The sequence below is a fragment of the Sebastes umbrosus genome, chromosome 3 (assembly GCF_015220745.1).
Source record: "Sebastes umbrosus isolate fSebUmb1 chromosome 3, fSebUmb1.pri, whole genome shotgun sequence".
Taxonomy (NCBI): domain Eukaryota; kingdom Metazoa; phylum Chordata; class Actinopteri; order Perciformes; family Sebastidae; genus Sebastes; species Sebastes umbrosus.
In genome coordinates, this window is record NC_051271.1 from 23,614,952 (window position 1) to 23,885,207 (window position 270,256).

General features: G+C 39.2%; 13 protein-coding genes across 29 annotated transcripts in view; 10 read left to right on the forward strand and 3 right to left on the reverse strand.

The window, feature by feature from the left end:
• The first annotated feature begins 989 nt into the window (after positions 1-989).
• Positions 990-7,953, forward strand: LOC119485974 (aminoacyl tRNA synthase complex-interacting multifunctional protein 1-like). The gene is made up of 4 exons (XM_037765830.1): positions 990-1,464; positions 1,925-2,133; positions 4,675-4,843; positions 6,002-7,953. Exons 1-4 carry the CDS (start codon positions 1,092-1,094, stop codon positions 6,166-6,168), a joined length of 918 nt encoding a protein of 305 aa, XP_037621758.1. The 5' UTR covers positions 990-1,091; the 3' UTR covers positions 6,169-7,953.
• Positions 7,954-13,347: 5,394 nt separating this feature from the next.
• Positions 13,348-44,309, forward strand: tbc1d9 (TBC1 domain family, member 9 (with GRAM domain)). The gene is made up of 21 exons (XM_037764906.1): positions 13,348-14,108; positions 24,553-24,663; positions 27,113-27,231; positions 28,512-28,740; positions 30,175-30,436; positions 31,034-31,241; positions 32,364-32,570; positions 32,714-32,878; positions 33,284-33,434; positions 35,814-36,028; positions 36,131-36,248; positions 36,327-36,612; positions 36,757-36,886; positions 37,727-37,825; positions 38,590-38,658; positions 38,891-39,131; positions 39,297-39,362; positions 40,142-40,228; positions 41,209-41,277; positions 42,277-42,380; positions 42,483-44,309. Exons 1-21 carry the CDS (start codon positions 13,988-13,990, stop codon positions 43,287-43,289), a joined length of 3,864 nt encoding a protein of 1,287 aa, XP_037620834.1. The 5' UTR covers positions 13,348-13,987; the 3' UTR covers positions 43,290-44,309.
• Positions 44,310-48,320: 4,011 nt separating this feature from the next.
• Positions 48,321-53,896, forward strand: ucp1 (uncoupling protein 1). The gene is made up of 7 exons (XM_037765066.1): positions 48,321-48,476; positions 48,650-48,786; positions 49,109-49,307; positions 50,650-50,847; positions 50,975-51,076; positions 52,952-53,132; positions 53,295-53,896. The coding sequence occupies exons 2-7, from the start codon at positions 48,661-48,663 to the stop codon at positions 53,407-53,409; spliced, it is 921 nt and encodes a 306-aa protein (XP_037620994.1). The 5' UTR covers positions 48,321-48,476; positions 48,650-48,660; the 3' UTR covers positions 53,410-53,896.
• A 664-nt stretch (positions 53,897-54,560) lies between these two features.
• On the reverse strand, positions 54,561-63,604 carry elmod2 (ELMO/CED-12 domain containing 2). The gene is made up of 9 exons (XM_037765067.1): positions 63,460-63,604; positions 60,883-61,030; positions 60,760-60,788; positions 58,838-58,935; positions 58,578-58,707; positions 57,289-57,422; positions 55,824-55,892; positions 55,558-55,691; positions 54,561-55,422 (listed from the first exon to the last, which is right to left on the reverse strand). Exons 2-9 carry the CDS (start codon positions 61,025-61,027, stop codon positions 55,265-55,267), a joined length of 897 nt encoding a protein of 298 aa, XP_037620995.1. The 5' UTR covers positions 61,028-61,030; positions 63,460-63,604; the 3' UTR covers positions 54,561-55,264.
• A 7,142-nt stretch (positions 63,605-70,746) lies between these two features.
• gprin3 (GPRIN family member 3) lies at positions 70,747-77,477 on the forward strand. Its single transcript, XM_037762353.1, has 2 exons — positions 70,747-71,214; positions 74,683-77,477. Exon 2 carries the CDS (start codon positions 74,760-74,762, stop codon positions 76,857-76,859), a length of 2,100 nt encoding a protein of 699 aa, XP_037618281.1. The 5' UTR covers positions 70,747-71,214; positions 74,683-74,759; the 3' UTR covers positions 76,860-77,477.
• An 11,216-nt stretch (positions 77,478-88,693) lies between these two features.
• Positions 88,694-113,495, forward strand: zgc:154142 (uncharacterized protein LOC555481 homolog). The gene is made up of 22 exons (XM_037764098.1): positions 88,694-88,844; positions 92,919-93,049; positions 94,693-94,786; positions 95,916-96,053; positions 96,284-96,381; positions 97,982-98,108; positions 98,577-98,792; positions 100,281-100,496; positions 102,834-102,974; positions 104,198-104,443; positions 104,654-104,839; positions 107,009-107,118; positions 108,731-108,831; positions 109,405-109,682; positions 109,872-110,035; positions 110,171-110,354; positions 110,458-110,676; positions 111,986-112,138; positions 112,237-112,458; positions 112,555-112,737; positions 112,989-113,101; positions 113,193-113,495. The coding sequence occupies exons 1-22, from the start codon at positions 88,694-88,696 to the stop codon at positions 113,289-113,291; spliced, it is 3,570 nt and encodes a 1,189-aa protein (XP_037620026.1). The 3' UTR covers positions 113,292-113,495.
• A 438-nt stretch (positions 113,496-113,933) lies between these two features.
• LOC119484918 (chymotrypsin-like elastase family member 2A) lies at positions 113,934-116,119 on the forward strand. Its single transcript, XM_037764099.1, has 3 exons — positions 113,934-114,426; positions 115,242-115,402; positions 115,922-116,119. The coding sequence occupies exons 1-3, from the start codon at positions 114,165-114,167 to the stop codon at positions 116,117-116,119; spliced, it is 621 nt and encodes a 206-aa protein (XP_037620027.1). The 5' UTR covers positions 113,934-114,164.
• Positions 116,120-118,212: 2,093 nt separating this feature from the next.
• fam13a (family with sequence similarity 13 member A) lies at positions 118,213-185,810 on the forward strand. 6 transcript variants are annotated; one of them, XM_037765510.1, is made up of 26 exons: positions 118,213-118,448; positions 123,731-123,926; positions 126,826-127,035; positions 129,108-129,282; positions 132,653-132,800; positions 134,968-135,051; positions 135,708-135,794; positions 143,193-143,425; positions 151,154-151,195; positions 161,052-161,093; positions 161,193-161,387; positions 162,994-163,201; positions 166,514-166,572; positions 166,920-166,962; positions 172,847-173,000; positions 175,376-175,441; positions 177,816-178,032; positions 178,126-178,267; positions 178,573-178,654; positions 178,754-178,959; positions 179,612-179,695; positions 180,322-180,417; positions 181,556-181,639; positions 182,945-183,141; positions 184,298-184,399; positions 184,520-185,810. In XM_037765510.1, exons 1-26 carry the CDS (start codon positions 118,422-118,424, stop codon positions 184,641-184,643), a joined length of 3,303 nt encoding a protein of 1,100 aa, XP_037621438.1. In that variant the 5' UTR covers positions 118,213-118,421; the 3' UTR covers positions 184,644-185,810. The 6 variants fall into 6 exon arrangements, with proteins under 6 accessions (XP_037621438.1, XP_037621434.1, XP_037621436.1 ...); XM_037765506.1 differs by lacking the exon at positions 118,213-118,448 and having other exon boundaries at positions 123,563-123,926; XM_037765508.1 differs by lacking the exons at positions 118,213-118,448; positions 181,556-181,639 and having other exon boundaries at positions 123,563-123,926.
• Positions 185,811-186,751: 941 nt separating this feature from the next.
• On the reverse strand, positions 186,752-215,760 carry herc3 (HECT and RLD domain containing E3 ubiquitin protein ligase 3). The gene is made up of 25 exons (XM_037765513.1): positions 215,618-215,760; positions 213,264-213,617; positions 209,901-210,060; positions 209,375-209,451; positions 208,185-208,406; positions 207,531-207,622; positions 206,740-206,870; positions 206,448-206,599; positions 205,111-205,184; positions 204,121-204,245; positions 203,890-203,949; positions 201,967-202,078; positions 201,150-201,339; positions 199,492-199,655; positions 199,231-199,344; positions 198,137-198,160; positions 197,938-198,036; positions 197,616-197,786; positions 197,370-197,513; positions 195,708-195,874; positions 194,089-194,155; positions 193,832-193,914; positions 192,070-192,253; positions 190,044-190,146; positions 186,752-189,532 (listed from the first exon to the last, which is right to left on the reverse strand). The coding sequence occupies exons 2-25, from the start codon at positions 213,484-213,486 to the stop codon at positions 189,324-189,326; spliced, it is 3,147 nt and encodes a 1,048-aa protein (XP_037621441.1). The 5' UTR covers positions 213,487-213,617; positions 215,618-215,760; the 3' UTR covers positions 186,752-189,323.
• Positions 215,761-218,074: 2,314 nt separating this feature from the next.
• Positions 218,075-227,072, forward strand: ppm1k (protein phosphatase, Mg2+/Mn2+ dependent, 1K). Of its 7 annotated transcripts, XM_037764913.1 has the most exons (8): positions 218,075-218,235; positions 220,007-220,531; positions 220,700-220,800; positions 220,921-220,974; positions 223,707-223,872; positions 224,407-224,551; positions 225,051-225,185; positions 226,850-227,072. In XM_037764913.1, the coding sequence occupies exons 2-8, from the start codon at positions 220,062-220,064 to the stop codon at positions 226,979-226,981; spliced, it is 1,203 nt and encodes a 400-aa protein (XP_037620841.1). In that variant the 5' UTR covers positions 218,075-218,235; positions 220,007-220,061; the 3' UTR covers positions 226,982-227,072. The 7 variants fall into 7 exon arrangements, with proteins under 7 accessions (XP_037620841.1, XP_037620835.1, XP_037620842.1 ...); XM_037764907.1 differs by having other exon boundaries at positions 220,700-220,974; XM_037764914.1 differs by lacking the exon at positions 220,921-220,974 and having other exon boundaries at positions 218,076-218,235.
• Positions 227,073-234,182: 7,110 nt separating this feature from the next.
• On the forward strand, positions 234,183-249,594 carry abcg2d (ATP-binding cassette, sub-family G (WHITE), member 2d). 2 transcript variants are annotated; one of them, XM_037765093.1, is made up of 15 exons: positions 234,183-234,406; positions 237,947-238,006; positions 238,102-238,216; positions 239,061-239,213; positions 239,322-239,479; positions 240,679-240,830; positions 241,052-241,153; positions 241,390-241,640; positions 244,664-244,746; positions 246,546-246,635; positions 246,764-246,885; positions 247,205-247,359; positions 247,605-247,694; positions 248,658-248,770; positions 249,005-249,594. In XM_037765093.1, the coding sequence occupies exons 2-15, from the start codon at positions 237,954-237,956 to the stop codon at positions 249,150-249,152; spliced, it is 1,785 nt and encodes a 594-aa protein (XP_037621021.1). In that variant the 5' UTR covers positions 234,183-234,406; positions 237,947-237,953; the 3' UTR covers positions 249,153-249,594. The 2 variants fall into 2 exon arrangements, with proteins under 2 accessions (XP_037621021.1, XP_037621020.1); XM_037765092.1 differs by lacking the exon at positions 234,183-234,406 and adding an exon at positions 236,372-236,586.
• Positions 249,595-250,965: 1,371 nt separating this feature from the next.
• pkd2 (polycystic kidney disease 2) lies at positions 250,966-263,396 on the reverse strand. 2 transcript variants are annotated; one of them, XM_037765091.1, is made up of 15 exons: positions 262,271-263,396; positions 261,182-261,295; positions 259,412-259,545; positions 257,696-257,946; positions 257,378-257,602; positions 257,046-257,274; positions 256,784-256,954; positions 255,760-255,941; positions 255,547-255,667; positions 255,351-255,449; positions 254,315-254,436; positions 254,079-254,196; positions 253,797-253,957; positions 253,047-253,194; positions 250,966-251,896 (listed from the first exon to the last, which is right to left on the reverse strand). In XM_037765091.1, the coding sequence occupies exons 1-15, from the start codon at positions 262,713-262,715 to the stop codon at positions 251,687-251,689; spliced, it is 2,730 nt and encodes a 909-aa protein (XP_037621019.1). In that variant the 5' UTR covers positions 262,716-263,396; the 3' UTR covers positions 250,966-251,686. The 2 variants fall into 2 exon arrangements, with proteins under 2 accessions (XP_037621019.1, XP_037621018.1); XM_037765090.1 differs by having other exon boundaries at positions 253,797-253,960; positions 262,271-262,715.
• Positions 263,397-267,220: 3,824 nt separating this feature from the next.
• g3bp2 (GTPase activating protein (SH3 domain) binding protein 2) overlaps positions 267,221-270,256 on the forward strand; it is an 11,584-nt gene continuing 8,548 nt past the window's right edge. For 3 of the 4 annotated variants that reach the window (XM_037764380.1, XM_037764381.1, XM_037764383.1), the window contains exons 1-4: positions 267,222-267,401; positions 269,640-269,758; positions 269,846-269,927; positions 270,089-270,256. The exon at positions 270,089-270,256 is cut by the window's right edge and continues 6 nt beyond it. In XM_037764380.1, coding sequence (XP_037620308.1) covers positions 269,664-269,758; positions 269,846-269,927; positions 270,089-270,256 — 345 coding nt within the window. In that variant the 5' untranslated portion in view covers positions 267,222-267,401; positions 269,640-269,663. Of the gene's footprint in view, positions 267,402-269,639; positions 269,759-269,845; positions 269,928-270,088 lie in introns of all 4 variants that reach the window. The other variant, XM_037764382.1, reaches the window with a different exon arrangement.

A 270,256-nucleotide genomic window follows, 5' to 3' on the forward strand; every position in this document is an offset into this window, starting at 1 on the left:
ACTACACGGAAGCACCAAAACCGCAAAGTAATATCTAGTGAAGCCCGTCTGTTAATCAGCGTTGGCCACAGTCGGAGGACGCGGGGGAGACCGTAGCTTTGGTCTCCAGGGCCGGAGTCTCTGCTGTACTCTGCTCCTCTGCCTGCCAGCCTTCACTCACACACCGCGCATGTTCTCGCTATTTCGCCCCCCCCGCTCACGTGGATGCGCGCACACTACACACTGCAGAAGAGTTAGTAGTTCTGAGAATATCTAGTGAATGTAGAGTGGACGTTTTTGCAGAAATAACTGCTGTAGCTCCTCCAGACCAACAAAGGTTTTCCGTGTCTTGTGAAGTGACGGGGCTCCGCAGTGGGAAACGTTATCGTCTCCGACCGGATGCTGGTGTCTCCCCTGTTCTCTCTGGCCGCGGTTGGGAGGCTGAAGCAGGAAAAACCAACACTAGGATCAGCAGTGATTCATGGAGAGACCTTCGTCTGTTCAGCTAACATTACTGCCAAGCAGGTGAAATATAGAGTGATATTGTGATTTTAGCTGACGTGTGTCGCCTCACTGTTTTGACCGATGCTCGTTCACGTCTTTGTAGAGCGAGCACAAGCGCGAGCCTGAGCAACAGGACGCTGACTTTCGTTGACTTAACGGCCACAGGTGTCGCTGTTCACAAGCATTTCTGATTCTTACAAACAATCCCTTTAATCTAACCATTTGCAACAGGAAATACAAATCCCTGAATGGGACCCATTCAGAAAATGTTGTCAAGTTTGAAAATCTATATCATGGGGGGCAAAAGTCTTAGATAAATGTGAGGTTGCTGAGGATAATGTTGATCACACCAAGTCACTCTTGCCTTGTAATTTTGACTTCTATCGCTCTTGTAGCCAATAGTTTCTATATTTGATATATCTAGGTCTATTCTTTTTTTCATTTGATGGTGTTTTTGTTATCCTGTGGAGGGCAGTAGTAGCATTCAAACTGGCAGAAACACAGAAGAAGAAGCCTGGAGAAGAGGAGGAGTGATAACTGGATGCAGGATGCGTTCAGGCTCCACACATTAGAGGTAGGATCAGTACATCCATGGGTAGGATCATAGCATGGGTCGCAGCGAGGAGCTCAGTGACTTCCAGAGAGGCACCGTGGTCGGATGTCACATGTGTAAGAAGTCTGTCCGCGAGATCTCCGCCTTGTTGAACCTGCCTCGGTCCACCGTCAGCGCGGTCATCCTGAAGTGGAAACGTGGAGGCATCACCACGGCTCTGCCTCGGAGCGGCCGACCACACAAGCTGAAGGAAGAGGACCGACAGGTGTTGGAGAAAGTAGCTCTGGAGAACTGCTCTCCGTCCGTGGAGGCGCTCACCGCCGAGTTTCAGACCGCCTCCGGGGCCACCGTGAGCCCCAGGACGGTCCGCAGGGAGCTGCATGAGATGGGCTTCAGAGGACGAGTGTCCACCTACAACAAGCCCAAAGGTGAGTTCATACAAACACATGGAGTGTCCACATACTTTTGGCAACATGACACCTATAAATTGCATTTATGTTGAGACCCCAGCCCTCCCTCCAGTTGCTCTTGTAACAGTCTATTTCTACAGGACTTTGGGACCTGGCTGCAGACATTTGCTCCCTTATTGTCTTTAAATATCATAATGCTTTTCTTTGCCAATGTAAAGCACCTGAAATGTGCTATATAAATAAATCTGAATTGCCTATTGCGTTGGTTTTCAAAGTGTGATCCAGGGACCCCCAGGGGTCATATCATGCTCACGGATGCCTGTCTTCATTCAAACTTTCACTTGATAAATATCTACTGTCTTTCTGTGCTGAAAATGAACAACACTTTCCACTGTGAAGAAACATATAAACATTTTAAATCCATTGTGAGTTTGTGTGCTTGATTATTATAATAGTACTTTTCTTTCTTTGATGCCAGGACGGGAGAAAGCAGAGAAGAAGCAGGCAGCTCCAAGCCAAGATGAAGCCAAGGTGGACGTGTCTCGTCTGGACCTGCGCGTTGGACGTATAATCACAACTGTGCAGCTTCCAGAGGCCGACAGTCTGTATTTGGAGCAGGTCGATGTTGGAGAGGCTTCTCCCAGGACAGTGGTCAGCGAGCTAGCTAAGCACATACCTCTGGACCAGGTACAATATTACTCTTGTATTTAATGTGTTGTGGGATTAAGGAATTTCTTGAATATCATATGATTTTTAGGTGTAATTAATAGGGCTTCAACTACCTTTTATTTTGACTTAATGAAGTTACTGATTATTTTCTTGATTAATTGTTTTGTCTGTAAATTTTCCTTATGCCTCTGCACCAGCGACAGCCATGGCCAGTGGCATTATGTTTTTGGGTTGTCTCTACCATTCTCGTGAACGCGATATCTCAGGAAGCCCTGGAGGGGATTTCTTCAAATTTGGTACAAATGTCCACTTGGACTCAAGGAGGAACTCATTAGATTTTGGAGGTCAAAGGTCAAGGCCACTGTGACCTTACGTCCGTCCCATTCTCGTGAACGCGATATCTCAGGAACGCCTGATAGGGAATTTCTTCAAATTTGGTACAAACGTCCACTTGGACTCAAGGGGGTCCTTTTCATTGTGCTAACTCATGCTTCCTCAAGCCCTATCTCCTCGCTTGACCCGCCCTCTCTGCCATCATGGAAAATCTTCCAATCCCTTAAATGCACTGAGGAGACGAGGAGAAAGGAGGCTTCTGGAGGAGATGAGAGCGAGGAAACGTTGTGTATCCTCCGCGGGAGTCTTTGTCCGACCGACACGCCCCCTTATTGGATATCAGTTATTGATTGGACGCTGCTGCCGATCGGACTGATCTGATTCATGTCAACATCACTGGAGTTTCATACCGGAGAGAAGAGAGATCACATTTGAATAGTTTTATAGTTCAGTTGTCTTCTGATTCACCATCTAGTTAAAATAACAAACGAATAACAAACGGACCATGTTGATGGTAAAGTGTTCCAGCAGCAGAAATAGCAGGATCTCTCCTTCACACACCGCGGCTGAAGCAGCATGTCACTGAAAGAGCTGTTTAACACATGACAACAAACAGAGGTCAAACAACTTTCTTCTTTTATTAGAAAGAGTTTTTCTTTTCATGATCTGTTATTTCCCCCATTAACTTTTATTAAGGATACAATTAAAGACAGAGCGAGTAGGACCGTCTGTCTGTCAGCAACAAACACTTTTTACATAATTTATTGTCAGTTCCATTCAGTCATTTGTGAGGCTGATAATTCCTGAGCATCGGGTTCGATATGAGTTACATCATTTGAATTTTCCCTGAAACATTTAGCCTAATAATTTCCCGTGTTCGATAGACACTATAATAATATTCTGGGTTGTTAAATAATGAATTCACAATCAGAATATCAAATACGGACGCAAATAATTAATAAATAATATAAAGGCATTGTGCCAGTAGAAATGGTTCCTGGTCCTCTAAGCAGGACACAGTCCACAGTATAAATACAGACTGAAGCTGTTGTTTATGTGCAGGTGTTTGTTAAACAGGTAACAGGCTGCAGAGAGAAAACAGTGCTGTCACGCTCTACAGGGAACTGTTATGTTGAAACAGGAAAGAGCCTTTCCCTAAACAGTTATCTCAAAGTTGGAACCACACTATTGTTTAAAATATCATTGTGTGGTGTAGTGTAATATTTCCCTTAATTGCCTACTCCAAACCTAAAGAACAGCCCCAAACCAAAAGTATGTGGACACATACTGTACTACTATGTGTCATTTAAATCAAAACATATGCCTGCCCAGGTCATGTATCCAAAACACTGTATGACTTTGCCAAAAACTTTAAGAAAAATATCTGGAAGAGGCAACCTTCCCATGCACGAAGACAAAATGTTAAGTTAGCTTCTTAAATGTGTTGAAGGTGCTGCAGTGATGGGATTTTCTAGCGCTCTGCAGAAACAGTCTGGAGAAGGCTCTTTCATGTTTCAACATGACAAGGCCCCCCTGCACAAAGCAAGGCCTGTGAAAATACATGACTGGCTTGTACAGACCCCTGACTTAAAGAACCAATAAATCTAAAATCAAAATCTTATTAGACTCTCTTGTGAATTTATTTACAGTATATTCTCTATTTCTGTCAAGCAAACAAGGGTGACATATTTGAGGAAATGCATTTTGAGTTTGATGACTATTATACTTGGATATACAGTATATTAGGCAAAACAAACAAATACTGTTTCATAGCATGTAGATACTTTACATAGCACCAAAACCTTTTTAAAGTGATTTATCATAACATGAGTGATCCTAGATAGATAATATAGTAAATACTAAAAGGATTCATCTCAATGAATGTTATTATTTCCTAAGATGTGGCATAAATCATTTCATGAAATGCTGGACTCTTCCTGTTCTCAGCTTTTGGCAGAAGCTGCCTCTCGTCGTCTTTTTAAATTTTGGTAAGCCGCAGAGGTCTCTAGGCTCAAATGTCTAAAGGTTTCCTATTTGCTTCCTTTGATTTATGAATGAGACACACAAACCATAACCCTCGGACACAGCTATTTAACACTGGCATAATTGTATGAACAACATTTGGAGCTGTTTTCATATATAAATTGTCTATAACATGTTTTTGTTTTCTATTTCCCAAGACATATAGGCTGTAAATGTGTGTTTAATGTTCTGTCCCTCCTGCAGATGCAGAACCACATGGCAGTCCTGTTGTGTAACCTGAAGCCAGCCAAGACGAGAGGAGTGTTGTCCCAGGCTATGCTCATGTGTGCCAGCTCGCCAGACAAGGTTGAAATCCTTAAACCTCCAAGTGGAGCAGCACCAGGAGACAGAGTTACTTTCCAGGGTTTTCCAGGTACTATTACAGATTAATCATTAGCATGAAACTAATTTCCAACCAAACCAACACTAGGCATATTATATAATTTTGCACAAAATGTCTCTGTCTTGATGAATGATATTGTTGAACCTTCTTGCTGCAAAAAAACCAACAACAATGGTGATATTATACAGAGCAGTGTGCAGTTTGGAAAAGGCCCTTTCCTGTTTATGTCCAGAAAGCAAGGTCTGTAAAGAATGGCTTTCTTCAACTCAATCAAACACCTTTCGAAGGATTTGGGACGCTGACTGCCTGACCGCTGACCTAAAGCTGCCTACACATGATCAGCGGTAAAATCGCTCTGCGCTGGCTGTGCCATTGTTTTCCTATGGGGTGAGCGGTGCCGCCCAACTATGCGGAATCACTACTCTTGGCGTGGTGATGGATGTATAAAGAGAACTGGATACAGTGTTGGAGGCGGGCTCCCGTTCATTCCTATGAAAGTTGCTCAGTGGTGCATGAACCCAAAATGGCTTGAATGTGGAGTGATAAAAATACTCGGATCTTCCGGCAATCTTCTGCATCCATTGAGCTCATAGAGCAGGCGCAGTAGCGTTTACTTGAACCCCGCTGCCCAGCCCTCGGTCCAGCCTCGGTCTGGGGCTCATTCATATGACTGTAGGAAGGAAAATCCGCTGATTTACAGATGTCTCTTTCCCAATGTACTGTAAGTATATGGGGAAAAGTATTTTTGGGCCCAATAGCATTACGTGACGGACCCGGAAGTTGTAATTCCACCGTTTGGCCTATACGAAAATTTGCTTCAAAGCCCGGCGTTCTTCCTGGGGGCTTGGGCATGGCGCACCGCTCGAAATTACCACAGAGTGCTGCACTAAAAGTTTGAATTATTTCAACTTGCCAACTTGGTTGCCACTGACCTTTCAAAGCGCAATCAATGAGATAACAGCTGCAACTGCCAAACCTCTTTGATCTCTTACGGCTGAATGGGAACAAATCCCTGCCGATAGTTTCCATATTCTTGAGGAAAGCCTCTCCTGGAGATTGAAGGCAGCATATTACCCACGGTTTTGCTGTCCTGAGTCGGTTATGCAAGGACATGTACAATGTCAGTCCTGGACTCATAAATCCTGCATTTGTGACTTCTAATGCATCAAACTGACTTCTTGATTTCAGGTGAACCAGACAAAGAGCTGAACCCCAAAAAGAAGGTGTGGGAACTGATTCAGCCAGACCTACGCACGGATGGCCAGTGTGTTGCAACCTACAAAGGATCTGCCTTTGAAGTTGCCGGCAAGGGAGTGTGCAAAGCCCAAACCATGAGCGACAGTGAAATTAAATAAACAGAGCTGCTCGAAATAGATCAGTGCAAGTCCCTGCAGCCAGACAGGATCCAGAGTGTTGTGTAGAGTTCTAAGAAGAGTGGAGGCCGTTGTAGCAGCATATTAATGCCCTTGGTTTTGGAAGGACATGTCCAACAATCACATGGGTGTTATGTCTGAGTGTTCACATAGTTTTGTCCTGTAAGGAAGGAAACTGATGAAGAAGTGAAGAGCATGTTGCCCTCTGTTGGATGGACATGAACATTACTGTTACATTTTTATTGAATATCTGAAGTTCTGTATTTGGCCAAAGGAGGGGGCACTTCAGTACTCCTGATGATGTACAGGATGTGTGTGGTGAGATATGAGAACATACAGCACACCTTCATACCCAGCATGGTGAAAGGAAAGTGGAAAGTCTTACAAAGAATCCGTTTTGGTTGGGGAATATTTGATAAAATATAAATGTTTCACCTGATGCCACAGTGCTCATTTCCACTGAACAGTGGGAAAAACTCAACAGCACAGAAATCCCTTTGAAAAAGACAGTTTTACTTTCTTTTGACAATATGAAAATGAGTAGAGAAATTACTGTAAAATTAGTTACTTTTACCTAATTAAATATGTTCTTAAGCAACTGCAGTTCTCAGTCAGTTCTTTGAGCTCCTTCAGTTTGATGCTGGCAAATTATGGAAATTAATCAGTGTGATTTATATATCCACGTAAATAGCCTGTCAAATGTTTAATTTCAATGACGCATATTACATATTGCAATATTATATTACTTTTGTTTATCTGTACAGTAGTTTCCCAGGAATCCGATGCAATTGAAAACTGACAGCTCTGAATCGTTTATTTAGATGTAAATGTAGATGTTTGTTACTTCAACAAAGATGTTTCGTATCCATCCTGCTACTGCAGATCGTCACTCTGCTCTTAAGATGTTGTAACAGGTTAGTGAAACCTTAGATTTTATATGTCCTGCTTCATGTAACATGTTTGTGTCTCAGCTTTCATGCATGATTGCTAATAAGCCTGTTTATCATTTGAAGCGCAAAAAATGATTGGTTTTAAAACAAGCTGCCTTTATGGTTTTTCCCCTGTAGTTCAAACCAAGTCCATAAAATGACCAAACTCAAACACACACACAGTTCTTCTTCCCTTATTTTAAAGGAAGAAGTGAAAACTGCATGTGAAGAATGGGGATGTGATCCAGTAACTAAGAAGTGGAACAAACAATTGTTTGACAGAACAGGAGGACCGAGAGGGAATGGTATCAACCTTTTCATATACATAGTATTCATTACCTTTTCATAGGCTAGAGAAGTAAGCCATGAAACTTCTTTCCCAGATACTAGAAGAAAACCCAGATTCATTTCTCATAAAAAGGAAATTCTTAATGTTTTTTATTCTTCTGTAGATGGTGTAGAATGGATCCAGGGGAATTGCATAGTATCTGTCGAAACCACCTGATTACATGAATGTTTTAGTTATTTTTTGATTTGTGACTTAAACAGCCTTAAATGTAAGTCACTTTAACTCTTAGTCATCATAACACAAGACACGTTGTGATTATTTGATCAGATTATCAAAGTATGACCCAATGGACCTACCTATGTTTTGTGTTGTACAAAGTTTTGATCTATCTTCCATGAAAACTGATGCAAAAAGTCTGTTTACAAAGTGGTGAGTCAGGGTCTGTTACTGGAGCAGGAGATACTTGATATGTTTTGTAAATGTTGGTGGAAATCTCTCTGTTTTCTGTTCAGATTGCTGAATAAACGAAGGGCCCGGAGGAGACAAGAACTGGAGCACATGTAACAAAAATTTGGTAACTATCAAATCAACAGTTGTTGTAGTAGTTGTAGTAATAGCTGAGGTTGTTGCAGTTGTAGTTGTTGGCATAGTTGTAGTGGTAAGAGTAATAATTATTAATAATTATGGCATGGTAACTTTAGTAGTAGGAGCTATTGTAGTTGTAGTAGTCATAAAAAGTCATACTATAGTATGTAATGAAAGAGCCATACAAAAGTCCTAGTATAGTATGCCATGAAATTGTCATAAAAAATGTGATGGTATAAAAAAGTCATAGTATCACATGTCAATAAAGTCATAGTTTGGTATGTTGGAAAAAAAAGTCATAGTTTAGTATGTTGAAAAGTCATAATATACTAAATTTTAAAAAGAAATTAAAAAAGTCATAGTCAAATTTTTTTTAAAGGTCATAGTAAAGTATGTCAAAAAAATAAAAAAGTCATAGTTTAGTATGTGGAAAAAAGGTCATAGTATATTATGTTGAAAAAAACAAGTTATACTATAGTATGTCGGGAAAAAAAAGTCATATGACGAAATCAATAAAAAAAGTAATATTGTATGAAGAAAATCATAGTAAAGTATGTCGAAAAATAAAAAAAGACAGTATAGTAAAAAGTCATATAGCATGTTGAAAAAATGTAAGTCATCATAGCATGTCAAAAATAAAATTATCCTATAGTATGTTGAAAAAAGTCATATGACGAAATCAATAAAAAAAATGTATATTATAGTACAAAGAAAAAAAAAAAAATCATAGTATATAGTATGTCGAAAAATAAAAAAAAGGCATAGTATAGTTTATCGTAAAAAAGTCATAGTATTTCGAAAAAATTAAAAAGTCATTATAGTATGATGAAAAAAAATAAAAGTCATAGTATAGTATGTAAATACTAATAATATTGTATGAAGAAAATCAAAGTAAAGTATGTCGAAAAATAAAAAAAGACATAGTATAGTAAAAAGTCATATAGTATGTTGAAAAAATGTAAAAGTCATATTATAGTATGACGAAAAAGTTAAGTCATATAGCATGTCAAAAATAAAAAGTTTTATTATAGTATGTCGAAAAATGAAAAAAAGACAAATTATAGTATGCCTAAACCTTTTTTAAAAAATCATAGTATAGTATGTAAAAAAAAATTAAAAAGTCATAGTTTAGTATGTCGTAAAAAAAGTCATAGTATAGTCTGTTTTTTTTTTTTCCTTTTTTTTCTTTTATTATATTTTATTATAGGATTATTATTATTATTACTTTTTTATATATTTAATTGCAAGACAAAAGACAATTCATTAACACAACAACAAGAACAGTGAGTACAGGCCAGTTAACACATTTCTGCCATGGTATAATATGTTGAAAAAAAGTCAGTATAGTATGTTGAAAAAATAAAAAAGTCATAGTATTGTATGTCGAAAAAATAAAAAAAAAGTCATATTATAGTATGACGAAAAAAAAGTCTCAGTATAGTATGTTGAAAAAATAAAAAAGTCGTAGTATAGTATTTCAAAAAAATTAAAAAAAAGTCATAGTTTATTATGTGGAAAAAAGGTCATAATGTAGTATGTCGAGAAAAAAAAGTCATAGAATAGTATGTCGAAAATTTTTGAAAAAGTCTTAGTATACTATGTAAAAAAAAAGTCATACTATAGTATGTCGGAAAAATAGTCATACTATAGTATGTCTAAAAAGAAGTCATACAATAGTATGTCGAAAAAAGGCATACTATAGTATGTCAAAAATAAAAAGTTATACTATAGTATGTCGAAAGAAAAAGTCATTATAATATGACGAAATCAATTAAAAAAGTAATATTATAGTATGAAGGAAAAAAAAATCATATTGTAGTTTGTCAGAAAAAAAGTCAAATGGTATGTAGAAAAAATTAAAAAGTCATATGACAGTATGACGAAAACAATAAAAGTCATATTATAGTATGATGAAAAAATGAAAAGTCAAAGTATAGTATGTGAAAAAAAGTCATACTATACTATATATATGTGTATATATATATGTATATATATATGTATATATATATACATATATATATATACATGTGTGTGTATATATATATATATATATATATATATATATATATATATATGTATATATATGTGTGTGTATATATATATATATATATATATATATATATATATATATATACATATATATATATATATATGTATATATATATATATATATATAGGTCACCTGAACATGTGAACGCTTTTACACATTTAATTTGGCTGATCTGTGTTGGCTATAATGTTTATTTTTCCCCCTGATCACCAAGGCCTAGAAGAACAAATTTCAAAAGTCACTATTGTGTTATATGGGATTTGAATAAAGATCTGAGAGTCAATTTTTGTTTTTCTTTTACAGTATATTTATGGTGATATAACTATTCATACATTCATTCGACATCACTGTGGCGTACATATTCTGATAGCCCAGTTTGTCCTGAAAAAAAGAGATATAAATAACATGATTGTGGATTACAGTGTTGAGGTTACAGGCTTAAAAGCATTATTACAAAAGGAGATCAGGCAGACTAAAAATAGGAAAAGGGTTTTAAACCAACATGAAGTCTTAGTATAGAGTCAGTCTTGCCTGAGATATAAATAAAGGCATGGAAGTTGGAATGGTGTTTGATAATTATTACATTTTTATTTTTATTTATATATTTCTTATACTTCTCATCTTATAAGGGCTATATATAGCAAATTGCATAGAGAACGAATGGAGAATATCGAAATGAGAATGACTTAAAAACTAGATTCAAAATCTGTATAAAATCTTTGTAAGTGGTAACAGTATCTATTATAGTGGAGCTTTGAGTGTCTATTATATATTTTATTTTTTATATAACTCCAAAAGTATAAAAGCGATAAAAACTGTTTATTTGTACATACTTTGTTACATATTAACATGAAAAAAATGCATTTTATTCCACACTTTCTGTACAAAGTTTCTTATTCAATGTGATGGCCTGAATTGTGCCTGAGCATATCATCATATATTACTTCAAGTAAAAGTAAAGGTGTCTGTGTAAAATTTTGAATTTAAAAGCCTCTATAGGCTCTAGTTCTATAATGAATACATATTTTGATATATTGCTTTGAGGTGTAGGACAGATATCAGGGCACTATTAGGGCAAATTTGAATTTAATCCAAGTAATAGGTGAAAAAAAAAAAAAATCCTCCCCTGATCTGAAACCATGCATGTTTCAGTTGAGCTGAGTCAACCTATAAATAAAGTGCTGCTCTCCCTCTTCCTGCATCCTGTTTTTGAAAGGCCTCAAAGTTCAGGAAACCCCACAAAACTGTCTTCACAGCTGTTATAATCTCAATGTGTATGTGTGGTATTTAGTTGTCATATATGTGTATTTGCTCCCAATCTCTCATATCACTTTCCTACAGCAATTTAATGATAGTATACAGTATATAATGATATATATATAATGATAGGCTACTTAGGAATAACATTAGCATCCTTATAAAAGTATAGGTCAATAATGTTGTTACAGTTCCCAGAATTGATGTGTGTTATACAAGGCTGTTTCGGGCCCCAGGGCCCCCGAAAGGCCCCCGGCCAGGATGCCTATGTGGCAATAACTGTGTGGTAATTTGATGATTTACATTAGTTTGGTAAAATGCACCACTAAAGTTCAACTGAAATGGTAAAACCCCTTAAAGAAGCAGTTGGTAGAATTGGAGCAAATATTATTTTAAAAAAAAGTTATTTTTATAAAACGGTCAATATATCCTGACAGAAGGACATGAGTCAGGTAATCTGAAAAAAATCATGTTCCTCTGTGTCCTCCGGTTCTCCTAATGGCATTTGCGAGATTTCACAGACCAAAGAAAAACAACCAATCAGAGCTGGACTGGAGCCTGCTGTCTTTGAGCAGCTGTCAGTCACTCACAAACTCTGATCAAACGGTCAAACTAGGCAGCGCTGATCAAATATGAGTCAATATTCTGTTACTGTAATGCCTATTTCTCACCTCAAATGTCTTCTGCCTTCTGCAGGTTTAAGTGGCTCTTGCATTTTACTAAATCTTTAGGCCCTATATCACGCTACTTTGGAAACGTTAGGATCGGCACTAGAATTTCAAACAAAGTTATGTGGGTTTGAGTATTTGGCTGCTCAGCATAAAGAATGACTGTACCTGCCAGTGAGTTTTGGACAAATTTGTGTTAAATTTCCTCAAACTAACGGACATAAAGCAAACTTAGTGCAGTGTTTTATTCCAACATAGTTAGTTTCTGTGACTCTGGGCAAAATGTGTTGGGGAAATACTGTATGTGTATGTAGAGGGGTTCAATAGGGGCCCAAGGTTAGCAGGTTAATCTAGCCGTAATGTTATTCAAAAGACTTAATGGAAACAAAGCAGAGGAAACGTTTATATTGCGTGATTTGCATCAACAGCCATGTTTATAGACTTACAGTAGCTCACAACTCCGTAATATAAGGTGAGTGACATTACCTGTGGAAAGAGTGGGCAGACCTTTGATTACTGTAGGCTACTAAACCAGTGGTTCTCAAAGTGGAGTCCTAGGACCCCCCAGGGGTCCTTGAGGGGGTTCCAAAGGGTCCCCCCAGCAAAAAGGGGAATAATTTATTTTCACTATAAATCCACCCATAAGTAACACAATGACTGTTTTGGTCATGGGTTTAATACACTTGCTGTAATAAAACATCTAAAACCAAAAATCCTCACAAACGTGGGACACTTCACAAAATCTTATTAAAGTGGGGTCTGTGGTCTAATCTGTGTCAATTTAGGGGAGAACCACTGTAATAAAAAATAATAATAATAATAATAATAATAATAATAATAATAATAATAATAATAAAAGAAATAATTAATTAATTAAAATAAACAATCAACTCATGTTTGGGAACAAGATAAATAGGTCTATAGATATGATGCTGTGCAATAATTAAATAATTATCTGACGGACAGTGTGCAATAATCTGACAAAACTGTCATCTCATCAATATACATATTGTATTTTTATATTTTATATTGTATTATCTTTTATATTTTTTATATTTATATTGCGCTATCTCTTTTTTATTGTATTATCTTTTCATTCGCACCTATGGGATTGTCACAATCTAATTTCGTTTTACTACACAATGACAATGAAAGGCTTGAATCTTGAATCTTTGAGGAGTTCGCAGCCTAACCGATCAAGTCAAGATTAATGTTGTAATAAAAAAAAAAGTGGAAAACCTGAGTTTGTTGTTAATGAATTAACTAATTCATTCATTTTATTTTCTAAATTTTTGTATAACTTATTTCCTCACGTGCCTCCGCCTCCTGCGCGTTCACGTCGCGCGGTGGCCAGTCGGTGACGCGCTCGCTGTATTTAGCGTTCGTGCGGCAGCGCGACAGAAGGAGAAGAAGAAGGAGAAGAAGAGGACTGCTGCTGCTGCTGCTGCGTTGCGTTCAGCTTTACTGTCAAACTATCGTCTTTCTGCTTCAGTACACGGACGGGCATCGCAGCTGGGAGAGCGAACAGACTGTCTAGTCTCCATTTGGATCGACTATAACCAGGATTTCTCCTCAAAAACAGCCACGCAGACCTCGACACCGACGGGATCACACCTGCAGCCCCGCAGCAGCAGCATGCACAACAAAGACTGATCCAGACCTGCACACCCAGCCAGGCTGCAGATACGAAACACCAAAGACACCCATCTGTATACTGAAGAGCCTGTGTGCTGCACACAAGAGGCTGCTGCTGCTGCAAGAGTGCACGAAATTAGGTGTTTGACTTGCACATTTGCAGGCCGATCCGATCCGATCCGATCCGATCCGATCCTGGTTGGTCTAATTATAGCAACACTTGCAGGCGCGTCTTTTCGTTTCACGCTCGGACATCCAGCAGTAGAGAGGATATCTGAAGGGTCGAGGAGAGGAGCAGGATATCAGGCCTATACATCTATCTGCTGGTCGGACCAGTTTCATGGTCCTCTGTGTTTAAATGTTCCCTTAGAATAAAACCAGGAGCATTATGTGGGTCAGTCCTGAAGATGTGTTACTGGCGGGAGCATTATGGATCACCGAGAGAGCAAATCCATATTTCATCCTCCAGAAACGGAAGGGCCACGGGGATGGAGGCGGAGGGCTGGCGGGTGAGTCTTATTATAATAAGCCTTATATACTGTATTGGATCAATGACACACAAAAATACATTTTCATTTAAAGGGGACATGTCGTGCTCATTTTCAGGTTCATACTTGTATTTTGTGTTTCTACTAGAACATGTTTACATTTAATGTTCAACAAATATATTATTTTTCTCATACTGTCTGTCTGAATATACCTGTATTCATGCTCTGTCTGAAACGCTCCGTTTTAGCACATTTCAAAGGAATGGCAACAGAATTGCCTTGCTAAGAAACAGCTTGGGTCCATGTTTATTTCCTGTCAGCTGATGTGATTAACATACACTGCAACAGGAAATAAACTGGGACACGTTTAGTATGTTTACGTTTAAAACTGTGAAATTGTCTAAATATTGTAGATTTGTGACATCACAAATGGACAGAAATCCTGACGGCTTGTTCCAAACGCACAGTTTCTGAATACAGGCTGTGTGTATTTCTCCATTGATTGAGCGTTTTGATACTTTCACAGTATCAGTATTTATATATCACTTAAACCTGCTTTATAATATAAAAGACATGGAAATCTAATTTTTTACAATATGGGACCTTTTAAATACCAGAGGTTGAGATGATGAGATGTGACCGAGTGACAGGTTGAGGACAGGATGGACACACTGTTAAGAATTTCCCAGTAATCTAACAGTAAAGAACTGACAGCAGGGTTGCCTTTATGTTACTGTAAAATTAACATTATTATACTGTCGCTAAAATCTACAGCTTTGTACTGTTAATGAAAAATACAGTTTGAACTGGTTGTTTTTTTATTAATTTCACAGTATTTTACAGTTAATTTACTGTTTAAAGATACATTATATAGCTGTTTTTCACCTTTCTTTTACATTATCTTACTGATTTGTTTTAATGCACTATTTAGGTTGTATTTTTTACATACATTTTAATAAACATTATTTTGTGCCTAGATGAATAGACTTAGCAGGTTACAGACATACTGTAGGAATAGTCACACTAAATACAATTAAAGGGACTTGTTAGGAAAAAGGCTATAATAGACTTGTTGACACTTTTCCCGAAAATGTCTGTCTATAGCTGGCTACAAGCACAGAATGCAAACCATAACAACATGTGAGTGAAGAACAGAGCTAATTCACTGATTTTACAATCATGTACAATGTACAAGCCTCACATGTGCAGATCAGGTCCCAGAATTAAAAAAATACTGCATGAAACTGTTACTGGTGATACTTTAGACAGTTGATCAGCAGTAAAGTGATGTTTTTTAAGAATGCATTATAGTTCAGTTAAAAAACGGCCTATGAGCGTAATTTAACAGGTTTTCTTTTGTATTAACAGTAAAGCACTGTTTTTAGCAATAACAGGTTAATACTGTTGAAATCCTGCTGTAAATTAACAGCAATTGTTTACAGTGCAGGATAATGTGAGGTGGTCGATCACATGACAATCTGTGCTGTCACAGCAGGTGGCTTTTCACCTGGATGTGAAGAGTTAAATGCTCCTAATTCAGGAGGTTTCAAAGTCTGAGACTATGTGGGCCTCACCTCAGACAAAGCTTGGAAAAGGCACCTCCTCGGGAATCTTAGTTTATTTGCTTATAGTTTCCCTCAAATCCTGGATGCCCATGGGATCATGATGATGTTATTTGATCCCATAGAGATTCAACAATTGAGCCAATAAAACCTAGTATTGTTGTTTGGCATAACTTTAGGCTACACCAAATTTTATTTTTTTATTTTTATTCAACCTTTATTTAACCAGGTAGTACTCCATTGAGATTAAGAATCTCTTTTGCAAGAGAGACCTGCCCAAGACAGCAGCATTTAAACATACATTAAAGTTTCAGACGCCACAACATAAAACAAATGCAAAATAAATACATAGCATAATATCATACAAAACACATTGAAATCAAATGTTTGAAGCCAACGTTAAAGTGAAAATATTCAGAAACACAGACAGCTCCCGATTGACTCTGCTTCTAGGTCTTTCATTAATGTTTTAAATTCATCAGAAGTAATCAGATTTCCCAGTTTCAACTTAAAATACATAGAACATGTCTGTCCTATAGGCATTTATTAGTTTCTGACTCTGGGAAAACAATAAAATCCCCCCAAACTACTGCACCTCTGAACTATAACCACATCACACACATTTAGGCTATATTCTATGTGATCTCCTTTTGAGAACTAATGTATTATGTTTTCACCCCTGAAACTGTCTGGACCTCCCACCTTGAAAACCTGCTCTAATTGATTTATTCACACTATTTTCAACCTGCTTTGAGGAAGGATAAACCTTCGACCAAGTACGCTGACATCAGTGGACAAAGTCCAGCACAACTATTCTCTGATCATATAATTACTCCCGACATTATTGTTATACTATCTTGTAAAAAATGGCGGGCTATTCCTACCTGCAACAAATGAGATTACAACAATGCAAACGATAGTAGTTGCCATTCTTGTGCAGCTGCTAATAGCTGTGGAGGCTCAATAACAGAGAATCTATCTGAGACACGGTCTGTTTGCTTGTTTGTGCTGAATCATTGCCCTTCCTCCTTCTCTTATTATTCCTCCTCCTCCTGTCTCTTGCTTATACTATCCAAAATGGGTCAAGCACCAGCAGGAGCATGAGGAAGAGGCGGAGGAAGAGGAGGGTCAGGTTGTGGAACTGACTGGTTGAGGTTCACAGTTTAACAGCCTGCTGTCCTGTTTTTCTCTCTGAATTTTGTAATGTGGTTCGTTCTTTGACCTGAATTCAGCTGGTTACAACAGTTTTCAAGTTTTACAGATGAAATACTGTTCAACATCTTTGAGGAATTAAACGAGCCAATTAAACATATTTTGGAACGTGAATTAATAGATTAGATTGATTTTGACATATATCTGATAGGAAGGATAACTTGGGCTGCACAAATTAGCTGCACACTCCCCATTTTGATGCCTAATGTGTATTTTTTTTAATTTATTTTTTTGCCATGGTGAAATATTAGATGACCCCATATTTGCTGTATGGTAATTTGTTTAAAAAAATATATAATTAAGGAGTATGCTTAATATAAGCTTAGTATCAGTTTAAATAATGAAGGTAATAATGCTACATTTTGACACTGGACCTCAAGATCAGGTAATAAAGCAGACAAACAAATTACTAGGGCTGCAACCAACGATTATTTTCTCGATTAATTGATTAGTTGTTTGTTCATAAAGTGTCAGAAAATGGTGAAAAATGTCGATCAGTTTCCCGAAGCCCAAGATGACGTCCTCAAATGTCTTGTTTCGTCCACAACTCAAAGATATTCAGTTTACTGTCATAGAGGAGTAAAGAAACCAGAAAATATTCACATTTAAGAAGCAGGAATCAGAGAATTTAGACTTTATTTCCTTAAAAACTCGTATCAATTATTCCATTATCAAAATAGTTGGCAATTAATTTTTGAAAGTCAAACTAATTGATTAATTGTTGCAGCTCAAAAATGTACAATTAATTAAATGATCACAAACCAATTGCCGCACAGTGAACCTGGGGCTTTTGGCTTTACTTTAACATGATGTATATGTAGTGAAATATCACAATTTATATCAATCTAAATTAGGATTATTTATTTGTTTTTGATTCAAAGCTGAAGTGAAGCCGACGCCTCTATCACTGAATGATCCGTGTTGATCAGCTCAGTTTCTGTTCCCTGCTGAGAGTTTCTCACTCTGTGTCACTTTAACACCAGAAACTATGATAACAGTCAAATCTGCCATTGAGGACCAGTCTGACTCAGGAGTGGGCAATGTAGAATAAAACTTCTATCATATTAATCTACTTTCATGTAATGATATCGATATATATTGTGATATACTATTGTGGCTTCCAACCCTTTTTTTGCTTGTGACTCCATTATAATACGTAGTGGTACTAATAAGAGAAGTGAGCAGTGCATTCAAAGAGTGAGTTTCCCTTCTTTTGGAGTCCCGACGAGGTAAAACTCTGAAGTATTACACAAGAAAAGAGAAAAGATAAGAGAAAAATCCCAAAACAAATGTCATTTTGAGCAGCCAAATTTAGTATTTCATTTTTTTATTATTATTTCTCACCCCTGTAACCTCTTAGACTTTGTGACCCCTTGTTGAGGTCCTGACCCCCAGGTTGGGAACCACTGAACCTTTTTATGGCTAAAATAACCAGATGGGAATGTCTGTTTTTAGTCAATCCAGTTAATAAGATCTATTAAAAATTAAGTTATTTCGTTAAATTGAAGCAAAAGTCTTTTAAATCCAGTAAAGCACAAGTGGCCAGATACACCCAGAGATAGTAAAGAGATAACATCTGGGGTATAAACAGTGTGGTAAATTCTTATCTCGAGGTATATATACTGTCATATTTATCAACTGTAGTCTGACTAATAAAGGCTTAAAGGAAACATTGAGGTTTCAGGTTTCAGACTTGACACATTTGATCCTCTTTGCTATTAATAATACAAAACAAGACCTGCAGCCTCCTTTTCTCCGTCTCTGGTGAGTTCTTGCTTTGGAAACACAAAGTGTGCTAAGTGGTGCTAGGGGATGATGTCATCGTTATGTAAATGTCGAGCTTGGTGACTCGTACTGTGTGCCAGTTGGCACTCGGCGCCCAGTGACACTGGCACTTCTTCCAGGGAGAGGGGAAACCAATCAGCTGCATCAGGACGAAGCATTTTACTGAGCCGCGCACAGATCTGCGTGTTCAACGTAACGGGGCTCGAGCTCTGATGTCGGAGCTGGCAGAGGGCCAGCGAGGTTTGGTGAAAAAAGGCAAATGTGTGTTTGCTTTGCTCCACCAAACAGCTGCTCTCTGATTATTAGACATAATTCACTGCACATTGTGGAACTTCGGTACAGTAGCTGCATGAGACAGTCAGACAGGGAGGAAAATAAACCATTCACTGTTACTTTAACTAGTTTACTGTACCAGTTTTGGCTCTCTTCCAGATAATCCCTCCACCTAACCATCCATTCATGAAATGAAACCGCACACTTGAGGATCCTCCTTATCCCGGGAATAGAGCAACATTTAACAATGTACGAAACGTGCAACAGAAGTAATCCTGGCCAGTCATACTGTAAGCCACAGAACAGCACATTGGCCATTGTAAATAAATAGAACATTTTCCAACGATGTAAATCACCAAATCACACTTCAGGATCTTCTCTTATGAAATATTAAATTCGGAGTGAAAAAAGACTGATTTATTAAAAACGGCGTATGCAAAAGTAGCTGACTAGGTTGCTGCAGAAGTGAAGACGATATCGGCCGATTAATCGGCTATCGGATTTTTCCTGCTCCAAACTATCGTTATTATATCGGCCTTTTAAAAATCCACTATCGGTCGACTTCTCCAACTACACATCAGTTTTATGTTAACTCCAGTTCACCTCTTTTATCTGAATAAAACTTATCAAGGATTCATCTTTTTGGAACCCTCAAATACAAATCTATTGTAGTTTTCCTTAATACTCAAAAGCTTGTAGGATCATTACTGATGTTCGTACCAGTTAAGAATATCATCCATTCAGAGATCAGTACTGTAACTCAGCTGTGTGCCAGCAAAGGTAGTTAAGAGGAAGTTTGCAAGCTAGCAAACATGAATGTAAATAATGCAAGTTTCAAACTTCTGAGAAAAATCATCTTTGCAGATGTTTTGAGGAAGGAAATGCATTAAACACAGTTCTCACGCCAGGATACACACAAGAATGTGAACATACTGTAACTTGGTTTGTTTTAAAAGACACATACAAATACACTTAACAAAGCTGTAAGTAGGTCTACAGTATGGAAGTAGCTGCTCAGTGTCATGTTTAATGTAATTTGCATGACAGTTTAAACCCGATAAGCTACCAGCTTTTAACAGTCACTTACAGTCTTATCTAATAACAGAGTTTGCATGCACATTGTTTTGTAGGACAGTACAGAGCTGGAGGGACATTTGAAAGGACGTCTCACATCTGAGTGTCCTTTGTTGTCTATATGTGGCCATGATCATTACTAGTCAGTATGTTCAGAGAGGGAGCAAAAAGAACAAGACAAAACAAAACCTGTAGTCATTCGACTGTAAATAACCTCAGAATCAGGTGATCTTGTCAGTTGTTATGCAACCTCACACTTTAGCGTAAAATTACACAATAATTTGAGTCATTGTACAACACGATATTTCACAATCTAGCTGCTAATTACTGTATGTTTGAGTGGAAGTGTGTCATATCAAACAGATACTGATCCTGTTCTTTTATAGGACGCACAGCTACTTTCAACTTTATGACTTTCGTTAAAGGTGCAGTGTGTAGGATTTGGCAGCATCTAGTGGTGTAGTTGCAGATATCTGGTGTCTATGTAGATATGAAGGACTCAAAATCAATAGACTGTATATAAGAAGTGGACGTAGCTATTGTGACATCACACATTGGTTTGTGGACTGGCGTTTTGAAGCCTTGAGTTTGGCATTTTGGCCGTCGTCATCTTGTTTTTTTTGCAACCAGAAGTGAAACGAGAGGGTGGAGCTAAGTACGACCGAACACTGAATAAGACATTTTCAGGTGATCAAAAAGGTTATAATGAACTTTCATGAACTGAAAACACACTGTGAAAAGGTTAAAGTTGTAAGAGGGAAACACGGACTACACCCAGACCGGACAACGCTGTGGTAGCGACCTGTCAATCACAAGGTAGCCACGCCCTAAAGCATCCCCTGCTTTATGGTCTATTTGACTCTAAATGGGAACATAATTTACTAAATGAACATCATGCTGTATTGAAGAAGACTTGAAACTAGCGATTGAGACCATAAACTCATGTTTACAATAAATCAAGTGAGAAGTAGGGTCATTTTCTCATAGATTTCTATACAATCTGACTTCTTTTTGCAACCAGAGGAGTCGCCCCCTGCTGGCTGTTATGAAGAATGCAGGTTTTAGACACCTCTGCATTGGCTTCATTTCTCAGACCCGGAGGTAGCCTACTGATGAAAACAGAAACGTTTCTTAGTATCAGGAGATTATACACTAATGAAAACATAGTTATGATTATTATATTCCATTTCTGCTAATAGATCCTCGGAATGTTACATACTTCTTTTAATGTTAATAGATGTAGAAATTGTTCCGTAAAATACACATTACGTGGAGGCAATGAGACTTGCATTTTGTGATGATGATGATGATGATTCAGGCTTGTCTCAGGTTTCTGTTAACTGAAACAGTATTGATTTTAAGACTGAGGGATATTATGTTCCTTTGTGTGCTCAATGCAAAAAAAGGAACAGGCATTTCTTTTGGCAGAAAGAGGATATAAACAAAAGAAAAGCCCCTTTTTCCTCATGTTGTTGGTTTGGTCTCCTGCTCTCTCACTGAGTGAGACCACTAATGTTTCAGAGAAGGTGATTCGTTTCGCTTTAACAATAGGGAGCTCTGATTGTGTGTCTGAGAGGCACAACGCATCACATGATTTTATAGCTTGTTCTGTTCGGTGTTTTTCTACCCCCCAGAAATAACAGACGGAACATGTAACCATTAAAACTGTGTGTTGTCTTTGTTTTGTAGGTTGTGCACCCACTCATTCAGCGTGTGGAAGGAAATTATCTCTGTAAAGGCAGAGGTGTGAGTTGGAACAAGTAGTCACATGGACTTTTTGGTGTGATGGGTTGAACATGCAGAGGCATGTGATGTGTTCCGGGACTGCCGTTTGTAAAATAAACAACAACTCGTGTTCAATTCACACTGGATTGGTCTGTTTGGGGTTTCACTTGTATCGGTCTGACTGGAGGAAGAACAAGGTGTATGTCAAGTGGTCTCACACCTTCAGTGGTCTCCTTTCTTGTTCGTTAACCCCCAAATTTCCTGTGTTAAACCTCAACTCACACGTCGTAGGCTGAACCATTCATTGCTGTGTCCAAATTAGCTGCCTTTCATGAATTTTTAACTACGAGACTTCAAGATAGAGCAGCAGATACTCTCATTCGCTGCATCACTTTGGTATTTACTTTAAACTATTTTGAGAGGAAAATTTATAACAGGGCACACTAAATGCCTGAGTCTGAGGTGTGAGCAATTGTCGAATGTTTCAGTTATGACTGTTTTTAAACCTTGTGATTTTCTTTTGTCAAAGAGGAAGTTGTCTTCACGCTCACTACAGTTGTTTGTTCCTCACAAAGGGACTAAACCAAAGTGTCAGGCTGAATTATCTCATTAGTTTCAGTATGAATAGCCTCCACTTTAGCTGATTGACCTCTTTCAAATACAAGTGAATAGTTTATTTGTGTATAGTGTGTATAGTAGTTCTCATGGCAGGGCTCTGACACATGACAGTCACCATCTAACTGTCAGTTTTAGAGACGTCATGGCCTAGCAGCTATTTATTAAGGCCCTTTATTGTTGTTTTTCTTGAGTGGTGAGAGGGACTGATGAGGAGGAATATAAAGAGGAAAAATATATGATCATATTATATGAAAAAGATATGTGGAGAGAAGAAAGGACATGAGAAGAGAGGGCAGACAGATGGAGTGAATGATTGTAACTGTAGTCCGAGGTCTTTAAATAATGGCGGGTCAGTGAGTCTAAACCACGTAGATATATTTTTATTATTTCTGACTTTTTTTCCTCTGAAAATAAGAAAACATTTCAGCTTCACTCGCTTGTCTCCTCTCTGTCTGTCCCCTTCCTCCCCCTCATCCTCTCTCTCTCTGTGTGACTCATTCTGTTTTTGCCCTGATGAGCTGCAGAAACAAAAATAACCTGTCTCTCATGGCAGTTCAACGTATACCTACTCTGAGCTAAGGAGAATATTCACAGCTACCAACAGCTCAGAAAATGGTTTTGTAGGTTTCTAAATTTCAAGTCATTGTGGCACCACTTTCTAATTAGGAACTTATGTAAAAGGTTTTTAAGTTGTAACTGCTCTCAGATCAGTTACAAGCCATTATTAAGAACAGCTTTTTGGGTTTCCAGGTTGTTAAACTGTTTTTGGCTGTGAAGTCATTAGTAAAGGGTCAAAGGTTTCTCATCTCATGATAAGCCAGCAGCAAAAGCTAGTAAATCAGAAATGATTAAAAATGTCAGAAATAGATAAAGGGTTCTTACAGCGGCCTATCAAGTCTGCAGTTGTCACTTTTAATAAGTTGTTAAATGTATCCTGTGAAGTTTTCTTGTTTACATTAAGTGTTTCTCAACAAAAAGTGCGAATCCGCATAAAACATTTACAAAGTATATGTTGTTAAATATATTGTGAACCTGCATTGTTTCCATTCATTGCTGTGTCATTGAGACATTGACATACTTAAACATTTTAGAATAACAGGAAATGGTGTGATACGTGCAATGTTAGACGGCCATCAAACTGCAACTCTGAACGTCACTTCAATTCACAATTTATGAAAGAATTTCCAGGGTCGTGTCTAGAAAGTAACCGATAAGTTGGGAAACTCTCGCAAGAGCCTAAGGTTAGGCACTGACCTTGAAAAGTTAAGGTTAGGCATTGTTTTCGAAGCGTTACGGTTAGGCATTTACCTCAAATAGTTAAGGTTAGGCATTGACCTAGAGAAGTTAAGGTTAGGCATTGCTCTTGAATAGTTAAGGTTAGGTATTGATCTTAAATAGTTAAGGGCCTTGAAAAGTTAAGGTTAGGTATTGATCTTGAATAGTTAAGGTTAGGCATTGATCCTAAATAGTTAAGGTTAGGCATTGACCTCGAATGGTTAAGGTTAGGATAGGTCGTCGGGGAGCGAATCTCGCAAGAGTTTTTGCAAGTTTTGCTTGACATCAGTATGTACTATAGATTTGCGCCACGTGCTTTCTGTACGGAGGAACACTTGCATCTGTTAACCTTTAGATGCATCATGGCTCTTCATTATTTCATTCCATTAGCCCATTCGTCCTTTTCTCCTGTGACTTTTATCTTTCATCACCTTCTCATTCTCTCAGTTAGTTTCACACCACTAGTTATCTGCCTTCATTTATCACCTGGCTTCAGATAACAAAATCACATTTAGTTATCAAACCCCAGAGTCTAAGATATGCAGATCTAACATGCTGAACAAGTCGTTCAAGCCACAGGATGTTTATCATATCTTAAACCACAAGACCTCAAGGGATTCCCCTTTACTTATTCCCCTTGGCTTATGCATAACAACATGCTCTGAGTATCAATGTAATGCTGTATCAATGCATTTAGTTTTATTTGTTAGGCTTCTCACATGGTCATTTATAGTCATTAAATGTCTGTAAAGGCTTTTGTTTCACAGCTGAACATATTTCTAGGTTAACTTGCACCATGGGGTATTTTTTAGCGTGTGAGGTTTTTACTGTTTCTGGACCAACACAATAAGTTCTTTATTTAGCCTAATCTGAAATCTGAAGTGTTTTGTATAAAGTATTTGGTTCTCGGTCTTTAATAACAGTATTTTGGTCTCTTGCAGGTTTGCTGGTTGGGACCCTGGATGTCGTCTTGGACTCCAGTGCTCGGATGGCCCCATATAGGATCCTCTACCAGACTCCTGACTCTTTAGTTTATTGGATCATTGCTCATGGTATGTGTGTGCACTTTAACTCTTGGCTCAAAAGACTGTGAGGAAATGCACATACAGTACATGGCAGAATTCAGTTTATTGGTTTACACCACCTCAGTTGATCTGCACATTTTAGATAAACAGGTATGTGTTACTCCAGTATAGACCCCTCCACATCCCTCCCACAGCCACCACACAACACATAATGCTCCAGCATCCTGCCTTTTCCCATGTTGGCTGCTGAATGCCAAGCATTACATCATGCCCCGGTGGGTTTAAAGGGCAGGATTACGGGATCAGGAATCAATGCTCAAATATGAGTGGATGTTTTTCTGCTTATCACTCAATGGGGCTTCATTATGATTGCTGGCGTCTCACAATAACGTAATCTGCATATTCTATGTATGCAAAGCTTTACTTGTTATCTCCAGTGAGAGGCTGTCTGTGGCAGCAAATCATGCAAAGCAGCAGCGACACTCCAGACTGATTAGAAGCAGCACTTTTCATTTTTGCAGTGACACTGAATATGAAATCATTTTAGGAAAAGCTTTGACACTTCCAACACAAAACCAGGGCTGCAACTAATTTCATTATCTATTAATTTGCTGATATTTTCTCGATGAGTCAATCAATCGTTTAGTCTACAAATGTTAAGAATAGTGACTTTCCTGTAGCCTAAGTTGACATATATGCAGAACAAACTGCTTGTTTTCTCCGACCACAGCAACCACTGTGGTCCAAAACCTATACATTATTAGTTTTAGAGTTGCAAAGATAGTTGTTTAGTTGTCAACTATTAAATTAATCGCCAACTCTTTTGACGATCGGTTTGTTTGGTTTGAGTAATTTCTAGGGCTGCCAAAGTTAACGCGATAATAACGTGTTAACGTAAATTTGTTTTAACGCCATTAACGCAACATGCAATTTTTAGGTTGTAGCAGGCTCAGTTTAAAAGCTAGAGTAATGATACTGAGGAAAGACTGGCTTGGCCATTTTCAAAGGGGTTCCTTGACCTCTGACCTCAAGATGTGTGAATGAAAATGAGGTCTATGGGTACCCACGAGTCTCCCCTTTACGGACATGCCCATTTAATGATAATCACATGCAGTTTGGAGCAAGTCATAGTCAAGTCAGCACACTGACAGCTGTTGTTGCCTGTTGGACTTGAGTGAGCATATTTTTTTATGCTAAATGCAGTACCTGTGAGGGTTTTTGGACAATATTTGTCATTGTTTTGTGTTGTTAATTGATTTCCAATAATAAATATATACATACATTTGCATAAAGCAGCATATTTGCCCACTCCCATGTTGATAAGAGTATTAAATACTTGACAGATCTCTCTTTAAGGTACAGTTTGAACAGATACAAATTGAGATTAATTTGCGATTAATCGCGATTAACTATAGACAATCATACAATTAATTGCGATTAAATATGTTTTTAAGAAAAAAAAGGAAAAATTCTCTGATTCCAGCTTCTTAAATGTGAGTATTTTCTGGTTTCTTTACTCCTCTATGACAGTAAACTGGATATCTTTGAGTTATGGACAAAACAAGACATTTGAGGATGTCATCTTGGGCTTTGGGAAACACTGATTAACATTTTTCACCATTTTCTGACATTTTAGAGACCAAAACCACTAATCAATTAATCTGGAAAATAATCGTCAGATTAATTGACAATGAAAATAATGATTAGTTACATCCATGTTTGAGAAGCTTGAACAGGTGATATTTGCTGTGCTTTATTTGCATATATGTGGGAGTTGAGAGGCGATAAAAAGCCAATGAATCAGGATGATGCTTGATAAGGTTATGTTAGGATCAAACTGCTGTAAGATGAGTTTGTTTGGGTATATGTGCAGCCATGTAATTAATTCATCTGTTCCCTACTAAATGTGTATATGAAATGAGCACTATTTGTGCTCCCTCTCTGAAATGGAGGCCTACAGAAGACTAGCCTGACTTTGAAATGGCAATTGCTCTCCAGCTCCCCTCCCTCTCCACCCAGAGATAGAGGAGAGTGGAGCAGTCTGGCAGACGTGGCTAATTCAGTGAATGTGCACTCACTGGACGGCTGTTTGCAGCAGTGCTGAGGGATAATGGTCCACAGTGGCAGCCATTACTGCGATCAGTTTCTCCTGCAGCAGCAAAAAAAAAAACAGTTTTGACCTCACTGATAACGGTAACAACATGGTCGTTATAGTGTTGCTGTTTAGAAGATATTCATTTAATTTTACTCTTGAAATTTGACTAGCCCGTCCTCCAGTTAAAGATGATCTCCCAACTCCCTGTTAAAGAATACAAAATACCTCAATATCTCTCATTTTGCATGGTAATTTTCCCATTAATTCATGTGTGGCCCAGTGCTAGATCGTAACTATAGTGCCAGTTATTTCTGAAACATTACACCATCATGCTTCCCCTGTGTGAACCCAGTGTCTGAGTGCTCTGACTTTTCTCTGCAGGAACCTCCCGTAAAGAGATCACCGAGCACTGGGAGTGGCTGGAGCATAACCTGCTGCAGACGCTCTCCATCTTTGAGAATGAGAATGACATTACCACCTTTGTCAAAGGAAAAGTCCAGGTAACTACTCATTCTGTCCTATCAAAAATGTAATGTGATGTTTGGACTAAATCCAAAATGTCCCGTGTGAAATAGTGAGACGATTGTTTTTCATTATAGGTGGAACATTATGGACATTGTTTTGGATTTTTCTATTTGTTGGTCCTGGACAGTCAGAGTGTAGAGCGTTTACAGGTAGTGGATAAAAAAAATAAACTGATAGCTCTCCAATAAATTTAAATTAACAGAGGAACTTTTTGATCTTTTATCATCAGGCTTTGTGTAGTAACCACCACAGAGCAGAACAAGTAATACACTATATATATACAGTATGTATAGACATAAACATATCCACCACTCAGGTGCAAGTAAAATGTTGGGCTAGTAAATCTAGCAACTTACTTGCCCGAAGACAAGTGGTAAAAAATAATTAAACACATAATTTTTCCGTAGCTGATGATGGATGTAGCTAAGGAGTGAGCCATCTCACTTCCTTCTCATCTCTGCTGAGAGTCGCACATTCATAGTACCAATCCGGCACTCGCGAGAGCATGGTGGCATCTAAAGACAAAGTTTATGAGCTGAAGTGCAAGTTTCAATTATCCTGGAAATTAATTACAGACATTAAAGAAATGTAAACAGTTTTAAGATTGTAACAAAAAGTCTGACATTAAAACACTTTATCTAGTTAAATTCTTTATCAGTGTAATGCTCATACTGTAACAGAATAATAAAAATGTTTATTTAACAATGTTAAATTTATTCAAATATTTTAGTTTTTAGTTTAAGTTAAAACATTTTTTTAAAGTTTTTTTTATATTTTTTTGTGTAATTTTCAAGAGATAATAAAAGAAAAGAATGGAAAAAAATACATCGTGATATCGTACACATTAAAGAGGACCTGTCCAATTTTGAAAATGGAACAGAAAAGGTTGCCCGATCTTAGCAAACCTTCTGGTTTGAGTGTTGTGATTTAGCTGCTTGAGTTTAAGGTGTGCTTTAACATCCTCCAGCCAACGTTTATGAGATGGTGGTGCAGTCTTTTTCAATTTAAAGAGAAGAGTAAAGAAGGCCACAACTGCACCTTTAAACAGTTCTCATCTACTCCTGAAAAAGGTTTTGCCAGATTACTGCTGGCAATGAAGTACTCTAAACTGTAGTAGCCCATGCTCGATGCATATAACCATGTGGAATTTGTAATTTAAAACATCACATAGACAACTGCTGTTCCTCGCTTTACAATCCTAATGTTTCATGTTCCAGCTCATTTCCTCTTTCTGTCTCTTTCCTTCTCGCCTCAGGGCATCATTGCGGAGTACAACAAGAACCACGATGTCAAAGAGGACGACGACACAGACAAGTTCAAGGAGGCCAGCGCCAAGTTTCGTAAGCTGTTTGGGATGCCGGAGGAGGAGAAGCTTGTCAACTATTACTCCTGCAGCTTCTGGAAGGGCATGGTGCCGCGACAGGGATGGCTCTACCTCAGCATCAACCACCTCTGCTTCTACTCCTACTTACTAGGAAAAGAAGGTTGGATATTCACTATTTATGTGTCTTTATCTATTACCTATACTGATATCTTTTTTTACCCAACTTTACTTTTGTCAATGTCATTAGGCAGAATTGGTGGGTTGATATGGGCAAGACAATAACTGTACAGCAACAGGGTCTTTCAATGACACCTTAGAGGCACAGTATATGTATGGTTCATTTTTCTAGTATTTTACATATTGCTCATATTGTAGTCTTAAAGTAGGGCTAAGATACTCTTCCTTGGTTTGCTTGCGGACATTTATTTATTTTACTAGTTGCAAAAAGCATTTTAAAGAGACATTCATCCTGTGTCAACTTGTCTGAGATTTTGCCCAGGCAGAAAACAGCAATCCGCTTCTGTTCCAAATATATACATTATCTTTTTAGCAACTTTGCCAATGTGATAAAGTTAACAGACAAGCCCAGATGAGATGAAAACAATAATCTATTTTTTACCACACTGCATTGGTTTTATCCCTGAGAACCCCTTTGTGTACATTTAAACTTTGGAGTTACAAAATACGTGGCCTTCATCTGACTTACCCCCATATTATATATCTTCCTTAACTAACTCTTTGACCGATTCTCTCCCCCATTTGTTGTGGTATGAACAGTAGATCGTTTTTGGAGTTTCGATTTGTAGAGTTATCGGAGTCTTTTGTGAATATCTAAATCAGGGCTGCCCAAAGTGGGGCCTGCGGGCCAAAGTTGGCCCACCATCCGGTTTGATTTGGCCTGCCAGATGTTAGATAATTTTTCTTATTTATTTTTATTAAAAGGCCGGCGGGATCGCCAGCGATCCTGACCAACTTTATTGTCTTTTGAAGGCTGTAGCAGGTTCGGTTATCAATACGGTACTGGTATCATATGAAACTATAAAAACACAAGGAATCCATTGGTGCCAACGTGTCATGTTGGCTTGTCGAGAAGAATGCTAAATAACGCTCCAAAGTTAGACTCATTTTTGGCGAGGAAAAACTGGCATGGCCATTTTCAAAAGGGTTCCTTGACCTCTGACCTCAAGATATGTGAATGAAAATGGGTTATATGAGTACCCACGAGTCTCCCCTTTACAGACATGCCCACTTTATGATAATCACATGTAGTTTTGGGCAAAAACATTTTTGGCCCGTGGCCCACCATTGAGTTCCAGTTTTAGCCCTCCAAGGGAAAGATTTGGGCCCCCCTGACCTAACTAAATCTGGCATTAATCTTTTTTTCAAGGCTGTATTTATTTGAGATTCCAAACTATTATCACAAGTTATATTGCAGTAAGTTGTTACATCAAATAGTTCAAGACTTGCAAATGGTTTCACCTTGAGAAACAAGCAAGAATACTAAAATGATGCACAGCACTTAAGTCCATTGTTTTTTCTTATCTGGTCAATATGTACTAATGTCTCTACCTTAATGTCTTTTTGTAATTGTCAGCCAAACTGGTGGTGCGTTGGGCCGATATCACCCAGCTGGAGAAGAACGCCACCCTCCTGATGCCTGACGCTATCAAAGTGAGCACCCGCATCAACGAGCACTACTTCTCCGTCTTCCTCAACATCAACGAGACCTTTAAGCTGGCGGAGCAGCTGGCCAACATCGCCATGCGTCAGCTCCTGGACAACAAAGGCTTCGAGCAGGACCGCTCGCTGCCCAAGCTCAAGAAGAAGTCGCCCAAGAAGGTGTCGGCACTCAAGAGGTGAGAAAGAGCTGATGCGGAGCGGGAACACTTATGCTCATCAATAATTAATGCCGTTTAAACATGTTTATGACATGCAGTCGATTGAACATTAATGTGTTATGGTTGGTAGAGCAGTTGGTTATCCAGACACTTAACGACAGAGGTAGAAAGTCTAAAACAGTGTTGCAAGTTTAGATTTTACAGTTCAACTGCAAAAGCACGACACACGTGTGTTAGGAAATAAAAGGGTATTGTGCTGTTGAACTCTCTGCAAGCCCTTAAGGATGGCCTCAATATCCCATTTTTGCTTGGTCAACACATTTTATGTAAGCATGGTTTGTTTTCACTGCAGTCTGACTGCTATTGCACAACACTTCACTGTATCTGCACAGATGCTTCATTGTCCGTGTCAAAATTGTGTAACATGAGGAAATGAAACTATCCACTGGACTGTTGTTGTAAATTTAACAGGGTATACTAAACTATACTATACAACAGGTATTATTTTGCATTAGAGTAATTATATTTTGGTGTATCACTTTTTTGACTGTGTCAAATCAAGCATATTTACAAAAATCTGTCATCTAATATGACTCTGCATTTTTCATCCTTCAGGGATTTGGATGCGAGAGCTAAGAGCGAGCGTTACCGAGCGCTCTTCCGTCTGCCCAAAGATGAAAAACTGGACGGACACACAGACTGCACCCTGTGGACCCCCTTCAACAAGATGCACATCCTGGGACAGATGTTTGTTTCCACCAACTACATCTGCTTCACCAGCAAGGAAGAGACACTGTGCAGCCTCATTATCCCGCTACGAGAGGCAAGTTGGTCCGTCTAAATGTCTGTTTCATTAACAGCTCGCAAGATGGTAGATTTAATAGTAAGAGTTACAATAATTGGAAAAGATAAAGTCAGCACCTCGGTCTGAACAGCAGTCATCAGCTGAAGTAAACCGCTGAGACAACATGTGACTGTGTTTGATAATGTTGTCTGGTAGAGGGTTGTTGTCACTGCAAATGAAAGTACACAAAGTAAGTACTCGCTAGTTTCCATTTAACGGTAGTCATTTGCTAAATCACCTTGAACCATTAAAACGTACGGAATGTATTACTGCAGCTGGTAAATGTAAATTGGTTGCTAGGTTACAGCAGCGCCATCCAATCACAAGCAATCAATTATGTAAACAGGAAGTAACTGCAGCCTCACATTATCTGTGCGTTCCAATAACCATACCAAAGACCGTATATTGCCATGAAATGAAAGTCAATTGTTCGTTCTATTGCCACATCATCGCCCAGCAGCAAAGCTACGCTTCCGCCATTTTGGACTGAACGCGACACGCCAGTAAAACGTCTGCCTAAAAAGTGCTGTACAAAAGTACAAAAATGTCATTGTCATATTCTACCAAAATGGCCTGTGTTGAACAATAAACATATTATAAATAAAATAAGTGTTTTCAGTCCAAAATGGCGGCAGCGGCTGTTGGTGTCAAAAAAACACCAGAGTTTCGTCTCTTTGTTTCTATACTCTTTGCTCATACTACCTACTATTTAGTATGCCAGAAAAAGATTTAGTATGTCACTGCCATGTTTGACATACTATGATACATAAAAATACCAGGATATCCTACTACATCTGAGCACATTTTGCAGCCAGCATGCTTTTCTGACTCTTCTGACCCACAGTCCTCTGTTCAGCGGATATATGAGCAAGAAGGTCAAAGTTCAAGGTGCCATGTTATGACAAAGCAGTATGTCCCAATTGTATTCATACTGCATGCAACAATAAGTACTTTATAAGGGCAGCTGCAGTACGTACTAATAGTAACAGTTACACACTGTTCTTTTAAATGAGAATTCCTATTTCTGATACATTTCATGGATATGGCTGCTTGTCATTTATTACTAACTGAGATTGTGAATGTTCCCCGTCGTTCTTTTAGGTGACCATCGTGGAGAAGGCAGACAGCTCCAACGTGTTGCCCAGCCCGCTCTCCATCAGCACCAAGAATCGGATGACATTCCTGTTCGCTAATCTGAAGGACCGAGACTTCCTGGTCCAGAGGATTTCTGACTTCCTGCAGCAGACCACCTCCAAGATATACCTAGAGAGGGAGCTCACCGGCAGCCTCAACAGCTCAGACGACGAGGTAAAAAAATGTTCTTTTGTTTTGTAAATACCTAGTTTACATTAAATAAATGTAACATTTATAAAATAATGTGAATAATTGTGAACATTGGTGGCGTCTGTGTCCATTTAAAAGCTCTTGAATATGATGTCTGTCCCCTCCAGGTTTACTCCCAGCAGGGGTCCCTGCTCTCCAGCAGCCCACAGCACAGTTTGAGCTCAGAAGGCGAGCGTACGTTCAACCTAAACGACAGCAGCGTGCCCACCGCCACACAAGCCCTCATGACCATGTACCGCCGCCGCTCACCCGAAGAGTTCAATCCCAAACTGGTGAGTTAAATGCTCTTTTGTCGAGTACAATTAAAAGTATTTCAACTTGTCGAACATGGCACGGCACTTAGTAACACACTAATTCATTCTGCTTCTGTCTTGTAATATACGTTGTACATTTTTTGCTTGCCTTTCCATGATTACCATTTTCACATCATTCCACTGCACGGATATTATGCTGCATGGAGGATTGCAGCTAACAGGAGCCTAGCAGGATTATTTTTCCCGCACGACTGTGCATAAATAAAGCCAAACCTGTTCTTGAGCTCAATGCAATGGGACTGTGATTCTGTATTATAGAATATTACAGTATTCATGCTATGTGGAGTGTGCAAGAAAAAAAGATTACAGTTATTGTACTTGAGCTACTGCATCTCATGAAATTGTTTTCCCCTCTTTGCTCAGGCGAAGGAGTTCCTGAAGGAGCAGGCGTGGAAGAACCACTTTGCAGAGTACGGACAGGGAGTGTGTATGTACCGCACAGAGAAGACGAAGGAGCTGGTCCTCAAGGGGATTCCTGAGAACATGAGAGGAGATCTCTGGCTGCTCTTCTCTGGTGAGCAAATGTTCAGGGAGATACTGTAAACACACGCTGTGCATACAGAACTGAATGATTCCGTCACACACACTGCACCTAATGAGACCGCACCGTGCATACTACGTGCTCACACTTAATCATAACACCTCGTGACACATATTTTACGCAGGTGTAATTTAACTGCAGACGCCCTGTAGACAAATACACAATGTAGGAACAGGATAATAGCCCATGTGAGACATGAATGCTGAAAAACAAAAGCTTTTCCTGTTCTGCAGCTTGTATGAACACATGGTAAAGATTAATTTACCACTTTATTTATGACACAGTGAAAATGTTTTTCCAACATTTAGTACCGACTCTAGCCTAGGTGGTGCCTGAGGCAAGATTTGAATATAAGCTAAAGCATTTATTTAAAATGATGAATGCTTTATCACTTTTCAGCCACTCAACTGAAGTGAGTGTTTCTTTTGAGGGGTTTTTAGACCCCTAAAGAGGTAAAGTTTATAGTATTTCACAAGAAAAAAAGCAAAAAAAATATATATATTATATATTTATCATATATCAAAAAATATATATATATATTATATATTTTTAGGGACTCCTTCTGGAGGGTCCTGACCGCGAGGTTAAGAACCACCAGGTTAGGAGCCGAGAGGAGAGTCCAAGAAAACTACCGATGCTACCCTTGGTGTAGCACACCGTTCGAAATTTCCACCATGCGCTGCGCTCAAAGTTCAAATTATTTCAACTTTGACAATGTTTGCCGCTGACCTTTTCGAAGCGCAACCAGCGTGATAACAGCTGCAGCTGTTGTTGTCGCCTAGCAACAGTGAATTTGTTCCTTGCGCACTTTCTGATGGCATATTATACCTTTGCTGCGCTTTGCCTCTGCAAGGCTCTGTGCCCTACCTCGCGGTGAGCGAAGAGCAAATTTCTTATCATGTGAAGGCAGCTTTAACGACACAGTACCCCAAAGATGAACATACAGCTGTATATTTTCAATGATATGTTTTTATACTAAACGTCATATATATATTATAATAAACAGCGTGCAAATGCGCAAAGTTACTTTAGAAAACAATTAGGGCTACGACTAAAACGTGTTCCCATTATTAATGTCTGCTGACTATATACACTTTAAATTAGTTGATTTTAAATGTTTTATCAGGGTACATTTTAATACCACTAATGTAAATACTCAGAGAAAAGCTACCTGGTCATGCACTTACATGAACAGAGAATTCAATAATGATCCTGCTGATGTGACCGAAGTTATTTTTAATATCTGGAGTAAATGGGGTTTGGAGTTTTGCTTGAGGTAAAAAAAAAAAAAGATCTCACTTGAATTTGTGTGAAACAGCTCATAAAAACGCTTTCATATGCATGTATTATTTTCCATGAGTGTTTGAACACATCATTTTAAACCTAGTAGCCACCTAACATTAGCTGAATGGAAACTTTCCATTACCTGCAGTCTCTACAGAGGAGCTGTATCTTGTGACTGTGATTCTTGTGATTCTTTAACAACATGCTGCGTATTCAGGTATGCATCAGCTCCAGACTTCCCTGTGTACAGGTGCAGTCATGCAGCAGCTTGTAGTCATCTTCACCTGAACAAACTGGGTTACTAACAGCTCCTCCTTCTCTCCCCAGTGACCCACTTATGGCTCACCTGGCAGTCGTCATAGCTGCATAGTGTTCACCTGAGTCACCCTCACATGCATCTTATGAAAGGAGTTTTCCCTACACAAATCTCCTACAACAAAAACAATTGACATACTTATTTAAAACATTCAGTTGTTTACCCAATTGGTGTCTTTTTATTTTTAGAACGAAGGGTGTAAAAACCAGTTTGGTGAGCTTAATAAGTAGGTTAGGTATGTGGATAACTGTGCTGAGGAAAACCTTGAACAAGGAGTGATGTGAACATTGGTGTTACAGTGCATGTTGACTCAACATTTTGCCTCAATCATTTTGCATTTTTTAACATTTCCAATGTTTTTACTATTTAAAAATTCAAACCTTATAGTTTCAATGCTCTCTTGAAATCAGAAGATGCTCTGTATAATACAAAGATACCGAAATAAAACATCCACGATGTGACAATAAGGATTGTAAAGTTGTGTTTAGAGGGAGCTAGTGGAGTCTAATATTTCTCCTTGTCAGGCTGCTGACTATATGTAGTAATGTTGCGATATACCGGCACTGACGATACCCGTGATATTTAAAAAATAATTTCAATCAATTAAAATATTGAATCGCGATTAATCCCATGATTGTCCATAAAAGTTGATCTATCTCATAGGATTTAAGTATTTAATGACAGCTTTGCATGTAGTCAGTTATCTTGATGAGATCTGACAGAGAAGCTTTAAATCTCATGTGTTTTCATAGGGGCGATCAACGAGATGGCCACCCACCCCGGTTACTACGAAGATCTGGTGGAGAAGTCGATGGGCAAATACAACCTGGCGACTGAGGAGATAGAGAGGGACCTGCACCGCTCTCTCCCCGAGCACCCGGCCTTTCAGAACGAGATGGGCATCGCTGCCCTCCGCAGGGTCCTCACAGCCTACGCATTCAGAAACCCCAACATCGGATACTGTCAGGTACGCACACTCCTCTTGTTTAGATTTTGACATGAACTGGCAGAAACCTCACAGTCCTTGACAAAACATGAATTGTTACTCTTCTCTCCCTCGACACCAAAGGCGATGAATATCGTGACATCAGTGTTGCTGCTCTACGCCAAAGAAGAAGAGGCTTTCTGGCTGCTTGTGGCGCTCTGTGAGAGGATGCTGCCTGACTACTACAACACCAGGGTCGTAGGTCAGTATGTGCTTCTGTATTTTAGGGTGTTTGGTTGACAGTTTTCCGTTTGTTTAACATCCTCTTTTTTTCCACCAGGAGCCCTCGTCGATCAGGGGGTGTTCGAGGAGCTCGCCCGCGAGTACGTTCCTCAGCTGTACGACTGCATGCAGGACCTCGGGGTCATCTCCACAATTTCCCTCTCCTGGTTCCTCACCCTCTTCCTGTCGGTCATGCCCTTCGAGAGTGCAGTGGTGGTGGTGGACTGCTTCTTCTACGACGGCATCAAGGTCATATTTCAGCTGGCGCTCTCCGTGCTGCACGCCAACATCCACCAGCTGCTGGGCTGCAAGGACGACGGTGAGGCCATGACCGTACTGGGCAGGTAAGGGATCTAGATTCAGAATATTTAGAGTGTTCTTTTATCATTCTTCTCCACTCTACTCTAAAAACCTAAAAACGATTTCACCATTTATCAGATTTTTTTTATCCAACGAGCCTGAAAGAGTTCTTGATTTGTGTGTTGCAGATACTTGGACAGTGTCACCAATAAGGACAGCACCCTCCCTCCCATCCCCCACCTGCACTCCCTACTGACAGACAACGGAGAGCCGCATCCAGAGGTCGACATCTTTAAACTGGCCCGCAGCTCCTACGAGGTATTTAACCGGGACGATAAAGATTATGTAAACCTGTGTCCTCATCTATGTTTAGTCTTGAGACGTGCAGCGAGAAAGTACAAATCTGACATTTATCAAGTGCCTCCTAATGGAATTATGTCAAGGAAGCTGTGATGTTACAGCTTTCAATTAAGTTCAGTTTCAGATTATTTGATTTAAATTCAATTTAACTTTAAATGTATCTCATGGGGAAGCCCAGCTGTCTGCTCAAAATCATGCAGCTGTCTCCAGCTCAAGGTTATAATAGTTTTGAATTTTCAATTAGTTATTATTTCATTTTAGTTTTAGTTAATTTTCAGAGTGCGTTTGCTGGTTTTAGTTTAGTTTCAGTTTTTCAGAAAGGTTTTGTTTTAGTTTTTGTACATTTAGTTTGTTTGTTGTAGCTGTTTGTTGTTAGGGCCAGGTATAATGTCTCAGAAGTATGTAGATACATATACATACAAAATACATGGTTGGAGAACTGTAAGAATGGCCATAATGTTTAATCTTCGCGCTACTTTAGTGAAGAGATTGCATCATAGCGCCATCTCCTGGAATGTCAAGTCTGTTAGTGGTTCAACGTCACGAGAGTTGATGGAAATTCATGCCGTCTCCTTTTTTCAGTAGTGATATATTATAGCTAAAAAACTAAAACTGAAATTAATTTTTTTTCATTTATTTATTTATTTATTTTTTTACCCAGGCAATATCCTATTGTTTCAGTTTTTCTTAAAGGATGTATTTTTTATTAGTCCAGCCATCCTTGTTGTTTCCACTGTGACAATAATACCACAGCTGGGTTCACTTATATTTCTCTCTGTTTGTCTCCTTTTGTGTCAGAAATTTGGTTCAATCCGTTCAGATGTGATTGAACAGATGCGTTTCAAACAGAGACTGAGGGTCATCCAAACCATTGAAGATACAACTAAACGCAACGTGGTAAGCGCCCACTGACTTAGTCTTATTAATACTGTAACAAGGCAAATATTTAGCTTCGTCCGCAATCGCACACTATGCACCACATACTCAATATGTGTACTATCGTTCAACATACTTTTGTGTAAATAAACATTAGTATGTATCTTTTATGATGCGCCAAGCCTCCTTGCCGGTTGGAGTCACGTAACCATGGTAACCTGTGCCAACCTCGTGACCAAAATGACGATTTGTGAGAATCAAAGTCTGAACTAATTAATAATATATGTTACGCCTAGCAAAGTGAAATCTTATACTTGAAGCGTTATTGATGTTACAGAGCTGTCGGTCGACGTCTGTTATGAATGTTGTCTTCACTACCACGTTGCATTGTGGGATACTTGTGCCACCGTAGTGTCCAGTGTTGCATATTGTAATATTTCACCGCAAATAGTATGTAATTCGCGTACTATTGGTTTCATACTAGGGTTTCAGACATACTAATATACATCACGCACTGTTTTAGCGTACTAAATTGCATGTTAGTGTTGAAGTTTTGACGCAGCCGTTGTGAAAGTTTAATATTATCCGTGTATTTACTATAATGTTGTTACTCAACCTGGTTGTGCAGATAGCAGAACAGTGATCAGGCAACATGATAACTTCAGAAGTCTCTTAGGTCAAATTAGATTTGAGCTTTGAAACGCAATGAACAACACTCTTGTCATGATTAGATACTCTGCTCTCTCTTCACACTTAACATTCATGTAATTATATTATGTTTTCAGGTCAGGACTATTATAACAGAGACTGCCTTCAGTATTGACGAGCTGGAGGAGCTCTATGTGCTCTTCAAGGTGAGTTACAGCTTACATATTCATGTTGTGGGACTTTGTAATTCGTGTACCTCTAGCTAACATCTACTGTTACTGCCACCATGATAAAAGTGAGATATAGACATTAAGTCGAGCAGTCATTTGGTCTCTACAGAGAAAAGAAATAATAACCTGGAAATCTTGACATTAGTGCTCCAGCTCCATAAGCTATTCGTATTGATTTGCATATGATATTTTACAACCCTCTCTTCAGGCGGAGCACCTGACCAGCTGTTACTGGGGCGGCAGCAGCAACCCCACAGAGCGCCACGACCCCAGCCTGCCCTACCTGGAGCAGTACCGCATCGACGTGGAGCAGTTCAAAGGCCTGTTCAACCTGCTGTTCCCCTGGGCCAACGGCACCCACTCTGACCCCATGGCGCTGCGCTTCTTCCGTCTCCTTGACCAAAACGGAGATGCCCTCATCAATTTTCGGGAGTTCATCAATGGCCTGGGTAAGTAGAGTAAGATGTGGTTTGTAACATAGGGGATCAGTTGACAAGTTGATGTTTCACGCTGTCATGATTCTGATTTAAGGTAGTATTTAATCCAAGATGATGTGTCGCATTTAGAAGCAGTTCAGATGTGTCGGGTCTCTAAAGCTTGTCGATGTGTTTTAGGTGTCCTGTATCACGGGGACCTCATTGAGAAGCTGAAGCTCCTCTACAAGATGCATGTCATACCTGGTGAGTGTGCATCGATGCAGTACTCTTGTCTTTAGGACACTACAGAAAATACTTAACTTCAGTGGAGCAGGATTATTAGCTGTACAGAAAAGAGGTGGCTCAGTGGAACATGTTGAGAGAGAAAATGTTAAGCTCTTTGTCTCACTTCATCGAGCAAATCACTTTCTCAGGATTACCTTCGTCAGCATGCTTTTCTTTTAAACGAGATAACTGACGGAAAATGAAACTTTTTAAAGTACTCACTGTATTTTAAATTCAGTTCTCAACTTAATTTATAATTAGGTTTGACTTTTATTAACACTTTGAAAAAGTGATGAGCCTAGTGTCACATAATTCTTTTTGATGTGATTTTTTTTTATATAATCTGATATATGTATAAATCTGATAAATGTATTAAAAAGGGAATTTATCAAAAGTAACTTGGACTAAAATTGAAATTTGCGATCAAATGTTGCGCTGCAACGATTAATCGATTAGCTGTCAACTATTAAATTAATTGCCAACTATTTTGATAATCAATTAATCGGTTTGAGTAATTATTTTAAGAAAAAAGGACGTCATTTTGGGCTTTGGGAAACACTGATCGACATTTTTCACCATTTTCTGCCATTTTCTAGATTTTATATTAATTAATGGAGGAAATAATCGACAGATTAATCGACAATGGAAATAATTGTTAGTTGTAGCCCTAATAAAAAGAAATATATAAAATGACAAAGAAAGGTTCACATGATGTTTTCACAAGCCGAGTTAAATTTTCCTAATTTCTTTGCTCCCAGAAATCACTCCTGAACCTGAAGAGCCCGACTCTGCTTTTGAGGCCACTCAGTACTTCTTTGAAGACATCACTCCAGAAACATCCATCGGTAAGAACCTCAGATTAGTTTTTTGCGATCAAATTGGTGTTGATTTGATTACATACTTTCCATAAGCACACTTTGATATAATATAACCATATATCAACATGCAACATTGTATATCCCCACACCGTACAGGGTGCCCCAATTTTTCCAACCCCCTTCTCGCCATGGTGACATTTTGTTAAACACCTTACCCAACCACAACACCCCTCCACCCCTCCACCCCAACTTTATAACCTCAAGATAGAAATCAGAAAGGTTATAGATGAAGATACAAAAACAGAAACAAAAAATTCCTCCCTTGCATAATAAAGATCATAAATCCGTACATACACGTATCAAAAACAATTCAAAAAGCAAGTAAAATAAGGGTGAAAAGGACATTATCACTTCAGTTATTTAGCTGAGTCATTTGTTGTGCTTTTATTCCTGTTATTATTTATAATATAAAGGACTTGAGAGAGATTGCCATCATGATATTTGCACAAGTGAAATCTGTTTTTGTGGTTATGGGCATGTCATGTGATTTGCTGGGGAAAGTGTGGTGGTATTAACCTTGAAACCGCAGACATCGCATACAGCCTGCATTGTGCACACTGACAGTGATGAAAGCACAAAAACAAATGTGTACACAAGTTAAATTATGTGTGTGAGACACACGCCTGCAGGAATATCCTCCTGTGTTGAATATGCAGAAGTGCTAGAAACTGCCTCAAACTCCTCTGTTGATCTGAAAGCTGTTGTTTGGACAATTAAACTTTTATAAGGCTCTGATGATATAATGTTACACAAGTGGAGCAGGACTCTGTGTTTACTGGATGATCAAAAACCTGCAGTATGTAGAAAATACAGTATATGTTTAATATAATATGCTTGTATTCAGAATATAGATGCTGCTGCTAAAAGATGGGCACTGACACTTTAGTCTAGCTATTGAATTGGATAATTTAACTATTTTAACTTGATGTTTGATCCTTTCTCCTCAGGTCACAACTCAAAGTGCAGAAGTGAGAGGGATGACGGCTTTGTCAGAGTTACATTTAAGACTGAAAAAGGTAAGCAGCATATTGCAAAAGGAATATAAACGCCTGAATTTATAGATCTAATACAGCACACTACATAGTCCCATTTGTCTAAAATTAGTAACAGAATGCTTAGTCTCATTCAAATAGAAAACCATCTGTGTGTGACATTGCATTTAGTCTCTATTGGCAGCCAAGAAAAACACAATTCATAGTGTTTGTAAAGTCAAAGTGCACCTTCATGCTTTTTTAAAACCAAAATATGAGTCAATATGTGTACATGGTATGAGCACCTGGGGCTAGGAACAAAAACAGACTATCCAGAATTACAAACATGACTAGTAAAATTATTGGGAAAGTGCAAAAACAACTGGGATGGATATATGAAACGCAGGTAAAACAAAAAGCCTTACAAATTGTGTCTGATCCTGTTCATCCCCTTTTTAAAGAATTTATAAAAACTGCCCTCGAGAAGACGCTATACTGTAGATCTGCCGCAGCAGCCAACATTTACAAAAAGTCTTTCATACCAAATGCAATAATTTTGCTAAATTTGTAAAGACAATTATCACACTGGGTTCTCCATTATTGTTGTCTATACTGTGCATGTTGTGCTATTTATTGTATGTGTTAGGATTTACTATGATGTGTTTTAACCAACCTGTGAAGCCGAAGGCAAATTTCCACATTTGTGGACAATAAAGATTATTATTTAAATATTAAAAAAGATTAAAATATTTAATTGCGATTAATCGCAAATTAATTGCACTTTTTTTTTATCTGTTAAAAATGTACCTTATAGGGAGATTTGTCAAGTATTTAATACGTATCAACATGGGAGTGGGCAAATATGTTTGCTTAGTGGCATTAAAACGACTTTGCGTTATTATCGCGTTAACTTTGACCTAGCTTTAACCAACCTGTGAAGCTGAAGGCAAATTTCCACATTTGTGGACAATAAAGATTATTATTATTATTATTATTATTATTATTATTATTATATTAATAACACATTCTTTGTCCATCTTACAGTGAAGAAACTGAACACTCCTGAATATCGCCATTACCTGAAACTGTGGCACCAGGAGTCAAAACCTAAACTAGAAAACACAAAAGACCTCCCCAAGCTGAATCAGGTAAGACTTCACCCTCTGTATCTGCTGTTATAGACAGTATGTGCATAAGAAACTCAGCAGTTACAGTAGGTGTAACTGAACTCTTGTGTGTTTTTCCTCCAGAGCCAGTTTATCGAGCTTTGCAAGACCCTCTACAGCATGTTCAGTGAGGATGTTGCAGAACAGGAGCTCTATCACGCCACAGCGACCGTCACCAGTCTGCTGCTGGAGATGGGAGAGGTGGGAAAGCTCTTCTCCTCCTCCGTCAGGAAGGACCACAACAACATGGAGGGTAAATCCGAGCTGAGCATGAGTACAAGAGACGCCACAGACCCCATAACCAGCCAGGAGGCCGTGCTCGATGACGTGTTCCAGCAGCAGCGGGGTCAGGGTGACGGCTTTGACCCTGCAGGTCTGGAGAACAAGCCAAGCCCCAGCGAGGAGGAGAAGGGGGACGAAGGGAGCGAGCAGCTACCACCTATGCAGGACATCAAGCTGGAGGACTCTTCTCCCAAAGACACGGGCACGTCATCCGCCATGCTCATCTCGGATGATGAAACCAAAGATGACACTTCAATGTCATCCTACTCCGTGCTCAGCGCAGGCTCCCATGAGCTGGATGAGAAGCTGCAGTGCGAGGACATTGCAGACGATACGGTGCTGGTGCGCAGCGACAACGGCTCGGGCGGCGAACGAAGTAACCGGCCTCACGGCGGCGCACCCCTCGACAGGGGGCTGCCTCACAGCACGAGCATCGATAAAGACTGGGCCATCACGTTCGAGCAGTTCCTGGCCTCCGTGCTCACCGAGCAGGCCCTGGTGCATTACTTTGAGATGCCAGTGGAGGCGGCGGCTCGCATAACAAACGCAAAGAACGTCGGGCGCCCCCTGCTGTCAACAAGTGACTATGAGATCTCGCTATCCGGCTGAGATTTCACACAGACTTTTTAAAAGGGAAATATCAGTCGTGTAAAAAATGTCTCGGTGAGTTTTAGAGGACAATGAAGGTCAGTTTATGTGTACGATACGAATGAATGTGACCAAAAACTGCTCTTAGCGATGTATTTTACCAGATGTGAAAGACTTTTATTATAACAATCACTAGATTCTGTCCAGCTAGGAGGGAGCAGGACATTAATATTAAGGTTTGCTCAGATGAAATCAGTGTGTACATGTAGTAGCTGTACTTTATAAGACATTATGCATAGGTGTTACTATTGTAATCTCTAGTACTCTTAGGCTATTTAGATGTAAAGGTCCACAGATACAGTACAGTTCTAAACTGGGATATTGATAGTCTACGTACTTACGATCACCTAACATTATATCCGGTCAAACTGTCGCTTCCTTGCGTTACAATTTTAATTTGCTGTTAATCAAGAAACATTTTTAGTTTCTGATCGAATGACAATACGGACAAATACAAAACAAAGCCGTGAAAATTCAATGATGAAGTGAATTTTCATGTATTATTATGTAATTTTGACCATTGATTGAAATGCTTCTCTTTTGCACACCCACACATCTATGACTTCCTGAACATTCACGCCCCAAAATATTCCCAATAATTGCTCCGGCGTGTTTTATTGATAATCGCAATCAACTTATTTAATTCAAAAGAAAACCACTCACACCTGATGGTTAAGGAATTCATGTGTCCTAAGAAATGATTACACTAAAAAATGCTTTTATATGAAAAGCCTGCACTTTCTTTATGTTTACAACATAATGTGATCCACTAATGTATTACATATATGGCCTTTTTTTCTTTTTACATGTTTTAACCTTTTTTTGCTCTGTATATTTTTTTATGTTGCTGTTTTCAACATGTTTTTATGTGAATATTTTTTTATTTTAAATGTCCAGGTGTTATTACTCTGGATTCCAATGCATTGTGTATCACTCCATCTAATTAAAGTTACAGTATGATTGATTCGATGCTGCACAGAACAACGCCTCAAGCCTTTTTCATTGATTTAATCAGACCGAGTGCCACGATATGACCAAGCACACAGTGTTACTGCCATCTGGTGGAAGATCAGTGATGCTACCAATCGTTCATTTCCTAAAGACATGAATTTTAACAGTAAAATATGATTCCACAGATGCAAGAATTGCATTATCCTTTGTTTTTTTAAAACTAGATTAACCTGTTATTTACAAAACCTTAAATTGGTGCTTTACAATAACTTCAATATTTCTTACTGGCACTCACACTAGACAGTCACTTGCACTTAAAAATGTGACTAGTGCAGTGATTCAATGTAACTAAGTGCATTTTTAAGGTACTTGAACTTAATTTCACTATTTCATTTTTTAATGTTACTTTATACTTATACTCCATTAAATTTCAGGGGAGGGTAAAGCTAGAGGTACTTGTTACTTTGCAGATTTTACACAAAACGAAATGATCAACAACAAACAAAATGTGACTTTTTGTTATAAAGTGGTGAAAGAACTAAACAAATCTTAAGTAAAAGTAGCGATACCACAGTGTAGAAATACTCTGTTACAAGTAAAAATCTTGCATTCAAAATTTTACAAAGTAAGTACAAAAGTATTTGCATAAGTTACCAAAAGTTAAAGTACTCATTTTGCAGAATGGTCCATTTCAGAATCAAATATATTATATCACTGGATCATAACTATTGATATATGAATGTGTTCATTACTTTGATGTTGCAGCTCGTAAAGGTTAGGGCTGAGCAATATGACGATAGATTTACCATGTGGTTATTTCATATAGACTATTAATTTACCCAAAACATGCTATATCATGATATATATATATTATAATTATATATAATTATATATATATTATAATTATAAATATATATAATTATTATATATATTATAATTATATATACATATATTATAATTATATATATATAGATATATATCTCGATATATATCGATATATCTCGATATATATCTATAGATATATATATATAGTTATATATCGAGATATATATCGAGATATGAAATTATCTATATCAGTATAGAAGATTTTGGCCATATCTCCCAGCCCTAGTAAAGGTGGAGCTAATGTTAATTATTTTAACTAAAGTTTTACCTCAGCTTAACCTTTAATAATACATCATAATATTTTTTTTGTTGATTATATTTTGTATTATTAATCTGAATCTGCAAAGTAACTAAAGTTGTCAAATAAATGCAGTGGAGTAAAAAGTACAATATTTGCCTCTGAGATGTAAAGGAGGAGAAGTATAAAGTAGCAGAAAATGGAAATACTCACAGTACAAGTACTTCAAAATAATAAAAAAAAGTACTTGAGTAAATGTATCTACTTACTTTCCACCACTGGTTACAGATTAAACTACCCAGTGAAGTGAATGTTAATGTATTAGTAACCCAAATCCAATAAGATAATGCTCACAGGGGACATTCAGATGCTTAATGAGTACTTTTACTTTTGATACTTTAAAGGAGCAGTGTTTCAGGGGATTTATTAGCAGAAATAGAAGATAATATTCATAACGATGTTTTCTTTATTGTATAATCACCTGAAACTAAGAATGGTGTTTTTGTTAGTTTAGAAAGAGCCCTTCATATCTACATAGGGAGCGGGTCCTCTTCACGGAGTCCACCATGTTTCTACAGTAGACACAAACCAAACACTGGCTCTAGAGAGAGCCTTTCACGTTTTACGCTACCTGAAGTTCACGCTTGTGAAACTGCGGTAACGTGAGCTGCCGAGTGCAAAACCGTGGTACCGCCACGGCGGCTCATGTTACCGCAGTCTTGGAAAGGGAGTGAGCGGGGGTGTACTCAGTTGGTTACAATCTGCAACCACACCACTAGATGCTGCCAAATCCTACACACTGCACCTTTCAATTAATTTTGCTGATCATTTTCCTGTATTTAAGTAAAATGAATGCAGGGCTTTTACTTGTAACAGATTATCGTTACACTACACTTATTACTTTTACTTTAGTAAAGTATCTGAATACTTCTTCCACCACTGATCTAGTAAAACTGGAGTATTAATATATACCATGTTCATTGTCCACAGAGGTTGACTGTAACTAAGTACATTTACTCAAGTTCTGTTCTTATGCACACATCTGAGTATTTTGTTTTTATGTCACTATATTTCTACTCCACTACAATTCAGAGGGAAATGGAAAAACATGCAGCTTAAGAGCAACTGTCTTGAAACCTCAGTTGGTTACAGGGCCTCTCTTTCTCTCTCTCTCTCTCTCTCTCTCTCTCTCTCTCTCTCTCTCTCTCTCTCTCTCTCACACACTCTCACACTCTCACTCTCTCTCTCTCTCTCTCTGCAGACCAAACACACTGGGGTTGTGGCTCAGGTTAACCAATCACAGCAAAGAGAGCTCTCTTCAAACTGGACCTTCTGCAGATTAAAAAGAGGCTTCCCCTCTCAGACACATGTCAAAGATATAAATGATTAATCTATCAGAAAGTATGATTTGTTAGAACAGGACAGATGAAATACTGCTTCTCTCTCTCACCGGTCGGTCTCACTTGTGGATTTCCAGAAATTAGAAAATCATTTGATCACATCTAACAAATATAGCGACACTATTTCAGATTTGATTTCTAATAGTTACTGATTACATTAATAGGGAGAAAGACATGATGGCACAAAGAAGATGAATGGGGAAATAAGACACTTGAGAGGATTTTGTTTTTCTATTTTCCATTTCTCTAATGTTTATTATCATTATGCGTTTTAAATATTATACACTCAGTTACCAGTTTATTACACCTAGCTAAAACTAATTCAGTCTAAAACAGCAGGCCTGCAAAAAGAGGTATTGATTCAACATTTAAGACTGTTCTTTGTGGTGCTGTTTAACTGTACTGCATTATACTTAGAGGTGTTTCTAATATTTAGTTTATTAATATACAGTAAAAGGGGTCAGCAAAATATTAGAAACACTTCTCAATATAATGTGATACAACTCACCAGAAAACAAACTTACATTATCCAAAATGATCATACAGTTACTGTATATCAACATCTCTTCTAAACAGTTTTAACTAAAAGTGATTATAACCTTCATGAAGGTAGGATTTGTTGCTGGACTGTTGTATTAGACTGCATTAGTTTTAGCTAGTTGTACCAAGTAAACTGAGTGTTGTGGAAATAAGGTCACATTTTTCCCTGTTTCTTCATCCAAAAATCAGATTTCCCCATAATTTCCATACTATTTGAGAGGCTACATAGGTTGGATTTAGGGAGAGGTATTATGAAACAGGCCCTTTCACTGCCAAACTGCTATGACGCGCAAAATTTCTTATCTGATCCATAGTGAACTTCAGTCACTAGTTCACGTCACTACTCTCCCCCCGACTTTTTAAAAAAGTCGGTGCACTCTTTTACAAAAAATGTGAAAAGTATTTGTCATTAAGAAATCATAAATGAACAACAGGATATAATACCTCTTATAAATAATACTGTACAATACAATAACACTACTGCAAAAGTGAAAGGATAACGTGATGTTAGGCCATAAACCCTTTCAGCCAATCAGCTCCAAACATTTTCTCTGTCGTTCACATACCTGTTCTGTCATTGGCTCCAATGAAGCTGACTGATAGTGCTTTATTATGACCGCTGTGAGGTGCAGACACTTTAATCTTCTAGTCTGATAAAGTAAATAATTACTTAATATTAAGTGACAGATACAGGACAGAAGGAAAACTTACAGTACAGAATGTGAATGGATATAGTGTTGATTATATCTGACGATAGGCAAGAAAATAACATTTAGAAATACTAAACTCTTTTGGAAATATACCACAGTTTTGGATGAAGAAATAGTGATGTTAGAGTCACAGAATGTGTGAAGTAGTTGTTTTTCTGAAATGTGCCTGCACTGTGGGGTAAATTGAACATTGACTTTCTGACAGTCGGTGGACTTTGCTTTGACCAGTGCATACAGGAGTACACAGAAACGCCTCTCTGTGGATGTCATAAAAAAGCCGGCCACATAATCTATAAATACAGAGATAAAGATGCATCTTTCCTTTCTGCGGAGTGGCGCCCTTTATGGATTATAATCTGGCCAATCAAATCCTGCCCGGTAACAAACGACTGAGGATCAAAAGGAACCTTAGATTTTAGACAATGTGAGTATGTTTTATGTTTTTATCATCAATTTACACTTTGATTATTGGCTCATAAAAGACTCACAAGCCTTTGAATTGAAAAGATAAATATGATACCAGGTTAATGTTCATGTGATGGTTTTCTCCAGGTGATTTGTTCTGATTGTGTGTGTTTTGTGTACCTGTAACCCCAGTATTAGGAAACATGGTGGGACTTAAACCCTCAGATGTTCCCCCTCCACTGGGGGTGAAGATGGCGAGTGCTGGGGCTGCAGCCTGTGTAGCGGACCTGTTCACATTTCCTCTGGACACAGCCAAAGTCAGACTGCAGGTATCTGTTCAGTGAGAAGAAAGTCTTTGTTCAATCATCTCCAGTATCATATAACATTCATTGCAATGCATCTGATGATATATCTTGATATTGATCTTCAGCTCCTATCGGTGCTGTTTACTACACTGGAAAATCCTGTGTTGTTGGCTGCTATTGACTGAGAAGCTTTAGTTTAAACTTTGTCCACTTCCTTCCGCCAAAATCAATTACACTCATTAACACTTCTGTAACAACACACTGCAACATTTAGTCTAAAGGTTTTCTACTTTTGTTCTGTAAAGCTGGTTTTAGCCTTGAGTGCAATCTGAATGTGTGACCCCAGATTCAGGGAGAGATGAAGGGAGTGGAAGGAATCCGCTACAGAGGGGTGTTTGGGACCATCACCACCATGATCCGAACAGAGGGGCCCAGGTCTCTGTACAACGGGCTGGTGGCGGGGCTGCAGAGACAAACGTGCTTCGCCTCCATCAGAATCGGCCTCTACGACAACGTCAAAAGCTTTTACACTGGTGGCAAAGACAGTACGTGGTTTCTTTTAATTATGTATTTCTAAATAAATTACTATCCCTCTATGTCCCGCTGTCACAAATCAAAATCCTTACATGAAAGATGAATATCAAATCCAGTCAATGTTATTTACAGAGCCCAGAATCACTCATTTCTCTCAGAGGGCTTTACAATCTGCACAAAATATCACATCCTATATTGCCAAACCCTCGATTCAGATAAGGAAAACTATTTTTAAAGAGAAAAAGCAAGAAACCTGAGGAGAGTAGGAAGAGTGGAAGGCTCCCTCATGCAGCACTGACAGATGTGCAGCTTCATTACGTACAATAGTCAGCAGTAGAATATTAATATTGGCATACAATTACAATACCAAGCAAATAAAGTACACAACATGTAATATTAAAGGGACTGTATGTAAGTTTTCACGCATCGTTTTTTATTGCTGATGTGTAACTTAACTTAAAAAATTTGACTTTTCACGACTTTCTGAATTTCCTCTATCAGCCTGTAGACTGCTTTTAATGTGAAGACTACGGGACGTTTTTTCCAGGAAGATTATGTGACGTCATGCGCACTCGCAAGTGCCTTTATTTTCAGCTCCGCTACAGGGCTAACAGTGTGCAACGATAGCTAATGTGCGGTTAGAAATGGAGTCCGCTAACGCCAGACGACCAGCCGCCACCACAACTCAGACTCCAACACAAACTTCACGGAAGCATAGAGTTATATCTATTGAAGCCCGGCTTGCAAAACAGGCATGTGACTGGCGTTGTGGGAAAACTAGGATGAACATCGACTGGGCCTTTCGATTCATGTAGGGACCTTCGTTTGGTTTTAGGTATCAAAATGGACCCCGAGCTGGCGAAATTCCTATTGGACAGGTGCTAACATTACTGCCAAGCATGTGAGATAGTGATATTTTGGTTTTAGCTGGCTAACTTCAATCAACATGATGCCTGTCAATCACGTTCAGTCTCGTGTGTGTCGTCTCACTGTTTTAGCCGATGCTCGTTCGTGTCTACGTAGTGCGAGCACAAGCGTGTACAACAGGACGCTGACTGTTGTTGACTTAACGGCAAAAGGTGTCACTGTTAACAAACAATTTCTGATTCTTACATAGAGCCCCTTTAAATAAATATGAGGGTGTAATAAGAGTTCAGTGTAAAGTGTACTGTATGAAGATCTGAGGGCAGTGACACTGATTTAAGTTTTAATTTAAGACTATTTAATAGATAGCAGGTGTTAAAATATCTCACACATACAATATCTCACACATACACACAAATATATACACAGTAAAGCACAAGTACCTCAAAGCTGTATTTGAGTAGTTGTACTTCGTCTATCCCTCTCCAGACGCTAGTATACTGGTGCGTATCCTGGCTGGCTGCACTACAGGCGCCATGGCGGTGTCTTTTGCACAACCCACTGATGTGGTCAAGGTTCGGTTCCAAGCCCAGAAGAACCTGGACGGCGTGGCTCGACGGTACACCGGCACCATGCAGGCCTACAAACACATCTTCCAGAACGAGGGCATACGTGGACTCTGGAAAGGTACTGTGTAGGAAGCATGCTTCAGATTAAGTTACTCTTTTGGGTCTCACCTGCCATGAAAATAAGACCCAGAAAGGATTTATTATAAATGATTAGTAATCAAAAAGTTATTATTCTTCTCCTTTAGGTACACTACCCAACATCACAAGGAATGCGCTCGTCAACTGCACAGAGCTGGTTACATACGACCTGATCAAGGAGGCCATCCTTAAACACAATCTGTTGTCAGGTGAGTGACAGAGCTCGAGCATGTGTGCCTGGATTACAGGCAGTGGTGGAAGTACTCAGATCTTGTACTTAAGTAAAAGTAGTGATACCACAGTGTAGAAACACTCTTATTTACAGGTAAAGGTTTTAGTTTAGTTTAGATGGACATCACAGTAGCATTACAATTGTAAGTAATTGTAATTATAAGAAAGGTATTAAAGTATTAGCATCAAAATATACTTTAAGTACCAAAAGTAAAAATACTCGTTACCCAGAATGGCCCATTTCAGAATAATGTACTGTGTATTATATTATTAATGATGCATTCATGTGTTCATCCCTTTAATGTTGCAGCTGCTACAGGTGGAGCTAATTTGATATACTTAATATACTGCTGGGTAGTTATAATACATCATAATTTATTGGTTAATTATATTCTGTATTAATAATAGAAATCTGCAATTAGGGCTGTCAACGTCATTTTTGTTTCTCTCATCGTTGCTGTGATTGTTATTCACGTTCATTAAAACAATTTCGGACGAATCTATGGAGGGAGTCAGAGGCATTATGGGTACTGGTGGAGTGACCTGCTTCTTTAACAACAACAATACTGATGCAGAGAGTTAAGTCTCATTTGCAAAATATGTGCAGTAGGGAAGTTAAGAAAATATCAATATACATGAGTATTGCTATATTATGTGTTGTGATACTGTCCGGCCCGCGTCTGGGCCCAGACGCTATTCGATCTTTTGGAGGTTGTAGCAGGCTCAGAGCTCGAGTGAAGATACTGGCATCATATTAAACGAAAACCTAAAAGAAAACCTAAGGAATCCATTGGTACCAACCAATGGATTTCAAGGTTGTTGAGATAAAGGTAAATAACGCTACGAAGTTACGCTAAATTTTGGCGAGGAAAAACTTGGCATGGCCATTTTCAAAGGGGTCCCTTGACCTCTGACCTCAAGATATGTGAATGAAAATGGGATCTATGGCTACCCACGAGTCTCCCCTTTACAGACATGCCCACTTTATGATAATCACATGCAGTTTGGGGCAAGTCATAGTCAAGTCAGCACACTGACACACTGACAGCTGTTGTTGCCTGTTGGGCTTGAGTTTGCCATGTTATGATTTGAGCATATGTTTTATACTAAATGCAGTACCTGTGAGGGTTTCTGGACAATATTTCTCATTGTTTTGTGTTGTTAATTGATTTCCAATAATAAATATATACATACATTTGCATAAAGCAGCATATTTGCCCACTCCCATGTCGATAAGAATATTAAATACTTGACATATCTCCCTTTAAGGTACAGTTTGAACAGATAAAAAATGTGCGATTAATCATGATTAACTAAAGACAATCATGCGATTAGTCGTGATAAAATATTTTAATCGATTGACAGCCCTATCTGCAATGTAACTTAAGTTATTAAATAAATGTAGGGAAGTAAAAAGTACAATATTTCCCTTCGAGATATAGTGGATTAGAAGTATATAGAATCTGTCTAGTAAAGTCCAAGTACCTCAAAGTTGAGTTGAGTAAATGTTACTTTCCACCACTGGTTACAGTAAGACGCTGCATGCACACGCACAGACACAGACACACAGACAGACGCACACGCACACACACAAACACACAACGCATTCCCAGAGAGACAGCTGATTGGGTTAGAAACCCACACACCCTCTCACCCCTTCAACAGCTGATAACAGAACATGGTGTAGTGCCGTAGTAGTTAATACCACATTTATCTCAATCATTTATATTGCCCCATTCACAAGGTCATATAATCTGCTGACAAGAGTTTCTATACAGCTCAGCTCAGAGCAAAGGCCTCCTGGTCACTCTCATTCACACTCTTTAGTTGTTTTGTTCACAATCTCTCCACAGACAATCTGCCGTGCCACTTTGTATCTGCGTTTGGTGCCGGCTTTGTCACCACGGTGATCGCCTCCCCAGTAGATGTGGTGAAAACTAGATACATGAACTCTCCACCGGGCCAGTACAAGAGTGCCATCAATTGTTCTTGGACCATGATGACTAAAGAGGGGCCGACGGCTTTCTACAAAGGGTGAGCTCCTCCTCCTCCTCCTCCTCCTCCTCCTCCTCTCTGACCCCAGCACACACTCATTTGTTAAGGAATATTTGTTCTTTGATTAGTCATTTGATTTCATTTGATGTTTTAAGCAATGCTGCATTTGTGGACATATTTCCTTTTCTTTGTCTCCTGTAGATTTGTGCCCTCATTTCTGAGGTTGGGATCATGGAACGTTGTGATGTTTGTCTCATTCGAACAAATCAAGAGAGCCATGATGGTCACAAAGAAGAGGATGGAGGACAGAAATTGAGATTCAAAGTTTGACTGAAAAATCTGAGCTACCACTGGGTTGGAACACCGATAATAGTTTTATTCTATTTGTCTTGTGGTGACAAAGAAGAAAGTCCTTTGTTGAAAAAGGAATACTGGAGTTCAGGGTACCTTGTATTTGACTTTACACTTAAATGCAGTTCTATCTTTGTATTTATCATTTTTCATAATGAACCCATTTGAGATTTAATGGGAGTGAATGGTGCTAACACTAGGTTGTGATAACCCTCCTTTGGGAAGTTGCTCTTTAAGATCTGTAAATCTAAATCTGCCAATTATACATTTTAGGGAGCTCCCAGCAGAGCACCTTTACAGAATACTGGTGCCCATAATAAAATGTCAACAGATTTACGTGAACTCTGAATATATTTGACTTGTTTTACAGACCCGGTGCTTGCTTATGAACTTGTGCTCTCACTTACACCACGCAGAACACATTTCAAAACATTAAAGTGTGTATTTATTAACTTTGAGTCAGATGTGTTAATCATTACATACCATACTCATAAGCAAATCACAGCATAAAATTAATAAAAACGCAAACATACAAATTTATGAAAATGGAGGCAAACAACCAGTTTGAGTTCCACATCACCTATATTACAGAATACAGATGCCATCAACGGGGACACATTAAAACATGCACAAATTTAGCCACGGTCTCTGGACATAAAAATCAGATTCCTGAGCGGGATAACTGTGAGTACACATAACACCCGGACCACACAACCCGCGTGAGCGGCGTGGCGCGGCACGGCGCGGCTGTGTATCAGCTGCATCTCTTCTAGAGATTTGAGGTCTATTTTTTCCGCTTGCTGTGTGAAATTGTGTATTGATATCATACCAGCAACATTACTACAGTTTCTATGTCCATATTTGTAGAATAGGTCACAGACATGAAAAAAGCAAAAAAATATTTTTAACTCAACACTTCCTGTTTCTGTTTCAAAATAAAAGACCTATAGTGTTTTTTCTGTGGACAGAATCCCTTCATTTGTTAACACGAGGCTTTTATTCTGAAACATTTGCAGGACAGTGAAAATGCAGTGACTTGCACAGCTCCACAAATTAATAAAAAATTAAATAAAAATAAAATTAATTAATTAATTAAGAGTACCGGCTTTTAATCGTGGATTATTATTATTATTATTTACAAATGAGCACACTAAAACATTTTTCATTTTTCTGTCTAAAATAAATATAAATGACATTTATAATTAAATTGAAATTATGAAAGGCAAACTATGTGGAAAGAAAGGGCTGGCAGTAGCAGCGCAGTAGTAGAAACGCTGCCGTCGAGGACGCCACACGCGTGAGATACACAGCAAGTTCAGAGAGGTAGCCGCCACGTGCTGCTCAAGCGTCCAGTGTGGCTCGGGGCTTGTTTACATAAACACAAACAAGACAGCTACAAATATGGTAGTTAATTACCATTTTTCAATAACTGTTTTTTAACTGCAACAATTTGGCTGCTTGCTCACTGAAAGTGCTTAAATCCTCACAACAGACGGACCCGTTATCTCTACAGTCCTCTGCAGCAGCAGCAGCTCTCATTTCCCCTTTACGAAGGTTAATTAAACACTGGAATGGTCATTTTTGAGGTATTGGGTGTTAGATTTGTGCTCTATTTTAAAACTCTTAACTCTCACTGGAACAAGATGAACAGAGCGTGACTAATGGACCACAGAGCCAAATATAAGAGGATTCATTTGTTTGACCAACCAGCTTTTTGTTGTTTGTTAATGTTCAGCATCACTTAATGCTTCTTGCCTTCCTCTACCTGATCAAGCAGCGTCAGGGGCCGTGGAGAGGTGAGGGAATATTTCTGTATAATGTTAGTTGTTAGAGCGGACAGTCAGTGTGAGGGTCACATCGGGGTCCTGTAGATGTGCCTTGACTATGTCATGGAATTTTTCTCTGTACTGATTGAAATGCATGATGCTTTCTGGTTCTTCTGCCACCCAGAATTTATCAAATTCATACGCCAGATAACCTGGAAGAGAAGAAACACACATTTATTTTAGAGAATTATTTATAAAAACAGACAAAAAATTAGATTTTCTATTGGAAAGATGGAAAGAATAAGAGAAGTGAAACAATAGAAAAATGATATGGTCTATTTACTCACAGTATAGCTGATGAAAGTACCGGAGCTCAGGTGTGCCCAGTACTGTATTGTAGAAATGGGGTTTCAAAGCACCACTCTTCAGGAGGCTGTAGGCCATCTCTGTCAAGTTGATCCCAACGATGGCATATGAATACCTGAAATATGAGGAATACATAAACTAGCATAAAGTGCATGCCAAAAGCGATTTCAGGAAGATCAAGCTTTTGCCGCAATACTGACAGAAAATATATAGATATTAATACTGTACATGTATGAATGTCTCTTACCCTAGTTTAGGATGGTTTGCATGAGACAACACCTGACGAGCCTCCTCTGTGTAGTTTTCACTGAAAAACCTGTAGCAAAAACATTTCAGTATAATTATTGTTTACTGTAAAGCAATCCTATACTTAGCTTATACTAGTTTAATCTACAGATGAGCTCATGTTCACCAGTAATCTTGTACTAGCTGGCAGTAATCGTAACCATTTAAAGTCTGTTTAAAGGTCTTGAGGAGTGCATGTGAAAAAGGTTGAATAAAATCTTTAATTTGTCTGAGAAGTGACAGTAAGGCTACTAGACTGCGAGACGTAAACACACATGCATTACTCCACACAGATAAATCATTAACAGGGCACATATACACTGAGGGTTCACAGAGAACCCTCAGTGTATATGTGCCTGGTTAATCTTTAGACATACAGTAGATCCTACAAGGTTTGACAATGCAGCTTTTTCCAAGAGTATGGTTCTAAATATGGCAATGATTATATGTGCAAATCATCTAAACAATGAAAACAGATGGTAATGTGAATATGTATTTGGACACATACTTCTACATCTCAAGTTTTAACATCTATTATAGTGATACAAATGTATGTTATAACCTTTGCTGCAGTTTTTCCTTGGTTATATGTAGGGTATGAAGTCTAGCTGATTGTGCGGATTTCCATGTCACTTTGGGATTGAATTTTCAGGCTCCTAAAGTCCATTTCACTGTTGTAAATGCAACGAAGGTGAAAAGAGGAGATGTCACGCGTAATCAGTGCATCATATCTTTGGGGTACAACACATGCGCAGTAAAATCTGGTCTGCACTCGCCGAAATTGAGCCAACAGCAACGCACGACCGCAGCTCCAGTTACACTGCGTATGTGTTATAACCAATACCCCAAGACCCCTGTCCCAGCCTCTTTCTATAGGCCTTGTTGCAGTGCAAGGAATATATAAAAGAAGAAAGGGTCATTACAGTTGCTTCCGATATTCCATACTAACGTGCTATTTAGTACGCTAAAACAGTATGTGAGATTTTTTAGTATGTCTGAAACCTTAATATGAAACCAATAGTACGTGTATTATTGCATGCTACTCAGGTGAACTACACCAGTATGCAACGCTGGACACTATGACAGCATAAATATCCCATATTACAATGCGGTAGTGATGACAACGTTCATAACAGACTAGTCATCCAGCCTATATCATTAGCTAGCACACACATATGCCATGATGATTAAGCTAGAGAGGCTGTGACATTTGTTATCACTCACAAACAATGCAGCTCCCTGTCTGTTTACGAGAGCTGGCTAACGTTAACCCTCCTTAAAGACAAAATGGTATTTCCGTCATAGATAACAGAAATGGTGATAGTGTAGATAGGACAGTAGATGGTCTTAATGGTCAGTACTGATAATATCTGCAGTTCTTCATAACGTAGTTAATAAAGTCTCATCGTTATTCATTGAGGACTCACACAAGGTTGATTAGGCCCAGCATGCCCATTCCTCTGAAGTCGGTCTTGGGGTCGTCTCCTTGGAATCCAATGTCTCCCCACTGTTTGGTGATCCTCGACTCCAGTTTGACTGCTGGCATCAACAGGTCCCACAGCTGAGAGAACAAATCATTCTAAGGTTACACATTGTAATTGCCACTGTACTGAGTTACATGTACAATGATTTTGTGCATAACATTTTGGATTTATAATCAATACTTTCTATACTATTATCTAAATCATGCTATTTTATTGTGCCGCCTAACTCACTTAAATCTCAGAAAATAAATGTGGTTCCTCCTTCTAAAGATTTAACTATTTCTGCTGCGTCTATGTTAGTTTATAAGTCCATTAAAAATGATGTACCTGTCAATGAAATCACAAAAGTCCATAGACTGATCCAGACTTACATATACTTTGTGCATTGTTCGTCACCGTAGTCTGCTGGGGGAGCAGCATTGGAGCCGGTGACACCAACAGACTTAATAAACTGATTAAGAAGGCTGGCTCCGTAATTGGCTGCAAACCCGACACCTTTGATGTTGTGGTGGAGAGGAGGACACTGAACAAACTGTTATCCATCACGGATAATCCTGACCACCCTCTCCACGAACAATTGATTCAGCTGATGCTGTTACAAAGACGGATACAGGAAATCTTTCCTGCCTGAAGCAATAACTCTCTACAACACCTCAGCTCTGTCTAACAGGGAACTCTCAGCTTTATAGTTGCTGTCTCAAACAAACTTTGCTCCTGCAATAATCTTTCACATGTTGAATTTTACACATCTACATTTGCACTACCTCAATTATTTTGTTTTTAAAAACAAAACATTATAAATTGCACACTTTGCTAATGTATATTGTATGTTATTGCACACTTTGCTAATGTATATAGTAGGTTACTCTATGTTTATAATTTAGATTTTTTGTTATGCTAGTTGTAGTAGTTGGGTATATTTATAGTGTATTACAATATTCTTTATATTGTGTATTCTATGGATATATTTCTCTAGTGTTGATATATACATTTTATTTACTGTTCCGGTCCATTACGTAGATAACCTGCTGCTGTAACACAATCATTCCCCAATTTGGGAATAATAAAGTACATCCATCCATTCATCCATGCATCTATCTATCTATCTATCTATCTATCTATCTATCTATCTATCTATCTATCTACCTACTTTGGACATACACGTATTTGTTGTGTGAAACCATAACAATGCGGCTAAAACAAATGAACAACTGGATCAAGAAGCAGGAAACCTTCAACAGCATGGCCTCGTGTTCTTGGTCATCCGAGTTGAAGACTTCTTTTCTCAAGTCTTCCACAGATTTATACAGGCTGCTGTTTCCTGTTATCTGTAACAGACAGATGTGTAGGCTTTCCTTGAACCTAAACAGGTAGAGAGATTAAACAAATAATTAACACATTGATTTGAAAATTACACTTACACAACATTTAATATGATTTGGAAATAAAAATAATTGCTGGTGACCAAATAACAGATAAGAAGTAGCCTTACAGTGGATCTTTCTGGGGTTTGACATTCTTCGCTTTCATAATTTGATCCACACATTGCTCCAAATTATCCTTGCTGGTTTCCAAAGCTCCTCTTAAAACCTTCAGAGGAGGAAAGCACAGGAGAGGAAGAGGAGGTAGTCACAGAGAAGTAATGACACAGCAAGTGACCAGACAGAAAATTGGCACAGTGGCTACTATATAATCTATACTGTCAGCCACAGTGAAAAACCACCTTTCAAAGTCGACCTCAGAAACAATGAAAAAGATGACTAAGCACTTCTGTTTCTGCAGTGAATGGACTGTTGATTGGAAAATGCTTACCTAGCTATAAATGACATGTAGAGTTAATTCATCTAAGCTGGGCAAGTTTATTGAAAGATAAGGACTGATTAAACTCACAAGATATGTTTTTATTGGAGTTCACACATAAAACAGATAATGAACAGGTCAGTAGTTAAGCAAGGGGCGTGTCCTTTACACTTCTCTGTGGGCCCACATAGTTTAAACATCAATTAATCCGGCCCCTATATCACATCTGCAGTGAGATTACTGCCTAGATCTACCAAAAGGGATCACATTACCCAAATCCTGGCATCTTAATACTAGCTCGCTACACTTGCTGTTTGTCTTCGAAGACCCAATATAATATTTCTGCAATTCTGACCGTATTAATACTGTTCACGTCCACCCAACAAAGACTGCTTATCACAGTCCAGACTCAAACAAGCTGGGAACAGAGATTTTTTTTTCATGACAATGGAGACTGTAAAACAGTCTCACTGAAAACAGAAAAACAGTTTCTGGTGTGTCTTGTAAGAACTCTCATCTATGCATTTTGATTAAGAAACCTGCTTTCATGACCCATAACTGTCCTACAATATTTATACTGTATAAACAGTACATGATATGTGTTGCCTGTTTTTTAAGATTTATGGTTTGTACAGTATGTGTAGCCTATGATTATATATTATTTACATTCTTCTATGTGTACTTGTGTTTTTCTTGTATTTTGTGAGAGTAAAGCACTTTTGGATATCTGCAACTAATTATTATAAATGAAACCTATCAAGTTTTTTTTATTTTATTAGGCGACTAGAATCATTATTTAGTTAATAAATTGCCAAATTCTCAAATTCCCAGAGCCTAAACTGATATCCTCTAAACAATAACAAACAAATTAAATGGATGTTTAATTTGTAATGATATTAAATCAAATTCAAGCAAATTCTCAATTTCCAGAAGCTGAAACCAGAAATCATTTTTACTGAGTACGGCTGGGTGATATGGCCCAAATTCTCTATCATGATATACTGTCTTTCATTTCATATCTCAATAACAGTATATATCACAATATAGCATGTTTTCTGGTAATTCAATAGTCTAACAACACATAGTAAAGCTTATTTTTGTATACTTCTTTGAATTAAATACTTGACTAATGAAAAGTACAGAGTATTTTCTCATTTTAAGTACTTGAGTGCAAAATGAACATAACATTTTTAAGTGAAATTATAGAGAAAAAAAGAAACAAATATAGGCCTAGCCTGTATCGCGATTTAAACAATAGAGGAAAAATATATACAATAGACATTTTTATATCATTTTGACGATATAGTATATCGTCATATTGCCCAACCCTATTACTGACCAAAATTATTGACAATTACCGTAATGGTTATAGGTCATTTTGCTGTTGTTCAGAAGTTTGTGTTAAAGCAATCATGCGTTTGTCTTTTAACTATATAAAAGAAACCTTAACTTGAACATAAAATAATAGAAATGGTCATATTGAAAGCTATTCTTAAACCACATATACTGAAGCTGACCCTGGAAATTGCCCAGGAGCAATCCTTTATATCAGAAACAAAACCATCCTTATAACTCATTATCTACTAAAAAACTGACAGTTAATATTTCTCTTACCTTGTTCTTTGATGACCCGAGAGAATATTCTACAACAGGACAAAAGAGAGGCAGATTAATATAATAGAAAAAAAATTATACTAAGCAAGAAAAGCAAACCAGATTTGGGATTATTCAATTCACCTGCTTTTATCGTCCTTGTAGCCCCTGGCTTGTATCCAGAGCATATTCTCTGCAGCTCACATGTCCCTGTTACCTGTCTGAGGAACCACTTCAGCCAGTATCTCAGGAAGGACGTGTAGACATACTGCCAGATATACCCCAGCATCCTCTACAAAATGGACAGAGAAAAGACAGCGGCCCCTTGAATTCAAGCAGACAAATTTGACTTAGCTCACCATCAGGGATGGACAGTCCTGCGTCAGGGGTAATTGGCACAGCTTAAATTTGTATTCTACTTTGCAAGAAATGTCCTGGCAAGTTATAGATCAGCAAACTACTTGGCAGTATAAAGTATAAAGTTAACATGTGATCAAAGCCAATGAACAGTTTACTCATGCAAGGTGAATGTTATAAATACATACTGGCATGGGTGGAGGAAGCACTTAGAAAAGGTACTACATGTACCATCACTGTATACACTCAAGTAAAAGTCATACCATTCAATTTTATTTACGTAATCAAATTTAAAAATTCAAGTAGGCTGAATTGGCATTTTTTAATTCATTGATTAATCATTTGGACTACACAACATCAGAAAAACAGTACAAAATAAAATAAAATACCCATCATAATTTTCAGGAACCAAAATTGATTTTTGTTGTTTTGTCCAAACTACAGTCCCAAACCCCAACACATTAAATGTACTATATTGCAAGACAAGAAAAGGTAAAAAGTCAATAAAAAAATCAATCAATCAATAAAAATCTTGGAACCCTCAAATGTTTGGCAGATTGCTTGAAAAAATAAAATAAAAAATTACCTAAACAATTATTCGATTTGCCAATTAACGTTCTGTCACTCAGCTAATCGATTAGTTGACTAATTGTTACAGCTCTAAATGTCTATTTTTTATACAGATGGGGATTTTGACCTATAACAAGTCAACACATTTAACAAGGCAATCATATGTTTTGTATAAATATTAATCTGCAAAGTAACTTATAACTAATTTTCTCTTAAATGATGTGGAGTAGAAGTCCAAAGTAGCAAATTGTATGTCAATACAAATCCTACTCACTGTACATACAGTATATAGACATCTTTACATGTACATACTGTACATAATCATCCAGACCATGTCGTCCATTGAGTATTTATTTCTTTTCACTATTTGCAGTTTACAACTTCCAGATCACTTGACTCTTATATATGTACGTGGCAAAATAAACCTGATCAGCTGATACAAATGTAAAGTACATGTACATCTAAATGTACAAACTACATCTAAACTATATTTCAATACAGTGCTTGAGTAAGTATACTTTCCACCCCTGTCTAACGATGTTCACCACGATGCCATTATTATAGATAGATAGATAGATAGATAGATAGATAGATAGATAGATAGTAACTTTATTGATCCCGAGGGAAATTTAAGTTTCCAGCATCACAGTTCCATAGTGCAAAACATGTTAGTAAAAAGGCAGCAAAAAAGTTAGTAGTGCAAAGTACAAAATACAAAAAAATATACCAGATATAAAAATACAAGGAGATGAAGAAAAACTGTTAAAACTGAATATAGTGCAGTGTAACAGCTGTGATACACGACTATTAAAAAAGTGAATATAGTGCAGAAGACACTGTTAAAACATGAGTATAGTGCAGAAGAGACTATTGAAAAAGTGAATATAGTGCAGAAGAAACTATTAAAAAAGTGAATATAGTGCAGAAAAGACTGTTAAAAGTGAGTATAGTGGAGAAGAGACTATTAAAAGTGAGTATAGTGCAGGGTAACTCCAGTAGCTTAGTCTATGAAAGTGCACTGTGTGCATTATTGTCTGTCCTGCAGACCGTCCTCCTTTGTCCCCTGTCCCTCCCTAGAGAGGTGTTGTACAGTTTGATGGCTCGGGGGGACAAAGGATTTCCTGAGTCTGTCTGCGGAGCACTTGGGGAGCAGCAGCCTGCCACTAAACGAGGAGGATGGCTGGCCATGCCAGTATTATTATGATCAGGACTGAAACACCAGTTGTCTGTGTGTCATGTCAATAACCACCAGTTCAGAGTGGTTGAGGCAATATTAAGCATAATAATTCATAATTCAACATAGGAGTGGATCAGCTGATCGTAGGCCACCATTAAAATAGAAACACTACCTACAATAAGACAGTAGTAACAGTAGTAGTAGTAGTAGTAGTAGTAGTAACAGTAGAAGGCTAGCCAACAAAACAATAGCATTGTGGTAGCTAGCATTAGCACTACTGCTAACTTCAGACTAACGTGACCATTCAGTTTAAGCTACAAACATTAGTGAGTTAAGTGTTAGTCTACCCACATGTTGACAGACTGATAAGCCAGTTGCATCTGGTTTTAATAAACTAACTTCAGCTTCTAAACTCACAGATGATGTTAGCTAACTGCTAACCAGCTAGCTAACTGCTAACCAGCTAGCTAACTGCTAGCCGCGGTTCAGACAACAGGTTGCCATGGTGTTAACTGTTAGCTAACGTTAGCTAATGTTAACCTAGATCAGGTTGCGTTCGTAGGCATTTGTGTACTAAATAGTGTTTATGACGAGCAAGAGGCTCGAGTAAATCTTACCCTTTTATCGCAGAGACAAAGACAAACCCAGAACTTGTCTTCTCTTGTTTTCAGCAGCCGTTGGTGAGTTTAGAGCTCTGACACGTTTCTATTGACAACTAGTGATGTGTTGGTCAAGAACGAGTAGGTTTAAAGAGCCGACTCTTTTAAGTGAACATTCATGGTACCGTGCTTTCCACGCTCCCCCATTCATTGTCTATGTAAGCAGCCGTGCAATGCATTCTGGTAGCGTGGCTGCGCGATTCGAGAAACGGAGCGTCCCCAACGCCCGCTCCTCATTTGCATAAAGTTGAGGGCCAGTTTACTTTATGCAAATCACGGGCGTCTGACGCGACTCGCCGCCTCTCGAAACTCCCGAGAATCTTTTAAAATAAACGTTGTTGATCCAAAATAAAGACAGATTCAGCAACTGCTTGGCTTATTTCTCGCCTCAAATGTTTTCAGAAACACATTTCGGTGAACTATTTTCGTGAAATAAGAGAAGTAAGTTTCCAAACGCGCCTCCATACTGTTTCCGGTTTGAAAGCTGGGAGCAGCAGCCCACGGCCTGAAAGCGTTCGTCCAATCAGGTGGGGACAGCCCAACCAGCGTCCAATGCTGGGAAGAGTTGCATCCCCTCGCGATAAAAAACGCCCCTGTGGACACGTACCATAAGAGCCGGCTCCCATCCGAGAGCCGTTTTTTTTTTTTTTAATTAATTCAAGGCATAATGATAGGATGATCTTCTCCACGCCACGGGCACTCCATGCACTGACTGTGACTGAATGTTGTGTTAATGACGTCCGTGCGACCAATCAGGTGATGACAGACAAGGATCATACCATCAAGCAGGGAGGGGCGGGTTGTGCAGGGCGCGCTGACGGTCTACAGGTACTGAGCAGGAGGAAGAGGAGGAGAGAAAGAGAGAGAGGAGTGCGGTGCGCGAATAGCAGACAAGATGAGTGACAGTCGGAAACGAAGCAGCATGTAAAATTATGATATTCTGGAAATTATAAGGTTTAGTATAATTCAATTGAATAATTTAAGTGATATATGTGCACACATACTAATCATAGGTCAAAACAGCGCTAAATTTGGCTGAATTATAAAAGGCAGAAGTGGTAAAACGAAGAGCCGTTTGGGAGCCGAAAGATCCGGCTCTTCTTGGTAGGCTGAGCCAAATGATCTGGCTCACTAAAAAGAGACGGAATTCCCATCACTATTGACAACAGTCTGGCTCTGGTGCGTTCAGGTTCTGACCAGACAGTCGTTCACATGTTAGTGAACACGCACATAGGAAATTTAAATATCTTTGGATGACATGCAGACTTACATTCAACCATTACATTTACTTGCCAAGGTATTTCTAAGAGTGGGTGGTTTGTAACTTCTGCCAAAAATGGGGGACATACAAGACAGGGGTCAGCAACCTTTACTATCAAAAGAGCCGTTTTAGGCAAAAAAATAAATAAAGAATCTGTCTGGAGCCACAAAACATTTGAGCATTGTGATGAAGGTAACACAGTTTATAGTCTAATTATATAGTATATAAGTCTAATGCAGTGAGGGCCAAAGAGCAAATGTACTACAGAGTATTAGGGCCACACTGAGTGAAAAAACATCTGAGATTTACAGAATAAAGTCATAATATTATGAGAAAAAAGTCATAACTTTACGAGAAAAAAAGTCGTAATATTACGAGAATAAAGTCACAACTTTACGAGAAAAACGTTTTAATATTATGAGAATAAAGTCATAACTTTAGGAGAAAAAAAGAAAAATAATACGTAAAATTACTACTTTATAATATTATGACTTTATTCTCATGATACTATGACTTTTTTCTCGTAAACCTATGACTTTATTCTCTAAATTCTCTATTTTTTTTCCTCAATGTGGCCCTGATACTCTATCATACCATAGACCTACAACAATGATAAATAAAAATGAAAATGTAAACAAAAAACAGTTATTAATTTAAAAATCCCCAGGGAGCCACTGGAGAGGAGCTAAAGAGCGGCATGTGGCTCCAGAGCCGCAGGTTGCTGACCCCTGACCTACGAGAAACTTGGTTTGAATTTATCGTTAAGGCTAATTGACATGATGTCTTTAAACATAGCACACGCCAGCCTGTCAGTGACAGTCTGTTTCAACGCTGCTGCTGCTGCAGCGCCATCTACTGTCCAAACCTTATATTAGTGCTGTCTGCACCAGTCTGCCCTACATGGACTCTGTTTCACAACTACAGAGGAATACAGACAACCTCCCGTTTAAATATAGTGTGTAAGCATTAGCTGCATAGTAGATCTAGATTAGTGGAGTGTTAAGTGCAGACATGGCAAAGGTCATCATATAAGATAAGATAAGATAAGATAAGATGAACCTTTATTAATGACCGGGAAATTCAGGTGTCAAAGCAGTAAAGCGCAGATACAGAGGTACAGGTGTACAAAAAGATTATAAAACAATAAATAGAAATACAGAATATACATAGTGAATGAACATAGTGAATGATCATAGTGAATGAACATAGCGTATACCGTCCGTCAATAAACAATGTAGTGTACAATAAATAGATGAAATATGTGCAGTCTATAGAATGGTATATGGGATGTAGTGTAAAGTAAGTTTAAAGTTTAAAGTGCACCAGTGTTTATGAGAGGTGGTTGCAGGTAGTTCAGATAGATGCAGATAGTCCAGATAGTGCAGATAGTGCAGTTTTCATGTGGGGGTCAGCCTTGGTTATGGAGCCTGATGGCTACCAGCAAGAAGGACTATCAAATGCAGAACATAACTGAGTGTTTGTAACATTAAATGAAAACATAAAAAGAGGACGAAATTATAGTCTGCAGATAAAGTTGGTTTTTAGTTAATAGAACCCAGTTCAGCCAATAATTTGCCTTTCCCAATTTAACCACAAGATGATGCCAGATCCACAATATGACTGTGTTAGATTAAATTGATAAAGTCTATTTTTTTTGTCTATTTTCGCTTACACTTTCTGTGCCATATCTTGCCAGACCACACATCCTTATTATAAATTACTCTTTTTTTTCTCACCAACTGTGTCCTTTTTTCCAAACAGGCTGCACAAACAATACAACCTCATCCTGAACCAGAAGTCTGGCATATCAGCAATGCATGCAGGCAATCCTACATTGCTCACCAATGGTGCTCTCGACTGTAATTAAGTCGTGGTCTACCTTCTCAACTAATCAGTCCCTCTGGGCCTTTAAAGGCAGGAGGTGTATCCCCATACAATTACTGCATTCCAAGAGGAGCTCCTATCTCAGACCCAGGCTATATTTGAAAACTGAATCCCCAAAGTAACCACTTAGATTATAATAAGAGTCTAGCCTGGGTCAAGCCAGGGAGTAACCTGTACTGCTGATATTAAAACAGTTATAACAGCACTGACAGACATGACACAAAATCATTTTTATCGCACCAGGTGAAAAAAAGTCGAACGTGTATTATAATAGAGACTTTGAATGCTGTTGTCTCTCTCTTTGTGTGTACTTCGGGTGGCCAGGGTTGGCAAGGGCGATCAAACCACCACGATTTCTTAAAAGAAAACCACTTAAACAGGGGTCCTTTGGTACTTTCAAGTACAGTATTTCTGTCCAAATCAACAAGTCCTCTAAATTAATGACAAAATTGTTTGTTTGTCAGTGCCTAAAATGACCCACATGAGCGTTCTCTGAACCCGGGTCCCTGTCGGCAGGATGACATTGTGTGAGATCCTTCCATAAGGCATGCATCTTTTACAAAAATGATTCTTACTGTTCAGTGTTTTCTGACATCATTATATTTTAAGGGCACTGTCAGGGAATACGATCCAAATGTGAGGTGCACAAGAATACGACAGGCAGGGAGGCCAGTCCAAACAGGGAAACTTATCCAAAGAGGTTAAGCAGAGAATCATCAGTCCATGGATCAGGCAGGTACAGGTTACCAAAGACTTGAAAGCAAAAGGCAAGAAGCAACACAGCAACTTTGACATATGACGGGGGTAAATGAGTGGAAATGAGCCTGTTATATAGCCTACTGCAGGGCTGATGAGGGAAAGTGGAAACGTGTGAGCAGGTGAATGAGGGAGTCAGGTGACTGAAGCAGGTAGAAAAGTCTGAGAGCATCTGGTGGACAGGTAGAGAATGACAATGAATGGTTTGGGGAAATGGGGATGTGGCTGCTGGAGGGACAAAGAGGCAGCATGTGTCAGGACGGTGAGGACACTATGAGATCTACTGTCCTCTGTGGCTCTGGAAGGAAAAATCCCCTTGATGATGTTATCAAGACAGTTAAAAGACAACAGTGTTGACTGCAAGAAGCCGCTAATGCTGTTGTTGTTTCTTGTCAGGAAAGTCTTGACCAAACACACTGACTAATAGCCTACACACTGGAGAGAACCAGTTTTTTTCCAATATACATACTATGGTAGAGAGTGATGGCTTGAAACTGTCCCTCTAATTGTCTTTCATGATATGATGATATGGTATGAGTTGAAATGCCATGCCAGTTTTGGAGCTACCAGTCTGTACAGGGGAATCTGGCGATACGTATCATGATACAGGGTTCCGATTCAATATATTGCTATATATTGCGATATTGTAAGCAATGTGATATATTAAATCTTTTTCAATCTAATTTTAGGAAAACTGTCATAGTATAAAGAACACATACTGTATATGCATAATATCTGAATAAAAAAAGTTAAAGTTTTTTATGCAATCAGAACAGGACGGGATTTGTATTTGCATGTAACACAGTCCCTGTAACATCCAACATCATAGCACTACTTTTGTGCAATCTGAGCAAAAGAATTAATATTTGCCTATATCAGTAATCGAATCGAAGTATCACAAAATATTGCGATTCTCAAGCGTATAAATATTTTCTTACACTAAGTCTGTATACCACAATTTCTCTGCAGTGGTAAACCAGGAAATGCAAATCACAGAAACGTATTTACAATATCCAGTAATGCGTTTATTTTAATGGGAAGTATTTATCTAAAGAGAATGTATTATATATTTGAATCAGATATCACATGAACGTCAGCTCAACTGAAATAGCTGCATCTGTGAGAGATACGAGGATACTTCATGATGACACCAAGCCTCGCCTATACTATAAATGTCCTGGTTATAAAAGTGATTTATTTAGCCTATAGCAGACCTCTAAATGACACAGAGAGTAAAAATCATTTTGCAGTTTGTAATGTAAAGGATTCTCCTCACAAACATAACCTGATATTCCTTAATGCAGTGTAACCCCTTCACAAACACAAACACACACACATAATATAAAAATGTTATTGTATTATCTTTTTTAGCACCTATGGGATTGTCACAATCTAATTTCGTTGTACTACACAATGACAATAAAGGGCTTGAATCTTGAATCTTGAAAATGCTATGAATTATACAAAAATATGCACCATATGCTCTTTGAATATTGCAGGCTGCTCAAGCTGCTGGGATCTAAAAGTAATCAACTCCAAGTGCAAGTGATGCTCCAATGGATGGATGGATAGATGGACGCCTGCGGCTGATACAGCACTGCGTCTTTCTCCATCCTCCATCCATCCTCTCCTCCATCCTCCCTCCATCATCCGTCCATCCTCCCTCCATCCTCCCTCCATCCTCCATCCATCCTCTCCTCCATCCTCCCTCCATTCTCCCTCCATCCTCTCCTCCATCCTCCCTCCATCCTCCCTCCATTCTCCCCTCTATCCTCCCTCCATTCTCTCCTCCATCCATTCTCCATCCTCCCTCCATCTTCCCTCCATCCTCCATCCTCCCTCTATCCTCTCCTCCATCCTCCCTCCATCCTCCCTCCCTCCATCCTCTCCTCCATCCTCCCTCCATCCTTCCTCCATCCTCTCCTACATCCTCCCTCATTCCTCCTCCATCCATCCTCTCCTCCATCCTCCATCCATCCTCCCTCCCTCCATCCATCCTCCATCCTCCATCCATCCTCCATCCTCCCCTCCATCCTCCTTCCATCCTCTCCTCCATCCTCCCTCCCTCCATTCTCCCTCCATCCTCCCTCCATCCTCCCTCCATCCTCCATCCTCCCTCCATCCTCCCTCCCTCCATCCTCTCCTCCATCCTCCCTCCATCCATCCTCCCTCCATCCTCCCTCCATTCTCCATCCTACCTCCATCCATCCTCCATCCTCCCCTCCATCCTCCCTCCATTCATCCTCCATCCTCCATCCTCCCTCCATCCTCCATCCTCCCTCCATCCTCTCCTCCATCCTCCCTCCATCCTCCATCCTCCCTCCATCCTCCCTCCCTCCATCCTCTCCTCCATCCTCCCTCCATCCTTCCTCCATCCTCTCCTACATCCTCCCTCATTCCTCCTCCATCCATCCTCTCCTCCATCCTCCCTCCATCCTCCCTCCCTCCATCCATCCTCCATCCTCCATCCATCCTCCATCCTCCCCTCCATCCTCCTTCCATCCTCTCCTCCATCCTCCCTCCCTCCATTCTCCCTCCATCCTCCCTCCATCCTCCCTCCATCCTCCATCCTCCCTCCATCCTCCCTCCCTCCATCCTCTCCTCCATCCTCCCTCCATCCATCCTCGCTCCATCCTCCCTCCATTCTCCATCCTACCTCCATCCATCCTCCATCCTCCCCTCCATCCTCCCTCCATTCATCCTCCATCCTCCATCCTCCCTCCATCCTCCATCCTCCCTCCATCCTCCCTCCCTCCATCCTCTCCTCCATCCTCCCTCCATCCTTCCTCCATCCTCTCCTACATCCTCCCTCATTCCTCCTCCATCCATCCTCTCCTCCATCCTCCCTCCATCCTCCCTCCCTCCATCCATCCTCCATCCTCCATCCATCCTCCATCCTCCCTCCATCCTCTCCTCCGTCCTCCCTCCCTCCATTCTCCCTCCATCCTCCCTCCATCCTCTCCTCCGTCCTCCCTCCCTCCATTCTCCCCCCATCCTCCCTCCATCCTCCCTCCCTCCATCCATCCTCCATCCTCCATCCATCCTCCATCCTCTCTCCATCCTCTCCTCCATCCTCCCTCCCTCCATCCATCCTCCCTCCATTCTCCCTCCATCCTCTCCTCCATCCTACCTCCATCCATCCTCCATCCTCCCCTCCATCCTCCCTCCATCCATCCTCCATCCTCCCTCCATCCTCCATCCTACCTCCATCCATCCTCCATCCTCCCCTCCATCCTCCCTCCATCCATCCTCCATCCTCCCTCCCTCCATCCTCCATCCTCCCCTCCATCCTCCCTCCATCCTCCATCCTCCCTCGATCCTCTCCTCCATCCTCCCTCCCTCCTCCCTCCATCCTCCCTCCCTCCATCCTCCCTCCCATTCATCCATTCATCTATCTGCTTTACTCTCCTGCACCACGTTGCCTGCAGCTGGACCAGTTCAATCTGGGATGGCACACACACACCGAGAGGTCCATTTTGTGAAAAGGTGCACTTTTTTTCTATAAGCATGAGGCGACGCTAGTCTGATAAAGAGCTCAGAGAGGTTGCGTCCATCGGTCGGTGACTCATTGCGCACGGCCAGTCAGTCAGTCAGTCAGTCGGGGAGGCAGGTTGTCAGGTTGGGCTTGAATTTTGCGCTTCACCGTGGAGGATCGATACCTCTAAAGAGTCTTATTGTGGTGGAAGAAGGCGTGGCTTGGTGTCACCGACACAGGGTTGCTTTTCCATATTCATTTCTAGGGTTTATCCTCATCGCACACTGACACAGACGCGCACCTCAAAGGAACAGGACATAAAGAGCGTCTCTCAAAGGTAAGCCTCCTCTCCTCTTCTCTGTATACTCTATTAGACTGCTCTCCTCTGTGTCAGATGTGCAATTTGTCCGCAAGGTCATATGAAACCTGCACATATACCAGTGGCCTCTGTGATGTTGGGGTGGGACAGGGATATGCATATGTAGGCTACAGGAGTTCTGCATGACACACATCTTAATTGGCCCCAATGAGTCGTGTGCATCACTTTGTAACGTTGTGCATGAATTCACATTCTGCACACACACACACACACACACACACACTGTTTGTTTCCAAAACTGCTGCAGGCAAAAGGCACCTGCAGGGCGTTTTTTTTAATTGTTGGATATCTAATTTAGAGACAGGATATGCTTTCCATAAATATTTGCACTTTGACAACAGACACGCAGATGCAGAGTGGGAGAGAGCACACTATGGCTACACCTGCCCAGCATGGACCCAAAACACCAGTCTGCTGCTCTGTTTTATTCAAGTCACATATTTAAAAATGATTACTTCAGGTTATACCATTAAGAAATAGATTATTCTTGAGTAATCTATAAATATGACCTGATCTGTTTGAAATCTATTATGTTTGTTGTTGTGGAGATGATGCTTGTGTGAGAAAAGACAAGGTTACTTTAATTGACATTATGCAGGATGGATTATCATCAGTCATGTAACTGAAATGGAAATGGCCAACTTGCTTCCTGTGGACCACTAAATGATCCATCGGTAGTTCCTCATCCTCTTTGGATGAAGACTATATAGGTTTTGTGTGATTAAAGTCTCAATCACAGTGCAAAATCATTTGTCTGACTCCAAAGGATCATTAGATGACTTCAGACGTCTGCGCGCACGTTACTCTCAGATGCTTTTACACTTTAAGGAGACAGACTGCGGTGGAGTCATTCATCAGGTCTGGGATGAAGAGACTTGTGAAACTGAAGGTTAAATGCTTAGAATTTATACTGGATTGATTGGAAGATAAAAGAGCATCCAAAGACACAGAATTTTAGTCATTCTTTTATACTTCAGTAAAGTGTCGTGACAGAAAAAAAAGGGAGTTAAACTTAAGATGAGTCATTGCTTTCAGGCAACACTTTCAGTGTGTTTGGCTTTTTGCCGGGTTGTCTTTACAAATGTAACTTAAGCTGAAATGTTCAGGCTAAATTCTCATATAATTTACTCATATGATATCAAAGAATCATTGATTTACCAGCCTGTTCTCATTCCCAGGGTGTCAAATACTGGCACTTTGTGACGGCCGTTGGCGTTAAATACCGACGCACAAGGCACCCTTTACATCCGGCTCTCCGTTACCTTGTAAACCCATCCGCGGCAACAGTAAACGCTCCGAGAAAGTGCGCCGGGAGTGTGGTGAAGTAGCTTGAAGAGCGAAAGAGACACACTACGGGGGCCAGGAGGTGGAGGGGTCCAACAAACACAGGGCTTTCATGCAGGGGACCGCTGTTCGTGTCCCGTGCTTTAAGTTTCACTTTAACGTTAAAATCAGCTGTTTGTTTGTGTCCCCTGTTCGAAACGTTCAGTTTCATTTTTACAATAAACCGTTGTAGTTTTAAGCCCAACAACCATGTTGTTACCTCCGCCAAGGCCGAAGGCCTAGGAAAGATGTTATGTTTTCACCAGCGTTGGTTTGTTGGTTTGTCCGTTTGGAGGAATCCTCCAAAAGTGGAGGGGTGGGGTGTGGCACAATGAACAATCCATTAGATTTTGGTGGCGATCCGGATCATGATCCGGATTCAGGAATTCTTTTAAGCATTACGATCAGCCAGAACATTAAGAGCTCTGGGTATAACACATGCGCAGTGTAACTGATGATCCGTTGATGATGCATGACCCCACCTTCTTCCTTCAGAGAGAGAGACAGAGAGAGTGGGGGGTGGGAGAGGACAACTGTAGATTCTGCGCCTTTTCACATTAAACTCATAAAACTCTGAAATTACAGTTGAGTTCGACCAAATCACACTTGGTGATTGTTGGAAAGAGTAACGACAACGGTTTAGTTGAGTTTTATTTTGTTTCTGTCCAGTCTGAATGAAGTGTTTTACGATGCTCCGCTAGGTACAGCTGATCTCGACATAAACAAAAATATAAGTGGATGATGGCGCGAGCTGAACGGAGAGGGGGGCGGAGGTCTGCGCTCTCCGAGTGCCATTCTAGTTTTTTCTTGAACCTAACTAAGTGTGTTTTGTTGCCTAATCCCAAGCAAGTGTTTTTGTTTGAATCAAAACATTAAGCATGTGTTTACTACGACCAAAAAGTGACGCTGAGGGGTCTGACAAAGCGTCAGTATGTGACCAGTTGGGATAAGAGTGTGTTGGATTTACACAGCATATCAACAGTGCTATAAAGTGTGGAATTTATAATAGAGCATGGTAGTGATATAACAACAAGATCACAGGAGTTAACCCGTTATCATATACTCCCTATACTGTAACACTGATTATTCTGTGTATTTATGGTATTTATGATAACTTCAGATGAGAATTGTGTGATACTGCCAAGCAAACACATAAATTGGACCCAATGAAAGTCCACCGAATGTGGAACATCCATAACTCTTAATCAAAAACATTCTGTCCTTATCTGTAAGCACTTTCAGCCTACATATGTCAAAGTCTTATTTCTGTACTTTGCTTACTTAACCTCCAAGTTCATAAACTTTGCTTTGCTCCAGTCTGACGCAGCATTTCTGCACGCTCTCTATGGATTACCCCCAGTTATTCTGATTTTCTTTTAAATTTGTACAGTTGAATCAAGCAATTTGAATTCGAAATAGATTCAACTTCTTTGATTGAAGTTTATAAAACATTCAAATAAAGAGTTTGCTTTTATGTCTAACAAGACTATGCCTTTACAATAAAGGCATTTTAATTATTTAAAAAGAGAGTGCCTTAGAGTTTCTTGTAACTTTTGTGTATCTACATGTATCTTCATCCAAAGAGCACCTCAAACAAACTCTATTTGAGTCCAGGAAGCACTCCTACCCAAACATTTTTTAAGTTTCTACAATTATTTGAATCATGTTTTAAGTGAAGTTAGCCTCTGCAGAGACAGAAATCTACATTTACAGTAACTAATCACCACACAGTTCAAAGAAACATAGCTTGTTGAAAAGACATAGTTGCATACATTCCACATTACTATGATTTGGAAAGAGGGTATTGTTATTATAATTGTATGTTATGATTAATTTGATCATTAGGCTTGGAGTCACATATATTCATCTTAATTCAAAGCAGTAGCTGAATTAGACAAATACGGGTCATTAATTGTTCTGGTGCTTTGCCTTTATCCTAACACTGAGTATTACAATGCATGTTAATGACTGTTCAAATGTAATTTACATAATGCTCATCTAGGCCCGAACTACCATGTGATTATTTTTGGCTGAATCAAGATTTAAATCAATGAAAAGTGAAGCTCAATCATTAAAAAGTCTATTTCTATTTTCCTCCTTTAGGGAATCACACAAAGTGACTGATCTGTTTTCATCTTTGGATTACAACAATATTTAAGGACTGAAACCGTGAGTCCGGCATGGGAACTAACCCAAAAAGGACAGTGACAGTCCAGATGGTGCCTCAGCTGGCTGTGGTGGACACGCTGGGCAATAAGGAGCCGAATGCCAACTGGGCTAAAGAGCCCAACCTCAAACTCTCTCAGGTTTGTCCAAAACCCACCCTCACATCTCCTGACCACAAACAGGATAACTCATCTCTGACTGCTTCTCCCGCTAACGCCATCCCACACACCCAAAACACAGCTTCCAAGGGAAGCGAACCAGTTAGCAGCACCGTGTCAGACAAACCAGTACCGACTAATGGGAACCAGACAAAGACAGAACTTGTGACGGGCGGAGACCAACAGATGCGAGAGCCATCTCTAACAGGCCGAGGTGTGGGTGAGGCGGGGGGCGACCAGAGGGATTCTAACGCAAACATGAAAATGTTAAGCCTGGCTGATGAAAAGGATATCTGTAAGGCCGGTGTGTCGCCTGCTCTTTCAGCGCCAAAGGTCGACATGCAGACCAATGACTGCAGAATAAAAGGGCCAAGTGTAGCAGAGGAGGAGTGTGCAACGCTGACATCCTCGGCCACTGCACGAGAGGACAGCAATAAAAATGTTACTCCAAATAATAAAAATCTTAACATCGCCTGTGAAGTAACGCATACGGCGTCTGAACCACAACACAATAATAAAGGGAGTATTTTAGCTCCCAAAGACACAGCTGTGCCACAGAAATCTCCTGATCATATACATAGCCGCTCACAAACCTCTGTGAGTCTGCAAGAGACAGCTAAACAGAGTGTGGAAACTACTGCAGCTCCTCTAACACCTCCATCTAAGAGCAAAGATGCAGAGGCTGGGTTTACAAATAAGACTTCAAGTTCAACATATCCAGAGAAGGATTTGCCACCAGTAAAGAAACCACAGGTCTCCTCAGATAAACATCAGCCAGCGTCCTCACAGACGGACTCCTCCACTCTGCCCCAGGCTACACAGAACATGCCGGCAGATGGGCAGGAGGCTGAGGAAGCCAGCCAGACTGACACAGCTGTCTTTGAAGGGCAGCAGCAGCACGGCAAGCTGTACAGGGAAGCTTCCACGATGACTTCATCGTCGTCCACCCCAGTCAAGCAGCGTCATAATATGGAGGTTCAAGCGGTGGCGAGCACGTGCAGTAAGGCCGTGGCCACGAGTCCGAGCCTGCTGCCGTTCGCCGTGCCTCGCAGGCCGAGCGGTGGCGCGGTCCCCAGGGAGGCCACGCAGAGCCTGGCTGTGGTCTACCAGGTCGACGGGGGTGTGGGGCTACATCAGATGAGTTCTCTATCTACTGATCCAAGGTCAGAGAGACTCACTGTCGAGGCGGAGATGTGCCCCAACCAGAATGCCGGCGTGGTTTTTCACTCAGAGCAAGACAAAAGGCTCGGAGCAAAGCCTAAAGAGTCAGCTCTCTGCAACACCCAGCCAGTTTATCAAATCAACATTGAACACGGCAACCACAAGGAGCAAGGAGAGACAGGTAGCTCCCAAAATAAAGCAGGAGTTCAGAAATCTGCAGCGAAAACAGCCACCGACAAAGCTCCCTCTCTCAAATCAGGAGCACCCCCAGAGACGGCCGGTGTTCCCAATGCTGTGCTCCCTAAGGCAGCTGTTACAACCAAGCCCAGCCAATCCCTGCTAACAACAACAGCAACGAACACCAAATCAAAGCCAGAACCAACTAAAAAAAAAGCCGAAAGTCCCAAAAAAAAGGCTAAAGCCGGAAAAGTCCAGAAGAAGGAGACAAAGTCGGGCAAACAGAAGATAGAACCGGAGAGGAAGGAGGAAGATGAGCAGAAAGGAAAGAACGTCCACGATGTCGTCTGGGACGAACAGGGGATGACTTGGGAGGTCTACGGGGCTTCTGTGGACCCAGAATCCCTTGGTTTTGCCATTCAGAGCCACTTGCAGTGCAAAATCAAGGAGCAAGAGAGGAAATTGATCGCCCGGACCTCCTTCCGAAAGTCAGTTGACTCGCCGGGAAACGGAAGGAAGAACAAAAGGAGGCAGCAGAACATTTTCAGGTCAATGCTGCAAAATGTCAGACGGCCCAACTGCTGCGTGCATCCCCCTCCCTCTTCCGTCCTTGAGTAGCGCAGCACAGATGTAGCCGGTGTCAAACTCCAGCCTTTTTTCCTAGAGGTCAAAATGTTTGTCCTCCCCTTGTCATGATTGCAATGACAAGTGAAAGCGTTAAACGGGACGACGATCCCTGTAAGTAAGTATACTGGAATGCTGTAACATAAAGAGTCAAACTATTTGTGATGTTTGTGATCAAAGAAGGTAGGAATTAGAAATATAAAATGAACAGCCCAAGACTTATTTTCTAGAAATAGATATTATAAAAAGAGTTATGAAATAACAGAGGCAATAATAGTGAAACGCATGTATATTAGTTTCAAATGGCAGTTGTGTGACCTGAAATGAAGTCCAGACCTTCGCAGTTAAAGGCACTGATCATGGGGTAGACATATTACTTACTGCCGGAATATTTGTGCAAATATATGAAACCGACATCTCATTGCATTTGGTGCATTTGGTATATGTTTTTGAGGTGTTTTTTTGGGGCCCTATATTTATAAGATTGCTGTATTTTCTTTTCATGCACATTTATTTTTAGTGAGTGATTACATTGTGCAAAAAAAAGGGACTGTATGCATACATACGCTGTTTAATCTCTGTTCTTTTCTATTAAAACAACAAAAAAACTAAGTTGAGCTTTACATATTCTTCATTTCTGACCTCTTGGCATGGACTTTAGGCAGTATTAGCTTCCCGGTTCTGGTGATTTAAAAAAAAAGAAGATATATTATTATTATATATATATAATTATTATTATTTCTTGACAAAAAGGTTTAAATGTACATTGTGAAGGATTTGGCGGCATCTAGAGGTGTGGTTGCAGTTGCAACCAGCTGAGTACCCCTCCGCTCACTCCTCCGCCAAGTGCAAAACTGTGGTGACGCCGTTTGCCTCACTCAGCAGCCATCCTTACCATAACAACACTACTTAAAGAGCAATGGAAGTCAGACGGCGGCTGGCGGTACCACAGTTTTGCACTCTGCGGCTCACGGTACCACAGTTTCACAAACGTGTTGGAGAATTACACCGTCCTTCAGATAACGTAAAAACATGAAAGGCTCTCTCTAGAGCCAGTGTATGGTTTGTCCGTTCTGGGCTACTGTAGAAACATGGTGGAGCAACATACTCTGAGTGAAGAGGACCTGCTCCCTATGGAAATATGAAGGGCTCATTCTAAGCTAATAAAAACAGTTGGCTACCTCCTGGGTCTGAAAAGTGAAGCCAATGCTGAAGTGCCTTAAACTTGCATTCTTTCTAATAACCAGCAGGGGGCGACTCCTCTGGTTGCAAAAAGAAGTCTGATCGTATAGAAGTCCATGAGAAAATGACCCTACTTCTCACTTGATTTATTACCTCAGTAAACATTGTAAACATGAGTTTATTATCTCAATCACTAGTTTCAAGTCTTCTTCAATACAGCATGATGTTCATTTAGTAAATTATGGTCCCATTTAGAGTCAAATAGACCATAAAGCAGGGCATGCTTTTGGGCGTGGCTCCCTTGAGATTGACAGGTCGCTACCACGGCGTTGTTCGGTCTGGGAGTTGTACAGGTTTTCGTCTTACAACGTTAACTCTTTCACAGTGTGTTTTCAGTTCATGAAAGTTCATTGTAACATTTTGGTCACCTAAAAATATCTTATTCAGTGTTTGGTTGTACCTAGCTCCACCCTCTCGTGTGACTTCTGGTTGCAAATAACCAAGATGGTGACGGCCAAAATGCAGAACTCAAGGTTTTTACAACGGCAGTCCACAAACCAATGAGTGAGGTCACGGTGACTACGTCCACTGATTATACACTGATGAAAACATAAATGTTACACACTGTTCCTTTAACACAGTAGGGCTTTACTGAAAAGGTCATTAAAAGAAATAAAAAGATAAATCAAGCACATCAATAACTCAAGAAGAGACAGTGTGCGTGTGTCAAAGTCAAGTGCACATGTCAGGGGATGTGAAAGCAGCAGGAAACATCGACGCAAACCACAGGAGATGTAAGAGAGTGACAGACTGCAGCTGTGAGTGAAGGTACAGTAGGTTGTAGACGGCGCTGGATAAATTAGTGTCACGCTTAATGAGACAGTTTCTGATGTCTAACGAGGGCATGAAGTTTGTTCAGAGGCTAGTTAGCTTCCAACGCTTTTCTTTTGATTTACAGAGAGATTAAAACCTCAAAGTCTGCATGTGGGCCTAGACAGAAGAGCAAGCTTTTACATGAATCCACCAGTTAGCTTTGCTTAGTTTTGTGTGACCAGAAGATTTACAAGTACAGGGTTCAGTCAGCCAGAGAAAACTCAGAGCATTTCTGTAAAACAGTTTTATAGGTCAGTGAAGGACAGGAGGGACACTGTCTTGGGGATATCTCTAAGAACAAGATGTGCTGTTGTGGGTATTTCCTCGTTGTGGTGTAAGTCTGAATGGAAGATGAGATTTTGAGCAGATCATTTAGAGTGTGTAGAGACGTTAGTTTTATCTGCATTGAACAGAAGAAATTGTCTATTGCCCATTGTGTATTGTATTGTCAGTAATGAAGAACTGAGTGCTAACTTGGCACTTAGTAATACAGAAGCGCCTGAAAACCAAACAAACATGGACGCCTCATGTCAGCCAAAGTCGATCTCAGTTCAATGTAATCAAAGCCACATTTAACGGATATAGTGTTGTATTGTCAATGCACAGTATTTTTAAAGATGTCCTATTATGCTTTTATGCTTTTGTGCTTTTTCCCTTTCCCTTAGTGTGACATATAGTTTTTTGTGCATTTAAAAGGTCTGCAAAGTTACAAAGCCCAAGTCCACACCAAAGGGAGTTACTCTCCCCCACAGAATCACTGCTCCTGAACGGCCTGAAACGACTTGATGGAAGTCCCGCCTTTTCTTCTGTAACGAGGTGATGTCACCAAGTAACACATTTGCATAATACCTGCCTAGCGGCTAGTTTGGCACGCCCTCAAGCAAAGCTAGTTAGAGCAGAGCCGAAGCAAAGTACGAAGAGTTGGTTCTGTTGACCAATCACAACAGAGTGGGCCAGCTAACCAATCATGAAACATGTTCTAGTAGAAAGTAAAAATACAAGCATGCACCTGAAAATACCATGAAAAACTCACTTTTGTTGATGTGCACATACATCTGGAGTACCTACCAACCCACAAACTGTGAAATAAGACAACCCAGTCAGTTTTTTGTGGGCTGCCTATAGATTAGAAAACATGCGATTCAACAAGCCATTCAGATTTGGCTCCCCTTCCTATGTCACATGCAGGCTCATTAGAATATACAGACCACAGTTTGAGAACTACCTTTGCAGCAGACTGGGCTTTTTCAGGAGGGGGTCTTAAAGAGACAGAGCATTTCAGACAGAGGGTGAATACAGGTATATTCAAACAGACAATATGAGAAAAATAATGTGTTTTAACATTAAAGCATGTAAACATGTTCTAGTAGAAACCCAAAATGCAAGTATGAACCTGGAAATGAGCATGATATGTCCCCTTTAAGTTGACACTCACAAGTCATTAAAATGAGAATCTTGTCCCTCTCTACCATCCCATATGACGTGAACGCACCATAAATCCTCCAGTCAGGTTGAAACTGGGTGGAACTGTGCTGGAAATGTATATACTCAAGCCCATGTTCACACACACAGTCCTGAGAAGACGTCTAATCAGGCAATATACTGTAAGTGAAAACACCTGTAAGTGTGTGGAGGTGTATCGGGGCTTTAAGTTTTAAAGAAGGGTTTAGAAACCTGAGAAAGACAGCTCAGAATAAATTCCTAATCAACTTTGGTTTTAGGATAGAGGCAATTAATAATATTAGGGCCACAGACAGATCCTTGGAAACATTATATATATTTGGAAAATGTTTGTGTAAAATAGAAATAACTGCCATTAAATTAGTTTTGTTCTGTTAGTTATGATTAGATTTAGTCAGCCTGCTCCTTTTATAGTGTTTGGAAGTTGACAAAGCAAGTCAGTAGATGCATTTTGAAGCATGCAATGATTAATCGATTAACAGTAATTGGTAACTATTTTGATAATCAGTTAATTATTTAGACCATGTGAGGATTTGTTGCCTTTCATTGTCTTATATGATTGTAAATTGAATATTTGGGAGTTTTTGACTGTTGACATCAAATTGGGCTCTATAGGAAATAGTGATGGGTATTTTTTACTGTTATCTGATGTTGTATACTCAAAACAATTAATCGATTCATTAAAAAAAAAAAAAACTGCAGATTAATGAATAATAATAATGAGGATAATGAAAATGATTGTTAGTTGCAGCCTTAGACGTGATACTGAGCGCCAAATGTAATTCTACAGAATCTCAGTGTGAGATTGTCTGCTCGTCTAATGTAATTAGAGTTTCCAGGTTAATTGTAGGTCTTCTGAGTTCTGCCTTAAAACGTTCATGTGATTTCCAGCCTTCATTGTAACATGATAATAACATTTTAATGTAATAAGATTGTTTTCAAAAGGCTTTGCTTTGACTAAAACACTTCATACTGAGAGGAATATTTCCAGAGAACTGCTCTTTGGCGGTGAACACTTCCTTTCAGTGTGGATTTACTGTCCTGACCGGTGAACCGCTGATTTCAGGCGACTGCTGTTATTGTCTTAACAAGCGTGTCACTTCCTGTTAATATCAGGATGATAGCAGGGAGGAAAAAAATCCTCCATACTCGCAGTCTCTGTCACAACCTATAAAGAGCAACGCAGACTGAAGCTCCTAATCTTTAAGCCTTTTATCCAGCAGGATCAGAGGACACAGCTATGAAGTTGTACTTATATCTGTCTCATCCTACCTGCGCAGATTTGTATAAGAGGCTGCGAATGTTTCTGTGACCTCCATGACCTCTTTACATGCTCTTATTAAATACAAGTCTTATCCTACAGAGCTGATGGGAGGATGCCAAACTGACATCACTAATCCGTGGAGTCACGTTAAATAAATTCAGCCTCAGGTAGATTAATGTCTCTTCCAGTCGAGGTCAGTTTCTCCTTTACATATCGACTTTGTCCCTTTCTGTGTGCCCGGTCACCAGCCTTAATTCTTTCACCCTAGTTTTAATTAGCTTCTGTTTCAATCTTTAATAACCCCCCTACTCACTGTGCCGTTATGCCTGCTTCCCATTTGGAAGTGCTGATTAGATTCGGCCACAGGCTGTGGTTAGCACAGAGGGAGATTTATTCCAATGACAGGGAACATGGAGAGGGATTTCAAAGGCACATGGACATACATATGCCACCCACTGCTATGGTAACCAGAGGACAGCTTCAACTTGCTTCCAATATTCACCTCTGGCTGTGTGCTCCATGCCCTCCATGGGTATTTTAATTAACACATGCCTTGGGCACATAGCTGCACTATATAGTCTTACATGGGAAGAAATATTCAGCAGTGGAGCATACTGTTGATCCAATGGTACATAAGGCACACACTGGGTTTGAATCTGGCCTGTCAACTGTCAAAACATTAAAGGACAAGGCTGGTGTTGTTATATATTTGTATAATTGTCAACAAATCCTGTGAAGACCAAAACCAACAGTATGTTAGTCCTTTGCTTGAAAGAATAGTTCCATATTTTTGGAAAAATGCTTATTTGCTTTCTGGTGGAGAGTTTGATGAAGCCCGTTCGCAGGAAAAGGTGTATAAAGGACACGATAATGCACAAGGCATTTAGTGTGCAATGAGAACGCCTTTATTGCTTTTGGCGTGTCATTTGTACGCCATGTAGTCTGTTCCTGAACTGACCGCTTAAGCAATGGTCAAACACAGGATTTTCAAGCAGTAGACTGGTATTCGAGACCGTTGTTTTGTTTTGTAAGCTACGTTAGTGACGTTTGTCACGTGTTTTTTAGTTGTCGTTTGTGACGTGTTTCCCATACTTATGTTATGTGGTTTCCGTACTATTTGACTTAGTTTCATACTTATTTTAAGCCCAACCATGATGTTTTTCTTAAACACCTAACTAAGTGGTTTTGTTGCCTAAACCTAACTGCAGACGTTATCGTAGTTTTGTTGCGTGGCATAGAAATGACACGCGAAAAGCCTAAAATGCGTCCTCGTGACCTGCAGCATGTTCGTGTATGTCATGCTATTTATACGCCGTCCCGTGCACATTCATATCTGTACCTTCAGCTATAGCAGCCAGTTAGCTTAGCTTAGCATAACGACTGGAAACAGGGGGAAACAGCTAGCCTGGCTCTGTCCAAAAGTAACAAAATCCACCTATCAGCACCTCCAAAACTCAACATGTTATATATTGTTTGTTAAATAAAACAGACTTTGTTTTGTCATTTGTTCAGATAAAGCCAGGCTAGCTGTTTCCCCTTGTTTCCAGTCTTTATGCTGAGCTAACCAGCTGCTGGTTCACATCTAACTCTGCACAAAAAAAGTAGATAAGCGTATTTCCAAAAATGTCCAATTATCGCTCTAATGCTTTCTTACTTCACTACTCTGTCTCAAGCACATTAGTCCAGGCTACTGAAGACATACATATTTTAAAAAGTGTCACAAATATATAGTTTAATTCTTTTAAAATGCTCAGTAATGTCCTAAAACAGCTGGGCACTGGTGTTTTCGGCAAACAGGAATAACTAGTACATTTATTTGGGACTTGTTTTAAAACCGTGGATACACATTTACTGCACTAGTGAGTATTTACAACGACAGAATGGTGTTGACTCAAAATAAACTACATGTACTGTATATCATAATGAAGGAACATTTTTAATCGTTTTCCAACAATGTAGGTCTGTTGCCCAGAGGAATGAGATTTATCAGGCTTTGTCTATGGTTATTAGAGTTAATTCACTTTGATGTTTTCATGGGATTTGATAACAAAAGAAAAATATAGGTTATTATCAGCTTTATCCTTCAGAGCTGAAATGCCATAAAACAAATAAAAATGTCTTTAAAAAAATAAAAATAAAAGTACAGAAATGTACATTTTCACTTCCCAGTTTTGCGTACAAACTGACTGAGTGCCAATTTAATAATTTTCTGTTTTGTTTGGCCTCAATGTTCTTAAAAGAAGTGATCATGCAGTGCTCCCCTTTAGCTCTACCTCACCATTAATACTCTATATTTTCTCTGATATGCGAATATTAGTGATAATGAATAATTGCATAATACATCTGTCACAACTTAACACTGAGTCATGTTTCCATTTGGTAATTCATATTTTCTTTGTATTAAAGCGCATAACGTATAACCTTTAACAATGTGCTGTTAGAAACTTTTTAAATGAATTATCTTTGAAACATGACAGAAGTGACAGCTCAGCACTAATACGCAGCTTGGGAATGAAATAATAATCTCTCAAGTGTTACCACTTAACAAGGAAACTCCCAGGCTGTGTCAGAAGCTAAAATTAAAGACTGATAGTCGGCGAGAGGCGGCGGTACCCCTCCTGTTACAGCCCAAGGGCCTCCACTGACTGACGCTGAGATACTGAAACTAATGATACTACTGTAGTACGCTAGGCAAGCAGACTGTGGAGACTGCAGTGCAAGGCGTAGATGTAGTGTTGTTATTTATAAAAAAAGAAATCATGCATTCTTGTCCTATATGCATTTATAAGGTTGAGCATCGTTAGATTTAATCTAATTGATAATATGTACACATTATCATTAAAGGTCAAATAAATTGACCTACAGTTGGATGATTAATAATAATAATCTAAAGATCTTTGTGTTTGAGGCTACTTTTAGGTATTCTTGAGTGGATGCTATCTTGGCCTGACTCAGTCCTACTGTATTTGAATGTCACTGCCACAAGTGTAAACACACTTACACCATGTGTAACTCGGTAATAGCATCCTCGGATTCTGGGGGGAATTCAGGGCAGCTGCAACATTTTTGAGCTATAATTGAAGTCCCACAGATAAGTTGCTGTCCTGGTGTAGGGATTTGAGATCTGCTCGCAGTGACCCAGTTAGCTCCATAAACACATTAGCTTCTTCAGCCCATATAGGAACCCTTATAGAAACCCTGCAGATGCTCCAGCATTTGGACAGATGCCATCAAATCTACCACTCACAAATCATTTATGGCAATATTAGACACACTTTTATCATGGGAATGAGTGTTAATTACTATTTACAGATCATATTTTTGAGATTGTGGAGTGGGTAATTAGGGGTGGCTGGCGATCATAGTGTCGCCATTTAATTCTGCATTACTAAAACTTCTCTGGAGATTTAACTGCTGACTGGTGGAAGCTTTGAATGTGTCCATTTTCAACTATTTCTGTGCTGCTTTTTCCACAATCGTTTTTCATCTTCTGTGCTCTCTTTCTCTCACTGTGCCTTCCCCCTTTCAACTCCCGACTCCCCGTTTTCTCTCCCAGCCTCCATTTCTCGGTGTCCTTCCTCTCTTTGACGATGATATCATAATGAAGCCAGTGACAGTGAGGTGATTAAAGCTTCTGCTGGCCTCCGCTCTGCAGAATATCTCCCATAAAACGGTCTGCTTCTGCTCCTCTCCCCCTTATTTATCCTTGCATTGTATCAGATAGCTGGAAGTAAGGCTCGTCCTGCTGATGGCCGCTATGTTCCCGGTGGAATATGTGGCCTACATTTGTTTGTAGTGCAGCGTTTGGCTCTGTGAGTCTTTCTTCAAACAATTCCAGTTTTCTGCGGCATACTCATTTTGTTTCCCCAAACATTGACTGTTTTGTCTTTCCCTCCTCTCTCTGTTTTCTCATACATACTGTACTGTACATGTATCCAGCCTTTTATAGCTCATCATTGATTGCTTACCATTCAGCTCACACACATGACCTCATAACCTTTATAACAGAGCACACATGCGCACAAGATGCACGTTTGAAAGACGCACACACCCACACACATATATATACACAAAGGTCACCTTCCCTGGCTTCATTAGAGACTGCTTTATTATGGCTGACAGATGTGCCCATAAATCATAAGGTCCCCTGGTGGAGCGAGAAGATCCAAAACAAACTGAACAATGGTAAAGGTGAAACACTGCGAGAAAGAGAAAAGAAAGACATACGAATACATACTTATATCAATATACTGTAGCTATCGACTTCAATAGTAGGTTTCTACCTAAAGAATGATTTCTTCCGTCATCTTCGGCGTCTCCATGCGAGATAAGCTGCTTTTGTTTCATCACTGCCTTTTGTCACAGAGAGGAAATGGAAGTAAAGTCTTTAGAGGAACGTGAAGTGTTAAAGGGGAAAACGGACAGATTGCTGCTTCAGATTCCAATTTACCCAAAGTGAGTCTGATAAAACCCAATCAAGCGTCTTTGTATGGAGATTGAGCCCAAGAAGAAGATCCTTCCTGTGAAACTCATTACCTCTGACCTCGGTGCTTTTATTGCAACACTGCTGATGTTACTCTGCATTGTCTGCAACGCTGAAAAGGAAGTTAATCCTCCTTTTTTTTTTTTTTACCTGGACAGACAGATAAATTAACTCTTTTATGTCCGTGAAAGAAACACTTTGGATCGAAATAACAGTTATGATTTGGACTGTTAGTCTTGTTCATATTTTTTATACTTTCTGTCAAATGTATTTCCCTATTTGAATCATAGACTGTATATAAGAAGTGGACGTAGTCACCGTGACATCACCCATTGGTTTTTGGACTGCCGCTTTGAAGCCTCGAGTTCGGCATTTTGTCCGTCGTCATCTTGGTTTTTGGCAACCAGAACTGAGAGAGTGTGGGTGAGAATGAAAAGTGGAGCAACGAACGCTGAATAAGACATTTTTAGGCGACCAAAAAGATTATAATTAACTTCAATGAACTGAAAACACACCGTGAAAGAGTTAACGTTGTAAGACGAAAACACAGACAACTCCCAGACCGGACAATGCCGTAGCAACCTGTCAATAACAAGGTAGCCACGCTCTAAAGCATCCCCTGCTTTATGGTCTATTTAATTCTAAATGGGACCACAATTTACTAAATGAATATCATGCTGTATTGAAGAAGACTTGAAACTAGCGATTGAGACCATAAACTCATGTTTACAATGTTTACTGAGGTAATAAATCAAGTGAGAAGTAGGGTCTTGCAACCAGAGGAGTCGCCCCCTGCTGGCTATTAGAAAGAATGCAAGTTTAAGGCACTTCTGCATTGACTTCGCTTCTCAGACCCTCAGACCTGGAGGTTGCCCACTGGTTTGAAGGTGTAAATAAATAATAAAGTCCTTACATTGGTTACCTTTCAGTTTTGCATTTATTTCAAAACTCTTACTTGTTTTTGTAGCGAGTACAATGATTTTTTAAAACATTTTAATTCATTTTTTAATAAAAATGGATAATGAATAGAATGTAATAATACACCGTCTAGTGAGTTTCAGCTAATTGTTTAGCTGTCTGGCTAAACTTTACTTTTGGTTCACTCTCACTGCTCGCCTTCAGCTGTGTTCAGTGAAAAAGCTCTAAAAACCCACCGTACACTACCTGCTCAGCACCACACAGCAGCCACTGATTGATTGTTGGATTGATTGATAAATGGTGTTTTAAAGCCTCCTCCACACTGCCAGATTGTCCAGGTTAAAGTTTTGGGGGAAGAAATGATGAATCCTTCATTAATTTATTGTTTTGTTGTCCAGAAAGCAGTACAATTTAAACATTTAGTCTAAACATACTGCAATCAGCTTATAAAATACTCACTAGTAGGGCTGCAACTAACAATTATGTTCATTGTCGATTGATCTGTTGAATATTTTCTCGATTAATCGATTAGTTGTTTGGTTTATAAAATGTCAGAAAATGGTGAAAAATGTTGATCAGTGTTTCCCAAAGCCCAAGATGACGTCCTCACATGTCTTTTTTTGTCCACGACTCAAAGATATTCAGTTTACTGTCATAGAGGAGTAAAGAAACCAGAAAATATTCACTTTTAAGAAGCTGGAAGAATTTAGACTTTTTTTCTTAAAAATTACTAAAACAGATTAATCGATTATCAAAATAGTTGGTGATTAATTTAATAGTTGACAACTTAGCGATTAAATGTTGCAGCCTTACCCACCATCTGTAAGTTTTTCATTGAAAAATGTAAACCCCAGGTTGCCTAAACCCACAAATTCACAAAAAAATAAAAATGAAAAACACTGAGGACATAAACTCAGTATAACTCTGGTCCTAACAATCTCTGGCCAAGGCCTTTTGCTCATTTAAATCTGTTGACCATCAATACATTTCACGCTCAGTGTTGATGCACTGAAAGAGCTATAAATAAAACATTCAGTCATCAGTTTTTAAGATAATGAATTTGCTGCTTGCAGCTGAGAAAACGCTGCTGGTAAGCACCAAGACTAAAAAAACTTGATTTACAAACTGCAGTGTAATTACAAAAACATATTGAAAAGGCCTTAAAATACTGTATTGTCGCATAATTTTACTGTCCACCTTTGTCACCCCAGCTGAACCTACCTCCTTATTTCTTCAGCACCCTTCTTTAGACTTCACCGTCTAAACTGTTTCTTAATACTGAAATGTTGTGACATATTTCAGAGGATTCGTGAATAAATAATCACATCAAACATCTGAAACCAGCTTTTCTGTGCCGCAGGTGACAGGTTTGTTTTCCATTTCAATCAGTTCTCTTGAAAGATATCCTGTTGACCTCCTGATTGGGATAGCAGCAGCATCAATACTCATTAACTTGTCTTTATGATACGGTTTGATTTATGGCTCTTCACATCCAGCCAAACTCAGGATGGAATGCTACAATAATACCACATCTGAAGGAGCTCAATGTTCATCTGTGCTATCAGATATCAGATAATGATGGTCATAAGCTGGGGAATTGTTGGACAAGTGTACAGTTTGGTGCATCTTCATCTGCTGTGAGGAAAAATGGACGAGGAGAAGGGTCGTCGTCGGTCCAGGGGTTTGAGCGGCCTGGAAAAGTGTCTGATATTTCTCTTTGTGGCCATGACCGGCGCCTGCATCGGCCTGGTGGTCGTCTACGTCATTGAGAAAGCTGACTCCTCTACTCATGCAGAAGGTGAGTGTGTATACTTAGAAAACATATTGTATTTGAGTCCAGCCCAGAGTTGACTACATGTCATTCCCTTTCAAAATAAAGCAGAAATGCCAACAAAAAACATCTTAAAAAAAAATAAAACATGCTGCAATAGTCTTAAAATCTCTCTTAAAATCTCTGAAGTTTGCTTACTTTTAAGTGCATATGTCCTACTCAGATGAGATAACAATCAATAAGCAATAACCCTTAACATGACTGTAAAAAGGTAACTATATGACAACATTTTACAAGAAGAAATAGAATAACATGTTTATATTATTAGAGGATTCAGTGACGCTGTATCCAGACACACAGTGAAGTGAACCATTCAGTAGCTGAGAGGAAATACGAGACAAGACTGCAACAGTGAAGAGTCTAAAGTGAGAGCGTCCTGAGGCCGCTACATCAGTGACTCAGCAACACTGAAAAACAATTTGTCAAATTGGACCTGAAGTCTTTTTTGATCGATGACAAATTCAACCGTCAGTGTTTTTTCACTGTAGATTATATTAAGCTGCAGAAGGTGATCCATCATAACTTGACTGGGCAACAAATGATGATCTGCATGGAGATAAATCTTATTTGTTTTATAAATTGGTGAAATTTGACCTCAAAACTCTCCTACAGGTGACTAAATGTCTACCTGCCAGTGATTTAAACATCAACAGAGAGTTATCAGTTCTTGTGTGGTCGAAGTGCGTCGCCTTTATCATTATTGAACTAATTTGCCAAAATGTTGAATTGCAATAATTAACCAAATTTTTTTTTTACAAATACCGACAAGATTTTAAATATTTGTAGCATTCCATTTGTCAATAAAAAAACAGTAACGGTGGTTGAAAATGTGATTTCAATCTGACAAAATGTTTTGAGTATACTCAAGTCCTACAGTTGTAGGCTACGATGCCAGCGCCACCACTTTGGTCCAAACTGAAATATCTCAAGAATTAATCGTGGCGATCCATGACATTTTCATCGTCCCCAGAGGATTAATCCTAATGACTGTGGTGATCCTCCAAGTTGTCCTTCAGCGCTCCCATCAGGTCAAGATATCCAGTTCTGCAGTACTTTGGTTTATGACCAAATACCTTCAACTAATGACATTCCCATGATTTGGCAGCATATATTTATATGGTTGCAGATTGTAACCAACTGAGTACCCCTCCGCTCACTCCTCCCTTCTTAAGACTGAGGTAACGTGAGCCGCCGAGTGCAAAACCGTGGCCGTTCGCCTTGGTCAGAGGCCAATGGAGGTTAGAGGTCAGACGGCAGCTGACGATACCACGGTTTTGCACTCTGCAGCTCACATTACCACGTCGACTTCAGGTAACATAAAAACTTGAAAGTCTCTCTCTAGAGCCAGTGTTTGGTTTGTCCGTTCTGGGCTACTGTAGAAACATGGCGGAGCAACATGGCTGACTCAGTGAAGAGGACCTAATCCCTATGTAGATATGAAGGGCTCATTCTAAAATAACGAAAACACAACGATTCTTAGTTTCAGGTGATTATACACTAATGAAATAATGAAATATTCCATTTCTGCTAATAGATCCCCTGAAATATTACACACTGTTCATTTAATAATTAGCCAGTGTTAACATGCTAACACACTAAACTAAGATGAGAGCATGGTATAAACATTATACCTGCTTAACATCGTCATGTTAGCATGCCAACTTGAGAAGATTTAGTGGTAATTTGATGTGGGTTAGGATTGTTCCTAGCTGTTGTGGAAAAAAAAATCTTACAAATATCTTGGACAAATAAAGACATTATTGGCATTTTCTCAGTGAGATGTTTTTGGTTTTTTTAAAGAAAAGGAAATTAAAATACAGAGCAGAGTGTATTATTACAAGGCTACTATTTTTCACCTGACCCTTGTACCAGTAATTTCACAGTAATGCATGTGTCACTACATCAATACAAGACAGCAAGTCGTACCTCCTCCTCCACTTCTCCTCCTTCATCTCTTTCCAATTTCATTTTTCATTTAAGAAACCCATTATTTGTTCTGGTCTTATGACTCCTTCAGAGTTAAATGCTTTTGTGAGAACAGACACATTTCTGCTGCCTTGTTTTTGGTCTTTGGAAATTGAAGTGGGGGAATTGTTTGTGCTTGGATGACAAGAGTAAAGTGGTGAAATGAATATCAGCTGAACCAATTTGCTTTCAGCATTACGAGTCATCAGAGTCTTCTGCACACCTGAATAAAAATCTTTGAGACACGCGTGTTAGCAAATAGGACATGCAGTGAGGACGCTGTTGTCACTTGGTCTGTGTGATGTATTCATTCTATCTTCATGAAATGCATTAAAAGGATCATTGCCCCTAAAACAAGTCAGTTTGTTTAACAAAGCAGAACAATAACATCATTATGTTGACAGTTATGTTCTTCCTAAATGACTAAATGTATTCCAGTTGTTTGTTGTTTTAAACACAGCTGAGCTCCAGACTCCTAAACATTATGGCTGCTCCAGCCACAAGGGAGATGACATGCTGTATAATCAATGCTGTTACCAAGGCATCTCAATTGATTTGAATTTATCACTGCAGATACCATAAGGTGGTTTCTTTAGTCATTAGAATTTCTTGGTAAACACTTAACCTGCAGTGGTGTTGTTGTTTGTATAATAATAATCAATCAAAATTCAGTTTTTAGTTATGCAAATTTAAATTTGCAAAACTAATGACATTCCCATCAACCTCAGCTGCGCTTTGTGTTTAGCGCTAATTAGCAAGCTAAGCTCAGATAGTGAACAAAGGTAGGTAGCCTATTAGGCTACTGTACCTAAATACAGTCTCATAGAGACGCTTGCATGGCTGTAGACTCATAGTCTTCTTTTTAGGCTACAAGAAAATCATCTCTTTTATATGACGACATATTAGGCCATTGGTTTTCCAAATGGGGTCCGGAGACCCCCAGGGGTCCTTAAGGGGGTTCCAGGGGGTCCCCAGCAAAAATGGGGAATTATTTATTTATTTTTACTATAATTCCATCCATAGGCAACATAATGACATAATGTATGACTATTTTGGCCATGAGTTTCACACGTACACTTTCTGTAATAAAATATCTAAAAGCAAAAATCCTATCAGATGGGGGACCCTGTGACAAAATCTAACAAATGGGGGGCTGTCATCTAATTTGTGTCACTTAAGGGGTTCTTGACATGAGAAAGTGTGGGAACTACTGTATTTGGCCATTGTAGGTCAAAAAAAATTATAATTAATGGGCCGTGGAAGGGGGGTAATATTCAGAAGAAAATGAATTTCCGAGATTAGAGTTATAAATGTACAAGAAAAGAAACTGGGATATTTTCTGAGATTAAAGTGGTAAATATGAGAAAAAGACTCACAAATTTACGAGAAAAAAAATTAGTATGTTGTTTTCTTCTGAATAGGCCCAATTCACGTCAATAGCTCTTCAAAGGATGCTTATAATAATATGCTGATCTGGGCTAAAATCACAAGGATTTCCTTATTGCTACATCCAATTGCAAAGTATGATCTGATCAGGTCATTCGCTGCAGGCATAATACACGGTAAGTGGCAACGTGATGACGTTGATCCAGCCTTGCAAAGTGAAAGCAATGTGGTTCCTTGACAAAAAAAAAAAAAGTTTTTTCTTGTACATTTGTGACTTGAATCTCAGAGAATTTCAGTGTTTTTTTTTTTGCAAATGTATGACTTTATAATCCCAGACAATATTATTTTTTTCTTCTAGTACATTTGCCACTGTAATCTTGCACATTCTGTGTTTTTCCTCTGAATATTAACCCCCTCCCTTAGCTCCATAATATATATATATTTTTTACCAACAATAGCCCTAATATGCCGTCATACTTTTCCATAAAATAAAATAAATTCAAAACAGAAATTGTAGCCTGCATCTGAGCTGGTGGCACTGAGTAAACAGCATTACAGTAATATCAACATTATGAGTTTTTTCTCTATAGGACTCCATGCAGGGTAGAAGCTGTGAGTTTACAGTAAATTGCTATAATTTAAAAATACATAACACAGTCACAATCGTCCTCCTTTGTCATACATTTCCAGGGCCGGACTCGGGGTGTGGTGGTCCTCAGGATCTGTCTGGAGAGTCAGGCACCTTCACCAGCTTTAACTACCCCAGTAGCTACGACAATGGAAAGAGCTGCACCTGGGACATCACTGTGGACCCTGACAAGGTGACATATCAGCACTAATCCTCCAAACTTCAATCATTGAACTTTGTAGAATTACAGTACTTGCTTTGGCTCATTTTTTTGAACGTCTTAACATTCTCTAAACTGTAAGTGCAATTATCACGACTGTGTGACGTGACCTCACAACTCTATTACATGTTTTCAAATGGTAGTAACTCACCCAAAACACTTTATTTATGTTTCAAAACCTAGTTATTGGGTCAGTAAGTTGGCTGATGTCACTAAAATGAAAAGTTGTTCTGTCAGTGTGTGAGACGTACTGGTCAAAATGTTTAGATGTTTTTATGGGAGTGAACTCTGGAAATGTGTCTTATATTTTTTGTTGACACTGACTACTGTAATATACAATAGTGTCAGTTTTGTCTAGCTGAATGCTGTTGTGTATCACACTGAGCTTTTTAGATTCCCATTTCAACAGTAGGTCAAAGTTTACTGGGAAAAGTCAATACTGTAGTAGATACACAGAAAAAGGATATGCACATTTGTATGTATAGAGTCAAATTATTTGTGTAGCAACGTGTTACCTGTACTGGAAACAGAAAATTCTCTTTTGATCTTTCATGTAAAGTCATATATAGAGGACAGCAATTTTGCCACAAAATGACATCCATGACAAAAAAACAACAACAACCCTGCAACAATGAAAAAAACTTCATTAATTCAGTTAGAAAAACAACAAATTGTACCTCCTCGTCATAGATATTTATGGAATATACATGTATGTCTGACAGATTTTGATAATTGAATGTGATGCTCAAACAATGAAAGAATGTTTAGAAGTTGTGAAGACAATTTCACTGAGAATCAACTCATCAGGTTTGATCAGCAAGACATGTTCAAGTGGTTATTGTACTCACTCTTTTGCTCATGTGCCAAAACACAAGCAATTTGCTTGAATGAATGAGAAAGTCTAATCTGTTGTGAACGACAAATTAATTGTTCAGAGATTTGAGTTTGCTGTTTTGAAAAAAAATAATTCTCATTTGAGAATTGAGCCAAAGTGATTGAGAAAAACTGTAAGAATGTAAAATGAACTGCTGACACTGACTGTAAATATTTGTCGAGGACAAGAAGGGGATTATTCTGTAATGGCCCAAAATAATTTCCTCCTGAAAACCAGCTTCGACACATTCGTCTTATTTCTCCTTTACAAAACAATGCTTATCAAAACAACTCAGTAGAGTTTGTTACTGTTGTTGGGGAAAGTGTCTTATGTGAGGCCGAGCAGTGGAGGACAGCTGGGGTGAACGCAGTGGCAGCGTCACGGACAGATGGCTGCCTTGTCTCCTTCATTCTCCTCAGCTCTCCTCCACACACCCACAGGAGAAAACTAAATCCTTCTTCTTCTTCCTCTGTTTGCATGACTGCCTCCCTTATGCAGTGGCTGCTTCTCTCTGTGTTTCTTCGTCTCTATCTTCCTTTTGCTAAACATACATAAAATAGACATACAGAGGCACACACATGCATGCATACATATTCACACAGACAGTTTGCTCACATACTGTATGTACACATGCACACACTCGTATTTTAGCCTCTCTCGCCTTCCCTGTCTCTCTTCATCGACTTCTCAGATTTACAGTGAAAAGAGACAGATGAAACCCTTCTGCATGTTTCTGTTGCAGGTGATCCAACTGTGGTTTGAGGAGTTTGCTTTGGAGGACACCAAGCTCTGCACGTCAGACCACGTCACACTGAGAGACTCTCTGGGAACCATTGGTACAAATCTTTAGATATCGATAGATAGATAGATAGATAGATAGATAGATAGATAGATAGATAGATAGATAGACAAATAGACAGATATATAGATAAATAAATAGATAGATAGATGCACACTTACATGCACATAAACAGAGCAGCTCTTTCAGCCTGCAGTGGCAGCTTTGATGTCATGCCCACATCAGCCCATCCATCCATGGGCAAACTCAGTCCAGCTGGCCCACTGCACACTTTAAAGTAGTGTACTCGGTTCAGAGACATCTTTGATTTCTGTTCATCTGGAATAATTTTGATATCATATCTCCCATTTTGTGTCCTGTCTTGTTATTATTTAGAGGCAAATTGACCAGATTCAAAAAAGGGGGCACATTTGTCACTTTGTCGTTGTTTTCTGTCTCTTTGTAGTTGCTTTGCGTTTCTCTGTGGTCGTTTTGCATTTCTTTGTGGTCGTTTCGTATCTCTTTATAGTCGTTTTGTGTCACTTTGTGGTTGTTTTGTGTCATATTGTAGTCATTTTCTGTCTCTTTGTAGCTGCTTTGCGTTTCTTTGTGGTCGTTTTGCATCTCTTTGTGGTTGTTCTGTGTCTCCTTTTAGTCATTTTCTGTCTCTTTGTAGTTGCTTTGCATTTCTCTGTGGTCGTTTTGCATTTCTTCGTGGTCGTTTTGTATCTCTTTATAGTCATTTGTGTCACTTTGTGGTTGTTTTGTGTCAAATTGTAGTAATTTTGTGTCTCCGTAGCAGTTTGTGTTTCTTTGTAGTAATTTTGCATTTCTTTGTGGTTGTTCTGTGTCTCTTTGTAGTCATTTTCTGTTTTTTTGCAGTTGTTTTGCGTTTCTTTGTTGTCATTTTGCGTCTCTTTGTGGTTGTTTGATTGACTTTCCAACAATAAATGTTCATAGAGAAGTTTTGATACTAACAAGCCAAATACCCATAACCCTCTTACTCTGGTAGGGGGACACCAAGGGTGGCCAATCAGATTCCAGGCTGGCCACCTGTCTGGCCCCAAAATTAAAAGCCTTGTGATCTTTTTGCAATATTTTCTGTTTTGAAAATCAACCCTTCTTTTCATTGCAGATGATGCAGAACAGTATTGTCTCTTTCTTCATAATTTGTGTGGTATTTGTAGGTAGATACTGTGGCTACACCAAACCGAAGCTGGTGTCACTTACAAACCACTTGAAGGTGTACTTCGACACCAATGAGAGAAAAACAGACCAAGGATTCAAGGCTCATTACAAAGCTGTGGCTCCAGAGATGGCACCAGGTAAGAAGATGAGTGGAAATCCATTTCAGCAAGAAAATTGCCTTGGCTCTGACATAATGTTGGGTGACTGTCTTACAGTATATGATTGACCTAGAAAGTTAATGTTATAGAAATGAAAATGAGGAGAGGGGTAGGAGACGGGAAATGAAAAAGATGGGGGTGGATGGGGTGTATTGCGGGTATCCTTGAGGTGTCTGTGGAGCTAAAGTGCTCTCCGTCCCTGCTGACAGAAATAGCCGGAGCTGGTGGCTTCCTCCAAGGTGACCAGGGGGATCTGATGACCCCCAGCTTCTCAGAGCAGAACTACCCGAATGGAGCACTATACCAGGTACCCACATGAGCAATGAGACACAATAAAAGCAAATGTGACAGCTATGGTATGGCTGTTTTGTTTTTTAATCTGAGGAAGCACTGCTGACCTTTATCGGAGGATGTTGTAGTACATCATACTGCAGTGTGCACTCAGTGACAGGCTGGAAATAAATATTTAACTCAGAATATACATGACAAGGAACATTTATTCTCTTTAATGTGAGACACTACAGGGAAAAACATAGTTTTTCATGCAAATCTGGTTTGTCCATTCTGGGCTACTGTAGAAACAGGGCGGCAGGCTCCGTGAAGAGGACCCGCTCCCTATGTAGATATAAATGGCTCATTCTAAGGTAACAAAAACACAATGATTCATATTTTCAGGTGATTATACACAAACATACTCATTAATATTATATTCCATGTCTGCCAATAGATCCCGCTAAATGTTACACAATGTTCCTTTAATATACAGACATACAGTATACACGGTAGCGGACTAAAAAAATATGGTTTATATATTTATTGCTTCCTATGAATGTCAATAATTTCGGCAATGTGTAAAATATTGTATTTCAGAAAATCAGTTGATCATGTGTGTGTCCTTATTTACAGTATGTGAAAACACAACAACATACTTGATTTAACTCTTACTCTTAGTCTTTGGATTGAGTCAATCAGTTTGAGAGTGGTTTCAGGTTGCAATGTTGTGTTTTTAATTTAATTTACACAGCTTTGTTGAATATTCAATTCTGATTGGTTAATCACAGCGTTCTACTGTCTGTTATTTCTTTATAGCAGACTGTTGCTATGTATAACAGACCGTTGCTATGGGCGAAGTCCTGATGTCGGACTCTTGTTGTGAAATAAATAGATTATAATAAATTATTTCACAACAATGACTGGCTCGCTGTACATTATCCCTTATTTAAGGGCTACCTTTTTGTTCACATTTGTATTGTGCCTTTATTTAAGTACATTGATTAGGTGAATTCAGGTTTAAGCAGCTGTCGCTTATAAATCAATGCAAATTAAATCTACTGATCACAAAAGAGGATCTGTTTGGAGAGAGAAACAGATGAGTAACAGAGGTTTTTTCTTTTTCTTATAGAGAATTGAGTTGTTAATTCATTGTGCAAATTTACTGCAACTTATTACTAAGAATATTATACCATACCACATTACATTTACCACAACGTAGTGTGTTAGTAACGATTAGCACGTGGTCCTAAACAAGCCTAAAGATTTCAGTGAGCATCTTAAAGTATATCCATTAGCTGTGAATCTCAACAGTCATCTTGACAGCTTGATCTGTGATTAATGCATCTAATTAAATCACAGTCAACGTTAATGTCAGGGTCTGCACGCTGGGTTTGGACGTGGAGTCATATGGTGTCATTTGGCTGTCATCATGATTTCATCTTGCTGTGCTATAGCCTGACAGGTCACCACCACCTGTCCAAACAAGAGCAGAATCAGTAATAAAATTAGTTATGAGGGAGAGTGTGTCAAACTGCAGCTCATGTTGCAACCATGAGGTTTAAAAGGGGAGATTATTTGGGGAAATCTGTCTATGCAGTAAATGATTGGTATGCTTTATTTCTATGTTGGATCAGTGGAGAATCACGGTGCCTGAAGGCGAGAGGGTTCGACTCACATTTACGTCATTTGACCTGGTCCCTGAGGTCTGTGGAGACTTTGTTCAGGTCTACGATGGTCACGAGGCCGGCTCTTCTTCACTCAGTAAGCATGACTTTATACATGATTCCAGTGTGCAGTGAGGAATTATAACAGGAAAAGCTTCTGAGACAAAAGAAATGTGTGTTTGCATGTATGACATTGATAGGGGTTTTAAAATATACCACAATATTTTCATCCGTACAGATTATGTCAAAGCTGGGTGGGCAATTAAAAGGCAAAGGGTTAGAAATTCAGAACGGACTGTGGCCTTTGTTCAACATTAGCAATGTCAACTATGTGGGTCCATGAATAAAATATGAGCTCAATTAAAAGTTTGAGAAGTTGTACAATGGTTCTGGAGTCTATTTTAAACTTAATGAATGTCTGTATAGACTGCATAGACTGCACAGATTGTTAAAGCAGCATTGATTCATTTGTCTAAATTTAAATTTGGGGATGTTGCTGTTATTGCGCCAGCCTCTGAGATTGTTAATCACTTTTTAACACTTCCATACATATAATCCATCACAGATAAATTCTGTGGTGGGAAGATGCCAAAGCCAGTGGAGTCCAGTAGCAACACAATGGTGGTCCGCTTCAAATCGGACAACACTTTGACGTCTAAAGGATTCAGAGCAACTTACACCAAGTCCAGCCTTCCACCTGTTACTACCACCACCCAAAGACCCACCACACCCGGACCCACCACACCCAGACCCACCACCCAAATCCCTCCCACAACTTCTGGTAAGCATTCGCTTCAAACTTTAATTTTCCCTCTTGTACAATAAACCATCCATATTTGCTCATAACTCAATGATATAGTTTGATTCAATTGACATTTTTTCAGCCAACCTACCCTTCCCTGCATGTCTCTATTTTGATTTCAGTGGAAATATACAACATCAGATATATTTGATTGCCTCACTACCTAATAATAGCATCAATCTGTTGCTGAACAAGCTTCCTAAGAAAGCTTGTCCATATCAACCCTCATTTATTTAGTTTCCTCAAAGTTGCAGAGGACCTGTTATGTTTTTGTGCTTTTTCCCTTTCCTTTAGTGGGCTATATAGTTTTTTTGTGCATGTAAAAAGTCTGCAAAGTTACAAAGCCCAAAGTCTACGCCAAAGGGAGTTACTCTCCCCCACAGGAACACTGCTCCTGAACTGCCTGAAACGCTGTGCTTGAAGTCCCGCCTTTTCTTCCGTAATGTGGTGATGTCACCAAGTAACACATTTGCATAACACCTGCCTAGCGGCTAGTTTGGCATGCCAAACAAGGGTAGTTAGAGCGGAGCTGGGGCAAAGTCCAAAGAGTTTGGTTGAGTTGATCAATCATAACATTGGGCCAGCTGACCAATCAGAGCAGACTGATTCAGACGCTGCTTTGTTTCATGTACGTATCATAACAACAGCTTGTATATCTGCAGTCCTTGATCTTCCGGTTTCCCTTTTTGAATGACAAATACAGGCTACCACTACCTGCTGGTGTGGAGAGTTGCTCCCTCTCACGCAGGCGCAGGACGTATATAGTAGTTGGCCATCGGCTGTAGTCTTTGTGGTGTGTTTGAGTACAATTTTTTGGACAAAACAAAGGCGACGTGAGGCGACGCAACTGGTGGTCTTCATCGCCACTAGTTCTTTAATGTCAGGTTTGTGTGTCTGGGCCTAAATAGAGCGTTTCAGACAGAGGGTGAAAAGAGGTGCTGCAGCACAGCCGGTATGAGCATTAAAGCATGTAAACATGTTCAAGTAGAAACCCAAAATACAAGTGTGCGCCTGAAAATGAGCATAGGTCCTCTTTCATACACACAATAAACAAACAATAAACTGTCATATCATTATGTGCTCACATGATCTATGAGGGTTGTTTCCTGGCCAATGAGAGCTTTTTGACAGACCTTACATAACTCAACTGTTATGCCTCCCAGTGCAGTTTTCCCTGCAGCTCTAATCGAGTGACAGCTACCAAATAAGGATGAATGCAAGTCGCTCTGTGCGTAGGAGTGGGGAGATCCCCCTCGAGGTTTATCTATTCATCACTGTACTAAAGCTATTGGCAGACAGAGTGCTTCTCTCCAGTGGCTAATTAAGGTACTACATAATGAGCGTGTTCATGGGGAAGTTTTGTATCAAAGCAAGCTGGTCCTCATCAGTTAAAACAAAAAAAGAAGAAAGAGAATAAATTAAGTGGAGCTCAAAAAACACAGCTGTTTGTTGTCTGTTATTGGGCAGGAGGTGGTGGTCCAGTAATCCTTCAAGGGCGTAAAGGAGTGGTCCAGTCCTTGGGTTTCCCAAATCCATATCCTGCTCATCTGAACAGCTCCTGGAAGATATCAGTGCCCAGAGGATTCCTGGTTAAACTGCAGATTACTGAGATGGCCATCACAGGAGAGACTGGACAATGCAAGGAGGACAAACTGATCATCTCAGATAAATACAGCACATTGGGTGAGCCATATCTTTTACATTAATTACACAGACTTATGTGTTTGTTGTTCTGCATATCTGTGTACCTTTTATTGTTTGGAGGAAATCTTTGCTTTTTGGGCCATGTCTGTATCTTGTGAAGCCTGAATAGCAGCCACTATGGACTAAAGGTTATAAAGCAAACAAGCAACCCGACAAGCTGATTATATACCTCTGCTTAGAATATAACCGTTAAATATGAAGACTTTGACTTGTGTTTGTTGCACCTTGCAGACTAACAGCTCTGGTGTATAGCTCCATATCTGCCCCCTGCTGTAAATCTGTTGATTAGGATCTTCTTCGCAAAGAGCCCAGCAAACTATAAATTACCTCTCCTCATTATTCACTGCGGCGGCTGCAGTGAGGCTGATACAGCTTTATCTACTGCTGAGTTCTCAAGGACTAAAGCGCTGAGATATAAGCATACACAGATACAGTAGATGATGATGCATCCTGTTATTTCAGGAGGTTTGTGTTCATATGCGGAAAGCAGAGAAAAACGAAAAGCAGCTAAGGATCTGTTTTGAAATCTGAAAAACCATTAGCTTCAAAGATCCCTCGACTAAGCACAGTATTCCTTTTGCAAATGAAAACTTAAATTCACAACAAGCAATGAAATGCATCATAGTTCATATCAATACACTAGAGCCTTATTTAGTCTGGTATGACCAGCAACTTATAGTGGCAGCTAAGAAGTTGATTTAGCTGCACAAATAAACACCATCTTGCATTTTAATAGCATTAAATGTGGAGCTGCAGCCATTTATCAATTAATCGAGTAGTTGTCAATTATTAATTAATCGCCAACTATTTTCATAATTGATTCGTTGTTTTATAGCTTCAGTAGGCAACAAGTTTTTGGCCTCATTGGGCACAAATTCCATAGTAACCTTTCAGCATATTGTAATTCAAGTGTTCTGAGAGATAACTAGACTTCTGCACCTCCTCATGGCTCTGTTTTCAGACTTTAAAAATCTAGCCCGTGACGGGAGACTTTGGCCAATCACAGGTCATTTCAGAGAGAGAGCGTTCCTAACGACTGGTGGGCGGTGCTTGGTATTTCCTCAGCAGATCTCAACATGGCTGCCGGGTCACAAACTTTCTCATTTTACAGCTAAACCGTACATGACAAGATGTTTCTGAAAACATTTGAGGCGAGAAATAGGCATTACAGTAACAGAATATTGATGACTGCAGGCTCCAGCTCGGCTCTGATTGGTTGTCTTCCTCAGATCTGTGAAATCTTTCAGATGCCATTAGGAGCACCGGAGGACACAGAGGCACAGGATTTTTTTTCAGATTACCTGTCTCCTGCACTACTGCCAGGATATAGTGACTGATTTATATAAATAACTTTTTAATCTAATTTGCTCAAGTAATTTTTTAAGAAAAAATTCTCTGATTCCAGCTTCTTAAATGTGAATATTTTCTGGTTTATTTACATATAGAAGGTCACCTAGGGCGCTGGTCGCCCTCTAAAAAAAATTAAAAAAATACAAATAATAAAAAAATGGGTGTGCGCCCTTACTCATTTTCTGTATTGAGGCAACAAATAAATAAAAAAAGAAAGAAATATAAGAAATACCCCTGGAACTCTATTCCTCGCACTTTTTCATCTGACCGGCCTCACTTCTTGTTAATAAAAGTGTAAATTGTAGTGAAACTGACTAAACACTTTTCAACCAACAATATCAGAGACCAATTGTTTATTTATATTATAATAAATGCAGTTATTTATGAAAATAAAAATCTTAATTTTTGTGTTAAACCCATCTTGATGTCTCATATGTGTTGTGTGTTTACGGGGATAGGGGTAGGTTTCTGGGGCATTGAACTGATCCTCTATGACAGTAAACTGAATATGAGATATGGAAAAAAACAAGACATTTGAGGACATCATCTTGGGCTTTGGGATACACTGATCGACATTTTTCACCATTTTCTGACATTTTATAGAGCCAACAACTAATAGTTTAATCGACAATGAAAAGAATCGTTAGCTGCAGCCCTGATTAAATGTCTGCAAGAAACGCTGCCGGTTCGTGCTATCTTTTGTGTTTATAGAGGCTCTTGGTGGGAACTGTGTTTTTCACCAGATTTTGTGTTCAGTTGATGAAGTCACCCTCACAGACAGTAAAGTCACCTTCATTTGTTAGTGTTTCAGCGTCCCCATCCATCAACCACCAACCACACCCAACGCACTCAGCCTACAGCCAATAGTGCTTACAGTTATTATCTGTCTGTGAACCATCCCCCCATTCCTGACTCTACTCTCTCCATCTACCTCCATCTTTTACCTCCGTCTTTCCTCTCCCTCAGGCACACACTGTGGCTACATCCTCCCCCCAGTGGTGGTCAGCTCCAGTGACACAATATCTGTCACCTTCCAGTCCGACAGTCGCCTCACAGACCGCGGTTTCTCTGCCAGGTGGGAAGCTGTGTATCCTGAGGATATCACAGGTATACCGAAGAGTGACACACACACACAGGAACACACTCACACCTGAGGCACACGTTGCTGAAGCAGCTCAACACCTCATTAAGAACTATAAAACATTTCACTCCTCCTGTCACATATTTATAAAAAAAACAGCAAAGCCATTAATTGCATAAGCATTGTGAACTCTCTGAAAGCAGGTCAGAGTACAGTGTGCAGCATAAAAAGCAAGATAAAAACTCCTTTATCTTTTTATTTATCAGGATTATCAGGCAGTAAAATGACTTGAGACCTCACATGCCGAGGTGAAATGAGTACTTTACTTAGTAAATGTAAAGATTAATGTGGCAACAATACAACAGTGTAGAAATACTCTATTGGAAGAAAATGTTCAGCATCTTACTTAAAGGAACGGTGTGTAACATTTCGGGGGATTTATTGACAGAAATGGAATATAATATTAATAAGTATATTTTCTTTAGTGTATAATCTCCTGAAACTAAGAATTGTTGTGTTTTTGTTACCTTAGAATGATCCATTTATATCTGCATAGAGAGCGGGTCCTCTTCACGGAGTCTGTCATGTTGCACTGCCATGTTACAGTAGCCCAGAACGGACAAACCAAACAAACCATTACCTGAAGGCCACCGTAGTTCTCCGACACGCTTGTGAAACTGTGGTAACGTGAGCCGCAGAGTGTAAAACCGTGGTACCGCAAGTCGCCGTCTGACTTACTTGCTCCTAAAGTAGGGTTATTATGGTAAGGATGGCATCTGAGCGAGGCGAACGGCATTACCACGGGTTTGCACTCAGCTGCTCACTTTACCACAGTCTTGGAAAGGGAGGAGTGAGCGGAGGGGTACTCAGTTGGTTGCAATCTGCAACCACACCACTAGATGCTGCCAAATCCTACACACTTTAAGTACATGAGTACTTGAGGACATGTAACTTACCAACACTGCCCATGTTGATGCCAAAAAATGCTTCTATGTTTCATTACTTTTTATACTCTCCAAAACCACATATACTGTATATCAGCAACAACTAAATGAGTCAAAACGGAAATGCGCAGATAGTTAACTATAACAGATAAAGCTTCTACTGTAGCATGAACTTCTGTTTACATTTTGTCATGATGAGATTTACCCCTCAAGACTTTTCTCAGGCAGATAGTGTACAGTAGCTTGTCTACAATACACTTATCTAATTACGATCGTGCATTAATCACTCCCTCTTCCTCTTTCAGAGATCCAGGGCTGTGGCATTTCTTCCAAAGAGGAAACAGGAGTTATTAAGTCCCAGAACTGGCCTATGAACTACAAAGCTAACAGCGAGTGCATGTGGAACATCGCTTTGCCTTTGGGGAAGAAAATCACACTGGCGTTCACCCACTTTGACCTGGAAGCCAAAGATTTCCTGACATCCAAATGCTACGATAACGTAGTGGTGTATGACATCAATAGTATCACTAATGCGCTACTTCAAACTCATGGTAAGTTTGTTTGTGGAATTACATGACCCCAAACCATTTATATTTTTCATCAATCACATTAAAAAAGCAAGACCCAACCATTCATTGACCCCATTTTAATCCTAATTAATACAACTGTGTGTCTACACTGTTACTGATCACTTTACCAGTGAAATGTACAATCTCTGTGTCTTTATGTCGTGGACAAATGATTCTTTCTATACATTTTAGGTCCATTTTGTGGGACTAAGCTGCCTCGTACCATCCAGACAAAAGGCAGCAGGCTGCTGATTCGTTTCCATACAGACTTGTTTACTGAGTCCAAAGGCTTCAGAGCCTACTGGACAACAAAACCCAGTTTGCCTGCTCCCACTGAGCCACCAGTTCAGCCCAACCCCTGGGACAACATCACCATAGGTGGAGTATCTATTTGAAGATGATACAGTTTCACTACGATGTTAAAAGTACACTTAAAGCTGCACTAATTTCTATGTTTCATATTAACATTGGATCAATTGATGATGTGTTTCGCTCGTTGTGATGGACCCACAGAGATTTATCACCCAATTCTGCAGAGCTCAGGTCTACGGAGCCTTTTAGTGCATTGTTTAGGTTTTCTGGCCAACAACTCCACTCTCATCAACCTCATTTCCAAACACAGCAGGCAGCTGTTATTCAGCCCGAAAGCTTTGATGAACTAACAGTGCTCTACCTGCTCAGCACCAAACAGCAGACAGAACAAGTTAGCCACTAGCTGGTGAACATATAACGAAGCAATTAGCTGCTTGGATAACAAAACAGAGTGAAAAGTAGAGTGAATATTGGACTTCGTTTTGTCACATGAACAGACACACAATTCCAAATGAAAGCTAATGTTGGTCATCCCAACTGGATGTGTAAATAGGCTGTTTGCTTACACATTTGCAATAACAACTTTATAAGGCAATAATATGAACGTATTTTTCAGCTTTTTACATTTCCTCCAAGTGGCCAAAAATGTAATTAATGCAGCTTTAACATTAATTCCTGGAACAATTAATCGATCATTTTAATAGTTAATTCAATACAGTTATTAGGTGACAATGCAACATAAACAATGCTAGTTCCAGCTTCTAAAATGTGAGGATTTACTACTTTTATATGTCATATAATTACTTGATACTTTTGAGTCTGGGCCTGCAGACAGGTCAAAAACAAAACAGGTCATTTTAAGACGTGACCTCGGATTCTGGGAAATTGCAGTGGGCATTTTTCTTTAATTTCTGACATTTTATGGACTGAAATACTAATTTATTTATTGAAAAATAGTCAACAGTCTACTGAAAGTAAGACTGTTAGACTGTAAGTTGCAGTCCCAAAGATTACCAGATTTCCCATTGCTGCAGTAGGGTGTAACGATACATCGATACGGATCGATATATCGATTCAGTGATCAACGATCCAATATCATCAATGTAAAGTGAAAACATTGATACATATCATCATCTTTAAGACACACCTTTATTTTGAAATTCCCATGGCATATCACCATTGTGTCACCATTTCCATTCAAGCGCACCTCCTTCCTACAGAGTCCAGTAATAAAATTGTCAAATCATATTTTATTTGATATAAATATAACTGATTGTGTTTTAGCCTTACATTTGATGTTTTGGATTTCTTGATCTCTCCAGCTATATTATACACTGCATACAGGTCAGCAGAGCAGTATTTTACACCCAAGATCAATATTTAGTTTCAAACAGCTCCTAGAGGCTGCACAGAGGCCTACCTGCTTTATAGTCACCTGATTCCTGCTTTGTTCCATCCTCCCCCCTTCTTCACACCCTCCTCCTCTCAATTCCCCCTCGTTGCGCCCAGATGTGCAGTAAAACAAGGTGATATGCTGAGCTGAGAACACAATGTGAAGTGGCCTAGTGCTTCACTTTCCATCTTTGCTAGCTGTCACCCAATCCTCATTGTTCACCCAGCGATGAGCCCCAGGTGGCCCAGGCGCCTGCCAAGCCAATTGCTGAAATAGAGTTTTATAGATGGACTCTGCTGCCACTGGGTTTTTTTTCCACAAAACCTCTGACCAGAGGTTCCCTGTATGAGCTGTACTGGGCGAAGGAAGACAAAGAGAGAGTGAGAGATGAGGGGAGAAAATGTGGGATAAGAGTGACTGGGACAATTTAATGTCAACTCCTCAGATGACCAAAAGAAATTTATATCTTTATGTGTACTGATGTTGTGATGTGAAGGAGTCGAGCCTGGAAATGGTGATTTCAGTCTAGTTCAGTACCCATTGTTCGTTTGCAGCAGGAGCATGATATTATGTTTGCATGAAGAAACACTGAATGAATACATTACTGCAGACTAGTAGATTAGTGAAAGCCAAAAACAGCATCCCCATCCATCAAAATGATTTAAAAAATATAAATGAGAGCGTAAGTGCCAGTGATTGAAAGCCACTTCCCTACAACACACAGGCTTATCTGTTAGCTGCAGATATGTACTGTATATTCAGGCTTTGTTTATACACAAACAAAACCACAAACAACCAGACACAGGATAGATTACAATGTTGTTTTTCTCTTATTTTCATAGACTGGTCCATTACATGTGGGAAACCAGCCATTCCTCCTGTTGTTGTGTCACGCATTGTGAACGGAGAGGATGCCAAGCCACACTCCTGGCCCTGGCAGGTGTCCATGCAGGTGAGAGACTACCGCTAATAAAAATTCACATTAAGATTAATTACATCCAAATTTACAGCTTAGGATACCAGTGATTACAAAAGGGCAAATTCTGATACAGCAGTTATTGCTTATTCATAATGTGATGTCAAACTTGAATATCCTCCACTGTCCTGTCTTTGTCTCATATTAAAGGGTAACTTTGGTATTTTTCAACCTGGACCCTATTTTCCCACGTTTTGTGTCTAAATAACTAATGGGGACAACAATTTCTGAAACTGGTCCAGTATTGAGGGATAATAGTGTAACTGGCAGCCGTGAAACAAGCTGCAAAAGCAAGTTAATAGCGTCAGTGTAGCGTTACGTTCACTAAAGTGCTTGTTTTTGCAACTGACAGGCTCAGATTGTTATTACAAGTGTCTGACAACATTATGGAAAGGACCCTACAGAGAAATAAAACCTTTTTCTTACCTTTCGCTTGACCGCGTCTGTTTGTCATTTGTATCCAAGTCCCACTCAAGGAGAAGTCTTCTTGGGAAATCTGAATATCCGTATATCTGGCTCAAATAAATACGGGCGGCCATCAAATTCAAAGACCTCATCCACATTGTCAAAATCATTGTTAAGCCATGACATTGAAAATCTTTTAGTTTAAGCTACACTTTCTGTACTCATCTGTAACATATAGACTGAATATAAAGATGGACAACGCGTCTCCACTTCTTCCCACTGTACAAAAGTGAAGCCAAAATATCACGGTTACGGGAGCTGCCATCCAGAGATTTTGACGTCATTTGGAGCCATAGTCTGCACATTAGTGATTGGGCGGTGTAGTCGCGGTATCGAGGTCACCCGCCCGAACCAGTCGCGAGCCGAGCACGGCCGCAGCTTGTCAGTGAGAGAGACTCACAGCTGTCAATCATGACGTCTCAAATAACTAATTACAAACAAATGTTTAACTTTAATATTCATCAGCGTGATAAGAACTACCTAAAATAACAGAAACCATCTTTCGGAAAAATGTATTCCCCATCCACTAACATGGAGGGAGCAGGCTTTATGACCTATACTGCAGCCAGTCACCATGGGGCAATCGAGATGTTTTGGCTTTGGGAATTGTCATGTTGCCATCTTTATATACTGTCTACGCTCCAACAAAACAAACTCTGCCCAGCTGGCACTCATGTTTCCACCATGGATGTATTCCATGTTTCCAGCCTTTGTCTTCAGGCAACAGGTCACCTCGCCAGATTTCAGAATGAGACTTCTTCTTGAGCGAGGCACTTTCCATAATGTCAGACACTTATAATAACAATCAGAGCCTGTCATGGCAAAAACAAGCACTTTTAGTGGACGTAAATGACGGTGCCAGCTTGCCCAGATAGCACCATACTGCAGCATGTGAGCAGCTGCCGTCTACAGCGTTCTCCCTTAGTACTGACCAATGTCAGAAATTGTTGTTTGCATTAGTCAGTTCCACAAGGATCCACGTTGGATCCACGTTGAAAAATACCTAAGTTACCCTTTAATAATTGACTGACTGCATTGATATAATGCTTTCAAAAACTGACATCAGAGAACGCAAATATCTTTACTGACTTCTTCTCTGCTTGTCGGTGTGTGTTTGTTTCAGGTCTGGCCGTCCAGTCGCCCAGAACCAACGTTCTTCCACACCTGTGGTGGTACTCTTATTCATAAGAACTGGGTACTTACAGCAGCCCATTGCTTCATAAAGTAAATATTCTGTTTCATCATTCTCACATACAGTAGCCTACATGTACTTTTTGTTAGAGATGTTCAAGATGAAGCTGCTAAAGTCATTCATTTTAAAAACAAGAGCTATGTACAGTAGTTCTGTTTTTTATCGCCGTTTTACTGCTTTTTTCTGCAAAGTTTTCTCTAACTTCCTAGAAGTCCATTTATGTAATCTCTGAACGCTGTTGTTGGTGCCCGTTACCTCAGGCTTATTATAGTGCAAAAGCAATGCCTTGTTAGGGATGCCTCAACGCCTTGGCTAATGGTTTACAGTAGAGAGAGATGCTGGAGCACTCTATATATATATATATATATATATAGAGTGCTCCAGCATCTCCAGCATCTATCTATATATATATATATATATATAGGATGTATACAAGGTTATGAACCACAGAGAACTCAGAATATGCTGTGGACTTTGTGTATGTTTTTGTAAAACTACAGTCAGCTTATATAATACAGTGACAATGCCATGTATGTCGAGGTGGCCTGTGTTTACTGTAAATTTTGAGATATTATTATTGATTTATCTGCTGAATTCCTACCCAGCTACGCTGATGAGCTGCAGCGTTGGCGCATGTGCCTCGGCAAACACAACCTGACCTACGCAGAGTCGAGTGAACACTGCTTCAACGTGTCTGGTATCTATCGCCATGAGGGCTTCAAGTATCCCCAGGTGCCCACAGTGGAGTTTGACATCGCCCTGGTCAGGTTGGACGGGGATGTGATACCCAGTAATGAGATCTCATACGCCTGCCTTCCCTCCGAAGAGGAAGTCCTACCTGCGGGCAAGAAATGCTACGCCACCGGCTGGGGAGACGAGACCGGTGCTGTTTCTGCTTCATGTTTAAACTTGTTATTTTATTCACTGAAATAATGCAATAACACACCACCTCAGGAGACATTTTGTTGCATAGTTTGCATGCCCTCTGCTGGACTTAATGTGCAACTACCTCCTCAGTGTGTCAAGTTGATGTCTTTTTGTAACAATCTAAATTGTTTTGTGTGATTATCAGGCGATTCAATGAATGCTAAAGTCGCAGAGGCCCTTAACCAGGTCGCCCTGCCTGTTGTGCCGTATAACACCTGCAAGAGGATGGATTATTGGTGGTTCCAGGTCAAGACCTCCATGATCTGCTGCGGTTATACCCTGCCTGATGAGCTCAAGTCTGTCTGTCAGGTAAAACAAGTCCTAACAAGCGCACAGGACTAATAGATGACTATGGATTTATACCATCAGTGATGATGAACGTTTTTGCACACATCTAACTAAAATGCTGATGGTGTTTTGGGTGTTGATTTGTGACTTTGACAGGGAGATTCAGGTGGTCCTCTGGTGTGCCAGGACGCTCCCAGTGGTCCGTGGGAAGTTCATGGTATAACCAGCTTTGGCCCTATTGGATGCATTATGAATAAGAAGCCCTCCGTGTTCACCCGCTCCTCTGCCTACCTCCCCTGGATCAACAATGTCATCCGCAGAGACATCTACAACGAGCACAGTATGAACCCAGCCGATCTACTCTGATCCACTTTGCTCACAAACTAATATGGTGCAAAGGCAGAATTTAATGCTGCTTTTCACCTTCTGTCCTCTCTGTGCAGCATCTGGCTGTGGAGGGCCAAAAGACCTGACTGGCACAGGAGGCACCGTGTCCTCTATGGGTCATCCCGGCGGCTACAACAACAAAGCCCGCTGCCAGTGGACCATCCGGGCGCCCCTCGGCAAACTGGTCCACCTCCATTTCCACAATTTCTCCCTGGAGGAGAGTCAGCTTTGCATTAATGATAAAGTCAGCCTCAGAGACAGATCAGGAAGTCTAGGTATGTGAATATCTGCCTCCCTTTTCTCTCCAGCTGATAATGAATTTGCTGAGACATTCATTGGAGTCATTACTTTGCTTTATGTTACACCGCAGTTTAGTATGTGTGAATTGCATGTCACAGTCATGGCAATCCATGTAATAAATACAATACTCTGAACCACAAATATCAACCTCATGGTGGCACTATAGAGGAAAAGTCAGAGACACACCAAAGTTAGTGGCATTCATCCCCTGGGGATGTCTTCACAAAATGTAATGGTAATCTATCTGATGGTGGTGGACCGACCGACCGACATTGCCATCCATGGAGCCATGCCACTAACATAGATAAAACCTGTAGCAAAAAGATGTCTTTGTCTTCTGAGTAAACATACACATATAAAAATCTGTCATAGAGGACAAGCCATCAATTGGGTTTACACGTTGACCTTTAACCTGTAGCTCCAGGATGCCCTTTGTCTCAACAGTATCCAAGGCCAAGGCCACATCTAGTGTCAGCCAGTTCTCGTTCGTATGAGACACACCAGGCTTTCCATTAACTACAATTTAAACCCATCCGCGGCAACAGTAAACGCTCAGGGAAAGTGCTGTGGTGACGTAGTTTAAAGAGCTTAAGATGCACATTGGGCGGGAGGGAGGGGAGGTGGATGGGTCCAACAAACACGAGGCTTTCATCCAGGAGACCAGTGTTCGTGTCCTGTGTGTTAAATTTCACTTTCACGTGACAATCAGCTGTTCGTTTGTGCCCCGTGTTCACAATGCCAAGTCACATCTCATCATTTTAAGACCAACCACGTTTTTTTCCTAAACCTAACTAAGTGGTTTTGTTGCCTAAACCTATGCAAGTGTTTTTGTTTAATTCATAACATTAAACACACGTTTACTGCGACCAAAAAGTGACGCCGAGGTTCTGACAAAGTGTCAGTATTTGATGAGTTGGGATGAGAATGTGTTGCAAGTGTCAACCCTCCCAATCCCTATATACTGGAGAGGAGATTAAGTGAAAAAATGCCAAAAAAAAGCTGAAATAAATAAGTTATGAGTGTGCAGCTTTCCCATTCTCTTTTTTTTTATGTTTGCCTGCACCTCTCTAGAATAGGTTTGTGTTTCCCTCTGTTTTTTACTATGCAGTAAAGTGCCATTTAAACCACGCTATATAAATGTATATATGCATATATGTTGTGCATGTATAATATAAAAATAGTACATATAGGATGGAAGACAGAAGCAATAAGTAAGCGATAAAGATATCAATATATTTATAACATACACTAGCTCAACGGTTCTTCATGTTCATTTCCCCTCAGGCACACACTGCGGCCATGTTCCCCCTAAAGACCTGGTGAGCGATGGAGACACACTTCACATCAGCTTCTCCTCCAACGACAAGGTGGTGGACACCGGCTTCACTGCCACCTGGAGGGTAGTGGACCCTACAGAGGGTGAGACAGGAGACAAGTGTACCTGACAAGACACTAAGGGAATCGCCTCCAGACAAAACTAATTCATCTCCTGTCCTTTTCTCTCTCTCTTCGCTATCGTCCACACTCACACACAGCTCCATGTGGAGGGAGCTTCAGCAGTGCTCAGGGTGAAATCACCTCTCCTAACTGGCCCGGTGACTACCAAGCCCAGTCTGTGTGCACATGGCGTATCACCATTCCTTCAGCGAAAACTGTCCACCTAGCCTTCACTCACTTTGAGCTGCAAGCTATAAACGTGTTAGGAAACTGTGTGGACTACGTGGAGATCCTCCATGGAGAAAGCATGGCGTCACTAGGTTGGTTACTGGACTACAAATTCTTGTGCCAGTTTTATCAGTATTAATGCCCGCACACTGGTGACAAAAACTCTCAATTTCTTGTCTGTTCCGCAGGTCGATTCTGCGGCTTTGCCCTTCCGCCCGCCACCACCATCTCTAGCAACTCAGTCGTCATTCGCTTCCTTAGCAACGGAGCCAATCAACAAAAGGGTTTTCGTGGTTATTGGACCACTGATGCCAGTGTTGTCCCAACTTTACCTCCTCCACCTGCGAACCCATGGGACAAAATCACTATCAGTGAGTGTAGGCCTGTCTCTGATGTGTGTGTAGTGATCTCATGGAGGTTTCCAGTTTCAAAAAGGAGCTTGGTGAAAAAAGAAAAGAAAAAAGTTTTTGTTCCCCTTAGATGGAATAAACTCTGAAAATGGATCACCTGATTTCTGATTTTAAAGTCTTAATTAGGTCTGCCATTATCTATACCTACAGGTGGAATGAATTATAAAAAATTATAGCTTATTTATAGATAATCTAATTGTATATTTTCACAGACTGGCCAGCAGATTGTGGAAACCCAGCAGTGACACCCAATACGGCCATCACGAGGGTGGTTAATGGGGAGGAGGCGATCCCCCACTCCTGGCCCTGGCAAGTCTCCATGCAGGTAATGCCAAGCCCAGTTTGTCCAGTGTGCCTGATTAACAATCATAGAAGAGAGCTTTTCATTTGTACAAATGTACATTTCTCTTCCTCAGGCTTCACCAATGTTTCCCATACCTTACATGCACGGTTGTGGAGGTTCTTTGATTCACGAAGATTGGATCCTAACTGCTGCTCACTGTTTCATGTTGTAAGATGCAACTACAGAAACACCTACAGTACATGTCGTTTTAAACGCCCACAGTTCTTTGAAGAGCAAGTCCATTTTATTTGGATTTTAAGTTTTAATATCATTCTGTAGCTTCACAGTGGTGTTCCTTAAATATTCAAATTTGAACATAAAAAATTTGGTCAAAGTATGTATATTTTCCCGAGCCCTTCTAAAAACCTGACGTAGGTTTCTGCATGATGCTGTTGCTACATATACAGTATATATACAGCCTTATAGTCAGTGTATTAACGTTACATACAGTAACTTAGATGGCGGTCGGCATACTCCGAGTTTGGAGAAGCAGACAGGAGTACCGGCACAGAAGCTAAGCAATGTACTGCTGTGTGGACGCCACGGATCGGATCTGAAAGTCACACAATAACACAAACTAACTAGCTGAATGATGCAGCAGTAGACCAGCAACTCCCGTGTTCTGTGAGGTAAAATTACTGTTTTTGTGAATGGAGTCTGGTGGCTTTGGCTTTATTTCCAAACTTAGCACAGCTAACTTTGATTCAACTGGTGCTACCGTTCACATTATTCATAACCTTATTGATTAGCTTCGATTAGCTTACTTTGGTAACCTACTTCACTACTTTTTGCAACGACTGAGTGGGCGTTTCCATTTGAAAAAAAATTAAACAGAGCGCAGATGGACCCGCCCTTTAAATCAGCCAATATTATTACATAACAACGTGTCAAATGATAAGGTGAAAACAATGCAATAATATACACATATTTTTATTTTTATCTTGCCTACCACCTTGCACAATAGCCAACTGAAAAGAAAAACAAGTTTTCACCTTTAATCTTCCACCTGCTTTCCAGCCCACTGAACAATTCCATATTCTGGCGCATGTGTCTGGGGAAGCACCACATGAACTCCTCCATGGACGTTCCCTCGGCACAGGAATGCTATAAGGTGGACGGTATCATCCGCCATGAGGGGTTCGTGTATGAGCAAGATCGCACTGACATCACCAATGACATAGCCCTGGTGCATTTGGCTAAACCCGTCAATATGACGAGGGAGATCAGCCCCATCTGCCTGCCCAAACCTGGGACTGTGATGCCTGGTGGGACGCCCTGCTTCGTCACCGGCTGGGGAGACGAGAAAGGTAGAAGTGACCATGCGTTTCAGTTTCCTTTAAAAGAACTGTAGTTCAGGAACTTTAATGTAACTGTAGGTATCTTTATCTCTTGTTTAATTTTAATTGAAAATTAATGCTCGTTAGGGGCGGGGGGAAAAAATCGATACAGTATCGCGATATTTTGCATGGCAATATGGAATTGATACACGGACGTCAAGTATCGATCTTTTATATAAAAACTATTAACCTCTTAACAACCTGACTGGTTGTAGCGGGCTCAGTCTTAAAGCTATAATGAAGAAACTAGAAAATCTAAGGAATTGATTGGTACCAACCATGGCATGTTGGTCGGGATAATCTTGTCAGGAAGAATGCTAAATAATGTTCCAAAGTTACGCTGAATTTTGGCAAGGAAAAACTGACATGGACATTGACCTCTGACCTCAAGATATGTGAAATTAAACTGCCTTTTATTAGATAAAACCAATGTTGACAAACTGAATAATTTGCAGTTGAAATAAGGTAACGAATCGCAATATAGCTTACTGCAATACTCAGCATATCGTAAAATGTTTCAAATCGCAGTAAGATAGTCTTTTTATGTTCGAAATAAAGTCTTTCATTCATTCATTCATTCAAGATCGTATCGTGACTGAAGTACTTTGTTAATATCGTATCGTGGGCTTCTGGTGATTCCCACCCCTACTGCTCATTATTCTTTTTTTACTTATCATTTTCTTGTCTTATGCTTACTAGTACAATGTGTACCGATACTACTTGATCAGCTAAATGTGTTCATCATCTACAGCAACAAAAACTTTTACTTTTCCCTTCTACTTCAGGTAACCTGTTCCCCAGAGTGTCAGAAAAGCTGAATCAGGCCGCCCTTCCTGTTATTGACTTCCAGACCTGCAGTAAGCCTGCTTACTGGTGGGACACCCTCAGACCCTCCATGATCTGTGCTGGTTATGGGTCCCCAGATGAGCTCAAGTCAGCCTGCCAGGTGAGAGGACACATTCAGTGGATACACTGGGATTTTCTAGGCGAGGATGGTACTTAGTTGTTGACATTCTTGTCAGGCTTTTCTCACACATGATACAAGTGTCCTGGCCAGTCATGATTGGGTCGTCTTTTATGTAACACCCTGTAAACATCTTTGTTTGTGATCAGTCAGCCTTGATCACAAATGGCTGCCCGGGTTTTTGGGCGTAAATGGACAAAAGAACATTATTGTGTTTGCCATAATGAGCGAACGTGTAAGCAGGAACATGGGAAGATTAGTAGAAAAATACTTCAGTACAGCACTGAAGGCTTTTACAATTTAATAGAGCTTCACAAAACACAACGCTGACATTTGCCTCCCTGAAGAAACTCTGTCACATTTTTGATAAAGATTGACCTTTTACAAATTCCAGGGCACAGAGATGATTTATAGTGAGCTGTCAAAACCAAATGTTCACTAATGCGTCTTCTTACCAGTGTAGTAAATCTTTGGTGATTCCCTCCTCTTGCTCTCCCGTAGGGCGACTCTGGAGGTCCTTTTGCCTGCGTGGCCGCCGGAATGAACACGACCTGGGAGGTGCACGGCGTCGTCAGTTTCGGACCTCAAGGCTGCATCAAAGACAAGAAACCCTCAGTATTCACCCGTGTCTCTGCCTTCAGTGACTGGATCAGCAACAACATCAAGAAGTTTATATATGAAAGTGGCAAAACCCACTAAAGCTCATATCTGGAAATAAAAGATTTTGACAGTTACCTTTGTTAATTTCTGTTTGAAGTCATTGTAGCTTTTTATTTAGGGTTCACCAGAGTGCTGCAGGAATGAGTCCTAAAACCTGTAAATAAGTTAGCATTTTAACACTTCTGGTTCCCTCGTCTCAAAGTCACTGGTTTTTTTTAATGGGTTTTTGGTTAGATGCTTGAAATAAGCTATGAAAACTTGCTAACAAGCGGCTAAATGAGATTACTAAACTTCATCACGCCGACTAGTCCGCCTTTACAGCCTCGTTGTGTATACTCGCGTTCATGTGACCGTGTTGTAGTTCGTTTATAGCCTAACGTTAGCTTTTTACTTCTGGCGATAGCAATTACACTTCAAAAATCATAAAAGTGGTGTTCATTTGTGGAGATTATTTTATGGAACAAAACGTGTTCGCAGAGCTTACTTTCTAAATAAATAAAAAAAATTGAACAAATGGAAAAATCCCATTGGCTTTTTGTAGAGGAAACCAGGCTGATGCTAACTTCCTGGTTGGCCTGATACGGTTAAGCTATAAAGCATCTTCTTGGCCAGTGAGAAAAGTATACATTTTACAGTATACCAGTTGAAGAAACATTGCACCAAACATTTTAAGGAAATAAAGACAAACAATTCTACGATTTTTCTCTAAAGTTAGAGGAAAATGGGCAATACGTTTTACATATACTGTAACTGATGAAACTTCACATTGAATTGTTCTATGATATTCTTTTGCTATGCTTTCCTATAATTCAGATGTTTAAATGTAGATTTTTATGATTGTTATACAGGTTTAAATTATAAAAAAGTGTCTAATTACAATATAACTACAATTTTTAAATTATTGTAAATTGCAAAGAATAATACTCGATGTTGTGAAAATTAGAGCTGCAACAATTTATCGATTAGTTGTCAACTATTAAATTAATCAGCAACTATTTTGATAATCGATTAATCAGTTTGACTCATTTTTTAAGCAAAAAAAGTCAAAATTCCAGCTTATTAAATTGTGAATATTTTCTTGCTTTTTTACTCCTCTATGACAGTAAACTGATTATCTTAGAGTTGTGGACAAAACAAGACATCTGAGGGCGTCATCTTTGGCTTTGGGAAACACTGATCGTCATATTTCACCATTTTATGACATTTTTAATTTTTTAATTAATCGATTATATCAATAAAATAATCAACAGATTAATTGACAATGAGAATAATCATTAGTTGCAGCCTGAATTAAATGTCCACAAGAAACACAACCGGTTCGTGCTATCTTTTGTGTTTATAGAGGCTCTTGGTGGGAACTGTATTTTTCACCTGATTTAGTGTTCAGTAGATGAAGTCGCACTTATAGACAGTAAAGTCACCTTCATTTGTTAGTGTTTCAGCGTCCCCATCCATCAACCACCAACCACACCCGACGCACTCGGCCTACAGCCAATAGTGCTTACAGTTATTATCTGTCTGTGAACCATCCCCCCATTCCTGACTCTAATCTCTCCATCTACCTCCATCTTTTACCTCCGTCCTTCCTCTCCCATTTAAGGACATCATCTTGGGCTTTTGGAAACACAGATCAACATTTTTCACCATTTTCTGACATTTTATAGACCAAACAACGAGAAAATAATCAACAGATTAATCAACTTAGTTGTAGCCCTAGTGTAAATTATGTGATACAATATAAAAGCTGAAAGCTAATTATCCAAGTTAAGAATCTATGGTAAACATTGCAGCCATGTTTCATTATTTAAAATAGAATAAAAATAAAATTATTTTCTGCTACTACAGTTTTGACGTCAGCATGACTTTTTTTCTCTTCAGGCCGATGAACCTCTCAGTGCTCACAAGCTCCCTCCTCTTTTCTTCCCTCATTTGCTGGCAGATGAATCCTGCAGGCACAGATTTAAAGTTTTGGGTTTTGGTTTTAACCCCTTAATCACATGACCAGGCCACTCGGCCAATGGGAGAGCTTGGCTCAGATTTCAGCCTAGGAGGAGAGAGGGGAATAAAGAGGGAGGAAGAGAAAGAGAGACAAGCACTAATCTGTGCTCATGGGTCAGTCTGCCGGTACTGACAGCACTTCTTCACACTCTCTTTTGTATCGTGGATTAGTCTGTGTTGTGTTTCTGGAGTATTTGGATGGCACATTTTCAGGGGAAAGGGATTCCCAACACTGGGAAAAGTCCAAGAGTTTGTCCTGGAACAGAGTGAGGAGAGGAGGAGGGAAGATAGCAGCAGTTTTTCTCTTCATCTTTGCCTCCGCAGGCGTTTCTTCTGTGGAAGAATGGGGGCAGGAGCTCTGACCATCTGTGTGAGTACAAACTACAGAGACTTCCCATTCAACCTGTGATTAAGAGCTGAAGAATGCATAACGGGACCGTGTTGTTCACTGTCAGCCTGCACAGTCTTTTGTGATGGTGTTGAATGTTCTGGTGGCTTTTTTAAAATGTCAAGCAGGGAGGAATCTCTTCAAAACTTAGCTCACTAAATACATGACTTTCACTTGCAGTCTTAACACAGATTCCTTGCCAGCCAGCACTACTTTAAGTCGGCCATCCTTGTACAACAGTATAACAGTACAAGAGAAAAAATAGTGATGAATACACACGGTAAAGCTTCATGTTTCCTGTCCATACCTGTCATTTTTTCCTAGCAATGATTCAGTGCCTCAGTGAGGTCACTTTCCACAACATTCCCTTTAATGGAACTAGTGTTTTTACAAGAAATAAACCTCCTATAACAGTCTACTTGTTGTGTACTTTTTTTAAAACTGCATGTCTCCAGCAGTCTTTGAGTTGAGCAGCTGTTGGTGCTTTTGCTACCAGTTGCTCCAATGGCCACCCATATAGGGGGAGAGGCAGAGTCAAGGGGGAGGGAGAGTGGGGAGGAGGGCACATGCTTGGGCTTGCTATCCTCCTCATGAGCAAGTTTAAAGACGCAGGAAGATGGCCTTGCCTGTTAGCAGTTTATTTGTGTTTAACATCTTTAAAAAAAGACTTGTTTAAACACTTAAACTGCACAAAATATTTCAAAGAAGACACTTTAAATGTCTGAAGCACTTCTCAATGCGAGAAAGCAGACTTTCATTTAACTTCCAGAGTCTCTTTATAGTCCCTTGACAATAGGTTTCCTTGTCACTGTTGGGAGTTGTAGTGTGAAAATGTTTTAAGGATGGGGGAGGGGGGAGGGGATGAGGATTATTAGGCTAATCACAGCGGACTGTCCTGGTGAACAATAGAGGCAAATGGATACCAACAGGAAGTGTTTCCCTTCATTCCTGACTGTTTTGGTTCACACTGGCTCTATATCTGTTTGTATTGCCAAGAGACAACTTAACAAAAACCTTTAAATTGACTGTAAACACGTTTAAATTCTTAATATTAACTACAGTGCTTGAAGCAGGGGGAGTGATAGCTCAGAGGGAGGAGTGTGATGTTTTATATGCTCAGTCTATAGTTACTGTCACACTAAAGTCACGACAAAAGCACAAGTGTGTGTTTGCAAGGGGAACCTGCTCACAGCCAGGGTTTTACATGTGGTCCAACATATCAGCTCAGCTCTGGTGTGAAGGTGGGAACACAGATTACATAAAAATACTGTCTGCAAATTGGTCCCTTCTGATTTAAAATCTTGTTTTCTCAATTGTAATTTACAAACTTGCAGAATGCAAGTTGTTGCATCAATGTTTTGCAAAATATGAGTAAAGAAAAAGTGCCATCTGTCATGTTACTGTAAATCACTGTGCCAGTCATCCAGAAATAATTTATATACTGTATATGTTTTAAGGTTTTCTGGGAGCCCGCTTTGTCTTACCCCAAGAGCATTTTCTACTCTAATATTAAGTTTTCTTACATTGTGTTGTGAATGTTCACAGGATTATTGACCTATTCCTAGCCATAGATATAACCTTTTCTATAGATGTTTTCAAGCGCAATATTTCCCTACTTTGTCATTTTTTAAGTTATCCTATTTATTCTGCATATTGCAGTGAGAATGAAGCACTCTACTTCTGTTCCTGGATATCTAATGTTGAGGCTGTTCATCACATTTTGGTCTTGTTTGGGGTTTGTTGACATCATAGTTAATCATCTTTATATTGTTTTGGATATGTTATTGGTATGAATGGACCTTAAATGTGAAAAGTGCCAACCGGGTATTTACTTGTAACAGATCACTGTCACAAAACTTAAGAGAGTGGGTTTTTTTTAATGGCAAATGTAGGTCTGTGTGTGTGTTGATGGTGATATACATCTGTGTATGCAGACTGATGTGTAATAACTGAGATTAAAACTGTGCAAATATGTAGAAAGAGAGATAACTGGTGGCTCTGTGTACTCAACCGTAAGGCAAAAACGTGTCAGGTGCTCTTGGGAAACAGGGAAAAGTCAGGATAGACATGAAGGCAATCCAGGCACTTCAAAATATTAAAACAAGTGGCAAATGAGGAAGGAAATGCATTCAGCTTTTGTTGAAAGCCTTGAGGAAGACCTAGAGTGGTCGAAACATGTTGGCTTTTTTAATGATTTAGCCAAGACAGATTTAGGGGACATCTGTTCAGTCAGACCTAGCTCAGACCGGCTTAACTCTTAAACACCTGCATGAGCAGTAGTAGTAGTAGTAGTAGTAGTAGTAGTACTGGAGCCAGTTAGCAACCCTTCACCCACTGCTCCTTAAACTGTGCTGTGGCCTATAAACATTAGGGCTACTGCATGATTATGACCAAAATGATGATCACGATTATTTTGATCAATATTGAGATCTATACTAGATTTATACTGACTACTAACATCCTCTCACACCTGAAGACTTAGCCATCTATTATTATTATTAAAATGCAGTATGTCAGTGCCGTTTAGCCCATTAAGTAGTGCTACTTCTCAGGCAACCGTCCAAGCATGAAGCAGTCAGAATCAAAATTCAGGTGTACTTAATTACCATTTCACATTCATCAGGAAGGTGTGATTAGCATATTCCTATGCACCTGTCAGAAAGGAGTGGATGACTGAGCACCATTAACACATTGTCTGCACACACGCTTGTCAGATGCATGTCGTATTAACGCTGCCATAGCGTCTGCCGTGGAAGAGATCTTCTCTCCTTAGCCATAGGGTTTTTAATCAGCTGATCTGAGTGTGGCACATGCTTGTATCCATTCTGTCTAAACAATTGGCCACATGGGAAATACATTCAGTGGAGCTTCCTTCATCACTCACTTCTACCTTCTCAACACGGTTAAGCTGTGTCACTGTGTACCTCACTGTCAAAACCATAGCCGGGGCCTCTCATGTCACTGTGTGGGTCAGTTCACCCATTTGAAGCATGCAGTGAACTCTGGAACGAAACTAATGTCACATGGTGTAGTCGTAGCTATGGATACAAGAGTAAAACTGTGTTGCTCTGAGGTGCAGGAAGTCTTTTCCTCCTCGCCCAGCGTCCGAATCCTGCGACTGGTTCGTGTGTCTTAACTTTCTTACTCATATAGACTAAACAGTATAGTTAAATCAGTAACTCAGTATTGTTGGCGGCGGCGCATTAACTGGAGATTGTGTGTGTGCACTCAGTGTTTACACTCAGAGAAAGACAATAATAGTGTGTGTTGTACAGTCTGTGCATCTATAGAGACACCATGTGGCACTGTTTGCCTTGATACGTTATCAGATAAGACATACTTAACAGCTGGTGAATTAACACACTAAATACAGACTTAGACTCTGGTTTACAAGGTTTGTCCACTGAGGGGAATGGGCTCAGATGGACAATTAGAGCACAGCAGTGCATTTACTCAACTACTGTACTTAAGTATAATTGTTTACATGGAGATCTATTTGTGGGGGTTGGGAGAGGGGTATTTGTATTTCTCTATTTGTTTATTTATTTTTTTGGGGGGTGGGGGGGGGGATTAGTAATAATATAAAATATTTTTTTTTATTTAATTTATTTATTTATTATTATGATATTTTATCACATTGTTAATGTTATTATTATCATAATTATTATTATTATCATTATTATTATTCAATTAATGTTTTGTTTTTAATTATGTAAATTCATTTTTTGTTGTTAATAATTTCCAATGCATATCTTTCAAGCCAATTAGATTTAAAAAATTACAATTTTGAGATATACCTGTACGTTACTTTAGTATTTATTTACATTTTCTCCACCACATTTAAAGGTCCAGTGTGTAGGATCTGGCGGTATTTAGTGGTGATTGCAACCAACTGAAGCCTCTCCAAGCCAAGCGTGTTGGAGAGCTACGGTGGCCGACGTGAAAATGCGACTAGAACTCTCAAGAGCTAGTTGTTGTAAGAGTAGCGTAGGTCATTTGGAACAGAGCCAGTGTGTAGTGTGTGTGTGTACGTAGTAAGTGAGTGGTGAAGCAAGAGTGAGAGAGCTGCAGCAACAGCAGCGAGTAACGTTATCGACTAGCAGAAAAAGTTAACAGTGTTTAGTTTGTCCGTTCTGGGCTACTGTAGAAACATGGCTCATTCTGAGCTAACGAAAACACAACAATTCTTATTTTCAGATGATTAAACACTAAAGAAAACCTACTTATTAATATTATATTCCATTTCTGAAAATAGATCCCCCTAATTGTTACACACTGGTCCTTTAAGAGGGAAATAATATTTTTTTACTCTACTACATTTAATGTGACCGCTATAGTTATTAGTTAATTTGCAGATTACATTTTTACATACAAAAATACATAATTAGTTTGTAAAATATCATGTATGATCTATGTTAAACTACCTAAAATTAAATTAAGTGTTGAAATGCAGCTCCACCTCAATCAGCTGCGACATTGATACATACTTACACAATAATGCATCAATAATAACAATCCAATTAAGTAATAATAATATGATAAATATTTGTTAACATGCACAGGTGTCATTTTCTGCATGCAAGTAGTAGGCATACTATCATACTTTCACTTAAGTAAAGGATCTGAATACTTCTTCCACCACTGGACATGCACACACACACGCACATCACTAGATTAAAAGGAGTTTCTGTTCAAAGAGCCAACTCTTGTACGCTTCCCTCTCAGTTCATACAGAAGAGCTCAATAGACTCCTGAGAGGCACACAGTGGTTTCTCAGAAAACCTTTCAAGTAAAACCTTTTTATCTGCCAAATATAAGAATTTGGAGTAATCATCCTTCCAGCTCTCAACACACTCAGCACACTATCCATTCAAATTAATATTCATGGTTAAGACAGCTGGCCATCACCTCACCTGAACAAATATGTATATTTGTACAGGTGTGTGTGTCACTCTGACAATGCCTTTAGCCAAAGGTGTTGCGTGGTAACCTGATATTTGTCGTAGCAACACATGCGTGGCCGGCCCACCCCTTTCCTCCCAGCACACTCTGTCCTCTAAGTGACAGTATGACAGTGCATGTATGGACTCCACAGAGACGCCACCACCATCCCCACACACACCTTTTGGTCTATGGAGCAGAGTGAGCATCCCTCCTCCAGGACAGGTGTCTCCGTGGCATCTAACCCGATGCCGGCTCCATCGTTGCCCTCTGTGCCCATAGTGTCAGTGGCTGACTGCTGCTCTCTGCTCTTCTTCCTGCAGCACAACAAGACAGCGGTGCAGGTTAAAGAAGACATGAAGAAGATGGTCCAGATACCCATGCTGCGACCCAGGACAGTCACAGCCAAGTACACCAAGCTGTTTGGAGTGTCCCTGTTTGAGCTGCAGGAGAAGGGCCTGGTGGAGGATGGTGTGCCTCTGGTGATGCGGAGGATGGTGGAGCATCTCCGCAAGCATGGTGAGGAAAAACACAGCAGAATAGAGCAAAAAAAAGAATTGTAATGCTGGATCATCTGCTTGAAGATGTAATCAAATTGGCTTATTTTGTTTTTGATGAGGGCATATTTAGTGCACCATTCTGAATTTCACAGATATGAAAAATAATATTAGTATATATGAAAAAAATATAAGTTTGAGAAGTAGTAACGACAACCTAGGTTCAGCCAAATAAGATAATATATTAAGAATCTATAATTTTTAAACCTTGAACAGATCTCACAAGTACCCTGATAAGAATAGAACGGATAGGTTATATTACCATTTGTATTTTTGTACTAATGTGTGATTTGGTCTAAGTAGTTTCAGTTATGCAATAATCAGAGATATCACCCATTCCACCGAAACACAAACACAGAAAACGGAGTAGTCAAACAAAATACAAAGTGGTTTTCTTAGAAAGCTCGAGGGGGGCAATGCAAGGCAATTTTAAAGAGAAACAGAAAAAAGACAATATAATACTAACGAAAACATGCAATACTTATAAGTACAATATTATTAATCCTAACAAGATAATCCATGTCATCAATGTGCTTTCAGCCCAGATGATAACAATATATGTAATGTATTGTCTTTTATCTGGACCCTATGTCTATAATAGATTGATTGATTGATTGATTGAATAACTTTAACAAAGATCTATGCAGACTTGATGCTCAGTATGATGGGATTACATTGGTGAACGGTGTCAGAAATACATCCAAAAATGTAAAATTGCCTAGCCAATCATGTAAGGTATACATAATTTATATTTAAAAAGCTAAAACACACTGGATTGGTACCTGGTGTTGACCTACTTTATCTTTATTCTGTAGTTTTTCTCTTTGACCACTAGATGTCAGTACAAGGATGTGGAGACTAAAGCTACAGGCCTTTTATTATATATTTGACTCTATCTGCCGGAGATAAACACTATGACAATGTAAATGAATCTATAATAAAATAATGATAAAGTACCTTCCCATAAAAAGAAGCTCTCTGGGCTCTGCAGAGCTGGTTTTGTGTTGAGTACTCAGTCCCTGATGTTTCTGCCTCCGCCCCAATACCAGGGAGATCAGTGTAATTATTGTGTTTGTGGTGCTCAGAGCACCGAAACATTATTTTATTTTTTAAATAAATAAAGTACATACATTTTCAGGAACTGTCCCTTTAGCTCTTGATCAGCCTCAGAGCACACTGTCAGATGTTTTCAGAGGAACTATTTCTTCGGCTGAAAGTAGTTCCAAATAACGGTTAACAACGTCTGCGGATTCATTTTCAGCCGTTAATTGCTTTAAACAATAACGGACATCTCATATTGAAACCCATATAAACGGTTATATAGTAAAACATGAACTAATGAAGCCTAATCTAAATCTAGATACCACCAGATACTTCTTATAATTTGAGTGAACCTACCTTTTAAGAGATAATATCTAACATTAACTAGTTATGGAGACAAACTCATCTCTCAACGGCCAATGACGTCATTAGCTAGCTAGCATGTAGCTAGCTAACATGTAGCTAAACTGCCCTGCTAACTGGAATGTGAGTTACTAATATGCAGCTCACCAGAGGTAAGGATACCTAACGATGTTTAGTATTATCTTTCCCAAACGCTTCCACTCTTCTTTCCCAGAGAGATGTTGCCACTAGCTAGTTAGCATGTCTTCTGTTGCCAAAGAGTGTAGAAGCAAAGAAACGAAACTCCGGTGTTTTTGGACAATAGCCTCTGCCGACATTTTTAACGGGGAAACACTTATAATATTTATTTTAATTTTATTGTTCAACACGTCATTTCGGTAGAAAATGACAATAGAATAAATATATTTTTGTTTTACTTTTGTGAGGCGACACACATCAGCTAAAACCACAATATTACTCTATATTTCACCTGCTTGGCAGTAATGTTAGCTGACCGGACGAAGGTCTCTCCATGAATCACTGCTGATACTAGTGTTGGCTTTTCTTGCCTCAGCCTCCTGACCGCGGCCGGAGGGAACAGGGAAGACACCCGGTCGGAGATGATAAAGTTTCTTGAGCCGGAGCCCCGTCACTTCACAAGACAAGGGAAACCTCTGTTGGTCTGGAGGAGCTGCAGCATTTATTTCTGCACAAACGTCCACTGTACATTTACTAGATATTCTCAGAGCGACAAAGTCTTCTGCAGTGTGCGCTCATGAATGTGAAGTGGAGCGAGCTGAGTGAAGGCAGGCAGGCAGAGGAGCAGAGTACAGCAGAGACTCCGGCACTGGAGAGCAAAGTTACGGTCTCCCCCGCATCCTCCGACCGCGGCCAACACTGTTTTGCAAGAAGGGCTTCACTAGATATAACTTTGGGGTTTTGGTGCTTCCGTGTAGTTTGTGTTGGAGTCTGAGTCTGAACAGCGTAGCCACAGGCGAGCGCGCGTGGGACACCGACCTGGATTGATTTATACATGTAAGAAGTTACAACCAGTCCCTTTAACGTTACAGAATTGTCGAAGATTTATACATGATTTCGCCATTTAGTGGGGATAAAAAAAGAAACTTTGACCTCATGATGGTGCTAGAGGAAACATTGGTGCTACTGTACATGAAAGATCAAGAGGTCAGGAAATAACTACAAATCATTCTCTGGAGAAAAATGATATTCATATAAGATCAAATGTAATGGAAATTTTGCCAGTTGTTTTGATAGTTGCTCGGGCCAACATCAAAATCCTAAAACCAATAGCAGGACAAAAATGAATCAGCCAAAGACTGATAGTAAAATTGTTTTAGCCCTCTGTGGAAAACATGATAATAAGACAAATTTGAGGGGGGCTGCTTATTTAATTTCACCCCTAGTTAGCTCTCTTATTATAGATGACAGTTCATAATGTTTCTCTGATTTTCCTCCAGCCTTGCATCAGGAGGGTCTGTTCAGAGTGAACGGGAATGTGCGTGCTGTGGAGACCCTGAAACAGCGGCTGGAGAGTGGAGAGGATGTGGACCTTCTCTCTGAATCTGATTTGAGTACGGTGGCCAGCTTGCTCAAGCGGTACCTCAGGGACCTGCCAGTGGGTCTGGTAGGCTCAACAGTCCAACAGGCGCTGATCCAGCTCCATCAAGGTAACAGAAAGTAGTTTCTCTAGACTTATCCTACCAGCTCAAGTAGATCACTTTACATTTTTAAACCATCATATGATCCCTTTTCTGAACAACTTCCCAAATCCACAATGTGATATTTATATCCTCACAAGTATAGTGAATATGTGGATGATGTAAGCAAAGCTATTTTTAAGCGCTGAAATGTACTATTAGCACCGCAGTCAGCTGCACCAGAGGGCATATAATGGCAGTGTGTGTGTGTGTGTGTGTGGGGGGGGGGGTGTGTATGAGAGAAAGAGAGGGAGTCTATGTGACTAGAAGAGTGATGGACCTCATATTTTTGGCAATAATCTTGGAGGTCATGAAAGGTAAAGTGAATGATTTGGCAGGTGTAGTGTGTCTGTGCTCACTCTGCTCCCCTCCATCACTGGGTTTAATCTGTTTAATGGGAGGAGAGTGCACATTTTGGCAGCAGTATTTGCTTTTCCCTTACAGACCCCATAAATATCAGACTATTTTTCAGGGCCTGCGGCCAAACACTGCATTAAATAACCGCTCTTTGTTGTAGGACTTGGCCATAACTACTGAGTAAAATGAGTTTGCTGTACTTTGTAAAATTTGTTTGGCCTCCTTGCCAGTATTTGTCAAACTTAAAAACATCAAAGGTGTATGATGAATGGATGGATAGGCAGATGAAGTTGCAGATTGATTAGCTGTATGATAAACTATGCGCCTCAATTAAGTCAACAATGTCTGCACATCTCAATAAGGACAGTAAGACTTAAGTGAGACTTCAATTTATCCAGTTAAAAATCAAACACACCCATTTCCTGGTTACAGTGTGTTAAATGTTAAGATTTTTACATTTCACAATTGAATGTTTTAATGTTGATATATTTTTTTTCTCTCGATTTTGACTGTACTTAGTTCTTAATAATTCATTTTAAATCAGTGACTCCTTATTGTCCCCCATTGCTCTCTGCATTACCAGTACAAAATCATGGTTGATACAGAACGGTTTTGATATTGATGAGGTCATATTTTGCTATGTATTTGTTTTGATTTGAAAATCATTAAATTGTTATAGAAAAAGTAAAATAAATAACATTGGTGCTACCTTTTATTTTCAGTGTAATCTAACAAAAACATTCAAACAAAAGTGTTCAGTTTCTCACCTTAAATTCAATTAATTCTGCTGGTCTCTATGTCCACGCACATCGTATGTCATTCTCTGCAGTGATTTTTGGTCCTGTGACTGTCTGGCTTTATGTTGGTGTGTCTTTTGATGTGCATCCTCTTTGTTTAAGTGGCCACTACATGCATGTAATTGCTTGTAAGTGGGTTTTTCCATCCACTGTGTGTGTGTGTGTCTAATGTACTAACCTTCAAAAACCCACACATGTATTTACTTTACACACTTGTGCACACTGCACACACATACACACACAATCAGACCCAGCTAGAGTAGTTGTGATCGCTCTAAGCCATTATTCTCCCCATCACGCTCTACTTACTCAGACAGACGTACACACATTCCCGCCTTCATATATACATGCACACACTCACGTAGGCCCACGCACGTTTGCGTCACTCATTCATTCGGGATCAGAAGCCATATCCGTTTATCCAACTCTGACCCAATTATGTGTGCGCAGTAATAGCATCAACATACTTTCAGGCTCTTTGCTCTAATACTCACATAGTTACCACAACTACAGATTAGATATTACAGAGAGCAGGTGGACGGAGCTATCGCTGCCTCCTGGAGACCGGCCGTAAAACTATTTACTAAACTTAACTTGACCATGTTTCACTAAAAGTCTATTTACATTTTCCTGCTCCAAAGTAAATCCAGTTGGTTGTGTCACTCAGCATTTCATTCTTGGTCATCTGACTGTGGGCGAAAAGACTTGACCAATGTTGAGTTATGGCTGCTTCAAGTACTGGAGCATTTATCAACTTTCCTACTAAAATGTTTTAGTCAGAAGTTTCAGTTTTTCTGAACGGGAAACACCAGTAACTGTAAAAAAAAAAATGAAAATAGCAGGATCCCAACCTTTGACCTGTTCTGATGTCTTGTTGTGTGTTCATAGAGTGCGGTGATGTCTCTTGGTCAGATATGAGAAACCTGCTCCTGCAGCTTCCAGACGTCCACCACAGTCTCCTCCGCTACCTCTGCCACTTCCTCACCCTTGTCGAGTGCAACCACAAAGAAAACCGTATGACTGCCCTCAATCTCGCCACCGTGTTTGGACCCAGTGTATTCCAGTGAGTTGAACGTTTTTTTAAAGATATACATCAAAATAAACACCCATAGACCAATTTCACCATCACCCCAGCATTCAATTTTTGCTTTGTATCCTTCATATACATATAATGTATAACAAGACAATGTTAAGTACTTACATGTATTGACAACAGTTTTGTTAAAGCTTTCAACCTGCATTTATAGATATTTTTTTGTCCTTTAGGGGGCACCGCAGCAAGCTCAAACACAACATTGACATATTATTAATGATATGATAAGTTGATATGGTAAAAGTGTTAGCAAATAGTTGCCTATAAACACATCCAGCAGATACGGAGCAACATTAGCATTCATTTAGAGTTGTGTTTCTACCCACCTGATGAATTTAAGTCCAAAATAGAGTGCTCCAGGATTACGTATTTTTGTAGGCCAACCAGGAAGTTAGCATCGCCCTGGTTCCCTCCACAAAAAGCCAATGGGATTTTTCCATTGGGTTTTGGATTATTACAGAAAATAAGCTCTACGGCAAACGCACTTTTATAATACTTACACGTTTTGTTCAGCAAGATAATCTCCACAAATGAACACCATTTTTATGATTTTTGAAGTGTGAATGCAAACGCTAGAAGTAAAAAGCTAATGTTAGGCTATAAACGAACTACACCACGGTCACATGAATGTGAGTATACACAATGAGACTGTAAAGCCTGACGAGTCGGCTCAATGATGTATAGTAGTCTCATTTAGCTGTTTTTTTTTAGACATATAAAAGCTTCAAAATCCACAAGTATTTATTTATGTCGAAGAACAAAACGTTAAATCTTTAAAGCTTGTGTTTACCACAGACCTTATTTCAGGCATCTAACTAAAAACCCATTCAAAAAACCCATTGACTTCCAGATGAGGGAACCGGAAATGCTAAATTGCTAACTAATTTTCGTGTTTTAGGACTCTATTCACTATTGTTTTAGCTCTGTTTTGATCTCCACCAACTTGTGCGGGAAGTATCTGGCTCATTAGCTGCTAAATGTTCCACTATGTTCACCAGCTCGTTGCTAACTTTGTCTGTCTGCCATTTGGTGCTGAGCATGTGGAGTACAGTCAGTTTATCATAGAAAATATCATATCATAGAATATCTTATCTTATCATAGAAAACGGCTGCCTGCTGCTGTTGGAAATGAGGTTGATAAGGATGATCCAAAGCAGCAAAGTAGCAAGCCGAAAAAAAGCAATAAGCTGTAAGAGATGTATAGAATGGTTACAGTAAAAACAGAAAGAAATCTAACTTATTACATTGAGTATAGTCATTTTAAAATGCTTAAGATATACCAGTAAGTGTAAGTGCCTTATACTTGCATCAGTATCATACTCACAACCCAATTTCCAATTGGGTTGGGGGGTTAAATTAATGCCTCAGTCTTACATTAGTTTTAATTATTAACACTCAAAGGCAAACTAAACGTATTCATCCACATCTGCAGTCCTGTTTACAGGCCTACTTTAGTGTGGTCATATCCTTGAAGAACATAACTGACATTCCTGAAGGTTTTGGCAAGTTTGGTGTTTTGACTGTGACCTTTAGCATCCATGTTTGTTGCAGTCTTTAAATAACAGAGTCAAAGACAACTTTGCTGTGTCTGGAAAAAAACAGGCATGCAGGCGGTCCTGATAGCTAAAGCTGAGGGATTCAATCATCTTTCCTACCTATTTCTGTTTAGTGAGTCAGATATTAAACATCGGTTTCATATGTCAGCGCCGTAGGATGGGTAGAATGATTACACTCTCAAAACATGCAGTACATATTGAGTTTACCCCACAGACACTGCAGCTGTTTTTGTAAAATGTGTCAATAATTGAAGACCAAAAAAGCTTTTTAAACATTTTTATTTGAAGCAGAATAAATGTCTTGATCTGTACTTTATTGGGGGAGCATCTATGTAGGTCAATCAAGAAACAGGCCAATGTAAAAACACAAGTGAAAGTATAAACATAAAAGAGTACATAATGAGAACATGGCTGCTGTAAATGCTCTCTGTCCTGGCCTTTTTTTAATCTGTCAAAATATTTGTCCAGCAGGTGGTGCTGTAGCTTATTTAGTGAAGATAAAATCATGACGTGTAAATGTCTGCTAGTGATACTTACATGGTATTACATTGCTCATAAATGTCCCATTAATACGCTTTTTTACATTTTTCATCAGATGTTTGACATTATATTAATCAAAGGTCACGCTGTAGGTTAAAGCACACTGATTAAGTCTAGTGAACAGTTTCAAAGTAAATGTTATATATAAGAAACTGTTCCATTGTGTCATGTATTTGATTGTTACTACAATGTTCATAAATAAATGATGCATCAGTGGTTTCATATGCCTCCATGCAGCTGCTAAACTAAGTACCTCTGTTCTCACTGGTCTATTTATGCTGGACTTACTGGACAGTGAGTTTCAAACCATGCTGGTACATTTCGGCCTACAGAGTTCAGGCCAGGAAACCCTCCATGGTAAAAAGATCAAGCCTTACTGTAAGGAATAGAGAAGAAGATGAAACTGTACTGGATATTTTTTCATGCTGTACAAGCTGTTCTCTTCATCAGAGGCTCTACTTGTGTGTGTATTGAAGTTATATAATTAGGCCTAGTGTACATCTCAACCAGCTGTTCAGTAGCATCAGACATCATATTCACTAGGGCGGCTGAATTCTTCTTTGGGTGCTTTCACAAGCCAATATGTTGTCCATTTGAATCGAACTCTGGTCCAGTTCAACCCCTGGTGCAGTTCGTTTGGGCAGTTGTGAACACAGTAATCGTACTCTGGTGCCAACCAAAACAACCGATCCGACTTGGACTTCTGCATAAGTCTGATGTTTTCTTGACATCTGGGCTGAAAAGAATATACAGAATTTGCTAAATAAAGTCCACAAAAATAGTGACATTTATAAAGTCATTCCAGATAAACTGGAAGAGAAGGGATTCGTGCGCACGGTAGATCAGTGCCGAGTCAAAGAGAAAAAACCTCAATCTTTCAAAGTCTCTGATTCCCTGTATAGAAGTGGTAGCTCTAGAGATGGAAAAGATAAATGTGAAACTGAACCAGACTAAATAGAAAATGAACTAAAACTATCAGTTTCACTCTGATTCTGACTAGCAAAACAAACTATGGCTTTTGAAAGCGCCCTTTGTTAATCAAGTCGACTAACTGATGACTAATTTTTTATTTCAGTATCAAAATCATTGTTGAATTAGTTGAATGCTGCAAAGTGAAAGAAAGAAACAAACAAATTAATTAACAAAGTCTCAACTTTATTTTTCACTGCTACTGTCATGTTTAAAGAATTTGATGAAATCTCATCAGTTTGCTTTTTTTTTCGTCTCTTCTCCCTCTTTTCCAGCGTGGGTCTTGGTTTCGAAGCGATGAAGGACCAAAATATCTGTAACAAGATCATGGTCAAGCTCATCCAGAACTACAGCAATATATTTGAGTCGGCCAGAGACGGAAAAGGCTGCACAGAAGAGCTGTCAAACCGTATTATTGTCAAGGTGTTGTATACTCATAGGAGCACCAGATGCCAATGTTTATATGAAATAGATCTGTGTCGGTGGTCAGTACAATGTAGTGCAGCTGGTAAGACAACCAACTGTGAGTCACATGTTGTGCCCTACACTTTAAACAGTATGAGCTCCTCTCTGGACTGTGACCTCACCCTCTGCCCATCCACTTGGAGGAGTGATAGTTTATAGTTACAAGTTAAAATAATATCAAGTTAAAATTGATTTAACTATTGATCTTATATCTCAGCCTTGCAGGAGCGACTCCTCCACAGGTGGCTGTTTTGAGTCTCTGGTTGTTGATTTATATTTGCTGCTTCGATGGCTGATGTCTTTATTGATTAGCTAGTTTATCTGGTCTGCTGGTTTTCCTGGCGGCATCCTGCTGCTGCAAGAAACAGCACAGCAGCAAACCATCCATTATAAAGTCATTTAAGTCATATGATCTCAGACTCTGGTTGAGAATGTTACATTTCTTAAAATACATTAAGAATTGTGCGAATAGATTCAGATCAATATTTATTTTCAATATAGTTTCACTGTTTTTTTAGTCAAATATATATAAATGTAGAGCTTTTTTAAGCAAAATTAAATTAAACCAAAATTTTAAATAATATTTAGATTTTTTGACCTTTTTGTTTGTATTTATAATATTTTTCACAAGCTAAGAAAAAAAGCTTTGTTTTCAAGCATTTTTCAGATAATCCAATGGGATTTTTAAATGGCTTATTTAGCATCAAAAGTAGGAGCACTTAAATTTATCTGAAAAGTTCAAAATCCCCAAACTGTTTTTTTATTCATTTATTTATTCATTCATGTTTCTATTATTTCCTCAAGTAGTCAAACTGGAATATACTGGAGAAAAAAAAATACTATCTTTAGCCTATAAAATATCCACCAATGTAGAATGAATGGTCCTAAAACCCCCATAATCCCTTGAGAAATTATCGTCATCATTATGATATTATTATTATGACGTCAGTGTCTTTGATGGTATTTACAGACTTGTAAAAATGTCAAACTCTTGCGTATGTTTTGTGAACCTCGTGAACATAAAGGAAACAAGCAACGTCAACACAGAAAGGGCAGAGAATCAAAGCTCTTAGCTTTATGCTGTGACGACGCTAACAGAGACACACTGACCATTTTAGTGAGTGTGACATATTTGATATCTTCACAATAAACTGAAGTTTGGACCAGTCCAGTGAAGAAGGTGAAATGAGAAGAATATTTACTGCTGCAACAGCTACAGTATCTTTTCAACTATCCTATCACAAGCAAAACCAGTCTATAGCAAACGTCTGACTGTTGATTGATGACTGTGTTATTGGCATGAAACATGACATGGGCCATTGGATGCCGGTGGGATTTAGCTCCCCGTGACTTTGACCTCTCATCTCTTTGCTCAGGGTACCTCTCCTCCCATTTTTAACATCATCAAACATAGTGTCTGGTTCCCATGTGACACTATGCTTATCATGCAAAATAAAACTGCTGAAGATGTTAATAATTAAGAAATTACGTGAACACATGGCATGCAACCTGAGCTCATGAAATCCAAAAGTCCATATTCCTTGTAGCGGTAAAATAATATCGATATAGTGAAGATACAGTGTAATGTTTTGTGATAACATTTCCAGTCACGAATGTCAGTGCTGTGTTGCACAGTCACCTGAGATCCCGCTGAACTTTGGGAAACCCTTCAGTCAGAATGAGGTTGTCTTACACACAAACACATATGCACAGGCACGCACGACCTACTGAGGCCCCTCTCCTACTGACCCCCCTGTTTGAACGCAGCACATATGATCACCGGTGTTGCCTTTTTCCTCCAGCCACAAAATGTTGATGAGCAGGAGGCGTATATGAAGGTGTTTATGTGAGCGTTTGAGGATGCAGTTTGTCAACCTGTTAAAATCTATTCTCAACCCTGTTGTTAAGGCTCACAGAAGAAAAGCAAAAGTAGAACACACATGCCCAGGAGTTTTATAAAATGACTCCCTGGTTGTAAAAGGATATTTCATAGCTACTGTATATATGAAGCTATAGTTACCACAATAAGAGCTGGAGAACAAAGTTTATTTTCCTTTTGCTACTCTAATGTACAGTATGTGCATTACAAATGTGATGTCTTCTTTTGTCCTCTCTCTGGTCTCAGGAGGTGCACATGACGGATGCAGACACACAGGAGTCACACAGCAACCTCACTGCAAACACACCGACACCGGCTCCCAGAAAGAAGGTGTGTGATGGGCTTTACAGCAGCACGCCTGCATCTGTGCGTCTTTGTTTATGTGTTAATTCTCCTCGGTGTGCCTGCTATGGAAGCCTGCGTCTGCGTCTCTCTGCTGTGAAATGCAGTGTTTTATGCGTGACATTCCCAGATCAAAACTTGCATGAACCCTTTGAAATTCCTTTACATAGTCCTTTTTAACACCAACCTTGTGATCTGTGTAATGTGATTAACATAACATGGGCATGTTTTGGAAAAGCTGTTTTCCAACACAAAAGCCATTTCTGTTTGCGTCTGTGTACTCTAGGTTTTTCTTTGAGCTTTAAAGAGTGTCAGCTGACTTGTGCGTACTGCCTGCAATGGTAATCAGGTCACTCACTGTGAAGAGATGATGACCGTTTTAATAATAAGCAAATGACATTACTGATAAGTTATCAGTTCTTCTCAGGATAGTGAGTCTTTAGACACAGGAGTGTTTATAATTTTAGTGTAGCATTTACTGTAGCTTGTCAGATTTGATCAAAATAATTATATATAGAGAAATGTAGCAAAGTACTTGCTTTAGGTTATATTAATTTATGATTAACATTACATCCAAAAATAATGTTTCTGTGCACTTTAAATCTTAATCTCTTTGCATTTTCTCTCCATACATTTTTTCCAAGGCTGGACAAAAAACCCCACCACAAGATGCAGAATCTCTGAACAAATCCTCCACTAACACTCCAAAGGCGAGGCGGAGGAAAAAGAAGGTACAGAAAATAAGAGTTTGTTCCCGTCATTAAGTACAGTGATTAGTTGTTCTTGTTTAAGGGGTTTGGCCTAATGGTTTACTACAGTCTATTTCTCACCCTTTCCAATAAATACTTCCTGCTTTCTTATCTGCTGCATTGCCTTGGTGCTGATTAGCCTGAGGTCATCTCTCAGACAGCCTCTGATGCATGTGGCCTCGTTGCTCGGTCACATGATGTGATTTGATAAAGGCAATCTGCTGCAGGAAACAACAGCACACTTATTTGCAGTGAGAGACATACACAGGCTATGGTATGCTCTTCTAACTGTGTTGTAGCATTGTTACAGATGAACCCTGCCACAAAAGCTGCATTTGGTCCATCCATCCATCTTCAACCGCTTATCCGGGATCGGGTCGCGGGGGCAACAGCTCCAGCAGGGGACCCCAAACTTCCCTTTCCCGGGCCACATTAACCAGCTCTGACTGGGGGATCCCGAGGCGTTCCCAGGCCAGAGTAGAGATATAATCTCTCCACCTAGTCCTGGGTCTTCCCCGTGGTCTCCTCCCAGCTGGTCGTGCCTGGAACACCTCCCAAGGGAGGCGTCCAGGAGGCATCCGTGCTAGATGCCCGAACCACCTCAACTGGCTCCTTTCGACGCAAAGGAGCAAGGACTCTACTCCGAGTCCCTCACGGATGACTGAGCTTCTTACCCTATCTCTAAGGGAGACGCCAGCCACCCTCCTGAGGAAACCCATTTCGGCCGCTTGCACCCGCGACCTCGTTCTTTCGGTCATAACCCAACCCTCATGACCATAGGTGAGAGTAGGAACGAAGATTGAACGGTAGATCGAGAGCTTTGCCTTCCGGCTCAGCTCTCTTTTCGTCACAACGGTGCGGTAAAGCGAATGCAATACCGCCCCTGCTGCTCCGATTCTCCGACCAATCTCACGTTCCATCGTCCCCTCACTCGCGAACAAGACCCCGAGATACTTAAACTCCTTCACTTGGGGTAAGGACTCATTCCCTACCCGGAGTAGGCAATCCATCGGTTTCCTGCTGAGAACCATGGCCTCAGATTTAGAGGTGCTGATTCTCATCCCGACTGCGTCACACTCGGCTGCGAACCGATCCAGTGAGTGCTGGAGGTCGCAGACCGATGATGCCAGCAGGACCACATCATCTGCAAAAAGCAGCGATGTGATCCTCAGCACACCGAACTGCAAACCCTCCTCCCCCCGACTACGCCTCGATATCCTGTCCATGAATATCACGAACAGGATTGGTGACAAAGCGCAGCCCTGGCGGAGGCCAACCCCCACCGGAAACGAGTCCGACTTACTGCCGAGGATCCGAACACAGCTCTCGCTTTGGGCGTACAGGGATTGGATGGCCCTGAGAAGTGCCCCCCTCACCCCATACTCCCGCAGCACCCCCCACAGTATCTCCCGGGGGACCCGGTCATATGCCTTCTCCAAGTCCACAAAGCACATGTAGACTGGATGGGCATACTCCCAGGCCCCCTCCAGGATCCTTGCGAGAGTGAAGAGCTGGTCCGTTATTCCACGGCCAGGACGGAATCCGCATTGTTCCTCTTCGATCTGAGGTTCGACTATCGGCCGAACCCTCCTTTCCAGCACCTTGGAGTAGACTTTACCAGGGAGGCTGAGCAGTGTGATACCCCTGTAATTGGCACACACTCTCTGGTCCCCCTTTTTGAAAAGGGGGACCACCACCCCGGTCTGCCACTCCTTAAGCACTGTCACCGACTTCCACGCGGTGTTGAAGAGACGTGTCATCCAAGACAGCCCCTCCCCACCCAGAGCCTTCAGCATTTCTGGGCGGATCTCATCAATCCCCGGGGCTTTGCCACTGTGGAGTTGTTTGACTACCTCAGTGACTTCCACCAGGGTAATTGATGATGGTCCCCCATCAGCTTCCAGCTCTGCCTCTACCATAGAGGGCGTATTGGTCGGATTCAGAAGTTCCTCAAAGTGCTCCTTCCACCGCCCGATTACCTCCTCAGTTGAGGTCAACAGTGTCCCATTCTTACTGTACACAGCTTGGATGTTTCCCCGTTTCCCCCTCCTGAGGTGCCGGATGGTTTTCCAGAAGCACTTTGGTGCCGACCGAAAGTCCTTCTCCATGGCTGCTCCGAACTCCTCCCACACCCGCTGCTTTGCCTCCGTCACGGCAGTGGCTGCTGCTCTTCGGGCCCGTCGGTACCCTGCAACTGCCTCCGGAGACCTCCGAGATAACATATCCCGGAAGGCCTCCTTCTTCAGTCGGACGGCTTCCCTGACCACCGGTGTCCACCACGGTGTTCGAGGGTTGCCGCCCCTTGAGGCACCTAAGACCTTAAAACCACAGCTCACCGCCGCAGCTTCAGCAATGGAAGCTTTGAACATCGCCCACTCGGGTTCAATGCCCCCAACCTCCACAGGGATGCCAGAAAAGCTCCGCCGGAGGTGTGAGTTGAAGATCTCTCGGACAGGGGCCTCCTCCAGACGTTCCCAGTTCACCCTCACTACGCGTTTGGGCTTACCAGGTCTGTCCAGAGTCTTCCCCCACCCTCTGACCCAACTCACCACCAGATGGTGATCAGTTGACAGCTCCGCCCCTCTCTTCACCCGAGTGTCCAAAACATGCGGCCTCAGATCAGACGATACGATTACAAAATCGATCATCGACCTTCGGCCTAGGGTGCTCTGGTACCACGTACACTTATGAGCATCCTTATGTTCGAACATGGTGTTCGTTATGGACAGTCCATGACTAGCACAGAAGTCCAATAACAAACGACCACTCGGGTTTAGATCAGGGAGGCCGTTCCTCCCAATCACGCCACTCCAGGTGTCTCCATCGTTGCCCACGTGCGCGTTGAAGTCTCCCAGGAGAACTATGGAGTCCCCTACTGGAGCCCCATACAGGACTCCATTCAGGGTCTCCAAGAAGGCCGAATACTCCGAACTGCTGTTTGGTGCATACGCACAAACAACAACAAGTCAGAGTTTTCCCCCCCATAACCCAAAGGCGTAGGGAGGCGACCCTCTCGTCCACCGGGGTAAACTCCAACATAGCGGCACTCAGCCGGGGATTTGTGAGTATCCCCACACCCGCCCGGCGCCTCACACCATGGGCAACTCCAGAGAAGAATAGAGTCCAACCCCTATCCAAGAGTACGGTTCCAGAACCGAGGCTGTGCGTAGAGGTAAGCCCTACCAGATCCAACTGATAGCGCTCCACCTCCCGCACAAGCTCCGGCCCCTTCCCCCATTTGGTCATGAATTTAATTAATTAAAGAAATTATACATTTCCTGCTTGTGTACATGTAATAGATATTGAGCTCTGGCTTCATTTTTATTTTGTTATCAAGGTCAATATGAGAGCTAAGTTTAGCAAAGTCGGTTATTTTGATCTCACATAGATGCAACATTAGCTGTGTTTACGTTCATATTTGTATACTGTATGTGATGAAATGAGTAATTTCTGTGAGGTGTGGCTTCAGTTTGACAACAAAGACAGACTCGCTGTGGTTGTTTTGAATTCAGTTTAACAGAGATCTGATGCCATAAATGCGGTCCACATATCAAGATCAGTGTCACTGTAGAGATAAAAGAAATGCTGACTGACAGCAAGATAAGCTCAGGAGGGTAAAACGTCTGCTGATAAAGGATGTTTACTTCCCCCAGTAGTCAGTGAAACATCTAATGCTTTTAGCAGAGCTGGTAACTATTTTTAAATGCCTGAAGTTACTTCAATCTTTAAGCTAAGAAGGTAATGCTTGCTCTTCCACCCTCACTATGCATGTAAGTGCACAGCTATGCAGCGAGCTAAACACACTTCCTATAAAGGGTGATGACGTCAGATTCCCTTTGACGTTTCTATTGACCATTTCACAGTTGTACACTTTCCAAATGTGTCACAGTTTATTTCCCATTGCAGTGTACGTGAATGACATCAGCTGACAGGCAGTAGACATGTACCCAAGCTGTTGCCTAGCAATGCAATTCAGTTAAAACGGTAGACCGGACCAGGAAATAAACTGGGACACATTTGGAATGTTTACGTTTACAACTGTGAATTGGTCTATTGCATAGATATAACAGTTTTAACAACACACTCCTCACTTCCTACGAAAGTGAAAATAGCATTTACTGTAAAAGGCTTGAGCTCCTTAATGATTTATCAGGTGATTCATCACTATAAATATTAACTTTTACTGCTGAATTTTCCAAACACTCCTGTAAAACCTCTTCTATAAAACTGTTTTCACTTTCAAGGCTAGACTCAACACAGATTTGACTTTGATGCTTGCTACTACTAAATATACCGTTAAAAGTCTACATTTTGGACTGATCACAGCTCACACATCACCACCAGAGCAACACTATATGTTTGGTACTGTGGCACTGCGAGACAAAGGTGAATAAGTCTATAAATTATACAGTATTTAACAGCCTCAGACCAACAAACACACCCACTTTAATTAGAGCCCTAAGCACTGTTTGATTTATGATTGGAACTTTTGAGATGTTTATGTTGGTCCATGAGCTTTGGACTCCAAAAGTGGCACAGTTATTACTGTAAGAGTAGGCCTATTACTGAGTTCTTGTTGTTGAATAAATACAGCGTTGCAAGAAACCCTTCTGTTGCTATGGTAGGAACACAAAAACAATTTAATATTTTTTAAAAATCTCTTTGCGCAAAAGTGCTTACACAAACAACCACTATTTTAAAAAGTCTAGTGAAAGTATTTTTGGTGGTTGTGCAAGCAAGAACAGGTATGGATCATATTGCAAAGACACTTTGAAAAACTGGACATCTGAGAAATGAGCTGTCAGTCAGTGAATAGAGATCAGTTAACAGCGACACATGTTTCAAGGCCAGATACAAATGCTTTTTCATTATAGCAGATTATTGCAGAGAAAGTAACATTTTGAGCTCTAAATATTTTATTTGGCTTTCTTCGCAGTCTTTTGAGATTTTAGTTCAAATCATTGGTTAATCCATGATTTAGAAACCAGGTCATATCCTCATTTTGGTCTGTCAGGCTTCTTTGCCATCTGGCCTATTTAGCTCCCTCTTGGTTTTAGCTCCTGTTTATGCATCGGCAGAAACTGAGAACCAGGAATGGAGGCAGCATGACGGGTCAGTGGTTAACACTATTCAAACTGACCTGCACTTTGATTTTTAGCTATGTCCGTTTGGAGTTTCCATGACTGTGTTTGAAATCATTCACTATGGTCAGTATGCATACTATGTCACCATGTCAAAATGTAATTTTGTAGTGTGTCTAGTGAGAAATATTATACCCTATATAATGGGCTTAAATGATCTACTTTCTAACCCAACGATGTACAAAACGCATAATTGAAACACCTTAACATCATAGACCAACCGAGATGTCAGCACCATCTTACCAACACTGTTGAAGTTCATTATCACAACAACACCCTTTTCTAAAATTGTTGGAAAGTGTTCACAACGGTCAGAGGCCAGACTGAAGCCTCTTTTGTTAGCAGGAAATACTTGGCCATGTTTAATATGAACATTTGACATTGTAACGTTATATATATGACGGAAAATAAGGAAAAGCATAATTGGTCCCATTTAACATGAGGACTTGTCCATGGTGTCTCCATGATGAAACATGCTAATGTCCACATTAATATTCCACTTTTTTCACTCCTTTTTTAAAGTTAATTTAAAGGTGCTCAATACAAAATTCAGAGCATTTCTATGCTGGCCTGGCTATGTAACCGCAGCACAGAGAAGCACACACAGAGGGAGAGTGATTCATTCTCTGCTCAGGTAGACATTACTCCACTATATCTTTACTAAGCAAATAGTTGTGTGCTTCTATATTAATGCTCTGAATGTTGTATAGAGCACCTTTAAGGTTAATTTATCGTCACTCTACAACACACAACGAAATGCAAGCTGTAGTCCCTTTATGCTACACAAGAAAAAACATTTTTTAGGTGTATGGAGGATAAGTGACACTGTGTCCTGGTTTGAGCATCAAAAGCAAGACAAAGCTTTCCAAAGTAGTCAAACTGGGCAGTACAACTACAGGCTGCAAACAAACTCCAGCAGTCCAACGTTTAAGTGGCAAAATCTTAGATGACCACAGCCATCCTTTAAATCACCACTTTCAGCTACTGCCCTCAGGGCAAAGGTACAGAGCCCCCTGTGCAAAGAAAAACATAGATAAAATATTATTATTTAACCTAGATTCAGTCCTGGTACCTGGTGCTCCTTTTTAATGTAACTTCTATTGGTGTATTGTGTTTTTATGTGAATGTGTTTTAATGTGACCTGTCTGTATGTGATATGTTGTTTTAATTTACTCTTTTAATAGCAATTTTTGCACATAGGAACCAAGGACAAATTTCTGCCTTTTGTAAACAAAAAGCAGACAATAAAGTATTTTCTATTCTATTCTAAGTTGAAGAGTCTTACAGTCTGAGGAAAGAAGCTGCTCTCTAGTCTGGTGATACTTCTGTATCGCTTGTCAGACGGCAGCAGCTCTTCCTTTCTCTTTGGGTTTCTGTGAAGGACAAATTTAGCTAAATCAATTACAAAGCCCTGGGAGGCAAAATCCATACCCAGTCTAGCTAAAAAAGCTTGTGGAGCTAATTATGCTCCCAAAGATTCACCCGTTAAGTGACTAAATGGAGGCAGCATCCATAGATGTTAGAACAACCCATTAAGTTCAACCCCAAATGGAAATGTTCTGCTGATAATTGGTGGAAAGGGAAAAAAAGTAGTCCTTTTAATTAAACCAACAGACGTGTATCTAGAGCCAAGTGTCTTTTAGCAGTGGATGTTTTTGAACATTATCAATACTGGCATCAGACCTATTTCATACTGTTTACCACAGCCAGACGGCTATTTGTCCTCAGTGTTCATTAGCAGTTGTACGAGTCCTCTCCATATATATACTGAGAGAAAGCTCTGTGACACATTCTTTAACACTTCTCTCAGGCTTCCTTGGTTGAAACTTAGCGAAAATGCAGAAGGGTACTCACAATGTGGCTGTAATTAGGTTAAGGTTTTTCTCCTACACTACAGTTGGAGGTTCACGCTCTTTATACCCACTCAGGGTCACTACGGTAAGACAAACATCAGTCTAACCTTACAGTTTAAAAAGCTAACCTTTTTTTCTTATGTGGTTCTTTTATTGCTCTTTGCTTCACCTCAGAACCGCAAATGTTTGTGTTATAGTAACCTGAGCTCTCTGTGTGTGTGCGGTTGTATGAGCTTGATTGTGCATAAATGTTTGCAGTTGTGTATCATTTACCTCTCGTACTGTCTCATATTTCCTGTCATGAGACTCACCTGTCGTTGGCATCCCTCTCTCTCTCTCTCTCTCTCTCTCTCTCTCTCTCTCTCTCTGTTTCTCCGGTAAAATAGGTGAGGAAAGGGAAGAGTGACGGCATGACTCAAGTGATCCCTGAGCCCAGCCGCTCCGCTGGGTTGCCCAATGCGAGGTCTCTCTCCATACCAATAATTTTGCCCCTGACCTCAGAGCTGAGAAGCCCCAGTCCAGAGCCGATGGAGACAGCTCGCCAAGACACCCCAGACGGCACCTCGCCACTCAGCCACCTCAACGTCAGCCCCTCTGGCAGCATGGAGGCCGTCAGCAGGTCAGTGTGTCCGGTCAAAGAGCATGCACCTGTGTCTGAGAAAAAATTCAAACTGATATTTCTTGCAAGTTGCAGAATTGGGATAATAGTAATTTTACGAAAATAATTTTACGACCCATTTTGTTTTTAAAAATAGAGTTTAGAGCTGCGTTAATTGTACATGTTCATAAATATACGGAGACCAACATTTTTACACATTTTTATACAGCATGTTGCAAGTTGCATGACTTGAAATTAGATACTATGGAGAGTATAGTCAGAGATTAAGATATTGTATTTATAGATGCTTTATGTGCACTTTAAATACCATTCATGAGCCAAAAACAAATTCAATTACTCTGTGAAACATAGTCAGTTCCTCCTGCAGTTTTAAGATTTCATTAGGATCACAGTCTTATATGTGAGCGTGATCTTTTATGACGGCCGTAAAATAAAACTCAAGGTCATACTGTGTAACACAAAATAAAACTTCACTGCAACAGCCACAACATTAAACTATTAAATGATTTCTATTTTCGTTTTGCGATGTCCAGTTCCAATGTGGAAAACTAGGGGGGGATTCTATCAACGGTAAATAGGTTATGACGACTGTTTGCATAGGTGATGTGCTATCAGTCGAGGGTGAGGGTGAAGAATCTGGAAAGCGATCAGGGATCTAAAGCCCATACCCGGTGGCAATGTGCCTCTGGCATGCAAACAAGCCTATTATAAGAAGCTGAAACTGGAACCACTCGGTGTCGAGTGTCCTCAGTCCTGGAATAGCAAGGCTACAGTTGTGTCTGTTGTTGGGGGCTCTTGCGGCTTTGACCAGGGGTTTAGACTAGCATTAACCTTGGCTGTGATCGCACCTGCACTGTTTGGCTGGAAAAGTTCACTACTATGCTGTTTAAAACCTCTTCTCACATACTTTAAATCCAGTTTATCAACTGTGATAGAGGATACGTGGAATTTGTCTCAGTGGAAAACAACATAATATAATGTGGAGCAAAGATAGTATGTGATGTTGATGCACTAAGATGAGAAATGATGACGCTGTTTTGGCTTCTACTACGGCTTGGCGGACACACCACTGACCTTTAGTATGACATTAATCAGAGTTTAAAACCGTGTCAGCACCAGATCAATTAACACGTTACATTAAAGTTTGACACACACAGTGGTGTGCTCTCACACATACCTGTGTACTGAATTACATATCTCACTGCAGCCACTTATATATATTTAAAAAAATAATAATTATAAATGTTGGAACATAAATTGCATAACAGGATTTGTGGGATATATTTTTATTAGGGCGGTCAAAGTTAACGCAAATTTGTTTTAACGCCACTAATTTCTTTAACGTATTAACGCAACTTGTGATTTTTACCTCGTAGCGGGCTCAATTTTAAAGCTAGAGTGAAGATACTGGCATCATATGAAACTAGAAAAAACCTAAGGAATCGGTACCAACCATGTCATACTAGCTTGTCAAGAAGAACGCTCCAAACTTAATAAAACTCAACTAAATTTTGGCGAAGAAAAACTGGCATGGCCATTTTCGAAGGGGTCCCTTGACCTCTGACCTCAAGATATGTGAATGAAAATGGGTTCTCTGGGTACCCACGAGTCTCCCCTTTACAGACATGCCCAGAATGAGGCAATTCATAGTCAAGTCAGCACACTGACACACCGACAGCTGTTGTTGCATGTTGGGCTTGAGTTTGCCACGTTATGATTTGAGCATATTTTTTATGCTAAATGCAGTACCTGTGAGGGTTTCTGGAAAATATTTGTCATTGTTTTGTGTTGTTAATTGATTTCCAATAATAAATATATACAGTACATACATTTCCATAAAGCAAGCATATTTGCCCACTCCCATATTGATAAGAGTATTAAATACTTGACAAATCTCCTTTAAGGTACATGTGAACAGATCAAAAATGTGTGATTAATTTGCGATGCATCCTGATTAAATATTTTAATCGATTGACAGCCCTAATTTTTATAATATAATATGTAGTACTATTTTTCTCTAATTGGCAGTAGTAATCCTGACATATTCAAGTAATATTATACAGGTTAACAAGTTTATATTAACTATCAAAAATTAAATGTCAAGTCAACCTCATAAAGTTTTCCTTTGCGCTTTATCGTCAAGATAATTAACCTAAAATGTGTTAAATCAACAAGGCCAACCGTCCCTCTAAATGGAACAGATGTTGCTGTCTACATGAAGTGGCAAATATAATACTTCCAAGGTGGCAATAGCTTTCCTCACCTCGTCAGAATACCAGTAAATCTCCTGGTGGATTTCCCCAACACCCTAAAATCCTCCTTGTCAGGTCGCATTGGGTGACTGATGTACAGACCCCGTGACAGGGGACCCCAGTGAAGTGCGTCAGCACTCTGAACTCTCTGGTATTTACTAATAGACACCTGTAGTTTGCAAAAAGACTAAAATGATTTTACCATCTTCAATGTAAGAACTCTTTTGTTACTCACTAGTAGTGTTTGACAAATTAAAGACTTTGGAGCTTTCAAATGTTCAAAGAAAAAGCAATGCGAATAGGATGAAAAATAGATACTATAAAAAATAGTTTCAATTGTAAGCAGCTGTGATTTTGACACATAAAGCCATAGCACATATATGATAATTTTCCACAAGAAGATTTATCTGTGTTTTCATATCTGTAGCTGCGCTCATAGCTGCCTACTTGTCAGTTTGCTCTCACTTTCCATGGGTATGTGTCAGACAGACCTGTGTCAGCATAGCACAGCACATACAGCAGCACAGCCACCTGGGCCACAACTGAATTATATACAGAATGACAAAATGAAGGAACTACTATTGTTAAACATTTTATATTTGAATTAAAATGTTGTGTAATTATAAATTTGAACTTTTCATTCATGACTTTTGTAGGATATGAAATATGAAATCAAGAATTTACGAAGTACTGTATGTTCACACCTTGTTGGTGGTAAAGAAGAAATTTAAATGTATCTGATGACATGTGTATTAGATGTGACACATGCACCCTTCTTTCCAGGAACTACTCCCATCATGAGTCCCTCCGCTCACTCAGGTCACCTTCAGCACCTGCTGGCAATTAAATCATAATTCTCAGAGATTTCTATTAGTAGCTCTGCTTGTAGATCTTCTCGTGTATCCACGTCTAGACCACTGTACTGTATCAGAGCATGAGTCTTATTTTAACACTTAGCCTCTTCTTTATCAAATACATTAATTCTGTAATTCTGTATGCCACAATGCTCGCACCTGTACCCGAAATATGACACCAGCGTCATTCACCACACAGGTCACATGAACCAACATAGCAGCATCATGTGAACTTATTCTGTGCTCAGGATTGCATAGTTGCAGGTAAGGGATGCATACTGTCTTTTGTGTGGAGTTGCCATGGTTCACTGAATCTTGTGATGTAACCATTGGGTTTCTTAGAAGCCCATTGGAAATCGGTGGGAGTGAGGAACGTTGCAGTGTGGTGTGAGTGCAGGTTCCCTGTGGGTACAACAGAATTGTTGTCCACCTTTCAGGAAGTCTCATCCATCAGCCTAAAAGCCTGACAGCACATATTTACAGCAGGAACCTGCTGGCTGGATCAAACTGGTTTTGATGTTAGTGTCTTTTTTCCAAATCTCATACACGACATTGACCAACCTGATCTCTTGGGAAGGCGTATAAATAACACAACATTACAAGGACATTCCTTGTGTCATGAGGACGCAATTTAGGTGAGGTTTTAGGCAACAAAACCACGTAAGTTTAGGAAAAATGCCATGGTTGGACTTGAAATGAGTACGTAAACTAAGTACAATATGTACGGAAACAACGTAACATAAGTATGGAAAACACGGCACAAACGTCACTTACAAAACAAAACACCGGTCCCCTCTTGCCTGCCATAAGTGATCTTTCTCACATTTTATTCTACGTCACTAGCTGTGAACGCAGCATACTCACACGGATGCATTTACATTTCAGTTAGCGCAGACTACTGAAACGCCAAAAGCAAGAACGGCATTCAGGCCAACCAGATTTGCTGTTTTATTCTTGAAGATATTCACATGTCATCCAAAAGGCTTCTTCAGTTTTCTCATGCCTGACACTCCCCTCCATTCGGGAGCCTCTTTGATAAGTGGCAAAACGTTCTAGATACGAAGTTTGATGTTCAAGTTCAGAGACAGACCTGACAGAAAATCAGATACCTGGTCTGATAGTGAGGGGAAAGCATGACTGCAGGTGCTCAAAAGACAGTCATCAAAATCATTTATGTATTTTTACTATCACTCGATTAGTTGACAGACAAAGAAGAAATCTGCAACAATTTTAACTTTTCAAGCCTAAATGCCAAAAATTCACCGTTTCTCGTTTCTCAAATGTGAGACAGGCACTTTTTAATATTTTCTGACCAAACGATTAGTCAAAAAAATTAAATAGATTAATTGATATGAAGATGATTGTTAGATACAACCCAAACTTTAAGTATGTGTAATTTTTTTTAGCACTGCTGATGCTACACTTTTCATGCAACACTACTTTAGGTGAGTTGATTTCAGGTCTTTGGTTTGAAGCACGCTGCTATGACCCAAATCCGGTCTGTAAACTCCTCTCACTGGTACTTTACACTGAGAATCAAACATGCTGTTTTTCTGTGTGCAATTTTGCTTTTAACGCCAACAGGGTGCAGCAACGGTTATGGTCATGATATAGACGTGATACATGTGAGAACTGATCATATTTCATCTCTAAATCGTTATATCGGGTCTAGCTATGCCTCAGTTTAAAACCTGAAGCATGATGGCTCTGTGTTGCTTTAACGCCATTTTCTCTGAAAGAATGAACATATACCAAGCATAGCTTAGCCAGGCTTATCTGACAAATACTTTAGGTCTTGACCACCATACAGTTTGTGCTCTGAGGTATTCGAAGAATGTCCAGCACAAAAAAAAATAAAAACTGATGGTATGGGGGTCCTGAATGGACTGGAGACTGAACACAGGAGCTGAGACACAAGGGGACTCTTTATTATTCAATACAGTAAATTGAAAAAAAACTCCACTATAGAGTTTATGCATTTTGGATCTGCCTTTGTTGTGATCTTTCCAAGCCAAATTATTTTCCACTTTTTGTTTTGCAGCACCAGCTCAAAGAACAGCTTCACTTAAACTATTTTTGAGTGTACATTTATTTTTTTAAACAACTAATCACAAGTGTAATTGGCAGCATTGAGCTAAAGACATTGTGATAGCAACTCCAAAATAGTTTTGTGGAAAATCTTGTTCACATTAAGAGCTTTAATTAGACTTCAGCAAGTGCTGTTGTTGTGTGTTGTAGAAGGGTTTTGGTAAAGGTAAGGCAGTGGAAGGAGAGGGACTCTGCCAAAAAATGACTGGAGGATTATTCAAGTGACCAGCATCTGCTAAGCCAGACTACCTTTGTCTACACATTTTTTTTAAATATCGAGCGTGTCCAGAATGACCAACTTGTCATCGGTAGTTTTCCATTGGCCCCAGAGGGATCAGGCCTTTTCCGAGTACCCCTCCAAAGCTTTCTGTTATCCCTTCAGTAAGGTAGTGGGTAAGCAGGATTTCCGCTTTTGCAATTCACGGCGGCGGTGACGGCACATATTATTTTAATACGCTTGCCTGACTGTGTAACAACAGTTAAGAACATGGCGAGAGGGGAGAAAAAACAATCGTCTCTGAGGCGCTAGAAGAATGTGGAGGTGTGTGTGGTGAACCACACCTGCCTCTAAAACAAGGCCAGAGGAACACAATGCACATTTCCTTACTTTGTTGTCATTTGAGAAGACTTTGGAATGAACTTTGGCCCATTTTGATTCCTGTCTGACTTGAAACCTAAATCCTTTGTTTTGAACTTGTCGAGGTGCTGCCCGAATGGCCAAAGTGGTTTCCCCCTCCCGTCAACACGGCAGGCCCCTTACAGTAAGCCACGTGAAGGCACGCCACGTACCAAAACACACCCAAGAACCAAACATTCACGGAATGGTGTGCTCAATAACAACTCGTTCTCCTGTTTTTCAGAACATCTGAGACTCAACATGTTTACAACCTTTTGTTCACTGGCACAGTAGGCAAAGTTATCTCATATTTGAAATTGTTTCAGTTTGATGTTGTCTGTTTTCTGTCCCTCTTTAAGACTTCAAACAAACCAGCAAAACTGAATATTCTTGCTGCTTTATTGGATATCAATAATATTGGGTGACTGCTGATTTTGGCTTCTGCTGATATATATATAATATACAGGAAACTTAATTACAGTAGAGATGAAAACAAAAACAAATCTTGCTTTATTTATATATTTATTACTGTTAGGCAATCATTATTTATTGGATTGGATTTATTTAATTGGATATAAACCACTCTGCAATTAATACAAAGGGCTGCAATTTATGAGCATTTTATTATCTATTAATCTGCAGATTATTTTTTGTATTAATCTTTTTTTGATTTGTTCTTTAAAATGTCTGAAAGCTGTGACAAATGCCCAGCACAATTTTCTAAAGCACAACGTGATGTCACCTCTGCCTGTTTTGTCCGACCAACAGTCCAAAACCATATTCAGTTTACAATTTTATAAAACAAGGAAAAGTAGTAAAAAAAACACAGTGAGAAGGTGGAACAACTGTATTTTTGGCAATTTTTTTTAAAGTCAAATTAATTAATCATATATCAAAATAGCTGCTGATTATTTCTCTGTCAATGGACTAAATCGGCTAATTGTTTCAGCCGTATTGATGAGCGTCACTGTCATTCTGTCTAATCTTAAATACTAGTGATGCAACACCAAACTGTGGGCTTGTTGAACCACTAATATATACTCAGTTGAGCAGTTGGTATGTCAAAAGATGTCATACCTGCTGTACGTTCGTTACGTACGTTCTGTGCCTGCGTGAGATGAAATAACTTGCGGTAGTCTGTATTCGTCATTCAAAAAGGGAAACCGGAAGACAGAGTACTGTGGATATACGTATATTATTATTATGATACGTACATGAAATAAAGCAGTGTTTACCAACCATTTTCACACCACTCTCACTCATCACTTAGCTTTTTTCCAGATGGCCATATCGTTGTGAAAAAAATTATATATTCATTGTAGCAAAACACCAGTACATTTAACAGTAAATAAAGGGCTCATACTGAATGAAATAAAAATATATATATAAAGACAGCCTTTATTTAACACTTATTAATGTGTTATAAGGTCTTAGAGTTCAGATTTGGTTGCAGTGTTTTTGTTCCTGCTCTGACTTTAGAGAAGATAATACCGTATTCAGCTCTGCTTAGGCAAACAACACTAGGTGATTATGAAATTCAGCTTGTAAGTGCCAGGATGTGAAAATGTTAAGCAACCTCAACATTTAGTGCCAACACCAAGTTCCTCTTATCGTTGCATAATTTCATCATGTGTCCCTGGCATACATCCAGCGGCAGCAACGAGCCTATATTTTAGAGCTGCACTCATTTCTCTTTTGGTTCATAATAATTACCAGAGACAAGTTGCACAAAGGCACTGATCTGTTGCACTGCATGGCTATTATTCTGCAGACAAAAGCCAGCCTTATGCTCCTATTTTCAGCCCCAGTGACATATAGTGATGAGGAGAGGGGGGGCTTCATGTTTTTATGCCGTAGCACTCTTCATAGCCACATCCTGCAAGCTAATTAATTATGTGTGTTTGTTTTTATATTTCAGCTCCCAAGAAGAAGATAGGCCAATATCTCCTTTCTACATGAGGTAGGCCTTCTTGCTTTGCGTTAAAAAGCTGGCAGAACTGGATGAGAGTGTGTTGTTTTGGGCTGGAGGAGTGAGGGAAGAGGCTCCGTGCTGCCTTAGTGCATTATCATCGGAAACAATGGAGCCACCAGTTAGAGGGAGAGCAGGGCGGCGTGCACATGCAACAGTTTTCTCACCACTGTTTTGGTTATTGTGGTTTCAGACACACCACCCAAGCAAAAGACACCTGTGGGTGAAGACAGAATTATGTGATGGTTTAGATCATTGATGAACAGTGTAAGAAGAAGAATTTGTCTGCAAATACTTTGGTAATCTTTTCAAGCATTTTTCAAGCAAGTATTTAATACTCTTATCGACATAGGAGTGGGCAAATATGCTTGCTTTATGCAAACGTATTTATATATTTATTATTGGAAATCAATTTAAAACACAAAAAAAGGGCAAATATTGTCCAGAAACCTTAAAACTGAGCCCGCTACAACCTCCAAAAGATCGAATAGCAGCAGCCCTTCGGACTTTAAGAGGTTACTTAAAAAACGCAAGTTGCATCAATGCAACCACATGTTGTTGCACGTGCTAGTGAAAACGTTTCAGTACACACAGGCCACACCTTCGTGATAATCACCTGTTAATAATCAATGACCCTACTGTCATCGTTTCCCATTCAGCCTTCAGTGTATGTTCAGTGTAGCGTATGTGGACCTGAAGCCTTAAAAACGCTGCAGCTTGTCCAGCCAGTGTTAACAGCTCGTTCTTCAGTTAGTCATTTGGAGTTGGCACATTTTGACTGGAGGGTTGTTTGCTTATATGACCTTAGAGCTGATATGGCTTCAGGGCGGCTGTTTGTGTGCTCAAGATTTTTTATTGTTTTTCTTTAAAAAGAACTGAAAAGACGCAGGACTTTAAATACACTTTATAATTCATATTTTATATGAATTGGACATCCGAGCTTGAACATTATTAAAATTAGCATAGTATGATTAAATCTTGTAACAACATGTACTTTAAGGTCTTTAATACAGATAATAACACTTTTGTAGCTTTTGCAAAATTGTCTTCTAGCAGCAGGAAACCTTGATATAACAAAATATATATCTTTGACCTGGAACGTTTTGTCTCTTGGTTAAATGTAATAAAACACAAATTATTTTTATCCATGACAAAAGGACAAAGGTCTCAACTAGTGCACTAATCCAACTCCTAAACATGTGGTCAGTCATTGAGTCAGATATTTGTACAGTGTGTGTAGTATTTAATACATAACAATAACCTGTTTTACTGGTTTGGGATATATAATCTTTTTGTATGCATTACATAATCTCTGTACTCAGTAAACCCAAGATGACATTTTACAAAACTACTCACATTTTGCAAGTCACATGAAGTCCCATTCATTCACAGGTCTCTATAGTTCATTATTAGAGATGCACCAAAAATTGTATAAATATATATATACTGTATATGTATACACCTGATCTTGGAAAGAGGTGAGGGGAGGGGATTTCCAAAGTTAAGCACACAGGTAGCTTAACATGCTCACAATGTTACTGATGTTTAGTAAGTGATATTTACCATTTTCGTCATCTTAGTTTATCACAACATGCTCACATTCGCTGATAAGCATTAAACACAAAGTACAGCTGAGGCTTTTTTAGCTTCTCAAATGTGAGGATATGCTGCATTGCTTGGTTTTATGTCATTGTTAACTCAATGTCTGTGAGTTTTGGAGTATTTGTTGGGCATAATGAGCTCTCTGAAGATGTTGTCATGGGCTCTTTTACACACTAAAAGGTCAATCAATTAACTGTAAAAAATATTTTATAGATCAGTTGCTAGTTGCAGCCCCAGTCTGTGTCATATGAGTGACTAAGACGAATGTCTGTTGACACTTGACCCTTCACCTCCCTCTGTGTCTCTCAGCCGTTCACTTGCTCACGTTCATCAATGACTCACTCCATGGCCTACTTGTACATTGTCACATACACACACACCATACAGACTTTCTCTCTCTGTCTGATGAGGTCTACTTGCATTCCTTCACATACACACTCTCAGGCTGCCACATGGAAGCTTACCCTCAGCCCAGTCAAAATGGATCATAGGTCAGCATCATTTTCTTGTGTGTGTTGACCAGAGGAGGTCCTGGCTAATATCTGACTGTGGTGTAATACTGGATTACCTGAATGGACGCCCGTGGGTACACAGTGTGGGGGGATTTAACTGGCATTATCTTCTGCTTTAGAGGCTTTGGAGTTGTTTCCTCCTTGCTTTTCATGCCTTAAACAACACTTGACTTTAAAACCCCAACTCAGACACAACTAGAGAAATATATTATTTTGTTCTTACTATTATTTGCGTAGCAGTTTTCTTTGTTAAAAGGTCCTCAATGAAGCAATTATATGAAGCTAACTTTAAGCTCTTGTAAAACAAAGACTTGCACTGCTGGCTTTTTAAAATCACACTCTGTGAAACACAAATAGCACAATTACACAATTAAACTGCCAGACCTGTCATTTCATCACAGACCTGACTTAAAGGATAACTTCAGTATTTTTCAACTGGACCCTATTTTCCCATGTTTTTGTGTCTATGTGACTTATTGGGACAACACTTTTTGAAATTGGTCCATTATTGAGGGAGAACGCTGTAAACACATTTTTCTTATCTTTCGCTTTCTGTTTGTTATTGCTTCATGTGGCTCAGAGCAAGACACACAATAACAAACAGCCCAAATCAAGTGAAAGGTAAGAAAAACGTATTAATTCTCTGTAGGGTCCTTTCCGTAATAAACACTTATAAACACTTATAATAACAATCTGGCCCTGCAGTGGCAAAAACAAGCACTTTCAGTGGACGTAAACTGATGGTGCCAGGTTGCCCCAAATGATTACATTACAGCTTGTTTAGCGGCTGCAGCATTCTCACTCAATATTGGACCAATTTCAAGATTTGTTTTACCCCATTAGTGACTTAGACACAAAAACATGGGAAAATAGGGTTGAAAAATACCAAACTTATCCTTTAACAGTTCAGTAAATCTTACAGACACCATCAAACTAAATACGAAAAAACAGCTGCTGACTTGTAAATTGTCACAAATTCAAAAATCGTATTTTGAGTCAAAGAAGTTGAACGGATTCATTATATTTCTCAAAGGAATAGTGCAACATTTTGGGAAATATGTGTTTATTCTTCTGTTATTCGCTTTCTTGCCGAGAGTTAGATGAGAAGATTGATACCACTCTCATATTAAATATAAACGTGCTGCCAGGAGACGCTTCGCTTAGCTTAACTTAACTTAGAATAAAGGCTGGAGACAGGGAGAAACAGTCTGGCTCTATCCAAAGGGAAAATAAACATTTGTGGTTTTACGGGGGATTATGTGCCAGACTATTTCCTGACCGGGAGCAGTCGACTTCCTGGAGTCTCGGATGGTTCTTTTGAAACCTCACGATGACGACAAGACTGGTGAGTTCACTGATGAGTTAGTTCCTCAGAATTCAACTCAACAAGATTTAAGTGGAAAGCTTTGCACCATAAAACTTCCCGAGACTCACTGAAATGAAACCAGTGGATTCAGGTGCTGTAAATAGGATTTCTACCTACTGGGATAATCTGGGTGCCAAACCGAAAGATAAGTGCAAAACTGTACACCCACAGAGGGCGAAATTTATGGATTCAGCTCAGCCAACTTTGACCCCGGACATCTGGCAGACAGCCAAAGGTGGGCATAAACACAGACCCCAGTCAACCCTGACATTACAGCTGGAAAACCGGTTTAAACCATTAATAAATCTCCATGAGACAGAAGTGGACACGATTACTGATAAGTTTGGACATGGAAGTATTATGAAGAGTGCCAACAGAAGTGAAAAAAACATCTAAAGAGACGATTCAACTTGTAACTCTGGTTGTGGGAGACGGTACTATTAGAAAAACAAGTGGCAAGACATTTAAAACGTGCTGCATTACTCTGCATGTGGGAGCCAGGGATGTTTACAGAGAGCAGTCAGTCAATTATCTGGACAAACTGGAGGACTAGATTTGTATTAGTGGACTGCTGCCAATGTCTACAAGGGGATCGACCTGCCAAACCTGCAGTCTGAAAGGGATCAACTGTAACTACTTCTATCTGTTTCTGGGGACGAAGGCATCTTTTCAGGGCAGATGTCCTCCATTCAGCAGATCAGGAGTTAAAGCACTGATGGACCATTTTTGATTCCATCTGCAAGACGGCCAGACCTAATATTACGCACCTGGACATACGGCCGCCTCAGGTCCACGAAGACAAAACATCACAGCCTCAATGTCAGCATCTCTTCATTCCTCCTGCTTTCACTCCCTTGCCTCACCCCTTCTGGGATTAACTGATAAAATGGAAACGCTGGTTAACGCTGGCATTAAATTCACCCCCTGGTCATTGCCATGTCATCTGCCTCCGCCCCAACAACCACATTCTGTAACACCAACCTTGGTGATAACAAAGACGACAAAACGAGAGAACAGCTCTCTCCTGACGAGACTGATAAGACCAACAAGGTCACCAAATGTGTTCCTCATCAGTGTCCTCCAACCTCCACTTGAACAAACTACAATCAGAGATTAACTGGATATGATGTTAATGGATGCCACTAAGCTGCACTGCAGCATCTCATATCACTGCTATTCAAATCAACGGCAAGCAAATCTGCCTGGCATCAGCGCAAACAGGAGAGAAGATGCTTAGGACAGACAAGGTCCCTGTCCCACTTCTACAACACCCAATATGCCTCTTAATCTTTCTCCTATTGGGCATGGACATACTGTCTCATACAGTGGCCCCCACCAACGCCCAGGAGCAGGCTCTTCTTCGCTTGTTTTCCTGATCTTATAGATAATGATTAGATGATATAGAAATCCTCCTGCTGCTGCCATGATCTCCTCCCTACAGGCTAAAAAAAAGTTTTTAACTGCATGGCATCAGCTCTTCTGCAAACTGTCAACACTTCTCTTCTCTCCTGCCATTTCCCAAAGGCCCTGAAAACTGCAGTTATTAAATCACTCTTAAAAAAGAATAAGGCTGTTTTTCAGCAGCCTAACACTGAATTCACACCAGAGAAGCGGCGAAATGCAGCCTGCAGTGAACTGCCATGTAGTGTCTATGAAAAGCTGCGGTAGCCGCTCCCGAGCTCAGCGAGCTCAGCGACCGTTTGATTATGTGGGGAAGTGCGGCCAAACAAAAGTTGGGAAAAGTTTAACTTTTAGCGACAAAGTGCGGCTAGAGAAAACCCACAGCCAATCAGTAAACAGATCCTGTGACTCCTGTGACATGTTACAAAGATTTTTTTCCTGCCTGAAACACAAGAATACACAGAAAAATATAATTATTGCAGCGAGCTGTCGCTGCCTGGTGTGAATTTGACGTAACACCTTCTCGGCCCTAAACAATTGTTTTGATGTTTTCCCAGTCAGGATTTCGACCACACCACTCTTGTTAAGGTCTTGAATGATATCCACTAAAACACAGACAGTGGAAAAGTTTCAGTCTTAGTATCATCATTCAACATGGTCAACCACAACATATTACTAGACGAGGACTTTCTGGGACATTGCTAAACTTGTTTGAATCCCATTTGAGGGACAGTATCTTTTCTTAATGCCTCTCTGTCTTATTTAAAGCACTTTAAAATACCTTGTTGTTGAAAGGTGCTATAGATAAACTTGCCTTGCCTATGTGTGTGATTTCTGTTGTGTAAACCTTCATGCTAGTCCTCACTGCATCGACCTTAATCCAAGCTCATGTTTGCTCTTTCACAAGTGACTGCAGTAGACCTTGATCAAACAACTGTTATTCTTATATAACTTCTTTTTTTATCCCTTCTTCAGGGTTAAAGTTGAATCATTATCATCCCTATAACTCACCCTATCAAACACTCATGTTGTAGTTACAGAATGACAATAGAAAGGCAGGGAGTGACTCTAGAGGTATTTGATTTCCAAAACTTTATAGCTGTCATAAAGATCTTACAGGTGGGGAATGAAATTACAAAATGATCACCAGCTGATCAGTTCCTGATCAAACATTTGACTGTTGTTGGTGGTATGATTTTATATTTTTAGAATATATGTGTTTAAGAAAGGATTGCTGGCTTGACTCACTCATATTATGGTGGTGATATTCTCGTTATGTTTCTGATGCAATGACTCATCCCTCTTGCCTTACGGTCTTTAGTTCATGACTCAGACTGTCATTATTGCACACCAGGCCACAATCCTGTCTCATACCAGAGGTGTTTCATACTGTTGCATCTTTAGTTAAAACTACGTCGGTGGTGCAAAGTTCTTTCCAGCAAGTGATGTCACTTCCTTTGGTGATTTACCAAATTACCTTACGTTGTCCATATTGTGCCAACCCACAGACTATTTGGGACGATGATAGCTGCTGCAAGATATTTAATGACCAAATGATTCACATTTGACAGGCAGTCATGTTCAGCTGTTTAACATCCTAAATGCAGCACAAGCAGTTATATAAGAAAGCTTATTTCACATTATGGACCAACAAGGATAGTAGATTTGTGCCTGAATTGAGTTTGTGTATTTCAGGATGTCATGAGACTTATCTCCAGTCCAAAACACCATATAAGGAGTTTTTGTAATAAGACTTCATTCTTCATTTCTGAGTTCTTTTTCCACAAATCGAGTTTCAATATAGTGATTTAAGGAGAGGAAATGGTTCAAATATGCAAAAATGGTCCAAAAAATCCATTTGCTTTTGACATTTTTATCAGAGTTAAATGTATCAACCAATTGTGTGGACACATACAAAGAATTTGACTGTCAGTAGTTCTCAATATACTTGAACAAATAATCCCGTCTTAAACCAACAAGGAGGCCGGTTCTCTGATAGGGCCCCAAGATAAATCTCAGGGGTCACAAGATGATCAAAGATATAAAAAAATTGAATATAAAATTGTCTACATTGACTTTTCTTTAATTTCTGCTCTTTTCTCATGAAATATGGCTACATGTATGACTCTATAAATCCTTTTTGTAAGGATTTGTTTTATTGAAAAACAGATGGTGCTTAGTTTACAGTGCAACTCCAATATGTTAGATATATAAAATATTTAATTGTGATTAATCGCAAATTAATCACACATTTTTTAGCTGTTCACTTCTTGAGGTCAGAGGTCAAGAGACCCTTTTGAAAATGGCTGTGCCAGTTTTTCCTCGCCAAATTTTAGCTCAGGTTTGGAGCCTTATTCAGCCGTATGCTAGTATGACATGGTTAGTACAAATGGGTTCCTTAGGTTTTCTAGTCTCATATGATGCCAGTGTCTTTACTCTAGCTTTAAAACTGAGCCCGCTACAACCTTAAAATCGCAAGTTGCGTTAATGCGTTAAAGAAATTATATTGCCGTTAATTATCAATTATCACTGATGCAAATTAATTATCTTGTTATTATCGCGTTAACTCTGACAGCCCTAATATAAAGTTTTCCATTTGTGCATGAAAAACATTATTTAAAAGAAAGGAAGAGGAATACACATGTGTACAGATACATGTAAATGTACTTCAACATTCAAGTGATAATGATACTAAAAATAATTTTAATTAAACGTTCTGAAAAGTAAAAATCATTCTTCTGTTGCTCACAACAGTCCACACAAAGGAACGTGGGATGAGGAGTCACAAGTAGACAGTGCTTTGTTTTAAAGGGTCACAAACCAATAATGTTGGGAACCACTGCTTTAAACCGTCACAGTGTTGGTACTAAAATTGCAACATAGGACAGGGTACATTTCTCAAGGTCTGATAACCATCTTACCCTGGCACATATTCCAGTTATATAATTGACCCGCCTCTCACCACTTTTATATCAAGAGCAGACTGCAGCATAGAGGACGGTCTCTCAAACGTTTTGGACAGATCTTGAAACTTGTCATATTTCAGGGCTAAATGTGTCCACTGCACTTGATGGATTCACACCTCTGACATTTGCAGGCATTAAGGTCTAAGGTTAGGTCAGCACTAGTAAGCCATTAAACCGTTTTCTGTTGCTTTAACCTGTTGCGTTCAGTGCCAAGTCTATTATTAGGTAGTGGGCTAATATTTTCCCTGCTGTGCTCTGAGATAACCGAGTGGTTTAGTCTGCTGCCTCTGTAGCACCAGTGAGCCTTGGCTGACCTAACTTTCACTCTTCTGTCTGTCCTCTTTACGTCCCAACTGTCTGAATAAATGAAACTAAGCTGAAAGTGAAAGATCTTTCTAGTCATGAGCACAGATTTTAAAACTGCCAATAAAAAGCACCAGACATCTACAGCCCCATGTTTATGATTTGAATTTGTTAAGCTCATCAAAAGGATCATCTCATGGCTGGGGCATGTCACCTTTTCATCTGATTCACTGTCCCATGTAAAATGCATGTCCAGTCACCTTCACATAGTACCATCACTCCATTATTATCACTCCCTTTATCAGTGCACGTACTCTGGAAAGCTGTGCTATTACTGTCAACACCACTGTTTATGTAAGATCTCTTCAGGTCACCCCTATACATATATACGTGCTGTACTCCAGGAAAAGCAGATATGACATCTATCAGTTGTTGAAAGCTGTACAGGCTTTTTGAGGAGTGAAGATGAAGATTGGTGCAAAAATGACGTCTATTTTTTATCTATCAACCATTTAAAAAAAAAAAAAAAGCTGTTTTATCTTGATCGAAATGATGAGGTGCTCAAAGTGCTCCAAAGTAACGCTAAATTTTGGCGAATTGGTAATTATGGTTTTAAAACCCTCTGAGACCCTTAATCCCGACTAACATTACTGTCTTTAAGACAGGCTGTAGCGGGCTCAGTCTGAAGATACTGGTATCATTTGAAACTAGAAAATCTAAAAAACTGATCGATACCAACCATGTCAGGTTAGCTTGTTGGGAAGAATGCTAAATAACACTCCAAAGTTACGCTAAATTATGGCGAGGAAAAACTGGCATGGCAATTTTCAAAGGGGTCCCTTGACCTCTTACCTCAAGATATGTGAATGAAAACTCTGAGATGAACAGAGTGAAAACTGTACCTTATTAGATAAAACAGATGTTGACAAACTGCAGTTTAAAATTTTTTAATAAATCACAATATTTCGTAAAATATTTTATCGCAATACTCAGCATATCGCAAAATGTTTAAAATCGCAATAAAATCGTATCGTGACTTAAGTATCGTGATAATATCGTATCGTGGGGCCTCTGGTGAGTCGCACCCCTCAATAACATCCTCTACAGCAAAGTAAATGTATTTTGGCTCTTTGAGTTAGTTCTTCAATGAGAAAAGTCCTTAACTGTAATAGAAGCTCAGTTGCATCTTCAATAACAAACCAAACTGTTCAGTTATCATGTTACTAGTTGTTTGATGCCGCCATCTGACTGTAATAAAAATTCAATATCTTTGGAGCTACATGTAGATATACTGATTTGAATGATATACACGCCCCTGCACACATAGTATATCCACCTATCATTTACTTATTACTTTTTCGTGTAGATTACATGCCTGTGTGATTTGAGAAAAGGAGAGAGGGAGAACGACAAAAAAAGAAAGATGTAAAAGAAGCCAGAGATCAGTATGGAGAGTACTGATTATATACTCTACTGTAAGACTTACCGGTAGTCATAGAAGCCAGCCACTTTGCTCTCAGAGGACCTACTTATGCTCTGAACACAGCTGAAGTTAACACTCACTCATGCACACTAGATGCCTCGATCACCTAGGGCCAGAACCAGAGCCCGGGGGATTTTCAGCGTTGCTCAGTGACCTGTTGTGACCACCTGTTTCTGCAGCTCTAACTCTTCTTCCCCTCTTGTTTTTCTTTCAGTAACCACCTCTCCCCCATCCACTGCTCACCAGATGTGGTAAAGTAAGTGGACTTTATTACTGTAGCCATAGTTTATTTAGAGATATTTTTTTAAATTCTACTTATTATGAAACTGTTATAATTTTTTTTATTGTCCTTAAGTTATCTGGACAGGACGATTCGTTCAGCAGTGGAGCAGCACCTCTTTGACCTAAACGCTGTACAGGATCAAAGTTCAGCAGACTGCGAGTTAACCCCACATCCACCATCTCCAAGGGCAACGCAAACTGCCCGACAGAGACGCCGACACCAGAGAGAGCAACATGAGGAGGGGCTGAGACACAAAGAAAGGAACAGGTACAATGAGTCTGTCATCGTCATGACGTTGGTAGTTGATGGTACCAGCATCAGATAAGTGGCGGTTTGTCTTTAGTAGCAATACTGAAGTGCACTGCAAAAATCTTGTTCTCATCACTTCACACACACATAACTTCATAGCATAACTTTGTCTGTAATTGTGTCCTTAAAGTGGCAATTTCAAATATTTTCATTTAAATAAATGTCTGTTAAGTCACTATCTATAGCCAAATGAGGTAACACAATGATGATTGAGTCTATAGCCCACTGATGAAAGTATTACAATATTTATATATTTGCAGTATTATTATTATTATTATTACGAAATGGGTGTCTGTGGAGACATTCCTGGAAAATTACAGTTTTCCTCCATTATATACAAACAAAAACTATGCACACAGTTCTGAAAACTTGAAGCTCATGTATCAACAAAAAAAACCTCCAGACTGATAAACTCTTGAGTACAGTTACATTGATTTCACTCAAATAGAAATTCTAAATCAACCAGAACTGAAATCTTAAGGATTGCTACTTTAGAGTCTTATTTTCTTATAACAAAAGTGAAGAAATCTGCTAGTACAGTGAAAATAATTCAACTTTTTTTTCTGATGTAAATCAAAAAAAATCTTATTTCAAGAAACAGACACTAGAAAAGTTTATATTTTAAAAAGTATTTATATTGGAAACATGTATATTAAAAAACATGTACATGCACCTTCACATTTTCTTTTTATTACCCATCCACTCAAAACAACAGAACCATTCAACCCTCCCAGTCACCCACTGAACCATTATATTAAACCACATGACTGGATGACTTCCACATCAAAAGATAAACAAATACATTAAGACAAAACAAATTATAAATAATGGGAAATAAATATATACAGGTGAATAATAAGGAGTTGAATAATGATAGCTAGCTAATTTACCAATTATTAAATTGAGTTCAGGGAAGTTGAGTGACTCAGCATAATAAATTATAGATATAAAACCTCTCGAGGTGTATTTAATTATTTATAAATGTAGAGAAGACAACAAATCCTCCAGCAAATAAGAGTGATACAAGTGAATTTCTCTGGAAAACAGGTTGAAATATTGTTATTGCGACAGAAGCGACTAAGATGAATATATTTTAATATTACTGTGCAGTAAATGCACATTAAGATGACATTCATTACTAAAGCCTGACCTCAGTGCCTCACTGCAATGCTACTGCTTCCAGTCAGTGCTTTTGGTAACAGTAAACATTCATAAGGTTTCAACTTGTCCACTGAGACATAGCTCGGTCATAACAACTGGAGTCATCGCAGTAAGAAGCTAATCCTTGTTGATGGAGATGTACTAGGGTCTGAGAGATGGATTAAAGGAGTGCATCAGTCCAAAGACGGCGGAAAATGGCAATAAGAGCGTGGACAGTAAATAGAATTAGCACTGAAGCTAAACAGCACGTGTCAATGAGCTATCAGGATGACCTTGGCATTTAGTTTCCAGAAGCATTTCACCCAAAGTCAAGCTGATAAAGACCAAAGTGTGCAACAGAGAGAGCGAGATGAAAGGCAGATGTCTCATTTCCTCTCCGTCTTCTTTTTCCGTCTGAGAGCAGAGCTGCGTCCGGCCGAGCAGACACCAACAAGGAGAACATCCCGTCGAGCAGTGGGAGCAGCTCGGGCAGCGTGGTGGAGGACGCGGGCAGCAGCGCCGTGGACTCACACGGAGGACAGAGTGGTCACGCCGTGCGAACCCCAAAACCCAGGAAGTCGAAACACAGCCCGACGCTGGTGCAGCACACACACAACCAGGATGCCCACGAAGTGAGTCATCACGCCTTTTCTCCTCATCTCTTTCTATCTTTGTGATTTGTCACCATTTTGGCAGCATCTCTCACACTCATGTCTCTGTTGTTTTAAGCTTTTCTCTCACTGTGATAGGTCAGTTTTAGGTCAGTAGATAACCTGAAGAAAGCATTTTTCTTTCAGTTGTTTGTAGCAAAAAATAATGACTGCCTTAGATTGTAGTGAATTCTAAAGTTGCAACCAATTTTACGCACCAACAACAGTATCAACAGTTTAATAATTATCAGTTGCAGTTAACAAGAATCACTGAATGCGGACAGCGGCAAGTTGGAAGATGACAGGAAGCTAGATGCAGCTGCCTAATGGTTCTCATTGTACAGCGGCTTGTTATATGCACCACGCCTCACTGATTGTCAACCACTTTTTCCAGATGCAGTGCAAATGTAAGGGCCACTTATTAGTGTGCAATTAGCTGCAGCTTTTATCTACCAAAGAACAAGATGTTGCACCAGAGAGCAACTTGTCTACTGTTGCCATGCGGGTACTGGACACAATGTGGAGTGCTCAGTATTTGTATAATACAGGGGAAATGATTGAGATACACAAAAGTACTTCTTTAATGTTTATTTCTGAAGCCTCTGAAGGTTTTGTTGTCTTCAGTTTCTGTACTGAAGTAGCTTCTGCTAGGGTTGGGTGATACCATGAGGAATTTGTTGCTCCACCATTTCTACCAAGACATATCAAGGATATTTCCATATATATTTTTATATATACACAAATCAATGAGCAGGATTGTTTAAGGACATGCAGGATTTACAGAATTTGTGCATCGATTTGTTGAAGCACCTTTTTAGATATTTCATTCACAGGATTTGGCAAAAAAAAAAACTGACCATACCTTCTGTTTTTTTGTTTATAAACAGATTTGAAATTTAATTTCCACAGATATGTCATATATATATCAATATTGGGAATGGGATATAAAATTAATAGGACTTGGTTTTTGGTCCCGACTGAACTTCATGTGTCCATAGAACGGAAGCTGTCGAGCCTAAAGTTGACATTAGATTTGTACTCTTATTTACTTTTTCTTTGATCAGAAAGCTTAGGATTTAAATCAAAATGTTGTCCATTTTACACTGTATATTATTTAGACAAAGTTATTGTATGGCTTTTTAGAAAACAACCATTTTTAAGTTTGGCTTCTTTTCTCAAAAGAAATATTTACATTCCTTGTTTTTAGGTTCGGTACCAAAATTTAGATGTCGTATCGATACATGCTAGACCTGAAACGATTAGGCTGATTAATCAATTAGTCAATGGGCAGATAATTAATTGGCAACAACTTATTACTAATTGATTAATTATTAAAGTCGGTTTTCAAGCAAAAATTATTCTCTGGTGATTGTATCATTTTAAATTAAATATCTTTGGGTTTTGGATTATTGGTCTGATAAAACCAAAATCACTTTTCTGATATTATATAGAACAATAGAATAATTCGCTACAATCAGTAGATTAATCAGTGATAATAATCCTTAGTTCTAATACATACTGGTACCTATATCTCCTGCTGCATCTCAGCATCATCCAGGTTAAGAGTACCAGTATGATCAGATGATAAAATACTTAGTCAGCTATCTCTCGCCTTCTAACCAAGATACGATGCAGTGAGTCGTAGCCAGCAGTGGTATGGTATAGTGTATATGAGGAGTGTGTGAAAGCAGTCAAAGTCACAAGGAGTTCATGGTGTGAACCTTCAGTAACACTATCAAGTCTCCACTGACTGTTCTTACACTGCAGCTGCATGAAAGCAAGTTGGATTATTATTATTCACACTGGCTCATAAATTATGTGTGCTAATGTAAAGTTCAGCTGCCAATGAAAATAGATTAATTCAGTTTACACTCTCACACTCGACTGAATTCACCTGCCAACACGTTATGTAACAGCACACTCGATGCCTTGGCACACTTATGGTCCTCTATATGTGATATTTGGCACGATCATGATTGGCCGAGCGACTGTGGTGCTGAGTGGCTGACGACAGAGGTTTGATGTTAGCGAAGGTCTGTACGTGTGAACAGCCACGTCTGTGAATGTGAGCTTGTTATGTCAAGAGCTGGTGAGTTTAATTAGGAGCTCTGAAAACGTCTTGGGTTGTACAGCAACACAGCATGAGACCATATATCAGACCTATTCCCTTTAACGACCTCAAACCAGCCCTTTGATCATTTATAAATATGAAAAAAATATTTTAAAAAAGAGACTTTATTCCAGTTTATCAACATTACCACTCATGCTATTGACGCCGTCATTGTATTTATTAAAACAACAACTTACAAATATTAAAAAGGTGTATTGTTTTCACATTTAAATTCCTAGCTTTGCAGATCAGATAGGAAATAGAAATGTCCGGCCCCTTAGCTCTTCACTGTTTTCAAATCTGGCCCTTCTAAAAATATGATTGAATAGGCCTGCTATATATACAGTATTTTTTTGTTTTATGTGATTTTTTTTGATGAATCAATTACATTTTGTGTTGTTTATACAGCTATGAAAGATATGAAAGTCAATATATTTCATGTTTAAATTACAGCATGCCACACTAGTCTCTGTGTCTTTGACTCGATGTGTTTAGCCGTGCTAGCATCTCTGTGCATGTCAGTGTCAATCAGTTGGTCCACCACTTTGGTCCAGACTGAAATATCTCAAGAACTACAGGATTTAGTGCCATGACATTTTGTACAGACATTCGTGGTTCCCAGATGATTAATCCCTATGAATTTGGTGATCCTGTGAGTTTTTACTGTAGCGCCACTTTGAGGTTCATATTTGTGGTTTTTGAGTGAAATGTCTCAACAACTATTAGATGAATTGCCATGAAATCTGAAGCAAAGTGAAGTAAAAACTTTGTTTCCAGGATTTCAGTCTTTATGGTTCAGCATCCAAAAAGGTCCATAAAAGCAATCATGGTTCCTCGTTTCATATTTCATATAAGAATTAAAAGTGATCTTTACACATCAGCTTATTGGGTAGTTTCTTTGTAAGCCTCTGTTTCTAAAAAGTGCATTACAAATAAAGATTATAAATTTCAGCATACTGTCAAGACTTATGATATATTGAATGAATAAACAGAATTCATCAGAAACCAGAAACCTATAAAAACATGAAGGGTTTAAAGATGATAATCCAAAAAGGTTCATAAAAGCAAGCATGGTTTTTCATTGGATAGGCTAATGCAACTTAGTTTGTCCTATTTTGATGGAAACACTGTCATAAATAAAATCAGCTATGTTGATAGTTAATGTTTGAAACGTCTTTTTTCAGTTGAAGGAATGTGTTTGTGAGAGACCCGGAGCGATTCCCATGGAGACATTTCACAAAGGGTAAGCTCTTCAAAAAACTTGATTTGATTCAATAGGGGATTTTTTTTTTAAAGTCATTACACAATGAATCTCTTTTTCTCACCACTTTGACCTTTTCCTAGTCGTAGCACCTGAATGTTTGTTTTGCGTTGATAAGCTACTGCCACTCTCAGCTCTGCCTGTTATCTTAAGAGATCTGTTTGGCATGCTGTGATGTTTATAGCACACACTTTATCTGAAAAAGACAGGAAGCAAAGATACGCATATATGTATCTATAAACTGTGTGGGGCGTCATGAGGTTTAAAAAATGGCCTTTGATCAGTCAAAGCTTCTTTTGCTGAAATGGTTTCTCTGTCGGATTTTTCAGGAATGACATTTCAAGAAAAGATGGCCTTCTTTCTCCTCCACAGGTAGGTTCATGTTCACCTTTCCTCTCCTACAGAATGAGCCTCCCTCTGACTGTCAGGTTGAATTTTTGTTTCAGTTCTCCTCCTTCCTCTTCTTACACAGTCAATCTGCTCTGTCCACGCATCAGCCACTTGAGAAAAATAGAGTCGGACTTGAGGGAAAGGCTGGATATTGAATCTCAATACTTTTTCAGTACTGACTGAAATATGTCAGCAGAAGTTTCACAACTGCCAAGCATCAAATGCTTGCTCAGACTTGTACTTTTCTTTAAAACAGTTCCTGATTTGAATGATAATCTTGCAAGTTTTGAATTGTGCCCTCTTGGCAAAGATCTGCTTTGGTTTAGTCAACATTTCAAATTTGAAAGGTTTGGCCTCTTTTATAGAGATAAATGTTTATGCTCCTTCAAATAAAGTATAGAACAGGTCTTGCGCTTTGGCGTCTGCACTGAAATGCAGCTATCATATCGGCCCTGTAAGATGAGTCAAAAAGACATTAAGACAGGCTATAAAAGAACTTCAAGGCAAAGTAGAAAAATAAAATGAGCTAAATTGAAATGAAACAGCAGAATATAAAAATGTAGCACGAGATATGAATAATTACCCCCAGACTTAACTTAACAAAAAGCAGTGGCAAACAAAAAGGCTAAGCACTTAGAGAAGCTTTTGTTTGTTAACCTTCACGACACCTTGTTGCTCTCTTACTCATCAGTGCTTTGTGAAACGTCCACAGCTGATTTGTGGAACAGAAACTCATCTGCAGTTCCACAGAAACATTCAATTTCACTTTTGACAAAGGGAGATTTCATAGTTCTTGCAAAAAGGGATCTTCCCACAAACATACAGCAGTTCCTCAGCCAGCTGTTCAAAACATTGTGGAAAGTTTGTACTATTTGAGGTTTTGTTGTTACTGTCAGTGTGAGCAGAGAGAAACAAGTCACCTTCTCCATCTGCTCGTCTCCAGTTTTAACCTGGACCAGCACCACTGAACACAATCATGCAGCGCTGCACCAATACGGTGAATCTCTTTCTAAGCATCCCAGATGGCTTTTAGTGGCAGCTCAGGCTGCAGCTCTGACACCACCACCGCACTGTGCTACTGAGCGGCCATCTGGAGCCGGCGTGGCGCCGCTCTGAGAGGAGGCCGGTCCAACAGCCTCTCAGCTGGTCACTAAAGTTATCACACAGACATGATTGTTACCATCAGGCCATCTTTGTCTTCCTTAGTTAGATGAATTATTAGACTGATTCTGTGCGTCTCGTTACCTCTTCACCTGCGGCTCATTTAAAAAAAAAACGTTTTCTAATACATGGTTCCCTCGTCTGGAAGTCAAGGGGTTTTTTAAATGGATTTTTAGTTAGATGCCTGAAATAAGGTCTGTGGTTAACACAAGCTGTAGAGATTTTAACTTTTGGTTCTACAACATAAAATACATCAATCGCACATGGGACCGTAGTGCAGCTTGTTTATAGTCTAATGTTAGCTTTTTACTTCTGGCGATTGCATTCACCTTTTCAAAAATCAAAAAAGTGGTGTTCATTTGTGGAGATTATTTTACGGAACAAAATGTGCGAGTATCATAACGCTTGTCTGCGACAGAGCTTATTTTCTGCAATAATCCAAAAAACAATGGAAAAATGTCATTGGCTTTTTGTAGGGGGAACCAGGGTGATGCTAACTTCCTGGTTGGTCTACACAAATTTGTCATCCCTGCACCACTTTATACCTGCTGTTACTTTGACTTATATAAACAGTATTTTTGTGATCTGGCAGAAATTACGAGGCCTGTTCTTTACTGCTTAACCAATCAGTGGATCGACAGAATATTAATTAACCATTTTGATAATCATTTAAGTCATTCACCTTCGAATCATTGGACAATTTTTTTTAACATTTTATAAACTGAATGATTGATCAGTTACTTGCAAAAATAATCAAACAGGTTAATGGATAATGAAACATTTATTCTGAGTTGTTAAAAAATGATTCCAGGACAAACACTTCCTCTGTTTCATACCTCTGTTTAATTCTGAAACACACAAACCCTTGATCTCAGTGTGTTGTTGTTTTGTGTGTCTCAGTATGTCAGTGCGTGTCTCGTTGTAGCTTTCGTGCCCATTATCACACACACGACTCCTTCGCCAGAACATGTTGTACCCACGACATCAGATAGTTGGAGGTGACAGCTGCAGAGTTTTTAAACAGTTCACGGGTGCAGGTCAGGTCTCAAAACACTGACATGTCGGTCATATGTCAACATAAACGTTAGAGTAGATTGTATTTTGCAGCAGATTAAGTCTTTTACTTGATGAGTTGCTTTTTTGTGTTGCAAAAGGACTCAGAGAAAGTGTGTGTGTGCATGCACGTTTATGAGTGCATGTGTATTGAAATGAGCATGTGGAGAAAGAGCTCTACCACACATAGATTGTCTGTGTGCCATCTCAGCAAAATGCTTAAATTCCATTCTGTGTTTGTTTGTAAACTGTGTGTGTAATCCCCCCAAACACAGCTTAATCATTGTCTAATGCATCCCCCAAACCCCCCAAACACACACACACACACACACACACACACAGTAGCGCTGTCTATATCTCACCCCTCCTTTGCACCAGCTGGACCTCTCATGATGATGTAATCGTGGCTCCAGTGGGTTTCAGTGAACACAGTGGCTGATGTTCCAGAGAACAGAATGCTGTGTATGGAGACGTGTGTGTGTGTGCGTGTATTATTTTTGAACAGCAGCAGGATCATGCTGAGCTGTAACATCTGTGTTCCCGTTAATCCTTAGTGTTACTGAGGAGTGTACTCTCCACACTGCTGCCAGTGATGCAGAGATTGATTAATCAGTTCAAACAAGCAGGATAAACTAATCATCAATAGTCTTTCATCAAACTTCCTTTAATGAGTCATTTGCATATAAAAGGATTTGAGTGAGAGTGCAGCTTGCTGAATAAATTTTTTATCCCCTTTGAAGTAGGTCCCCTCTACGTCAATTAGTCCTTTTTTTATGCTTTTGTTATGCTGAAAGATTTATTTTCAAGAAACTTGTGAGCTTATCTCTGGTAAACACAAGATATAAAGTGGTGCTTTTGTGTGATTCTTTGCGGAGAAACTCACATTTTACAGATCTGTCGATTAAATCAACTAATCGATTAGTCAACAAATCAATGAGTGTTAGTCGACTAAGAATTTCTTTGGTGGAGGTCAAGGACAGCCCTAGTTTGAAGTCTGAAAAGCAGATGATATAATCGTAGATGGATCACGTGACGAGATGTTATTTGTCTCAACATCTCTTACCTCTGAGACTTATAACATTACATAACATTCACCCAGCAGACTGTTCTGTTTCAAAGCCTAATGAGTCCATACTTTAATTGTATGATGGCAACACTTAACAAGAAGGCACTTAAAGATCCCATATTATGCTCATTTTAAGGTTCATATTTGTATTTTGTGTTTCTGCTAGAATGTGTTTCCCTGTTGTAATGTTCAAATTTTCCTCCTACCGTCTGCCTGAATATGCCTGTATTTACCCTCTGTCTGAACCGCTGCGTTTTAGCACATTTCAACAGAATTGCAACAGCTTGGGTCCATGTTTATTTCCTGTCAGCTGATGACTCTGGTTGCGTCCGAAATTCCATACCAACGTGCTATTTAGTACGCTAAACAGTTTGTGAGATATTTTAGTATGTATGAAACCAATAGTACGTGAATTGCATACTATTTCTGATGAAATATTACAGTATGCAAACGCTCAACATTACGGCGGCATATATATCCCATAATGCAATGCGGCAGTAACGACAACGTTCATACTGGACGTGACGCACAGCTCTGTAACATCAATAACGCTTTAATTTAATAGTATAAGATTCCACTTTGCTAGGCGTAATATATATTTGTTTAATTAATTCAGACTTTGATTCTCACAAACCGTCATTTTCATCACCTGAGGTTGGCATAGGTTACCATGGTTACACATCTCCAACCGGCAAGGAGGCTCTCAGGAAGTGACGACATAAATTACTGCTCAGTGCGTTCGATGCGTTGAACAATAATACACATATTGAGTCTGAATATGGGCTGTGCATTTCTTTGTAGATTGACCTTTTCGATACTTTCACAGTATTTATATAGCACTTAAACTGCTTTATAATAAATTAAAAAAACAGGAAAATCTCACTTTTTACAATATGGGACCTTTAAACTACACTAGTTAACAAGCAAAAAGTTTAGAACAAAGCAGACAAACGCTGCTAATTAACAACACAGTTTTCTTCACAAAAAAAATTCTAAAACTTTCAGATTTATATAAGTTACTTGAGAACAGACTGCTGTTATGTTAATGAACGAGGATGTAATGATTAGTCTAAGATATCTGTGAATCTGTAACACTTTCAATATGAATTGTTCTTGATTAACTCCAAAAAAAGGTGCTAATTGGCACAAAACCAATAACTTAAAGACACTTTATAACCAAAACCAACATACTTAATTGATCTTGGAAACAGTAACTTCACCAAAAAAACATTGTGTTTGTTTGATTTGTTTGTGTGCACACTGTCTCTATAAGCAGATACATCAACATCATTGCTGTGAATGTTATTTAGAGGAATGTGTGTGTATCTGTGATAACGGGACCTTGAATGTTGATTGAGTGACCTGGTTCAGTATGTACTTATTCATGGAGGCGCTGGGGGGGGCTTGATTTGAAAACAGTGACGGTAAGAGCTACTTACGGGAAATTTCTGCTGTTAGTTGATCACAGTCTGCACGTTCTCCCGGCACTAATGCCTGTCTGTAACAGCTGAGGAGACGTGATAACTCCCTGTTTTTGGCCACGCTTCAGCGCGCACACACACACACACACACACACACACACACACACACACACACACACACACACACACACCTGAGACTAATTATGCTGTTGCAACATAATCTCACACAAACCTGCCAACAACAACAACAATTTAGTATCATGAACAAAAGAGCAAAACAAGGACCATTACAACCAGATTCAAGTTCACCCTTTTCCTGTAAGCCATCGGTGGCATTTATGAGGTCTAGTAGCAGTGTGATCTGTTTTTCCTAAAAATAGCTTGGTCCCACGCCCAGACAGAGGAAACGGGACCCCATGGGTTTAGAGCTAAGTGATCCATGGACACTGCTGAGTATGTTGTTTCCCCAATTTATTTACATTAGTATTTGATTCCACAGCTTTGATCGAGGATAAGCAAAGTTTGAGTTTGAGAAAGTTTGAAGGAGAGAGAGGAGAAGCTGGAGGATGATGGGTAAACAGTGGGAGGACACAGAGGAAGTAATGAGGTGCTGGAGGAGAAGACTTCTCTGCTTTGAGCTGGATGTTTGTCTGCAGGGAGAGACAGATAGGGAGAGAAAAAAATCACCCAGTCAGCCTACGTGTGCTGGCTTACAATCTGTTTGCTTTTTTTTTTGTCCTCAGCTCCCTCCCCCTCCCTCCTCCCTCCCTTTCTTTCTCTCTAACACCCTTCCACCCCTCCCCTCTGCTCTTGCTGCTGTGAAACAAACAAGTCCAGAGCAGCACTGGGGTGGGGAATATATGCATGTCAGACTACTGTAGAGAGAGAAAATAAGAGAGGAAGGGAGGGGGACAGAGGGAGGGGTGAGGGATTCCAGTGGGTGAAAGATGAGGAGGAGCCAATCCACTCCTCCTCTCTCTCTCACACAGCCAAACACAGATGGGCGGATGTTTTGGCCGCAGAGGCAGCCAATGGCGAGCAGGGATCAGCCCCCTCTCTTAGGGCAGGGCCAGTCTGTGGGAGTGTGTGGCTGAACTTAAAGAGTGTGTCCACGGGCTGGTCCTCCTTGTTGAGCGCTCTTTTCTTTTCTCTCATGGTTGTGCAGACGTTAAGGATGAAGATCCAGGAGTCGCCCGTCACTTGTGACACGGGGAGGATCAGCGGCGGAGAGGTGCGAGGCTCGGACCCGGACCGTGAGAGCTGCGAGGACGTGCCCCGACTGGACCTGACAGCACTTACTGAGGAAAACAACTGGGGAGGTAAAGCTATAGGCCGTCCAACTGTTGTGTTTTATGCATATATTTTTCTCTTTCTTAACTTCTAAACAGGTCCAAACTATCTGGAATACATACCCTTTAACACAAACATGCCCGGACAACCCACTCCCTCCACCCAGTTCTGCACATGGGTGTCTGGGTAGCAGCTGCACACCTTCTGCTGCTGCCTCTCCTCCTCCTCCTCCTCCTCCTCCTCCTGATGCATCTCCTTCTGCCTCTCCTGCTGGATTTAATTGTAAAAGATCCTCTTAAGTTCTCTAGGCACCTATATCTGGCGGAGAAACACACACTGGAGGCGTGCTTGTTTGCCTGCCTGGCAAGATGAGGCAGCAGCTCTGCAGACAGTTTGTTTTTTTGTTGCTGTTGAATTAGACAACATGGAAACCTTGAAGCAAGAGAAAATATGAAGGCGTAGCTAAATTCAGAGCTCCTCCTGTGGTTTTATCTAAAGAGCAAACAGTGTTTTTTACCAGGATGTGTCAGCTACTTGGCAATTTCTGGCACTGGATTGTTTCCAGACTGCTGCTGCTGTAATTCCCAGTCAGAAATCAATCATTAAATGGGAGGTTGGATGGTGATAACAGTGTACCAGTCCACCGGTTGTAGAAACTTGGCTTGCATTCACAGCGTTTATTGATCCTGGTTGAAATTTTCAGACTTGTGCTCTATTTTAAAACATTAGTTTAAATTTGACATTGTGAATGTTTGCTCCAAGAACAGTGATGGTGATTTGCACAAGATCAAATTTAAATGCATCGACTGAAGTATGTCAGACTTATTGATGCTGGCTTATCAAGTATAATTTCTAATGCAGTGTTTTTAGTCACGAGCATTGCATTATTATTATTCCTCCTCCTCCGTTTTGCTGTCAGACCTCTTTTGAGTTTGTTGTTGATGTATTTGTTTATGCAGTGGTGTTGGCATTTGTGCAGAAAGGAAATCATGCACAATCGCAGCGCACTGAGAGAGTGATTGTTTTGTTCGGACGTTGCGACACAGCGGAGGTGGGTGGAGGTATATCTGTGTTGAGGAGTGAAAGCCAAGCATTTTGCTGAACTGTACACTGGAATGATAACCAACAGGTTCAATCCTACCTTTGCATACAGTTAAAGGGCATGTTGTGGCATGTTTTGACATCTTTCCGCTGCAAACGCTGGTCTTCACTCCCACCACCACCACCACCAACGTTTCCTGTTTGATGTGGCAGCAAAATTGTTCCATGCAATAAATCTCTCAACTTCAACAGCCTCATGTTTGGAGCATTAGCGAACGATTGCATGTTTTGTGGAGCTCTCTAGTGGCCACATGGGATAAAAACAACAGAGGTCTGTGAGAGGTTGTTGTTGTTGCTGTGTAGTGTTTGCAGCACGGGAGAGAAGACATGTAAAGTACTTCATTATTGTGCTTGAGCCAACAAACAGTTTAGTCTGTATGAAGGTGTGGTGTTAGCTCTCTCAGTCTGTACACGGTGTCTCTGATTGTGTGTGCTTGTAATTAAAATGCATTTTGCTTGAGGGAGGGTGCAGCAGAGGATAGATTTGTACAGTTTGTTCAGGAAATTTACAATCCAGATGGCTGTTAGTTTGTTTTATTACACTGAAATTATGAGGACATTTTGTCGTAGATCAGTTGCCGTTGTGTTTTTTTTTCTTGTCTTTTCACTTCTTGTTAAATCTCCTTCCTGTACATTCTGTCCTGAATACATAACTGAGTACATGGCAGCGAGGACGCCACAGGGAGGCTGCATGATCGGCTGTGACAGGCCGTTCTCCCTTAGGTGCACAAGATGGCAAACGAGTCCTTGAAGCATGAGTGCGAGCAGGGTCTGCCGTTGCACAAACTGCAATTGTGTACATGTATTGTACAAAGTTAAACTTATCTTTTCTGTGCCGCTGGCATGTTTATCCTTCACGAAGGACAGCCAAAGATGAACCAGCCAAGCCGAATAAGCAGTTAATGAAGCTGTATAATGGTAGTAAGTACTGTTAGGGGATGTGTGCGTACTGTACAGAAGGTGTAATACTGTACAAATGGGCTCGCGAGTAGATGAGGGCATTAGGCAGTGGTGTGAGGCCTTTGTCCCAGTACACTTTGTGCCAGCGCCTGTCATGGTGACCTGATATTTACCGCTGCTCTGTCCTTGTCTGTCTGCCAGTGGTGGTGGAAACACACTAATGGGCATTTCAGCTGGAGGAGACTCTGTAGCTCATACGTCTGGTTAATTAAGGTTTAGGAAGAGGGTTTTTATTTACTGCAACAAGAAGGATGCATGCTGATCCTTTCTTGCTTCTGTTTCTTTGCTCAGTCCTTCACCTTGTCCTTCTCTTCTCCCCTCTTTTCTTCTTTTGTTCCTCTAGATTCTCCGTTCTTTAACACTCCTTTCCTTGATTTCAAAACCATTTTTCATTCAAGTTGTTGTGATGGTAAGTGTTACGTTACATCACCGTCAGTGGCTTGCTTTGCTGCAAATAACATTTCAGAGAGAAAGAAAGAGCTGTCTGAATGACCTTTTCCACTGCATGGCAACATGCTTGAATGATCTGGAACATCGTGGCGAGCGTCTCACACACACAGCAACCTTTAGTGAAATGGCAAACTGGCATGTTTTTTGTTTCATTAGTCTAGTTAATCCTGAACCATCAGCGAGCGGTTGATTTAATGGATTAATTTCAAATGCCATGGAGCCCCAGTAGCCAGCTACACTGCTCTGCACCCTGAGCTAGATAATAGACCTCGAGGGAAGACCTTCGGCGTGATTTAGAGTTTCACCTGCCGCTGTGAGCGAGCGCTAACATGCCAGAGAGTTGCTACTTGATAAACTGCACGTACCTAAAAGTACAGGAGGACCCGTGGGACAAGGGGTTGGAATATGAGCTAAGTTGCTTCTCGTACGGCCCCGCTAAGAAAAATATGCACGTGCAGTTTTAGACTGGGCGTGCATATTTTCACGTGTACTTTCTGACACTTTGAATGTTTACACTGACGGTTGGTTTCCCTCAGAGCTTGTTTTCTTTCCCTCCATCTCCTCTCCCTGTGTAACAGCTCCTCTGTATATTTCTAAAGTCTCCTGACACCTGACGTTACACCTTTTTCCATGAAATCTACGTTATTGTTCCTGCTGAGATTCATGTTTTGACATAGTTTCTATAGAGCTTTCCCTTCTTATTATAACAGTGATATTTCTCTGTCTAGTCTTTCTCTCATGCACACATGCTTGGAACGACACTGACTGGGTTTATCTCTCACCATGCAGAGTGGAAACTAAAGCACAAACTCATCACTGTACCTCTCAACAGGGGTCGCGGCCTGACATTATCCCACGGAGAGCCAGGCATTATTAATAGCCCAGGGATTGTCAGGGGTATCTGCATGGCTATTTTCACCGGACATAATTATTACCAGAGTGGAGCCTGTAACCAGGGGATGAACAGAGAGAGAGAGAGAGGGTGGGTGTGTCTCACCCTGTGTTTCAAAACAACATCTGTGACGATCGAGCCCCAGAGGAAGTTTTATGTAGAGAGAACAGCTTCATCACGTTCAGTGAGTTTCACATCGCTAGAGAGGATCCAAAAAGATGTTAGCAGGGAGAGAAATTACTTTATAGTGTCTTGGAAGAGAATTAGTTTTAATCTGTTGAACTTTCTCAGAATATTTGACCCGTCTTGTGTTTCTTGCTCTTATAAACAGATTATAGCAGGAAAGAAATCACTGGTTTCATTTTGGATTTGATTCCAAGTTAGCAAAATACCCCCATTTGTTGTGTGAAACAATTGTTCTCTATTTTATTAGCGAAGAGCGACCTAGATTAGAGCTGAAACAATTCGAATAGAATAGAAAATTCTTTAATTGTCTGCTTTTTGCGTACAAAAGGCAGAAATTTGTCTAAAAAACTGCTATTAAAAGAGTACATTAAAATAACATATCACATCCAGACAGGAGACATTAAAACACATTAAAATCACATTCACCTAAAAACACAATACACCAATAGAAGCTACATTAAAAAGGAGCACCAGGTACCAGGACTGAATCAAGGTTACATAAATAATAAATTATTCTATTCCTCAATTGGCAGAAAATCAACCTGCAACTATTTTGATAGTCATCTTTCAAGCAAAAATACCTAACATTTTCTTGGTTTCAGCTTTTAAATTGTGCGGATTTCTCTGCTCGTCTTTGTCTTATGTGATAAAAAATGAATTAACTTTGGAGTTTTTGACTCTTGGTCAGACAAAACAAGCAATTTTATGGGGCTATAAGAAACTATAATGGGTATTTTCCACCATTTTGATGTGTTATAGAGCAAAAGATTAATTGATAATCAAGAAAATAATCTGTATTTTTATCAGTAATGGAAAAAAAACATTTTCATTATCCATTTAATTTATCAGTCAGTTAAAAACAGCAAATAAATTATCTACAAGGCACATTCTTTTGCTGTAGCTCAACCTTTTAAATGTTATTTGTAACTGGTTAAAAAAGGATATGAAAGGATTCAACAAACAGATTTGATACTGGATTTAGAGTTCGTGAAATGCTGAACTCACCTCTAGAGGAGATTATGTTTCATAATTTTATTCTGTAGCTACAGAGCTCTTGGGGATAATATGATGAATCTGCTGTTACTGTATTAAGGCGAGCTTTGTGTTTGTCTTGTGGCCAGCGTGCATCCCCGGACTAACCTGTCCTCTGTTTGCATTTTGTCAAAAATCTTGTTGTTTGCATCCTCTCTTTGACAGCAGATTATGCAAAGTAGCACGTTTTAACACAACGTGTGTTTGTTTTTGCGTTTCTCAGAACCCGTCCCAGCGTACTCCCCACTGCAGAGGGAGAGCATGGACCACGAAGAGGCTCGACTGTCCCCTCACGCCGGGGGACGCCTGATCCGCCAGCTTGTGGAGGAGGACAGCGACCCGATGCTGTCCCCTCGCTTCTACGCCTACGGACACTGCCAGCAGTACCTGGACGACACCGAAGTGCCTCCCTCACCGCCAAACGCGCACTCATTCGCCAGGTAAACACCTGACATGTTTTGTTTTTTTTTTAATGTAGAGGCAAGTAGGAAGGAGCTGTCAGTGAAATTAACAACATTGTTGTATCCTTCCAGTCGCAGACGGAGTTCGTCTCTTGGCTCCTGTGACGATGAGAAAGAGGAGCTGACGTCCGCCCAGCTCACAAAGAGGATCCATGTGCTGAGGAAGAAGATCCACCGATTTGAGGAGAGGTTTGAAGAGGATCGGAAATACAGGGTATGTACAGTAGTAACATTTATAACATTGAAAATAACAAAATCTGACATTTTTAGAAACCATAAACACATTTATTGACTATCTGAAGAGACCACTATGACTCATTCAATTTATTATTAATAGAGAATAGACGTTTGCGACTGTTTTTTTAAAGGTCAGTTGCCTCATAAAAAGGCTGATAATCCCACACAGAGCTCTACTTGAGATTTATGGTCGATACAGTTCACGTTCGCAATAGTTATGGTGCTAGTGCTTCATTGTGAAAGGAGAATCTGTTCTCATCTGTTCTTTGTTTTTTCATGCAGCCCTCCCACAGTGATAAAGCTGGAAACCCAGAGGTGCTGAGGTGGCTCAATGAACTGGCAAAGCTTCGTAAAGACTTAAAAGGTAAGACAGAGAAATGAAAAGCACTAGACTGTCAGCAGTGAGATAATAACTAAAATCGACAAAGCTCACATATATGTTCCTGTTCCTCGTCCTCTTCAGAAAGCAAGCTAATGAAGTCTGAAGAGGACCTGCCACCTCTGACCCGCCAGCGCAGCAACACGCTGCCCAAAAGCTTCGGCTCTCAGCTGGAGAAGAAACCGCAGCAGGAGAAAGTGCCGAAGCCTCCGGTGGAGAGCAGCCTGGAGACCATTTTGATAAAGCTGCAGGAGAAGAGGGAGGAGGTGAACCGGCCGGAGGACATCAAGGTAAGACCGGGACCACCGTCACACACTCAACAATGATGAATAAATAAAACATAGACAGTAGGGGTGGGAATCACCAGAGGCCCCGCGATACGATATTATCACAACAATGAAGTAACGATACAATCTTATTGCGATTTTAAACATTCTGCGATATGCTGAGTATTGCAATAATATATATTGCGATTTATTACCTTTTTTCAACTGCAAAATTATGCAGTTTGTCACCATCTGTTTTATCTAATAAGATAAAGCTTTCACTCTGTTCATCTCAGAGTTTTCATTCACATATTTATTTAGGTGCCATGCCAGCTCTTCCTCGCCAAAATGTAGTGTACATTTGGACACTGTAGCTTTAACACTGAGCCCGCTACAACCTCTGAAAGACAGAATAGCATCCGGGCCCGCCAATGGGCCGTCGAATTGAGAGGTTAATAGTCTTTATAATAAAAGACTGATACTTGACGTCCGTGTATCGATACAATATTGCCACGCAAAATATCACTTTTTAGTATTCATTTTTTTCCCCACCCCTAATAGATAGACAAACAATATACAGTAAAAGGATGTTTGTGTTAGATAAACAGTGCAAATTTAAAAAACAGGCAGACACAGACAGTGTTTTGATGTTTCACTTCCTGTCCCCTGCTGACAGGATATGACACGGGAGCAGATCGGAGCGGAGAAAGTCGCCCTGCAGAAAGCTCTCCTTTACTACGAGAGCATACACGGTCGACCAGTGAGTCCTTCAAATAAACACACACAGCCTCCTCTAAAGGCCAAACCAAACTGTATATCAGATCTGCTGCCAGACATGTTGGCCCTTACTTCTTGTTTACCATTTCAATGTGACCCAGATTGCAAGTCAAGGGTGAATAATGTCTCAAGCCAGAGCGTGTGCATCTGATTAGCTCTCATAGTGTGTGTCTGTTAGTGTTAAATGAAAGGAAGGATTTTTTCTTCTTTTATATATTTATTTGTATCAATTTATGCTGTTAGAAAACAGAGCTTTTGTCGTCACACGAGCTTCAGTGACATTTAAAGGACAACTCTGCTGAACTTTAAAGGAGCTGACACACTCTTTGTTTGATGTCAGACCCAAATCCAATTGCAATAATTGTGCCGTCTAATCCATGCTAGCATTGTCGTATATCAGGAAGTGCAGCTGACCTTGAGGTCACCTCACGCTGTGTTCCTCGGGGGCTTGTGGTTAAAGACCTTCACAATCTGAAGAGTTGTTAGTAGTGTAGAAGTAGCTGTCATTTTGTGTTATGTTAGTGCTGTAGCTTGTTAATCAGAGGAGGATAGAAAGAAGCTACTGCTGTGCTAACAAGGTGTCTTCGTGTCCTTTTTTTGCTACCTCAGGTCACCAAGAACGAGAGGCAAATCATGAAGCCGCTGTACGACAGATATCGCCTGGTGAAGCAGATCCTGTGCAGAGCTTCCACCATCCCCGTCATTGTAAGTGTCACATCTTCCTTTTTCTTTCTCCTCCACAGCTGCCCGTTTGTCCCGCTGCTCTATGACGAGCGAGCGGCAAAGATCGCCACGTTTGTCAAAGCGTCTGCAGACACTTAATCCCAGCTCATGTTGGCTTTAGTGCCTGCTATGGGAACTGGTGGCGGTTGTGCCACAGACGTGTTATCCATCTTTCTAAGTCCAGCTTTGGCAGCTCAGTGAATCCCCCGGTCGTAAAGCAGGTCATAGGTGGCAGATTGAGTTCACAGGAAGTGACATCATGATCAGCTGAGTGCAGGAGAGTGTTGGAAAGAATTGGTCAACTTCACTATGATAGAGGACTTGTTTGCTCTGAATTGTAGATAAAAAAAAACGAGTGCATATGCTCCCTTTTCCATATTATTTATGTACTCAGCTTTTTAATAACCATTTCTATTATGTAAGATATGATCTGCAGTATATATCCGTTATATAATGCACCACCTCTAATCCCCATCATGCAAATTGGGACCACTGCCATAGAGTTATGATGCAGCATTTTTATTATCCTGGAACCATTTATTCCAGCTTTTAACCTCGTAACAAACATCTCTTTTTTACCTCTTTTTTTAAACCAAAAATAAATACTCTTCTTATACCCATTTGATTACAGTAAAAAGGAAAGTTAACTCAGGAGTTTACTCTCAAAAAGTCTACTGAGCTGAATTTACAGAGGCACAAACATGGTGAAATATGTCCTTCTTTTTTTATTTTTTTGTTTTATTTTATTTCAGTTTTATTTTACTGCTCTGTTTTGTACACACTCCGGTCACAAAAAATAAGCAGCTGTTGTGATATTTGGATCCTAAAATGGTTTACACAGGGAGAATCGTAAAACTTCAAGTGGTTGCCATCCCAAATAAATGACCCTATTCAGGGTGTTCTTGTTTTTTAACACTAATTATAGTCATTCGGACCTCCTGTGGAAAATATGGTGTTAAGCTGGGAAAAAAAAGGGGAACGTCTGCTCAGCTGATAAAAGTTTAGACACAGAATTTGGTGAAAACATGAAGGCAGTGTGGCGCTTTCTCGTGGCCTTGCTGTAAACACCAGCGCGAGCGTTTCAGCGTGGTTAACGCCTCCTTCTCAACCGTCACCACAGGGCTCTCCCTCCAGCAAGCGCAGAGGTCCCCTCCTTCAGCCCATTATCGAGGGCGAAACCGCACTCTTCTTCGATGACATCAAGGTGAAGAGCTGCTGCTGCTTGAATAATCAGTCGCCAGCTCCCCTGCCCTGCCCCCGCCTCCCTCCAAACCCCACCTACCCCTCATTTAACCACCATTTACCCCTCTAATGAACCTGATTATTGCCTGTTGATTGGGCGGTTGCCTGTTTCCTGCCACCAGCTCCTGTAGAGACGTTGAATCAGTAGCTGCCTGGATCTGATGTTTGAACTGTGATTTTTGAGCAGTACATGTTATGTTTTAAAGTATACTTCTGGTTTATCACAACATGGGTCTTACTTTTACAGTTTAGGCCGTCATTTCTAATAGTAATAATATTGTTGTACTTCCCAGGTTAGTTGCTGAGATTTAGTAACACACAGTGGTTAAAAAGAAGTCAGAAGATAAAAATCGGACAGAATTTTAACAAACCTCCTGTCATCAGTTTGAGTCATTGTTTAAGAAAAAAATATTTACTGGTTTCTTTACTCCTCTATGACAGTAAACTGAATATCTTTGAGTTGTGGACAAAACAAGACATTTGAGGACGTCATCTTGGGCTTTGGGAAACATTCGACACACAACATTTTCTGACGTTTTATAGACCAAACAACTAACCGATTAATCAAGAAGATAATCAACAGATTAATTGACAATGAAAATAATTGTTAGCCCTGCAAGTAGTTCAGATCACTGATACCCAACCAGACTCGTTCCCCAGTTGGTACTTCTGAAGTTGCCGGTCTTATATTACTATTACTCCTAAATAACATCCAGTTGGAAATAAGTTTGATTTGGAACATGACGGTTGGCGTCAGATGAATCTTTGAGCTTGTTTACAACCTGTCTGATCATCTGACTGAGTGTCGTCATGTTCCCTGATCTCAGTAATGATTTTGATGTTATAAAAAATGATGGTCAAAGCTACAAAAATAGGACCCACGTTGTAATAAAGCCAAATGATTCTTTTAGGTGTGTTTTTAAGAGAAACTGTAATCAAGAACTAAATGATTTTGCTCTATGTGTTTTGCTGGCTGTAGTTGTTTCAGGATTTTACATAAAGTTGGTTCTGGGCGAACTGTGCCTCCATTAACTCCATCCACACATACTAATGAGTAAAGATATGAATCACAAGCGAGGACCATGGAAGTGCATTGTGCTGCTGCACCGTGATGATTTATAAGCATTGGTGACTAACACTGCACGACCCTCATGCACCCGCGGTGTTTGAGCCTGGAAGCCAGCCGACAGCCCCAGTTTTAACGTCACAGCACGATGTGGCCGTTCTCGTCCTTGGGTCACCGTTTGACCTCTTCATGTTTCTGCAGGAGGAAGAGGACGGCTCAGAGGACGACTCGGACACAAAGACTCAGTTCACCGTGACCGTCCGGCCCGACGTCAGCGTGCTCGGTTTCCTGGACCACGTGGAGGAGGAAGGGGACGGTTTCATTTCGCCCGTGGACGAACTATCACCTTCTAAGAACACAACGGACATGAGGCTGTCCAACCTGCACTCCGCCACCATGTAAGTTAGAGAGAAGACGACCAAGATTGTTGTCACATTACAACAGCGGTGGTACATTTACACAAGCATTGTACATGCAATTTTGAGGCACTTGAGAATTTCTGTTTAATACATTTCAGAGACAAATATTGTGTGACTTCTTTGACAGCTGGAGTTACTGGTTATTTTTCCGATTGAGATTTTACAATGAAAAACAAATGATAAGCTTATGAAACACATTTCAGCAGGTAGCAGTTCCACTAAAGAGACATTTTCACTTTTAACCTCTCAGATTGTTTCATTTAGAACTTTTCAAAGCCCAAAGAGATACAAATTAAAGTTGTGATTGGTCTTTGGACTCCGCTCCAGCTCCGCTCTAACTAGCTTTGTTTGAGGGCGTGAAAACTAGCCATTATGCAAATGTGTTACTTGGTGACATCACCACGTTACATAAGAAAAGGCGGGACTTCAAGTAAGGTGTTTCAGGCAGTTCGGGAGCAGTGTTTCTGTGGGGGAAATTAACTCCCTTTGGCGTGGACTTTGGGCTTCGTAACTTTGCAGACTTTTTAAACGCACAAAAAAGCTATATAACACACTAAAGGAAAGGGGAAAAGCATAATAGGTCCTCTTTAATAATTTCACAAAAAAGCAAAGATTAGAGAAAAAATCCCCAAATGACTACAGAGTTTTGTAGCAAAACTTTGTTTTTCTTCTTTTCTACCACATTAATCATCTCATGACCCCCCATATTTATCTCGCGACCTCTTGAGAGGGCCTGACCCATAGGTTGAAAACCACTGGACTTAATCTTACTGTATATAAAATAGTTAAAACTTGCTCCACTTCAAGTAGCTCCAAGAGTAAAACACTGCTTACACATTGATGCATCAGTATTGACAATCTAACAATGTCTTAAATAATAATATATCACTCACAGGGGACATTTTTCTGCAGAGGTAGTACTTTTACTTTTGATATTTTTAGTATATTTTGCTGAAAATAAGTCTTTTGAATGCAGGAGTTTTACCTGTAATCGAGTATTTTCCCATTGTTGTATTGGCATATATACTTAAGCAAAGTATCTGACGACTTCTTCCACCACTGCATAATAAAACCTTTGACACATATAAATATTCTAGTGTGAGGTACTTCAATATTTCTACTCTTTCTCTTACAGGCAGGAACTCGTGGAGCAACTCCAAGAGACCCGAGACGAGAAGAAGAGACTCCGCAAGAACCTGAAAGAGTTTGAGGACCAGTTCTTCAGACAAAACGGAAGGTAAAAGAAAAGATTGCATAAGAGAGAGAGAAAGAGAGAGAGAGAGAGAGAGGGCATAATGACCAGACTTCACATAATTGGTTTTCCACTTAATTAATGTCTGTTGTCTTGTTCTCATAGAAACGTGCAGAAGGAGGACCGCTCCCCGCTGGCAGTCGAGTACAACGAATACAAACACGTTAAAGCCAAACTGCGGCTGCTGGAAGTCCTCATCAGTAAAAGAGACTCGACTAAGTTCCTCTGAGACAAAAATAAAAGACTCTAAAAAGACTTAAGAGATACAGTCAAACACATCTCATCCTGTTGGAGAACAGATCTGATTTTCCTTCTCACTGCCATCTGTGTCGCTCATGTTTCTGGCTTCTTGCCTGTTAATCCGTTCTGTCGAGCTCAGCTGGGTTTTTTTCCTCTGGCGCCCGCAGAGAGCCGCCGACTCACGACTGATTCAAGGCGACACAAAGTCACCTGAGAAGGTTCCCTTCCAACAAAAACCTCCCCTTCGTAAGAGGACGTTTCTCGAGACGCACACAAATAACCTGAATCACACTTTTATTGCTAATAATTTATTTCTATCCTTTTGAATGTTTTTATCAAAACAGAAAAGTTATTTTTCTCACGTTTTACTGTAGAAGTCTTAAAAGAAAAACATTGTAAGTAAAATAATAGATATGAAATTATTATTTTTAAAGAAGGATTTTTGTGATCAAGATGTATGTGTATTTTTGTAAGGGAGACGTTACTATTTGTATAATCAGCTTAACAGTATTCACTAAATGAATAGCTTTCTCTATTTCAGTTCTGACCATCATATAATATCTGAAATAATCATTTGTTGCTTCTGTAGAAGTTAAATTGAATATTTGCTCACTAAAATAAGTGTTTGTTAATTTCGATACAACCCAAAGACAGTGACTCAGAGTAAAAACTGCAAACCAAAATAGCTCATATTCAATAAAACAGCTTATTTTTGTGATCACTGGTACTTACGTAAGCATTTGACTGTATATTTTATGCATTGACGTGCTTTTTCATCCCATTTATTTCCTGTCAAATAAGCTATTTCTCGTCCTGAAATCACTGGCATGTTTTTGCTCACAATGATAAACATTGACAAACGTTTGTGAGACGACTCTGGAGGACAGAAACAGCAGTGATCTGCGTTTCTTTCTCGTCCTCTCCGGAGCTCGTCGGGTTCTTTTGTAAATATGGATCACTTGTGTATGTTTACATTTCTGTGAGCGAGTACATTTTTCCTTCCTTTCTCCAAAATGGATGATTTATCAGTGTGAATTTCGTTTTTACTGAATGTAAACACTGGCAAGGCTTAATGAATTTTGAGTGTGTACATTTTAGTACATAAATTGTATTTGTATTTTGTATATAATATGAATGAAATCATATTTTTACTGAGTTTTTTGGGCTGTGTGTATTTCCTTTGAGTGACTGAGTTGGATGTGGAGAAGCTTGAGATGAAGAAAATTCATCATGTGCACAGTATATAACCGTTTTAGGACTGCGAATAACGATTAATTTAATTATGTATTCATCTGCCAATTATTTTCTTTATGAACCAACCTATTGTTTGGTTTATAAAATATATAATAATATAAAAAATAGTAAAAAACCCAAAGATATTGAGTTTACAATGATATAAGACTATAAGAAAAGCAGGAACTCCCGACAGTTGAGAGGCTGGCCTTATGCTTGAAAAATGATTTAAACAATTCATTATTAAAAAAAAAATATTGCTGATTTATTTTCTGTGGATCGATTAAACAACTAATAGTTTCATCTCTTATCGTGTTTATAGACGAACAAGATTTAGAAGCAGCAAAAATTACAAAATAGTGATGTTCAGGGAAAATCAGGTAGCTGAATTAAAGGTCTAATTGATAACTTTTTTATGTAGACAGATATTTAAAATAATAATACATCCACAGAGCTTTTAAAAAGGTGCTGAATAAAATAATTGCTTTTCCTGAAAAAATTATTATGATGATAATTTAAAAAAATTTGGCGGGTCCAAAATGAATGTGTTGTTTATCTCTGGAAGATATCTGACAATTGGTTCGCACTTCTAACAAAGCTTGTGAGCCAACAGTAAAACAACGTTGGTTTCACGTGGTATCTCTTGGTCGTCAGTTAGAGTGGAAAAAACTGACAGTAAGTGCCTGGAAATGACTAATTGTGAAGTAAATGCAATGGAACAGGGGAGGGAGAATGAAACATCTAGTGGCTGAATCTCAACGTTATCAGTAGCACCTTTAAAAGTTAAAACAAAGACAACACATAAAATAAATATAATGAGCTGCTAAGCTAATGTTAAACAGTCTGTCCAATAATGCAATCATGGAACACTATTATTGTTTATTTAGAAAGTTGGCTGGAACAGAAAGCTTTGTGTAGATTTCAGACAAATATGCAAAAAAATCACATTTTCATTTGCACATTAAAAAAGTCAAGGGCTGCACAACCTTTGCATAGGACTAAAGTCTGCAGGAGAAATGAGCTTTAATTAGTCGAATACTGACTGAACATGTGTGAACATGCAGCATAGAGCAAAGCAAGAAGATGGACTGTCCTAAGAAAACCTCTTAGAAGAGTCCAGTGTATAAGACCTTAAGAAGAACAACCCAGAGTTATCATCATCACTACATTACTGGGCTGTTTCAGCTTGTTATTGCTAAACGGACGTGTCAGTGTGACCTCTCAGTCGGGACATATCAAGTCATTTACTGTCTGAAGTCACTTTGACACCACTGTAGTATGAAATATATAAAAAATATATGTATATGCAAGACCATTTCACACACTTCACGCCAATGCACAACCTAATTAAACATCAGTTTGGATTAAGAGCTTTGACTGTAGGAATAAATACAGCATCAGGGCAAGTTTTGAAACAAGTGATATGCTAGATACAGTTTATCAACTGACTATATCTAAATAGAGGCAAACCGCCCACACTGTTAGCGTTAAATATTGTGTCTTCCTGCCACAAATGTCACAATTTAATTATCTGCAACACCAATTACAATTATTAATTTTAATGATTATATATTTAGTATTAAAGGACATTTTCGGACATACTTTTATTCACTTTCTGGTTGAGAGCTAACGTCAGCTAAATACGATATCTTATATCAAGATGGTGCCGTGAGTGGCGGCCTCGGTGTTGCGCTCTCTAGTACTTTTTATGTTTTTGTTTGTTTATTCTGTTTTCTGAGAACGCTTAGAGAGATGCATAAAAAGACGGAATCAAATTTCCTTGTATGTATGTTCTTAGCAAATAAAACTTATTCTGATGAAGCTGCAGATAGCAGCCGGTTGGCTTGGATTTAAAAAAAAACAAAAGACAGGAAATTGGGGAAACCGCTAGTCTGGCTTTCTCTAACGGTTACAAAATCTGCCAACTAGCAGCTCTAAAGCTCAACTATTACCATAGTGTATGTAATTCGTTCAATTTGTACAAATACCAAAGTGTAAAAAACAACAATTTGACCGTTATAAATGGGGTTATTATGTGCCCAACTATTTCCTGGCTCTGATCAAGTTGCCAGAAATTGTATCTAAATACTTTTGTGACACCAGGTTTGGTAACAGCTATCAGGAAAGGCATGCAATAATAAATGAATAATACACGTTTGCGGTGGCAATACAGGCCGGTCTTGACATTTCTTTTCTAATAAGGTCACAGAACGCGGTCCAACACCCAGGTCACAGCCAGGAAATAGTCCGCTACATAAGTCGCTGTAAAACGCTGAATTCTCGTTTTTACACTCTGTTTTTTTGTACATGTTAAACAAACAAGATACTGTATAATGTATAGTGTTAGTTAGTGAGCTTTAGCGGTACTGGTACATGGGTTTTGTTACTGTTGGACGGCTTCACCCGTCTCCTGTCTTCTTTGTCCTAAGCTAAGTTAACCGGCTGCTAGTTGCCACCTTTACAGTACAGTTTATGATAATGGTATCAGTCTTCTCATCTAACTCTCTGCCAGAAAGCTAATAAGCATATTTCCCAAAAATGTCAAATTCTTTAAATGACAATCAGGTTTTTAGCTTTCACTCAAGAACATGCACACAGACGACCACCACTAAAAAAAAAACTTTAAAAGTCAGCTTTTCATGTAGGTTTTGCTGTAGAAGGCAACACTGTTGAATGCAGGTTCAAGACAAAGTCAGCTGCTCTGTGATCCACAGCTCAAAAAGAAACAAGGGATTGCAAATCATATTCAACATAGTTTCATCCGCCACCTTTCTGCCTGCTGAATACTCTCCCATTAAAAGGATCAGCGGGACAAACACTCCTCCCAATGTAAAGATTATATTCAAAGTGCTATTTACATACATATATACACATTTTATATTTCGTCAAAAAATAGCCACTCTATTTGTTAAATTAAAAGTAACAAAAAGCAGATATATTGTCTCAAGGTAATAACATATATCTTTAAAAGGTAAAAAATAGAATTTAAGGAGTTGAATATAAAATACACAGTTGTGCAAAAAAAAAAGAAAAGAAAAAAGACATTAATAAAGAGAGTTTCTCAACCTCCTCTGGCCCTTGATTTTTGGTCACAAAATGTTTATGATCCCAGGTTGTCGTGTGAATTTAATTATGTCATTTTTATTTCAGGGACTGTGATATATTTCAAATAAATGTCCTTACACCAGTGTTTAAAATATCTTGCAAATGGTCCTAAAAGGTTGAGAAATTGCCCAAAGCAATAAAAACAATAATAGTTTTGCATTTACATAGATAGACCTTTCAGATTCAAGATGTTTAACAATCTTGTGAGAGCATATAAAGAGAGTGACCTTCCTGTGTCCCCAAGTCCCCCATAACACTCTTTTGACACGGACATGGGGGTCGTATTGCTGTTAAAGTGCATTAAAACTGCTGCATGTGTGTCTCCCCGCCCTCAGACCAGGCTGAAGCCCTCGTACTGCTCCACAGCCCGAGTGAGACGGCGGCGCAGGATCTCTTTGGTCTGGTAGCGGGGCATGTCCAGCAGGTTGTAGCAGGTGTGGGCCACCGGCAGGTAGTGCTCCTCTGCTGTGGTGGACTGGATGACGATGCGCATGCTCTCCATGCCGTGGATGGGGATACGGTCGCTGCCGGTCAGGAACACTGTAGGACGGAGTTACAATCAACTATAGACCTTTTCATTGTCATTCTGTTGCTAGGGCAACAGATTTGGTCCAAGTTTACTTCCTGTTAGCTACTGCATTTACAACCATAGCAGGAATGAGTCCTAAAACCCGGGAAATGAGTTAGCGATTTGGCACTTCAGGTTCCCTCGTCTTGAAGTCATTTTTTGAATGGGTTTTTAGTTAGATGCCTGAAATAAGGTCTGTGGTTAACACAAGCTGAAGAGATTTTAAAATCTTGTTCTACGATATAAAATACATCAATAAATAACCCTCTCGTGAATTTTGAAGCTTTTTATGTATTTAAAAAAGGCGGCTGCTAAAAAGTGTCTAAATGAATAAAATATTGTCTACTTGTTCCTGCTCTTGTGTTTAGACAGTATATTGTCATGCAAGAACAAACTGCACTTTATTACAGTGTTTATAAGATGCGAGAGTGTGTGAGTTCAACTTGTCGTGCACATTGAGCAATGAGGCAATTAGATGCTTACATAAGAACTGCTTCTTCTTCTCCAGAGGGAACTCGTGGAAAACCTCCCAGAACAATCTGACGGTTGGATGAGTGGCTGTATATTCCCCTTTGTAAACAGCATTCTGCAAAGAGAAAAGATGTGGTAATGAAATGCTTTTTCCCTGTTTTATCATCACTAAAACATTTCCTCTCCTGCACTAACTTCTACACAACATCAATCAGTAAAATTAATTCCAAAGTGACGTGCATACATCTCCACCTAATACATAAAAATGTATACAAATTTCAGACAAATGTCTCATTGTTGCTTTGATTGACCTTACATAACAATCCCTCTTAGGTTTCCCACTGATGTCATGTTATAATCTGCACAGTTGGCCAGTTGCATAGTTATAGACCTAGTCTTCTTCTTAATATAACTTTAAGTCAGACTTACTATAGACACTTAAATGTACCTGTTGCATAAAGCTTTTCTATGAGTGAATAATGTAAGACTGACTTAGATAGCCTGTCATGCAATGCATTATGGGTGAATTAAAACACTTAACAGAAGAGAAAAAAATGGCCTATTCTAAAATGGTGAATTTGAATATTTCTGGGGGTCCCTTAACAGTCTTGGAATTGCATAAATTGGGTATCGCTGTCGCTGTGTGACGATGTTAGTCCCCAAAGTAGCCATTTCATTGTAGTGAGACCATTTCTTTAAACTTGACCTCACTGTATAAAATGACCTGTGGTGACCTCTAGGATAATCACAGCCTCATGAAACTAAACAAACTAAAGAGCTAGGGCTTTCAGAGGATGGTTGGCTTTCCTAGCTAGATTGACAATAAGGTTTTTTTTTAGCAGTTTCCAGAACAGAAGTGCTCGCCATCCAATCGCCAAAAAATACAATTCTTGCAGAAATCTACAAATGTCAAAAGCTTTTGATACCAAATCACAGCATGTTTTTTTTCTATGGTATTCCTCAAGGTCTTGGTGTCTTAATGTGGTATTTTGGAGGGATTATTGATCATTTTGATCACTTCTTGAGTGGTAAAAATGGTTAAATTTAGCACCAAATCTGTGTAACAAAAAATATCAACCCAAACATTGCCTCAACAATTAATACAGACAACTTGAGATATAATAGAGCATGGGAATGGTCATCATATACTTCTATCCTAATGTTCTAAACCCGTATACACGTTTACAATTTATTTGAATTAATTTACATTTAATTCTTATTTATGACTCGAACAATTTTACACAGTACTGCATCTTTTAATAAAATTAATCTTCAGGTTCCCAGCTCTCAGATAATGTACACCACTTCTATGTGACATCTACTGTTGACCTGCTATCTCCCCCTAAACACCCCCTATACCATCCTAAAAAAAGACAAAAACAGGTGTATTGTGGGTCTCAGGGGGTTAATATTTATGCAACAGACAGGCTTAATTAGACTAGTCTAACCTGACAATGTAAGACCAGTCTAAGGCCAAGGTTAGTCTTAAATGAAGTTTATGCAGATGGCCCCCTCTGGACACGAGTTATAAAATATGTGAAACAAATGCAAAACTAATGACATTCCCATCAGCCTCAGCTATTCTTTGTATTCAGTGCTAATTGTCAAATGCTATTATGGCCACGGTTGTCGCCGGCTCGGAGGCATACAAATGTTATATATGTCCTCAAACCTGCAGCTGCTGAACAAATCCTCCCAGTGAAAGTCTGTGAAAGTCAGCATGATGTCATCTGCTACTTGCTCACCACTGTGTTGCTGTTATATACTCCCGTCTTCGTCAGTTACACTGTGAGCACGTGACTCACTTGCCAGATGTTGATGATGTAAAAGTTAAATGTGAAACATGATCATCATCACATCCACAACTATCCGTTTACAAACACTTGGGTCACTGTGCACTACAGTTTTACAGAGTTTTACATGTGTTCATTGACCACGAACAGGAAGTGGTTTGTAATTTCTGCTGCAGGACAGTAACTCAGAATTGCTGGACTCGTTGTTACAGTTACACGCACAGATTTTAAAACCGCACACTGACCTTCTCCATTTCCTCCCAGTTGTAGTTGTTGTTGCCGACCACCATGGCCATCAGCTCGGAGGGCTGGAACAGCGACAGGATCTCCCCACCGCACACCTTCAGGAAGCCAGAGGAGAAGGCCGAGTACTGCTCGCTCACCGAGCCTGAGAACACGTAGCGCAGGTAGGCCTCTACAAACTCCTTCCTGAAACACACACACACACACACACACACCAGGTTAAGTAAACATTCAGATTCATTAATTTGTTCTGCAGCTGCATCCTCACAAATCAGTTTATAAGGAAAGAATTTATTCAGACTTCAAGTCGTGACTGTAAACACTCGCTTCCTCCTCCATTGTGTGAGTGTGAGTGAGTGTGTGTGTGTGTGTGTGTGTGTGTGTGTGTGTGTGTGTGTGTGTGTGTGTGTGTTATAACTTGATCATTAATTCAGTCATTACTTTTTTTCAGGCTCACAGGAGTTCATCAAGTTTAAATCTCAGTGAGGTCTTACTGCAGAAGTTGTCCAAGTAAGTTAAATTCTCTTCCATCATTACATATACATGCGGTGCAGCTAAACATGGTTTAAAACCATCAAGGTTCAATTAAGATTTTAAAGAAGCCAAATTACATAAAAATATCCATAAAATTATGAATAAAACATCTGAAATATTTCCAGACTCCAACCACTGGTCATTTTGTTGAGAGAGCGTTCCTATTGGCTGTGCTCCAGACATGTGACCGGTATTTGGTATTCCTTCACCAGATTTCACAATGGCGGCGTCACAAACTTTCTCATTTTACAGCTAACCTTGAGGCGAGGAATAGGCATTAACATAACATAATATTGATTCATATTTGATCAGCTGAGTTTGACCGTTTGGTCGGAGTTTGCGAGTGATTGACAGCCGGCTCTCATACGGTTTTTGAACACTCTTTCACCGCTCTCACAAAATAAATACTATCCTTCATAAAATGATGACTCACTGTTTTATGATGACATGCCACCGCAACATCCTGATAAAACAGGAAAAGCATCAAAATAAGGAAGCAAGAGTTTAAAGAAGTAAATTGGGCTGCAGGGAAAATCTGCTCTTTAGCTTCGTATAACAAACTAGCACTCATACAGCTGCTACCACATCTTGAAAAACAACACTTTCCATTAAACAGATCACACCCTCATGAAGCCCTGCAAACACAAACACTGACGAACTAACCCTCAGTCTAAATCAACACGTCTCCCTCACTGTTTTACACCACAGCAACAACGGGTTTCTCTAATAATTCTGTTAGTACAGTTTTATATCAGAGTGTTGAGGGGATTTTACAGGAACAACTCGGGTCACTGCCGCTCTCTCGCCATCTGTTCAGCACCAGCAGCCAGACATGTTGACACCGCCCGCCCCACAACTCTCTGCGGACTTCTCCACACATAACACTGTAATCAATGCCACTGGCACAAGGACGAGCTGAAGAAACAGGGCGGTGACGGTGGAGAAAAACACACTGAATGACGTTTAAAATACCAAAATCTTTGTTTTCTTTGTTTGAACATGACCTTCAGTTGGAACAACGAGCTGCAAGCTGTGTGAGCGACATGATAATCTCAGTGCCGGAAAAACAATATATTTAAAAACCTCAGTCATCTGTTTGTCTTTCAGAAAGAACAGAGTGTAGAGCATTAAACATATTCATGAAACAAGGTCATTTAAAATGGGACATCAAGTAAAGGAAGAGTTGAGAAATTTATTCTTAAAAAGATCCGATCTGTCGCGCTGCCTCACCTGTTGTTTTTGTCTACACTGATGCTCTCTCCTCCAGGAACGAGCTCCTTGACTTCTGTCATCCCATAGTTCTCCCTTGTGATCTGAGATGTGCACACAACAAATAGTTTATTCACAACAAAGTTAAGATACAAGTACAATCATAAGACATAATGGAGATATTTGAACGAGCTGCCAGCTGTGTGAGCGACATGATAATCTCAGTGCTGGAAAAACAAAAGTCATGAAGGTGAAACAGGGGGAAGAGTTACACTCACAGCAAAGTTGAGAAGAAACGTCTCCTCCACATCACTTCCGTCGTAGTCTAGAAGTTGTTGCAGACTCCTGCAGGAGAATAAACAGAGGGAGTGGATTTCTGGTACAAACAACACTGTTATCACACGATCGTGTCAGTGGAAGAAAAATGCAAGCTAATAATCTCATTAGTATGACGTAAAAAAAATAATGAAAACCACCATCAGCAAAAATGTTCACCACACCATGAGGTTAGAAACTAATTAGTACATTTCATACATGAAATAGCTCCTTCGTGCATATCACCATCATGCAGAGCTGAGGACTTTGTTGATAGCTGTAATAATCTAAAACACTGTGGGATCATACATCTGATTTTCTACTTTATCAGATTCACCTGCAGATTTATTTCTGTCCCTGTTTGACTTTTAAAATGAAATCCAGGGATCAGCTTTGCCTGTCCTACAGCTGCACGGATCAAACAGAAATGATCTGTGAGATTGAAAGTGAAGTGGCGACATATTAGCTACCACAGGAAATGACTCAGAGGGAGTGTTGTGTTAGTTTTCCTGCAAACAACATGCTGGATATTTACCACCAAAACACAGGAAACATGGAAAGAGGAAGTGAAGCTGGTGAAGGAAATGATAATTAGTGAAAGCGGATCAAATGCCATTGTGTTACATTTGACCCCAACTACAGGTCATTTTGCAATATTTTAAAATACTGAAAAGACAATAATAATTAATTTAATCTCATTTATTTAAACAATGTCTTATCTCTCGGTGAGGTAGCAAGTGTGCTGACTTTAGTCTGTCAAATTTGAACTGCTTGAACTTTTAAGACAGTCAAAATAAAAGCGTAGCATATAAAAAATAATATCGAGATCATGTCCTTTAAGGTGATGTTGTCTCTAATAGCAACACTACAGTCTGTACAGCCTCTCTTGTTGTATCTTTCAGAGGACTTATCTCAACATCAATAGTCAAACTGGCCACAATCAGGCACAAAGGAAACACTGACCCGTCCTGCTCCGAATTCAATGAAGAGGCATTTCCCAGTGGCAGTCAGTTTCACTGCTCCTTAAAAAAACCCACACTTTTTATGTGTGTGTTTGAGCACAACAGGATTTGGAACTGTTGCTTTTGCTATTTTACGCTATTTAGTTACACTTGAGGAATACCAGATAATGTGTAAAATTGGTATAATGTATCCTCTGACATGAATTTATCAGCTATCTGTCAACTACATGCTATGATTTAATATTTATGTAATTTTATTTTTATTTATTTATTCTTATTTTTTTTTCTCCTATTTTGTTGATTATTATTTTATTTTATCTTATTTTTTATTCTATTTTATTTTGTTCTATGATCTGTAACGATATCACTTCTTAATACACAAAAAAAAGAGGAGCACCAGATATCAAGAATTTCTCTTTGAGGCTCTTTTTGCTTCCTCTTTAAAATGAACAAAACTATAATGCCATAACAAGTTCCCAGTTTTAGAAGATTTGGCCTGCGTCAAAAAGTGGACACAAGCAAGATAAATTGTGTGCAGCAGGTGCAATGCCTAAGAAAAAACAAAGTCTAAATGTGCTGCGCTGCATCTCCACTCCTTTACAGCTCAGAAGACAGGCTACCTGGCCTCGGTGGGTGAGAGCTCCTTGAAGTCCTCCAGCGTTGGCGTCACATTGAGCACCTTCTTGTAGAGGACCAGGGGGAAGTGGAGGTCCACCACCGTGGAGTTGTAGATGGCCAGACCGCAGATGATCCCGATCAGGTGAAACCAGTTCTGCTCAACAAAACACTGGAAACACACACACACACAAGGAAATTATTTTAGCAATGCCTTTCTGTTCCGATCTAAGATCTAACAGAAGAAGTGTCACAGTGTACATTAACATAATTGATGACTTCTCTCATCCCACAAATTTAAAAAAATGTAGAGATGATGATATACCCACCAGAGAAATTCACAACATTTATTATTCCAAAATAATTACTGCCTCACATCCATGTCTGTCCAAAATATCATCAGTTCATCATTTTATCCTGCTACATTTGCACATTTGTGTGAAATTGTCATAATTAGGATATCAATTCTTGAGTTGTTGGCAAAAACGTGTTTTGTGAGGCAACAGTGACCTTGACATTTAACTAGTAAAATCTAAATGGATGTTTGTGCCAAATTTGAACTGTCTGTTCTTCAACCAAATACTGGAGCTGGATAAATAAAATATTTTAGAAAGACATTTTGTCCAAAACTCACTGATAATAAATGGGTAATTAAAGTGGCAGTAGGCAGTATATTTTTGGCATCATTGGGCAAAAATTCCATAATAACCTTTTAGCATATTGTAATTCAAGTGTTCTGAGAGATAACTAGACATCTATACCTCATCATGGCTCTGTTTTCAGGCTTTAAAAAATCTATCGGACTCATTTCAGAGAGAGAGCGTTCCTATTGGCTGCTATTTTTTTAATCATATTTGCTCCAATCTCACCTACTTCAGCTTTAACACGTTCAAGTTAGAACTTTTTGAGTTTCAGTATAAGTACACATACTGTAAATACACATTTTAAATTTATATGTCTATGTATGTGTGCGTTTTACACATTTCACTCTGTTCCATAGGATCGGAGTAAAAATAATATATGATTTTAGGTTAAAATAATAAATTAGAGGTTATAAAAGAGGAGTTTGATTTTGCATGGACCGACAAAAATGTAATGGAAAAGAGGCCGTGAAGATTATGGTTCATTGCTGGATCACTATCATTTGGCTTACGTAACTAATGGTTCTTAAAGTTCAGGGACATGCTCCTTTATAGAGGTCAGTGTTTTGTAAACACTGAATGTTCCCACTGACATATCATCACAAATGACGGGAACAGAAGCTCTTCCTGGAAAGTAGAGCTGCAGGTCAAATAACAGCCAGAGCATGTATTTTGGAGATCCATTATAAGATTACTGCTTTTGCATATTAAAAAAATCATTTAAAAAAACTAAACTAAAGCATGATAAAAAGCTTCAAACTAAACCCAAACAAAAGGTAAACATTGTCTCAAACCCAAAACCATTTTTTTATACCGATCCAAGTCATTTGAAATCATCTTTGTTAGCTGATAACACAGAACATCATGTCATGTCAACACTATGTGGCATCATTGTCTACAAAAAATATGAAAAGGCTTCACGAAGCCAATATGTTAGCAGTTATTCATTTGTATTTACTTGCAATAGGTGTGTTTAAGAACGGAGTCTTTTCACATCATTAACACTTGAATACAGTGTTAACTTACTTTGTCTGAGAACCACAGCAGGTTGGAGTCTTTGTAATGAGTGAACATCCCGTATACAGGATCCATCAGCTCCTTTAACAGCAGCAGGAAGAACTCTTTAGTTACACCGCCTGCATCCACGGCCTCCTCGCCATCAAAGATCACCTGGAGGGAGGGAGGGAGGAGGAGATCATAAAAAACGTTTGTTTTCTTTTATCAAAATTACAGAACTAAAGTGACCGTAAAAAGCTTAGGTGTAGTTCTCACCTTGAGCGGTTTCTTGAGGTCCACATCAGAGTACATGGTGAGCTCTCGTAATGTGTCACTCACTAAATGGTCCCTGCGTACGTGAAGCACCAAGTAAGGGTTCCTAGCAAGGTGGGGTTCCAGCGTGAGCAGCATAAAGACGTTGTGTAGGTTTGCACCGCTTACTGCCATCTGGGTAGTACAGGTCACAGGTTGAGGTGGGAAAAGGCAAGAAAAGAGTCAAATTTAAATAGATTATAAAAACACATTTACTGAGAACAATCAAATTAAACCTCAGTGATCTAACTGTATGAAACCACAAGATCACATTGACAGCATGTACCTGCATTTGCAGTTCAGCGTCTGTTTGCAGCATGGTTGTCTTGGCTTGAGCGTTCAGTATGAACGGGTAGGCACATAGGTTCACTGAGGGGAAGTCACTCTGCAAGGAAAAGTAGGAAATATACTTACTACCATACTAATAACATATAAAATAATATCTAATATTTTAGATGTTCAAATTCAGTGTTTAAATCAGGTACCTGTGAAGGGGAGGATGATTGTTTCTAGAAAACAAAAAGAGAGAAAACAAAGTTATTTGACCTGATTTGAAGTGGAAAAAAATGTCAAGTGCAGCAACTTTAAAGAAACCATGTGTAAGATTTAGCGACATCTAGTGGTGAGGTTGAAGATTGAAACCTCTCCCGTGTGCCAAGCGTGTAAAAGAACTACGGTGTCCGACGCAAAAACGCGACTGTTATGGAATGCAGTTGTTGTAAGAGTAACGTAGGTCATTTGGAGAATAGCAGAGTCAGTGTGTAGAGTGTGTGTGTGTGTGTAAGTGGAAAGTGAGTGGTGAAGCAAGAGAGAGAGAGAGAGAGAGAGAATGGTGGCACATGTGTGTGAGCGAACAAGTGAGCTAGCGGAGCAGATGACAGAGTTAGTTAAGCTTTGAGAATATCAAGTGAATGTACAGTGGAAGTTGTAGTTTGTGCAGAAATAAATGCTGCAGCTCCTCAAAACCAACAGAGGTTTCCTGCGTCATGTTTCTCGGCGGCTGAGTGGAGTGACGGCGGGGGTTAACTCCTGAGCGAGTAACGCTATCAACTCCGGCTCAAGCAGGAAAAGTTAACACAGTGTTTGGTTTGTCCGTTCTGGGCTACTGTAGAAACATGGTGGCCGGCTCCGTGAAGAGAGCACCCGCTCCCTATGTAGATATAAACGGCTCATTCTAAGGTCACGAAAACACAACTCTTATTTTCAGGGGATTATACACTAAAGAAAACATACTTTTTAATATTACATTCCATTTCTGTCAATAGATCCCCCTAAATGTTACACACTGGCCCTTTAATAAGATAAAAAAAAGAATCCCTCCAATGTCCAAGTAGTTATAGAGGCTCGTCTGGGAACTTAGACACTTATTGGACAGCAAGAACTGACAAACAGCGACACACCCACAAGCAGTTCTGGATAAAATTCCTCACTGTCTCTGCGGACACTGAGAATGATAAGTCTTTAGAGCATGTTTGTGTGTGTGTGTGTGTGTGTGTGTGTGTGTGGGGGGGGGGGGGGGGGGAGGTGGCTTCAGCAGATGTCAAGTAACAAGGAGGTGAAACATTCTCGGGGTACTCACGATGTCAGCTTTACTCAGAAACCATTTGAGGTAGTCTTCCTGGATGTCCACCAGGCTGGTGACATCAGGGATATAAAAGCGGTTGTACTCCACATGGCGGGCCTTTAAGTTTACCTGGAAACATGGAACAAACACCTGCCTCAACACAGTCGTCTACAGATTATCTCAACAGCTACCAAACAGGAAAAACACATTTCCTCCTCAGACTGTACTGAGGGACGATGCTTGTTTACAGGAGCAGCAGGTGAGCTGTATGGATACCTTGTGAAGTTTCTCCAGCAGCCTTAATGTGGCGACAAAGTAGTTCTCGAAGAACACCGGTACAAGCAGTGTCTTGCCTCCCGTTAGCATGAACACAACGATGCTCTTGTACATGTCGACCATTCTGGTGAACACATTGCAGTCCACTAAACACCACCAGTTATCTGCAGGGACAGAGAAACAAGTTGAATTAAATTACAGCGCAAACACCTGGCTCGGACAAAACATGATGATATTTTACTACAACCACAAGAAGAGTTTCGCCATTGATCTGTCAGTGTTTTTGAACGTTTCTAGATGTAAATGTGTTTGTATTCTAGCACATTCATGCATGAACACTGTTAGTGGCGGAACATGGGAAATACATGTGAAAAAGCAGGGTCCACATATTGTTTGTATTCTGTATTTGCAGGTATCAGTATGCTGATCAAACCATAGACTATATAGTGGACGTAGTCACGGAGACATCACCCATTGGTTTGTGGACTGCCGTTTTGAAGCTTTGAGTTCAGCATTTTGGCCGTCGTCATCTTGATTCTTGGCTGTTGTCATCTTTGCAACCAGAAGTGACACAAGAGGTTGGAGCTAAGTACAACCGACCGCTGAACAAGAAATTTTTAGGTAGCCAAAATGTTATAATTAACTTTTATGAACTGAAAGTTGTAAGACAAAAACACAGACAACTCCCAGACCGGACAACACCGTGGTAGCAACCTGTCAATCACAAGGTAGCCACGTCCTAAAGCATACCCTGCTTTATGGTCTATTTGACTCTAAATGGGGACCATAATTTACTAAATGAAAATCATGCTGTATTGAAGAAGACTTGAAACTAGTGATTGAGACCATAAACTCATACTTACAATGTTTACTGAGGTAATAAATCAAGTGAGAAGTAGGGTCAATTTCTCATAGACTTATATACAATCAGACTTCTTTTTGCAACCAGAGGAGTCGCCCCCTCGAATGCAAGTTTAAGGCACTTCCTCGTTGGCTTCACTTCTCAGACGCGGAGGTTGCCACCTGGATCGAATGAAGTTCTTGTTGAATGTTCGAACAGCATCTGAAACACCCTCCCCGCCACACTTTCCGACATCGCAATTACTTATTGCTTCCTTTAAATCCAACATTTAAAGTATGCTGCAGGGTCTCTCTGTGTATCGAGTGCAACACCATGAATGCCTTTGAGGAGTGACTGTCATCAATGAAGAAGGTATTTGCCACCAAAAATCTTTGCAAGGTTAAACAGTAATAAATGCCAAGATCTTTCGCTGTGTGGCAAACCCTTTCTTTGTTTTTGATTCGTCTCAGACTGAAGGCTTTTGACCAGCTACCAACTGAACTTTACTTTCTCTTCTGTGAACAAGACTTCTGATTTTCCTAAATATCAATATGGGGAAACATCCATCATCAGTCAGGCTGTAATTGATGTGTTTCTGCAACCATTTTCTTGTTTGGTGGTGTATTGTGATAACAGCCTGACCATAAGTGACATGGATGTAGATGAGGAGGCTGACGTCCTGTAGATGACGAGTCATGTGGTGTGATGTTGTTGACATGAGATGATGTTCTGTGCTATCAGCTAACAAAGACGATTTCAAATGACTTGGATCGGTATAAAAAAATGAATTTGTAGTGTGTGCCTGCAAGTATTATACCCAATACTTTGCCAGGGTTGGCGTCCAGCCGGAGGATGGCCATTGCCAGGGGGATAGTGAGGCGGATGTAGTTCTTAGAGTCCATCAGGGCTGGGTACTCAGACAAGATGAGGTAGATCCTCATAGCCTCGACGTCAGGAGGGGAGCGCGGCAGCTGAGGGATCATCAGACTCTCAAAACTCTTGGTGGCCTAAACAGACACAGAAAAGGGGAGGACACGTATAACAGACTGTGTATATTTCTACTTTTAATTACACAGATATAAGGAACAATATGTTCTGTTATACAGAGAAAAGTAATTGAAATGCACTATATTATATGATATGTTTGAAAGCTACAAATATTTATAAATAAACCAGAGAAATTTACGGGATATTTTTCAATTCCAAAACAGCTTGGATCAAAAATGTGAGTCACTAAATTTTAGGAGAGGCTTTTAGTGGTTAGGAATGTGGCCTTGGTCTCCACAAAGATTATAATTCATGTTGGGATGAGGTACATCATGAACCCCAAACCTATCATTACTGAGCTAATGTTAGAGGATATGACGGCAGTTTGCGCCATAAATCTGCAGCAGAACTTGATGAACTTTCCAAACAAGCCCAATATTCACATATGGATGTTTTCCTACTCCCATGAGCTAGATATCCAATAAGTTTCTCCTTTAGCTGCTTTGTTATTGTGACAAAAACCCAAACAATAAGCTAGTTTGAGTCTCAACAACAAATCTGACCCATTTTGGCTCAGAAGAGCAGAAGAGAGAAACATGTTACAACCTTGTACACATATAATTTTTAAATATGTTTTTAGTGAATACCTGCTCCAGAAGTCCAGAGAAAGCCGGTTTGCTGAGCGTCTCAAAAAGCTTTTTGACAGCGTTGAGATCGATGCCAGGGATCTTTGGGTTGGTTTTGAAGTGGGTATCATCACTGTGAAAGCAAACAAACACAGGATTATGTCTCAACTGACTATGATGTCTCAGTGATCAGTAACAGGATAAAAATAGGTCAGAGCTCAGATTCAGGGACTTTGAGACAAAGCCTTTGATGTTAAAGGCGCACATTACTCTGGATTAAACACCAACGGTTAGGTGAACACACAGACTAGAGGTATTTAAGTCAATCCCTGAGCAGATCTCCTCCTCGGCACGGGAGAGCCGAGAGGATAGGGAGTACAAACTGATGAACATACACAAAGCCGACAAAACCCCTCGGCATGAAGGACAGCAACTATTTACAGTGTAAGCCTTCACATTCTTATAGCACAAGTTTTATTTAGTCATAACTCAAATACATCAGATCTGATCTTGTGGAGACTGTTTGCCTAACAAAAAACGGTGATAAAGATAGTACACTGTGAGTATGAGCACTGATCCGCTTTCTTGTAAGAACTGTGAGCAGTTCTGGCGCCTAAATGTAACACCAATACAATGAAAATGACATGAAACTAGTTTTAGGTCGCTAACGACAGTTTAGGTATACTTCAAATTTTTGCTGTCCATGTTTAAATGCATGTTATACAATTTTATTGATGTATTTATGATGTATTTTTATTCCTACTGTTCCAGGCAGCCATTGGTCTCCATTCATTTCCATGTGGTATCAAAACAACAGACTCTTGAAACTTTGGTGTAACTTTTGGCTAAAATGATTGCAGACTTGAAATTCTCTGTGAAGCACATAAACAAATAGAAACAAATGGATGTCTGGAACAGTGGAAAACATCTATTGTACTTAAATACAGTACTTGAGTAACTGAACTTAGTTACTTTTGACCACTGCATGCCCCACTCATGAGAAAACTGGCTGATGGTTAACGTGACTACTAATTCCTGGTGAGTTTCAGTAGTTTCAGTACAGTATGAAGTACTTTAGTTTGTCTGTTTTCCACCCTGATGGCCTCCACAGTTCATTCCCTTGACACGATAAGTATCTGCTGATGAGTCTGTACTAAAGAGCGGACACACCTTCAGTCAGTCAGTGACCAGACAGATAGCATCTTTTCCAGCCCCGACGATCAGCATGTTTTTGTGGATAAGACAACATACTATGAAGTGGACCCTGTGAGGTCACTGCTGAATCAGTTCCCAGGAGTCTAGCCCACATATGAGTCTGACCAAGTCCAACGATCCTCAGGTACAGGCAGACCTCTCAAAAGTGATTAAACCCTTTTTATGTATGCTATACTTGCCTATTTCAGTTTGATAATGCCTTCTTCAACCAGTGAACACAGCGGGTCGTGAGGTAATAATGGGAGAGGAGAGAAGAAGTTCTGCTGCAAAACTCTGTAGTGAGTTTTCTATAATTTTGATTTGATTAATTCATATTAATTGAATAATTTGACCTCTTTGGGCATCAAACAGTTATTTAAATGAAACCAAAATGTCTCTTTGGTGGAACTACTAACAACTCATAGACCTCTGAAACATCACAAAGGGTCCCAACTAGACACTGCTTTTTTTGTAAGAAATAAAAAAATCCAAAAATGTTGGGTTTAATTTAAAAAGAAATGCATTGTATTTTATAATATCATGTGTTTTATGTAAAATCTTAACCTGAAAAGTAACTAGCAGCTGTCGTAGTGAAGTAAAAAACTTATATGTAATGGAGTACAGGTGTAAAATAGCAGAAAATGAAAAATTGTAATCTGAAAAGTAAAATACAATTACCTCAAAATTATATTTAAGTACAGTACTTGAGTTGAGTACTTAGTTACTTATGTAAACACTTTGTTTACATACCTTTGGTCCAAGAAGCTGGCGTTCCAACAAGCCGTAGAGGAGAGTTGAATTATAATGTCACTGTGCACAAAAACATAAAACAGAGTGGAGACCACGTATAATTAACAAAATGAAGTTTTACGTGTGAAAATATATCCATGTAAAAACATTAATAATAAACATCCACAAGAGAATGAACATTTTTATATATATAGTACAATTTTAAATAATAACTTTAGATATTTGACTTACTTTGTGACACCAGAGTCTGTGCTGTACATCAGCTTTAACCTCCATGAATTTAATCGTTCATAATTGAACGGGGCGAGTGATTTACTGACATTAATCACTCTGAAGTCTTCTGGGGGGACAAAACTCTGCAGAGAAGAAGACAAACAGACACAAGATAACGGCACAAAACATTTGCACTGCTACTTCCACAATTGAGACATTGAGACATTTGGGTTTCCGTCTGGTTTGTGTCTCTTTCACTAATGAAGATAAAATAAATAGGTCACGCCTGAAGTCTAAATATTTTGCTGTAGAGGCTGAATGTGTCTTGTGTCTTTATCAGTGCACATTCCTGACAATGTGCCGGATATTTGTAGCAGACAATTGCTCCATGTTCAGTATGGCAGACTAGAGATGGTAAGAGTTTGGACACTAATGCCACCCTGTGGTGAGACACTGAAACGGATTAAATGGAAAACATAAACAAAAAGAGGTAATTTGGGGGTATTTTTTATTATTAAGCTGTGTATTTTGTGATTGCTTTAATCAGCATTTTTTTCTGTTGTAATTATTATCAGGTTATGGTTTCTGTTGAGGGTTTAGTGCTGATGGTAAGGTTAGAGGAAAGGGAATAAATATGAGCTTCAACTGGAGATTTCTAATTATCAGCTTTGTCTCATTATTCATTGTTCAATGTCATGATTTTCCCTTTTCATGACCCATTTCACTAAGTTTTCTAACTTAGGGTGATTTAGTATGTGTGCAGTAAAATGACAAATAAGATGTTTAATTGCAATGCTGCAAAAATGTAGTATTAGGCTTTTTTAGGCTTTGAACTGTGGCAGCAATTAACAGAACTAAAAAGCCAACTGTTTATAGACAGATTTGAAGTCAACTGATGCAAATATAACAATAATAATAATAATAATAATAATAATAATAATAATAATAATAATTCAGGCAACAAACTTTAGAGAGGGGGGTCACTAAAATCTTAATTTAATCACATACCTGTTCATTCGAGTACAACAAGAAGCTATGGTCTCCTCCACAGATGATTTTGGTCACTGTATATTTTTTTGATTCTAATGAAGAAAAGAAAGAGAAGCAGTATGTTAGCTGGCCAACATTTTATAACAGTTAATCAAATAGTTACTTTGGATTATTTCATTGTACAGTAAAGCATTTCATCAAGTGTATTTGTATGAATAGATGCTTTACAAATGAACATGACCTTGAGTATACCACTGATAGATACTGATAATATACCGTGAATTCATCTTACAGCCTATAAAAGATTCTCCTGTGACCGACGCCCACTAGATTATATTATTAACAAACACTTTCCCATCACAAGCTGAACTCTGATAACTCAAATACCACAAACTACGATGGATTTTATAGGGACTCTTTCGTTGTTTGTGTAGTAGCTGTTCTCATGACTCTTATTGCAGATTATTAAGCAAACTCAGTCTTTTATCCTCAGTTACCCTTGATTACGGTCGTCACACCTAGGAGCACCATTGTACTGAGTGGTTTCTATATTCCTGCTAACAACCCCACAGAGGTTAAATTCCTGGGCTCCCCTACCATTCAGTCAGAACTGAAGAAGCTTTTCGGATGAGAAGTGAAACGTCTTCAAGAATCTAAACCAAGTCCAGTTGCTGCTGATTTAACCCTTCCTCGGAGCCCTTTAGCGAACACTGACACATTTACAGTGATGTTGATCGATGTGCATTGTCCCTGAGAATAAACAAATAAAGTAAAATAAAACTAAACTAGTTTTGCCAACATTAGTGCTTACATGAGGAATATGGAAGGTTAAGTAGTGAGTGAATTTAAATGAGAGAAGAGTTGTGGAGGAGGTAGTTTGGAAACTTCAACAATAGAGCTTTATAAATGATTAACACGAGATGGCTATTTCTTCTTGACTGTAAGGAGGTTCATCCAACTGTGTGATACAGACAGATACCGAAATCGGTCATTTGTGATGAAGCGTAACACTTTGGCACACAGGGTTTATTTAAGTTTGAGCTCTCGGGACTCTGGGTAGGTCCGTAAAAAAGCCTTTATTTTTATTTCTTTGAAACATGAATGTAAAGTAGCGAGGACATTTTCACCTACTTAGTTTATTTATCATGTCGCAAATAATAAGTACAGTATAATAAGTGTTTTTTCTTCTTTTTACAAGACCCTATTGCTTTTACTGCTTAGAAAATAGGGAAAGTAAGTAAACATAGTAGCCAGGCATTAAAAAAAAGCCATTTCAGCCACACATATATATATATATATATATATACGGTATACAGTATATATACTGTAAAGCAAGCACAGAGTCTTCTTCTTACCTGTTCTATGGAAATTTCCAGTCAGGAAACTGGCCTTGACAGGAAATGGGCTTCTGGCATCCCCCAGTATTCCTGTGCCCAGCTGGCCGTGGCTGTTACAACCAAACGCATACACCACGTCAGAGGAAGGCACAAATGCCAACGTGTGGTGCCTGACAAAAGGAAAAAAGGGAAAAATTTAGGATGCAGAGGGACAGAACCTCAAGAATCCAATGACCAGAATGGAATCTGACCACCAGATTGTACAGGTATACCAAATAAAGTGGTAAACAGGTTTAAAAAGAGACAGTACCTGCCACAGGTGATCTGGGACACCTCACTGCCCATGAGCTCCAGCACCCTTCTGGGTAAAAGTTCATTATTGGTGGAGCCGTGACCCAGCTGACCCCACGAGCCTTCGCCAAATGTAAACAAGCCGCCGTCCTGCCAAAGACACAACATAGAATGGATTTTTTGTTGTTGTTTGAGACAGAGATTCTTGACATAGTAATGCAGTTAGTCAAAGTTTTTTCCAGGATCATGTGTCAAGGTGCTAGATTAGATCAGTGAGGATGAGGCAGTCTGGCTGGAATAAGATTTAGATTTTATCTGTGCTATAAAGGTCACATGCAACAAATAGTGAGTCACTTTATAGAGCCAGAGCGCAACCAGCATACTCTGAAAACCAAGCCCATCGGAGGGGAAAACAATCAGCGTCACAATATGCTTCCAAAGGCTGGAACACTAAAACAAACATCAGATTTCAGCATGTCAAAGGATTATTTTAGCACCCTATTTCTACCAAGGGTGCACTTGATAACTAAAATGATGATGGATGATGATGAAGATGATGAAGTTAGCTGTTAGCAAGCTAATGTTAGCTATGTGTTCGCAAGCTACTGTAGTTCGCTAAGGCACTTTCAGACATAATACTGAATAGCTTTCAGATTTATCCACATTTCACTATAACAAAAGTGTTATACTGGACATACAGTATATAGTTAACCTAAAACTGACATTTAGACAAAATGCTTGCTGCACACGTGGATGCATGTGGATCTTTTAACTGAAAAGCACTGGTGGGGGGTTTCTCTATATTTATACCTTTGTGAGGGCCGCTGTGTGTTCATCTCCACAGCTGATGTGAACAACTTTTTGAGATCTCAAAAATTTGATGTGACACGGGACAGCCCGATCTGAGGAAGGAAACATAAACAAAGAAGCAATGTCACTCTGTTCTACACTGTTTGATGTATTTACAAATGAGTGGGGAACATGGTAACTTCTGCATTTCAATTTAGGCATTTTAGACATTTTTTACTTCTGTTTGTATATTTCCCACACAGTATATGAACACTTAGTTATTCTATGAAACATACCCACTTCTCTATCCAGTGTCAAAACAATACTGTAAGAGCTATATGCAATGTCAAACAATTAAAATATTTAATCGCAATGAATTGCATGAGTGTCCATAGTTAATTGCGATTAATCTTTTCAAAATGTACCTTAAAGGGAGATTTGACAAGTACTTAATACTCTTATCAACATGGGAGTGGACAAATATGCTGCTTTATGCAGATATATGTATATATTTATTATTGGAAATCAATTAACAACACAAAACAATGATAAATATTTTCCAAAAACTCTCACAGGTACTGCACTTAGCATAAAAAATATGCTCAAATCATAACATGTCAATCAAACTCAAGTCAATGTCAGTGTCTGGCTTCTTTCTATCGAGCCGATTGTTACCTTGTTTATCATTGAGACCCAGTTGTCCGGCTTTGTTTTTGCCCCATCCAAACACAGCTCCGGACAAGGAGAGAGCAAAGCTGTGGTCTCCCCCGGCAGTGATCTGTGCCAGAGGAATACCCGCCAGAGACTTGAGAGGATGAGGGAACAGCTTGCTGGACTCTCCTTTCCCGTGGCCGAGCTGACCGCTGGTGTTCTGGCCCCACGTGAACAGCTGGCCATCTGAGAGGGAAAAAGACAGAGAAGCAAGAATAGGTAACTGTACATCTACACCAATCACTGCCAGTACAGGCAAATAGTGGGACTATCTAGTTGTTAAATGCATAAGATGAATCTGCAACATCGCTCTCTCTCTCTCTCTCGCCAATCAGTCTCTCTGTGTCACTGTCCATTAAATGCAAGATGCCAAAAAATAATCTTAAAGAAATTACAAATGGGAAAAAAGGTTGTAAAACACTTAAAATGCAAAAGTCAATGGCTGTGTCGCAAATCAAAATTTACTATGTAGTTCCCTACATCTGCTTCCCGGCATTTTATCTCAGTGTCAGTATTTTGCTTGTTCAGTATTTTTGTCTCAGCCTATCAACCAGTGGTCAGAGTATCCCACAGAAAAATAAATAAAAATCAAGTAGGGAACAGTGTAATTGGTCAGTCAAGATGGATTTGAGATGCACTCTGAAGTTTAAACTGTTAGGAGTCTAATCTGGATGTGGACTACATCTATGTACATTGCATAGTCCATTTATACTTTAACCATTGCACATTCCTTGGACAATTCTGCACATTTCTGAACAAAACTACAGAAAAATTGCAACACTTTTTCATTTTAATTCAGATATTGTACATATTTTTAAGTATTTTTTCATATTTTCATTGTAATTTTCTTCTATACAGCTTTTATTTTTTTTTTAGATGTATTGTACATATTTTTAGAGTATTTTTTTGTATTTTTATTGTAATTTTCTTCTATTCTATATTTATTTTTCTTGATTTTTATACTTACTTTTATATTTAATTTAATTTTTTAGTTTATGTTATGCACCAATACATCAAAGCAAATTCCTTATATGTGAAAACCTACTTGGCAATAAACCAGATTTGGATTCAGATGGAGTTTGGACAAACAGTGGACACAAGAGTACAGACATAAATGGTGTGCTACATGTGTGAAGAGATTGTGTTTTTCACACCTCTAGAAAGTGCAATGCAGTGCTGATTCCCACACATTACTTGAGAGATCCGGTGGTCACACAGCCTTTTGACCAACCTAGGAAAAGAAGGAAAACATTTGTTACTGAAACTATAAAAAAAACATGTCTGAGGCTACTCATTGCTCGCTCTACAAAATTACAAATTACAGTAAAGTTCTCCTCTTTTTATCACCTGTTAGGTAGAGCTGGGCAATAATTTAATATGATAATTTATCGTCTTTCAATGGAATCGTATCGTGATAAAATTATATATCGAGATATCATGATACACAATTTACGTTGTCACTACAGCAGGCAATTCACTGCATCTGAACAGTTAAATAAATTAATAAATCATGATTATTTTTTACATTCTAATTTCATTGGGAACAGAATAAATCATAGCATTGTTATTCTGGATGTATGGCTTCCTACAAATTGAACCCAGTCGCTTATATCAAAACTTCCAATCTCTTCGTCCTTTTCTTGCATTGTTTTTTCTCTCTACGGTGTGCTATTCAGTCACCTTGGGATTCGAACAGCCATCTCTGCACTCCCCAGGCCGAGCTGGCCCCCTTCGCCGGCTCCCCACGCAAACACTTGACCCTGCTCATTCACCGCCATCGAATGAGCCCGACCACTCGACACCATTGTTATCGTCTGAGTATCCAGAGCTCCTACAAGCTCTGTGGGGACAAGAGGAAGAGCGTCAGACGTCAGCAGTTTCATGACAAAAAAGATAGTAAGTAAGTAAGTAAGTAAGTAGAGAGAGGATGAAAATGTACACAATTTTCACAATACCATCTAATTTGGTACGCACTAGGAGTGGAAGAAAATATCGAAGAAATCTAATAGCGCAATATTATGATTTGTGATAATGTATTGATTTTTAATTATTAGTTTACATCCAAAGATTAATTCAGTCAATACTCTATTTCATCTGCAAAGAAATGCGCCCTCTCAGTCTATGTGACCTCTCAAAGTAGTGCTACGTTGTCGGATGTTACAGTGACTGTGATAAATGCAAATGCAGATCCCACTGTTCTGATTGCATAAAAAAGTAAACTTTATTTTACTCAGATTTTATGCATATGGTGGTGTGTTCTTTATACTATGACATTTATCCTAAAATCAGATTAAAATAACGTAATATATCGCCTTACCTACATCGCAATGTATTGAATCGTAACCCCTGTATTGTGATATGTATCATATCACCAGATTCCTGCCAATACACAGCCCTAGTACACACTAGCCCGGTACATGATTGTCATATACTTAGTAAAATGTTGCTAAACTAAACTACCTTTCCTTTCAGTTGGCAAGCTACAGAATACAAATGGTATTTCATTTTATTTTAGGATCTGTTGAAACAGAGAGCATTTGTTACGCCCTCATGGACCCAACCCAAGAGAGGCATCTAGCGTGGGAATTTGATCCAATCTTTCTCAAACTCAGATAATACCTAGGCTGAAAACAGACCTGCACTCACACAATAACCTCTAAGATCCAGAGGCTAGGTATGATGCAATACATACACAGAAAGAAATCTGAGTCATCTGAGCTTTCAATGTGCGCTGTAAAAGTCGGCTCGTCTCCATGCAATACTCTGTGTCACACCATAGAAAATAGAGGAATGCAGCAGGAAGCACGTGTGAGGAGGAAATACTGTGGTGCAGATACTGTGCAGTTTGGTGTACTGGTTTCCTGTGTAGTTTCCTGCTATAGAACTGGTATATCATCGACGGTTAGCTTGGTTAGAAAAATTACAAATATGCCATGAATTTGATACTGTGATTTGAGCTTATACTACAATATGATTTGAAAACATTTAATCAGCAATCTACATTGTGTATGCTTATTAAAAATATATATTTGAGTAATTTAAACGTGCCTGATGAAGGCCTAAAATATTATCAAGTGAGTACAAGTGCTCATACAATGTGTGGAATATCTCTAGGCACTTTCCATCCTACAAACTTGTCACCGAGGTTCTTCAGGTATGCAAGAACATTCTATGGATTATGTATATTTATTTGCTCAAAGTTCAGTGATTCCTGCATTTATTCATTGTTTTTACAGCTTCACCCACCTGCCTATACTGTACAAAGTAACACAAACTTCCACCCACATGGTACCAACACAGACCCACCACTGTCTGCAATCACTTCACAAGCCATGAGAGTGTTTCAAATCTCCTAGAAATGGTTATGAACCCACTCAGAAACTGGGGCACTTATGTGTACAGTATATACTGATACTGGGCACAGTTTGCTTTGCGATTAAATTTGATGTATAATACAACTACATAGAATCTATTAGTTGTAAAATTAAGCTTATCACATTTTTGCTTGTTCTTTTTAAGAGTCATCCAGGTTGTGAAATGTCTAGCGGCTGTAAGACAAGGGAAACTTGTTTCTGTAAGACCTGCAAAAGACAGTTCACAGCAGAAACATTCTTCAGTTTTACAGGAAGATGGGGTCATCTGGAATATCATAATATTGAAACCACGGCATCATGAGGTCCAAGTCCAGTTGCAACAGCTATATAATATCTCTTTTAGTCTAATATGTTTTTTAAATTCTTATCTTCTAGTCACTTACGTATTTGAGATTAAAATAGCCATGTTTGCAGCTCTATGAGGCTGAACTTGGGTACAGTGTTACTTTGAGCTAAATGCTCACATCCTCATGCTGACATGCTCACAATGACAATGCTACCATTAGGCCCATGTATTGGCAAGAATCTGGCGATACGATACGCATCATGATACAGGGGTTACGATTCAATGTATTACCAATGTTTTCAATCTAATATTAGGAAAACTGTCATAGTATAGAGAACACACCACCATATGCATTAAATCTGAGTAAAAAAAAGCAATTTTTATGCAAGCAGAACCACGGGATCTGCATTTCTGTATCACCCAACATCACAGCACTACTTTTTGTGCAATCTGAGCCGCTCTGTCACAAATATGTGCATGAAAACTATTAATTAAAAATCAATAGTGTTTTGGAGGATCTATATGGTATCACAAAACACAATTTTGCGATATACCTCTAGCTGCCATGCTGATTGTTCAGCAGGTATAATGTTTACCATGTTCACTATCTTAGATTGGCCTGTTAGCATGCTAATATTTGCATCAGCTTATGCTGATGGGAATGTCATCAGTTTCGCAGGTCATAAACCAAAGTATTGGACAAAATTAAATGTTGACTTGACGCTGGATAAAATGTCAGCGGGGCAAAGTTACGACAATTGATCCTATGGGAACCATGAGTGTCTGTACCAAATTTTACGTCAATCCATCCAAGGGTTCAAGGTTCAAGGTTATTTATTTGTCAATTCCGGCAAAGCAGTCATTGGCAATGAAAATCTTTGGTCTCGGGTTCCTTCAACAATGCTCATAAAATATGCATATATAAAAGGCAAAATCACACAAGTAAAAGTAAAAGCAAAATGATAATCTAAGGCATAAAATAGTGCAGTTAAAATATAGGGCTTAAATATAAACATAAGTAAGAATATAAAATAGTAATGTAAATTTGTAATTTTGTTGAAGACTATACTGTGAAGACAGTGTTAAAAAAAATACTGTTGTAAGTATTTCAGATATGAAAACTGAATGTAAACAGGAGCTGACAAGATATTTTACTCAGAACCAAAGTGTTGGACTGACCGACTGGCCAGCGTTGCCATCCTTAGAGCCAAGCACCAATACAAACAGCCTGGTAAACACACCATGTCATGTTCACCCACACACTCACACTGGATTGGTAACTTTCCACTCACACCTACTGAAAGCAGGTGGTGGTGGTGCAATAGCCCACAATTTGTAATGATTAATCTAAGGTCAGTGGATCTGCTGATGCTTAAAGCTTACCTGGGGAAGTCCCTGGTTTGTCGTGGCCCAGCTGTCCACAGCTGTTAGAACCACATGTGTACACACTACCATCGTGCAGCAGGAACATTGAGTGTTGCCCTCCACAGGTCACCTCTTTCAGTCCCCTGCCACTGAACACATGACAGTTCCTCGGCTCAAACATGGGGTTCCTCTCTGTGCCAATACCCAGCTGTCCATCCTTTGCATTACCCCAACACAGCATGTTGGCAAGGTGGGAGAGGGGATAAGCACCAATCTGAAGAGGCAGAGAGAGTGACGGCCAGATGGAGGAAGACAAAAAATGTTCAGACTTTAGAGCAGCCCCGCTTTCTTCTCTTCATGTAAAGTCCAACCCTGGAGGAAACAAAAAAATAGGGGGATTGTGTCATCTTTCTTCATCAGGAACACATGCTGATCACTGTGCTCCATGTGTGAAGCCCTGATGTTTTTTAAGAATAAACTAGAGGTGTGTGTGAGAATGATGTAAGCAGTATGACAGAAGAACAGGACAGTGTTTTTAAATAAACCCTGTCAGTGTAATCCTGGCTTAAGCAGCTACAAGCAGTACCGCCTTACTGTCAGTTCACATGTAATACATGCATGTTATTGACTTAGTTAGCCATGATGGGTATGATAATAGGGAAAAACAAATGTCAAATTCATTAGAGGCTATAAAACGGGGATTACCAAATAAATACCAAAGACAACCATGGCTACAATTCAGACATCTGACACCAATTTGATCACTTCTCTGTCCATCTGACCTTCGTTTGAAAATAGTTTGCTGTCTGTTTCCACTGTAGTTAAGATTTATGGGAACAGAAATATCATTATTGTATGTACTACCTGCACTCAACTGCCAATTCATTTGGTACACCTAGCTGGCTAAAATTAATGCAGTCACATACAAAAGCCCTGCAATAAATCCTATAATAATAATAAAGTTATAATTAGAGTTGTAACAATTAGGTGATTAAACAATTTAAGTCAACTGAGAGTACATTATCCACCAAATATTTTGATAAAAAATCATTTTAAGCAAAATAACAAAACATTCACTGGTTCTGACTTCTCAAATTCTTATGTCTCTATACAAGATAAATTGAATATTTTTAAGTTTTAGACTGCAAACAATCAGGTTGAAGATGTCAACTTGAGGTCTGGGAAATTGTGATGGGCATTTTTCACTATTTCCTCACATTTTAAAGACTATAGACATAATGATAAATTTAGAAAATAACCGGCAGATCAATCAACAATCAAAATAAATATTAATTGTTAGCCCTAGTTATGATGTTTAGCATTTATTAAACCTGTAAAAAAAAATTTTTTTAACAATTATTAGTAATTAGACATTTTCTTGCTATTATGTATATATATATATATAATATATAATAAATATATTATTATTATTATTAAAATGTGAACTAGAGTTTTCTTATCATTTGATGTTTGTAAAGCATATAGCAAATACACTTTTATTACACTATTATTAGTACTAGTAGTATAATGCAATAGTGCAAAATAACTTTACATGTTTTATTTACTTTGAATGTAAAGTTATGTTGCACTAACCATATAATGGTTGTCCGTGTTTGCAATTAGGTACATTCCTGGAATGTAATTTGCAATGTGCAATACTCTTGGCACTTTATTCTATTTATTCCTTTATTCTTTTTATCTCGTCTGGTTTTTATTCTTGTATTTATTGTTTTTATTGCAAATATTTTTATTCTTGTACTTTTATTGATCTTGCACCTCTCCATATGCCCCCTATACTGTGTTCCCTCTGTCATTGATGATTGTGCAGTATGAATGTGTGTATATGTCTCGGTGGACTGCAGAAACTGAATTGTCCATCGGGGATAAATAAATAAAGCTATCTGTATAAGTCAATAGCACAACAATCTGCAGTTAACTAGCTGTGTTAGTTAGCTACCTGTGTTTAAGTGTGAACATTAACTTAAGATGATCCAGGCTTATCATCTGAGAGGACGTGGTGTATTTAAGGCTGGGTTAGCTATCTGTTAGAAGAGGAGTGGCCTGCAGTTGTGTAGATACATAATGAACACAGTGTACTGTACAGAGTAGATAAACATCTGCACCGACATCAGCCGGTTAAACGGTAAATTAACGGAAGCAAAGAAGACGGTTTGATGACTCACAACCAGCCGTTATAGTCCACAGCTAGCTGTTTAACCTTAGCAACGCTACAGCAACGCTCACTGTCAGTGGGATATAGCTAAAAACACAAACATCCACTGCTTAATCAGTCTCTAGATTAAAAGTAAAACAGTATTGTTATGCAGCAGGATCATCTAAAGTTAAAATAAGCTGTTTATAAGCTGTTTTACCTGGACAGATGCATGCTGAAACTGGACGTCTGGTTTCGGTTCAAGCTCAGGAAACAAACGAGGAAGTACCACAGCTGTCTACGTCACTGGACGGTAGAGGAGGGAGCGCTGTGATTGGTCCGCTGATCAGGAAGTGAAGGAAGGGTGTTATGACAAATTCTGTGACCCATCACATTCTGTGATATGTGATTTCAGATAATATATTTCGAGTGCAAACGTGTCTATCTTACTGTATCACAGACTTTATTTTTTTATAGCAGCTGTTGTAAAATGGTGCCAAATAGTATTTAGACAGGCTCACTAATGTTGATAGCTGTAAATAAAATAATTAAGATAAGATAAGATAAGATATTCCTTTATTAGTCCTGCAGAAATTTGCAGTGTACAGCAGCAATGGGGATAGTGCAAAAAACAAGGTGCATCAGCTAACACAGTAAAAAAGAGCTAAACAAAGTATAACAAAATATGAACTATTTAAATAGAAGGAAGTATAAAAATAGGAGCAGTATATACAGTATTGAAAATAAACAGACTATTAACAAAATTGCACAAGTGGAAAATTATATTGCACAGTGAGAATGAATGAAATTCCACCTGAAAATATCAGGTTATTGTCAGTTTTTTGGTGTGTAAGTGTAAGTGGTCTACTGGGAGCAGTGCTGGTTGTGGAGTCTGACAGCTGCAGGAAGGAAGGACCTGCAACAGCGCTCCTTCACACACTTTGGATGGAGCAGCCTGTCGCTGAAGGAGCTCTCCAGTGCTGAGATGGTGTCCTGCATGTAACCACATAGACACAGAGAGGGTCTCACATTTTAATGACTATGATAGTAGAAATTACAGTGTATAGATCTGTCTGTGACCCCTAACATGTCAATATCTGACCCTTAAATCCTCTAGTGTAAAATAAACAGAAAATCGTAGCAGCATTAAAACTATGCTTTGGGAGAAAAGCAACCAACTGCTGCTGCTGAAAGAGTAGGCCTACATGTTGACATAATTGATAAGAGTTGTTTTATTTCACATATCTACAGGTAATATAAGACATTCCATTGTTTCAAAAATGTGAAGTACCATTAAAAGTCTGCACCTAAAGTGCACTGCTAACACTGATTTTTGTAAAATATGTAAATCAATGTTACAGCAGTGTGCAAGGAATTTGGGCTGCTGTAAATACCCAGTTCTTATAAATAAGAGTGCCAACACAGGTATGAAAGAATGTGGGTTCTGGACAACTGGCCGGCGAGACCTGAAACAACTCTGCAGGTTCAACTGTATTAGCCGTGGGAGATGTACGTATAAATGTATGTATGTATGTATGTATTTATGTATGTATGTATGTATGTATGTATGTATGTATGTATGTGTGTATGTATGTATGTACTGTATATACTGTATGTATGTACTGTATATACTGTATGTATGTATGTATAAGATAAGATATTCCGTTATTAGTCCCGCAGTGGGGAAATTTGCACTGCAAATTATATGTATTTATGTTTACATTTTTGTATTAAAATAAGCACTAAAGTCCAATATGAAGAGGTGTGTCCTACTCCTATGTGTCCAGTGTAGTAAAATTTTTATGTTATCCATTTTGGAGTCACTGGGTCACATTACAATCTCTGCCATTTATCCATCCCCCGCTCAAACTGCAAAACAAAAGGTGATCGGGCCTTTCCTGTCTTAGCCCAACTCTCTGGAATCACCTCCCCCAATCTATTAGAGCTGCTGAATCTCTGGGCTGTTTTAAGCAGCTTCTAAAAAACCATCTCTATAGGCAAGCCTTTCTATAGGCCTCATCCACATGTGTTTTTTTTTTTACCTGATTCTCATTGTTTCTGTGGGTCATATTGTAATTTTTCCTTGTTTTTTTCATTGTTTGATGTTTCTTCTTGTGTGTGAAGCACTTTGTAACTGTGTGTTTTAAAAGGTGCTATATAAATAAAGCTTTACTTAAGATAAGATAAGATAAGATGGACCTTTATTAATCCCCGGAGGGAAATTCAGGTGTCAAAGCAGCAACATCAGCAAACAGAGTGAATCACAGGAGAGGTAAAGGTATACAAAAATTCTAAAGACAATAATAGAGATACTAACTTACTTACTTACTTACTTACTTACTTACTTACTTACTTACATTGAAGCTAGAAAAATGTTCTGTTGAATATGTATGCAAAATAAATGAATTACACATTAGTAATCAAAAGTGTGTTACATGAGGCCATTTTGGTAAGTAAAGGAGGAATAGGGTAAACATTCAGGTCTCAAATGACTTATGGGACTTATGTAATAGAAATGAAAAGCTTGTCTGACTGGCTGCGGAATGCTAAAATGTTCCGATCACGGATTGGTGCATACAGCTGTCAATCACGGCTTCGTCGACCAATCACCTGCGCTCTGCGTGGGGCGTAATGTGGGCGTAACTGTTTCTCGGCTTCTGATTGGTTCGCGGTCTCACATCACAGGCCGTGTTTGATAACATTGAGGATCCACAACAGTAGGACGAGGACGAGGACGAGGACGAGGACGGTGACGGTGGGTGGGTTAATTCAGTTACTAAGCGAGTTCAAGAAACCAGCAGAGGATTAAAGCGTATTAATACACCTAAGACGTCAAAGGTATGGTTTAAGTCAACACACCACTGAAAGGTAGAAGGAATAGTCTCGATAATGTTGGACAACTGCTAGCTAATGTTAGCTAGCCACCTAGCTAAAGATAGCCATCGAGCTAATCGATGCTAACGCCGCCAAAACCTAAAGCTCCTAACTGTGTCCTTTGTCCTGTTTGTTTTTATCATAACTGCAATAAGTATGTGCTATTAATGATTATTGAAGTAACACTAGTCTTACTGAAACACCACATGTGTTTACATTAGAGGGATATCTGTGTATTGTTAGCTCAAGCAGCTTAATGACTGTAGAGAGTTGCATCATTCATGTAACCTAAAATGCAAGGCAGCTTCATATGTATAGCACATTTCAGCAATTCAAAGTGCTTTACATAAACATTCAAGAACATTGCTGCAAAGTGCAATAGAACATTAAGACATAATTAAAACAGTCATAAAAATATTGAAGATTAGAAAATAAAAACAAGCTAAAAATAAAAGCTAGGCTGTATAGTATGTATCTGGATGTAACTGCTGCTACATGTTTGTGAGTCTTGTGGGATAAGAAGGTCTTGTATTATCTTGTATTGATCGTATGTGTTATTAATATTTACTTATTGTGTTCAAATGTTATGTAAACATCAGCAAATGTTTGCAACGCATTAATAAAACAGTTGATTTCATCATAATAATATGATTTATTTAGATTAATCAACAATGATAATAATCTTTAATTGCAGCCTTAGATCAGTTGACTAACACAAAGTGCTTATTTTCCATCATTAGGAGGACAGATAATATGCACAAAAAAAAAAATTAGTATAGTGCATAAATGCACTATACTCATTTTTAACAGTCTCTTCTGCACTATATTCACTTTTTAATAGTGGTGTATCACAGCTGTTACCCTGCACTATATTCAGTTTTAACAGTTTTCTTCATCTCCTTGTATTTTTATATTTGGTATATTGTTTTTGTACTTTGTACTTTGCACTACTAACTTTTTTTACTGCCTTTTTACTAACATGTTACTCCAATGTGATGCTGGAAACTTGAATTTCCCTCGGGATCAATAAAGTTACTATCTATCTATCTATCTATCTACATGTGTAATAAGGTTATTTGGGGTCAGATTTGAACTCAAGACCTATGGGGCTGCAGCTAACTGCTTTAATTTAATTTTTATTATCAATCTTCTGATAGTTTCCCCATTAATTGTGTAATTTGTCAGAAGTAAAAAAAACTAGTGATACTGTCTTTAACAATTTCCCAGGGACAAAGAACATAAATAAATATTTGACAAAGAAAAGCCACAAATCCTAATAAGATAAAACTGTATTTATCCCAAGGAAAATTGTTGTGCAGCAGTTGTATTTCAAAGTGGGAAAGAGTTTCAAATAAACAAAATACAAACAATGGAAATTATCAGTAAGGTGCAAAAAAACAAATGTAAATGTCTTCTTTTCTGTCAATCATCTAACCCTTCCAGCTCACATTCCTTTCTCGCCCCACTAGCCTTTCTTAACTAGGTCACTGTTTTAAACACCTGTTGTAAACAAGTAAAGGGTTTGCATCATAAACCTGTTCCTATTGTTTGCATTTACTTAAGGATTTCTAGTTTAAAAAGACCTTTAAAACAAATAACACAGTGTTGGTGTCAATAGCTGCAACATTTTAGACATTCTGGTACTGTGGGGCCCTCCTGAACAAACAACGTTTTTTGTAATGTTCATTAAAATTCTGCGTCCAGTCTAACCGTTTTTTCTTCGTTGCTCAACCAGCAGATCTCTCTACCTCTGCATCCAGTGCTTTCCCAGTTTTTGTGCTGTCAGTGTGATGTCAGCAGTCTGTCTCGCGCGCCTGGCAAGGTGCAGTGGTCCTCACGTGGGACGTAATGGTCTTTTACAGACGGCCCTAGTCCCACTTTCATTCCAGAAGGACAGCCACCTCCAGTTCACATTCTTCCGGAGACATCTTTACAGCCCTTCAGAAAAACGTCACAGCAACACACGCTTTGATGCAGACAGCAGTGGCCGCCCAACTACTTGGGATTCATTTGGCATCTGGGACAATCGTATTGATGAGCCCATTCTGCTGCCTTCCAGCATTCGCTACGGCAAGCCCATTCCCAAAGTCAGCTTATCGAAAGTAGGCTGTGCCTCACTCATCGGTCAACGCAAAGGGAATGAAGACCGCTTCCAGGTCTCCCAAATGACTGACAGCATCCTCTACTTTGCTGTGTTTGATGGGCACGGCGGCCCAGAAGCGGCTGACTTTTGTGAAAAATACATGGAAAAATTCATCAAGTAAGAAATTCATTAAATATTCTGTTATCACATTTATATACTAGTCATTGTCACAGGAATTGAATTGACTGATTAACAGTTTGAATGTCTGAAATTGTTAGATGATAGCAAAAAACACTTTTTGTTGCTGATATTCTGATCAATGTAGTCTTTTGGTTGTTGTTTCAGGGACCTTGTGGCAGAGGAGTCCAATCTGGAAGTAGTTTTAACGAAGGCCTTCCTTGAAATAGACAAAGCTCTTGCAAGGCACTTCCACTTCTCTCCAAATGGTAGGTTCTTTCATGTTACATGTAGACAGATATACTGTGTGTATATATACACATACATGTATTTATGTAATGACACTTTTTTCTTCTCTCTTCAAAACCTAACTTACTTATCCTACTTAGGCTTTGAAGCCTTGGATATCCCAACTGACTTGACCCAAGCACTTTTGGTTAGAGGTCTGTCATTTAACCCAAAGTTACTTAATAACCGATGGAACAATAACAGCTAATAGTAGAGCAAACACTAGTGCTTCACTGCTTCATTACTCATCTACACATACAGAAAGGCAACAAATTAAAGGAAAAACCTGAGTAAACCTTAGTGTGGATCATAGACTGTATATATAGATGGACGACACGTCTCCACTTCCTCCCACTGTACAAAAGTGAAGCCAAAATATCCTCAATACAGGAGCTGCCATCTTGAGATTTTGACGTCATTTGGAGTCAGAGTCTGGGCAGTAGTGATCGGGGAACTGGAGCCACGGTATCGATATCTCGCTTGTTAGCGAGAGAGCCACCTAGCTGCTATGTTAGTGCGTTCCTACTTCACATACATTTCCCCTCCTCGACTACTTCACTCAAAGCAGCTGTCAATTATGAAGTCTCGCCCTCTTTTTATTGCGTCAAATAACTCATTAAAACCAAACTTATCAGAAAAATTAACAATTGAACGTACATTAGCGTAGGGCTGTGCAATATGGAGAAATTCAAATATCACAATAATTTTTATCAAATACCTCTATCAATATTGCGATGATATAAGGTTGACTATTGATATTTACACAATGAGATTTCTTGATAAATAATCATCAGTAATGGAGATATAATGGCTAAGTGGGTAAAGGCAACTAATAGAGCAGATAAAACAGTCTGGTACGCCTTTAAAACCAGGAAAAGACAACATTTATGCTATATTACAATATCTTGTTTCATATCACAATATCGATATAATATCAATATATTGCCCAGCCCTACATTAGCGTGATGAGAAATACCTAAAATTACAGAAATCATCTTTGGGAAAAATTTATTTGACGTGTACTTTGACTTTAAAGTTTACCCATGTTCCATCCGCTAACATGAAGGCGGGGTTTATGACCTATACTGCAGCCAGCCACCAGGGGGCAATCGAGATGTTTTGGCTTCACTTTTGGGGAGCTGTCATGTTGTCGATCTTTATACGCTGTCTATGGTGTGGATAAACGTAACGAATGTGGATCTTTCCGTGAGAGGGCATGAGGGGTCACTGAATGGTTTTTGATGATTAGAAAAATGATGTGAATCCTATGCTACGGTTTTCACAGTCACCAGATCTCAACCCAGTTAAACACTGGTGGAAGATTGTTCATTGGCGTGTTAGACAGTGTGCTCCACCACCATCAGAAACCCCAAATGAGGGACTATCTTTTAAAGAATGACCTACACATCTTTCAGTAGAGGTCTTGTAGAGTTTATGCCAATGCTGAAGCTGTAAAGTCTTGTGGTGGTCCAACACTTTATAAAGACACTTAATGTTGTGTATTTCCTTTAATTTGTCACCCAGCTGTTGATATTTTGTCAATCTGCAAAGTATATTGTTTAGCATGAGCATTGATTTTATGGGTAATTTGAGCACCACTCAAACAAATGAATGCAAAACGTTTCTCTCAATAAATTGTGGTCTACATGTTTGCCCTTGTCGTATAGAAACTTTTCAAATTAGCTTGACTTTTCTCAAGCGGCATTATGTCTGATTAAGGTTATCTGTTGATATAAAAGCTAGTATACCTGTAATGTGGCCCTACATCGGCCACGCTGTGTGAAATGTCCCAATATGCCTGTGTGTGTGCATGTTATCTACGGCAGCTGCTGACCCAGCTAAGAGCTGGAGGCCCTTGGCACCAATGTGGATGACGAGAGGCTAGATATTGATGGAGAGTCCAGCGGGTCCTAAATCCTGGACTACTGGAAGGTTCCCTATCTTTCTCTCACTCCGCTCTCTCTCTCTCTCTCTTCCTTTTCTTGTCTTCTCTCACCAAGTGTATGCAAAGCTTCTTGTGAGACAGTGCTTCAGTTTGACCAGTTGTATGAGATGTATGTTGTCAGTGACAGGTCTAGTCCATGAGATGCAGCATGTTTAAAATGCAGATTAGGCTTAAAAAACACATTTAAAATCTTATTTATCTCTTTGGAGAGATAAAGGTCTAATGCAGGTTTACAAATGTCAGCCGATAAATCCATAAAATGACATTTGATGCTGCTTTATCAGATTTGTCAGACCATAAGGAACTAAAGTTTAGTGTGTATGTGTAGTTAAATGTTCTCCAGACACATAAAGTAGGCTGGAACTAAGTTAAAGTGACAATTTACTGTTTGCCCGAATTAATATAAATTGTTACAAATTACCATCACCAAGTACCAAGTCATTATATTTGATATCATGACAGATTAGTGGTGAATTTTTCCACATTTGTAACTCTAGATAAATGCATGCAAAATATAGAAATAAAACAAACTGTCCCTCTTAGGAAGTATTAAGAAAAATTAGTAGTTTTCTTTTTATATGAGTGTGTGTTTTTTGAAGATTAAGATCAGTACTGGACACTGATAAGTGTTGTTAGTTAACATTGATTATATTTAGTTTCAGCCTTAAACTTAACTCTGCTGTAAAATTTGCTGTCTGAACCTCAACTCTTTTGCTGAAACAGTTGCATGTGTGACTGCCTCCTCTATTGTTTACTGTGTAATCTCTAGTTTCCTGTAAGTCCACTATATGACTTCCCACCCATGTGTTAATGTTTTAATGTGTGGATGTGAGAGTGTGTGATACACCATGTGGTTGTTGTGAACAATGTGAACAGTGACTTTTTGTGTGGACCTTTTTATGGCACGTTCCACCTCTAATGTCTCCTTTTATGTCTCTATAGTACCCGGGGTGAACGCAGGAACCACCTCCACTGTGGCCCTGCTGAGGGACGGCATCGAGCTGGTGGTGGGCAGTGTGGGTGATAGTCGCGCCATGATGTGCCGCAAGGGCAAGGCCCTTAAACTCACTGTCGACCACACTCCTGAGAGGAAGGATGAGAAAGAGAGGTACAAAGATTATGTTGATAATGCCACGTTTGTCAGTTTAGGCAAAGAACATCAGCGGGAGATAGTGGTTTGAAACATAATGGTTCCTGAAGATTTGTTTTGCTTGTTGGAACAGCTTACATCTTTATGGTTCTTATTATTAGCTCCCATAATTCCCAGAATAGTGTCACCCAATTTAAACCTGAGCAAAACTGTCATCAGCCAGAATGAATGAAAACACCTGTGTGGAAGTGCAGGGCTTTTAAAGCTGGGCTCAGACTATAAGAGTTTTAAAATCCTGACATAAAAAACCTGATTTTTAAATCAGGTTGCATCACACACTTAAGGAGAATCTCCACAGATATTCTTCTCTCGAATCTCAAACATGCACACACTACAAGATTTAAAAATGATGGAGCATCACACTACAGGATATTATTAAGATTATCATGCCAGAGGTAGCAACGCATTGCCTCACATGATCTCTCTCTCACTCTTTCTCTATCAATTGAAGTAATTCTTTGTATACCTCTCTCCCTCTGCACCTGCCTCAAGGATAAGGAAAAGTGGGGGTTTTATCACCTGGAATAGTCTGGGACAGTCAAATGTCAACGGCAGGTTGGCCATGACGCGCAGCATCGGAGACTTTGACCTGAAGAAGACGGGGGTCATTGCTGAGCCTGAAACCAAGAGAATCTCGGTAGGTTTATTGAAGTTTATAAAAACTTTGGATAATATTTCACATTTGTCCACTGGGTAAGTAATTCAGCTCCTCAACACAAAGTGCATAGAATGTTTTTATTGTTAATCAAGTATATACAACAGCATAATGCAAACACAGACTTGTAGTAAAAATGTGCACAGTGCAATTATTACAATTTGCGTCTTTTGACATTTCTGTGCACATTTGACCTTTAACTAAATCATTAAATGTGATGATGTTCTCCTATCTGCCAACCTGAATAACCACCAATGCACATTTTCACTTCTGCCTCAACTTGTAAATCTGTCTACAGATTACAGTATAATTAGGTATTATTTAAGAATTTTATTTTTGTTCTCTGCTTTAGCATCAACGTAGTTTCCCCTTTAAGGTTTTGTTATATTTATTATCCCTTATAAATTACATTAATAATTCAGTGCTACTTGACAGGACTATAGTTAGAAGTGTTTCTAAATATTTCTTGCCCTTTCCTCAGTTGCACCACGCCCATGACTCGTTCCTGGCGCTGACCACAGACGGCATTAACTTCATTATGAACAGTCAGGAGATCTGTAATGTCATCAACCAGTGCCACGACCCCAAGGAGGCAGCTCAGAGAATATCTGACCAGGTAAGATATTCATACTTGGCTTTTAACATGCCCATAGTGAAACCACACACTGTATGTAAAGTAGGATAGCTTTGTGATTTGAATGAATGATTTGAATTTGCCGTGGTTTCATGGCAGGCCCAGTGCATAAGGAGGTTATTTATTGGCAGGCATCTTTGAGTTTGAGATAGACAACTTTATTGGAATGAATGCTTACATGTTTTGCTAGACAGACAATCAAAATCCCAAAACTGTCCACGTGGATTAGCCTTTTGTCACACTCATCATTTTATGGAGAGATTAACTTCTACCATGTACACTGTTGAAAGTCTTTCAGAAAATACTTTTCTTTATCTCCTGTTTGGAAATTTCCAATAGGTATTATTGTGTACAAGCACTCTGCTCTCTATCGTATGAATACCTACCACTCATTATATCATCTCAAGTATCATCTCTATGATTTTGTTCCTTAAAGGATAAAGGTGCTTTCAGACAGTGGGCGGTTGCCACCAGTAAAATCAACTCTTGTATCGTTTCCCTCACTGTGGTTTCTGTGGTTTCCATGGTTACACAGCGAGCCGAGGCAGCACTTTTAAAAAGTTGAACCATCACAGACTCTGAATGCGGTGGCAACAAGCTGTTTAAAAATAATGAGTTTTTTCTTCTATTTCTTTCTTCTATTTTCTAACTGTTGATGTTACAAATATATGTATTGCTAGTAGAGTTGGGCCGGTGTAAACATTTTCAAACCGGTTTGAAACACCGGACTGGTGTACCGGATTTTACCACCAGGTGTCACACTTGACTCCATCAAAACTCAGAGGAGTGGCTTGTCACAAAAATGAGAATAGCTGGTCCACCTTAAAGGTCAACCCACCTTCAGTGAGCCTGGGCCAAAGTTGCCAAAGCTTTGGTGAGTCCTATCACTTTAATCAGCAGGTTCAAGACACGGGAACTTACGTCTTGAGGAGTTGTAGCATTTATTCACAGACAAATAGCCTTAACTGTACACACACTACACTGCTACATTACGCTAACGTTGCAATACACTGGCTGGCGGAAAGCCGTATCGTCTCGTCACTACAAAAACACATGAATTTTCTACACAACATGCGCCGTGCGTCTCTTCCCACCTCCCACCCTTACTGAAATTTGATCTCGTCATGTTGCCGGCCTCGGCTCAGCCTCCGTTAGGCCGTTTATAAACAAAAATAATGTTAATGTTAATCACTTTGTCATATTACTTGTTACTAATGCAATACAAGCTGGATTTAGTGCCGTGATGCCGTCAGCACAGGTTGCTGATGTAGACTACTTTTTAATTTGACAGAAAGTGTCATAATGACAAATGCAGATTCAGCCGGTTTGCGTAAAATCAAACCAGTGTAAACTTGTACACCGGACCGGACCGGCAAAACTGGAAATCAGCCCAACTCTAAATGCTGGGAAAAAAATGTATACACCTGCCAAAGCCTGGATGGTTTCAGTGTACCTTGACTTAAAAGGAAATAAGCCTTCATAAATATAGAAAAACAGTCTAGTAGAGATCGATGCAATATGGTCCTGGAGCACCAGGTCACCTTAGGTCTAACACAATTGTTCCAAGTGTCCAAACAGCCAGTAAGCAGACCTTTTAATGCATATGTTTATGTTTTTTGAATTATTATGTTCCTCTTTTCTCTCAGGCTCTTCAATATGGCTCAGAGGACAACAGCACAGTTATCGTGGTTCCCTTCGGCGCTTGGGGAAAGCACAAGGGCTCGGACCAAAGTTTCTCCTTCAGCAGAAGTGTTGTGTCCAGCGGTCGCTGGGCGTAGTCAGCAGGACGGTGGACGGAAAGATTGTGGTCTGTGGACCTAATAAATTTGTGCAATACAATCGAACAATAGTGCCCATGTGGAAACATTATAAAGAGTAGAAAGTGGTTTGCCCAAACAATATTACCTAAGGGTTACAACATCTTATTTAGAGTAGCATGATATTTATTAGCCTCTGTGAAGTAAGGGGCTGTGAATTCATGATGCGCACTAAATGAATCCTCTTTATAACAGGTTTTATCTACTAGCAAGCCAATGACCTTATACTGTAGGTGCTAAAATCTGAGAGGCGTTTGAATGGCAGACAGGTAGCGCTGTACCGAATAGCTCGAAGCTTCATTCGTAACGTTGACATTCAAATTATAAATCAACATTCAAATGCTGCACAGCTTTTATTTTTTCTTTCTGTTTTTGGCATGTTTATTTTTTCTGTTTAATCTTTAATATTGGTGTTTCTGCACAGTTGCAGAGTAAGATCAGGCTACACTTATATTATTAATATTATACTATTTGTAGAATTAGACTAGTGGTGGCTGCGTAGTAGTGATGTGTGGGTTGAGAAAATATTAGAAAATATCACGAGTTCAGGACATTCAAAGCTTCATTCAAAAACCAATAGAAACTTCGAATGGAAAGAAAAGACATTCGGTACAGCCCTACAGATAGGAGTTCATGATGACATGAAAGCTGTCACTTGTCTCTTACATTAGGTAAGATTTTAAGCCTAGTGTTCATGACTGTCTGCCATTCAGACATTTTTTTTTATCTATTTAGCTGTAATGCCCAGTTTGCACTTTTTTATTTCCATGGTTAACTTCACGTGGATAAGTTGCAATTTCGAAAAGAGTGCATCTAGAATTTACAAGTTGTTTGAAGCCTGCAGTCTCTCCGTTTGTCAGTGTTAAAAGGATAGTTTGGGTGTTCTGAAGTGGAGTCTTATGAGGTACTTATCCATAGTCAGTGTATTACCTACAGTAGATGATGGTTGGCACACTCCCAGCTTGGAGAAACAGACAGGAGTACCGGCACCGGAGCAAAGTAATACAGAACTGTGGACTGGGACAACAGAAAAACTTATTTTAGCCACCTAAAAGAAAGGCTCACCTATATTACAATATTTTCACCGCTTTATCTCGCCGGAACTGAGCTGAAAGTGAAACTTATCTATGCTCTCTTCAAAGCCTGAAAAAAACAGTATATTGTAGATACGTTTCACTTTCTGTTCAGTTCGCCATCGGAAAATATTTTAAATATAGCGTACACTTAAACGGATATACATTTTTTTAGGTGAGCCTTTCTTTTAGGTGGCTAAACTATGTTTTTGTGCTGTCCACGTCCACATCAGTATATTGCTTTGCTCCGGTGCTTCAGTCTGTTTCTCAATGCTGGCAGCGTGACGACCGCCATCTACTGTAAGTAATACACCTACTATGGATAAGGACCTTATACAACCCCACTTCAAAACACCTGAACTATCCCTTTAAGGGTAGGACTACATGCATAGACAAGAGTGTGGAAAATACAATAATTGAACCGCATTCATTTGTCAATTGATTGGAATTAATTGAATCCTTGTATGAGAATACAAAATCTACTAAAGTGTACATATAAACATCACAACTTCTGAAGCAACGCGAATACAAGCATCATGACCAAAATAAGTCAGGGAGTAGGTCTTGATGACTGTGTGTCAATTCTGGAGTTTCCTGTTCGTGTTTTGGGTCAAAGCATCCGAGTATTGCTTTTCTAAACTTCCCCATAAACAATGCTTAACATGTATTGTTTTGTTAGTATTTCTAATACTTACTAAAGTACCAAAAGCATTGATTATGCCCAATTGCACAGTCTAGATGGTTTGGGAGAAATGAACCCTGAATGGTGTGTGATCTAGTGAACTAGTGTGAATGGAGTTGCTTAATGCTATTTATATGAACGGCATTTGAGTGGCTGCGTTAAGATATTCATGTTTCTTGCAATGTAAACATTGCTTCAGCTTGTATAAGTGTTAATATCTGTACTGATTTGAGACCGGTTGTGTAAGGGCACTAAGAAGTGCTCAGGGTACAGGAATGTACAGTTTATGTTTTGTAAATAATTCTATTTATGTACATCTGGAAAACTGCTAGTTCTCATTTACACAATAACTCGTCTAAAGAGATTCTCATATCAGAATATTTCACAGACGCAGGACTTTGCTTATGAGTGCTTGTATTGTGTAAAGCTGCATCATTTTGGTTGTAACTCATTTACAGTCAATAATTCCTCATTTACACCGTTTATGTGTCACTCAGAAAGATCAAAGCACACTTAATGCAACACTAAAGAAATGTTCAGCTAAGAACCATGTTTGACAATGTGAATGTTTGCTTAAATGCCCTCCATGAATAAGAAAATATCAATCAAACCCTTCGGGGTGTAGGAGTTATTAAGTTATATATACTGTGAGTTGTCTTGGCTGACCTCATGTGAGTGGATACATTTCCTGTGTAAGGCAGACTTAAACCATTAGATCGACTGTACTGTTTTTGTCGATCTTTTGTTTTGTGGTTGTTAAAGCTAGAGAAATGCAACACTTCATATTTATCATCATTGTTCTGTGTGTGAGATTTGCAAATGTTGTGTAGCCATAAGTTTTTCCTTGAGCTCCATTTATAGATGTTTTGTAAATAAATGTTTTTTTTCCCGATCATTCACATTATAAGGACTTTGTCTTTATAATCAACACGTCCTCCTCACAAACCTCCTCGTCTTTAAAGTTATCCATCACAGTGTGCTCAGTTTATATTTACTGTATTTTGTTTCACTGCCTTTCAAATACAATCATTGTAACCGTGGACCTGTATCTGGGACCTAAATGTGACTGTTTCAGCAACACTCTGTTAGTATTCTTGGTCTGAATGGCTTGTGACACTGCAATTAAAAACTAAACATAAAAAATAATCAACACGTCTACCTTCTGGTCCATTTCATCTATAGAAATATACAAGAAATGTTTCATATTTGACACTTTTATAGCCATAAATGTCTTTACGGATAATTGGTCTGACGGACAGTGGATATGGAGGAAGACACCAATATCCAGTGATTGAAAAAGTATTCAAATCTTTTACTTAAGTACAAGTAGCAGTACTACACTTTGAAAATACTTCACGGGAATGGCCTGCATTCAGAACAATACTTAAGCAATTAAGTGCAACCAGTGAGGGTAAATTGATAAACATTTAGATTTTTGACAACATTTTCCTCCTATTTCTCTTATTATATATACTGTAATATATTGAGAGGTGTTTCTATTACTTTGTCCTCCGTATTTATATACATGATGAGGGGGGCAGGATAGATGTCCGCTCTACCCCACCACTGACTTCATTGCTAAACATATAGAGTAATTGAATTAACACCTCTATGACAGTGTAAAAAAAAAACTGAACATAGGCATGATAAAAGTATAATTTATAGCAGAACACTTGGATTGTACTAGATTGTACAGGTGTACCTAATAAACTGGCCACTGAGTGTATGTACTGTATATAAATATGTAATTTACCACAGCTGTAAGGTGATGGAAAAGCTTGAAAATGCACCTTTAAAATGCTTGAAAAGTGCTTGAATTTGACTTTAGAAAAGGTGTAAGAACCCTGCATGGAGGTGGAACCAGGTCAGACTCAAAGAGCAGCCTCTATCATATAGGACGTACTTCATTTTAAGGGTTATATTATAAGTAGTGGTTGACTGATATGGGTTGTCAATGGCTGATGTGGATGTTTAGCGAGCAGGGAGGCCGATATGTTGTTATCTGATAAAATTACGATTAAATAAAATAACAAATGAGACACAAAATTGCTGAATTCAAATGAACATTTATTTAAAACTGTTATCTGCATTGTCTCTGTTTGCTTAAGTAGATCTGCAGTGCACTTATTTTATTAAAAAAAAAATTGTATCAACTAAATAAATGTCAACAGGTGACCTGACATATTATTGCTAGCCCGATAGAAAAAAAAAAGTCACAATAAAAGATGCAGAATTAAGTGGCAGTAGGCAGGATATTTTTGGCTTCATTGGGCAAAAATTCCATAATAACCTTTCGGCATATTGTAATTCAAGTGTTCTAAGAAAAAACTAGACTTCTGCATCACAAACTTTCTAATTTTACAGCTAAACCGTGCACTGCAAGATGATTCTGAAAACATTTGAGGCGAGAAATAGGCATTAACGTAACATAATATTGATTCATATTTGATCAGCGTTGCCTAGTTTGACCGTTTGGTCGGAGTTCGTGAGTGATTAACAGCCGGCTCTCATTGACAGCAGATGGACAGCAGACCTTAGATAATTTTTTACTGCTTGTTTTCCTCCGGTCTGTGAAGTCTTACAGATGCCGTTAGGAGTACTGGAGGACACCGGAGGACACAGTGGCACATGATTTTTTTCAGGTTACCTGTTTCGTGTGCTACTGTCACGATATATCGACCGTTTTTATAAAAATAACTTTTTTTAAATCCAATCTCGCCTACTTCAGGTTTAACAAGATTGATTTTAAAACAATCCAGACAATAACTGAGTTGACTGCTGTTTCTTATTGTTTTATATTTAGTTTATGTAAAGCACAATGTAATCAATAACAGCAACATACACTTTTTGTTATCAAAGGACAAGTAGCTTAGCAGTCTACGTCAGTACAGAACAGGACCGATTACTTTAATCTCTGACAGAAGTTTGGTAAAATGTAACCTAGTTTAATACGACCTTAAACAAATAAACAGTTAAACAAATAATAAAGATCATGTAAGCAAATTAAAATAACATTAACGGTAGGTCGTGTCTAGAAGGTAACTCCCAAATTGTGAGCTCTCACGATATGTTAGGAGAGAGAATGAAAACAAGAGTAAAGAAGCAAATTTTGAGAGTACATTTGATTTTTTTTCTACATTTTGGAGGATTTGTGTTCACCTTTTGTCCACATTGCTGGACTCTGTTGTTGGTTGAGTTTTGAACAAGAATATGGTGAGTAATGTCAATTAACTAACGTAGCATGCTAGCGTTATTGCCTTGTTTTTCAAGCTGAAAGTGGAGCCGAAATTGCAAGTAGTTAAGCTAAGACAGCGTGAATAAGTTTTATGTTGTGTATTTTGTGTTTTTTATCTACAAGCGGATTGAGAAGCTACATGCTACAGACAAGGTCAAGTTTAGCCTCGTTAGTATATTGAGGTGAACGCCGCCGCCATTTTTAGGTGCGTTTCAGTTTAAATTGACCATTAACCTGCATTTAGGGCCTAGTCCTCCTCAAGAACTTCATTTTGTTACAAAATATGTAGCTAAGAATAAGATATTTATACTTATATTGCACTGTTGTTCAACAGGTCAGGTTTTATTGAGAGGATTGTTTGGTGTTTGCAGTTCCACACCTGAAGCTGGAGAAACAAAGATGGCGAGCCACCCCACAGGAGAAATCACGACTGGCGTCTGCTTCTGCAAGACCAGGGGTCAGCAACCTTTACTATCAAAAATAAAAAATAAAAAATCTGTCTGGAGCCGCAAAACATTTGAGCATTGTGATGAAGGTAACACAGTTTATAGTCTAAGTATATAGTATATAAGTCTAATGCAGTGAGGGCCAAAGTGCAAATGAACTTTTATTTATTTATTTTATTTGACCTTTATTTAACCAGGTAAAATCAATTGAGAACCAATTCTCATTTACAATGATGACCTGGCCAAGAGGCAGTAGCTACCTACGTAGTATTAGGGCCCAATTGAGGGAAAAAACATCTGAGATTTACAGAATAAAGTCATAATATAACGAGAAAAAAAAGTTATAATATTGCGAGAATAATGTCATAACTTTACGAGAAAAAAGTCGTAATATTATAAGAATAGAGTCATATCTTTAGGAGAAAAAAAGTCTTAATATAATAAGATTAAAGTCATAACTTTACAAGGAAAAAAGAAAATAACGTGTAAAATTATTACTTTATAATATAATGACTTTATTCTCATAATATTATGACTTTATTCTCGAAATCTCTAATTTATTTTTTTTCCTCAATGTGGCCCTAATACTCCGTCGTACCGTCGTACCATAGACCCACAACAATGATAAATACAATTTTAAATGTAAACAAAAAACAGTCATTCATTTCCACTAATTTTATTTATAAATCCACAGGGAGCCACTGGAGAGGAGCTAAAGAGCTGCATGTGGCCGACCCCTGTGCAAGACCAACCTTCACTCCCAGGACAAGGACACTGATTCATTATGGTAGGACTAAACCTTCAGTATTTTGCTGCAACACACATTGGAACTCATTTTGATTTGTAAAGGATTCAACAAAGGGACTGATTACACCGAGTTGTGAATTTCAGTTTATTGAATGACAATAAATGATCCTTGAATTTACAAAACATTTCCAGAAGAATTAAATGTTCAGACGAAGGCTGTCATATGTGTTTATAATAAAAAATAATTACTTAACTATAGCAATTTAGTCTTTAAATGTTTTGTGCGTTATTTTTAGTAATAATAATAAATCGTCATGTCCAAAATGATGTAAAATGGCATAGTTTCAAGTCAAAAACCTTCAAATCCCTCAAAATAGTTTATTTTAAGTAACAAAATTTAACATTAAATTCAATTAGGATGCCACCCAATTTTGGAAAAAGAGGGAAAACTTTTAATTAATCAATTGAGCCTCATAATCTCAGGGTTCGGTGTTCTTGGCCATGGTGCGCAGTGACTTTGATGTTTCATACACACAAATCACAATATCAAGTTCTTTGTAAATAAAATGTTTATTGAACTAATAACTACACAACTAAACTACCAAACAAAAAAATAAATAAATAAAGGATGAATAAATGAGTACAGAGAATGCGACAATGAACCATTTATGAATGTGGACCACGTGTGACGAGGTAGAATCAGTGACTGATATCATTTAGTGATGTTTACCAATTTCCATTCTTTGATGTTTAGGGTGCTAATTAAATTTAATATCAATAGCCTAGATTAATGAACCAGGGAAGATTGTGAAGCAACTCAAATATTACTTCTAATTTTAGGGGAGATCCTAGTTTGGGAATGTAGATGGTAAAAAAAGTGGGAAGGGGTCGTAATATGAACAGTTTTTAGTATTCTTATTATTCTTCCTTCAGTTTCTGCTGGTCAGTCCTGAAGCAGAAATCAGACTTCTCTGTAATAATGTGGAGTGGCAGTCACCACTATCTTTGCTACAGGTGAATAAAGGGTTAACCTGCTGTGCCGTTTGGTGGGATCCCAGCTGAGTGTGTGGCTGGATGGTGAGGCACCTGTCCCTGATGTCATGAGCTGATGTTAGTCAGCCTGCCCAGTCTCTCTCTGCGCTCCTGAAGGCTGCAGCAGGATCTCCGTACCAGCAGCTCTCTCACAGTCTCTCAGCCCGCCCGGTAAGTCACTGCAACTAAACTGAACTTTTCATTACTTTGCCACAGCATCATGGTAGTGAGCATTTTCAGAGGATTTCTGCAACATGGGACATTTTTGTTTGAAATTTCAATTCTGGAAGACTTGGTTGTCAAATTGAGGATGGAGCAAGAGGAACAAGTTACTAAAAAAATTAAATTAAAATATTTTTTTAATGCAAAAATGGCAATTAATTATGGAGAATATCTGTTTTTACGAATTACAAAAAAATTTGCCTTAGGTTTCACAATTAGACATGCCATAAAACATACAAACATATAATATACAAAAGAGACGTCTCAGCAGTACACATTCATAAAAAATATAACTCTCAATACACAATCTGCAATACACATATATTTTATATAGTATTAAACTGAATATCTTTGTGATTTGGACTTTAAAGATATCGCCTTGGACTTTGAGAAAGTGGGATGGACATTTTTCACTAAAACGATTAATCTAGAAAAAAATTGGCAGATTAAATGATAATGAAAGTAATCGTTAGTCACAGCCGTAGCTTAAAGCCTTTTTAGTACTTTAAATCCACAACGATGTATATTAAAATCAAGTAGTATGAGACTCAGAGCTGTAGCCAGGATTTTCAAATACTGAAGTCTGTAACCTGCGTGTGTTTTTTTATGGATATGATTAGTTTTTGCCTGGTTTGGACAGAAACATGAATTGCTAACCAGTAAGCTTACAGTTGCAGTAATCTACTTGATATTTTCTAGACATATTTCTTTTGAAGTTCCTAAAGCTCCTTTTACACTAAAAAATACAACCTGTGCTTGAAGCAAAGACAGTAACCATGACAGGGTACATTCTGTATTTGATACATTACAGTTCTGTTTTTCAAATACGACACGTAATTTTCTTCCAACAACACACACAAAACATGGTTGTATAAGTCCTCAAAATCTAATCTAAAAATCTAACATACTGGCACAGCGGCACTACATTTTAAAATGTACCACTATACCATGGTCCCCTAATAATAAGGAGAATACAAATACAAGACCAAAGCATTGTCCAGAGGAATTGGAGCCATGTCTTCTGAATATTACATATTCTCCATCGTTGAATGATAACTCATTTATCTATCATTCATCACTGATGATACTTTTAAAACTAGACGCTTGAGCGTTTCGGCACAGAGCCGTCTTCAGAGTGTTTTTCTAAGCGTTTATCTATTGTGATGTGAGCCAATTAAACAAATGAAATGCTAGTATTTTGTCCTCCTTGATTCTGAAATCCAAAAAAACATTTTTTTTTACCATTTTTATAAGGTTGTTAAATATTATTTAAATATGATTAGTTACAGGTTATTCCATCTGGATTTCTCCTCACAGCATCCTTAAAACAATTAAATGAAAGGAATATTATGCAGACATACGTTTGTGACTCAACACCATTGCTTTGATCTGTCTTATTAATTTTGAGATACATTTGTTTGAAATTATTAATATTACAATAATGAACACTAATTGATTTATGCATTGAGTAGAATAAGTGTATTTCCCTTTAAAGTGTTACCAAAGGTAGATAAATGTATTTTTAAGCTGCTCCCTTTAAGGAGATGTGTATGAACATGTGCACATTTTACAATCTCACGATAGTTTAATATCCTTTGAAAAAAACAGTGGAAAAACTAGTTTGGTGCCGAAACATTGGTAATAATTCATAGAAACTGAGGGTGTTGTTGTTGCATTATGTTTTCTATACAGGGTTTTTATTTTAGCTGAGGTGCTACTGTAAGCCACGCAGATCCTAACGCATCACATAAACACTAGCCATACTTACTGTATATGAGTATATGAACCCTGAGATACATTCTTCACTCACAGTATGTCTATATTGTTTTGCATCACATCAGTAGGAAACAAAATCAATAAAAGATGGATTTCTATCAGATCACTGTCATTTGACAGTGTCGTTTGCCACACAGGATGATGGAGAGAGCCTGTCACATCAACATCGCAATGATAGAAGATATCAGCACCAACGGGACGGCCGGGTCAAAGGTCGTCACAGCCATGGACCAGAACAAGCAGCCGTGTGGCTCCACCGTGAGCTTCCACAACATCCAGTACAAAGTTCAGCTGAAGAGTGGCTTCTTCTGCAAAAGGAAAACCAGTCCCAGGGAGATACTGGTCGACCTCAAGTCAGTTGTAAAAATCTTATACCCTCTTTATCTGTTTTTGTTCTGTGTCTTTGTCAGTTGTATCTGTCTCTTTATGTACTCATCTTTTTCTTTTCTTATCGCTCAAACACTAAAATGCTGCAACTGTTACACGAAAAACAAGACAAAGATGTTGCTTTGTTTTGTTTATATCCGTCTGGCCCCTTTGACACATATGTACTACGTATGTTATGTTGGATACTTTGTGCTTTTGGTTTCTTTAGGTTGTATGTTCGATTATTGTTTATGAAATTTGAAAAGGAAAAGTGTCGTATCAGCCCATATTGGTTGGGCTTCATCTAAAGCATGACACTAAAATAAAGGAATCAATCAATATACATAGAGATCCATAGGTTTTTGAACTGTGGCACATTGGTCAGTTGTTGTTTTCTCTAATCGTTTGCTCACAGAGTTCAGTAGAAAATCTATTAAGTTGTTAATGATATGGTTTTACAGATCTTTGCTTATTTATTCTAACTATTCGAACACTGCTTCAGATTAATTATGAGCATTTTCTTAGCAAACGAGACAAAAAATATCATTGACTTTCAGAAACGCAAAGCTGAATTGACCATTTTTGGCTTGACATAAAATAAATGTATTGCAGTCATTCTTAATTTGGGAGACTGTGTTACAGTAAAAGAGCCGTGGCTCTTCATTGTAATTTAATATGGCTCATTCATTATATCCTCATCCAAAGTAAAACAATAGTGAATAGACTCTTAGATTGGTTTCTTTCTGATGGTATTAAATACAGCTGACATTTCCCAGGGTAGAATTAATCATTTCACACAAGATTTTGGGCCTTTTCCCGCCTCGGTGTTAATTATATGATATTAAGCATGGTTTCTTGCATATAATCTCTCTGATGCACTAAAGAGCAGTCTGCCAGGGAAACGAATTAAACACCGTCACGTGATCCACTGCCAGGCTTTTATTCAAGTCTTTTAATTCTGTTTTATATCACTGACTCTCTCTAATGCTTTTGTGTAACTGTCCTCTGTGAAGTCAGAGGATTTACTTTTGAATTTTTAACACCACAGTATGGATTGATATCTGTAACAATTGCAAAATCCTTTCATTAACACTAATTTATTTGGGATGAGGGAGGAAAATAAATTTAGAAAAAGGTGCAATGAGGAAAATGATTGAAGTTTTTCATCACATTAATCCACTTTCTTTTCCCTCATTCCTCACATTTTTTCTCATGAAACTGAAAAAGTGAAGTGAAAATCTTAGATTATGAATACAAACCATTTAAGTATGCCCCAATCTTTGCCTTTAAATTACTTATATAAATGTTGAATTGGTTACAGAGAGTTGTGTGTTTATTGTCCTACAGTGGCATTATGAGACCTGGCCTCAACGCTATTCTCGGACCTACTGGAAGTGGAAAATCTTCGTGAGTATCCCACTGTTCTTCCGGTAAACATAGTCACCTGCATTTGTTGTATGTGTATTTATTAAGTATTATTTTTGGGTTGTTTTTGTTGAAAGATTCTTGGATATTCTGGCTGCCAGAAAGGATCCTTCAGGTCTCTCAGGAGAAGTACTCATTGACAAAGCACCACAGCCTCCAAACTTCAAGTGCCTCTCTGGCTATGTGGTCCAGGTGAAGTTGAATTATTTTAATTTCTTAAATCTGCATGAAATAATTTTTTTGGGCCACTTGTTTGTGTCAATCTGATAAATGCAAGTCTGATATTCACTCTCCGGTTTGGTCTCCACCAACTGCTGAGATGAATATCTGTCTCTTCATCTGCTAAATGCTCCACTATGTTCACCAGCTTGTCGCTAACTGTGTTTGGTGTTTGAACAGGTAGTGTACAGTGTGTTTATTAGAGCGATTTCACTGAAAACAGCTGCTTGAAAACTACGCTGATGAGAGCTGCAAGAGTGAATCAAAATTAGGGCTGCAACTAACGATTATTTCCATTGTTGATTAATCTGTTGATTATTTTCTCGATTAATCGATTAGTTGTTTGATCTATAAAATGTCAGAAAATGGTGCAAAATGTCGATCAGTGTTTCCCAAAGCCCAAATGACGTCCTCAAATGTCTTGTTTTGTCCCCAACTCAAAGATTCAATATTGCGATGACGATGCGACTTGCGATAAATTAACGAAGTGTGCATATTAGCTATACTTATGTCAGCCTGGTTGTCTTTAAATTCAAAACCAGATTAGAATTGAATATTTTAAATATAACTAGGCTAAATGTTGTTTCTAGAGCAGCAACAGTAATGTTTACGACAACAAAATCACCATATGGACTCTTTAATATCTCACTGGAAACACTCTAACATGTTAATAAAGTAAATCATATGTCATGTCCGTGAGACCATTTTTGCGGACAATATAACCAAGGCTTTACAGGTCTATGGAAATGTAGACTACAAAACAAATGATCTTCCCTGTCTCTGACCTTTGACCTCAAGCTCTTGTCTCCCCTTGTAGGAAGATGTGGTCATGGGCACCCTGACTGTGAGGGAGAATCTGCATTTCTCTGCAGCGCTGCGGCTGCCCAGCTCTGTGCTTCAGAGTGAGAAGGAAGCTCGAGTCAACCACCTCATTAAAGAACTGGGTCTCTCCAAGGTGGCCGACTCCAAGGTAGATATACACGTATATACACATACAACATATATGTCCTAATTACTTATCTATCCTTCAAGACATCAGGTGAGAGACATGACAGACTTGTGTGGGTGTTTTCCTCAGGTGGGCACACAGATGACGCGTGGAATCTCTGGAGGAGAGAGGAAGAGGACAAACATCGGCATGGAGCTGATTATTGATCCATCTGTTCTCTTTCTGGATGAACCGACGACAGGCCTGGATGCCAGCACCGCTAACTCCGTCCTGCTGCTGCTGAAAAGGTAAAAAAGAAGCTTCTCTGCCATTCCTCTGATTTTATCATGGATTATATTCAGAGAGTCTCCAACTATGTCCGTTCCCCAAAACTACAATATCCAATAAAATGTAATCTAACACTAAAACCCTTTTACATGCCATGTATATATGCCACTTCATAACAGTATCACCAGAATTTGGTCCCAGTCTAAAGCATTCATTGCAACAGTTCTTTGCCTTTTTCCAGAGAAAAGGATTCTTGGTTTCAATGCATTTTTTGAATATACCTTTCGAGCGTAATAGGCTGAAAAACATCTACACTTGAAGTATGTCACACTGTTTGCTTGTTCAATATATGATATATCTTTTTACTGGAGGAAGATGCATTTTATTGTTCTTCATTTTGATATTTCTCACTGTATATTTTCTTTCTTTTTTTAATCATGCTTTTTATTGTTTCCTTAAGAAGAAATACCACAACAAATAAAATGATATGTACTTGTAATAACAGATAGCAACTGTAAAATTAACAACATTTTAAAAAACAAGAGGAGAAAAAATAAAATTAATAAAATATAATAGAAAAATCAAATAAATAAATAAAGATTATAAAATAATAATACAAAAATATTAATAAATTAGATTTTGATTTAAAATAAATATTAATAATAATAATAATAATAATAAAGAAAGATAAATAAATATAAATATTAAATAATAATGAATTCATTGATACAGTAAAAAGGCTTAAAGATTTAAAACCAAATATGGACACATAGACTATACTATTTTTTAACTATTAATTGAATATAATGAAACAAAGAAGTAAAAAGTAGTCAAGTGTGCAAGAGTTGTTTTTTATCAGGCATCTTTATTTTATTTATTATTAATACTTATTACATGGCCGTGTTGAATACTCAATTCTGATTGGTCAATCACTGCGTTCTGCGGTCTGTTATTTCTTTATAACTGACCGTTGCTATGTATAGTAGACAGTTGCTATGGGTGCAGTTCAGAGGTCGGACTCTGTCGGACCGTTTTTGTGTCAAAAATAGTAGCCGTGTAATAAGCAGGATAATGTACAGCTAGCTGGTCATTGTTGTGAAAGAAACTCCCTTCAGGGCTATGAGAGACCTGCAGCATCGCCCTGTCGGGGTTTCTTTCACAACAATAACCGGCTCGCTGTACGTTACCCCTCACATATTTTTACTGTTTGTCCTTTCAGAATGGCCAGTCATGGAAGAACCATAATCATGTCCATCCACCAACCTCGATACTCCATCTACAGACTGTTTGACACTCTGACTCTGCTGGTCGGTGGTAAAATGGTGTACCACGGGCCAGCGCCAAACGCTTTGGACTACTTTGCCAACATTGGTGAGTATGTGGAAACTTATTATCACAACAAGATACCGTCTGACATCTTTATACTGTTCCTGATGTTTTTAATGTCACCTGGAAACAAATGTAGATGGTTGTGCAGCTTTATTCTTGTATGACAATAAAAAAAATCTGACTATGACAAAGAGCCCCGTCTCGATAAAAGACTGGATGATTGTTTGATATTAATCATTGGATCATTGTAATCTGTGTTCCAGGCTATCTCTGTGAGCCCCACAACAACCCAGCTGACTTCTTTCTGGATGTTATTAATGGAGATTCCACCGCCACAACCATGACCAAAGGGCATGGCTCTGAAGGTAACGCCATTTATAAATCCCTCCATGAATACTACTGTCAAGATGATGTCAGCGTTGCCAGATGGGAAATGTTAAACTACCATACCAGAGGCTTAAAACTATCCAATTTTGAGGAAAATTGTCGCCATAACCACAAGAACAAATAGGCATAAATGTGTAATTTTACAAAACACATATTTTAACAACTGTCTATTGTAGAAGAGCATTTCCAGTATTTTCCTCCCGTGCATGGCCAGATTTGGACTTTGAGGAGCTCGGCGGCTCCAGGCAGAGCATCGAGGAGCGCCTGGTCGAGGAGTACAGGAACAGCAGCTACTCCAGCGACACCAGAGCTGAGCTGGACCGCATCGTCCAGGATAAGAAGTGCATCTCATGTTCAACGTCCCGCACCATCACCTACAACAGCTCCTTCTTCCACCAGCTACGTTGGGTTCTTAAGAGAACCTTCCAGAACCTCATGTTGAACCCACAAACATCTGTGGCCCAGGTACACATCTGTTACTCACTTAAAACACAAGACTCATCATCACTGGTAAAAAATATTACAGTCATTAACTTAAAGCCATCTGTTGTTGAATAAGAATGGTTGATTGGACATATTACATACAAATAACATAAATAAATAACAGAGCACCTCTTTAATACATTTCTCTTCACTTTTCCTACTTGTGGAACTGTTGTGGATTAGTTCCAGCTTGCAGTTTTTCCAACTTTGTCCCAACTTCTGTAGGTATATTTTTTTTACCTTTTGACAGATGCAACTTAGCTGTTTCCCCCTGTATTCAGTCTTTATGCTAAGAAAAGCTAACCAACTGCTGGCTGTAGCTTCATATTTACCATTCAATAGTAAGAGTTGTTTTGAGCTTCCCGACATGAAAATGCGAAATATTCGTCTTTGAATATTATATGTCTAGGTTTTTTATTGTGAAATATAAGAACGGAAGGAGTGGATCTGGCCTGCGCTGCCTTTGCCAAGGTTGAAAGGAGTAATAAAGTTTTGCAACTCAACCTGTTCAGCACAATGTGATTGGTTGATGCCTTTACTAGCTGTCTTCTCTTGTTCTGGAAAAAAAATAATGCGTCGCTTTTTCGCTGCATAATATTTGCATTCTGTGTGAAAGAAATCATGACAAAAACAACAGTATGAAAAATATATTGACGTGTGAATTTATCACACGAAAAAAATGCAGCCACCATGTCACGGCTTTAATTCACCAAAAAGCAAATAAGTGAATTTCCCAAAATGTCAGACTATTCCTTTAACTACTCGTTTTTGTATCAGATAATTGATTTTAAAGTAAAAGTCAAATTTGTTTCAATTCTGAATTTGTTCTGGTGGCAGCAGCTACATCTGCAAATGTTGAAACAATGGCATCCCTGTTACAAATTTAATAATTCGTGCTCCAAAAGGCATACCAATTTATTTTTTATCTAATATTTATTGATCTGAGGTCAAGTCTCCTCAGCTTTTTGCCATCACGTCTCAAGTCAGTCAGTCCTCATTTTCGTGACTTTAGAGCGACTCAGGTCCAAGTTCCAAGTCTCCAGTTCTGACGGATAAATATCTAAATCAACATCACGGTTTTCTGTTTTCAGGTTAAAGGTTTAAACATAATCACTTTTACTTTGTTCAAACGCTTCAAAAAGTGAAAAGAGCAGAAGAATAATCACGGTCAGTTCTGTTATCATCATGAACAGACAGCACTTTGGAGGGGTCGAGACTTAATGCTCTCATTAGTCACACCATGGCGGCAAAATGCCGTCAGAAGTCTCCTCACTTTAAGAATTATTAACAGCTATTTGGCCCCAAATAAGTCAAAATAATCCTACAAGAGGGTCTCTATGTGGCGTGGGCGCCATAATCGGCTTTGGTGACTGTTGTGACCCCACTCTTGTCTCTTTGGACCAGGATCTGAACTGATATCATATCTAGCCAAAGCCCCTCGGCCCGGGACTCATCACATGATGGCATCATGATCTATCACTCCACTGCCCCGCGTTCACATGAGGGGCAATGAGGTGAAAAAGGCTCAACCTTATTAGCTTATCCCTTCACCCTGGGAACCGCTTAGTCCCGTCATAATCTGTAAATTGTTAGGATTAAAACTCGTGTCGCTTTCACTTTTCTCACTCTTTTTCGTCGTCCTCCCCCCACCGCAAGTTCTGGTTGTTCTCTCGGATAGGCCGTTGTGGAGGAGCAGCGCGTCCACTTGACCCCTGATCCCCTGAAACATTGGCTTTTCTGTCAAAGAGGACACTGCTTATATTTTATTTTCATTCTTCAAATATAATCCATGACAGTTCACAATTAGAAGAGCTGTGGGACTGGATTCCTGAACTGATCGCTCAGAAAGAAAAGGGACATCTGATCAACTCAATTCCCTCATGGTCTCCAAGCAGTTGTCCTGCATTTTGTCATTCAATTATGGATGTGTATAGACACAAGTAAAGTGGAGGTTTCTGGCACCTCCGTCCTCACCTACTTTCAATGTGCATGGAGGAGGGAAATTGTCAAAACTTCAGCAAAATTTAGGATTTTAACAACTTCATTGTTGCGCATTTTGGCTTGTGTCCTTAATAAGGGTCATCATGCAACATCATTAACATAGGATGAGTATCAAAGAAAAAAACAATTCTTTTGTTTCATACTCATCTTGTTCTTGTAGTGTTGTATGGTGACCTTAATGAAGGCTACAGGTCAAAGGCCATTTGTCAAACACATTTTTTCTTACAAGCAATGGGCCTTAGCAGGAAGCAACATACAAACAAGTTTCCTCTTATTTTTGTTCGTATCCACGATTTGTTCTTATTTTGTTAGTTCCCCTTGATTTCTGGGATTCACCAATGTTTACTTATTTTTGCTCTTCAAATTTACGAGTGGTTGAGGGCAGTCTTACCAAGATACGAAAAAAACATCTTGTTTTTATAGTCCACAAATTGTCTGTCCAATGCAAGGAAAGTTTAGAATTTGAGGAACATAAAAAAAACACATGAATATCATACAATCACATTTAGATTATTATATGTTTTAGAGTAATTATAATTATTGGATTATTTAATTTGTGGGCTAAAGAAATACTATTGGTCCATTGATCCCAATTAAGGCTATAAAAAGGCTTGGATTATATTGCGTGCGTTCAGATTCTGTCAGTCAGTCTGGTGAAGTTCATTGCACACATGCATTTTGGGGCACCTCTCCAATTCTTGGGCATGTGCCAGAGTATTATATTCAGCACACCTAGGTTTTTTCATTATCATTCAGCACACCTGGGTAAGAGCAGATTTGGATGATTAAGAACGGTCGGTTCATCTGGAGTTGACTTCTCTTATTTTAAAAGAAAATATAAGTGTAATCTAAGAGAACGTTGTTGCATGAGGCCCATTGTTATTGTTTTGACCCTGTGTATACAGGTATACTGTATATGTATGTAAATGCTAATTTTACAAACAGGACTTTGTAAATGGTCGTCAGTGCTTCTATTAAAATCTCTCATGTTTTTGTCTGTGCAGCTGGGAGTCCACACTTTCCTCGCCCTCATCGTAGGAGTCATTTTCTTCGGGGTCAAAGATGATCAGAGTGGTATCCAGAACAGGTGAGAGGCCTGCTGAAATACGGCACATGTCCTCATAAATCCTCTGTTTCCATTTGTCATCCTAATATATTTACTGTACACAGAGGGCCAGAGCTTCCATTGAGGAGAGGTCATGTCCTCCCTATTTTTTCTGGTAATTTCTGTTTTTTATCAATAGGGGGGTTATTCATCCTTCAATGAAACAGTGGATATTTTATAGGCTGATTCTGTATTTTTCAAGACTCAATGCACTTAAATTTGTTTTCTATGAGGCATTAAAACATTTTGAGACATTTATTTAGTTTTTTGAAAGGGGGGACTTGGACTCAGTAATTCCATAATAATAAATAATACATTATATAAAAATTAACAATAAAAACCACTGTCATCCCAAGACATTCACTCTGTCAGATAGCAAAAGCAACAAGTCAACCAAAACTGTTGAAGGTTTATGAAAGACACATTAGAGAAACTTTCCCAATATGAATCTTAAAGTCTCCCATTGGTATGAACCCACTTCTTCCAGGAAAATTGTATTCATTTAAAACTGTATTTATTCACTGCAACTTCTTAGTAGCTTCAACAGCATGTTTATGATGCACAATAAACAAAAGCTATTGCTTTTAATTATAATGATGTTAATTGAGAATATTATGTGGCTATATAGTACGGATTTATAGATTATTGCAACATGTTTCCTAATAATTGTTCAGTTTTTTAATTCACTTGCTTTTAATAAGGAAGTGTGAAAAGTAGAGCAGTTCCTGCATGGCTAATCCTCTTACCATGTTTTATTGGGCACAACCTGGTACTCACAAGCTCAGTGAAGCACATCAGAAATATCAATGGTCTCCTTCTTTCTTTTTTTCTGTGTATGGTTCAGTGGAATATAAAGACCTAATGACATTATATTCATGGTCAATGCATAGGAAGTATGGCAGACAACAGTGTTCGTGGCTTAAATGTCTCAAGTTATTCACCCCTCCCTCCTTTTCAGTGGGCCAAAGTGGAGTCATTCACCTTTTAAGTCCCTCTATGTACATATGGACCACACCACATCTTGTACCATAATCTGTTTGATTGTTCTTTAGCCAACTCTCCCATTAGAGTCAACTCTTTGTCAGCGTAATAGGCAAAGCTATTTCATTTACACAGCATGTTTCATTAGAGTTGATCTCAATAGAGGTGGAATGCACTCTACTTAAAGGGCCAGTGTGTAAGATTTAGGGGGACCTATTGGCAGAAATGGAATATAATATTAAAGCTGCAGTGGGTAGAAATGGAGCAAATATGATTAAAAAAGTAATTTTTATAAAACGGTCACTATATCCTGACAGTAGTGCATGAGACAAGTAATCTGAAAAAAGTCATGTGCCTTTGTGTCCTCCGGTGCTCCTAATGGCATCTGCAAGATTTCACTGAACGGAGGAAAACAACCAATCAAAGTCGAGCTGGAGCAAGCCGTCTCTGAGCAGCTGTCAATCACTCGCGAACTCCGATCAAACAATCAAACTTGGCAGCGCTGATCAAATATGAATCAATATTCTGTTACTGTAATGCCTATTTATCACCTCAAATGTTTTCAGAAACATCTTGTAGTGTACTGTTTAGCTGTAAAATGAGAAAGTGACAGTTCTTATTTACAAAACTTCAATCCTTCAATTTCCTTCGTTATTTGCTTTGTGTTACACACTATATATTATGTGTCTATGGACACATGGAACCGGTACCTACAGTTGTTGAATATGAGATAGAAATGTGGTGATAAAAGCCTAATAGAAACTCAATGATCAGGTTTTGTTTTGCTGTTCTTCTAACAGGATGGGCGTCCTCTTCTTCATCACTATCAACCAGTGTTTCAGCACCGTGTCTGCAGCTGAGCTCTTCATCATCGAGAGGAAACTGTTCTTGTATGTAATCTGTCAGGAAGTTGAGCAGGAAACAGACATCACTACGACATCTATGTGGATGATTCAAAATACATGTGGAGTGAGTGGGTAGAGCTAGAATTTGATTTCTTCTTGATTTCTTTTGACAGGCACGAGTACATCAGTGGCTACTACAGAGTGTCGGTCTACTTCCTCTCTAAGATCCTGTCTGACATCACTCTGCGCACCATCACCTCTGTTATCCTCAGCTGTATTGTCTACTTTATGATCGGTAAGACTGACAGATCTATCTAGCAGCGTCATCATGCAGAATCCTAAGTCAGGTCACGTGGGAAAAGTTTTTAGAAGAGCTTAGGAAAATAGCATTTTGACGCTAAAACATACATACTTTAACCAAAATTTGAATGTTCGGATTTGACTACATAAGGAACACCACTGGGAAGCTACAGAATGATATAAAAACCTCATCAAATACTAAAATCTGGACTCTTTATGATTTCAGTCTTTGAGCACTAACTGAATACTGAATTTAAAAGCAGATAGCTCAGTATTTCAGTCTCTAATAACTGTGTTTGTGTCCGTCCACCCAGGGCTCAAATCCACAGCAGCAGCCTTTTTTGTCTTCACGCTGACAGTGACTCTGGTGGCCTACACAGCCACAGCCATGACCATGGCCATCTCGGCTGACCAGAGCGTCGTGGCTCTTGCCAACATCTTCATGACCATCACCTTTGTCTTCATGATGGTGAGAGACACAGAAAAACACAGAGACGCACATAAGTGGGTTTTAATTAGTTGTATGGTTAATACGACTGATAGCTTCTGATAGCAGGAAAATCACAAGCGAGATTAATAACATTAATTGAGGCTCTGATTCATTTAGATGTGTCGGTGCAGCCACAATTAACGTTTTTAGTAATCTGAGCTTTTCCTGCTGTGATGTCAAAATGTCAGATGTGAAAAAAGTTTCCGTTTGTGTTGTGTTTTTAGATTTTTTCAGGTCTCCTGGTGAACCTACCCAGCATCATGGACTGGCTGGCCTGGCTCAAGTACTTCAGCATTCCTCGCTACGGCCTCGCAGTAAGTCACAATTAAAGGGAGGTTTTCACAGGAAGAACTATATGTTTATAGTTCAAGAGAAAGGAATTAATGCTTTTATTTAATACAGCTTTGACATATCACATCTTCACCAGGTATACTCAGCATGTGACCAAGAAGGACCATATACTGGATCAGTATATGGTCCTTCTTGGACCATCTCTAGTATGAGTATTGCCTCGTAATAGCTGCGGGAGATCGTTGTTTGCATGATCCTGTTTAAATCGATGTAAAATATAAATCATAACAGCTAAAGAATTCATCCTTTTTGCAGCAGAAAGCCAAAGCTTCTGTCTTTACGTCCCTACGTTGTACGCTTGTGATGATGTCATTATGTTGCATTATGTGTGGAATGCAACAAAACTATGAAAACGCCTTTGCACTCGATCTGCTTATAAAAGTGAGCATATCTTAAACACTAAAAAATGCTCATAGTTCAAATAACTTATAACTTAGCTCATGTCAGTCTATGGATTGGCCCAACTGATTTATTAGGCTTTAATTAATATGTTCACTTCTTTCTTCTTGGTCACGTTTATCTGATGATGACGTAATATCATAGCGTTACTAAATCATTTTGGGGGTAGGAGATCGTCAAGATGGAGTGCGGGCACCTTTCTTTAGATTGTTTTGTATTCACCTGATAAAATATCGGGCTGTGCGTACTCTACACTAGTCTAGTAATATTTATAGCAACATTTGATATTTCAGAATCAGGTTTATTGTCAAGAAGGTTTTTACATAAAACAAATTTGCCTTGATGTTTTGGTGCATAATAAACATAGTAAGAGAAAAAAAAACAAGTACTGCAAAAGATATTTTTTGGGGGCATTAATAATTAATAATTTGATGACCACAGGTCAGCATGTAGTCTAATCTAGAGTCTAATCCACTTTATTGACTTTGATCTGCTCAGCATTTATTGATTATGTCGTCCATGTTCAGGCCTTGAAGATCAATGAGTTTGTGGGTTTGAAGTTATGTGACGAGGCTGCGATCAGAAACACCAACATGTCGGCTGCAGTGACAAACTGCAGTGTGAGCACAGTCGGCCTGACGTGAGTAGACCCGCATGCTGTGTTTGTGCTCTGGTTGTGTATTACTGGTTTATTCCATCTCTTTGACAAATTATAGCATCTCCAGTCTAGCTACTCCACCTGGCTTCATGTTAAAGTGGACATTTTTACAATCAAAAGCATCTTTCCAGTTGACAAATATTTATGAACTCCAAAAAATCATCTTAAATATTGAGATTTAATGTGAAACGTGATGAGTTGGGATTGTTATTTCAGATGTACAGGAGAGCAGTATCTGGACTACCTGGGAATAGAGTACACCACCTGGGGACTGTGGGAGAATCATGTGGCTCTGACCGCTATGACGTTCATATTCCTCATCATCACCTATCTGAAACTCCGTTACATCAAGAAATTCACTTAAATGTGTGATTATGCATCTTTATTTTGGTCTTCAGCTTGGGAGCGCCCGCCACAGCTTTTCATAAACATTGCATGGCAGTTCGCCGCAGGCCGCACTTCGCCACGGCTCTGGTGTGAATTGGGTGTTGGTTGTTAAAGCTTGATGATATGAGAGTGAACCAAAACTGTAACGCTGTGTGACGTAAAACCAAAACAATGAGTTGGTAGTAATTTGATTAATTAACCTAAAAATATTGATTCGAGCAGCTTTAATGTACAGATATGAGAGTATTGATCTTCTCATCTAACTCTAAGTGAAATGTCAAACTATTTCTTTGAGTGTGTCTATGGTTTGCGCTTACATCCTTAGATATTCAGTACAGCTAAAATACAAACCTGAATTCAGTTTTATCATCTTTGGTGAAAACCACGTGTCTCCAGCATTTTAACTTTGTAGGAGCTGATATGACAAAGTACCTTATTTTTCACACTGTTGGAAAGGTTTTTCAGACAGTGACATGGATATACTGTATGTGTGATGTGTTTCTTATTTATGAATATTTACATTTGCTGTATTATTTTAAAATCAGACTATGCATTTTTTCAATACTTTTGTAACTCCGTAGTCTTGATTATTCAGCTTTTGCACAATTTCCAAATGACACTTGATTTTTACTGATAACTGATTATTTGTAATTGTAGATTTTGTAGAATTATATCACATAGAAAGTATGTTTTAACCTTTTCTATTGCTCCAAAGAAAATTTCTATATATACGTTTATATTATGCTACAGCTTTTTGAGACATGTATAAACATTTTCATGTAACATTGGTCTTAGTATTGTTTTCAGTTCATGTGTTTTTATGTCGACTTACAGTTATTCTGTTGAAAAGTAGTTCAGTTTTGGGTAATGATTATATTGAAAACAATACTTGGCAACGCTTTATTTTACAGGTCTGTAATTTCCTAATAATTTCCAAGGAAGTTTTCCGATAAGAACTATGTAATGTAATTTGGTAGTATTAAAGTGTTTATTGGTACACTTCAAATCAGTTGATTTAAATTAGCTGCAAGTGTAACCTGAAGTATTTTAGCCAGTGAGTGCATTGAACATGCACAAATGTGATATTTATCTACAGGTTAACATACAAGTAACACAGATAAAGAATAACGCTTACAACAATACATGAATAACAAATAGATATATTTACTTTGATTTAAATTAAGCTGTTGTTTCAAGGAAACAGACAATTATGAACTCAATGCAGCTAAATATAGTAAGTGAAATAACTATTTCTTCCATAATTGGTTCCAGATTATTAGGAAATTATCCATAAAATAAAGTGTTACTGAATACTTTAATCTTTGAGTACAGTATTTGTTCATCAGCAGGTCACATTTTTGAATGGATTCTTCTGGTGTACATTTACAGTTATAAATGAATTGTTGCATAATTTAGTTTAGGGTATTTTAGGGCATAAAATAAGATTTGATTGTGTATTATTTTAAACAATAAAATGTATTATTTCATCTAACTGTAAGCAAAAGCAAGGAAATAAATGTGATCATAATATCAAAGAGCATTTACATTCAGTAAACTGCAGATGTCTGAAGATCTGCTTGTTCTGTATGAGTTAAACCAAACAGCAATACAGATTTGGCTCTACTATAATCTAATGTTTTTATCTTTTATGAAGACCTCATCCTTAATATATATAAAGTATGTGGTATAAATAATGTTAATATGTTTAAAAATGAAGATAATGTTTTAGATCATTTTTTAACTGAGTCATATTTATAGTTGTTTTAAAATGAAACATTATAAAACAAACATTTTAATAAAACTTTATTTGGCATAACAGATTAAAAAAAGAAATATCGATTGTAAAAAAAAAAAAAAAAGTAAGGCACAGAGAAAAATAATAATAAATGCATGGGTTTCCCATGAACACTAGATGCACTCCAAATCGAAGTTTGTTTTAAGTTACAATATGTATCATAATATGATAAGCTATTTAATTTGAAGCTTAATTGATGTACAGAGGATGAGTAAATATGACAGAGTGTGCCACACTTGTACCTACTGTGAATTAAAAATGATGAAAAAATAATCAGCATAATTAACAAATGTATTTTTTGGTATTTGTGTAAATGCTAAGATGTGCGGATACAGTAATCAAAAGCAGGTGAGCATATTCCTCATGTAATACTAAAATCATGAGTACAACTGAGTACGCTTGCAGGCTGGTGTATTATATCCAATACTGTGATCTAACACTGCTGTATATCCTTCTTCAACACATTTTTATGTTTCCCTTCATCGTCCTGTTAAAGTAATACTTGATAATAGCTTTAGTGAATACTTTTCGATGCCTCGCAGGAGAAGCTCACTCACTTTCAGTGCATTTAAGTATTTGAGGTGAATTGCGTTTGATTTTGTCACCTCCTTTGTAAAACGTCAAGAAATGGCATCTTGGTTACTTGTTCCGCTGCAGGGAAATTTCCAGGGGAGAGTTTCTTGCCAGAGTGGAATATTCTTCACCGGGCCAAATCCTCACACATGGTTGCTCCCGTTTGTGTTTGCGTCAAGGCCGTCGGTGGACAGGGAAGAGGATGGGCGTGGCCGGGGCCCGACGGGAGTGGCTGGCTGTGGGTGGCTGACCTGGGAGACCATGTCGTCGGACTCCCAGCGCTCCAGTTCCTCCCTCACCAGCCTCTCCATCTGCTCCCTGTGGACGTCTGTGTCCCGTCCCACACGCTCATCCTGACAGACGACAACAGATCGAGTTGTTCAGTTTGTTTAACATGCACACAAGAAACCAGGTTACGCAGGATATCGTACACTGTTGTAACCTGGTTTCTGTGAATCTGCAGTTCATGCAGCAGTACAGTATTCCCATTTCAAAACCAACCTCCAACTGTATTATGGAAGTATGGCTTAGTTATATTAATTGTATAAGTGATGTAAGATTCAAGAAGAAATCAACTTTCCCCAGGGAAAATCTAGCTGAGGAAATTAGGTTTTTTCTCGATTACAGAAACTGTTTCTTGTTATACATTTGTCTTTTGAAGTGAGGTTGTATGAGGTTCTTATCCATAGTCAGTATATTACCTACAGTAAATGACGGTCGGCACTCCGCCAGTTTGGAGCAATATCATTTTAAGTGTACGCTATATTTAGAATATTTCCAGTTTACCTTGTCGTGAGACAGTCTATGTTTCCGACGGGGAACCGGAGCCGTTCTCTATGCTCTCGCCAAAGCAACCAGACTCCATTGAAAAAAACCCAGTAATTTTGTGTTATTGTGTGACTTTGGTTAGCTTGGATTCATCAAAGTCACACAATAGCACAAACAAACTAACCGATCGAGGCAGTGGTAGACCAGCAACCCCTGTGTTCTGTGAGGTCAAATGACAGGTTTTTTCAATAGAGTCTGGTGGCTTTGGCAAGAGCATAGATGGATACAACAGCTTCAGTTACCCATCGGAAAGAGCTGTCTGACAGCAAGGTAAAGCGATGAAAATATTCTAAATATAGTGTACACCGTCATCTACTGTAGGAAATACACTGACTATGGATGAGTACCTCATACAACCCCTCCTCAAAACACCCTCTCTTTAAACCTGCAATAACTGATTTTTTTGCCACTTGGGGGCAGCGTGAACAAGCTGTAAACACACCCCTGACATCACCTTTTAATTTGATATTGCAAACTTGTTATTAGTTGCATATTAATAACTACATCCAGCAGATACAATGCAAAATAATTAACGTATTTAAAGTCATATTTCTGGCCACCTGATGAATGCAAATCTAAAATTAGCTCTGTTTTTGGTCTCTACCAACTCTTCAGAAAAACCACTGTCTCTTAAACGCTCCACTATGAGCTGACTGTGTCTCCGCTGCATCTCACCTCCATGACTCCATCCAGCAGTCTGCCCAGCACATCTCTCCTTTTGAGTTTAGCTCTCTCCATGGTCTCCAGCTTCACGATCACGGCGTCTATTTTGGACACGATGCTGCCGATAGAGTGCTCCATCCTGTCCACGCGTCTCACCAGCCTGAGAGACAGAGAGCTGTTAGTTCCCTTTATTATATTACATGTTAAATGTGTCATACTACTACAGTCTTCAGCATTCAGATAAGTAGGAAAAACTGAAAAATTAAGAACGGAGCAGCTTTGTTTTTTGTCTAAAGGGGGACCTCAAAGTAGAGCCAATATTATTGCCGATAAGCAAAAAGAAATTATGGAAACATTTGAGGTAATTTAGAAAATAAATCTCCATGACATAGTTTGACCACCATGAAAGCAACAACAAGTTTATATTTGTAAACTCTATACTAACATTTAGCAGTATTTCGGTAGAAAGCCTTCTCAAAAATGTGTTTATGTTGAAAAAAAATAAATATCAAATGATATATTGTTATCAAACTTTTTAAACTCAAATATCAATACTAGTATCAGCCTTAAAAATCTAGTCTAGGTAGGGCTATGCCTCGAAGGTAAGCACATTTTTAAACTGATGATTATGTCCTGAGGCTGCCTTACATTTTTATTATTACATTTTTCAACTGCAACTTTGCAACTTTCATTCATGATTAACCTGCATGTAGTTACGGTATTATAGTAATATTATTAAAAATAATAATAAAAGCTCCATACACTTGAAACTCTTCATAGGAGACACCCCCTGAGCTGCTGCCGCGACGACGAGAGCTGTGGCCGCTATCCTCGTCGTCGTCTTCCTCCGATTCGTCCTGGGTGTGAGGAAAGCTCCGCCCGCTGCTGGGTCTTGCCAGCGAATTGCGTTCCAGATCCAAGTCCTCCTGGCGAGCGAGCAGAGACACACTGAACATCTGCAGGTGCTGTTGTGACTGAGTGTAAACTACCACATACATGCAGGGTGTGTTGTGTGTTTCTCCATGTGTCGGCATCATCACTCACTCTCTCTTTCTCCAGGTCGTCTCTCATTTGCTGGTGTTCGTGCTCCGTCAGCTCCTGGTCGCCATCGTGATCATACTTGGCAAAGATGGCCTGAATCTCTGCGTCTGTGTGGCCCTTTCTGAGCAAAGAAGCAAAACGAAACACACTCAGGACAGGTAGCGTATGAATTTTATATTTACAAACCCAAATATTGAAATAATATCATAATAGCTTTTAGCATTGAGGTTTTTCTTCACCCTTTAAGATCCTGGCGGAGTTCATCAATGTTTAGTTTGCCCCCGGCCTGACGCAAACTGTCGGAGATGTCGTCTACTGCCGTCTTCTTCAGTCTCAACTTCATCAAAGCTTTGTTACAACCCTGAGAGACAAGAATATTTTAATACTTAAACAATACAGTTACAGTTTAACGTAATACACAAACTGCACTTCTGCAAAAGTAAACTTGCAAACACATTCCCAGGAACAGATGCTACTTACTGGAAAAATCTAAAAATAGACTAAAAATAAGTTAAAAACAAAAACAAACGATGAATACAAGGTGTTTTTGCTTGTAATAAGTAAAAGAAATCTGCCAATGGAACATGTGAAATTTTTCTTGGTAAAATTTCTTGAAATAAGATGTAATATTTAGGCCTTTCAGGCTAAGAAAAAGATCTTGAAATTAGCTGGTTAAACTCATTTTGAGACATATTTCACTAGTATTAGGAAGAGCTGTGTGTCATAATAAGCCTGTAATGCTCAAAAGTAGTATTTTGTCACTTAACAAGATATTTAAGATGCATTGTATAAAAACAAGTCACTGAAATGTTACTTGTTAGGTGATTGTGTCTTATAGTAAGTGTTTTTGACTACTATTTTGACTACTAATTAGAAAAATATTCTTGGTAAGGTTTTGCATTTTTGCAGAAGTCACTCTGTATCACATGTTTTGAAGCTGACAACCTTTGGTACTATTCTGGTGTGCGACCTGAAACATTCAGGGATTCCTGCAGCTATTCAACTTGGGACTTCAGAAGAAATCTGTTTTATGAAATATGGCAAGCTTCAGGGAAAACAAATAACCAAACCCTGACATTTTCTAAATTTCTTTTTTCTTTTCTAATATCTTTTTTAATAAAAACATTTTTAGTACATACTGTTCAACCAGTCCAAAAATGTGCAATATTTGGAGTAGCTACTGGAGCGGTTCTGTCATTATTGCCACAGCTGCTACTGTTGATTTAATGGATTTAATCTGCCTCACCAAAAAGAATGACACATGTAGTTCAATACCTTCTTAATGAGATCAGTCATTTCCATCTCAGACCTCTGCTGGGACATATCGGCCTTCACCTCCGAGTATGTGTCGTTGATGATGGCCAGGAACATGTTCTACATAGAAAGGATGAGAAAAGGTGTGTTAGTGAGGAAGGGTGAATGTAAACAACATGATCAAAATTTAGTACAACAGGTGATACACCCTACTCACCATGAGAATAAAGAAAATGAAGAAGACAAAGGTTGCAAAGTAGATCGGTCCGAGCACTGGATTGGCTTCCTCTATTTCTGAGAACTCAAAGTCTCCCAGAATGATACGGAACTGAGTGAATCTACACAAACACAAACAACATTTTTAAGCAACAGGAAACGTCAGTGGTCAGAGGTGTTTGTACATATGTGGACTATACTTTGAATTACATACATGCTGGCTTGGAAAGTGCTGAAATCGTTGACTTGGGTTCCAAACACCAGGTAGGCTAGCTGAGCGTACGCCAGGAAAATTATGAAGAACATGATGGCGAAACCCACAAGGTCCTTGGCGCAGCGAGACATGGTGCCGGACAGCTGACTCATGGTCTTATTGAAGTTGATGAACTTAAAAAGCTGCAAAGATGTGAGAAAATATGAATCGGTAGTACAGCTAGTTTCCACTATGGTAGTTTAGGGCACCCAATTCCACTGTTATCGGGCCATTAAATAGGCGTTATCAGTCGCTATAAGCACCATAACTGTGCTTCATTAGGAGCCTACTACGTTGTATAAGTGAAACAAAAAAGCAACAGGTTCTAACAGGTTGTACAACTGAATGAAACATTTTTGAACACAAGCACTCAAACAAAAAGGCTTCTATTTTAGGTTTAGGCAACAAAACCACAACGTCTTTAGGTTTAGGCAGTAAAACTACAACTTCTTTAGCTTTAGGCAACAAAACTACACCTTCTTTCGTTTTAAGCATCAAAACTACAACTTCTTTAGGTTTAGGCTACAAAACCACAACTTCTTCAGGTTTAGGCAACAAAACCATAACTTCTTTAGGTTTAGGCAACAAAATTACAACTTCTTCAGGTTTAGGCAACAAAACCATAACTTCTTCAGGTTTAGGCATCAAAACTACAACTTCTTTAGGTTTAAGCAACAAAACTACAACTTCTTTAGGTTTAGGCAACAAAACCACATGGTTAATTTTAGGGGAAAACATGATGTTTTGGCTTGAAATAACTGTTTCAAAAGTGAAAGCGAAACTGTTGTTGTTGTGTTATTCTATACCTTCTTTCGGTGATCAACTATGTGAATAGATGATAAAAATCGAATATTGGGTGTAGTTGGCCCCTAATGACCCACATCTATGGTGCTTATTGCGACTGATAACGCCTATTTCATAGCCTGATAACAGTCTAATCAGCTGGTTTAGAACTGGTTATGAACCAAAGGGAAAAGATTCATACCTTGACCCAGGAAAAAAAGACGATGACTGCAGCCACGTTGTTGAACTGCACCTGCAGGTTGGCCAACGGCTCAAAGCTGGGGTGAGCAGTGTGGTTCTCCAACAGGCCTTTCAGACGGTTGCCAACCATGGCTGTTCTGGTTATGTTCATAATAATGGCAACAACACTCAACTGAAAAAAAGAGCAGAGAAAACAACAATCAGTCTTGTTAAAATTATTATTAAATGACTTTAATAATCCAGAATACAACTTTGATACACACCACGACAATGAGAACATCCAGACAGTTCCACAGGCTCTTGAAGTAGTGTAGGCGGTGGATGCGGATCTCCAGCACTTCCTCCACCAAGTAGTAGAGGATGAATAGACAGAAGGCCACCTCACACAGACCCACAAAGTAGTCCCAGCTGGACAAGTATCGTATCAGACGCACTGTTTGGAACTGCCAGGAGGTCACCACCCCGCCGGTAGCAGGGAACTCCACCAACAACCTGATAGATGCATCAAATCAAATCAACTTTTGGTAGTCATACAACGGTGCTTTTATATTTGTACAACATTGTAAATTGATATGTTGTTATTGATGAGTCTTACCTGGCAATGCAGAAAAGGTTGATGTTCCCATTGTAGACAGAGAAGTCGAGGAACACTGCTCTGGTGCCTCTGTCCAGCCACAGCTGGTCTTTGAGAAACTGCAGTTGGGCTGCTGACTCCTCTTTGGTACGAGACAGGTCTTGGTAGTATCCTCCACCTCCATATTTAGATATCTGGCCCCAATAACCGCTCCCATTCATGTCACTCTCCGCTGTATACACCCACCTAAGAAACAACAGAAAGAGAAGATTTATAATACATATGATACAGCTCTAGCCTCCTTTTAAAACTGATAACATAATATCATCATGGACGTACGCGGTTCCATTCTTGGGGCCGAAGGAGGTCGTGTCCTCATTGGTCGGGGTGTACATGTTGTAGCAGTCCTGAACCTCGCCTCTCAGGTCTTCGTGGACGTAGCAGGACTCGTTGCGGACTTTGGCCTGCCGGAGCCGTGGCACCCCGAGAAGGAGGTTCTCGTAATAGATGAGACTCTGATTCTCTGGCAGGCTCTTGTTGTTGTACCACACCTCCCAGTACATGCCATTGAGGAAAGGTCCCTCTGTAAACTGTAATAGTGTAGAACAATCAGGATTACGACACAGAAGAGGCCAGACACAGGCATTCAGACATGAGACGTACCCTGAAAGTTAATTATTGTGATTTCAAATTTGGTCTATGTTTACCACCAATAATGCCAGGTATCATCATATTTTCTACAGTACACATTGTGAAGTTTATTATTAAAAATCAAGCAACATTTCATGTAATACAATGATTTTGCAATAATCTCACTATAGACAGACTTTCCTATTGTGTTTGTGGGTTATACGTACTGCACTTGTTTCCTTATGCTGGAGCAATACTTCCTTCCCTTGTTTTACTTCTGATATGTATTTGCAATGAAATGTATTTCTACTGAAATGGAACTACAATTGTGACCTGCATGTGTGCTAACGTGAAAGCACCAGTTTACTTTATTTGATGGCATTATTATGCATTATGCCCTGATGAAGTTTCTTGCCGCAAGTTCCATGAGAAGATTGATGCGACTCTCACGTCTGCACAGTAAATATGAAGCTACAACCGGGACTGGTTCTGTCCAGTGCTGTAGTACTCAAAATCAGTCTCAAGACCATCTTTTGTAGGTCTTGGCCTTGTCTCAGAATCTACAACAATTTTACTCGATCTCAGACAAAGAGGACTGTGGATTTCATTTCAAGACCACAACTGCGGGGACTAACTCACTAAATCACCTGTTTATGGTCTGATATATTTGTTAACATCATTACTGTGATCGCTCATAGAAAACAAAGGAAAATTCCCACACATGAAATGTAACAATGCAATACCTTTTGATTATGTTATCAAGATATTTCTCATGGTACACTTATACATACACACATACAATATATTGTATGGCAATAAAAAAGGTGACTGAAGAGGAATCTTCATTTGTTTTCTGTGGGTGTTATTTTGGGAATGTGGAGAGTTCAGATAAATTTGAGGAGTGCCGGTTTGCATGTTCCATATTTTCTCGCGTGTCATGCAGTGTGGTGCTCGCACTGGTCTGGTCTTGGTCTTGACTCGGTCTCAACCCCTCAAAGTCTTGGTCTTGTCTCCCTCTCAATACACTCTGATCTTGGTCATGACTTGGTCTCGGTTTAGGTGGTCTTGACTATAACACTGGTTCTATAGGTAACAAAATCCACCTCCCAGCACCTCTAAAGCTCACTATTTGGAACCTTTGGGCAGATGTTTCCAGTCTTTATGTTACGTTAAGCTAACTGGCTTCTGGTTGTAGCCTTATATTTAACATACTGATATAAGAGTGCCATTGATATTCTCAGCTAACTCACAGCAAGAAAGCGATTATGTGTTTTTTTCCAAAACGTCTAACTACTCCTTTAAATACAACCTACGTGTGCAGAGGCTTCTTTTCTCAAGATGTAACACAATGATTAAAAAACAAATTTTTATATAGAATGAAAAGACATTTTACTTTACAAAACAGAGATGAATTTTGCATTTTACCTTCCAGAAATCCTCCATGGTTGAGAGGCTTCTGAAAGAGGAAGGGTCCCCGGCAGACAGCGGTGTGTCCAAAAAAAGCTGAGACATGACTTTGGTATAGTAATACATATTGGCACTCACCATCCCATAGGTCACTGCAGAGCAAATCACAACATAACATGACCATTACCGAAAGTGATGACTAATGACAAACAGGAGAATTAACACAGAGTTGTTTATTTTTGTGTAAATAAATGTGCTCTTTACATTAATGCAGTAAAGACTTGACACACACAACAAATAAACTCAAAATTAGGTTTAACTTCATTTTGTTTCACCTACGCATTACTATTCTCTGTAGCATTCAGTATTCACCAGGGAGCAGCTCTGGAAACTGTTTTTAATAGTCAAGTTCTGCCTGGCAGAATTTGCCTCAATCCAGTCTGCCAGGAAATCATTTCCTGATCCACCCTAAACCACAGTTTGGCATTTTTCATCGCAGCAAAAAGAGAGCAGAGAAACTTAACCACACGTTTTCTCATCACACATTTTAAATTTGGGATTTACATAAGTTTTTTTTACCATCCCAAAACGTAGGCATCAAATTTGTGCTGATGTTGGAATCTGAGCCCCCTGACGAGAGTCGGAGATTCGATTTTGAGCTGCCAAAACCATAAAGCATACACTGTGAGCTTGGAAAATAACGTTTCAGCTACAAGAAAGCTATTTTGTGCAACTCACTTTGATCAACTGTCACTTCAGTTCAGTCCAGGACTAACTTTTAGGGCACAAGTATTTACTTTAAAGATATGTCACAAGAGTTATGCACATATTTTAGACATGTTCCTTAAGCTATGTGACCATCTAAAGCTATGTTTTCATCACAGGTGCTAATGCACAATGTGTGTATAGCCTACTGTATGTTATTAATTGTTATAGTATACATTTTTCAGTTCCTAGAAATCAATATACTTTACTATCTTGAACTAACAGGAAATGATGCAATGGGTGCTGACGTTAGACATGCTAGTAAATACTTTGTTTTTGGTTTTCTGAGATCTTCCTGGAGCTGTCGCACCACCATGAATAATTTATTTAAATATTTGGTCACTTTAAAAATCAAGCAGATTTAGTATGCACACTAACTGTTTTGAGAATATCTAATTTTGTCATATACTGCAAATATATAAGTATATTGGTCTAATTACTAGTAAAAATATCTCATAACAGTTACTATAAGACACAATCGAGTAATATTTCATTGTTTTTAGACAGTGCATCTTGATAAGTGAATAAATACTAGGTTACTTTTGAGCATTACAGGCTTATTGTGATACATAATGCTTCCCAATACTAGTGAAATATAGCCCAAAGTGAGTTTTCCCAGCCAATTTCAAGATCTTTTTTTTTTATCTTGAGACCTAAATATTACATCTTATTTCAAGAAATCTTACCAAGTGAATTTTCACTTGTTCCATAGGCTGATTTTCTTTTTACTTATTACAAAAAAAACACCTTGTATTCATTGTTTTTAACTTGTTTTTGGACTGGCCTTTTTTTCCAGTTAAACACTGCACACAACACAAACAAATAAGTATGAAGGGACCTTGTAGCACATGATAAAACTATACTAGAACTTTTCTACTATGTTAGTTACTCACTTGATTCACATCAGTTTAGTTTTAAAATGCCTCGGCAGAAACCTTATTTCTCCGACTACTCTTCTGAAGGACATGCCGACCAACCTTGTGCATAAATGTAATTTAGCAGGATGATTGAGTGTGTACTTACAGATACAGATAGTGATGAGGAATGTGATGTATGTGATCATCTCCCTCAGTACGTTCCTGAGGTACCTCTCTCGACTGCTGTCACTGTCCTCCATCAGCTCTGTGCCCCACAGAACTGCAAAGAAAAAAAACAACAGGACATCAGCATATGTACAGTATATATGGAGATATGATTACATAAATATTACAGTAAAACTACAGTTTTTCTCTGCCTTATTAGACTCAGCTAAAGAACAGAAGGGCTTCCCAAATAAATAAATAGTAGACCAGAGACATCAGGAAATGTGTTATGATTTAAGAAGAGATTGTAAGAAAGTAGATTTTGTAAAATCTCTTCTTAAGAGACACTTAAATCAAAGAGCTTATCCTGTTTTTTTTCCCACTTGATTGTACTTAAGTTGTCTCTTTATTATTATTTTTTATTATTATTATTATTATATTACTGGAATTTGTTGAACATACTTTTTTTCTGGTCCAGTTAATGTCTTTGTTTCATATTAGCTCTCCATTTGGTTTGAGGTTATAATGATAATAAATAATAAATTTATGTATATAGCACTTTTCAAAGCAGATGTTACAAAGTGCTTCACAAGACAATAAAAGCAGATAAATGAAATAAAAAAATATGGTATCTGTTAAAAACAGAACATCACAGAACATATCAATAATAATAAAGTGGTAAAAGGTTAGGCTATATTTGATTATTTTATTTATCTATAATTATAATATTTATAATTATATAATTATACATAATTATTTATAATTATATAATTAGGCTATAGATAAACTATCTATAGGCTATATTTGATTATCTTATTTATCTATAATTATAATATTTATAATTATAATATTTAGAATTATATAATTATACATAATTATTTATAATTATATAATTAGGCTATAGATAAACTATCTATAGGCTATATTTGATTATCTTATTTATCTATAATTATAATATTTATAATTATATAATTATATATAATTATAATATGTATAATGATATAATTATATATAATTATAATATGTATAATGATATAATTAGGCTATAGATAAACTATAGTTTACTTGAAGTATAAAGTGAGTGACTAACTTCTGATCTTCTGGAGTATGTGCTTCAAACAGCTGTGGTGGTCGTGCCTGTCCTGCTGCCGGGCATCCACCGTCGGTGTCGGGTACAGTCCTCCTCCTCCCCGGGTGATGTGGCTGCTGCTGCTGCCCGCCGCCCCGGTGTAGCTGCCCAGGCCGCTGCTGCAGCTGCTGCTGGAGGCCGTGGACACCGACCTCCTCCCGGGACTCGCTGGAGGCCAGTCGGCTTCCATGATCTCGTCCTCCGGCTCAAACCCCGGGTTATCCCGACTCCACGCCTGTCTGGACGGAGGGGACGGGGTGCCTATGACTCCTCCGAGACCTCCGAGGTCTTGATGCTGCTGGATCTTCTCCATCTCTATCCCTTCGCCTGGGTCGAGTCTGTGCGGCGCCCTGCAGCCAGCCTGGCTCTGCGGCGGCTGCTGCGGTCTCACTCGGGATGAACTCATGGTCCAGTTGGGATCGTTGTTATCCGTTAAAAACCGTTACTTATCCGTTAAAACCGTTAGTTAAAAAAAAAACACTGTTTAAAACGGTTGAAGCATTTCGGGCAAAGAAGATACTCAACCGTTAAACAACCGTTAAAAACCGTTATTTCAAAAAAACTCTGTTTATAACGGCTGAAGCATTTCAGGCAAAGAGATACTCAACCGTTAAACAACCGTTAAACAACCGTTAAAACGCATAACAACAAAGCAGAACAGATTGTGACAGTTAGTCAAATAACTAAACTAGATAACATTAAAGTAAAAAGTCAAAGCGATGCCTTTAAAGTTATTAAAGTTGTTACCTAATAAGCTATTAAAGTTGTTACTTAATAAGCTATTTACATGAGAGCGGTGGACGCGTTAAAACGCCGTGTTTAAGTGTTTAAGTGGAAGAAGAAAGATAGTTTTCTTGCCTCAGGACAGCAGCCATCTTGTTCCTGAACTGTTCCCCTAAAGAAGCCTCACTCTCATCAGTCCTGTGGACTCAGATCTCAGGTTACAGTAGAAGTGATGGCGTCTCAGTCTAAAGGATGGAAAACACCTCTGTATGGAAAACATCTCTCTTTTCTGACACATGCTTTGGCTTCATTTGTATGATGTTTTCTTAAATTTGAATTTTAATCTTAAAGATTTGTTTTTGTTGAAGAATTCAGAATCCAGTCCTCCAAAGTAATAATTAAAGTAAACTTTTTTTTTTAAAAAGCTTTTTTTAAACACTTTATGATGCCCTATAAGTCCCTTGCATTTACTTTAATAATGTTTAATACAGTATTTAGATGAATATAGACGTTACAGCGTTACATAATCTCAGTATGTGTGTTTGGATCAGCAGTTGCCATGACAACAAGGCACTTAGCTTAAGAGAAGCTGTAAAGGCAGTTTAGCTCTTTGCAGTACAAGTTTTGCACATTGTGAAGCTGAAAAACTGAGTGAAAAATGTTGAAACAGTATGTTTTGAACACAAAACCACAACTGCACGGGGGTTAGCTTAGTGTCCAGTTTTTAAATTACTTCACACTTTGTCCTCCTAATGCAGCTTTGATACTTTGCATTTCCTGTTTCAGTTTGTTGCCATTCATGTTTGCATCCTCTTGACTCATTTGTTTTCTTTTTTGACTCATCTCTAGTAGAGTCTTCCTTATTTTCAGGATCCATGCAATGGACCTCTTCATGTTAGCAGTTGGTGGGTGCCACTTGGTGTATCCTCAACAATCACTGCATTGGTTATGAGATCCTTTTTGACCTCCAGGTCATCAGCAGCAATGACAGAATCCAAACTGATAACTGGCCGCTCCTCCTCTGCTTTCCACAGTAAGTCAAGGCCATCAATCCATCTACTGTTTGTCAACAAATGATCCATCTTAAATCCCCTTGAGGCTTTGTCTGCAGGATTCTGTGTGGTTTCTTTGTAGAGCACGCATCCGAACAAGTTCTCCCGTCCGCCTCTCGGTGGCTTATAGATTTCGGTATTTGTTTGTTAAAAGTTAATACAATAAGGCATCCAAACATTATTTAAATGATTGTCAAAGACAGCCTTGTTGAGAGAAAACTCCACTTAATTTAATCATTAGATTATATATTGCTGCATATTTGACTCTTCATTTACATCAGAGCAGCAAAATACATAAACTGACAGCTGCTTCTGCTTTATTTATTTTTTTAATTTAAGAGTTTTTATTTCATTGGATGTTGTGATAATTTTACTTTGTTACCAAAATGATGGTGCTTGAATTGTCTACAGTCTACGGCTTCACCCAAAGACACAAATCTTTTGAACACTAGGTGGCACTCAATATCCAGACTTGTTACAGTGGGGCCTACACCAGTGACAATACTACTTACATCATCAGGAACTATGTATCCCCATTGTTAAATGTATGTAAATTTGTATCAAAGCACAATTCTTCTTTGATACAAAATTAACTGCATAGCAAACAAGGCAATGGGGCAGCAGGCTTTGCTCCGTAGCTGAGCCCTCACTGTGACCGACTTAATTCATACATTTGCCTGATCATTGTGCCATCTATAAGACTGACAGTTTGTGTCATGGTGATAAAGTTGGGATTATTTATTATCATTCGATGCAACTGGGAAACTTGAAAGCAGCTCCCATGAATGGGTCATATTGACTTATTTTGAGGGACAGTTTGATAAAGAAGAGCTATATTTCACTATATGATTAAGTCTCTTTATCTGCAATGACTATTCCTGAGGTGACGTGACTTATAGTTTCATGAATGTGGTACAGCTTGGCATTCTTTTACCAGTGCTTCTATGTTTTGCATTTTTGTGATAATCATGTTGACATTTATGTAGATTTACTCAAAACCACATAAGTGACATATATTTAACTGAAATCCATATTCTGCATTTCTATTTCACAACATGGGAAAAATCTAAATCTGCAGTTCTCACTCAGTGTAAGAATATATTAAAAATATTATCTCAAGTCATAAAACAATTCCCTCTTCTTGTTGCTATCCTTCCACTGCAGCACAACAAGTAAATACCATCCAGGGAAACAGAATGAAGGAATTGCTACTAAAAAGACTGTACCTTTGTAAGAGACACTTATATCCTGACTTTTTATCACAAGTAAATCAAGCTTAAAAAACGCTGGATCCTACATTTTTTATGATGCAACTCAAAAGCATCTTTCACAAGGCCCACCTGCCTTGGAAATGCCCACTTCTTTCAAATCCCACACCAAGTTTGTAAAACATGTCTTTCTGTTAAAATTGTTAAACTCAAACCAAATCTGAGATAACCCTGATGACGTCACCTGGGTTATGATGTAACTATTTTCACACGTTATGGAAATAAGAAAGTTTACTCCGGCTGGTGGGCGGTGCTTGGTATTTCCTCAACTTATCTCAACATGGCTGCCGGGTCTCAAATGTTCTCATTTTACAGCAAAACAGTACACTACAAGATGTTTCTGAAAACATTTGAGGCGAGAAATAGGCATTACAGTAACCGAATATTGATTAATATTTCATCAGCGCTGCCTAGTTTGACAGTGCCAGTGATTGACAGCTGCTCAGAGACGGCAAGGCTCCAGCTCGGCGCTGATTGGTTGTTTTGTTTTTCCGGTCTGAGAAATCTTGCAGGTGCCATTAGGAGCACCTGAGGACACCAGAGGCACATCATATTTTTTTCAGATTACCTGTCTCAAGCACTACTGTCAGGATATGGTGACCGTTTTATAAATATAAAAGTAAAGCAGTAAAGACAGGTCAGTGCATAAAGACATCAAAACCAGGCTGGGAAAGGCTCAGGGTGCCTTCTCCCAACTCTGTTCCATCTGGAGGTCCAAGCAATACAGCCTTAAAACAAAGATGCTTTTGTACAACGGCAATGTCAAGTCTGTTCTGCTATATGGCTCAGAGAGTTGGCAAGTGATCAAAACCGATATGAGGAGAGTGGAAGTTTTTCACAATGGATGCCTCAGACGAATATGCCAGATCTTTTAGCCAAACAAAATCTCCAACCACCAACTGTACAAAAAAAATGGTAGCTGGAGCATCTCCAAGGAAATTACACACAGACGTCTGAGATGGCTTGGCCAAGTGCTGAGAATGGAGCAGGACCGGATCCCGAGAGTCACCTTAAGATGGACACCACCAGGCAAAAGAAAACCCGGGAGGCCCAAATCCACCTGGCGCAGAACTGTGATACAGGAGCTGGACAAGATGAACCTGTCATGGGGAAAGGCCCAACATGCTGTCAAGGACAGAATGCAATGGAGAGAGCTCATTGAAGCCTTATTTCCCATAGGGGATGAAGAGGAGTGAGTGAGTGAGTTATAAATATAACGTTTTTTTAATCATATTTGCTCGATTTCTACCCACTGCAGGTTACATAAAACAGAAAACTGACAGTAAAGATAAAATAAGATAAGATAAGATAAGATAAGATGAACCTTTATTAATCCCCAGAGGGAAATTCAGGTGTCAAAGCAGCAAACATCAGCAAACAGAGTGAAACACAGGAGAGGTAAAGGTATACAAAAATTATAAAAACAATAATAGAGATATAAAAAGTGAATGGGTGAACATAGTGTGTGCAGTCCATCAATAAATAAATGTAGTATGTGCAATAAATAAATGTAATATGTACATATGGGCAGTCTATAAAGTGGTATATAGGATGTATAGTGTAAAGTAAGTGTAAACTAAGTACAGACTCAGTGAAAGCAGGCAGAGAAAATGATTGAATGGTCTTGAAGTCATAAATAAAAAAAGGAGGAGAAAAAATAAACCTCCCATATGGTAACACAAGTGTGCTGATCAATACTACTACTACAGTGAAGCGTTTTTTAGGGACAGCATTAGTAGAAAGTTCGGTGGGCGTGGCTACGTGTGTTGACGTCATAATGTATGTTGCCTAGTGTAAACAGGTGATTGGCTGACTCTTAGTGATGGGGGTTTCCTGCCCCAGACTGCAGGGGCTAAACAATAAATACAACCTATCACTTTAAATCTTCAATCTCTGGTACAGCAGAGATCATAAACTCTTATAGTTAGAGACGAGAGGAGGGAAATATATCACCATTAACACCTGGGATATCTCAGAGCACTTTACAGCCGGTTGCTCACAGATATCTATTACACATAATTCTGTCTACATAGATAGCTCTTTCATAAGGTAAGTCCTCCCAAAGCTAGGCTACATGACGAGCTAACTGCACTAGCTAATGTTAGCTGCATTGTCTGGTGAAAACCACGACTTACTCGCTAGATAGGCACTAATCAATCAAAGTTATAATACGAGGTGTGTCAATACTGCACAAATAAGTCACATTAGATGTTTAGTTGGTGTTTATTTAGTGAGTGTCAAATGTGCCTTTCTTTGTTTCTTTGAGCTAGTCTAACTTGTTTCCCTGATAATGGTTCAGTCAGTGTAAGTTAGGGGTAATTTATCTTAAAGTTTTAGTAAACTTTATATTACCTACGGGTTGTAATTGATTATAAATTAGTAGTTTGATGTCCATTTGTGGAGCCTCTCTTGGCACAAAATGGCTTTAGTGGTGCAGTTCTGCTATCACCAATGGTAACCATCGTGATGTGTGCTCGATGGTTTCCACCGCTCACAATCATCACTAAGTTGTGTTTATGTGATATCATTAATACAGCAGACTTACATCCTATCAGGTGTTCATTTTCTGTGTTTTACCGACAATACCAATGTGTTTAAATCTGTTCCCCCCGCACATTGTAACAGTGACAGCCAGGTGAGAGAAAAAACGACGACGCCACAAGTTAGCTTTGAGCTAATGTTAGTTAGCTTAGCTGACTAGCTCATGTCGCAAGCTTGTGGCTTCTTCTGTGTGCTAAAGCTAGCGTTAGCCATTTTATTTTTTTCACTTTTAGTTTTTATTGATGTTTTTTTCCAAGGTTATACACATATATCAACAACATGTGTACACAGTCAGACCCACAAACAAAGAAAGGGAACAATACACATACTAAGGACTCGTGTTTGTGAGCTACACTAACATTATTCTACACACTATCATGTCTTTTCACACTCAGTTGTCCTTTCTGCTGTTTTTGGTTTTGGAATAATGTCCATTTCTCCCACTTCTTCTTCCATCTGTGTTTCTTGCAGTCTTAAACGATGTGTCAGCTTCTCCATTATGTATATTTCCTCTACTACCACCATCCACTGCTCAGTGTTAGCCATGTAATATGACAGCAAAGAGGCCGGTAGTTTAGACTCCTTTATTGTTTTTCAACAGTCTAGATAATGTTGAGCTAGCTGACAGTGTGGATGCACAGTTTCTAGACCAGGATACATACGATGCAAATAGTGAATCTGTCCTGTCATGTGGCTAATGAAACATGCGACAAAATGTGAGGAAGTGTTGTTAGCATGGACATGAAAGGCCTAACTCGTACAGTAGGCCACTTATCTACAAAAAGGGGATGCACACATGTGTCTTAACACAATCTAATGTGATGTATACTTCGTAAAAGTAGGATTTTAAAGTAGTAAAGTTCGTTTCCGCCTGCATCAATCGCTTCCCCTTTTCTATCTATCTACAGCCGGTTTCCCCTCTTTGTCTCATTGGATGAACGTGATGGCGCAGTTGTGTGTTAGCCAGCCAGCTAGCTAAACAGTCAGCTGTCTTGATCCTGCTGTAGGATTGATGTGGGTCAGATGAAAACGTGGGCCTAACAAAGAAAGTGAAAGGTTGATCTGTTTCGAGGAAACGTGATTCACCTTTTTGTACTTCCTGTACTTGCTACTCAAACACATCAGTGGTTGTTTACTTGAGGTACAGCAAACATTCACGACTAATATGGACTTCCTTAAAATGGCCTGACCTCAAATAATCCATACAGCAGCAGTCTGACTGACTGAGCTTCATTTATCTCCTACACTGCAGTTGCCAATAAGTTCAAACCAGTGCAGTCTAATAATACAAAAGCTCTGCAAATAATCCAACCTTTTATGAAAGTTGAAATGTTCAGTTTTGTTTTCAGGTTTGTAAAGGTGTTGCCTTTAACTTTATGGGATTTTTTTTAGGCTGTAGTTTGTATGTGGTGCTGTTGATTTGTTTTGTGTTACACAGAGTAATACGATATTATGATAAAATATTAGAAACCGTTCAGTATAATGTAATACAATTCACCAGCAGCACCATAAATTACAGCCTCTAAAATTACCATAAAGTTCAATCATCACCTCTCTTGAACAAAAACTATATAATTCAACTAAAGACTAAATAACCTTTCATGAAAGTAGCGTTAATAGCAGGGCTGTAGTATTGGACTGCATTATTTTATTTTTTTTTAGCGTGCTTGATAAACTGCCAAAAGTTTGTGTTAAATTTCTGGGTGGCATTATTACAATTAATTCCTTGTTTATCTTCTGTTTCAGCACTTAATATTGTTTACCAAAGAAATGGTGATGGAGAAGCCAAGTCCCCTGCTTGTAGGGCGGGAGTTTGTGAGGCAGTATTACACACTTTTAAACAAGGCACCAGATTTCCTGCACAGGTAATTACCCAAATGTGATGTGGAAGACACTACATTTGTATGTGTGCTGGTAATGCTGTTTAACGGTCATGTTTGTTGTCCCATTAGGTTTTATGGGAGGAATTCTTCCTACGTTCATGGAGGACTTGACCCAAGTGGGAAGCTGGCGGAAGCGGTGTACGGGCAAGCGGTAGGTGCTATGATTCAATAATGAAGATTCACATTGAAAATAATGTGTAGTAGGTGTCAGGTACGAGATTATTCACAGTGGTGATAAAATAAGTCTTCTTTTTAATGGAATTGAACATTGCACAAAATATATCATTGTTGTCTTGTCTCTGCATCTCTTAGGAAATCCACAAGAAGGTCATGTCCCTGCAGTTCAGTGAGTGCCACACAAAGATCAGGCATGTGGATGCCCATGCCACACTGAGTGATGGAGTGGTGGTGCAAGTCCTTGGCGAACTGTCCAACAATGGTCAGCCCATGAGGAAGTTTATGCAAACATTCGTGCTTGCT

What these genes read in the sequence shown, in the direction of transcription:
- LOC119485974 (XM_037765830.1), top strand. Translation starts at nt 1,092, where the DNA reads ATGGGTCGCAGCGAGGAGCTCAGTGACTTCCAGAGAGGCACCGTGGTC. An exon ending in AGCACATACCTCTGGACCAG is followed by an intron (nt 2,134 to 4,674) that starts GTACAATATTAC and finishes TCCCTCCTGCAG; the next exon opens with ATGCAGAACCACATGGCAGT. An exon ending in TACTTTCCAGGGTTTTCCAG is followed by an intron (nt 4,844 to 6,001) that starts GTACTATTACAG and finishes TCTTGATTTCAG; the next exon opens with GTGAACCAGACAAAGAGCTG.
- tbc1d9 (XM_037764906.1), top strand. Translation starts at nt 13,988, where the DNA reads ATGTGGGTCAGTCCTGAAGATGTGTTACTGGCGGGAGCATTATGGATC. An exon ending in AAGAGTTCAATCCCAAACTG is followed by an intron (nt 32,879 to 33,283) that starts GTGAGTTAAATG and finishes CTCTTTGCTCAG; the next exon opens with GCGAAGGAGTTCCTGAAGGA. An exon ending in ACCTCCCCAAGCTGAATCAG is followed by an intron (nt 42,381 to 42,482) that starts GTAAGACTTCAC and finishes TTTTTCCTCCAG; the next exon opens with AGCCAGTTTATCGAGCTTTG.
- ucp1 (XM_037765066.1), top strand. Translation starts at nt 48,661, where the DNA reads ATGGTGGGACTTAAACCCTCAGATGTTCCCCCTCCACTGGGGGTGAAG. An exon ending in TTACACTGGTGGCAAAGACA is followed by an intron (nt 49,308 to 50,649) that starts GTACGTGGTTTC and finishes ATCCCTCTCCAG; the next exon opens with ACGCTAGTATACTGGTGCGT. An exon ending in CCGACGGCTTTCTACAAAGG is followed by an intron (nt 53,133 to 53,294) that starts GTGAGCTCCTCC and finishes TGTCTCCTGTAG; the next exon opens with ATTTGTGCCCTCATTTCTGA.
- elmod2 (XM_037765067.1), bottom strand. Translation starts at nt 61,027, where the DNA reads ATGCTGGGGTATATCTGGCAGTATGTCTACACGTCCTTCCTGAGATAC. An exon ending in ACGAGGCCATGCTGTTGAAG is followed by an intron (nt 57,423 to 58,577) that starts GTTTCCTGCTTC and finishes TTGTTCTCTCAG; the next exon opens with CTGTGGGACCTGTTGATGCC. An exon ending in CTGGGCCTAATCAACCTTGT is followed by an intron (nt 55,893 to 57,288) that starts GTGAGTCCTCAA and finishes TTTTTGCTACAG; the next exon opens with GTTTTTCAGTGAAAACTACA.
- gprin3 (XM_037762353.1), top strand. Translation starts at nt 74,760, where the DNA reads ATGGGAACTAACCCAAAAAGGACAGTGACAGTCCAGATGGTGCCTCAG.
- zgc:154142 (XM_037764098.1), top strand. Translation starts at nt 88,694, where the DNA reads ATGGACGAGGAGAAGGGTCGTCGTCGGTCCAGGGGTTTGAGCGGCCTG. An exon ending in AATCCCTCCCACAACTTCTG is followed by an intron (nt 98,793 to 100,280) that starts GTAAGCATTCGC and finishes GTTATTGGGCAG; the next exon opens with GAGGTGGTGGTCCAGTAATC. An exon ending in AGAAAGCATGGCGTCACTAG is followed by an intron (nt 112,459 to 112,554) that starts GTTGGTTACTGG and finishes TCTGTTCCGCAG; the next exon opens with GTCGATTCTGCGGCTTTGCC.
- LOC119484918 (XM_037764099.1), top strand. Translation starts at nt 114,165, where the DNA reads ATGTGTCTGGGGAAGCACCACATGAACTCCTCCATGGACGTTCCCTCG. An exon ending in CGGCTGGGGAGACGAGAAAG is followed by an intron (nt 114,427 to 115,241) that starts GTAGAAGTGACC and finishes CTTCTACTTCAG; the next exon opens with GTAACCTGTTCCCCAGAGTG. An exon ending in AGCTCAAGTCAGCCTGCCAG is followed by an intron (nt 115,403 to 115,921) that starts GTGAGAGGACAC and finishes GCTCTCCCGTAG; the next exon opens with GGCGACTCTGGAGGTCCTTT.
- fam13a (XM_037765506.1), top strand. Translation starts at nt 123,599, where the DNA reads ATGGAGCAGAGTGAGCATCCCTCCTCCAGGACAGGTGTCTCCGTGGCA. An exon ending in TGAGGAAAACAACTGGGGAG is followed by an intron (nt 173,001 to 175,375) that starts GTAAAGCTATAG and finishes TTGTTCCTCTAG; the next exon opens with ATTCTCCGTTCTTTAACACT. An exon ending in ACCGGCCGGAGGACATCAAG is followed by an intron (nt 178,960 to 179,611) that starts GTAAGACCGGGA and finishes CCCTGCTGACAG; the next exon opens with GATATGACACGGGAGCAGAT.
- herc3 (XM_037765513.1), bottom strand. Translation starts at nt 213,486, where the DNA reads ATGCTGTGTTGGGGTAATGCAAAGGATGGACAGCTGGGTATTGGCACA. An exon ending in ACACAGCGGCCCTCACAAAG is followed by an intron (nt 206,871 to 207,530) that starts GTATAAATATAG and finishes TGTCTTTGGCAG; the next exon opens with GACGGCGGCTTGTTTACATT. An exon ending in TCCCAGATCACCTGTGGCAG is followed by an intron (nt 206,600 to 206,739) that starts GTACTGTCTCTT and finishes TCCTTTTGTCAG; the next exon opens with GCACCACACGTTGGCATTTG.
- ppm1k (XM_037764907.1), top strand. Translation starts at nt 220,062, where the DNA reads ATGTCAGCAGTCTGTCTCGCGCGCCTGGCAAGGTGCAGTGGTCCTCAC. An exon ending in AGGAAGGATGAGAAAGAGAG is followed by an intron (nt 223,873 to 224,406) that starts GTACAAAGATTA and finishes ACCTGCCTCAAG; the next exon opens with GATAAGGAAAAGTGGGGGTT. An exon ending in CTGAAACCAAGAGAATCTCG is followed by an intron (nt 224,552 to 225,050) that starts GTAGGTTTATTG and finishes CCCTTTCCTCAG; the next exon opens with TTGCACCACGCCCATGACTC.
- abcg2d (XM_037765092.1), top strand. Translation starts at nt 236,372, where the DNA reads ATGATGGAGAGAGCCTGTCACATCAACATCGCAATGATAGAAGATATC. An exon ending in CAGAGTGGTATCCAGAACAG is followed by an intron (nt 244,747 to 246,545) that starts GTGAGAGGCCTG and finishes TTCTTCTAACAG; the next exon opens with GATGGGCGTCCTCTTCTTCA. An exon ending in TTCCTCGCTACGGCCTCGCA is followed by an intron (nt 247,695 to 248,657) that starts GTAAGTCACAAT and finishes GTCCATGTTCAG; the next exon opens with GCCTTGAAGATCAATGAGTT.
- pkd2 (XM_037765090.1), bottom strand. Translation starts at nt 262,715, where the DNA reads ATGAGTTCATCCCGAGTGAGACCGCAGCAGCCGCCGCAGAGCCAGGCT. An exon ending in AGCACTTTCCAAGCCAGCAT is followed by an intron (nt 255,668 to 255,759) that starts GTATGTAATTCA and finishes GTGTTTGTGTAG; the next exon opens with ATTCACTCAGTTCCGTATCA. An exon ending in CTCCGCCAGGATCTTAAAGG is followed by an intron (nt 254,197 to 254,314) that starts GTGAAGAAAAAC and finishes TTCTTTGCTCAG; the next exon opens with AAAGGGCCACACAGACGCAG.